The sequence below is a fragment of the Arvicola amphibius genome, chromosome 2, assembly GCF_903992535.2.
Source record: "Arvicola amphibius chromosome 2, mArvAmp1.2, whole genome shotgun sequence".
Lineage (NCBI taxonomy): Eukaryota > Metazoa > Chordata > Mammalia > Rodentia > Cricetidae > Arvicola > Arvicola amphibius.
The window spans coordinates 1,176,662-1,459,596 of NC_052048.2; the positions used below are offsets into that span (position 1 = coordinate 1,176,662).

General features: G+C 41.9%; 3 protein-coding genes, 1 long non-coding RNA gene, 1 other non-coding gene and 1 pseudogene across 12 annotated transcripts; 5 read left to right on the forward strand and 1 right to left on the reverse strand.

Moving 5' to 3' along the window:
• The first annotated feature begins 9,461 nt into the window (after positions 1 to 9,461).
• Dennd5b (DENN domain containing 5B) lies at positions 9,462 to 129,045 on the forward strand. Of its 7 annotated transcripts, none has more exons than XM_042054492.1 (23): positions 9,462 to 9,759; positions 29,575 to 29,640; positions 30,170 to 30,235; positions 34,427 to 34,536; positions 47,706 to 48,372; positions 71,580 to 71,767; positions 76,810 to 77,346; positions 79,877 to 80,114; positions 83,002 to 83,152; positions 85,781 to 85,874; positions 90,129 to 90,260; positions 95,329 to 95,481; positions 97,835 to 97,913; positions 104,497 to 104,578; positions 107,449 to 107,577; positions 109,890 to 110,011; positions 114,317 to 114,462; positions 116,941 to 117,059; positions 119,076 to 119,263; positions 123,298 to 123,380; positions 123,914 to 124,040; positions 124,999 to 125,173; positions 128,255 to 129,045. In XM_042054492.1, exons 4-23 carry the CDS (start codon positions 34,534 to 34,536, stop codon positions 128,436 to 128,438), a joined length of 3,597 nt encoding a protein of 1,198 aa, XP_041910426.1. In that variant the 5' UTR covers positions 9,462 to 9,759; positions 29,575 to 29,640; positions 30,170 to 30,235; positions 34,427 to 34,533; the 3' UTR covers positions 128,439 to 129,045. The 7 variants fall into 7 exon arrangements, with proteins under 7 accessions (XP_041910426.1, XP_041910425.1, XP_041910421.1 ...); XM_042054491.1 differs by lacking the exon at positions 30,170 to 30,235 and adding an exon at positions 31,855 to 32,005; XM_042054487.1 differs by lacking the exons at positions 9,462 to 9,759; positions 30,170 to 30,235 and adding exons at positions 10,223 to 10,334; positions 31,201 to 31,218.
• Positions 44,054 to 46,444, reverse strand: LOC119808017 (annotated as a pseudogene).
• On the forward strand, positions 114,472 to 115,792 carry LOC119807075. The gene is made up of 2 exons (XR_005284299.1): positions 114,472 to 115,006; positions 115,107 to 115,792. It is a non-coding gene; the product is annotated as an uncharacterized LOC119807075 (long non-coding RNA).
• A 12,963-nt stretch (positions 129,046 to 142,008) lies between the features above and the next one.
• On the forward strand, positions 142,009 to 142,090 carry LOC119808564. The gene has a single exon (XR_005284488.1). It is a non-coding gene; the product is annotated as a small nucleolar RNA SNORD45 (small nucleolar RNA).
• Positions 142,091 to 167,023: 24,933 nt separating this feature from the next.
• On the forward strand, positions 167,024 to 190,728 carry Sinhcaf (SIN3-HDAC complex associated factor). Its single transcript, XM_038318950.1, has 6 exons — positions 167,024 to 167,178; positions 180,068 to 180,214; positions 182,537 to 182,636; positions 184,324 to 184,450; positions 186,245 to 186,395; positions 188,734 to 190,728. The coding sequence occupies exons 2-6, from the start codon at positions 180,087 to 180,089 to the stop codon at positions 188,891 to 188,893; spliced, it is 666 nt and encodes a 221-aa protein (XP_038174878.1). The 5' UTR covers positions 167,024 to 167,178; positions 180,068 to 180,086; the 3' UTR covers positions 188,894 to 190,728.
• A 22,511-nt stretch (positions 190,729 to 213,239) lies between these two features.
• Positions 213,240 to 263,890, forward strand: Caprin2 (caprin family member 2). 2 transcript variants are annotated; one of them, XM_038318558.1, is made up of 19 exons: positions 213,240 to 213,338; positions 214,244 to 214,444; positions 218,538 to 218,600; positions 225,623 to 225,709; positions 231,283 to 231,521; positions 232,525 to 232,607; positions 235,650 to 235,805; positions 237,551 to 237,594; positions 238,385 to 239,047; positions 242,078 to 242,200; positions 243,401 to 243,470; positions 244,650 to 244,714; positions 247,565 to 247,669; positions 249,521 to 249,634; positions 255,848 to 256,016; positions 257,966 to 258,151; positions 260,040 to 260,140; positions 261,212 to 261,275; positions 263,020 to 263,890. In XM_038318558.1, the coding sequence occupies exons 2-19, from the start codon at positions 214,283 to 214,285 to the stop codon at positions 263,583 to 263,585; spliced, it is 3,060 nt and encodes a 1,019-aa protein (XP_038174486.1). In that variant the 5' UTR covers positions 213,240 to 213,338; positions 214,244 to 214,282; the 3' UTR covers positions 263,586 to 263,890. The 2 variants fall into 2 exon arrangements, with proteins under 2 accessions (XP_038174486.1, XP_038174487.1); XM_038318559.1 differs by lacking the exon at positions 249,521 to 249,634.
• Positions 263,891 to 282,935: the final 19,045 nt, after the last annotated feature.

A 282,935-nucleotide genomic window follows, 5' to 3' on the forward strand; every position in this document is an offset into this window, starting at 1 on the left:
GAATAATAATATTTTATTTTTAAAAAATTTAGTGGCCCCAGTTTCAAGGCTCAGCTTACCAATTTTAATTAAAATCATACTTTGGGGTCTGTAGCCAGTCTTTCTTGGGCTGCCAGGCAGCTCCCAAATCATGACATGGAGACTTATTACTGATTATGAAGGTTCAGCCTATAGTTTACGCTTATTTCTAACTACTTCTTCTTCTTCTTCTTCTTCTTCTTCTTCTTCTTCTTCTTCTTCTTCTTCTTCCTCTTCCTCTTCCTCTTCTTCTTTTGTTTTTCGATACAGGGTTTTTCTGTAGCTTTGGAACCTGTCCTGGAACTAGCTTTGTAGACCAGGCTGGCCTCCAACTCACAGAGATCTGCCTCCAAAGTGTTGGAATTAAAGGTGTGTGCCACCACCGCCCAGCCTAACTAGTTCTTATAACTTAACCCATTTCTATTAATCCATGTCTGCCACATGGCTATGGCTTGTTACCTCAGTTCTTGCTTCCTCTGCGTCTGTCTGGTGACTCCACTCTTCTTCCCAGCCTTCTCTCTGCTCCAAAAATCCTGCCTAGCTATTGACCATTCATCTTTTTATTAAACCAATCAGAGTGGCACATATTCACAGAAAAATTATTCCACAACAGGGTAATCTCTTAAGAGAATGCTCTCAGGTATGTTTTTCTTCTTATTTCTGAACACTTGCCTTTCTCTTAGTTCTAAAATTTATTTTAAAATATTTTTAATAAACTCCAAGTCTGCTTCATTCTCTTAAAAGGAGAAATTCCATATTTGTGTAAGGTACTTTGTTTAAAAAGCAATTTCTTTGATTTTTTTTTAAAAAAATGAATTTACAAAGGCAACAATAATTAGGGGTCAGTCTGGACTACATAGTAAGGCAGTCTCAAAAACAATAAAGCTGGATGTGATGGCACACATCTTTAATTCCAGCACTCAGGAGGTAGAGGCAGGCAGATCTCTGTGAGTTTGAGGCCAGCCTGGTCTACAGAGTGAGTTCCAGGACAGTTAGGTGAACCCATCACCCCAAACCCTGCTAATGTACACTGAGAAACCCTGTCCTGAGAGACCAAAAGACAAGTTTCCTTGCAGCTGAAAGACAGGGAAGCTAATTACAGGTCGTTGAAGCTTGAAGAAATGGAAGCGTGTATCTGAAATGCTTGGTTCACGCTCCTGACCTTACCGTTAGGTGCTGTTCCTTTCCACCCTTGGTTAATAGCATGGATCTTCAGAATTAAGTCTTTTATGTTGCCTTGGGTTCTGTTACTTTAAATAGCCACCTACCCGATTATAATTTTCATTTGTTTGAAGATTGTCAGAGCCTAATATTATTTTTTTTTCTTAACAAAATAACAGTGAACAAGCTAGAAGTAAGGAACAACTATTGAGGATAGCACAATTAGCTTGGCTTTTCTTCCAGCATGTTTCTGGCTGCTCTTTTTTCTCCTTAAGAAAGAAAGGGTTTATTTCCCAAAGAGACAGAGTTCATCTTCAGTGGAGAAGGCATACATAGCGACTGGAACAGGAAACTAGCTGAACACATTTCCATCCATGTATAGGAAGCAGAGAACTCTTTCTGGCTGTTTTTAATTATTGTGTAAAGTTGAAGTGAAAGGAAATAATTATGGAGATAATTTTTGTTTTAAAGGGGGAATTTCTTTTTTTTTCTTTTTAAAATGTGTTTATGCAAGCACCGTTGGAGGCCAAAGGAGGGCGTTAGATTAGTCTGTGTGTGTGTGCGTGTGCGTGTGTGTGCGTATGTGTGTGTGTGCGCGTGCGCTCTTCACTGAGGAAGCTCAGGAATGAATTTAGGGAAAGAGTAAACTGTGGATATGGGGAAAGAGAGAAGAAGAGTTCTCAGACCCTGGAAATGCTTGGCTGCACAAATTGAGAAGAAAAACTGTCTTTTGTTTTTGGGGCAGGGTCTTATGTATTCCATACTGGCCTGGACCTTTTTACTTTCCTTTTTAATTCTCAGTATTAATGCCTTTCCCTTCAGGAAACTTTGTGCAGGATTTGGAAAAGGATAAATATGTGAACAATACTAGCCTCTCTAAACAAAATAATTCTTTTGGAAAAATATCCTCACCACCGAGGAACCAGGAATTCCATTGTGCCCTCTTAATTACACCAAGAACAACAGGAAAGTTAGAGATTTACTAGATCTTGATCCCAAGGATTCATCCTTGATCCCAGAGATGAAATGCCTGTAATTCAGATCCAGAGCCTGAGGCCATTAAGGGCAAGAGTTCAGTGAATTAATAGAAATCAGAATGGTATGGTACAATGGGAAAAGACATCAGGACCTTCCCTTTTGGGAGAGTTATGAGAGGAACAGGCCCATATAGTAAGACTAAAAAAACTAGTATAATCTGCTACCCAGAAGAAGACCTTTTCCTAGGGTTAGGCATTTAGATAAGGGTCTCCATCTATTCCTGCTGGTTAAAGCAGTCCTTCTCCTTATCCGTTTCAAGGGGAACTAGTGGCCCTTTCCTTAACACGTGACTGGTGCCTATTATCAGGGGCAAGGCTAGCTTCCTCAAGCCGCGATTTCAAGATTTCAAGCCAGTTCGCAGTCCTCTTGTCTCCCCTTTAATACTATGTGCAACTATAGAGTATAAAAGGTGTAGTCTTTTTTTTTTTCAATTAAATGCTGCCAGCATTTATCATCATGGTGGGGAGCATGGGAGCATCTTGATTCACCCTCAGACCCTCAGATGGTCTCCTCTTTCTCCCCTGACTCCCCCCCCCCACCCAAGCAGGTCTTTGGCAGCTACATCTTATTTCAAGGAGATAAACAGATTAAAGAAAAGTCTGGTGTTTAATGGAAAAATGGGAGTAGTGACCTCAGAGCAAGACCTACACAACACAGCTTAAACTTCCAATTTGTGAAAAGGAATTAGATAAGCTTAAACTGGATGTGGTGATTCACACCTTTAATCCTAGCACTTCAAGAAGAAAAGGCAGGCAGATCTCTGCAATTGAGGCCAGCCTGGTCTATAGATTGAGTTCCAGGACAGCCGAGATTAAGCAGTGAAAGGAACTACCGAAAATAGAGAGCTGGTGAAAATGTATTGGAACGAGAGGGCCGTGTTTTCAGCTCTAACAAGCAGCAGACAGAACTTGGCAGCTTTGGTCACGTGGTTCAAGGATAAAAGAAAGGGGCTATAGAATCTCCTTCGTGGCTAAGGAAAGCTTCTGGGTCCAGGCATATGTCAGAGATGTCCCTGCATGGAGGCCCAAAGAGGCTATTGAATGAAGCTGTGAAGTTGAAGCCTGAATTGCCTTGAAGATCCTAAGATGTTGGAGATGCCAGAGTTGTGAGGATACCTGCCAGGGAGAGCTGCTGCTAGGGTGTGTAACCAGCCCATCTCTAACATCTTGGGTTCTCCAAAGCAATCCAGGCTTCAATTTCACAGCTTCATGCAATGGCCTCTCTATTCCTCCATTCAGGGACACCCCTGACTCATGCCTGGCCTCAGTGGCTTTACTTAGGCATGGAGGCAAATTCTTCTATCCTTAACTCTAAAGTCAGAAGAACCTCATGGCCAAAGGTGCCAAGTTCTGCTGCTTACTGAGACTGGAACATGTAACATGAGGGGGCCTGCTTGTTGGGGTTTTTTGTCCCACCCGATACCCCACAGCCGGCAAGCTCCAAAGAAAATCACACAGAGATCTCCATAAGTTATAAAACTGATTGGCCCAGGCCGGGCCGTGGTGGCGCACGCCTTTAATCCCAGCACTCTGGAGGCAGAGGCAGGCGGATCTCTGAGTTGGAGGCCAGCCTGGTCTACAAGAGCTAGTTCCAGGACAGGCTCTAGAAACTGCAGGGAAACCCTGTCTCGAAAAACCAAAAAAAAAAAAAAAAAAAAAAAAAAAAAAAACCTGATTGGCCCATTAGCTCAGGCTTCTTGTTAACTCTTGTAGCTTATATTAACCCATTGTTCTTATCTATGTTAGCCACATAGGTAGATTACATCTTGTTTCTTTCGTGGTCTGGGCAGGACTGGGAGGAATCAGCTTCCTCCTTCCCAGAATTCTCCTGTTCTCATTGCATCACCTCTACTTCCTGTCTAGTTTTTCCGCCTATACTTTCTGCCTGGCCAATCAGCGTTTATTTAAAACATGACTGACAGAATACAGACAATTCTCCCACACCAGGAACACGGCCCGCTCCTTCAATTCTATCTTCACCAGCTTTCTGTTTTCTATCTTCACTGCTTAAGTTGGCTGTCCTGAAACTGGATTTCTAGAGCAGGCTGGCCTCAAACTCAGAGATCTGCCAGCCTCTGCCTTTCAAGTGCTGAGATTAAAGGTGTGTACTGCCATACTTGGCTCTAAGCTTTTCTTTAATTCACAAAATTTAAATTTACCTGAGTGAAATCTTGTCTTGAGGTCACCACTCCCTTTGTTTTTTTTAATATTTATTTATTTATTATGTATACAATATTCTGTCTGTGTGTATGTCTGCAGGCCAGAAGAGGGCACCAGATGTCATTACAGATGGTTGTGAACCACCATGTGGTTTGTAGAAAGGAGCTGCGGGGCTGTGTCCTGCCACCCGGCTAGCTTTACATCAAAATAATTACACGGAAACTGTATTCTTTTAAAACACTGCCTGGCCCATAGTTTCAGCCTCTTATTGGCTAATTCTCACATCTTCCTTTAACCCATATTTAGTAATCTGTGTAGCACCACGAGGTGTGGCTTACCAGGAGAGATCTTAACCTGCATCCATCTCGGAGAGAAGCATGGAGACTGCCTGAAGCGTCTCCCCCCTCCTGCTACCCAGCATTCTGTTCTCTACGTCTTCTACTTCCGCCTACCTAATTTTCTGTTCTCTTAAAGGGCCAAGGCAGTTTTCTTTATTAATTAACCAATGAAAGTAACATAGACAGATAACTCTCCTCCATCAGTGGTTGCCAGGAATTAAACTCAGGACCTTTGGAAGAGCAGGCAATGCTCCTAACCACTGAGCCATCTCTCCAGCCCCTCCCCTTTATTTCTTAATCTGTTTCCTTAAACACAGGATTTAGTTCCGTTCCACTTTTTGGCGCTTCCTTTCTCCTTAAATTTTACATTTTGTAATCCTCCCTGCTCGTCTTGCTCCTTTTCATCATAAATCTTCATTAGAGTGACCACTAATAACCACACAACAGTCTATACTAGGCTGTTTTGAGATTTCCTCTGCCAACAGATAATTCCAAAACTCTTCACTGTAGCCTCAGACAGACTCTTTGGACAGCGGCAAAAGACAGCCACATTCTTCACCAAAATATCACAAGACCAGTCTGTTGTAGAACATTAAGGTTTCTTTTGTTTATACTGTAGAGCATTTGTTTCATGACCTAAAGATGTGATTCTTTGCCTGTTTAAAACATCTGATGGCCTAATAAAGACCTGAGCAGCCAATAAAAAGGCAGGAGAAAGGATAGGCAGGGATGGCAGGCAGAGAGAATAAATAGAAGAAGAAATTCAGTGATTTAATTAATACAGTTTCTGTGTAAATATTTTGGGCCTGGGTGGTCAGGAAAACAAGCAAGCAGCCTCTGCCAACAGGCAGATCTCTATGTTCAAGGCCAGCATGGTATGCATAGCAAGTTCCAGGGCAGCTAGGACTACATAGTGAGATCCCATCGCAAAAGAAAAATTGTATTGTAGATACAAAGATAGCACAGTGTTTGTGTGCACTTGTTGCTCTTTGCAGAGGACCTGGCTTGATTCTTAGCATCCACACCAGAAACCTCACAACTCCCTATAGTTCCAGTTCCAGGGAATCCTATGCCTTTTTCAAGGTACTGCACACACATGATATACATACAGACAAGCAGAAATACACTCATACAAATGAATAAAAGCACAAATTTAATTGTATTGGTTGGCAGGCAAAAATAGCTCAGTGAATAGTGGCACTTTCAAGCTTGAGGACCTGAGTTCAATCCCCAGAACCCACACGGTGAAAGTGCCCTGAGTCTTGAAAATTATCCATGGGCCTCCACTTACATACCTGGATTTAGCAATGTGAAGACCCTGTGCTCAATCTCCAGCATAGCAATGGTTTGTTTTTATATTTCTGAGTTGTATGAGTTCTTTAATAAAGTCAATTATATAGAGCAAACATTTTAACATCTCTTCAGCTGAGGATGCTTGTGAATAGAAAAATATAAGTAGAAAACAATTTAAACAAAATTTAAATCAGCTGTTATTCACATAAATTGACTCCTTTTCTAAAAGCATAATGTGATGTGTGATTAATAAAAGCTCAGGGTCAGAAATTGGGGTTCAACCTGAAGATCCAAAAAGCAAAACAACCTGCCACTGGCTCTTACTTCAACCTCAGTCTGAAATGGTGATCCTGCCTCCTGGAATCTCAGAAGGAGACTGTGTCTGAGAGCTGTCTTCCCCCATTTTATAATCCTCTCTAGGGCTGGGATTAAGGGCTTGCTCCACTGGGATTAAAGGCATGCATCACCCGATTTCCATGGCAACTAGGGTGGCTACTGGGATTAAAGGTGTGCATTACCATAACCTGGTCTATAAAGTTGACCAGTGGGGACTGTTTTACTCTCAGATCTTCAGGCAGTCTTTATTTATTAAAATACAATTCAAATGCCACTACAATAATGGGTCTGGTAAATGGCTCAACTGGTAAAGATACCTGCTGCCAAGTCCCTAGGACCTACAATGGCAGAAGGAGAGACGACTCTGACAAACTGTCCTCTGACATCTTCAAGCATGCCTGCACACACACACACATACATGCACACACACGCACACACACACACGCACACACACATACACACACCACAGAGCTCACAAAAGAAATAAAAATGTAATAGAAATATAAAAAACCAAAATAATGAGGAATATAGTTACTGGATTTCCAAATAGCCTTTGTTATGATAAGATTTTCCTAAAAGTCAAAATCTTGGCATAGGAAAATGTCACTCCAGACTTCCTTGTGGAAATTGGAACTGTGACAGATTGGCATGTTTCTGTGCTAATTAGAGGTTAAAGCTGAGATGTCTGACTCCACTGAAGGTTTTCCATTCAGGCAGCAATTGCACAGGGGCCCCAACAGAAAGGAAGGCAGTATTCTAACATGGCCCTGGCTGTCCCGGAACTCACCATGTGGACCAGGCTGGCATCAGACTCAGGGAGATTCACCTGCCTTTGCCTCCTGATTGCTAGGATTAAAGGTGTGCCCAACCACATCTGGCCTTTAAGGGAGAAATCTTCTTTAGCGGTGCAGTTACTGACAAAGTGCCCATTCCCCTTATGCAGCTGTAATGAAACTCACAGATCAGAAAGTGGATCAGCAGATGAGACACTTTTGCCACCAGCCTGGCACACTGAGTTTGAGCCCTAGGACACACATCATCAAAGGAGAAAACTGAATCCTGATGGAACTTCCTCTCTCTCTCTCTCTCTCTCCCTCTCTCTCTCTCTCTCTCTCTCTCTCTCTCCCTCTCCTCTCCTCTCTCTTCTCTCTCACACACACACACACACACACACACATACCACTACCATTTAAAAAAAAATCTTTAAACAAATGTGTAGCACGAATAATAAAAACCCAGAGGCAGATTTAGGGGTTACAGCTGAAGATCAGAGAAGCAGAGCAGTCAGCCACTAGAGACCTTTTCCCTCTACCAGTGCTCAGACGGTAGGGGTGATCCTCAGACTGCTCTCTGTCTCCCCAAACCTCAGACTTCACACGCCAGTGAGTTCCTGTCTCTTCTCCTTTATATTCCTCTCCACCCACCCAGCCATACTGCTCCTGTCTCCACCTCCCTAGTGCTGGGATTAAAGGTGTGAACCACTACCACCTGGATCTGTTTCTAGATCAATTTTGCATAGCCCAGGGTAGCCTTGAACTCACAGAGATCCACCTGCCTTTGTCTCTCCAAGTCCTGGGAATAAAGGTGTGTACCACCACTCCCTGGCCCCTAGTGGCTTAGCTTTGCACTCTGATCTTCAGGCAAGCTTTGTTTATTAAAATACAAATAAAATATCACTACAAAAAGGAACTCATTGGCTCGCCAAGAAAGTTAAAGACATGGAAAGCAGAAGATCAGAGGGAATGGGAGGGGGAGAAGGGGGTAATAGAAGGATATGCTCAAAATATGTTCATGAAGCCAGTCCGTGGCAGCATATGCCTTTAATGCCAGCACTCTCTGGAGGCAAAGGAGGACAGACCTCTGTGAGTTCGAGGCCCGCCTGGCCTACAAAGAGTTCCAGGACAGTCAGGGCTGTTAAACCGAGAAACCCTGTCTTGAAAAACAAAACAAAACAAAGTGCATGTATGGAAGTGTCATAATTAAATTTGGTGTTATATATAATATATGCTAATAAAAACAAAAAATTAAGTCATTAATGCTTACAATCTCATAACCAGTTACTGCTCAAATGAACAAAAAGTGGTTCGTTTCTTGCCTAGCACAAAAAATAATTTTCTGTTGTATTTGCTCGACTAGCTTAGACTCTAACAAACATTCTACAAAAAGCACGAACAAAATTAGGAGCACACAGTAAAATATTTTTGTGCATAACCTGTTTTAACAGAAGCAATAAGTGCAAACATTGCAGATATCAAACTTTGCTAATTTCCCAGTAGCACCAACCTCCTACTACTTAGATATTAACATCATTCTTTCATTCACAAATGGCAGGCAAAGTGAGAACATGATTCTGTAGATACTGGAAAGGTAATAAACCAAGCGGCTAGACTACCCCCCACCCCCACCCCAAGTACAAACCAGCTAAGAAGGTAAGAGAAGTCATTACAAGAACTTACTGAAGGGTAGCTAAGGGTCAATTACCCAGGTTGTTAATTTACTCTTCCTGAGCCCCCCTCCACCTGTGTGTGTGTGTGTGTGTGTGTGTGTGTGTGTGTGTGTGTGTGGGGTCCGTCTCCCACACCGGATCCCTCCTGCCTCGGCCTCAAGAGTGCTGAGATTACAATTCGTGAGTCACCACGCCCCGCCAGGGACTAAGATCTTAAAATTTTTTAGGCAATCTGCCTGCCGGTTTAAGAGAATGGTTCAGACGTTGTGGGAAATGACCTCAGCGTGCAGCCTCCCTTCTCCAAAGCCCTGTTATTGTTCAGGTTGGGTTGGGCGACGTCCCCTGGGGGAAGACAGGATTCCGCTCGGCCGCGACGGGGTGCTGCACCGCGGGCAGGCCGGCAGGCTCGCACCCGGACGGGGACGGACGCGCCCGCGAGCCCTCCGAACTCGCAGGTGCGCGCTCGCCCTCCGCCCGCCCGGGACCGCGCGGCTCCGAGCTCGGCGCGCGCGCCCCATCGCGCAGCTCGGCTCCGTCTGACCCGCGGGCGCCAGACGCCGTGCTCCGGCGGGCGCAGCCGCGGCGGCGCGGGCCTCCCGAGCTGACACTCCCCCTGCGCGCCCCTCCCCCGCCGCGGCGCAATCCCGCCCGCCTGCGCGCGAGCCCGAGGCCGCTTCCCCGGTACCGGCGGCTGCGCGGCCCTGGGCGCGCCGGGGTCGCCTTGGGGTCCGAGCGGCAGCGGTGGCCTCCTCGGCGGGCGAAGCCTGCGACGCGGCTGAGCCCGGCTCCCCATCGATTCACCTCCGCCGAGACGCGGCGACGACCGCACAGGCGGCGGCGGGATGAGCGGTAGCGGCGCGGCGCCGGGCCCGGGCTCGGGGTCCTCCCCGGCCGCCTGCCGCTTCGCGCACTACTTTGTGCTGTGCGGGATCGACGGCGGACAGCGGACTGGAGCCTGACGAGCTGGCGGGTAAGGCCGGGCTGGCTGCGGAGGCGCAAGGGAGGCGAGGTGCGGGCTCCATAGACAAAAAGTCGGCGGCTGCCGTCGCCGCACTCGGGCCGGACGGGCACTCGTGGGCGATGTAATGACATTGTTGTTAATTCCGCGCTCTGGCTGAGCCCGCGGGCGCTGCGATCCGCGTACCCCGCGCGGGCCGCCAGAGGGCCGGACCCCTCCGCTGCTCGCGGCGCGCGCGACCGGGCTGCGCCGCGGTTCGCCAAGTTTGGCCCTGGGACGCTGAATTGTGTCGGACCCCGGGGCTGCGGCGAGGGTCCGCCCGGGCGAGAGCCCCAGCCAGCGGCCACGGCCCCGACCGACCGCTCTCGGCCGGCGCCACCCCTCCCCCCGGGTTCTGCGATGACGGCCGAGTCATCACCCTTTGGAATCCGGTGGATTTGGCAGCGCCGGTGCCGCGCGCTGGCGAGGACCTTTGGACACTGGGAGCGGGATGCGGCCCGGGGCTTTGTTGATTTCCCCCTCCTCCCCACCCGCGCCCCGTTCCCGAGTTGACGTAGTGGGACGATCCTTCCCGAGAGGGGCGCACCGTGAGTCATCACCGAGGTGTCCCTGTAGGAGCATGGCCCCCCATTTGACTGGTTCGGTGACGCAGTGCGGGACTGAGCTGGGGAACCGGCACTGGGAACCCGGGCCGTTGAACGATGATGGAGGCGGGGGAATGCGCAGTGTGGGGAGCAGAACGGGAAAAATAACAGATTGCATTTTTCACTCTCCTTTCCTCCGTGGGATCGGAATCGTGATTTTTTTTTTTTAAAAGAGTGAGACACGTGACGGCCTACCACCTGAACTTTATCTGTGTCAGTGCTGAACACTTAGGCCATAGCTTTCAGAACAGCGGCTTTGGAACATAGCGGCCCTCATTGATTGCACCAGTATAGATTTTTCTCTCTCCATTGAGGAGAGGATTGGGAAGAATGTGTTAAATAATAAATGGTAGTAAACACAAAACTGTTCAGTCTTTAAAAATACAGTCCCACGTCTTAGCCGTCTTAGCTGAGAATCTTTTTATTAAGGTCACCTTCAGAGAAAATGTTTTGCAGCAAAAACTAGGGTAGTTTTATTTATTTACTGAAAAGAGGATAATAGAGTACCAGGTTTTCCCCGTGTGTGTAATTATGTAACATACTATTTCTTCAGCTAAGATTTCATGTACATGTTATGAATGGCATTGCTAAGGGATATGAAGTTGAGGGGAAGTGTCTGCAGAGTGATTTTGGAGAAAGATTTCTCTTGGGCTAGTAAAAGAATTCTCTTTCCAAAATTTCTTCTCTAAACATCTGGGATTTCTTGGAGGCCTTCTATGCCAGGTGACTGGTGAAAGAAAAAAGCCTGTGTTTGCCCTCTCTTTGTCTGCTAACGCCAAAACAACGACTTTTAAAAAAGTGTGCCCTGGGACTCTCCAGTGTGATGCAGATGGCGTAAAACATTTTATTTTAATGTATTTAAATTTTCTCTCTTCATCACTTTTTTTTTGGTCACAGCTGGAAATGGTACCGGCGTGCTTGTAGTCTCAGTACTTAGCAGGCTGAGGCTGAGGCTTATGCAGGCTGGGGGACTGGTGTGAGTTTGAGGGCCAGCTGGGCTACAGAGGGAGAGTCCCCTTTTCAGAACAACAAAGGGCAGGAAAGGTTGGAGAAACAGGACTGGAGAAAAAGCAGTATCTGAGGAAGAGACAGCTACAGACTCTGTAGAAATGACTATGCGAGGCATACACACACAAAGATTTTGTGCATTTTCATTTATGACTTTGTGTGTATGCCCTGTGTTTTGTGTGTGTGTTAGGGGGGGTCATGGCGCATGTATCACGTGTATGGCGCATGTATCACATGTGTAGGACAGAGGACAACTTTATGGAACCAAGTTCTTTGATTCCATGTTTATGTGTGTTCCAGCAATTGAAGTCAGGTCTCTAGGCTTATGTGGCAAATGTTCTTGCCTTCTGAGCCATCTTGTAAACCCTTTAATGTGTTAACCCTTTAATGCGTTTTTTTAAAAGATACATAGATATAACATATGTGTATGTACACACTTATCTGTACCTATGCAAAAGTACAAGTTCCAGCAGAGGCCAGAAGAGCACATTAGTTCACCTGGAGCCATAGTTACAGGGGGTAGTGAGGCACCTGATGTTTAGTTCTGGGAACTGAACTCAGGTCCTCTGAAGAGCAGCAAATGCTCTTAACCTCTAAGCCATTTCTCCCAGCCCCTTCTGATGTGCATTTTTTAAAAAATATATCTATTTATTTATCTTATGTGTGTATGGGTGCATGCTTGTTTTCTGTGGTGTGAGTTATCAGAGGACACCTTTGAGACTCGGTTTCTCTTCCTCCGTTGTCGGACCCAGGAATGAACTCAGGTCATCAGATTTGGCAGTAGGTGCCTTTCTTTGCCTGTCGAACACGTCATTGGCATCTTTTATATATTCTTTGGGATACAAATTGTGTTTTCTTTTCTTTAGTAACATGTAATTGACCTTTCTGTTCACAATATTTGGAGAGCTCAGATAATAATGTATTTTTAAAAGGTTGGTGTAGATTGTCAAGAACTCAGGGAACATCTGTAGAGAGAATAAAGTCCCTTCCATATTGGAGCTACATCCTAGTATAAACAAACAGTGAAGATATATCCTTTTTTTTCTTACCTTTTTTCTCCCTTCAATACTGGAGATTGAAACAGAGCGCCTCATTCAACCAGGCCACTGAACTACTTCCCTGCCTCTTTAAAACATTTTTTAGTCAGGGCCTCGTTACGTGCCCACACTGGCCTGAAACCTGCATTGTGTCCCAGAAAGGCCTTGAACTTGTGATCCTCTTGCCTCAGCCTCCCCAGTAGCTGTGATTGTAGGCTTTCCACAACAGGTCCAATTTCTATGTCCAAATTAATAAAGACATATGAGAAAAAAATGGAACAGGAAAATGGGATCCGAACTGTGGTTATTTTGTGGTGTTGTTGGGAGTTATGCCCTGGAAATGCGCGGGCATGGGCTCTGTCTCTGGGATAGCTCAGCTTTGGCTTTAATAAGACAGTCGGAGAAGACCTCCCGGAAAAAGTGGCAGGAGCCCAGCCGTGAAGGAGGCGGAAAAGCAAGCAGCGTGGACTCCAGGGCAGTGGTTCTCAACACGTGACTCGCAGCCCCCAGGTGTCAAAGGACCCTTTCACAGGGGTCACCTAAGACCATCTGCATATCAGATATTTACATCATGATTCATAATAGTAGCAAAATTAGTTATGGAGCAGCAGTGAAAATAATTTTGTGGTTGACGGTTACCACATCATGAGGAGCTGTATTAAGGGGTTGCACCGTTAGGGAGGCTGAGAACGCCTGGCCTAGGGAAAGAGCATTATAGGCAGAACAAACAGCAGGATACATTGACTGGTTTATGTGGGTAACTGTAGCAGGCTCTTTCCTTTGGGCCACCAGCCAGCTCCCAAATCGTGACATTGAGACTTACTAGTTATGAATGCTCGGTTTAGCTTAGGCTTGTTTCTGGCTTGCTCTTTTAACTTAAATTAACCTGTTTCTCTTTGTCTACCTTTTGCCTCAGAGCATTTTACCTTTCTTTTTGTACATCTTTCCTGCTTCCTTCAGTGTCCATCTGGCTGGCAGGTGCCTGGTTTTCCCTCTTTCTCTCTCCTCTCTCTGTTCTTACAGTCTCCTTTTACTTATTCTAATTCTCTCTGCCTGTCAGCCCGCTTTTCCCTCTCCTGCCTAGCTATTGCCCACCTGTTCAGCCTTTTTATTAGACCAGTCAAGTGCCCTAGGCAGACAAGGTGAAATAGCAACACATTTTTCATGGTTAAATAAATGCGTAAACAATGTAACACATCTTTACATAGTTAAAGTTATAGTCTACAGCATAAACAAATGTAACACCTTTACATAGGTAAAGTAATATTCTACAACAGGTAATAGCTAGGATGCCAATATTAATAAATAGGCAAGATCACAGAGACAGGTTAAAAGAAATATGGCAGGGCTTCAAAGACATTGCTTTTTGCTTTGAGTTGGGAAGATGCTGAAAGATTTTTAACAGAATGGTTGTATCATCTGACATACCTTCTGAAAGGATCACTGTCTGCCAGTGAGACAGCTCAGCTAGAAAAGTACTTGACACAAGGCCGACAATCGGAGTTCTGTCCCTGAGACTCACCTAGTAGGAGAGGACAGACTCCCCCAAGTCGTCCTCTGATTTCCACAGGTGTGTGCCGGCCCAAGAGCACATGCCTCACACACACAAATGCATACATGTAATAGACTTAAAATTGTTTAAATAAAGTTATCATTTTATATGCATCCCTGTTTTGCCTGCATGTGTGCCTGGTACCCAAGGAGACCCAAGATGGCCTTGGATCCCCTGGAACTGAGCTTATAGATGGTTATGAGCTGCCGTGTGGGTGCAGAGAGTTGAACCAGGGACCTTTGGAAGAGAGCCACGCTTTTAACCACTAAGCCATCTCTTCAGCCTCAGTAAACAAAATTTTCTAAAAATAAAAAGATCTCTGTGGCTGCCAGGTTACAGATGTGAGGGAAACAGTGGGAGCAAGAAACTCATTGTACTGCTTCATTATTTGATGTGAGAGTACTGTGGGGAACTGGTGGTAATGAGTCAGATAGTGTGCGTGTGGTGTGCACACATGAGTGCATGCATGTGTGTATATGTGCACGTGTACCATCAGGAGTTATTAACAAATTGAATGATTGTGTCTGACGTTTTTCTTTTGAGGCAGTTTTGCTATCTAGCCGTGGATGACCTTGAACTTGTGGCAATCCTCCTGCCTCTTGAGTTTAAAGCTATATGCCATTAACCACTTACTGTGATTGAGTTCTATTAATTTAGTAGTCATAGACAAGGAACATGATCAGTTGTAACTGAAAGAATTTTGGCCTGACCAATTTTGAATTTCTCTATGGAAAGAAGAAGATTAATGGAGACTCAGACTGAAGTTTAGTTCAGTTTCATTTTAGACATGTTAAGGTGGCAGTGCCTGTTAGACTTTAATGGAGTTACTAAATAAATAAGATATCTCTCGGGAAAAGTCCAGATATAAATTTAAAACCATGGAACCACTTACGTGTTGAGTCAGTGGAATAGAGGAGGAGACTTGGTTGAGTCCTGGGGAGAGGGCAGGGTGGGGTAGCCCAGCTGGGGAGAGGGCAGGGTGGGGTAGCCCAGCTGGGGAGAGGGCAGGGTGGGGGAGCCCAGCTGGGGAGAGGGCAGGTGGGGAGCCCAGCTGGGGAGAGGGCAGGTGGGGGAGCCCAGCTGGGGAGAGGGCAGGTGGGGTAGCCCAGCTGGGGAGAGGGCAGGTGGGGTAGCCCAGCTGGGGAGAGGGCAGGGTGGGGGAACCCAGCAGGCACAGATGGGAAGAGTGAGGGGAATGCCCAGAGATGAGCTAGTATTGACAGCAGGTGGAGGTGGGTGGGTTAAGGCAGTATAGTTGTTTCAGTTAGAGCTACATTTGGAGATCAGGAAGCAGAGTATTAATTGGTTTTCTGTTGCTGTAACGAAAATACCTTAGGCTGGGTATGTTGGTAAGGTAGGAAGTTTATTTAGCTTGCAGTTTTGGAAGCTGAGAGTCCAAGATCCAGGCGATCCTACGGTAAAGGCCATATTATATACTAGCATGGAAATGGTGGAAGAGCTTAAGGACAGATCACATGATTAGAGAAGGCAGACTTCCAGGGTCTCACAGGTTAACCAGACTGAGCTAGAACTCACTCGGTAACCCAGCTAGGCCTTGAATTTGTGATCCTCCTGCCCCAGCCTCCCAAGTAGATGAATTACCTGTCTGCACCACTAGACCAGATCCATGATGTTTCTGTAAGAGCAGACAACTTCATATGTGCAGTAAAGCTGTCTTAATTCATATATACACTAGTCTTGACTGTAAGTGAAGTTGTTTGAGACAATGTTCATTGGTGTTTGGCAGCGAGACATCTTGTGCATTGTGAAAATATAGTTCTTGTGTTCAGAACCAAGGCTACAATGAAATTGTACAATAGAGCCAATAACACTTGGATTCCTTACGCATTTAATTTTTGATTAATTTTTAGTTGTTCCCGTCCATAATCCTTTTAGTGTTTACCCAATTTCTGGGATCCTCCCCACATCCTGTATGTGACTTCTGGTAGTGTTATGACTTAAAATTTACGTGACAGAGCTCTATAACCCCAGCGTGACAAAAGATGTAATACAGGCTGGGTCAGAGACTACACAGGGTCTTTTGTATGATTGCTCAGCCTGTTTACTGAAAGTTTAACAAAATTACATTTGCTCGTGAAATTAAATCTCATTCAAACAGGAGTAAAAATATGACATTTTCTGAGTGTGGACATATAGCCATTAACTAGACATACCTTGTTGAATTATTAGGGAATGGAAGCTTTGAAATGACATGTCTGTTGATGTGTATATGCACATTAAATATATTTTTGTGCCTTATGGAACTCATTAGAAAAGATCACGATGCACAGACTTTTTCCCTGTTTGAGGAACACTAGTATACAGGTGAAAAAGTATTTTAGTTCCTATCCTCTTGATAATAAAGTCTTAATTTAGAGCGCCTTGAGACTTAAAATATAAATGAGATGTAGTTGGGCTTTTTGTAAATCCAAGCTGAATAGCCTTTAATGCCACTAAAATATGAGATAGTCTACTGTCACGTGTGGGAACCACTTTGCACTCCATTCCCCTGTTCCCTGACCTTTGGCTTTTAACCCTGCTGCTTTGGTGATGAGATTATAGGCCTTGAGCTTCTCTCCAGCACATGGAAAGCTTAGGCTTCCTTAAAAAGCTGTTTTTTTTTTTTGGTTTTCGAACAATGGGTTTCCCTGTGGCTTTGAAAAGCTGTTTTTAGAATTGGAAAAAAACAACTTAATTTCATGTGGGATGGGTTTTATTTTTTTTAAAAAAGTTTTTCTTCCTTAAGTCCAAATTTTGTATTTCTAATCGTAACATTTTGTTTGTGAATACTTAATATGCCCACATCCCTTCATTGAATAAAATATTCTTGGAAAGTTTCATAAATAAAATTACTTATTTAGGGAGAAGCTGAAGTTAGAGCTTTCAGGGACACAGCGCTCGAGAAACTCTAGCAGAGCTTATTCCCCTAGTTGTCCCTGTAGACAGGGGACTTTAGCATGGATTGAAAGGGGATTGTGCAGGCTAGCAACTGATCATGGTCAAAGAAGATCACTGCTTTCTATAACAATCAGTTGTCTGTTATCGGTTATTGAAATAAAGAGAAAAAGATATGAACTTGTTAGTTACTAGATATCAGTTGTTACTTGTTATTAATAAGTTGCTTTTGGGGGAAAGGGAAAATTAGTGACAAGTATGAGTTTGGGACTGATGCCTGATGACCTGACCCCCATCCCCTGGATCTGACACCCATCCCCTGGACCTGACCCCCATCCCTGGACACGACACCCATCCCCTGGATCTGACACCCATCCCCTGGACCTGACCCCCATCCCCTGGACCCGACACCCATCCTCTAGATCTGACACCCATCCCCTGGACCTGACCCCCATCCCTGGACCCGACACCCATCCCCTGGACCCGACACCCATCCCCTGGACCTGACCCCCATCCCTGGACCCGACACCCATCCCCTGGATCTGACACCCATCCCCTGGACCTGACCCCCATCCCCTGGACCCGACACCTGTCCCCTGGACCTGACACCCATCCCCTGGACCCGACACCCATCCCCTGGACCTGACACCCATCCTCTGGACCCACATAAAGAGGAAAGATGAGAACCAACTCTACAGAGTTGTCCTCTGACCTCCACAGGTACATGTCAGAAACACACAGCAATAATAATAGTAATAAAAGAGTTTCAACTCAACAGGTAAAGCCCTTGCTTCCAGGCCTAATGACCTGAGTTCAATCCCAAGACCCATATGATAGAAGGAGAGAACTGAACATTGTCCTCTGACTTCCATAGATGCCCCTTTCCCAACTCAATAAATATAATAAATATAAAAATTAAAACACAGTAAGAGTTTGAGGATTCTCTGTGTTTTGTTATTTTGCATCATGTCTCAGATTTATTTAAAAACTGAATGTTGTTTCAATTATTTGCTTGCTCTTTTGGTTGTTGTTGTGGGTCTCTTGTAGCCCATGCCGGCCTCTAAGCAGCTAAGGAGATGGCTTTGAACTCTGGATCTTTTTGCCTCTCAAGTGCTGGGATTACATATCCAGTATGTTTCAGCAGTTTTAATAGGGTTTTCTGAGGAAAGTCTGTTTTAAATACCATCTGAAGGTTTACAGAGTGAGGCTGCTAGACTTCGGCTCTTTATTATTATTATTTACCGTGAGTAAGGATAAATAATATTGATTTGAAATAACAATGGGCAGTAAGTGCTTTTTTATTTTTGAAGAATTGTGGATTTTCACTTGTGACAGTAATAATACACTCAATTTTAAACCTGGAGTGAGTATAAGAATGCTTTAAGGAAAATAGCTGCCACCTGTTATTGCTCAGAGACAGAATGTAAAATAAAAATAGAACTCCTCATTTCCGGTTTTTAGCTAGAAGCCAGAGTGACCACTTTATTGTTGTTAAATGAGCTGAGCGTCAATCAGGAAACCTTAGTAAGATTTTTTAAAAATTATTTTCATACCTGTATATATTGTCCAGCATAGTCCTGCCAGTATACCTCCACCCTCCTCCCCCTTTTGTGTCCTGTCCCTTTGTCCCTCAACTCTTTCTTTTGGGGGGGGGGTCGGTGTTTTGTTTTGTTTTTATTGTTGAGATACTGTCTCTCTATGTAGTCCTGGCTATCCTGGAACTTGCTACATAGACCAGACAGGCCTGTTCTCTCGAGTGTTGGAGTTAAAGACATGTACCACCACACCTGGCCCTTACTTCTATTTTCATGTGAGATAAATATTTTGATTTATGTATCTATATAAAAATCTAGGATTGATAAACGAGAGAAAACATGATTTTTGTCTTTTTGAAATTGGCATAGTTCATTTAATTATAATAATTTCTAGTTGCATCAGTAAAATATTCTGTCCAAATTATTACTGTTTAATTTGTCATGTGGCATTTGTAAAGATCTCAATGTATAGTTGTTGGTTCAAAGAATAAGAGGGAAGTAAAATGGGATTCTCTCAGCTGTTTACTCTGTCCAGATTTCCTCCATACCATCATATTAAATACAGTGGGGAAAGAAAGAATAACTGACTCTCAGGAGTTTAACACTAAAATAATCTACTCTTTAGTTTAATGGAGAGGAGAAAGGAAAACACTAACTATAAACGGGAAGACAGAGAGTTTAGTGAGCAGAACTCAGTGAGAAGATAAACTCTTGACGTGTGTCTGTGGGAAGTGTTGGATCCGTTTGTTGCCACAGCAGAACCCCGTGTGCGGATGTTATGAGAAGCTTCACACTTGGCTGTCTCTTCCTTACAGGTTGTTTGGAGGCTGGATCACCCAGCAGTAGCAGCAGACCCTCCTAACTCTCAAGACAGGGTTGTAGAAACATTTCGTGATCCGTGCTAGGCACTAGCTCTAGATTGGAGAGAATGTCTGCCTTCTCAGACCACGTTGTCTCTATAAGGACGCTCTGATTTTTGATCCCTTCTGTGAATGACTTTCCTACTAAAACAATATGAGTTTCAGATGAAAAGACAAACCTCACAGTTTTGTATGCCAGCCTAGCAATTTAATTTAAAGACACTCAAAAATAATCGAGAATTTAAAAAGGTTCATTTGTCATAGTAAACTTAGACAAAAGTAGATGTTTATCATTTTCAGTAAATCTGTCAGTTTACTGAAAATTAATAGACTTTAAAATTTATTTTATTTATTTAATGTGTATGGGTATTTTGCCTGCATGTATGTCTACATACCACTTGCATGCCTGATCCTGGAACTGGAGTTAGAGACGACAGTGACCTTTTCATATGTGTGCTGGGACTCCAGCCTGGATCCCCTGGAAGAGCAGCCAGTGCTCACAACCTCTGAGCCACCTCTCCAGCTTTGAAGAGTTTTTGGTTTTTTGTTATTTTGTTTTTGTTTTGAAGGCAGGGTCTCACTTTGGAGCCCTGGTTAGCCTGGAACTCATGTAGACCAGACTAATCTCAAACCCATAGAGATTTGCTTGCCTCTGCCTTCAAAATCCTAGGATTAAGTATGTGCACCATCACACCCGGTTCTGAATATGTTTGCATTAGTATAGTAGTGCCTTCTGGGGTTTCTTGGTTTACTTATTTATTTTGAGTAAATGAAGCAAAACTCCTAAAAGAAAAAAATACATTAAAAACGAGGGGGAGCTGGACCTGAATAGTCTCAGCCCTCGGAGGCTTTGAGGTGAGAAGCTGTAGAGATCAGGGCCAAGCTGTGCTACATAATGATTTTGAGGCCAGACTGCTAAACTGGAGAGGTGGAGGAGAGGCAGGAAGGGAAAGAGAAGATGAACAAACACAGAGTGGTTAGCTTCTATTTAGAGAGGTAATATTTGCATTTTTTTTCTGAGAGTAACTCCACATGACAGGTTTTGGGTTTAGGCCATATAGACACAGTGGTTTCTATGAGGAAGGAACACAGGGAGGTAGTTTCAGGTGGTGCGTGTTGAAGTCGGTTTTGGTTTTGTGATGGTGATGATAGTAGTAATAGACACCTTTAAGTTTTTCCCTCTTAATATTTTTTGTTCCTTTATAACAGTGAGAATTAGAATCATTTTCTCCACATTTGTCTTGATAGTATTGGTTAACTGTGTGTGTGTGTGTGTGTGTGTGTGTGTGTGTGTGTGTGTATGTGTGTATGCACATATCTGAAAGCAAGTGGTACACGTAGAATTTGATTTTATTATTATTATTATTATTATTATTATTATTATTATTATTAAAAAATTTCACCTCTTCCCATTTCCCTCCCACTCCCCCTCCCTCCCTCTTCTTCTCCAGTCCAAAGAGCAGTCAGGGTTCCCTGCCCTGTGAGAAGTCCAAGGTCCTCCCCCCTCCATCCAGGTCTAGGAAGGTGAGCATCCAAACAGATTAGGCTTAGAATTTGATTTTTTAAGATTTATTTATTTTATTTGTATATGTGGTTTTGCCTGCCTGCATGTATATTTTATTTTAATTAAAATTTTTTTGTTTGTCTGGTTTTTTTGAGACAGAGTCTCACTCTGTAGACCTGGCTGGACTGAAACTTGAAATAGACCAATCTGGTTTCGTTTATGTTTTTTGAGACAGAGTTTCTCTGTGTTACTTTGGAGCTTGTCCTGGAACCCACTCTGTAGACCAGGCTGGCCTCAGACTCACAGAGATCCACCTGCTTCTGCATCCCAAGCTTGAACTCACAGAAACCTGTTTCCCTGTTTCCCTGATGCTCAGATTAAAGACAAACACCAGTTCAAATGGTGTCAGATGCTTGCATTGACATTTCTAATGCCTAGGTCATCTGGAACTACCCTAGAATGTCTGCCAGTTATCTCTGGAAGAATTTGACTAAATACTTGCTTTTGGTTGGTAATACAGGGATAGTGCTTAGTATGGAGTTCATTGGGGTATAATTGCTCATAAACGCTTGCTGTATTTTCATTATCATAGCTGCTTGAAGTGTCCTCAGGTTCTTCGGTGGGCTTTAAAGTGTTCTTAGAACTCTTCTGTAGACATCCAAAAGTAAGTTCCTGAAGTTGTGACCACTTTACCTGCTGACAGGGTGTGCGTGCAGTTGTGCAGGGTGCTTGTGCTCAAGTGTTGAGGTCAAAAGATAACTTTCTGAAGTCAATTTTTTTCTTCCACCATATGTGGGCTACTCGGTAACTTCAAAGTCACCATGGCCTACATAGCAGGGACTTTGTCTCAATCAAACAAAGCAAAACAAATCTCATATCTGTCTCTAGTCATTTACTTATTTCCTTCAGAAGTAGTTACCACATTCTTGTTTATTGTTTATATTGCCATGGGTATTTTTGTGTACTGTGACATATTATTAATCTTAAATTTATCTTCCTAGATTTGAGCTTTTCTTTTTCAGAAAGACAGCTTTTATATCTAAAATCTGTCATTAACTTTTAGTGAGTGACAACAGTGTCCTCCACATCTCACCAGGTTGTCTGTGTAGCCAGCAGGGCCTGGCCGTCAGGAGACTAGGCTAGAGAGGTAGGTACCCTAGCGTAGCTCTGCCTTGCTGCTGGTGCTGGTAACAACTTGCTTCAGTTCATCGATAGTGGATCTCGTCCAGGTCAGATATCGATACTGGAGCCTGTGGCAGGATGGAGCCGGTAGCATTTGGGGCTGAAGCAAAGGCAACAGCATAGCCTGGCCTCCCTGTCTCCAAAAGCACAGAGGGATCCATCTGGACAGACCGTTTGAACTTTTTTTTAAGTGAGTCTCATATAGTGCAGGGTGGCCTTGAACTCTATGCAACCAAGGATCCTTAGTTGTACGCGAGTGGACCTGAGGCTTTGTGCAATGCTAGGCAGTTTCTCTGCCCCCTGCTGTAGACCCCAGCCCTGCTTTTAATGTTTCTAAAGTTAGGTTAACATGTAGATTTTAGGAAATCAACCAGTTACTGAAAGTGGACTATTCCATTTTTTTTTTAAATTTAAAAATCTTAAGGATGTTCTTTTAACATCCTAACTTGTCATCTGGATGTGGTGGTGTATGCCCGTAATTGAAGTACTCTGAGGATGATGGATTGCTCTGAGTTCAAGGCCAGCCTGGACTATATAGAGAGTAAGACATTCTCTCTGTCTGTCTCTGTCTCTCTCTCTCTTTCTGTCTCTCTGTGTCTCTGTCTCTCTCTCTCTCTCTCTTTCTCTCTCGTAAGACATTCTCTTAAGGAAAAAAAAAGCAAAAAAGCAAAAAAGCTTAAGCAAATCTGTCAGTGTGGTTGCTTTCCTTTATTAGTTTGCTATTACCTTGTCAGGTTACTCCAAAATTTAGCACTCTCAAGTATATGCTGTAGAACTTGTGCTTAGCATGAATGAAGTGTGGGGTTCAATCCTGAGCATCAAACCAGTTCACCTGCAGAATCCCTTCCAGTTCCCTTCCCGGAGGATCCCTGCATCCCCCTTGACCTAATTAGGCTTTCTCAGCTCTTCTTTTGTCTACTGTAGCCTTTGTGAAGACACCTGGATTCTCAGGTTTTCAAAAGCAGTTAGGCGTGGATTTTTGTTGTTGTCGTTGTTGCTTGTTTGTTTTTATAGTTTATGATGATCTTACTTGAGAGAAGAGTGATGGTAGTATTGGAATCTAAAAATAAAAAGGAGAAAGAAAGAATAGGAGAGTAGCGGGGAGGACGGAAAGTGCCTGATAAATTATGTAAGGAAAGCATTTGGCTTTGGTCAGAAATTTAGTTGCTAGTCAGCTGCGAGTGAACCCATCTGGCACACTTTTTCATTATTCTTCTGAAATATTCATGGGCTCCCACAGTCCCTGCCTTGTTTCCATTAGATTCTTACATGGTCTCATCTTCCAGAGACTGCTGTGGATTTACAGTAGGTTGACCTTGTTTTCTTTCCATGCTGCTTTGGATATAATCGATCAAACATAGACACTCGAGGAAAAATTTGGATATCTAATTTCTTTTTGGCAAACTAAGCCATGGAGCAAAGCAAATAGCATAGTTTTTGAGACTAGGAAGCAATGACCAAGGTAATCACCATAGTTTATTGTGCTTTAAGGCATGTGTAATACTTAAACATCCCTATATGAATCTCTTCTGATCATTAAATAATATTTCTTTTCACTGTGTCTGGCATATACAAGGTAATCCCTAGCAGTACAAGAAAAGAATATATAAATAATAATAAATCTGGCCTTCAATGAGTAAATCTGTGGCTTAAAATATACATACTTTTAATCTGTGGACAGATAATCATTTGTATTTGTCATTTAGTTCTGGGCAATAAAGAAGTAGGACTGTCCAGATATACCATTTATTTAAATATTTTTATTTATGTGTCTCTGTGTGGGTATATGTATGTGGGGGCAAGTGTGGGTATCAGATCCTCTAGAGCTGAAGTTGCAGGTAGTTCTGAGCCAAACTTAGATCCTCTGGAGAAGTAATACAGGATCTTAAGCACTGAGCCATCTCTTCAGCCCTCTATCTTTTTGCCTAATAAACTTGAAGCCATTTAAAATAAACAATTTAGTATAATAGTTGTAAATGTGGATCCTAGAGATGACAGTACATGAGATCAGATTCTAGTCTGCCATTTGCAAGTTTTGTGTTCTAAAATATTTAATTAATTAAATTTTAATGTGCGTATCTGTACATCATTTGTGTGCCTGATGCCTGCAGAGGCCAGAAGAGAGCACAGATCCTGGGAACTGGTGTTACAGATGGTTGTGAGCTGTCATGTGGTGCTGGGAATTGCACCTGGGTCCTCTGGGAACCTGCTGAGCTGCCTCTTAAGCACACTCATACACACACAGTTTTTAAAAAGAAAATCTGAGAATGGATTGGGTTGCCAGCTCAGGCTTAGCTGACAGCAGTCTGGACACCAAGTACAGGTAGATTACTAATACAGCCTGACGTTTACAGAGAAAATGTTGTAGGACATTGAGATCACTGTGGAAGACCAGTCTACCTCTGGACTGAGTATAACCTGGTTTCTCCTTCTCACCTGACAGTGGGAGAGGGGGGGAGCGCATCAGCGTGGACTCTGGGGTGGACTCTGACATTAGAAGCTCCATCTGGGGTGCTCTGCCGGCAGGCTGTGAAAGGCTGCCTGCCTGGCTGCTACATGAGTTTGAGGGTGTAAAGCCTCAGGTGATCCAGAGCAACTCTGTGGTTGGCTACAAGACACAAAAATTGTAGCCTCGCATTCGTATGAACTTCTGGATGAAGTTTGGTGTCTCCATTTTCCCACAGGTGAACAAGAGGTTGGATAGCATTGTCAGTTTTCCTTGGAGAGCAAGGAGCAGTAACACCTCAGAATAGCAGCTAAGTATCAGATCAGTGCTAATGCTTGCTTTGGGGCCATAGTGAACAACTCCAGCCTGATTGGTCTAGGATATACGTAGAACCTACAGCTAGGTATCAAACTGTCAACTACTGGATGGCAAAATTGTCAGTGCCGGTGGCCTCAAGCTTTGTATAAAACTGGAATGTCAAACATAAATGACTACTATACAGTCATTTATTTAAACTATTTGTCAGTATAGCTACCTTCAGGCTTTAAAAATTTTTATATTTATTATTATTACAGAGTGGGGAGGTCACGTTTGTACATGCCATGGTGCTAATATAATGGTCGGAGAACAGCTTTTGGGACTCAGTCCTCCCCTTCCACGTGTATGTAAGTTCTGGGGATGGAACCCCAGTCTCCAGGCTTGTGATGCAAGTGTCTTGACCCACTGGACCATCTCACTGGCCCTGCCTGTTATTTTAAGATAGAGGCCCGGGTAGCACAGACTGGCCTTGAATGTACTTTGTAGCCAAAGACAAAAACTGATCTTCCTGCTTCTCCCTCCTTTAATACGATTTAGTTAAAAGTATCTTCAGAGGACAGATTGAGAGGCCTCCTCAATTCACAAATGCCCAAGTGTAGCTTAGCTCCAGAGGTCTTCTTTTACCCTTACTATGAAGACTTGATAATGTTTTTTAACCATAGATGTCTTTCTCTTTTCTTATAAACAGAGAATAAAGTAAATTCACTGACTGGTAGAATAGGATGGTATATTTGTTACTTGTTTCGTTGCTCTGACAAAATTCCTAATAAAGCAACTTATTTTAGCCACATTTCTATTGTTGTGATACAACACCATGACCAGAGCAACTTATAAAGCATTTAATTGGGCTTGTGGTTTCAGAGGATTAGAGTCCATGATCATCATGGCAGGGAGCGTGACATCACATAGGAAGGCATGGCACTGGAGCAGTAGCTGATCCAGTATAGTGCAGAAATAGATTCCAGAATTTAACACATTTTAATATTGTATGTCTGGGATGTAATAATAGCTAACTATTATACCAGATGTTATGTACCTCTGTAATCTGAGCATTTGGGAGGTGGTGGATAAAGGATCCAGAAGTTCAAGATCATCCTCAGCTACAGAGGAATTTTAAGGCCAGCCTGTGCTATATGAGACCTTGTATCAAACAAACAAGCAAAAAGACATGTCTGAATATCATCTTAGACCTCTAGGTTAAAGGTGATTCAGCTTTGGAACTGGGCAGATAGTTCATCAATGAAGAGCACTTGTTGCTCTTCAAAAGACCTGAGTTAAACTGCCAGCACCCACCTGGTGGTTCACAACCATCTTGTCTCTAGTTCCAGGTGGATTAGATATCCTCTTCTGACTTCTGTGGGCACCATGTGATGCACATATATGTGGTGCACATTCATGTGGTATACATACATGTATGTGGGCTAAACACTCACATATAAAGTGAAAAAAATTGAAAAAGTTTCAGCTTTAAGGTGCTAATATTTCAGAGGAACAGAAGACACTCAATTAAAAAAAAAATACCAGGCCCAGATCCATTATGTTTCTATAAGAGCAAAAAACTTAATAACCACAGTAAAACCACCATAATTTGTAGTAATATTTTGCTTGTAATTTAACAAATAAAGCTTGCCTGACGATCGGAGTGCAGAGCTAAGCTATTAGTCATAGAGGTCAGGCAGTGGTGGCGCACACCTATAATCCCAGGACTCGGAGACAGAGGCAGACGGATTGTGTGTTCAAGGCCACCCTGGGCTACATGAGATTGAATCTGTCTAAAAGAGAAAAAGAGCTCACACACAGGTGATTCCAGCACTTGGGATTCCACGCCTTTAATCCCAGCACTAGGAAGGTGGAGACAGGAGTGATATGGCTGGACAGAGAGAGGAATATTAGGTGGGAGAATTCAGTCTGAGATGCAGTCTGAGGATCCATTCTGAGAGGCGGCCTAAGGTTTTGTAAAGACAGCAGCAGTCTGAGGATTCGTAGTGGCAGGATCGCCCTTTTGGTCTGAAGTAGAGGTAAGGGCTGGTGGCTGGCTGTTCTGCTTCTCTGATCTTCAGCATTAACCCCTGTATCTGACTCTGGGTTTTTATTATTAAGAGCAATTAGAATTTGTGCTACACACAATTGTCAGCAACTGCAGCTCCAGGAGATCCAATACCCTCACACATACATTCAGGCAAAACACCAATGCATATAAATAAAAATAGATTATTAAAACTTAAAAAGGAAATCCTAAAGAATCCCTGAATCATTTATTTTAAAAGGGTAAATATTAAGATATATCTTAGTAAAACTTTTTTAAAAAACAACCTCAATTTGTACATGCACATCTGTTGTTGTTACTAACTTTCCAGTCATTTAATGGGAAATTATATGAGCAAACATAAAAGTTAATAGAGTGTTCCTAGATCTGGTTATATTTTAGGGAATCTTAATGGCCCAGAAGTTGCTAATTGCATATGTTAAGGTAAGCATTGAAAGATTGAGTATTTTATTCTCATTGAAAATATAAAGTGAAAAAAAAAGAAAAAGAAAATATAAAGTGATTGTGATATACTGGAAATTATAGGCTGAACTCATATTTGATAGTTTGATTTTGAGGAATTTTGTCGTGTGTGTGTGTGTGTGTGTGTGTGTGTGTGTGTGTGTGTGTGTGTGTGATATCCCAGTCTGGCCTCAACCTCCTAGGTGTAATACCTTGCACGGGTTCTTTCACATATGTGTGGACAGAGCTGCCTATGTTTATCTGCTCAGATCTTATTTAGTATGTCCTCTGTTTCTGGTACTTCAGAGTCATCCTATAGAAAAGCTGTATTGTTTGAACTGAAAGGATCACCAGGAAAGGCCATGCAGTGTTTTTAACTTCAGATTGTAGCTCCATAGCTATGCATGTAGACTTATTAATATTTCTTTTACATTTGCTTCCTTCTGAAGTTAGTAACACATCCCGACTAGTGCTCATATTCAGAAAGAAGTACAGTACATTTGGTGTATCTATTTTACCCTACTATGTGTCTCCTTCCAAGTTATTTCCACAGAAGTGTCATGAACAAAGTTTTTCACATAGATTTTAGCCAGCTTTTTCTTAATCTATTTCCCTAACAACCCTGTTACTGAGCCTTGCTCTAAAGCTGCTTTCAGCAACCTTCCTGGCGTAGGTTTAATGCTGATTAGTCCCCTGACAATTCTAGAGCCAGGCTTTATGCCAGGATAAAGAATAATCATTAGTTTGCATGTGGTCCAGCTGCAGTTGTGATCTAGAGTGTGTCACATGAAGATCATATTTTGTTTACCAAGGTGAGGTGAGATTAGCATAGCGTGAGGGGGAGAGAACGGGGAAGAGAGGAGCAGGCCAAACTAGTCCATTATGACGCAGTAAAGTTATTAACAGTTATCTGATAATGAATCTAATGGGATTGAAAGGTTGGCTGAATACTTAATTCAGGTGATCTTTAAGTTGCTTTGGATTGGGAAGATAATATATAGTTCTAAAGGCTTAGTTAAAAGTCATGTAAAAGATGTGCTTGCTAATAATTCTAGTAAAAGTGATGTTTGAACGATACTTCAAACCTCAGAGATGCCGTTTTAGATACTCTACGTGTACGCGTCCTTACTCAGTTCCGGGTCTGACGTAAGGTGTAAGGTGGACTACGTGTACTTTCCAGGTCTGACGTAAGGTGTAAGATGGACTACGTGTACGCGTCCTTACTCAGTTCCGGGTCTGACGTGAGGTGTAAGATGGACTACGTGTACATGTCCCTTACTCAGTTCCGGGTCTGACGTGAGGTGTAAGGTGGACTACGTGTACGCGTCCTTACTCAGTTCCGGGTCTGACGTGAGGTGTAAGATGGACTACGTGTACGCGTCCTTACTCAGTTCCGGGTCTGACGTGAGGTGTAAGGTGGACTACGTGTACGCGTCCTTACTCAGTTCCGGGTCTGACGTGAGGTGTAAGGTGGACTACGTGTACATGTCCCTTACTCAGTTCCGGGTCTGACGTGAGGTGTAAGGTGGACTACGTGTACATGTCCCTTACTCAGTTCCGGGTCTGACGTGAGGTGTAAGGTGGACTTTAGTGGAGTCTGGAGATTTCATTCAAACCACACTTGAAGACCCAGCTTCTAACTTCTGCATACAAGACTGAGTTGAGGGATGAAAACCCTATTTGGATTTTCTCAGTTTTGGCCTAATGTTCTTTTTCTCTTAAGGATCATTGTTCTATCTTGCATTTAATTGTCACATTTCCCTAAGCTCCTCTTGGCTATGATAGTTTCTCAGGCTTCGTTGTCTCTGGTTTCTTTGATGTTTTGGTGAGTATTTACCAGATATGAACCCTCTTGAACGTGGTGTTTTACTCATGAGACTAGGTTTACAGAGTTGTATGTCAAAAGCATGTTTGATGTAATAAGCAAGTATTAGGCTGCCTTTCCCACTGGCCGTGGTTGAGAGTTCTTGTCCTTCAGCATCCTCATTAGCATTTGGGATACTGATTTTTGGACCCCGCCCATTCCAGTTCGTCAGGTGCAGTTCTCACAAGTCATTCAGTTTTATCACACGGTCAGCTGTATTTTAATATTTCTCTTGAAATTAGTCTTAAGGTGTGTGTGCCTATACAGATAAGTGTTACAGATGTCTAACTAGTATTTGTTATGTTAAAATTACATGGTTTTTGCTTGTAAGATACATATCACTAGTGTTAAGCTGTGTGCTTGACTTGAATGTCTCAAATTTAATTGCTTTTATTTAATTTTGTATTCTCATTTTCCATTCTTCAATATCATTTTTGTTTTTGTTTGTTTTTTGCTTTGTTCATAAAAATTTTTGTTTCTATTACATTATGTAGTTTTGTACCAATGGCTAGAAGCAGATCGTCATGGCAAGAGCCAAGATACTACAAATACGACTTCAGGTAAAAATAGTTTAAAAATGAATGGGGTATTAGAAATCATAATTTTAATTTACCCCATGTCCTATTATGAATGTTTCTTAAATTTCTTAGACAAAATTATAGGTGATATTTGTATTTTGTTCTCTCATCTGCATCTTAATTTTCATAAAGACCTCACTTTACTTCAAGCCTTGAAAAAATGTTTACTAGTCTAAGCTGCCTTGGCATGTAGTTTCTATTTCTTTAGGAAGAGAGACTTAATTAAAGCTTAAATTTATTAGATTACTTTGCAATATTATTTGAAATTAGGCCTGTATATAGTTATAGTAAAGATACTTACATTGTAACTATGTCTTGGCAATGATAAAAATGTAACACAGGGTCCTTACAAGTATATAAATACTTGAAGAAATTTACAGTCCTTATTTGTTTCAGGACTATAGTTAAAAGGTGAATTTTATTTTAAGGGTGTTTATATGTGATTTCTATTTTATGTGAATCTAAAAATCTCAAGCCTAATCATTTTTTCTGCTTATAAATTCTAAACTAGTGGCATGCAAAATATGCATTCAAAGTGAAAAGAGTAGTTTGTTCTCCCAGCTCCCAGGCCCCTAAGGTAATTCTATAACTCTTTTTTTTCTCTTCCACTGATGTTAATAAGATAGAATAACTGCATTTACTCATTTCTGAATCCTTACCAGTAATGCCAGCTTCTATCCTAATTTCTTTCAAAATATTATTTGCCAAGACAGCTGTGCATACAACAGTGATCTTCTTGTTGCTACTCTTTTTTTTCCCACACAATATTAAGAGAAACTGGTGCTGGTGCTACTAATAGTTGTGGTGGTGACAGAGTTCAGAGTGGTGGAGGTGTTACCGAGGTAGTAGTAGAGGTCTTAATAATGGTGCAGGTAACGGTGGTGGTGGTGGTGGTGGTGGTGGAGGAGGTGGAGGTGGTAGAGGTGGTGGTGGTGGAGGTGGAGGTGGTGGAGGTGGAGGTGTTACAGAGGTAGTAGTAGAGGTCTTAGTAATGGTGCAGGTAACGGTGGTGGTGGTGGTGGTGGTGGTGGTGGTGGTGGTGGTGGTGGTGGTGGTGAAGGTGGCGGCGGTGGTGGTGGTGGTGATGGAGGTGGTGATGGCGGTGGAGGTGGCAGTGGTGGAGGTGGCGTTGGAGGTGGCGGCGGTGGTGGTGGTGGTGGTGAAGGTGGTGTTTGTAAAGGATACATGTTACTGTTTGTGTTTTATGTCTTTGTGAAATTCTTTATGGGGATAAATTGGTTGTGCCTTGAGAAGGTTGGTGGTTCCACAGGCAACAGAACAATTATATTAAAAATAACACTATTGGCTGCTGAGTGGTGGCACACACCTTCAATCCCAGAGCTTGGGAGGCAGAGGCAGGCAGATCTTTGAGTTTCAGGCCATCCAGGTCTGAGATCTACGAGAGTCAGGGCTGTTACACAGAGAAACCCTGTCCCAGAAACAAAAAAGAAAGAAAAGCTGTTATGACTTCATTTATTTATCTTCTGCCCCATTTATAACTTGATGTCTGGATGAAGATGTTACTATTTTAACCTTGCACAGGCAGAAATTCATTAAAAGGTAAGTACTACAAGTAGTTATATCCTGGGTTATGTTCTGTTTCTGTTTCTGTGGTATTTTACATTTTGCTTATAGTTATGGGTAAAAACAGACGTTTGACTGATTGTTTTTTGATACAAAGTCTGCCTATTTTGTCCTGACTGTCCTGGAGCTGAATTAAAGTGTGTACTAGTGTGCTCAGCTGAGTAGCGTAGATTTTTAGAACCAGAGGACCTTTTTCTTATCTATTTGCTTATTTATTATTTATAGACCTACAGTGACATGAAATCTACTGTTTTTTTAAACCAAGAAAATATAAAATATCTTCCTGTGGTGTAGGAGGTCCTTTTGTATTTGTGTTGCTTTCATTGGTTATTAAAGAAACTGCCTTGGCCTAGTTGATAGGGCGGAACTCAGGTAGGTGGGGAAGACAGAGCAGAATTCTGGGAGGAAGAAAGCAGAGACAGCCAAACACCATAAATCTCTGGCCTGAGATGGATGTAGGTTAGAATCTTGCCTGTAAGCCACAGTCACATGGTGACACACAGGTTTAATAGAAGTGGGTTAAATCAAGATGTGAGAGTTAGCCAATAAGAGGCTAGAGCTAATGGGCCAGACAGTAATTTAATTAATACAATTTCTGTGTGGTTATTTCAGGGTTAAGCTATCTGGGATGCGGCCCGCTCCATCTACTACATTAGTGTTCACACAAACATCTGGTATCAGCTTAAGAACATCATTTATCCAGAAGTCAACAATTTTGACTCCTGAATCCTGTGTTCCTCATTCACATTGACTCATGGACAGGGTAACATATATCTCAACTTTTGGTCATGAGGTAACCTAGGAGTAAGGCATACAAATTGATAATTTTCTTTTTTTTTTTAAAGATTTATGTATTTATTATGTATACAACATTCCTTCCCTGTATCCTTGCAGGCCAGAAGAGGGCACCAGATCTCATTATAGATGGTTGTGAGCCACCATGTGGTTGCTGGGAATTGAACTCAGGACCTCTGGAAGAGCAGTCAGTGCTCTTAACCTCTGAGCCATCTCTCCAGCCCGATAATTTTCTTAAAGCATTTATTTATTTGTCTACCTGTTTACTTATTGAGAAAGAACTCAACTCTGTAGCCTAGGCTGGCCTGGAATTCACTATGTAACCAAGTTGGCCTACGATTCACAGTGATTTTCATGCCTCTGCCTCTCAACTAATTACTGGAATTATGGGCTTGAAAAACCACACCTAGTTTTGTCGTGCCTTTAGCAGTTTCTCTCCTGGAAGTAGAAGCTCTCAACTTTTAGAATATGGAACTACATACTAGAAAGATACAGGAGAATTCAAAGAAAATGACCTTCAATTAGGTCTTTAATTAGAAGCCATACTTCAGTTGTTTTCAGTAAATACATTTGAATTATGTGCTTTATTCATAAAAGTTCCTATACATTTTTAACATTGTTTCCAGCAAGGTATTAGTGTGTAACATTTCCCTTATGTTTTTTAAAACTTACACAACTCAAGGCTGTTTTCATATTTTCATCCCAAGTGGAAACTGAGTCAAGTCTAAAAAGATGTCAGTGCCACTTCTAAATCCGACTGCTTTGTGATTCTTTTAATTGCGCAAATACTGGTGAATTACATTTATATCTTTCTAAAATTGTAGTTTGTACTTAATTAGAAATAAAAAGTAGAAAGCATCCGGGTCTTTAATCCCAGCACTCAGGAGACAGAGACAGATAGATACCAGGACAGCTAGAGCAGATAATGGTCTCAAAAAGACCAAAGAAAGGAAAGGAAAGGAAAACACAGGAAATGGTGAAATTCCTTTGAGGTCTTCTAATCCCTTGATACTAACTTTTTGACATTGAGTATTTAAGATCCATCTGAATTGAGGTAATTTATGAAACTAAGATATTTGGGAGCAACAGTCTTATGGAGATAACAAACAAGTCTGATTGCTCTCACTGATTTTTTTCTGGGGGAGGTGGTTCAAGACAGGGTTTCTCTATGAAATCCTGGCAATCCTGGCACTTAGTCTGTAGACCAGGCTGGCCTTGAATTTAGAGAGTCACATGCCTCTGCTTCTCAAGTACTGGCATTAAAGGTGTGTACCACCCCTATCTAGCATGGAGTTTTATTTTCTACTGTTACCTTTCTAGAAATTTGGCAGATGACAACTTGGGTATAGAATTACTTATTTCTTTAAAAAGTTAATGTATTTGATGTATTTTACCCATTAGATAGCCCAGCAATGATGTCTCTGGTTTTGCTGATTTGGTCACTGAAAACCTGTATGTGAAACCCTGTCTGTCAGACCCTTTTGCAGCAACTTAAACAAAATTGCCTACTCTACACTCCAGCATTGGGTTTGTGTATAAAACTTCAATATCATAACCGTCAGTTTAAATCAAGTTTAATCAAGATTTCTTCAGTGAAGTGTTTCTGTATACATTTTTATCATCTTATGTTGAAATGAGTATAATAATTACATGCACCAATGCTATTAGCATATTTTGAGTTTTAGTGTGAAATATAGCTGAGATTTTAAAATTTAGATTCTAGTACAGGTGGTGATGGCACATGCCTTTAATCCCAGCACTTGGGAAGCAAAGGCAGGTGGATCTCAGTGAGTTCAAGACCAGCCTGGTCTACAAAGTGAGTTCCAGGACAGCCATAGCTACACAGAGAAACTGTCTCAAAAAAACAAAACAAGCAAACAAAAAATTCAAATTCTAAAGTTTTTAAGTACAGGTTTCTTTTTCTTTGTCTTTTATTTTTTAAATTTTTATTTACTATTTCTTTTTTAGGGTTTTAAGACAAAGTCTTACCATGTAACCTTGACTAGCCTGAGATTTTCACTGTATAGAATTTATAGAGATCCACCTGCCTCTGCCTCCTGAGTGCGGACTTTTTATTGATAGATCCTCAGTTGACAATAGTTTTCAAATAAGGTTGTTAAGTATAATCAGTAAATGTTTTTTAAAAATATACATGTATATTAGCCAGGCACGGTACCACATACCTTTAATCCCAGTACTGAACAGAGGCAGAGAAATTTCTGAGTTTGAGGCCATCCTGCTCCATAGAGCAAGTTTTGGGACAGTCGGGGCTATACAGAGAAACTCTGTCTCGAAAAAAAAAATAATTTTATACATATAGTAAATATTTTAAAAATTATTTTGTTTTTTAAGTTCCAGTTATTCATTGATTATTAATTATTTGTTGTAGGTGAAAATTTTGACCAGAGTCCTTTGAGAAGAACGTTCAAATCGAAAGTTCTGGCCCATTATCCTCAGAGCATAGAATGGAACCCTTTTGATCAAGATGCAGTGAACATGGTATAGTTTTTTTCTTTTTCTCTCCTATTTGTTTAGCATTTCTTTTATTAGAATATAAATGATAAATGTTTGTATTATATAATCCAATTAATCCTTTAAATTCTGTGAGGATAGTATTTTTAAGATTTTATTTTTTAATGTACATGTCTACTTTTTGTGTGTTACATGTGTATGAGTGTCCACAGATGAGGGCATCAGACCCCAGACCCCGCTGGACCTGGAGTTAGAGGGTTAGTTCAGGTCCTCTGGAAGAATATCAGATGCTCTTAAACACCAGGCCCTCTCTGTACAAACGCCTAGAAATATAATACTGTCTATCTTTTACAGATGGGAAAACTGAGTCTCAGAGAAGACACTTTCTCAGGTTTTCCACAGCAGTTATCACAGTATATTACTTGTTAGGAATGCAGAACCTCAAGTCCATTTTATTTCTACAGTTAAGCTGTTTTGGGTTTGTACTAATACATAGGTGCTTGGTAAACAGGGATGAACCCCTCTGCCTGAGGAAGGAGCACAGTGTGTTTCCATATATCAAGGAGTAATGTGTGGTGGGTTTGTATTGTCATTTTCCACATGCATCATGAAGAGGGAAAGGAACTGTTACACTGTGTGCATGTCCGTGGGCTCGGTTATGCCTGTGCAAACAGAAGACAACTAGGAAGAGTCAGTCTTCTCTTTCTGCCATGTATATCCTGGTGACCAAACTCAGTTGTCAGGTTCGGTCATCTTACCAACGCTTTATTTTCTTCAGTAGACAGGATTTCACTGTAGCCCAGACATCCTTGTGATTTTGGCAGCCTTTCTGCCTCATGAAGGTGCGTGGTTGATTGGCAGTTATGATTCACCAGACTAGCTTTTATATATATATATATAAAATTCAGTTTTAATAAAGGAAAGAAAAGGGAACTTACAAATCCAAGGTTCCAGCGAGGAGCACAGGAAAACAAAGAGCAAGCCCACAAGATTTTATAAGTCAATATTAGCCTAAGGGGGACACGCCTTTAGCCGAAGGGGGACACGCCCTACAAAACAAGGTGATTGGCTAGGCTTCCTCTTCAGCCTCGGCCTCTCAGGTGCTGTGACTGCCATACCTGGACTGGAAAGAAACTTAAATGCATCATTTAAACAGATTCAACGCAGTGCCCATCAAAATCCCAGCAAAATTCTTCAAAGACCTTGAAAGAACGGTACTCAATTTCATACGGAAAAGCAAAAAACCCAGGATAGCCAAAACAATTCTGTACAATAAAATCACAATCCCTGACTTCAAACTCTGCTACAGAGCTACAGTACTGAAAACAGCCTGGTATTGGCATAAGAAAAGACAGAAGGACCAATGGAACTGAATAGAAGACCCAGATATCCATCCACACATCTTCAAACACCTGATCTTTGATAAAGAAGCAAAAAATGTCAAATGGGGAAAAAAAGCATATTTAACAAGTGGTGCTGGCATAACTGAATACCAACATGTAGAAGAATGAAATTGGACCCATATCTATCACCATGCACAAAACTCAAGTCCAAAAGGATCAAAGACCTCAACATAAAGCCAGCCACACTAAACCTCATAGAAGAGAAAGTGGGAAGTACACTTGAACTCATTGGCACAGGAGACCACTTTCTAAATATAACCCCAGCAGCACAGACATTGAGAGAAACAATTAATAAATGGGACCTCCTGAAACTGAAAAGCTTCTGTAAAGCAAAAGACATGATCAACAACTAAACGACAGCCTACAGGATGAGAAAAGATCTTCACCAACCCCACATCAGACAGAGGTCTGATCTCCAAAATATACAAAGAACTCAAGAAATTGGACACCAAAAGAACACATAGTCCAATAAAAAAAATGGAGTAAAGACCTAAACAGAAAACTCTCAACAGAGGAATCTAAAATCGCTGAAAGACACTTAAGGAAATGGTCAATGTCCTTAGTCATCAGAGAAATGCAAATCAAAACAACTGAGATTCCATCTTACACCTGTAAGAATGGCCAAGATCAAAATCACTGATGTCAACTTCTGCTGGAGAGGTTGTGGGAAAAAGGGGAACACTTCTGCACTGCTGGTGGGAATGCAAACTGGTACAACCCCCTTGGATGTCAGTGTGGCGATTTCTCAGAAAATTAGGAAACAACCTTCCTCAAGACCCAGCAATACCACTTTTGGGTATATATCCAAAGGATGCTCAATTGTGCCACAAGGACATGTACTCAACTATGTTCATAGCAGCTTTGTTTGTCATAGCCAGAACCTGGAAACAACCTAAATGCATCGCGATCAAAGAATGGATAAGGAAAATGTGGTACATTTACACAACGGAGTACTACACAGCAGAAAGAAATAATGGCATCTTGAATTTCGCAGAAAAATGGATGGAAGTAGAAAACATTATTTTGAGTGAGGTAACCCAGACACAGAAAGACAATTATTACATGTACTCACTCATAGGTGATTTTTTTTAAACATAAAGCAAAGAAATCCAGCCTACAAACCACACAGAGAACTTTAGACAACAGTGAGGACACTAAGAGAAACTTACATAGAAATAATCTATATGGGAAGTAGAAAAAGACAAGATCTCTTGGGTAAATTGGGAGCATGGGGACCTTGGGGGAGGGTTGAAAGGGAGAGGGGAGAGGCAGGGAGGGGAGCAGAGATAAATGTAGAGCTTAAAAAAATATCAATAAAAAACGTGATGAGAAAAAAATGCATCATTTAAACATTCCTAGGAATTTGAGTATAAAGAATTTGAATCCAGACAGCGTGTTACCCGTAGTGGTAAAAGTTTCCTTGGGTGGTAAGATGGGTCGGTGGGTGAAAATGCTTGATGCAAACTGGTGACAGGAGTTCAGTCTCAGTCCCACAGTCGGAGGAGAGATCCCACTCCTGAGGCCGTCTTCTGACTTCAGTCTCAGTCCCACAGTCGGAGGAGAGATCCCACTCCTGAGGCCGTCTTCTGACTTCAGTCTCAGTCCCACAGTCGGAGGAGAGATCCGACTCCTGAGGCCGTCTTCTGACTTCAGTCTCAGTCCCACAGTCGGAGGAGAGATCCAACTCCTGAGGTCATCTTCTGACTTCAGTCTCAGTCCCACAGTCGGAGGAGAGATCCGACTCCTGAGGCCGTCTTCTGACTTCAGTCTCAAATCCCACAGTCGGAGGAGAGATCCAACTCCTGAGGTCGTCTTCTGACTTCAGTCTCAGTCCCACAGTCGGAGGAGAGATCCAACTCCTGAGGCCGTCTTCTGACTTCAGTCTCAGTCCCACAGTCGGAGGAGAGATCCGACTCCTGAGGCCATCTTCTGACTTCAGTCTCAGTCTCACAGTCGGAGGAGAGATCCGACTCCTGAGGTCGTCTTCTGACTTCAGTCTCAGTCCCACAGTCGGAGGAGAGATCCAACTCCTGAGGCCGTCTTCTGACTTCAGTCTCAGTCCCACAGTCGGAGGAGAGATCCGACTCCTGACTTCAAAACACATGTGCTTACTTAACCAACACCGCATGCACCATATGTATGTGCATACAAACAATAAGAACACACACATTCTTGAAAGAAATTCTCCTTTGAGTTTATTGAGAAGGGCCTGCTTTTTGTTCCAGCCACTCCCCTAGCTTACACCCGAAATAATCAAACAGAAACTGTATTCATTTGAATCACTGCCTGGCCCTTAGCTCTAGCCTGTTACTGGCTAACTCTCATATCTTGATTTAACCCATTTCTAATAATCTGTATTTCACCATGAGGTCGTCGTTTACCAGGAAAGATTCAGCATGTATGACCTGAAGGCTGGCTCCATGGTAGCGCTTCTCCTTTCTCTCTCCTTTCTCCCAGAATTCAGTTCTGTCCTTCCCGCCTATCTAAGTTCTGCCCTATCAAAAGGCCAAGGCAGTTTCTTTATTCAACCAATGAAAGCAACACATAGAAGGACCTCCTATACCACTGGGGGAAGGTAATAGTTTTTGTTGTTTGGGTTTTTTTTTTTTTTTGACATTCTAGGCAGCACCCTACTTAAGGTCCTTGGCCGTATTGTAGACCCTCATCACTCTATAGCAAACATAATTCAAAGACCCAAAGTGAACAAATAAGAAATTAGATAAGATGGAAACAGAAACTATTGAGAGCGGATTGAGATCTGTGATAGATGTAGTTCTTAAGACTTTCACAGATAGGACCTAGATAGATAGATAGATAGATAGATAGATAGATAGATAGATAGATAGATAGATAGATAGATAGATAGATAGATAGATAGATAGATAGATAGATAGATAGATAGATAACCATAAAAGATTACATTATGCCCTGATTGTAAGGAAAGGAAATTATTTAGTAGGTGTCTATCAGGTACTTCAGGTATGTTGTTTTCACATTGCATTATGAGGGTTAATCTTTGAGTGTCAGCTTATCTGGGTTTGGGATCACCTAGGAGACACACCTCTAGGTATATAAAAGTGAGAGAGAGAAAGCAAGCTGAATACCTGAATTTCTCTTTCTCTGCTTCCTGATCGTGTATACAAGTCACCTCATGCTCCCACTATCACATGCCTTCTTTCCATGGTGGTCTGTAGCCCCTCTTACACGGTAAGCCAGAGTAAACCCTCCCTCCTGTCTTAGTCAGTGTTCTTTTGCTATGAAGAGACACTGTGACCAAGGCAACTCTTGTAAGAGAAAATAAAGTTATACTTCCTAGTCATTTTCATCTTTCAAATAGTGCTACTTCTTGGTGACTAGGCTTCAAATATATGAGCCTATTCTTTTTCCTTTTTAAGATTTATTTATTTTATGTATATGAGTACTCTATCTGCATGTACAGCTTGAAGCCAGAAGAGGGTATTATGTCCCACTCGCGATGGTTGTGAGCCACCATGTGTGGTTGCTGGGAATTGAACTTAGGACCTCTGGAAGAGCAGCCAGTACTTTTAACCTCTGAGCCTTCTCTGCAACCCCTTATGGGTGCATACTTACTCAAACCACCATGCTTCCTTGGTGCTTATTGTCAGGTGTTTGGTCATAAAGATGGAAAAAGTAATTAATAAACATGTTTATGTATGCCCAGTGTGAATTTTTGTCCTGGTTTCATAGATGTTAGGTAACTTGTCCATAATCATGCAGTGAGTGTCTGAACCTAAGTCTAGATCATTTCTCCTTTTTTACAGTTCCAATTTTATTTAGAATGTGAGTTTACTTAACTTCACATTAACAAATACATTTTGTTATGAGTGCTCTTACATTCTTAACTTTTTAAGTGAAAGTAAGTTTTTCTCATATAATGCATCCAACTATAGTTTCCCCTCCCTCTACCCTTCCCAGCTTCCCGTTTCTTCTTCCCCAAATCCAATCCCCCTCCACTTCCCTTCAGAAAAGAGCAGACCTCCATGAGACAACATACAAATATGGTCAAACAAGGTAAAATAAGACAAGGCAAAAGCCCTCACCAAGACTGGACAAGCCATCCCAGTAAGAGGAAAGGCATCCCAAGAGCACGGGGAAGAGTTAGAGACACATCCACTCCCACTGTTACTCTCATTTTAGGTCTCCAGATGGCTCAGCAGTCAAGGGCTCTTGTTATTTTTACAGAGGACCCAGGTTCATTTCCAAACAGTCTCATGGCAGCTCACAGCCATCTTTAACTCCAGTTCCGGGGGTCTGAGCCCTCTTCTGAACTCCTCGGACACCAGGAACACACATGGCACAATATTTATGTGCAGACAAAACACTCAGACACCATAAATAAATAAATAGGTTCTCTAAATTTTATTTTAATACAAGTCAGTGTCTTACAACACAATAGTAGTAAATGAGATTCTAATTTAGCCATCAGTGGAGGAGACTGCCTATTTCCCTAACATTGTAGCTAAGATATTTCACTGACTTCTGCAACTCAATGTCTAAAACTGAATTCACATGGCTGTCTGTTAATCATGTTCAGTGAATGGTACAACCATCTGACCGCCTAAACCAGAACATTCTAGGTAAACCCTTAAAACTTTAGCTTTCTGACTGTCCTCTGTATACAGTCAATTGTCTGCTTCTCTTGGTTCCTGTATACCTGTCTTAGTCCAGGGCCATCAAGAATGCTTGCTTTGGTTTACCAATCACTGCCTAATTGGCTTCTACTCTTGTCTCTTCTGTTCTTCCACTAGCCTCTGCTTCTGCTGATACTAAGTTTGAGTCTCTTTCCCATTATGGATTTTTTTAAACTGATTTATTTTACAGTCAGTGAGGTAGCTCAACAGATAATAGGTAGCCCAAACCTATTAACCTTAGTTCAGTCCTCGTTACCTGCACTGTAGAAGGATGGAAGCATCTCCTAAAAGTTATTTCCTCTGACCACTACACATAGACCATAACATGGGTGCAACCACACATGTACGTACATACACACGTTTTAAAATTATTTATTAATGTGCATATTTGTGTGGGTATGTGAGTGCCAGTGCCTATATAGAACAGATATAGGATCCCCTGGAACTTGAGTTACAGGCAGTTGTGAACTTCGTAACAAGATTTCATTTTAAATAGAATGTTCTTAGAGAAGGGTCACTTTCCACCACCTTACATCCATCAGATCCCTCACTACCCTCTGTTTCATAGCACCTATTCCAGTTGCAGTTAAGTAATTGCATAGTAAAGTCTCAAACCATAGCTGTCGTTGTAATGTAGACTCACAAGGGACAAAAGTAGCTTCTCACAGATTCAGCACAATGCCCATCAAAATCCCAGCAAAATTCTTCAAAGACCTCGAAAGAATGATACTTAACTTCATATGGAAAAGTAAAAAAAAACACAGGATAGCCAAAACAATCCTGTACAATAAAAGAACTTCTGGAGGCATCACAATCCCTGACTTCAAACTCTACTACAGAGCTACAGTACTGAAAACAGCCTGGTATTGGCATAAAAACAGACAGAAGGACCAATGGAACCAAATAGAAGACCCAGATATCAATCCACACATCTTCAAACACTTGTCTTTGACAAGGAAGCAAATATCAAATGGAAAAAAAGAGCATATTTAACAAGTGGTGCTGGCATAACTGGATATGAACATGTAGAAGAATGAAAATAGACCCATATCTATCACCATGCCAAAAACTCAAGTCCAAATGGATCAAAGACCTCAACATAAAGCCAGCCACACTGAACCTTATAGAAGAGAAAATGGGAAGTACACTTGAATGCATTGGCACAGGAGACCACTTCCTAAATAAAACCCCAGCAGCACAGACACTGAGAGAAACAATTAATAAATGGGACCTCCTGAAACTGAAAAGCTTCTGTAAAGAAATCTTTCTAATAAAAAGGATAATGGAGTGTTAGAATTACAGAATTTGGAAAGGGGAATTGCTAAAACTCAAGCCAAAAAGTGTAATGCCAGCGCTTGAGAAGTAGAGGCAGTAGGATTCATGATCATCCTCATCTACTCATACATTAAAATCCAGCCAGGACTACATGGAACTCTTTGAAAATACCACCCAAGCAAATAAATAAATAAATGGGAAAAAATAAATTCAATAAAATTCTAGCCAAACTGCCCAGAAGGTGAGATAATTAAGGACCCTTGGTCGCTCCTACTAGAAGTGTATGGACAGCATCGTCCAATGTTTGGTTACAAGACACATCTTATTTTTAGTTATCTTATTGTTAGTTGAAGAGGATATTACTAGTAAATAACAATATTGTTGGTTAACAAGATACGTAAAAGCCATGGTAAGCAAATTGTGATTATCTCTCAGGTTTTCTGAGAGATCTGTCTTTGTTCCTGGTAATTTATGTAATTCATCATATTTTCCAATTCACGATTCCCAGAATTAGAAATACAAATTTTGCCTTTTTAGTTTGTAGAAAAGCATTTAAGAAAAATTGTTACATCTGTTATCTGTCATAGGAAGTCTTTCTTCACTTGAATATAACTTTTGGCAAGCTTCCCTTGTAAATGTTTGAATGTGTGCTCAAGAAAGCTACAAACCCTTAACTGAATATCTGGCCACTTTTCAAAAAAATTGTGAGCTTTGATTCTCTGATTTGGATCGTAGGAAAGCATGTCAATAAACTTAAGTCATGGCCTGCATAGTGACATGACCTTAGCACTTGGAAGATAGAGCCCGAAGGATCAGGAATTCAGTTCATTCTTGGCTGGCTACATAGAAGGTCCATGATCAGACTGGAATACATGAGACCCTATCAACAAAACAAAACAAAACCAATAATAAAAACAACAAAAAACAAAAAAATCAGATTTGATCTTTTTAAAAGTAGTGTCACTACATTTCCATACTGCCCACTTGATATGAAAGGAGAAGCTTTGGGGAGCTAAAGACATGTCTCCGCAATTAAGAGTGCTTGCTGCTCTTGCAGAAGACCCGGGTTTACTTTCCGCACCCAATGTAGCAGCTCACAACTGTCTGTAACTGCAGTTCCAGGGGACCTGGCACTCTCTTTAGGCTTTCTGAGGTACCAGGCAGGTATATGGTGTACATACATATATAAAAGCAAAACACTTGTGCACATAAATAAAAATAAATCCTTTTTAAAATTATACAGAGAGCCAGGCATGGTAGCAAGCCTTTACTTCTAGCACCTGGGGAGATAGAGCTAGGAGGATCAGTAAGTCAAGACCACTGTTGGCCACGTAACAAGCCTGACCACAGAAGATATGTTTTACAAACAGTAAATAAGTAAATAAGCAAGATAATTGGCATAGAAATCTATGATTTGGGTAGGATTGTCAGACTGCACTCCCATTGGAATGGTTCACAGACTAGAGGGCTAGCTATCAGGTGAAGACTGGTCCTCACAGGTAGCTAGGCCTTCCGTCACTGTACTGTGTCTTCCTCTGATCTGCCAGCAGCCTGACAGCTTCAAGTCAGGCAGGCTTTTGTTGTTGTTGTTGTTTTAATCTAGGAAAAATACTTATTCAGTTTCAAATAAAATTATAAAAACCTATCATTTTAGCTTATTTTAGAAAATGAAAGACATGCCTAAATTCTTTCAAAGAATAAAGTATTTTACCTTCTCCCAACTATTTATGAGGATATTAACAATCTTTTTAGTTTTAACCCAAATTTCAAGAACACTTATAAAAAATAGTTTTGGTAATGTTGTCTCAGCCGGACAGTGGTGGCACACGCCTTTAATCCCAGCACATGGGAGACAGATGCAGGTGGATCTCTGTGAGTTTGAGGCCAGCCTGGCCTACAAGAGCTAGTTCCAGGACAGGCTCCAAAGCCTGTCTCAGAAGAATCAAAAAAAAAAAAAATTATTTTGATAATGTTGTCTCAACAAAAAGTCTCTCCATTTATAGTGCTGACAAACTGACTAGTGCAAAAAATTATATTCAGTGTATTTTTAGCTGCTAGTGTGTCTTGGTAGAGTTCAGGTGGTGCTGGGGAAGGGAAAAGGCGTTTGCTTCCCATTCCTGTGTGCATGCAGTGAGCAGTGAATAAGGCGCTCCAGCCTGTGCTCAGGTGCTGATAACTCCCCTTGGCTGGGCTCCCGTACCCTTCAGGATACTTCTAATTGTCCATGTAATTAGCTTTCCACAACCTTACACAGCTGTCATCTCCTGAAGATGCTAGTATGTTCCTGTTATATTCTAGCTTACCTGCGAGACATGAGAATTATGATTACCAAACTGAGCCACAATCTGGATTTAAATTATGTTGGACCACCAGAAGTAAGTTCTTTCCTCACAAGTTTTAATGTGAAAATTCTTATATCTTTAGTTGCTATTGCCAGAATGTGGAAAGGTCTTTCCAAATTTGGAGCAACCCAATATCGTGAACAGGATCGGTGATGGTCACAAGAGTTTCAGCTTGTTATTCGTGGTGTTTTCGCTGTAATAAAAACTCTGATCCGGGCAGTGTTGGCGCACACCTGTAATCCTAGCAATCGGGAGGCAGAGGCAGGTGCATCTCTCTGAGTTTGAGGCAAGACTGGTCTACAAATTGAGTTCCAAGACAGCCAGATCTGTTACACAGAGAAACCTAGCCTTGTAAAACCAAAACCAAACTAAAATAAAACCCAAACAAACAAAAGAAAACCCCCGAACCTTGGCCATTGCGTGGACTGGACTAGTGCTACCGCTTCCCACAGCTGTCATGGAGGGTGATGTGAGTGCAGTAGCTGGAAGTGGTCCGGGAAATGCAGTTACAGCTCAGTTTACATGAGCTGCCACTCTGCAGAGAGCGCTGGCTGAGATCCGTAACATCTGGTGCCTCGTGTCTTCTTACTACACCATCTGCTGAACAGGTTGCTGAAGTCAGACCCATATGCATGGGAGCAGATTTCACATTAGTAATGGATGCTCTGCTGTCTGCTGGAGTTGTCCTCTTCACCCAGTGACTGTCCTCACAGTTTATCACTTGATTCTCCTGCAATTTCTTCCCACACAACAGCTGTTCAGTCAAAAGAACAGGAAGCCAAAACCTGTCCACATTCAGGGTGCACCATGTCACACACCATGCAGATCACTGCACGTCTCTCATTCAGCAGTGCAATGCCAGTCTCCGCTTTGACTTTTATCTCAGACCTTCCTGAGACAGGGAAGCCCTCTCCCTGCGGGCACTGACATTTGTCAAGTACCGTTAAGCCTCAACATTCTGGTCAGTTGCTGGAGCAGAGGCCATCTGGTACCTGTGGAAGCAGAAAGACACATTGTAAACGATGTCCTGTGGTCCACCCGTTTTCTTGTTCGGTACTTCAGAACTTACAGAATGTGTGGCCAGTGAGAGCCGGAGCTGCCGTTTTTAGCCTTGTCAGCTGTATCATATGTATCACTTGTCACTGCTGTTGAATTTTATTATAGTGATTGAACAAAATTCAACTGTTTATTCTTATTCAGTCATGTTAGAACAAAGCCACCCAAAGCCTCTGTGTGTTTCACACTGTATGGTGGAGTTGAGTCAGTGTGACAGATTTGGTTGTCCAGAGATTCAAATAGTTACCTGACTCTATAGGAGAAGTATAATCTGTCACAAAATGAACCTTATTTAGGGCCTTTAAAATCTCTGTTATGAATAATTTAAGATATGTTGTTTTATCCTTCCGTTCTAGTAAATAAAAAGGTTCCATTTTCAAAGTTTATTTTTCTAGGATAAAGCATCATATTTGTTCAAAATAGCAAAAGCGATGTCAGCACCTGCATGGCCCTCAACCAGAAACACATCTTTTCGGAGATTTCCACTCACAAAACCTAGAATCCTTGACTTAGTCCATAGAAAAGGTTTCATGATTGCCCTGTATGGAGCAGAGTTGGAATATATTAAGAGATTTTTTTACATAGAGATACTCAGGGAAAGGGTAAAATAGATCCACTTTTAAAGGGAGAATCACACTATCTTTAAAATAGCCACTGTGTCGGGGTGTGATGCTATGCCCCTTTAAACCTAGCATTTAGTAGGCAAAAGCAGAACCAAGCAGATCTCTGAGTTTGAGGCCAGCCTGGTCTACAGAGAGAACAGAATTCTAGGACAGTCAGAGCTACATAGTGAGACTCTGTGCCCCCCCCCAAAGTAAAAATAAAGACAAATGTACATTTTTGGTATCGTATGAAGTTGTAGCTCAAAGAGTTGCCAAAGAACTTAAAAATGAGGTCAGAGAGTGAGAGCTGTAATAAATTTGGGTAGGTTACAGCTTGAGAAAGAAAACCACTCTAGACCACAGGACTGCAGAGGAGATAATATTGTAAATGATTCTGTGTACATGGGTGTTCTGTGTACATGAGTGTTCTGCATACACGTGTGGCTGTGCAGTACGTGTACGCCTGGTACCAATGGAGGCCAGAAGAGGGCTTGGGATCGCCTGGAACCGGAGTGAGTAGATGGTTGTAATCTGTCGTGTGGGTAATGGAAATCAAATTCTGGTCTTCTAGAAGAGTAACCCACTGCTCTTAAGTGCTGAGCCATCACTCCAGCCCCATACGCTGGATTTCGTGTTTTTCACTTAACAGATTCTTCAGACTCTGGAGCATGGGGACTCCTTTCTTTTCTCATGTCTCCTTAATTTTCTGTCCTGCATAGGATAACTGTTGCTTTATTTTTATTAACTTCTTTTTCACTAATCAAAACAGCCTTCACCTTCCCCCATGAAACTCTGTCATAATTACTATAAGATAGTACTTAAAGTTGGGCATGATGGCACACATCTTTAATCCCAGTACTCAGGAGGCAGAGGTAGATGGATCTGAGTTCCAGGACTGCCTGGTCTACACTGGGAGTCCCACGCCAGCCAGGACTGTACAGACCCTGTCTCAGAGATTGTGAAGTATCACAGCGTGTTCTGTCTTCAAGTCTTGTTCAAGATCAGGGCGCTTTTTTTTTTTTTTAACTGAGTTACCGAATCCAAATCAAAGATCTCATTCTCTTTTTTAAAAAATATTTATTTACTTATTATGTATACAATATTCTGTCTGTGTGTGTGCCTGCAGGCCAGAAGAGGGCACCAGACCCCATTACAGATGGTTGTGAGCCACCATGTGGTTGCTGGGAATTGAACTCAGGACTTTTGGAAGAGCAGGCAATGCTCTTAACCTCTGAGCCAACTCTCCAGCCCCAGATCTCATTCTCTTTTAAAAGATATTTACACATATTTAGTGTGAGGTTTTGTGTGCATCGTGTGTCTGTCTGTCTGTGGAAGTCAGGGGACAGCTTTCTCCCTCCACCATGTGGGCTCTGGTGGTAGACTCAAGCTAGACAGCGACCACTTTTCCTGCCGAGCAGTCTCTCTGACTCTCATCTTCTCCTTCTTAATAAAGCCCTCTTTATTAAGGTGTAATACCCACACCGTGAATATTTTTCCACATATGTTACATCTATTTTTAAGATACATTTTTTGTTTGTGTTTGTGCACGCATGTAGAGGTCAGAGGGCAACTTGTAGACGTCAGTTCTCTCTTTCTACTGTGTGTGTCCCAGGAGTTGAACCAGGGCTGAGACTTGCAGTTGGAGATAGCACCTTCACTGCTGACCCAAGTCGGCCCCTCGTCTATTTCTTTTGAGAATATTTTATCTACGTGTAAGTGAAGAACTTAACAGTATGTTTCTAATTTGAAGCTGCTGCTAAGTTAAATCTGGGTTAGACTAACCCTTTATATCCTGTTAAAAAGAAAATAATTTCCTTTTCTGTTTGAAGTGATGCATGTACTGCACTCTGACTCCTGTCTCCACAGCTGTGCATGCCCAAAGGGCTGTCTTTCAGAACACAAGCAGACAATAAGGAGCCCCAGTTCCACTCGTTCATCATCACCCGTGAAGACGGTTCTCGCACCTACGGCTTTGTTCTCACTTTTTATGAAGAAGTCACAAGTAAGCAGATCTGCACAGCGATGCAGACGCTGTACCAGATGCACAATGCTGAGCAGCACGGCAGTGTGTGCGCCTCGTCCTCCTGCAGTATGGACTCGCTGGCAAGCAGTATTGATGAGGGAGACGCGACCTCTCTTTTGAAACTCCAGCGATACAACTCTTACGACATCAACAGAGACACCTTGTATGTCTCAAAAAGTATCTGCTTGATCACACCGCTGCCTTTCATGCAAGCCTGCAAGCAATTCCTCCTCCAACTTTACAAGGCCGTCACCTCTCAGCAGCCACCACCCTTGCCCCTCGAGAGCTACATCCATAATATTCTGTACGAGGTACCCCTTCCGCCTCCTGGGAGGTCACTGAAGTTTTATGGTGTTTATGAGCCTGTCATCTGCCAGAGGCCTGGGCCCAATGAACTCCCTCTTTCTGACTACCCTCTCCGAGAGGCCTTTGAGCTCCTGGGATTGGAGAACCTCGTTCAGGTGTTTACCTGTGTCCTTCTGGAGATGCAGATCCTTCTCTACTCACAAGGTAGGTGGCCTTGGCACTTTGTTTTCTAAAAGCAAGTACTTTTGCCCTGGGCTACTCTATTTCATTGTGGATTCAATTAATGACCTAAAGTCTCTTCTGTTTTTGCATAAAACGAATAGGCTTGGGTGAAATGAAAAACTATTTTATTTCTATTTGAAGTGACAGTGACTGCAGACATAAACAGGAAGGAATCGAAATTGTTGTGTTGACCGATTTGGGTGTATTTATTTGTTTGTATTTTTAAATGAAAACAACTCTTTGTCCACAACATATAATCATTAGGTACATTGAAACCTGTTACTCTCAGTGACTAGTGGACTTTGTTTTTGTTTTTTGAGACAGGGTTTCTCTGTATAACAGCCCTGACTGTCCTGGAACTAACACTTGTAGACCAGGCTGGCCTTGAACTCACAGAGATCCGCCTGTCTCTGCCTTCCTGCGCCACCACCACCACCCAGTTTGGGCTCTGTTTCTTTATTTACAAACTGACAAAGTTTTACATGGAAATTCAGGTGGCATTTGAAAGTGATAAGTATAATGTTTACTCTGCGACTTCCTGAGGCAGATGACTTTGGACATTTGCCTGTAGGAACGTTTTGTGAGTGAGAAGGAGGTATGCAGGTTGGAGACAGATATGCCGCCCCAGACCTAGCGACAGATCTGCTAGAGCTGTGTGCAATTGTGTTTTTAACCCCCAAGTCCCAGACGGCATGAACTTTACTGTATCGTATTCAGTGTCTCCCAACACAGATTTAGTTAAGATGCTAACGAGTTGAATTGTGTTTCACTAGTATCTGACTAGTGAATGACTGATACTGAGCCTAGACTAGGATACCTGTTTCCACCTGAACATGAATTTACAGAAGCAGAGATGTTATGTCATAAAGCTACTGAATTGTTGGAAACTGTAAACTAGCCATGTGCACTGTTGAGACTGGAAGACATGGCACGATATCTGGATTAGCTTTTGCTGTTTGTATTTAGGGTGCAGGATGTGGAACCGTCTCCCTGCTGCTGCTGTCATGTTTATTTCTTCACTTTCTTTTTTATTTCTCTATTTTAAGTTATAAGTGAAACTGAGCCAAGCAGGCTATATTTACGCTTCCCATCTTGTGTGTGTGTTGACAGCACTTCACGAGGTTTCTCAGTTTATCCTGCATAATAGTTTTGATAATGTGTGCAGTGTTGTGCTTTGTTATCAGGGAGTGCTCCAATGGCTCATCTAAGTTCTTTGTTCCTTTCGCCCCCTTCCCTAGTGCTCATCTTTACCTGTTAATTACCTGCTTGAAACTGTGTTACTCTTTTCCCGGGAGCGATGGTGGCGATGGAGAGTTGAGCAGTGTCAGCTCAGTGTCGGGTTTGGGATCAGAAATGTTTAAATGGTGGAGCAATGGCTCCGTGGTTAAGAGCTGGACTCTTGCTGGTCCTGCAGCTGGTCTGGGTTTGATTCCCAGCACTCACAGTGTGGCTCACAACTGCCTGTAACTCCAGTCAGGATCTAAAACCTTTTGATCTCCAAGGACATCAGGCACACGTGTGGAGCACAGACATACATTCAGGCAAAGCACTCATACACCTAAAAGAAAATAACCTTTTTTAAAACGTTTAACAAGTATTGGTTTTAGAAGTCATAAATGCCTTGGTTTCAAATCTCTGCTCTGTCCCTTATTAACTATAAGCCCTGTGGGTTACTGACTTAATTTTCAGAAGTCTTGGTCCCCCATATCTCCTGTATGTTTTTGCCACCCACACCTGATTAATTGTGGAAGTTAAATGAGAAGACCTATCTAGAATTTTTAGACTATATGTGATGTTCCTTTTATCCAGGGGAAATTGAGGCCCAGGGGAGATAAGTAGCATAAGTAAGTAATGGGATAATTCAAATGTAGGCTTCCATCTGCCTCTCTCCTGACAACTAAACCATGTTGGTAACTGTACTGGGCCTACACATAACCTTTCCTTATGTCTCAATACTTAAAGATAAGTTACTTACTCATTCTTCAACTATATGGTAAATGTATCATACTAAATAGTTGTAAAATATGAAATGAAAGCTTTGTGTAAATGCAATTTTGGTGGTTTTTAACACTGATAATGTCTCTCCCCTTAGAGAAAGACAGTAAAATGAACACATTTTAAAAAGAGTCTTTATGTTGATTTGCCCTCTGGTGCCCCTTTTCGCCCTCTGTGATTCTGTGTAAGGGGGTTTTAAGTATATTTGCTACTTCATTCCTTACATATTGATAAATATATACTGTACAGTTTAAAGGTGCTTAAGAACCAGACAGTTACCATGGAAATCCATAGTGACTCTAAGTAGATGGATTTCAATCATGAAAGTGTTCATTAAACTGATTTGAATTTTTAATCCACAGTTTATTTAGACGGATTCAGTCTGTTATCTAGAGAGTAATCTATCACAATCTTTTTTCAATGGCTATAAATTTTTAAGTAGAGAATGCACCCAGGAAGTCAAGACTGTTTCCGCGCACCTCATATCAGAAGCGTGTCTGAAGGTTACGTGACATGGTAAGCTGGGAGTATGGTCCTCTCTCTTCTCAAAAGAACAGTGGAAATATAAAAGACGGAGAATTTAAACACCAGTGTCTGACTTTTGGTACCAATAATTAAAGCCTCTGGAACACTTTTGGGTCTTGCTTACGTACTCCTTTGGTTCTTCACAGAGGAAATAAGCAGTTACTGCCACCTACACCAACTCTTGTTCCTGTTCCCGTGCCTCTGCGGGGCTCCTCTGCCATCCCATAGTACTCTTCTCTGTCACTAGTTGTTGGAAAGTAGAAGCTACTTGGAGATTCTTTAGAATGTTGGAAGTCTTTTCATTGTATACTGCAGTCATGCCAAAGTAGACCACGCCTGTTGGTTATACCTTATTAATCATAAAAACAAACCAAATATTTTGATAGAAGCTATGTTTCCATGACCTTGATGCAAAAAGCAATATAATTTAACCAACTAATATTTTAATATTACTAGATTTGGGACTTGGGGGTGGGGAGTTGCCTTGAACATGTTAGGCAAGTGTTCTACCAGTGAGCACATCTCCATGTGCTGTCTTACGTTTGTAACAGCCCTAACTGTCCTGGAACTAACTATGTAGACCAGGCTGGCCTCAAATTCTGCCTCCGCCTCCCAAGTGTTGGGATTAAAGGTGTGAGCCATCACTGAATGGCTTTTTTTTTCTTTGAGACAGGGTCTCTTGTGGCCCTGGCTGGCTTTGAGCTCACTGTATATCTCTGAGGATAACCTTGAACTCCTCTAATTCTTATTTCTCTACCTCCCAAATGGGGTTACAAGCGTATGTTACCATGTCTAGCTCTATTTCTGTTGTTTTTAAAGCAGTAAGGAAGATTTTATTCAAGCCAATAATATTTATTTATTATTGTTGGAACCCACAAGACTACACAGTGAATGCACAGCTGACAGACCAATAGGCGCACCCATGGGAAGTGTGTACGCACACGTCCACATGGAATAACCCGTTTTGCAGAGCTGCGGGAACACATGTCTTTTGGAAAAGTCACTGTCATATCTGTGGAAACCTTGTGAAGCCATGGTTCTTCCCTTCAACATGGGATTCATTCCCAGAACACCTCAGCAGTGTAACCTGTGCATGGGAAGTGGAGTGACCTTGCTGTACTCCTCCACACCAGGAGGCCTTTGAAGGAAGGAATTCACTCTTTGTTCTAGCAGCCAAATTTACATAGACTCAGTCCCATAAAATGACCTGCTAACAGACCACACAGAAATTTCTATAGAAGACAGGCACTGAGCAGGAAGGCAGCATGCCCCGCCTTTGCTAACAATTAACAAATCTTGGTGACCCCAAAGCTGGTTATCAGAAAAGAGATTATTAGATGAGGAGAATGGGTGAGCCCAGGATTCAGGGATGTTAGTAACTTTATTTAATAGTTTGGGACGTCAGGTACTTCCCCTTGGATGCTGGCTCTTCCCTGGGCCCGGTCACCTGCTCTGGAGTACTGTTTTGTTATTGTATCTTTGTCCTTGCCTATGGAATTTTCCAAATACGGCTATAAAAACTAGAAACCTCGACCAAGCTGAGAAGGCTCCCACAGAGCCTGTCCATGAAGAACAATCAGAGCCCAGAGCCATTGTCCTTTGCTTCTCAGTCAGCCCCCGCTGTTGGCCACATTCAGAGAGACGGGTTTGGTCGCATGATCCATCAGTCCCATTCCAACTGGAATTGGTGATCTCCCATTAGTTCTGTCCCACCGTCTCCATGAGTGAACGCACCCCTCTCGTTCCTGACTTTCTCCCTCATGTTCTCGCTCCTTCTGCTCCTCATCAGGACCTTGGGAGCTCAGTCCAGTGCTCCAATGTGGGGCTCAGTCACCTTCCCCATCTGTCGCCAGCTGGAGGTTCCCTCACGGTCCTGACTTTCTTTCTCATGTTCTCTCTCCTTCTGCTCCTCATCAGGACCTTGGGAGCTCAGTCCGGTGCTCCAATGTGGGGCTCTGTCATTTTCTTCATCTATCGTCAGGTGGAGGTTCTATGGTGATATGCAAGAAATTCATCAGTATGGCTATAGGAACTGGCCTTTTCAGGCTCCCTCTCCTCAGCTGCCCAAGGAACTAACTGGGGGCGTCTCCCTGGAAACCTGGGAACCCCTCTAGGGTCAAGTCTCTTGACAACCCTCAGGTAGCTCCTTAAATTAAGATATATGCTTCCCTGCTCCCATATCCACCCTTCCTATATCCCAAGCACCCCATTCCCCCGAGCTCCCCCCGTTCTCTCCTTCACACTTTTCTCTCCCCATCTTCCCTTGGCCCAGTCTCGCCCAACCCTCAAGTTCCCAATTTTGCCTGGCGATCGTGTCTACTTCCAATATCCAGGAGGATTACTATATCTTTTTTTTGGGAGTTCACCTTCTTATTATCTTCTCAAGGATCCCAAATTTATAGGCTCGATGTGTAGTGAGGAGCTACGGGCAGGCCTGCTTTTTGTAATGCCCGGCTCTCGGCCACTGGCTAGCTTTACCCGAAATAATTACACGGAAACTGTATTCTTTTAAATACTGCCTGGCCCATTATTTTCAGCCTCTTACTCATATCTTGTTTTAACCCATTTCTAATAATCTGTTAATCTGTGTAGCACCAAGAAGTGGTGTCTTACCGGAAAGATTCTAGCGCACGTCCATCTTGGGCTGGAGCTTCATCGCATCTGGTATCTCTCTGAGGAGAGGCACAGCAGTCTGCCTAACTTAGGAGAGGTGTGGCATCTTACTGATCCTTCTACCTCACTTCCTCTTCCTATTCTGTCTACTCCACCCACCTAAGGGGCGGTCTATCAAATGGGCCAGGCAGTTTCTTTATTAGCCAATGAAATCAACTCAAACAGAAGACTCTCCCACATCATTTCCCCTTTTTCTGTTTAAACAAAAAAGAAGGCTTTAACTTTAACATAGCAAAATTACATGTAACAAGTTATCAAGTAAGAATTACAGTTACAATATTTATATCTACTTTATCTTTTATCATAACAAAGGAAAACAACTATAACTATCTATCTATTCTTCAACTCCATCAGAGACTCCAGAAGGACACAATATTACCTAGGTGAACAAGAAGTAAGCTACTTCCAAAACTCTAGAAATCACAGAGACATCTCGCTGCCTGGACAGTCACCCAAAGTTCTTTTGTACTGTTGGGGCATCCATCTTCGGCCTACAGGCCCATAAATATCCATCAGACATTTCTATGCAGCAGGAAATTTCGAAGGCAGTTCATTCACTATCTGCTGTGTCCTTCAGAATGTATCGCAGACTCTTTCTTGAATCAGGAACCCCAAAAGATCATCTCATATTTAGTCCTCTCTCTGTGGGTTCTTCGTGTCCAGTTTATGCCAACAGTCCAGGCAAGAACAGTTTCTTGCCCAAGTGGCTATCAAACTCCATAAGGATCCTCTTTGATGCCCATCTTCCTCTTGAAGTAGATTGGTGCTGCCAGGAGCTGATATGTCTCATTGTCATGAAAAGCCTTAAGTTATTAAAACATCTAAAATGCGATATTCTGTAGTCTTTGAAAGATATGAAGAATGCCTATGTAACTTAAATAAATCTCTATATAGCTAGAAAATCTAACTAACATAACTACAAGTTTTACTAATATTGATAACTATCCATTAACAACCTATATACATTACATTTTTAAATGAACTACACAATCACAATACATTAATCAGTATCAGAAATACATATACATATAACAAAATTGACCTTAAATTTAAATCACTAAAGCTAAATCCATATCAATGCAAATTACTCATCTCCATATTATATCCCCCTTTAAATGTAAAAGAACATTTATAAACAATATTTGGGAAAATGGGCGCAGTTATTTCTCTCCAAACTGCTTCCTGCTGAATGGGGATGCTGTTAATTAGGTCTTTCATGGTGTAACCTGTGTGCCAGGTTCATCTCAGTCATCAGTTGGGTGAAGTAATTTTCTGAAGGTGTTCACAGCAACCTTTCAGGAGGGTGTGGTCTATCATACCATATTGGGATAGAAGCAATCCACACGGTCTCATTTTCTGTAAAAACAAAAGAAACTCCTTTCCAAAGCATCATATCCTTAGATCTAAATTCTGAAGTCAAGGTATTTTCAAAATATCTATCTTGGATTAGTTCAGCAGCATTTGTAAACAAATATCTTTTAGCAGCTATTGCTTCTTCCTCAGCATTCAAACAATTCAAAGAGAGTATAATAGTATACAGTATCAAGATTCTCCGTATATTTTCCATCTTTGTACGGCTTTATTTTAACCTCTATTTCGTTTATTTTTACTTTTATTTTTTTATTTTTTGACAAGTTCTTTGTATATCTTTGTCCTGGAATAACTCTGCAGACCAGGCTGTCCTTGAACTCACAGAGATCTACTTGCCTCTGCCTCCCCAGTGTTGGGATTAAAGGTGTGTTCTACAACACCCTAAACTCACAGAGATCTGTCTGTCTCTGCCTCCTAGGCACTGGGATTAAAGGTGTGTGCTACCACACCTCGAAGTCACAGAGGCCAATTTACCTTTGCCTCTCAAGTGTTGGGATTAAAGGTGTGTACTACCACACCTAACTACTTTCTTTCTTCCTTTTTTACCCTAAGAACTTTAACCTTTAGCATGCATATATTTTTAACACACTATAAATCATTTAGAGGTTTTCTTTGTTTTTGAATCTCTCTTTACTTTATCTTTCTCTCTCTCTTTCTGACCACACAAGACTTTAAATTACTGAGCAATATGGGTAGGATTCAAGCCATGGCTTTGCCAGCTAGATCCATCCCATTCCTTAGCTTTCCAGCCTCATGGCAGAGGTACTTGCTAGAGCCATTTTTATTACCACAACTCTGTGGCGTTTCAAGGTACTTGCCAGCAAGCAAGCTGCAACAGTGTTAAACAACAATCAAAAGCTCCACAGTCAGGACCGCCTGCTTGAAAGAGTCAGAGTTTGCCCTGGCAGGACGGCCCAGAAAGCCGGCATTTTAAAACAGCATAACTTTTTTCTTGCTACAGCTAAAAACCGAAAAACATGCATTCAGCTTTTCATCAACACCTTTTAAGTGTTTCGTGTCAGGACCTCTTAAAAGAGCTGCAGGTTTTTGCAGCTAAAGCTGAGTAAGGAAGCCTCTCTTAGATGAGAGCGCTTGCTCTAGCAAGCAAAGCCAAACCCGAGAAATTGCTGCTACCGAGAAAACATGCTTTACTCTATTCTTTCCCAAGCTTTCTCAGGTTTTCTGTGGATTCAGTTATCCACGTTGGGTGCCATTCTGTAGTGAGGAGCTACGGGCAGGCCTGCTTTTTGTAATGCCCGGCTCTCGGCCACTGGCTAGCTTTACCCGAAATAATTACACGGAAACTGTATTCTTTTAAATACTGCCTGGCCCATTATTTTCAGCCTCTTACTCATATCTTGTTTTAACCCATTTCTAATAATCTGTTAATCTGTGTAGCACCAAGAAGTGGTGTCTTACCGGAAAGATTCTAGCGCACGTCCATCTTGGGCTGGAGCTTCATCGCATCTGGTATCTCTCTGAGGAGAGGCACAGCAGTCTGCCTAACTTAGGAGAGGTGTGGCATCTTACTGATCCTTCTACCTCACTTCCTCTTCCTATTCTGTCTACTCCACCCACCTAAGGGGCGGTCTATCAAATGGGCCAGGCAGTTTCTTTATTAGCCAATGAAATCAACTCAAACAGAAGACTCTCCCACATCATCGATGTCCTTTAATTATGGCTAGAAACCGATTATGAGTGAGTACATCCCATGTTCATCTTAAGGAGGGGAGGGAAGGGGGAGGAGGAGGGAAGGAGATGGAAATTTTTAAATATAAAAAAAAATAAACCATGAGAAAAAAAAAACTAGAAACCTCATGGGATCCATTTTCCTCTTCCTCTTTTCCTTCTTTTCCTGCCTACTTCTACTTCCTCCCTTACTCTCCTTCTTCCCCACGCTCTTTCACTTCACTTTCTCCCCTCCCATGATGAAGAACACGCAGAGGTAACGTACCTGAGTTAATCTATTTTACCCTCAGATCACAGACATTAATTCTGAGCCCTGAGGGATACTGAGGCTGGTACTCAGGGCCCCCCATAGTCAGTTGTGATAGATGTATGGGACTACCCTATGCAAGCAAGGAAGCCTTTAATAGTCTGATTTTACACTGCCCATCTATCTGACCCTATGACAGAGTCATGAGTTAATAAACATCTTTACCGTTATGTCTGCTCTTTTATGACTGCTTGAGAAACAGCGTGTGATTTATTCAATCCACACAGCTGATTGGTTTTTAGTTCCTCGGTTGTCGTAGTGACTTTTTTTTAATATATTTTTTATTAAAAATTTCCACCTCCTCCCACTTCCCTCCCCTCCCCACACCCCCTTCCCCCTCTCTCTCTAGGCCAAAGAGCAGTCAGGGTTCCCTACCCTATGGGAAGTCCAAGGTCCTCCCGCTCCCCCCAGGTCCAGGAAGGTGAGCATCCAAACAGACAAGGCTCCCACAAAGCCAGTTTATGCAGAAGAATCAAAACCCAGTGCCATTGTCCTTGGCTTCTCAGTCAGCCTCCACCGTCAGCCACATTCAGAGAGTCCGGTTTGATCACATGCTCCATCAGTCCCAGTCCAACTGGCCTTGGTGATCTCCCATTATTAGATCAGTCCCACCGTCTCAGTGGGTGGTCGTAGAGACCTTCTAAAGCGATGTGTGTTCATTTGCTTTGGAGCTGCCATTCATAAACCAAGTAGCCTTTTTCTTTTTTTTTTTCTTTTCTTTTTTCTTTTTTTTTCTTTTTTCTTTTTTTGCCTGTTGAGAGGTGTTGTGTCCAAGTGACAGTGGAACCTGGCAGATCTTCTCTTCACACATTTCCAGCCAGCCCTAAAGGTAAAGAGATGCCCTGTGTTGTATGAATCTCTTTGCACTCCAGTGTTAACGAAATCCAGTATAAACTATTTCCATTTATTTCATTATGCAACTTTCTCTTCAGAGAGTCTTTCTGACCTTACAAGATACCGTGAATATTTCACGGTTTGAAGATCATTTGGTGTACTTCAGTCGTGGGTACTATTTGGCTTAATATCTAATTGCAAGCTCATAGTTGCTCTTCAAATGGAAAATCTGCAGTCCTTTGCCCCTACAATAGTTACTAGGAAATAAAGATATTTAACATGTTTCCATAGTTGCTTCATGAGGAATTTGCCTACACTCCAGCTTCTGGCTTACATTGTTTATTCATTCCCCTTTAGCATGTCTAATTGGTATGACTTGAAAAGTAAATTTACATAATTTCTGTCCCATATAATTTATATAATTTCTGTACATGCTACATAGAGAAAGTGGTTCCATAAAACATACATGTAAACCCTGTTTAAATATTCTGATTCACTTTAGACTTCAACCTTAATTGTAGTGATGAGGTGCGGGCAGGCCTGCTTTTCATCCTGCCCGGCTCCTGGCCGCCCGGCTAGCTTTACCCAAAATAACAACACACAAACTGTATTCATTTAAACACTGCCTGGCCCATTAGTTTCAGCCTCTTACTCACATCTTGACTAACCCATATCTAATAATCTGTGTAACACCACGAGTGTTGTCTTACCGGGAAAGATTCAGCATGTTTGACCTGGTGGCTGGCTTCATGGCATCTCTCTCCCTGAGGAGAGGCACGGTGGTCTGACTAACTTAGGAGAGGCGTGGCATCTGACAGAGCCATCTACCCCACTTCCTTCTTCCTGTTCTGTCTACTCCACCCACCTAAGGGCTGGCCAAGGCAGTTTCTTTATTAAAACAGAAGACTCTCCCACATCATTTCCCCTTTTTCTGTTTAAACAAAAAAAGAAGGCTTTAACTTTAACATAGCAAAATTACATATAACAAAACAGTTATCAAGCAAGAATTACAGTTACAATATTTATATCTAAATGGTTTACAATGTATTAAAATATATGCATGCTAAAGGTTAAAGTTCTTAGGGTAAAAAAGGAAGAAAGTAGTTGGGTGTGGTAGTACACACCTTTAATCCCAACACTTGGGAGGCAGAGGTAGATTGACCTCTGTGACTTCAAGGTGTGGCAGAACACGCCTTTAATCCCAATGCCTGGGAGGCAGAGACATACAGATCTCTGTGAGTTCAAGGTGTTGTAGCACACACCTTTAATCCCAGCACTTGAGAAGCAGATACAGCGGATCTCTGTGAGTTCAAGGACAGCCTGGTCTAAAGAGTTATTCCAGGACAAAGATATACAGAGAACCTGTCTCAAAAATTAAAAGTAAAAATAAATGAAATAAAGGTTAAAATAAAGTCATATAAGATGGAAAATACACAGAGAATCAAAAAAAAAAAAAGAAAATACACAGAGAATCTTGATACTGTATACTATTATGCTCTCTTTGAATTGTTTGAATGCTGAGGAAGAAGCAACAGCTGCTAAAAGATATTTGTTTATAAATACTGCTGAACTAATCCAAGATAGATATTTTGGAAATACCTTGACGTCAGAATTTGGATCTAAGGATATGATACTTTGGAAAAGAGATTCTTCTTTTGTTTTTACAGAAAATGAGACCCGTTGGATTGCTTATATCCCAATATGGTATGATAGACCACGACCACCTGAAAGGTTGCTGTGAACACCTTCAGAAAATTACTTCACCCAACTGATGACTGAGATGAACCTGGCACACAGGTTACACCATGAAAGATCCGATTAACCATGTCCCTGTTTAGCAGGAAGCAGTTTGGAGAGAAATAACTGTGCCCATGTTCCCAAATATTGTTTATAAGTGTTCTTTTACATTTAAAGGGGGAGATGATATAGATATAAATAAGTTGGATTGTTGTTAATCTTGGTTACTGATATTAATTTAAGGTCAATCTTGTTATATGTATTTCTGATCTTGATTAAGGTATTGTGGTTGTGTAGTTCTTTTAAGAATGTAATGTATAATTAGGAAATATAGGTTGTTAATGAATAATCATCAATAATAGTCAAGCTTGTAGTCATGTTAGTTAGATTTTCTAGATATATAGAGATATATTTCAGATAGGCATTCCTAATATCTTTCAAAGGCTACAGAGTATGGCATTTTAATGTTTTCATAACTTAGAACTTTTCATGAAAATGAGACACATCTGCTCCTGGCAGCACCAATCTCCTTCAAGAGGAAGATGGGCATCGAAGAGGCTCCTTATGGAGTTTGTTAGCCATTTGGGCAAGAAACTGCTCTTGCCTGGACTGTTGCATAAACTGGACACAAAGAACTCACAGAAAGAGGACTGCTGAACTTGCCTAAAGGTGAGATGATTCTTTGGGGTTCCTGACTCATGAAAGAGTCTGTGAGACATTCTGTAGGACACAGCAGATAGTGACTGAACTGCCTTCAAAATTTCCGGCTTCATGGAAATGTCTGCTGGATACTATGGGCCTGAAGGCCGAAGATGGATGCCCCAACAGTACAGAGGAACTTTGGGTGACTGTCCAGGCAGCGAGATGTCTCTGTGATTTCTAGAGTTTTGTAAGTTGCTTATTTCTTGTTTACTTAGGTAATATTATATCCTTTTGGAGTCTTTGATGGAGTTGAAGAATAGATAGATATAGTTTTCCTTAGTTATGATAAAAGATAAAGTAGATATAAATATTGTAACTGTAATTCTTGCTTGATAACTTTTGTTATATGTAATTTTGCTATGTTAAAGTTAAAGCCTTCTTTTTTTTTGTTTAAACAGAAAAAGGGGAAATGATGTGGGAGAGTCTTCTGTTTTAATAAAGAAACTGCCTTGGCCAGCCCTTAGGTGGGTGGAGTAGACAGAACAGGAAGAAGGAAGTGGGGTAGATGGCTCTGTCAGATGCCACGCCTCTCCTAAGTTAGTCAGACCACCGTGCCTCTCCTCAGGGAGAGAGATGCCATGAAGCCAGCCACCAGGTCAGACATGCTGAATCTTTCCCAGTAAGACACCACTCGTGGTGTTACACAGATTATTAGATATGGGTTAGTCAAGATGTGAGTAAGAGGCTGAAACTAATGGAACAGGCATCACTACACTTAATTCCATCAACCCTAACTTTTTGTTTGTTGGATTTTTTTTTTTTAAAGACAGGATTTCTCTGTGTAGCCCTGCTTGCCCCGGAATTCACTATGTAGATAGGCTGACATCGAACTCTGCCTCCTGAAGGCTGGGATTAAAGGCATGAACCACCACTACCCGGTGTAACCCTAACTTAATGCCCGTCATACTAATATAGCCTTTGTTAACAGATTTTGGTACCTTAGTATTTGAGACACCTCTGTAAAGTTGTTCCAGAAGGCTCTTTTTTCTGCCCCTGACCACTTATATGAATCTGTGCATTAGGTTTCAGGGTTTCAGGCCTCTTATAAGGGACGATGCCAAGGGACACTAGTCCTTTTGTCTGTCTTGAATATGGATTATGGCCCAAACAGGATGTAGTTTGTTTTTAATTTTTACTTTTTTTTTTTTTAGTTTATGCGTATGGGTGTTTTTGGTGTATCTCTATGCACTGCATGTGTGCAGTGCTCACAGAGACCAGAAGAGGGCGTCAGATCTTTTGGAACTGGAGTTACAGGCAGTGTGAGCCACCATGTAATGATAGGAATCAAGAAGAGTAGCCAGTCACAGAGCTGTCTCTCCAGCCCCTTAGTTCATGTTTCATGTTGAAAACTTTGGCTTCCAGCACTTTAAATTTCTCTAAACCAAGACAAAAGAAGAAAAAGAAAACTGAACGACTTTTGATTGGACTCCTTAATAGTGGAAAGTTATCAAGTGTTTAGATAAATTATAACTGAAATAAGTTAATCTGCTTTCTACGGTGCTGTTAAGACACATTTAAGAGCCAGGTGGTGGTAATGGTCTTTAATCCTAGAGGCAGATTTAATCAAGAGGCAGAATCAGGCAGATCTCTGTGACTTCGAGGTCAGCCTAGTCTACAAAAAAAAAAAAGGTCCAGGACAGCCAGAACTACACAGAGAAACCCTGTCTCGAGAAACAAACAAATAAAGTCCTTGTTTAAACATTTTCAACATCTTCTATTCGACATGGTTAATTTATTTTATGTTTTATTTATTCCTTTATAATTTCATACATCTATATAGTATGTCTTGATTTTTTTTAAAGATTTGTTTATTTTAGTTTATGTGTATGAGTGTTTTGCCTGCATATGTGTCTGTACCACCAGTGCTAATGAAGGCCAGAAGAGGCATTGATCCCTGGAACTGGAGTTACAGACAGTTGTGAGCTGCCATGTGAGTGCTAGAACTGAACTCAGGTCCTTTGGAAGAGCAGCCAGTGCTCTTAACCTCTGAGTCTTCTCTCCAGTTCCATTATCTTTATTATTACTTTATGTGTCCAAGTATTTTTACCTACATGTGTATCTGTGCACCCTGTGCATAACTGGTGTCCATGGAAGCCGGAAGAGAGCATCAGATTCCCTGGAACTGGAGTTAGAGACAGTTGTGAACCCCCATGTGGGTGCTGGGAATTGAACCCAGGTGCTCAAGAGTAGTGAGTGCTCTTAACCACTGGATCATCTCTCCAGTCCCCAGTCCAGTCTTGTCTATCTTTACCTTATCTTCTCCCCAATCTTTTCTCTCCCTACAAGACTCCTAAGCAGGTTCTCTTCCTGTATGTATAGGTTCTCTCTCCTTCCCCTCCCCTTGTCTCTCCTCTGTGTTCTCTTTCCTTTCTCTCTGTAACCCAGTGATTCAGTTAATGTTCGTGCTGGAATGTTGACTGATGCTGTTTAGGTAACGAAGCCGCAATGAGTTCATGAGAGTTGTGGCCGTGCCCTGTCTAGAAGACAGCATCTCACAGAATTCTTCACCATCCTCTGGCTTTTATGTTCTTTTTCTCGCTCTCTTCCATGATGCTGAGTGAGCCTTGTGAAGGGTTATATAGATGTCTCATTTATGGCCGAGCACCCAGTGGTCACTTATTCGTAGTACTTGAACCACTTAGGAGTTTCTGCACTAACTGCTGAAAAAAGCTTCTCTGGCCAAGATCGAGGACAGTGCTAACTTTGGCTCCTCTTTCACTTCTGTTCTTTCTAACTATTTATTTAGAGTGTGCATGTAATGTGTGTGTATTAGGGGCCAGTGGGATGGTCCTGATGAGCTGAGGTCAGTCCTTAGAACCCACAGTGGAAAAAGTGGACTAACTCCTGAAAGTTGATCCTTTGATCTGCTAGTAAATAAAACAAAAAGTAAATATTTTTTAAAATAGAGAGGAAAACCATTCAGAAGTCAGTTCTCTCCTCCACCTGTTGCAGAACGGTCTGGTTCCTGCTAGCCGTCCTGTGGGTTTCTAAGCGATTCTCTTGTCTCCCCTTGTGTCCCTGTAGAGCACTGAGATGCGCACATCTGGCTTTTTACATGGGCTCTAAGTCAAACTCAGATCTTGAGGCTTGTGTGGTGTTGGTGATGTAGTTTCATTTCTGTTGCTGTGGCGCATTAGGGGAATGGCTTGTTTGACTTACAATTCCAGATTATCGTCCATCTTCGGGAAGCTCCTGTGTCGCTACACATCGATAGTTGAGTGAGGAGAGGAGTGGACGTGGGTGATACCACCTGCTCGCTTACCAGTGTTCAGTTAGATTTCTTCATTCTTTTACAGTTCAAGATCCCCTGCCTAAGGAATGCTGCCCACAGTGGCTTGGGTCCTCCTATATCAGTTAACAATGAAGACAAGCCCCACAGACGTATCCACAGGTTAACTAATCGCTCTTGAAGGTGACTCTAGATCATGTCCAGTTGACAGTTAAAACTCAAGCAGAGCTTCCACCCTCTGCTGTCTCACTGGCCGTGATCTTTATATCCTTATAATGTTTTATTAGCTTTGTAACATAAGCAAACTCACTAAAGCCCAGATTGTCTTATAACAGTGAGCCTACATGAAGAGACCACATCAGATAAACCTTCATAAACAACAGCGTTTGGCTAAGTACTGGCTTCATCAAGGACAGTATCCTGGTTATCATAAGGCTAGTTAGTACTCACAGGGCCATTAAACAAGCATGTCAGCCCCTATGTGAGCTATCCCTCTCCTCAAACCAAACAGACTTTATTTTTATTCAGTCTACCAGGCTGGTTGTCCCCTTGAGTGTATCTCAATCAGTGCAGTATGACTCCTACATCAGTTCAAGCTTGTTCTATTCTGAGACATTTAAAGATAAAAAGGTCAATTTTGGTGACACATGCTTGTGTTCCCAACACTTCAGAGGCAAAGACGTGAGGGTCTCTGCAAGTTCATGACCTACTAGTCGACATACAGGCAAAAAACTCTCGTCTCAAAAAAGGTAAGAAACAAAGATACTGCCCCAAATTAGACACCATGATGAAGGTTCTTTAGGACACTGGTGTTCCCCGAATGAGGAACTTCACGGTATGTTCTCTGTAGCTCCTTGGTTGTGCTCTTCTCTTGGGTGAACTGTCTTTTTGCGGACCTAAGGCCCTAGAAGTGCCCTGTTGTTTCCATATAATTCACCCCTTGGAGGGGGCTTTGACCCTGGTGGTCAAGCTCAGACCAACTGGAATCTAAACTTGATCCAGCATCAAGCTCGAACATAACCTTCTCCTTTAATTTCATCCTAACTCTTAAATAACCCAGGGAGTTTATATTTTGTTATTTTATTACTGGTTTGCATTTTTTGTAAGCATCTGTAAACTGGGGAGTTTATATTTTGTTATTTTATTATTGGTTTGCACTTCTGTAAGCATCTGTAAACTACCTCCCAGGGATCGCTGGAAATTTTATCTTTGGTGATTGATTAGCCTGTTACCATGGGGACCATGTGACTATCCAGAACCAAAGGATCTCTGACTTTATTTTCTTTTTTGTTGGGTTCATTGTTTGAAATATGTAGCCCAGATTCTAATTGGTTTTAATAATAAACACCCAGAGTCAGATACAGTGGTTAATGCTGAAGATCAGAGAAGCAGATCCCAGCCACTGGAGAGTTCCTTTACTTCTACCAGTGCTCAGACTGAAGGGGCGACCCTGTCCTCAGACTGCATCTCCAGACTCCATGTCTCCACCAAACCTCAGACTGCACTGAGCTCCTGTCTCCTTCTGCCCTATATTCTGCTCTCTGCTCAGCAGTCATTCCTGTCTCCACCTCCTTTAGTGCTGGGATTAAAGACCTGTGGTCCCAAGTGCTGGGATCACCTTTGTGTGAGCTGTTTCTCTTTTAGACAGATTCAGTCTTGTGTAGTCCAAGCTTGGTGGTCTTGAACTCCCTGGTCTCTAGTGGCTTAGCTCTGCACTTTTCAGGCAAGCTTTATTTGTTAAAACATAAAATAACACTACACAATTATAATAGAATTACAATAGTTTAAACAAGATAATTAATGTTGTAAAAGAAATAGGAAATCCCAGCACTTAAGGACAGAGGCTGGTAGATGTGTGTGAGTTTGAGGCCAGCCTGGTCTGCAAAGTGAGTTCCCAGACCACCAGGGCTAACTAGAGAAACCCTGTCTCACCAAAATAAATACTTAAGTAAATAAATCTGCTTGTGGTTGTTTGAATAAGAGTAGCTCCCAGGGGTTCACGTGTTTAAATGCTGAGGAAGTGGCACTATTTGAAAGGATTAGGAGGTGTGGCCTTGTTGCAGGAAGTGTGTCACTGTTGGGGGTTGAAGTCTTTAGAACTGACTAAGACAATGCTGAGTGGGAAGACGGCTCAGTCAGTGAACTGCTTGCCAACTGCCTGAGTACCTGGGTTGAAATCCCTGGGTGAAGGTGGCTCACACCTGCAGCTTCAGCGCTGTGGGAAGGAGTAGTGAAAACAGGTCTCTGGAGGCCAGTGGCCAGGCAGTGCAGCCAAACTGGTGAATTCTGATGAGAGACCCTCTCCCATAAAATAAGGTGGAAAGCCATTAAGGAAGACAGATTACATCAGCCTCCAGCATGCAGGTATATAAACATACCCATGCAGACATGCAAAAAAAACACTTAAAGAAATTTTTTATTTTTTAATTTTCTTTTTGCTGTGCTGGTGTCTTATTTGTGCTAGACAGACGTCTTGTTTGTGCTAGACAGACGTCTTGTTTGTGCTAGACAACCATTCTGCCACTACTCCTACCAGCTCCTGATTTTTATTTCTTGATTCAGCTAAGAGGAATGATGTGTTTCTGCCAAGTAATCTCATTGCAAAAAAAGTGTATAACATATCAACAAATCTTGTAGATAATTCAAAACTAAAAAGATTAGACATAGAAATTTATAATTGAGAAAATGTTAGTGAAGGAAAAATGAACACTGTCTCAGGAGAAGAGAATAAAATGTGTCATTTATTTTTACTTCCCCTGGTGTTTTTTCTATAAATAAAACAAGAAAATAACCCACAGTACAAACTATCATTACTTGAAGAAAGTATATTTTCCAGAAGACTGAATATTTCTCCAATCACAAGTAAACCAGCCAATTTGCTAGGAATTTAGTTTGTTCAAATTCCTTTGCCTTTCAGTTTAGGTTCAACCAGGAGACAGAAACCATAGAGTAGTTTAGGCAGAGGAATAATATGAGTTATTTTAGAAAATAATCTGTAAGGGGATAAACTCTGAGAAGATACTCAGTGGAGTGGGACCCATACACCGAAGCTGTAGTGGAAAGCTCTTGAAAACATTGTACTCATAAGGTATGCAGAAAGCCAGTCAATTACGTGTCTGAATGTTGCCTGCACCAGAGCTGTTCCTTGGTCACTGACCTAACAAGACAAAGTCCAAGGCCCATGTTGTCTGGCTGATGAACAGACCCACGGGATTTTCTGGATGTCACTGTAGTATGAGGTCTGAATATACAGTGTATTGGAGGGCCATAAAAAGTGGAATCCCCCGACTGCTCATTCTTGGCATGTGGCGTGGCTGTGTGCTACCAGGTGTCTTCTCACACCCATACCGCTGGTCCTCCAGGCTGCAATAGCAAGACGTGCTGCATACTGGGACCAGGAAACAGCGTGTCTCCGTTGCCCTCTACTGGCAAAGCTTAGTATTGTACCCATTGTCAGAATGGTTAGAGGCCAACCAACTATAAGTGGATGAATTTGGAGCTGAGAGACATTAATGAATAATTGGCGCATAATTTGCTTAAAACTCCAAGTTAGCCTTTCTCATTACCTGTCATGTGATGGAGAAAGAAATAACAAAACCAGACACTGGTGTCTTAGAACCGACAACCCTTACTGTTTCTGCAGGCTGATCTGGTGCTCATATCTAGGCCATACTTTTCTTTAAGATTTATTTATTTATTATGTATACATTGTTCTGCCTGGATGCCAGAAGCAGGCACCATATCTCATTACAGATGGTTGTGAGCCACTACATGATTGCTGGGAATTGAACTCAGAGCCTCTGGAAGAGCAGCCAGTGCTCTTAGCAGCTGAGCCATCTCTCCAGCCCTAAGCCATACTTTTCTGTAGGACTTCAGCAACCACAAAAGAATAACAAGCAATGTTATTGTGTGATCCACAAAATACACACACACACACACACACACACACAGATGGAACCAGGGTCACCCTGATGCATACTAAGCACATGCTCTGCCACTAACCTACATTCTTAATCCCAGTTACAGCTTTATATGCACTACAGATCACGTTTATTACTAAAATAGTATTTCTTCACTAAGATGTTCAGCAGTTCCTGAAGAGTGTGCATATTTCTTCTCTGCAATTACTAATAAATTTGGTCTGGTCTGTAACTTTTATTCATCACTAATATGATGTGGTTTGTGGACAGATGCTCCTCTTCCCAGGCAGAATTTGTGGGGGAGGAGAGAGTGCCATGGGGTACCTGACATGATGAGGCGGTACTGCAGAAGTCAAGTTAGCTTGACAGTGCATGCTTTCTAAACCTAAAGGCCACTCAGCCAACCCGAGGAATTTTCAGGTCAGCTTTCTATTCCCGTTCCCACCCCAGGCGTCTTGCCTGATCACTAGCAGAGCAGTAGGTAACTGTTTGGCTGTTTTTGATCTCTTCCCCTCTAGTACCAACTTTCCTAGTCCTGCTTCTGTGAATATCAAATGGTTGTGTGTCCATCCATACCTACCAAATAATTAGGTCAACTCTTTGTACTTGTGACTGACCCCGACCCTTCAGACCACCTGGTGTTTGTCTTAGGACTATTCATGTTAAGTAAGTTCCACCTAAATTTTATTCTTAATAAGTAATAAAGCAATGAAGATTTCAAGTATAGTTGAGCTGTTAATAACTAGGCATCCATCTAAAAAACAGTATTGTAGACTACTAAAGGTATTCACTTAAAAATGATAAAGTTCAATAACAATGAGGGTTCCTCCATTACAGGTTCAGCTGTAGAGTGTTGTGCAGACGGGGCCCCAGAATGCGTCCAGTCCAGGCAGTACAGCATAATTCTCCAGTATATTTGTAAAATGCAGTATCTATTAAAAATGTTGTTTCAAGTACACACCGAAAACGTGGTCTGGTAAGATAATGTTAAACCTTATGCTTGCCGCTAAACCTGATGATCTAAAGTCCACCCCAGGACCACCATAGTGCTAGAAAGAACCAGTTCCCGGCAGGTTGTCCTGTGACTGCCTCCCCCTCCACAATTATATACATAATTGTAATTAAAATTCATTTTCTTTAATGTGAATAAGTTTTTGTCTACATGTGTGTGCAGCACGTGCGAGCCTGGTGCCCTTGGATGTAAGAGAGGGAGGTCATTGAATCTCTTGGAAGCGTGGATGGTTGTAAGCTGCCATGTGGATGCTAGGAATCGAGTCTAGGTCCTCTCCCAGATCCAGGGAGATTCAGCACTCCCTTCTGTACCCCAAGGGTAGCTTCCCTCATATTCATGTGCCTTCCCCCCATATACACATAATTTAAAAATAACAAATAAATCTTAAAAACATTTTAATGATAGAATGGCACAAAAAATTTAAATGGAAAGCATCCTTTTTGTACTTGGTCAAATGAACCAAGTAACAGCTGACCATTTTCTTAACCTCTAGCAGAAGATAGTACCAAAGCATTCACCAGGTTTTAATGTAATTGTGTACACTGAATTCTGTGAAATTCTTATGAGTCCACAGTCCCTTATAATCAATTCCCAAATTTAAAACAGTTCTGAAAATGATTATTTTTTAATATTTATTTATTATAAATATTGTAGACAATATTCTGTCTGTGTGTATGTCTGCAGGCCAGAAGAGGGCACCAGACCTCATTACAGATGGTTGTGAGCCACCATGTGGTTGCTGGGAATTGAACTCAGAACCTTTGGAAGAGCAGGCAATGCTCTTAACCACTGAGCCATCTCTCCAGCCCTGAAAATGATTATTTTTGTAACTGATTTATTATCAGCAAAACCAGATCAGAACCAAATTAAATTTATTTATGTTTTCTCTCTTCCCTATAAAACACTTACATGGCTTGCTCTGAAAATATTAATGTTGTTTATAAGCTTCATCCCTGTCAGAGATTATGATCTAAGCATGTTATCGCCTTTCAAAGTCTAAAAAAGAAATTAATTCTAAAACATATCTGTCTGCCTCCAGGGATTTAAGTAGGAATTTTGAACATGTGTAAGCACAAAACATCTAAGGCAGACTGTTTAAGAGGGCATGCATAATATCGTGGACAATTGCTGGTTTTGATAAGTAATTTCATGTAAAGACAACCAGAGGTGGGCATGGTGGTGCACCCCTCTAGTCCCAGCACTTGGCAGGCAGAGGCAGGTGGATCTCTGTGAGTTCAAGGCCTGCCTGGTCTACAGAGTGAGTTTCAGAACAGTTTCCAAAGCTACAGAGAAACCCTGTCTTGAAAAACCAAAAAAAAAAAAAAAAAAAAAAAAAAAAAAATCCTTTAATTATATGGTAGTTCTTTTTTTCCTTAGATTTGATATTCTGTAGTTAGGAGTTAAATATAGAAGCTGTGGCTGTGGTTCTTTGTTTTGTTTTTAATGACAGGGTTTCTCTGTGTAACAGGCCCAGAACTCACTCTGTGGACCAGGCTGGCCTTGAACTCACAGGGATTCATCTGTCTCTGCCTTCTGAGTGCTGGGATTAAAAGTTTGTGCCACCATCACGCAGCTCTGATTTTTTTCTTTTTAACTGTTAAAGTGCTTATGTTATTTTAACTCGCCTGAGTTAAGTGTGGGACACTGAAACAAACACAACAGGAGAGACAGCATGTCCAGGAGGCAGCCTTTAAAAACATGCTATGCCTGGATCAGCAGGAGCACCCATATGCAAATCCAGTAATCTCCAAAGGATTTGGCAAAGATTTATTTTCATTTCCAGTCTTTTAAAGTAGACAGATTTGCTTACGATACAGCTGATTTTAAAAGCACACAAAATTTTAAGTACAAACAGTGGGATTTAAAATCAGCAGAATGATGGAGGTGCCTGCAACAGAACTGACCGCCCAAGGCAGTGATGGCGGCCGGGAGGCCGGAATCATCCTGCAAAGCAAGAAAGGGGATACTCGGTGGGGGATATTTTCTGGCCGACTTGACCAATCCCATATCCAATCCGAGTTTTTCTTCAAGATGCTTTCAACCTCTCTTCTTCTCTCAATATAGTCTTCCTCAGACAGAGTGCTGTTTTTCTCTCCAAAGCTGAGTGTCTGTTTCAGATCTGTTGGTGTCTAGTGTCTGGGAGCGAGGTGGGCTGGCAGTGAGAGCTCTTGGAGCTCCTTCGTCCAGATCCATGCTGAGCATCCAGCCGTGTTTTTCCATATCCCATTATAAATAGAGACAGAGGCGGAAACACTGCTCCCGTTTTCATTGCTGAAGTGCAGTTCCACCCGGGAGACCTGCAGGTCCTCCCCACTTGGCAGAAGAACCCAAGAGCAACTGCGGCAGGCCTCAGCGGCCGTCACCGAGAGATATGAGAGCCGCCCGCCGCCTGCACAGCTCTCCTGATTTTTCTTTATACTTACAAAATAAGCACTAAAATAAGATTATCTTTAAAAAATCAGATTATCAAAATTGTAGCCATGATCATCTACACAGGAGAGAAAAATTAACCTCTGAATTGGAGATTGTGTGTGTGTGTGTGAAAGTGATTCATAGCAACAATGTTGTACTTTTTCAGAAGGCTAGATAGCAAAAACAATTTATTAGGTTTTGATTCCTCCACATTTTAAGAATTCAGGGCTGTGTGCATAATGGCACATGCCTTTGATCCCAGCTCTGGAAATGCTGATCTCTCTGAATTCTGGTCTGTAAAGGAAGAGCCTGGCGGGAGAGGCTGGTGGGGAGGAGAGGAAGGGGATGCCAATGACTCAGGTCCCAGAGCTTTCAGGAAGCGTGGTGATCCTGCCTCTGTACTTTGTGCAAGCAACTCAGGTGAAATAAGCTAACTCGCTGACTATGATGAGCTGGAACTGGCCGTCTTCCTCCACGATCCTGTGCTGTGTGTGACTATTTTGCTTGCATGTGTCTGTGTGCACCGTGTGCCTGGTAGCCTCAGAGGTCAGAAGAGGGGGTCAGAGCCTCTGGAACTGGAGTTGCCTATTTTCGATAGGCGTCGTATGGGTGCTGGGCATTGAACTCGGGTCCTCTAAGAGCAGTAAGTACTCTAAACCAGTGAACCATCTCTCCAGTACAAAAAGATGTATTTTAACACAATTTTTTCCTGATATTTTCTGTTAGCTGCGGCACGTGTTTTCACCTGGACTCTGTTCCCTCTCCTGTCTCTTGTGCGTACAGATTATCAGCGCCTGATGACTGTGGCCGAAGGCATCACCACACTCTTATTCCCGTTTCAGTGGCAGCATGTTTATGTGCCCATCCTCCCCGCCTCTCTGCTGCATTTTCTCGATGCCCCTGTCCCTTACCTGATGGGTCTTCAGTCAAAAGAAGGAACTGACCGGTCTAAATTAGAACTTCCACAAGAGGTAAAGCGTTTGTTGACTTCAGTCATGGCTTTTATTACATAACGTTGTCTTTGTGCAGTAGTCACACCTGAATCTTCCCGGTACTTTTGGTTAGGGCCTGAGCCTTAGCCTGCAAACTGTTTCTCTGATACTCGATGTAGCACAACTACTAGTTAGATACCCTTCAAAGGACAGTAACAAATTTCACAACTACACATTTCTGAAGGTGGCTCAATATTAGTGTGATATTGCCATTTTATTATTCTAAAAGCATTTAACTTTTTCTTCATCCTCATTCTATAAATTTTGTTTTGAAGCAGTGTATTAGGGCACTCTAAAGTAATATAATTTATAGAATGAATATATATTCATCATATATACATATTAATCATATGTGTATGTATGTATATTTGATGCCAGTGAAGGAATAGACTTGCTAGCGGAATGAGAGCAAGCAGTCAGAGAAAGAGGCTTCCTTCTTGCGTGTCCTTGGGTCGGCTTCCAGCAGAAGGCATGGCCCAGATTAGTAGTGGGTCTTCCCACCTCGAAAGATCTGGATTGTAAGTGGATCTTCCCACTTCAGATTAAGCAAAAATACCTCACAGGTGTGCCCTTCCGTTCTGGGTTTTAGTTAGTTCCAGATGTTGTCACATTGACAACCACGAATAGCCATCGTAAGCAGTATATAGTCCAGACTTAGTATTCCTTTAAAATTATTTTTAATTGAGTTAAATTTTATTTTTTACCTCCATTGAATGGAAAGTAATATGTCTCAGCAAGCGGGACGATGGAGACAGCAGATAGGTCACCGCCTGCCGTCTTCAGCTGTGGCCAGTTATTAGCCTGTTCTTAATGTTGGCATGATCTGTGTAACCCCTAGCTTATTGATACTATTCCTTCTCCGAGTTGTATTTTCAAATATTTAGGAATAAAATAATCAAGAGTAATTGAAAACATTTTAAATTTAAATTTTTGCTCTTGTTAATGCTACTCAATTGGAATGGAAAGCTTAGAAATGAAATATTGATGGGAATGATATGGCCTATTTAAAACATAATGATTAACTACATTATTAGCTATTTGATTATCACCTTTCTTAATAAAATTCCTCTTAACTGAGCTTCACTTTAACTTGTTCCACCTTTTGATCTGTGTTGACTTTATTTAATCCTTTTTACAATATTCAAGCAGAAAGCTCTTAGATTAAAGGTGTACGCTATAACTGAGCCACACCACAACTAGAAACAGTTTTTTCCAGCAAATAATGCAATCTTGGGGCTAATCATATGATCAAATATTCTGTAATAGAACTTGTCTCAAAAAAACAAAAATAAAGGAGGTGGTAGTGGTGCCCACTGTAGGCTTGTTTCCTTACCTCCTAGATCCGAATATAACACAGAAGCTGTATTACTTGCAATGCTGTTTAGGCAATACCTTGGGCATATTTCTAGCTAACTCTTACATCTTAAATTAACCCATTCCTATTAATCTATGAATCACCACGAGGCTGTTACGTACCCGTAAGGTTCTGGCTGGTGGCTGACATCTTTCTACTTCATAGCTGCATCACATCTCTCTGACTCTGCCTACTCTCTCTCTATATCTCTGTTCGGATTTTCCCCCGGCTTTGCTCTGCTAAGCCATTGGCCAAAACAGCGTCTTTAATAACCAATGGTAATAAAACATATTCATGTCATACAGAGCGGAATTCCACATCAACCCACCTTTAATCCCTGCACTTGGGAGGCAGAGGCAGACAGATCTCTGTGAGTTTGAGGCCAGCCTGGTCTGCAAAGTGAACTCCAGGACAGCTAGGATTGCACTGTCTCAAAAAACCAAAGCAAATAAAAAATAAAAGTAAAGCAGTCTTTTCAAAGAGACTTAAATGTGCTTAAATGTGTTCCCTTGAAAACTCTGAAATAAAATGACTAAATCTAGCAAGAAAGTTTCTAAAAATAGTTATAAGAATGTCACTTTCAGGAAAGTATTATTTTAGTTGTTATGTAGCTAATATAGCTGCCTAGACTTATAATTAACCACCTACTCCCTTACCTCATGATTTAAAATGATAGATGTTTGTAGCTGTTTGTTATGTTATCTTTTAGGGAGGGGGAGGGGAGGGGAGGGGAGGGGAGAGAAGAAAAGTGCAGCACTAAGCGTTGATCACAGTCTTGTCTTCACCTTCAACCATTCTTGTTCATCTTCACTGTGTTAGGAAAAAAATTTTTTTTAAATCAGAAGCTGGAGAGATGGCACAGCAGTTAAGAGCTCTTCCAGAGGAATCTAAGACTGAACTCCACAGAGATCCCTACATAATTCATATTTGTTGATTCACTATTCATGATAGCCAAGATAGGGAGTCTGTATAGCTGTATAACAGATATACTAAAAAGAACAATATGGCTTGCATACACAATGAAAATTTATTCAGCCACAAAAAGGGAAGATATGCCGTTTGTTAGAAAATGTATGAACTAAAGATCTTGTTAAAGAAATAAACCTGCTCAGAAAGATAAATATTGTGTGTTTTCTTTACGTGGAATCTAGATTTTTAATACATACATACAGGCACGTGTGTGTGTGTGTGTGTGTGTGTGTGTGTGTGTGTGTGTATACACATACACACATGTACCTGCAACAGTACATATATACATATACACATATAGGTACACATATACATACACACATAGATACAATCGTATATGCAGTGATATTTCATTCCTTTTTTTTTCAAGACAGGGTTTTTCTGTAGCTTTGGAGTCTGTTCTGAAACTAGCTCTTCTAGACCAGGCTGGCCTCGAACTCACAGAGATCCACCTGCCTCTGCCTCCCGAGAGTTGGGATTAAAAGCGTGCGCCACCACTGCCCAGCTCATTTATATTTTAGTAAATAAAGCTTGCCTGAAGATCTGAGAGTAAATCAGCCACACTGGTCATCCTTACAGACCAGACAGTGGTGACACATATTTTAATCCCAGTAGCCACACTAGTTTGTCATAGAATCCGTGTGGTAATGGTACAGGCCTTTCATCCCAGCCCTAGAGAGGAATATAAGACAGGAGGAGACAGCTCTCAGACACGGTCTCATACTGAGCATTCCTGGAAGCAGGATCACCATTTGGAACTGAGGTAGAGGTAAGAGCCAGTGGCTGTTTTGCTTTTGTAACCTTCAGGTTAAAAGCCAATATCTCTCTCTGGGTTTTTATTAATCATACTGCATGCATGCATACATACATACATACATACATACATACATACATACATACATACATACATGCGCACGCACGCATACATATACACACATATCCATACGTGTACACACATACATATTTACACATGCACACCTGTAGATACACACATATAGATATACATACACACAGATACGTATACATATACACACACACACACACACACACACACAAATGGTAGAAGGACCTAATGGGAAGGTTGAGAGGGTAACTGAGAGGAAGACAAAGTCTTATACAGAATGTAGGTTTAATAATATGTGTACATATATATTTAAGGCATGAAAGTAAATGACATACATTAAAATGACAGGCCAACAGGACCAAAGTATAAATGTAGAAAATGTCATAATGAGGGGTTGGAGATATGGCTCAAAGGTTAAGAGCGCTGGCTGTTCTTCCAGAAGTTGAGTTCAATTCTCAGCAACCACATGGTGATCTATAATGAGATCTGATGCCCTCTTCTGGTGTGTAGATATGCATGCAGACAGGACACTGTATACATAGTAAATGAATCTTTAAAAAGAAAATGTTATAATGAAACAACTTGTTTTATGTGCTAGAAAAAATTAACGACTAAAAGATTCTGACCTTATATGTTGGCCTATGTAACTTCGCGTGGGGCACAGACCTGGTGTGATGAAGGGCCTGGGCTCGATCCCTGACATCTCACTCACAGATAAAATTCTGAGCCTTGAAAAGATTATCATAAAATAACGTGTAAAGTACTGAAGAGAACTTTCTTAGGGTGCCCAAGGCTCCAGTCTCAATTTCCACACTACGCATACCCACCAAAAAATGCAGTGTAAAGAAATAATTTTTGAGCCAGGCCTGGTTGGTGTTTGCCTGAAAATTTAGGAAGCCGAAGGAACTGGGGATCAGTGTCATGTTCATCTTATCTATATAGCAAACTCAAGGCTAGCCTGGGGTCTGGTATTTCTAAAATTGTTTAAGTATGGTATACTTTGTTTCTGTTTATAATAGAATATTATAGAACATTAATTTTTTTCAAGTCGTCACCATAGAAGCACAGTTCTCAACTTAAAGGGAATAAGAGATGTTTATTCTGGAGATAAATATGAGTGATCTTTACCTGAGAGCCAGGATTTAAATGACACTAAATACCATGTTCTAATGTGATAACAGTTTCATGAATTTCTCAAATGTGTTGGTGGAAAATGTAGGTAAGCAGGGAAGGCTCTGCTACGGCCTCAAGTATGTGATGGCATTCTTTCTAACAAGTCTTCGTACCACCAGCTCCCCAGTAATGACATGCTCAGCCTTAGCTTAGGCTTGTTTCCAATCAGTTCTTAGAAGTTAACCTTCTTTTAAAATCTACATTCTGCCATGTGGCTTGGTTGCCTTTGTTCTGTACTGTATCTGCAACTTCTTCAGAGTCTCTGGAAATCCATGTGCCTAGATTTCTTTTCCCTCTCCCCTCAGAAATCTGCCTCTCTTCTCCTGGCCACTTGTTGGCCATTCAACTCTTTAATAAGTCAACAAGAAGGTGCGTTGGCAAAGACATTTCTTCACAGTGTAAAAGTATTCTGTGACAATTCTTAGCCATTAAACATTGTATGCAGATAAAATAGTTCCACAAGGTTGGTGGGAGCTAAAGGGTCTCACTGGTAAATTTCTAACTTGCAGAGATGTTAGGCCAATCACAGGTGTACAGTAATGCTATTTAGAAGGCTAAATATAGCCCAAGATAACTTGGCTTTGGGTCTTCAATATTGGAGCCCTCTGAAGTCATTTAAGTTTTAATAAGTCAGCCTTGTACATTTTCACAAAACATTTGTGATTTTTTTTTCTATTGCAGGCTAATTTGTGTTTCGTGGATATTGACAACCATTTTATTGAATTGCCTGAAGAATTTCCACAGTTCCCCAATAAGGTGGATTTTATCCAAGAGTTGTCTGAAGTTCTTCTCCAATTTGGGATTCCTCCTGAAGGCAGCCTCCACTGTAGTGAGAGTGCCACCAAACTGAAGAACATGGTTCTGAAAGATCTGGTTAACGACAGAAAGAACGGCAATGTCCCCACCAGCAGCATCAGCATGTACGAGTTGATGAAGGGCAATGAAACCATAGCCCGCCTCCAGGCTCTTGCTGACAGGACTGGTGTGACTGTGGAAAAAACGGACCTCTCAGCTTCTCTGACTGAAAAAGAAAAGGATTTGAAATTACAGTGTGATGAGGCAGAATTGAGGGACTACCAACTCAACGTACAACTACGAGAGGTCTTTGCCAGCCGCTTTATACAGATGTTTGCAGATTATGAAGCGTTTGTGATTCAGACCGCTCAGGACATGGAGGCCTGGCTGACCAACCGGGAACAGATGCAGAACTTTGACAAAGTAAAAAGAACCATAGTTTTCCTCTCTGTGATTGTAGTGACCTATATTACTAGTCTTTTTAACTTTGTAAGCACAGGTTTTTCCCTTCTTCCATCCCACTAAGTTTTTTAATGCTAGATAAAATAGTTTCACAAGAAAGCAGATCCTTGGGAGGTAGAAGCAGGAGGGTCAGGAATGCAAGACCACCCTCTGCTACGTAGTAAGTTTGAGACCAGTCTCAAGAGAGCAAACTGGCCGCTCATAAAACTGGCTTTTGAATTGTATATTAAATTATTATATCACATATATGTGATCTTGATCTTCATGAGTCTTCTGCTCCTGTAAGAGTTTTATTTACTCTTGTTTTATGACCAACTCTAGAAAATTTAAGCCCATTCCTTTTCTAACAAATTCTCACTGATAGCCTTCACCCAATGATGTAACACCCAACTTGTTCATCTAAAGGTTAACAGGTTTCATAAACCTAATTTCACGTCTTTCATATCTTAAAAGAGAACAAATGGGTAAATTTGGTTTCATTACTGCTAGTCTTAAGATTATGTTCCAAAGTTTTTAGAGAAGGAAAGTTTTTGCTGTCCTCTGAAGCTTCTCTCTAAGGTTTGCTGCATCCCCCCCAATGCTCTTGATGCACCCCAGATCTCTCTCAACAGACAAAAGCACGAGAGATGTCTGTGGAGCCCTTCAGGGCACTGGGACGCTGTTACTGCGCAAGTGTAGTTCTGCTGTTAGAGTGTCATAGAAGACTTCCCAAAGGAGCTGTTAAACTCCAAGATGATAAGTGTTTAATTTTAGGGCGTCTGACAAATAAGTATTTATTAAATGTGTAGTATCAAAGATTATTTTCTGGTGTTATATTTTTTCTTATGGAGGATAATATACTGTGCATCAGAACTTGCTGGTGTACTTTATGCTTGATTAAACTTCTTTAATATTAAGAAACCACTTTTTAAATATATTTCTGCTCTAGGACCTGTTCCCATTTTGCTTAGTTTTTATTACACTTTTCTCCACTTTAAGAACTAATCTTACACATTCATGATCTATCTTTGGGGCAGTTCAAATTCTTATTTAAGTTAATATCCTAATACCTTGTTCTTTTTATTCTCTGTGTAGTTTTATATTAGAAGTGGATTTTTTCTGTATAACCCCTAAGAAAATGGAATTTACATGTTGGATTCCAGAAAGCTAGAATCATCTTATTTTCCACCAAGGAAATATGTAAGGCAGAGTAGTCTTGAAAAATCAGCTTCTGGTTGATTTTAAATGTTATAGGACACAAGAATCTGAGCATCAAAAGCCAATGTTTGACCCATTTTCAGAGGGAGAGATGTCTGTCCTATAAAAAGTAAATTCAATGTTTATGAAATAACATTAAGGAGACGAACTGATTTCTAGAGACTGCTGTGAGTTTATCTGAATATGGATGGATATGTGTACTTATATAAGTACATTAACCTATGCAAGCTTTCAGTTGAAAAGTGGGCTCTGTAAAGAAGCTTTTATTAAAAATCCCCTAAAGTAATAAATGGGAAAATTAAATATTCTAGGAAGAAACATGATGAATACTAAAAATAACAACTTTTATTGGAACTACCTTTCTTTTCTCCTCTGACTCTGACACCACATCTAACTTTGAAGAGTCAAAGAATGAAAAACAAAACCAACCCAGCGGAGTTCACTTACAAGTTTAACCAAGCTTAGGATTCCTACATACGGTACACATGAACTGAAGAGAACAAAGGAATGTGAGTGCTTCAGATGGAAGCCAGTTATAATTTATTGCATCACGCAAGCTAGTAAGAGGGAAGAACAGCTTGTATCATTTTGAAGATCCCCTTATATATATATATATATATATATATATATATATATTTTTTTTTTTTTTTTTTAAGGCAATCTTTTCTCTCTTTAAATCACAGACAATTGTGTTAACATAGGTATGGAAGGAGTTTAATCTTGAGTTAGAAAAACATCTGCTTGAAGATCAAAAGAATTTTACCCATAGACACAAATCCCATATGGTTATTTTTAAGTTCTTGCATAAACACATGCAAATTACTGTGCATCTATGTATATATACATATCTGATATATAATTTTGATATGTATATAATCTGATATATAGTCACTCGCTCATCTTGCGGCCTTTTGGTTAGAGGTTCATTTCTAGGCTAGGCACAGGGAACAGAAGAGATTATTCCCTGGGCAGAAGATCCAGCTGTAATGGTAGGTGAAGTGGATGATTGACAGTCCACTGTATAGCACCTTAATCCACCATTGTTCACTGATGATGTCCTCTCTTCTGCATAACGGCCATCAGGATACTGATGTAAGTCAGGTTTAGAAGGTAAGATCAATGCTAAAGTCCTAAGTGGCCAGAAAACCTAGAAATGTAGAGGAGAGGCAAAATAAATGGATCTGTAAGACTTTAAATGTCAAATGAAGAATAATAACCTTAACACACTGTTCATGTTCATCTTATATAATATTAAGGTGACCTCATTAATAATTTGCTAATTATCTCATTACAGGCTTCTTTCCTCTCTGACCAGCCTGAGCCTTACCTGCCGTTTCTTTCACGCTTCATTGAAACACAGATGTTCGCCACCTTTATTGATAATAAAATCATGTCTCAGTGGGAAGAGAAAGACCCTCTGCTTCGGGTCTTTGACTCTCGGATTGAGAAGATAAGGTTGTATAACGTAAGGGCACCCACACCCACCCTGCGGACATCTATCTATCAGAAATGCAACAGTTTAAAAGAAGCAGGTATATTTGCCATGCCTTTTTTAAAAATTCATGATCATTTCTTTTTATAGACTGTTGAGTTATACAGCACAAAGTTAATTTTGTTTTTGTTTATCAAGACAGGGTTTCTCTGTGTGACCCTGCCTATCCTAGAACTTGATCTGTAGGTCAGGCTGGTCTCTAACTCAGAGATCCGCCTGTCTGTGCCTCCCAAGAGGCTAGGATTAAAGGAGTGTACCACCACCGCCCACCTGAAGTTGATTTTCATTTTGAACATCATTGACTAGTCCTAGTGTTATCAAGAAGCTTTTATACTTTTTTTCAGACTTCTGTGAATCCCTATTTTTATGGACATTCAAAAGATGCAGATTTTTGTTATTTCCTTATGTTAGAAAATAATAATCTCTATCTTGGTACTGATGCTGCCTCTTTACCCGTCACCTCTTGTCTCTAGCTATTAACTAAATAGTTAACCCAAAGCATGGTGGAACATGTCTGAATCCTAGCACTCAGGAAGCCAAAATAGAGGGACCAGTAGTTTAAGGCAAGATTTTGTCTAAAATAAAAACAAGGAAATCTGAGATGCTGTCTAGTTTACATAGTTAAAACAGTACAAGTTTGCTTTGTGGTACAGTTAGTTATATAGTTTCATGTCTTGAAATTAAATCTCTGGGTTTTTTATTCAAATTAAAGGTTTCCCCAACCCTAACACCAGTTTCTCTGAAAGAATTATGAATTTTTCTGGACTTGTCTGGTTGTGAAGTACATTCTGTTAAATAAGTAATAGCCAACATTTGAGTCTTTCCTGTGTGGCAGTGTGTTTTGGTACGCCTTCACATGCGGTCCTAGTGACAGGGCTTGTGCATGGCTGTTGTTGCTTTGCTGTCATTCTGTGAGCGGGGAAACTGAGCTGTGGTTCTCAGTGGAGCCACGAGTGCATGCAGATCTGACTGATTTCAAGTACCTAAAGCCTTATTCTTTTATTAGTGGTTTTATTCATTAACAAAAATGTAAAATGTACCAATCCAATTCATGTAGTTTTGCGCATTTATGCCTAGTTCCCAGCCCATACTTTGTGGAATAGAAATATATATATTTTTTACCATTCAATAAAATTACCAGTACTTTTGCTGGGCAGTAGTGGCGCACACTTGGGGGTAGAGGCAGGCAGCTCTCTCTGAGTTCGAGGCTAGCCTGTCCACAGACCTAGTTCCAGGACAGCTGGGGCTACACAAAGAAACCCTGTCTCAGAAGAAAACAGTGACACTTTTTATTTGAGACCAAAACTTTCTAGTGGATGAAAGCACACAACGGAAACGGAAATGTAGCTTCCTTGTTCTGCTTCTTTTCTGCTTCTGTTGCTCGCTTGTCCCTTCCTTTCCATCTTCATTTAAATAGCTCAGTTGTGGGAGTAATAAAGTTGTTTTAGCCTTTGGGGGGCTTGTTGTTTTTGTTTTCCTCTGTGTATCTCTGGCAGTTCTGGAACTTATTCTGTAGACCAGGCTGGCTTTGAACTCACAGAGATCCATCCGCCTCTGCCTCCTAAGTGCTGGGATTAACAGTATGAGCCACCACTGCCTGGCAGGTTTTAGCATTTTTAAGGAAAGAAGTATTAAATGGTAACTTTTATGCAGTCTTCGTCACTGTTATATTCCTACGTATACGGGCAATTATTGGAGACCCTTCAAGAAGTGGCAAGTACCTCTCTCTGTGTTTCTAGAAACTGAGGAGATAGATGAATGGAGTTGTTTGTTCACAGAATTATGGCTTTTAATAGTCATGTGAGTGCCTCGCTGGGAGAATTCCATCCCTCTTCCTGACAGAGTGTTTAAACAGAATGAAGTGCCAGCTTCTTAGCTTAACATGTATCTGGAAAATCTTACCAGTTAAAATGGATTTCTCTCTGCCCCTTGGAGCCTGATAATCCCACTCTCGTCGCAGAAATTGTGTGAAGCACTTTTGAAAATGTTCCATTATAGACTTAGCATGCCTGAAAATTAGATGAGGTTCCCAGGAAGTTAAAGACCTGAAACTGTCAAAGGAGACTGTAGTCCATGGCTCCCTCGTCTGGCACAGACAGTGCTTGGTGCAGTGCAGGCATGTGTGCGTTTGTCTTCAGTGCTGGGAACTGAAGTTAGGGCCTTGCCTTGGGCATAACAGAGAAGCGCACAGGTACTTTATACTCTCTGTTCTGAAACAGTCTCAATAAATTGCATAAGAAAGTTGTGAACCCACAATTCTCTTTCCTCAGCTTCCTGACTAGCTGAGCTTACAGGCCTGTACCACTAGCCCTGGCCCCATTATTTCTTTCATCAGTAAAATTGCTTTCTTCCCCCCAGCAAAAGGAAAAAGGAAAAGACATAGAGAAGGGTGTTATTTCTGGCACTGTGTTTTTGTGTTTATGTGCTTCTGCTGCTGTTTTCCTCTAACCAAGAAGAATTTTGATTTGCGGGTGAACCCGGAGGCCCAAACTATCTGCAGTTGATCTTGTATCTTCAGAGCCTTGTGATTTCTATGTAGAAAAACAAGAAATAGTAATATAATTTTCTTTTCCCGACCAATCGCCACAAATCACTATTGACATAAGCCCTTGAAAGTCTTAAGAGTAGACACAACCTCTGACCTCACAAAGTAGGCATGATAATTTCTGAATATTCAGTATTCCCTAGCAGTATAATTACTAAAAAGCTATATTGCTATATGTTCCCTATGGATATGTGTATGTATATATAATATTTTCATTATTTATTTAAAAGTAATCTTTCTAAAGTCATATTTCTGATTATCAATGGCCTTTGTAAAAATCTGTTTCTGAGTGACGGGATGATTTCAGTTTTCTGTAGGTGCATGAATATATGATACAGTGTTTTAGGAACAAAATGCCTCTAATTATAAATTTAATTTATAGCCCAGTCAATTGAGCAAAGACTGATGAAAATGGATCACACTGCAATTCACCCACATCTACTTGATATGAAAATCGGCCAAGGCAAATATGAGCAAGGGTTCTTTCCAAAGCTACAGTCGGATGTCTTGGCAGCAGGACCAGCCAATAACAAGTAAGTGTGTGTTTACCTGCGTGACTGGCTGAATGGAAGAAGGCCAACGTTCTCCAGTGTTAGCTAGGCAGTGTGTGAGCACTGAATAGCTTACCTGTTTGTAATTTCAAATTTAATTGATCCACTGTATGTACTTGACTTTTATTCTGTTACGTAGGGGAAAAGGACACATACACACACACACACACACACACACATGTCCTTCCCCAACTAATGTCCACACTTACTTGTTTATTTTTTAGACCACTGACTCTAATTAGTGCTGGCAGTATGTGAGAGGGTAGGACCAGCCTCTGGAGCATGGGCAACCTAGCAGGGACCATGTGCCCTGAGGAAAGCTGACTCTCCCTCCAGCAGCTGCTCTTTGGAAGAAGTGGGACTTGGTGAATGCTGGAGTCTGTCTTGCAGGCAGAGGCAGCTCACACCCTTTCTCCTCAGCCCCTGGCTTCTGCCGTCTTTTCATTCCCTCTGCAATGGCCCCTGCGCCTTTTAGGGACAGGGTGTGATGCAGACACCCCTGCCTGTGTCTAGAGTACTGGGACTGCAGGTGTGATCAGCCTTCTGTTTTAAGTAATGCTGGAGAGGAATCTGAAGGTGTTTCGCGTGGGGTGAGAATTCTGCCAACTGAGCTACAGCTCCAGGTCTCGAGTTTTCTTTTACTTCTAAATGTTCTAGAATTGTTTGAATTGCTTGGATATAAATGAGTACACTGTTGCCCTAGCAGTCTTTGTTTCCATTTGCAAACATTATAGTTCTCATCCATCTATTTGGTAAGTGTTGGTTGTACCGTTAGTATATATGAAGATTATCTTGGTTAAAGATTTAGCAGTGAATCCAGCTTGGTGGTACATACCTGTAATCTTGGCATTTGGGTAACTGAGGCAAATTCAAGGGCTACATAGAAAGACTGTTTCAGGAAGAAGAAATAATTTAACAATGAAATTAATATAACAATAAAAAACATTTTCAAGCATGAGGATAAAAAGCATTAAAAATAGAGATATAACTTACAGCAAGCAAGATGGCTGACAATTGCAGTCCTAGCACAAAGGAATCTGAGACGGGAGGAGCACAGCCTCAGGACCAGTCCATAACCACTTGTAACTCCAGCTCCAGAGGGTCTTATGCCATGCGTGGGCACCTACACATAGACGTGTACACTCATAGTTAAAATAAAAGTTAATCTTTTTAAGTAGAAACTCAGAAATTTATTTTATTCTTTTAGGACACTACAATTAAGGTGTTATAAATTATGAGCTTGAGAATATTCTTTTTGCTAAAAATATTTACCTATATTTACTTGGAACACATCAAGGAGACTTGCATTTATGTGATATAATCAGGGATCAACTTGAGTTAAGACCTGACTTGATGCTGGGTGTGGTGGTGCACACTTTTAATCCCAGCATGGAGAGACAGAGGCAGGGGGATCTTGTGTTCAAGACTAGTATAGTCTGCATAGTTCCAAGACAGCCAGAGCTACACATGTCTTTTAAAAAAAAAATTCAGGCGGTGGTGGCACATGCCTTTAATCCCAGCACTGGGGAGGAGGCAGGTGGATCTCTGTGAATTCGAGGCCAGCCTGGTCTACAAGAGCTAGTTCCAGGACAGGCTCTAAAAAAAGCTGCAGAAGCCGGGCGGTGGTGGCGCACGCCTTTAATCCCAGCACTCGGGAGGCAGAGGCAGGCGGATCTCTGTGAATTCGAGGCCAGCCTGGTCTACAAGAGCTAGCTCCAGGACAGGCACCAAAAGCTATAAAGAAACCCTGTCTCGAAAAACCAAAAAAAAAAAGTCTGACTTGTTATTATGTTTATTATGTATCTAGCACTTAGTACCTCCCTTTTAAAATCTCAAATTTTATTTTTTAAAAATGTTTGTGTGCATCTGTGTCTGTGTGAATGTGTCATGTGACACTGGATCCCTTGGGGGCTGAAAGAGGGCATCAGATCCTTGGAAACTGGTTACAGGTGCTGGAACCAAACTCAGGTTCTCTGGAAAAGCACCAAGGACTCCTTATTGCTGACCTCTCTCCAGTTCCTAATCTCAGTTTTTAAAAAGTGTTAATTGTGGTGATGGTTGTGAATATCCAAAACCCATTAGATTGAGTGCTCTGAATGGGTAAGTTAAATGGTATCTAAAATTATAACTTTAAGCATATTTTGAAAAGAATTGGTTGAAAGGACTGAGCATGGTGGTTGTACAGAAAACAGAAGGATCATGATTTCAAAGCCAGACAAAAGTGCACAGCAAGACTGTCCAAAGAAAAAACAAGGGAAGCAGAAAACAGAACAGCTGCTGTCAGCCTCCCGTGCAGAACGGCTCACTCTTTCTGGGTGGTTGTTTTGTTTTGTTGTTGTTTGGTTTGGTTTTGTGTAGTTGCTTTGAAGGAGGTTGGTGTTTTTGGTTTTTGTTTGGTTTTGGTTTTTTGAAACTAGATTTCTCTATGTAGCTGTGGCTGTCCAGGAACTCACTGTAGACCTGGCTGGTCTCCAACTCAGAGATCCTCCTGCCTCTGCCTCCCGTGCTGGAATTACAGGCTGTCACCACTGCCCAGCCCATTATTTCTTCATGTCTTTTTATTTGGATGGTTTCCTTAGTCTATATTGTCTTGGCGTATTTGTTTTCCAGTCGCTGGGTGAGCCGAAATGCCACAGCACAGCGCCGGAAAGAACGCCTTCGCCAGCATTCTGAGCACATTGGACTAGACAATGACTTACGGGAGGTATGTGGTCTGCCTGCCCGGGGTGCAGTCATCTTACTTTAAAATACTATTTTCATACTGAAGTGTAACAGAAAGCCTTTTTCCAGTTTTGTCCTTTTATTCATCTAAAATAGGGCTGTATTTCTTTGTATTAAATCTAATAGAAGCTGTGTTTAGGGTAAAGTTTTGGTTATTAGGTCTTCTGAAGGGAGCAACATTGAGGTACACATATATCTACATTTCAAATATAATTTAAAGTTAGTAAGTAAAGATATATTAATGCATTCTTTCTCTTTGGCTTGCTGACCATTTTTTAGAAGTGCCAGAACTGTTTTTAGATATAGATCTATATGCTTTATTTGTATTCATTGAAAATAAAATTCAAATTATGTTTAAATAATTGTTTCATCTCGTGATCAAAAAATGCAAACAAAAATCTTGTTCATTGTTTCATAAGCTCAAATGTGTAGAAATACAACAGAAAACATCCTTCCAAACTGAAGCCTTTCTTGTCCATTGCCTTTCCTTCACTGCCCTCTCCATGCTGTGACCTTACCATATGCATGCAGGTTTTGCTTCTTTTTTCTTTTTCTTGTTCCTTTTCCTTTTTCTGCTTTTCTGTCATTGAAACGTCGCCATCATCTTAGCCTTCGGGGGAACTTTTGGTCTGTCAGAACTCCATGGCATTCTGGGAGTGGGATCAGGGCCCAACTGCTCCTGCACGGCTTCCTAAAAAGTCCTTCTCTGAGTGCTGCCTGGTATGTCCTCGCCCCGAAAGTGCTTCCCAAGATGTTCCTGGGTCCTGTCCTTGGTGTTTCTGGAATGACACACACACATGAGTGCATGTAGCATGTTTTGCTCTATGCTTCATCTTGTGTTTTCTGCCTGTTTGTGCTAGAATGTGCTCGCACAATTAATTCTATGCTATTGACAGTAAAACAGCTTTCAAATCCCGAGTCATTGGGATGTGTTTGTATATATGTGTATGTATGTAATACATACACACACACATACACACACATACACGTGTGTGTACATATCCTCGATAACAAATTGCTTTTCTTCTAAGTGGGAGAGGAATGTAAATTCTTTATTTTAAGCCTTTTTTCCGCACAAGTGCAGAGGTAGCTGAGTTTCACTTTCTCTTTGCTAGATGTTTGTCTTCGCACCATTTTACTTTCCTGGTCTACATTTTGTGTTTCAGAAAACTCTCTCGCTCGTCACCATGGATTGTTAGTACCTTTGAGGTTCTCTTGTCTAACTTGACATTTTAGCTTTCCAGCAAGAAATTTGCCCACAGTTAAATGGACGTGCAGAGCAGAGCTGAGCACAAGACTCCTAATGTCCAGGCTCGGGTATCTTCCCACTATTCATGCATACGAGTTTGCTCTAACCCCTGCTTACCTGAGAATACGAATGGTCTGAGACTCTGGCTTACAACTTTTTCTTGTTATGTTATTAGTTTACATTTATAGTAGTCTTGTCTTCCAATAAGTTAGCTCCAATTAGAAGGTTAGAATCTCTATTAGAAAACTGTGGAGAAGGTACTTAGTTTCAAATTCAGTGTTTATTAAACAAGATTGTAATTTCATATATATTTACTAGTGGCTTATTGCTTTTATATTATGTATTTATTTATTTTTTGTTTGCTTTTCTTGGTTTGTTGTTGTCCTTGTTTTGTTGTTTTGAGACAGAATTTCAACCGTATAACTCTGACTGATCTGGAACTCAGAGATCTGCATGCCTCTGCCTCCCAAGACCTGGGATTAATGGTGTGCACCGCCCACATCCTGGTGGTTTTTTGTTGTTTTTGGTTTTTTTTGGTTTGGTTTGGTTTTTTTTTTTTTTTTTTTTTTTTTTTTTTTTTTTTTTTTTTTTTTGCTTTTTGTGTGTGTCTGTCTATCTGTCTGAGTATGTGTATGCCACATGAGTACAGTACCCTCAGAAGGCATTGGATCTCTTGTAGCTAGAGTTACAGTTGGTTGTGAACTGAACCAACTGTGAAGTGGGGTCAGGAACCAAACCCAGGTCCTCTGCAAGAGCAATTACCTGTGCTTTTGTTTTTGAGACAGGAACTCCTATATCCTAGCCTGCCTTCACCTGGCATGTGTTTAAGGATGATCTTGAACTTCTGATTCTCCTTTCTCACCTCCTAAGTACTGGGATTAAAACATGCACCACTATACCCATTTTGGTTTGTTTTTAATAATAATAATATTTATTATTGTTATTGTGGTGGTAGTAGTTTTATGAGTCGGGTTCTCACTATGTACACTTGGCTGTCTTGAAGCTCCCTGTGTAGACCAGGCTGACCTCCAGTTTACAGAAATCATACCTTGGCCTCCCTAGTGCTGGGATGAAAGATGTGGACCACCACACCTGACCTTTATTTTTATTTTTAAATTAAGTTCATGCTTGTGAGGCTATGTGCACTCGAGTGCAGGCCTATGGAGGCCAGAGACATCACATACTCCTGGAGCTGGAGTTACCTGAGCTACCTGGTGTAGGTGCTGGAAGCCGAACTTAAGTGCTCTGCAAAATCAGCACACACTCGGGACCATTTCTCTAACCCGGCACCCCAGGTTTTATACGGTGCTGGGGATAAACCAGGGTTCTGTCTGTGCTAGCCAAGCACTCTACAGTTGAGCTGTATCCCCAGTGGGAAAGCTCTTTAAACATTAAAAATGTATTTTTACTAATCTTTATATCTAGCTTTTAATTCTGTCCCCAAGTAACAATAGAAAATGAAAATATAATTCTCATGTAGATGCCACCTTGTAGCTCAGATTGATTTTTCTGAAACTGCTTTTTTTTTCTCCTACATTTAGTTACTTGAAAATTAACCTTAAATATGTTTCTATGCCCACTGCTATATTTAATGTCCTTACTGATAATAGTTTTCTCATTCTCAATTTTCCTTTTTTTCCTTTGAAAAATATTAAAGCAGAAAAGTGCATGTAAGTGCTGAAGAACCTGTCACACAGGGAATTCATTTGTTTCAATGGTTCTTTAAAATTGTTAGACTGAGAAGCCATGTTATGCTGTTAATGTTGCCTTTTGTCATGTATATTGAGAGAAACTAATCACTTGATTCTCAGTCTGTGGAACCTTCAGCAGCTTTAGCAGGTAGGGGAAACAAATTCTCTTACATTCAAAGACTGCAAAGGATTTTACACATTTTATAGTATTCCGTTCTCCCCTTAAGATAAGGATAGATTTACGTTTGTGCCTGTAAATGTGTCAGTTCACCAGCAACAAAACACTAGTTATACTACATGATTTAGAGCAGTTCTTAAAAATGTGGTCTTAACACACTTGTATCTTTAGAGACTCTGCCTTGTAATCTTGATGCAGCGTACAAGCAGAAACTATAGTTTTGCACTAACTAGGTATATGGGGATTGTTTGGTTTGCTTGCTTGTTTATTGTTGCTGTTTTGAGATATGGTCTTGAGTAACCCAGCCTGGCCTTCAGCTTGCTACTAGACGTCAGTGACCTTGAAATCTTTTTCCTCCTTCTGCCTTCACCTTTCAAGTACCCAGGCTATAGGTGTGCACCACCAAATGTGGTTTAAGTAGTACTCAGGACAGATTGCAAGTTCTGTGCACAATGAGCAAGCTCTGAGCTGCAGCCCCTTCCCTGTTTTTGACTTTTATGGAAATTGACTAAACAAAGTTCAAGAATATTGGAATGGATGTTTTTGTGTTTTTATGTGTGTAGCCACAAAGTCAGGGAAGGTTTTATGCAGACACGAGCCCCCATGTTTGCAGCACGTCATGCTTTTCAGCCTTTTCTGTGAACTATAGCGTGCATCATACCGTGAGATGCAGCAACATTAGATGCTCATCGATATGATTGAGGTCATAAAACTAGTTACAGTACAATACTGGTACTATTGAAATTTAGAGCTGAGGATTTGGCTGGAGAGTAGTACCCCAGATGATTAAGGGATGTGAAGTCTTTGTTTTTGAGTCTTTTCTTGATCCTAACTAATTATAATTGTGGTGGTCCCATTAAAAAGACTAAACTCAATGAAACTCCTGGCTTTGAATGAATTTCAACTTAATAATGTTTCTGTCACTTTCCTTTTCACAAGAGTTAACTGTTTCAAGAGGAGTACACATGTCTTCTGCCTTCCATCAAGAGCACTAAAACCCTAATTGCTTTTATACACATACACTTAAGGCCTTTTTTACATCTTGCTTGTTGTATTTGTTCATGTAAGTTTTAAGTAGAAAAGAATGTTTACACATTTCAAAATACTCCTGATTTTTAGAAATATATGCAAGAGGCGCGAAGCTTAGGAAAGAACATGAGGCAACCGAAGTTGTCAGATCTCTCACCTGCTGTGATTGCACAAACCAACTGGAAATTCGTAGAAGGCTTATTAAAAGAATGCAGAATGAAGGTACGTATGCTGCTGCCACACGGTATGCTTCAAATTACACCATGTGTGGGTCCGACCTGAGTCTGCACGGTGTGCATTCATATTACACCATGTGTGGGTCCGACCTGAGTCGGCCCCAGTTCTGCCTGGAGCTTCTCTGAAAAGAAAGTTTATCGTTTTATTTTTTATGAGTCTGTATGCTACATGTGGGAGTGCCCATGAAGGTCAAGAAAGGGCATCAGATCTTCAGTGACTGGCATTACAGATGGTTGTGAGCTACTATGTGGGTGTTGTAGTGTGAAGCGGCGGGGCTGTGTTCCGCCACCCGGCCCGGGCTGTGTCCCGCCACCCGGCTAGCTTTACCCAAAATAATTACACGGAAACTGTATTCTTTTAAAACACTGCCTGGCCCATTATCTGTAGCCTCTTATTGGCTAATTCTCACATCTTCCTTTAACCCATATTTAGTAATCTGTGTAGCACCATGAGGTGTGGCTTACCAGGAGAGATCTTAACCTGCGTCCATCTCGGAGAGGAGCAGCATGGAGTCTCACTATGGCGAATGCCTGAAGCGTCTCCCCCACTCTACTTCCTTGTTCCCACAATTCTGTTCTGTCTACTCCACCTACCTAATTTTCTCTTAAAGGGCCAAGGCAGTTTTCTTTATTAATAATGAAAGTAACACATAAACACTCCTCCATCATTTCCCCTTTTTCTGTTTAAACAAAAAAGAAAGGCTTTAACTTTAACATAGTAAAATTACATGTAACAAAACAGTTATCAAGCAAGTATTACAGTTACAATATTTAAATCTATTTTATCTTTTATCATAACTAAGGAAAGCTATAACTATCTATTTATTCTTCAACTCCATCAAAGACTCCAGAAGGATACAATGCTACCTAAGTAAACAAGAAATAAGTAACTTATAAAACTCTAGAAATGACAGAGACAACTCGCTGCCTGGACAGTCACCCAAAGTTCCTCTGTACCTTTGGGGCATCCATCTTCAGCCTTCAGGCCCACAGTATCCAGCAGACATTTCCATGAAGCAGAAAAATTCCAAAGACAGTTCAGTCACTTTCTGCTGTGTCCTGCAGAACGTCTCGCAGACTCTTTCACGAATCAGGAACCCTGAGAGACCATCTCACCTTTAGGCAAGTTTAGCAGTCCTCTTTCTGTGGGTTCCTTGTGTCCAGTTTATGCAACAGTCCAGGCAAGAGCAGTTTCTTGCCCAAATGGCTAACAAACTCCATAAGTAGCCTCTTCGATGCCCATCTTCCTCTTGAAGTAGATTGGTGCTGCCAGGAGCAGACGTGTCTCATTGTCATGAAAAACCCTAAGTTATTAAAACATTAAATGCCATATTCTGCAGTCTTTGAAAGATATGAAGAATGCCTATCTGAAATATATCTATGCACATCTAGAAAATGACTAACATGACTACAAGCTTGACTATTAATCGATGATTATCCATTAACAACCTATATTTCCTAATTATACATTACATTCTTTAAAATGAACTACAATCACAATAGCTTAATCAAGATCAGAAATACATATACATATAACAAAATTGACCTTAAAATCTATACCAATGCAAATTCATATCTATATCTCCCCCTTTAAATGTAAAAGAACATTTATAAGCAATATTTGGGAAAATGGGCGCAGTTTTTTCTCTCCAAACTGCTTCCTGCTGAATGGGGGCGTTGTTATTTAGGTCTTTCATGGTATAACCTGTGTGCTAGGTTCCTCTCAGTTGGCAGTTGAGTGAAGTAATTTTTTGAAGATGTTCACAGCAACCTTTCAGGAGGGCGTGGTCTATCATACCATATTGGGATAGAAGCAATCCACAGAGTCTCGTCCTCTGTGAAAACAAAAGAAGAAACTCTTTTCCAAAGCATCATGTTCTTAGATCCAAATCCTGAAGTCATACCGTTAAGATGTCCATTCTGGTATAGCCTGGCAGCCCATATAATGAAATGTCTCTCTGTACTTAGCTCCTTTACAGTCAAAAAAATCAAAGAAAACACAACAAAATACATAATCCAGACTCTCTGTGAATTTTCCATTTTTACGTGGCTTATTTTTACTCTATCACTTTACTTCTTTTAATCTATAACTATCTATATTCTGTCTCTTTAAAGACTTTAACCTTTTTTTTTAAGGCATTAACTTTATTCTCTATATTTTCTTTTTCTCTCTTTTAAACCTACGTGAGCCATTTAAAGGCCTTCTATGTCTGAATCTTTTCTATTGTGAATCTGTAATTTTTTACTATCCAGGAGCACTTCTTAAAAGGTTAACCACTTCTTAAAAACTTAAGTTGCGCCAGGTAGGGGTAATACAGTACCGCCTGTTTACAGCCAAGTCTAAACCTTAACTGCGCTGTTATCATGGTAATTACGATAGTTCCTGCCTGAGGTCAGCACAATTCAGCGTGGCGGAGCAGAGCCGGAGCCACTCCTGCCTCAGAGCATGGTCTCAGAGAACCTTCTTTCCGATCCCCAGCGGGCACACAAACATCCAGTCCATAAAAGCCACTGAAATGCTTTATATAGCCAGAGTTTGCACTGGCGGCACAGCGCAGGAAGCTGCATTTTAAAATGACTCAGCTTTTTTTTTTTTTTTTTTTTGTGCCGCTATTGCGGAAACAGGAGATCTCTCTACAGCATGTCCAGGCAAACAGCAAAAAGCCGTGTTAAACTCTCTCTCTCCTTTATTTAAAGCTTTTTCAGGTTTTTACGTGGATTTGGTCACCACGTTGGCGCGCCAAACTGTAATGTGAAGCGGCGGGGCTGTGTTCCGCCACCCGGCCCGGGCTGTGTCCCGCCACCCGGCTAGCTTTACCCAAAATAATTACACGGAAACTGTATTCTTTTAAAACACTGCCTGGCCCATTATCTGTAGCCTCTTATTGGCTAATTCTCACATCTTCCTTTAACCCATATTTAGTAATCTGTGTAGCACCATGAGGTGTGGCTTACCAGGAGAGATCTTAACCTGCGTCCATCTCGGAGAGGTCTCCCCCACTCTACTTCCTTGTTCCCACAATTCTGTTCTGTCTACTCCACCTACCTAATTTTCTCTTAAAGGGCCAAGGCAGTTTTCTTTATTAATAATGAAAGTAACACATAAACACTCCTCCATCAGGGTGTGGGAATCAAACCTAGGTCCTCTGCAAGAACAGCCAATGCTCTTAACCACTGAGACACCTCTCCAAGCTTCAGAAGAAACTTTTTTGTAACATAGACCTGGATATGACCTTCACTAAAATCGTGAACCTCCATGAAGTCTCCATTGCCCACAGCATCAATGACATGGGAGCCTTGCATAGTTTTTCTTATTTTTTTTTAAATTTTATTTATATGTATACCGTGTTCGGCCTGCATATACACCTGCAGGCCAGAAGAGAGCACAGATGATTGTGAGCCATCATGTGGTTGCTGGGAGTTGAACGCAGGACCTCTGTAATTGCAGACAGTGCTCTTAACCTCTGAGCCATCTCTCCAGCCCATCTTTTTAACTATTGTATTGAATATGGTGTGTGCGCATACACGCGTTTGTGTGTGTGTGTGTGTGTGTGTGTGTGTGTGTGTGTGTGTGTGTGTGTAGCGCCTAGGCACACATGTGGAAGTCAGAGAACAACAGAGTCAGTTCTTACCGTCCACCTCGTTTTGAGGCAGCATCTTTCTTGTTTGTTGCTATGACTATGGCTGTTTGAAAATAGCAGACCCATGATCTTCATCCCAATCTTCCATATCAGCATTGAGATTGGAGGTGTGTGTCACATTACCCAGTTTGACATGGGTTCCCAGGATCTGAACTCAGGTGGTCAGGCTTGTACAACAACAAACCATCTCCCCAGCCCTTAGGTCTTGTCCTCTTCTTCAGCATGATGTTAAACCACTCATAAGTTACATAAAGAATGTTACTCTCTTATATGAAAATGGCGTATATACCTGTATAAAGCCTTGCTGGTGCTCATATACATTACTACATGTGCTTAAGGTAAAAGATCCTAACTATGTTATAACCATGTTATCGCCAGCCTCTGTGAATATTAGACGTAATTCTCACAGAACTGCCTATAGATCTATAGATATGAAGTATCTATAGAAATGAAAAACCTCTAAACCTCAGTTTTTTTTTTTAAAGTAACGTGAGCATATTCAGTAAAAGCACTGTTTTCAACATCCGTTTTTTTTTTTTTTTTTTTTTTTCTTTTTTCTTTTTTTGGTTTTTCGAGACAGGGTTTCTCTGCAGCTTTTTTGGAGCCTGTCCTGGAACTAGCTCTTGTAGACCAGGCTGGCCTCGAACTCACAGAGATCCGCCTGCCTCTGCCTCCCGAGTGCTGGGATTAAAGGCGTGCGCCACCACCGCCCTGCTTCAACATCCGTGTTTATGGGTCATTAGAGAAGGCGCCACCTAGGGGAGCAGTATGCTCTCTCACTTTACATTTGCAATGCTAGCTAGGGTTGATGCGAATTAATTTGCCTGAAACTGGTTTTCATTTTCTGATACATCTTGTGAGCAAAGAAAAGAGAAAAAGGAGAGAAGAGGAAAATCCTAGTTCTCTTACAAACTAGGAAGTTCTCAAAAACAGAAAATGGGAGGAAAAGAAAAAATATAGAGCTGCTCATTTCTGTTGTGGTTTTGGCTCAAGTGCAGAAAGCTTTAGTTCGCCAAGGTGCTAGAGTCAGGAAAGGTCAAATGGTTGTGATAGGTCAAGGTGCTGGTGTCAGAAAGTGCACTTTCTAGATTCAAGGTGATTGTAGATGATCTAGAAGAATTATATTATTACAGAAGTTAACAATCTAAATTACATGTATTTTTCAACATCACAATGCCTTACAAGCATTTTATTTCTTCATTGGTGCCCTAACACTTCTCTGACATAATAGTAAAATATAGAAAGTATTGCTCCAACCAGCTGACCACCATATTAAGATATTTTCTCCATGGTGACTGAAAATATGTAACTAGAATTGTAATAAAGGAAGCCAGATTTCCTGAGCTAGTGATTGATTCCTTGGTTTTGAGTGTCGCTGATGTGATAATTTATGACCAGCCATGATGTTTTCAGACAAAACGCATGTTGGTAGAGAAGATGGGACATGAAGCAGTGGAGCTGGGCCATGGAGAAGCGAACATCACTGGCTTGGAAGAGAATACCTTGATCGCCAGCCTCTGCGACCTACTGGAGCGGATATGGAGCCATGGCTTACAGGTCAAGCAGGTAAATAACTCGAGGTGATAACGGCTTGGGCAGTCAAGGGCTTATTTATGTCAGGTACTGTTCAGTGTGGCGCACACCTGTAATCCCAGCACTGGGGAGGCAGAGGCAGGCAGGCAACTCTACAGTGCTGGCCCCGGGCCAGTCAGGGTTACACAGAGACCTTGTCCCAAAAGAAGAAAAAGGAAAGGAGGCAAGGATGAGCTGCCAAGTGGCAGGTGCTCAAAAGACCCTCCTGGAAGTTGTCCTCTCATTTCCATACATGAATGAGAAGTATGACAAGAAAAAGATCTCACAAGATAACTAGATACATATCACAGGCCATTCAGTTCCAGAAAAAACAAAAACAAAAAAAAAAAACAATCCAGACTAGATGTGGTGGCATACACCCTTAATCTCACCACGTGGAAGGCAGAGAAAGGTAGAGGTAAGCTGGCGTACAACGTGAGTTCCAGGCCAGCCAAGCCTCAACAGTGAGACGGGGGGGACGGGGGACACATAATCTATGATCAGGAGGTGGTTGGAGGATCTTTAGTGATAAACAGGAAGATACAAAATTGCGCATGTGTTGAGAGAGCAGGCCCCCACACTCAGGAGAGAGGGCCTATCCTTCACCACAGATGTAGGAGAGCCGCTATGGCATGGACCTAGGAAGGCTGGCTCTGCCCTTGCCTGAGGGGGCGGTTCCAGTGCCCCCAACTACCAGCTTAGCTACCATCCAGACCCACATTCTGTCCCATCTATAACTGCTGGAGTTTATAAAGGGACTGGTCTTGTGGAACAATAGTCACAGAATCTCAGTTACTTGGAACAACAGCAGGATATCTGAGAGGAGTTTCCATGAGGATCCAGTGACAACTGTGGCCAGAGGCCTTGAACCAGACCAGTGCTCATTGCAATGAGCTTTCTGTGGGTGGGGCTGAGTGGACAAAGGGGTACACTGCATGACACCCCACAGCACTTAATACCACTAGCATGAATGAAGAGGTGTTGGAAAGATGGAGGAGTGAGGTGGAGGTTTTTTGTGGGGTTTTTTTCTGCTTTGTTTTAGTTCATTTTTGTGTGGGTTCTTTGCAGGGATGCTACAGGGTGAGGGATGGATATTGAGGGACTGGGAGGTGAGTGGGATTGGTGCATGATGTTAAATTCCCAAAGACTCAATAAAGAATTATGTTTTAAAAATTGTAAATATGTTGCAGAAATTATACCCTTTGTACATTATGTTAAGTATCTACTTTTGAACAGATTTTTAAAAATGTGCTAACCAAGCCAGGTCTGGTGGTGCATTGTGATTAGTCCCATTATTGTGGGATATTCACCAGAGAAGACTGCTCAGACCTGGGCTTAAGCCAACAGGAATCTTTATTAGCCATCTGGCAACGATGCTGGCTATAGCACTGAGCCGCCTTCTGGGTGAGCCTTTAAGACAAAAACCATGTCCTGGGTTGACACACTTCAGTTAAGAAGAACAGTTAACCGGAAGCAGAACTACAAAAGCTAAAAAGCAAGGTTATTGTGTTCAGAGACTTTCCCAGGACTATGGACTTTGTCTACGTGCTGAGTTTTACAGCCTAAATGCCACTTTATCATGGAGTCAGTTGTGCTAAGGTCTAGGGGCTTATTAAGGTCTGGGGCCTTGTCTGGGGTGACAGAGGCAGATGGACCCTGTAAGAGATATCTTGTCCGTCCGTCCCTCCCACCGCAAAAAAAGAAAAGAAAATGCTAACCAAAATTAATAGTTCTTTATCATTTTAAGTTATCTAGTAATTCAAGGTGGAGAAATTTAAATGGTCTCTCTGCTTTTGTTTCAGGTTGCTTTTTCTAAAAGGCTCTTTGTCTTTCTCCTCTCTAATTTTCATCCTTCATTGCTGCTCCATAAATCTAAAGATATTTCATACCAAGATACACAAATACAACTAGTCTTTTATGTCCATGTTTTTTACTGTGGCCTAATCACATACAACTTTGATGAGCTAAGTCCAGAGTGCTTCAACACTGCCCCGGCCTTCTTAACTACTTCCCTCTGCCAGGCTCTTGCCAGGATTCCCAGCAAAGCAAAGGAAGACTTGTACAACACATGAAATGAGATGCTCAGAATCTTACACAAGATTGAGAATATGGCTTGGTATTACAATGTTTGCCTGTAAAACAGTTTCCTATTTTCAGTCTCCAACATTACCAAAAGTGGGGAGCGGAGGGGGGATAGCAGGTGGGGGAGTTTACATAGCTGAGAATTGATGATCCGGAGTCGCCAGACTTGTCAGTAGCCAATATAATATCACTGGTCCTGATGATAGATTATTTTTTGATTAATTGTTTCTTTAAAGTGAGCATTTGATGTGTCTTGTGTTTTCAGGGGAAGTCTGCCTTGTGGTCACATTTAATTCATTTCCAGGACAGAGAAGAGAAACAAGAGCACCTTACAGATTCACCAGGTAAGAAGGTGTTGGGATAAGATAGATTGCTTCAAGTCTCGTGTATACTAGGCTAACCTTGTACTCTTGATCTTCCTGTCTTCGCCTCCCAAGTGCTGGGATTATAGGCATGGGCCACCACACCTAGCTTGAGATAGATTGGTTTGATAGAACAGGCAGTATGAGACAATGAGAAGAATCATTTTAGATGAGTTTGTCTCTATCTGAAATTTACCCATGTTGTCAGTAAGGATAAAATAGAAGAAGCAATATTATGAGATATGAATCTACAGAAACTTACTTGATTTTTCTGTCTTCTTTCTTTTTCTCTTTTTTTTAAATTACAGTATTGTTTGGCCAATATCTTAGACGTATTTCTAACTAACTCTTACCTTAAATTAACCCATTTCTATTAATCTGTATCACCACAAGACTGTGGCCTACTAGAAAGGTTTTAGCTGACATCTTTCTCCTTCAGCAGCTTCATGACATCTCCCTGACTCCACCTACTTTCTCTCTATATTCTGTTTGGATTTCCCACCTGGCTTTATTCTACTAAGCCATTAGCTAAAACTGTTTCTTTAATAATCAATAGTAATAAAACACATTCATAGCATGCAGAAGGAAATCCCACATCATCTCCCCTTTTCTGTCTAAATAAAAGGGAAGGTTTTAACTTTTTTTTTTGGAAGGTTTTAACTTTAACATAGTAAATTACATACAACAAAACAGCTATCAAGCAAGAATTACAGTTACAATATTTATATGTTTTATCTTTTATTATAACTAAGGAAAAATATAATTATAACTATTCTTCAACTCCATCAAAGACCCCAGAAGGCTATAATATTACCTAAATTAACAGGAAGTGCATTGTAAACAACTTCCAAAACTCTAGAATTGACAGAGCTATCTCTCTGCTTGGGCAGTCACCTAAAGCTCTTCTGTACCTTTGGAGCATCCATTTTCAGCCTACAGGCCCGTAGTATCTGGCAGACTTTCCCATGAAGCAGGAAATTTGAAGATCTGTTTTGCATTGTAATGGCAAAGTCCATCAGATGCTTTCTTCTGTGTACTGCACAATGTCTGGCGGTTCTTTCATGAAGCAAGAACCCTGAAGGACTGTCTCACCTTTAGGCAAGTTCAGCAGTCATTTTTCTGTGGCTCCTGCATGTCCAATTTATACAGCATACCATCAAGCAGTCCAGGAAGGAGCAGTTTCTGGCCCAATGACTAACAACCTCTATAAGGAGCCTCTCTGATGCCCATCATCCTCTTGAAGAAATTGGTGCTGCCAAGAGCAGATGAGTCTCATTGTCATGGAAAGTCCTAAGTTCTTAAAACATTTAAATGTCATGTTCTGTTAGTCTTTGAAAGGTTTGGAAGATACCTATCCATGTGAAATACATATTTCTCTCTGTACATCTAGAAAAATCTAGCATGACTACAAGCTTGACTATTATAGATGACTGTCTATTAACCTGTATTTCTTAATTATACATTATACTTTTAAATGAGCTGCACAAACACAATACCCTAAACAAAAGCAGAAATACATATACACAGTGTAACAAAATCAACCTTAAATTTGTATCAACATACCAGACCCATACCAATGCAAAGTATTCATCTCTATATCATATCCCCCTTATTTTTTATAGAAATTGACTGTGATCATTAATCACTGACAGTCAACCCTCTTTAAATGAAAACAATCATTTTTAAACAATTTTTGGGAATTTGGGCATAGTTTTTTAGACTATTTCCTGCTGGTTGAGGGTGCTGTTACTCAGGTCTTTCATGGAGTATCCTGTGTGGTCCATCTCAGCCAGCAGTCCTGAAGCTGTTGTGGATGTTGGACCATCGAGGCCATCACTTCAGGGGTTCCTGTTTGATCAAACCACTTACCCTGGAAGGAATCCACGGGTTCTTATTTTCTGTGGAAACAAAAGCAGAACCACTTTTCCAAAGCAACATATCCTTAGACTAAAAGTTTGAAGTCAAGATACATTTAAAACATATATGTTGGTTTATCTTAGCAGCCCATACAGTGAAATATCTCTCTGTACTTAGCTCATTCACAGTCAAAAAATTCAAAGAAAACACAATAATATACATAATCCAGACACTCTGTGTATTTTTTATCTTTACATGGTTTATTTTTCTTTACTCCTTTAATCTATGACTGACTGTACTCTGTCTCTTTAAATAATTTTTTTTTGGTTTTTTGAGACAGGGTTTCTCTGTAGCTTTGGAGCCTATACTGGAGCTAGCTAGCTCTTGTAGAGACTGGTCTCGAACTCACAGAGATCCACTTGCCTCTGCCTCCCGAGTGCTGGGATTAAAGGCTGTGCCACCACCGCCCGGCAGGGATTTCTCTTTATAACTGTCTATGCTCTTTTTCTTCTCTTTCTCAAGCCTACACACATTTTTTTTGAACTCACTGTGACCCTTTTAGAGGTTTTTGTCTTAATCTGTCTTTATTGTGTATCAATAATCATTTTCTGACCAGGAGTGTTTTTTTCCCTAAATGCTAAGTGGACATGGCTAGAACCAACTCCATGGCCCAGTCTGTTACTCTGCCCAGCCAACATGGCAGAGGTACATTCACCACCAACTCTGCAAGCCATGCTCTCCACCCCAGCTCCAGGGACACAGTGGGTCTGTGTTGCCTTGAGCAGCTTGTAGCCCTGTGCACACAAGCCCCATATGAGTGCTCTGCTTCCTGACCCATTTGCCAGAGCTTTTCATGCTAGCAAACCAGGAAGCCAGCTCTTAAAGAATCCACACATCTGCTCATCACCAGCGAACAGAACCCACCCAAGAAAGTGCTGCAACCAAGAAGCCATGCTTAACTCTTTTCTTTTGTGTCTAGAATTCCTTCCCAAGCCCTCAGGTTTTATGTAGATGTAGTTGCCTCACGTTGGCTCACCATTTTGTTGACAGGGATCACTTGTTCGTTTCCCAGCCAGCCAGACCCGAATAATAACATAGAAACTTTATTAATTACAACATTGTTTGGCCAATAGCTTAGGTATATCTCTAGCTAACTCTTACATCATAAATTAACCCATTTCTATTCATTTGTGTATTGCCACAAGACTACAGCCTACCGGTAAGGTTTTGGCTTGCAGCTGGCATCTTTCTCCTTCGGCAGCTACATGGCATCTCTCTATCTTCTGCTTTCTTATAAGACAGAGAAAATGATAGCTACTCAAAGTAATCATGTTGATATAAAAGAAAACAATTAATTGTGAAGACCTATACAGGTTTATTTTCCCAGTACTAGAGTGTGATATGGCATATACTGTTGTTGTTACTGATAATATTATGAAAAAGGTTTTGTGATTATCGCTAATATTTTTTTTTTTTTTTGTGAGACAGGGTTTATCTTTGTAGCCTTGGCTGTCCTGGAGCTCACTCTGTAGACCAGGATAACCTTGAACTCAGAGATCCACCAACTTCTTCCTTTCAAGTGCTAGGACTAAAAGCATTTGCCACTATCACCTGGCAATAATCTTAATTATTTTGTATGTGGGCAGCCAGAGGACAGCTTGCCGGAGTCAGTTCTCTTCTTCCACTTTGTGGAACTGGGAATTTAACTCTGGTCGCTTGGTGTGGTGGCAGGTGCCTTCATCTACTGCTCTGCTCCACTGTCCCTTCTGTGTCTTATAATGTCAGGATCAAATCCTGGACCTTGTGTTCATAAATAAACTTTCAGGAAAATTACATATTTATCCCCAAGCTATTTAAGTCAGATTCTTTTGCTTAGTTTGTTTACTCTCTTTGAGGTGGGGGTCTCACAGATGCTCTGAGGTGAGGGTCTCACAGATGCTCTGAGGTGGGGGTCTCACAGATGCTCTGAGGTGAGGGTCTCACAGATGCTTTCTGGCTCCTCCGTTGTTTCCCTCTGGCCAACTTGCTGATTATAGTTTCAACTCTTTTCTTCTGCTTCATAATCTTCTCCCACTTCTCAGCATTTTGTTTTGAGATTGCTATTTTGTTCAGTTTTGTTTGAGACAGAACTTCTTGTTGCTAAAGATGTCCTTGAACTCCTGATCCTTCTGCCTTCACCTTCCAAATGCTGGTTTGTACCATTATACCCTTTCCACCCTGTTCCCTACTATTTGTATGGCTGTATTGTAACGTCAGAATGAAGAGTCATTCTCTGAGCTATTTGACTTTCCACCTCCAAAGAATAATGCACTTTAATAACACACTTAAGCTAGGATGGTCTTAATAGAAAGATAAACATATGTTCCCTGAAAGTGTCTAAGACAATTTCCTCAGTGTGCCTTACTTCCCTGAGTATCAAAGAGATTAGTCTTTAAAGTACAAGCCAGATGTTGTGGCACACCCATTTAATTCCCAGCCCCTGGAAGGAAGAGGCAGGTGGATCTCCGTGAGGTCAAGGACAGCCTGGTCTACAGACTGAGTTCTAAGCTAGCCAGGGCTGTGTAGAGAGACCCTGACCACCTCTGGAGCCTCCTTGTCAGCCCCACAGTGATTATTTATATCTATAGATATGAGCCTTTCCACCACGCACCAAAACCAGAGAGGTCTGATACGCTAAAAGTTTGATTGACTCTTCCTTGGTGGCCTGGGCAGGAGACAGGCATCTGTGCCAGCATTGTATCCTGACTTCTCAACATCAGTGGAGCTAAAATCAGGGGAAAAGTAACTGTAATATAAAGCAAAGTCCACATTTTAAGTTTCATCGGTGTGTTTGCTAAATGCGGTGCTTCAGTTTAGTTTCCGTTTCCACTTCATAGCCAGTGGCTGTGTGCTCGATGCTTGCTGTAAGCGTCATTTTCCTTCCTTTATAAATGTTGGCTGTGGAACTGGAGAGAGAGATCAATGCTTAAGAACATTGTTGCTTTTCTAGAGGACCTGGGTTTGATTTCCAGAACCCAAATGATGGTTCACAACCATCCTTATCTCTAGTTCCTGGGGATTTGATACCCTCTCCTGACCTCTGTGGACTAAACACATGCCAAACATGCAAATGGTGTGTGTGTGTGTGTGTACGTGTGTGTGTACGTGTGTGTGTACGTGTACACCAGTATACATGATGGCAAAACACTCTAACTTATATCAATCTAATTTTTAAAAGTTTTAATAAGGTGAAATAAATGTGCCATTTAATTTATAAGAGAATCACCAAGTATGATGGGCGCACACCTTTAATCTTAGCATTTGAGAGGCCAGTGGAGATAGATCTGTGTGAGGTGAGCCAGCCTGACTACATGGTGAGTTCCAAGACAGCCAAGTACAGCGTGAGACCATGTCTCAAAATTAAAAAGAAGGAAAGAAAAGAAAATTCATCTACCTTATACTTTCAGAAGTCAGTTTAAATACTCACTTTGCATGCTATGGTAGTTAGACTTCTAAACTTTGAAGGAGGAATTTACCAGCCTAAAGAGCCAAAACAGTAGTATTAAATAAATAAATAAATTTTTAAAAGCTGGGCATGGTGGCACACACTTTTGAACCTAACACTTGGGAGGCAGAGGCAGGCAAAGCAAGTTCCAAGATAGTCAGGACTGTTATACAGAGAAACACTTATCTAAAAAGAAAAAAGAAAAGAAAAAAAGGATCTTCCCGTGCTTAATATTAAATGTTTTCTGGACTGAGGATGTCCTAGGTTCAGTCCCCAGAGTCATATCACATACATGTAACCCTAACATTCAGGATCAGAGGACAGCCTTGGGTGCATGAGACAGTGTCTCATAAAAGCAAGAAGCCAGAAATATATTTCCAATTCATAAGTCCAGAGATGAAGGCTCACATAACTTAATAACTTCTCAACATTGTTTTTGAGTAATTATCCAGCACTCTGAGAATGAATAACTAAGTGGCTGACCTCACAGCCAGAACCTGCACCTATTACATTATTTACCAGATGTACTTCATAAAATATCTGTTTTAGATTTCCAGATATAGCTACAGCTTGTTTATGAAGAACACACCTGTTTGCTGTTTTAATAGAAGTATTGACACTAAATGGTCATCCCTAAAAAATACATACATGCATGCATGCATACAAGTAGCGTACAGACTGAGCAGGTTGTATCTATGTATTTAGAAGTATATATACATGCATGTATCCAATGACAATAGGCTGTGAACTTGAAAGAGGGGAGGCGTGGAGAACAGAGGGTGCATTGGGAGGTTAAAGGGAAGAGGGGAACGATACATTTAGATTATAATCTCAGAATTTGTTTGATTTTGGTTTTTTTGAGACAGGATTTCTCTGTCTGTAGCATTAGCTGTCCTGGAACTCACTCTGTAGACCAGGCTGGCCTCAAACTCTACAGAGACTCTCCTGTCTCTGTCTCCCACGTGCTGGGATTAAAGATGTGCACCACCACTGCCCAGCAATCTCATACATTTTTTAAAAATTATTTTTAAAATGTATCAATAGGTCAGGCATGGTGGTACATCCTTTCAGTCCCAACACTTGGGAGGCAAAGGCATGTGGATCTCTCTGAGTTCAAGACCAGCCAGGGTAACAGAGAAAGACTTGTCTTCAAAAAGATTAAAAGTTAAAGTATAAATGCTCACTGTTATTTTCCTAATACTTTGCTAATATTTTTCTACGTAGTTGCCCTTGGACCAGAAAGAAGAAAATCTGACTCAGGAGTTATGTTACCAACACTCAGGGTCTCTCTAATTCAAGACATGAGGTATTTGTTGCACATGGTAATGACGGCGATAACTGTGAAGCCTAGCTTTCACCTGAATTGTTCACGTGATTTTAACCATACCTTTTGTTTACATATTCTGAAGCAAGTATTTTCCTAATTATAGATGTGGTTTTTTATTTATTTTTATTCTATGAGTATTAGTGTTTGACCTGCATTTACATGTATGTAAACCATATGCATGCCTGGTGCCCATGGAGTTCAGAGGAGGGCACTAGATCTCCTAAAGCCAGCGTCAGGGATGTTGTGTGTGGGCACTGAGAACAAACCTGGCTGAAGAGCAACAAGCACCTTTAGCTACACTGCCATCTCTCCAGCCTCAGTTTTAATTGTTTTACTATTGTACTGTTTGTTGTTTTCTTCTGACATTGAATAAAAGGGGAGATGCAGTTGGGGAAGAGTGTTCTAAAACAGCTCTGAACTGTAACTTCTCTTTGAAGAATCTCTTTAAGTGCATGTTACCTATAGATATAGGCCAAAAAATAACAGTAGGTGGCTTGGCATAAAAATTGATCTCTGAAAGATACTTTTTCTTTTTATCTTTGTTTGTTTGTTTTTTGAGACAGTTTCTCTGTGTAACCCTAACTATCATAAAACTCACTCTGTACGTCAGACTGATCTCAAACTCAGGGACCCACATGTCTCTGCCTCCAAGTGTTGGGTCTAAAGTTGTGCATCACCATCACCCAACAAAATATAGCTTTAGAAATACAAATATTAAAATTAGCATTTCTTGCCAGGGAGTATTTGGCACATGCCTTTAATCCCAACACCTAGGAGTCAGAGGCTGGTGGGTCTCTCTGAGTTCAAGGGCAGTCTGGTCTACAAAGCAAATTCCAGGACAACCAGGGCTGTTACAACTGTCTCAAAAAAGCAAAATAAAACCAAAAAAAAAAGAACGAAAATGGTTAGGATTTTTTCTTATAAACATTTTCAGCACAATATTTAGTCAACATTTAAGATATGAGCTTTTAAAATGTGTGTACATAAAATATAAAATAACCGTGATACTTAAGGCTTTTTGTTCTGGTGCTAGGGAGATGGCTCAGTGGTTAAAAGCATTAGTTAGTCTTCTAGATTTGAACCTGGGTTCAATTCCCAGCACCCACATGACAGCTCACAACTGTCTATAACTCCAGTTCTAGGGGATATGGTACCCTCACACAGACATACATACAGTCAAAACAACAATACACATAAAAATAAATCTTGGGAGAATAAAGAAAATAAAGGAAAAAAAGACTGTTGTGGTAGCATGTGTCTTTGAACTCAACACTTGGAAGCAGAAGCAGGGCATCTCTGTTTGACAGTTGGGCTGGGTGGGCTAGCTAGGAAGCCCCTCCCAAGCACAAGGATTAGAAGCACCTCGTGTGTGTGTGTGTGTGTGTGTGTGTGTGTGTGTGTGTAAATGGACGTTTCTCTACCTCCCGCCAGTTCCAAGAATCCAACAGCTGTTTCCCAAATTACCAACAGAAGCTTATATTACTTATAAATGCTCAGCTGATAGCTCAGGCTTCTTACTAACGTTTACATTTACTTAACAATAAGCATAATCCAGAGTGTGTGTGTGTGTTGTGGTGAGTCACACGAGCAAAGACTTTTCACTCGAGTTGGTTTTTATATCTACTTTGTTTTCTTTTTCTGGTCTTCCTTTTCTCTGCTGGGAACTGAACCTGGGTCCTCTGTGGTATCAGTACTCTAGCCCTAACCTGTAGTGTTCTTGTGGCAGACCTGAGTTTGGTTCGCAGCACCTGGCCAAACCGCTTATAATACCTGTGACTCCACTCCAGGTCATCCAACACTGTCTGTGGTCTCTTTGGACACCTGCACTCATGTGTAAATATATACAGTCCACCTCCAAACGCACACTTTATTGTTTTGTTTTTATTTTCTTGAGTAGCCTGCTTGCCTCTGCCTCTTGAATGCTGGGATTGCAGGTATGCACCACCATGCCAGGTACAATGTCAGTTTGGTGGACAACTAGATGTGAGATTCTGGTGAAATCTCTGAGGCCTTGAGCACCTCAGAAGTGTGTTACAGTGCTGGTGCTTTGTGTCTTTAATTCCAGCACTTAGGACGCAGAGTGAGAGGCCAGCCTGGTCTACATGATGAGTTCCAGGCCAGATGGGGCTACATAGTGAGACTTTCTCAAAAATTAAACAGCAACAACAAAGATGTATATTACCTATTTCTTCATCTAAATATAAAAGAATTTTTCTGGGCCCAGTAGTGTTAATATTTTTTAGTTCTTTCCTATCTTAAAGTTATCCTTAAAAATCTCTTCTAGGCTTTTTATGTTGTTGTTGTTTTTCTAGGCTTTTATGACTAGGGCTGAAGAGCAAGTGAAGCACATCCTTGCTAATTTCAGTAGTTGCCAGTGGTTTATCTGTGAAAGCACGGATCTGAATGGCAGCGTTGCTCCTGGACTTCTGTAGGGACGGTGTGATCCTATAGATGACTTTCCTCAGGATAATCTAGAAATGGAAAAATACTAACAAATTGATCAGTTACTTTTGATCTGTCCCCTTCACCATGACTGGCTACTGCATGTCATCCAAGCAACACCAGGATTTAGAACAAAGGGGACTAAGCTGGGAGGCGATGGCGGCACACACCTTTAGTTCCAGCTCTCGGGAGGCAGAGGCAGATGGATCTCTGTGAGTTCACAGGCCAGCCTGGTCTACAGAGTGCGTTCCAGGACAGCCAGGGCTACACAGAACTTTTGTTTTGACTGTGATTTATTTGAATCAGATGCATTGTTTTAAGAATAAGGCATTTCATATATGTTGTCTAAAAACAAGATGTATTTAAATGCAAAAAAAAAAGTCTTATTTGTTGGTACTGATTTTTAGGCATATTCAAAGCATGAGTGAGATCAAGACAGACGTTGGCCGAGCCCGGGCATGGATGAGATTGTCTCTAGAGAAGAAACTTCTGTCACAACATCTCAAGCAGTTGCTCTCCAACCAGCTACTGACCAAGTAAGACATTGCCTTTCAAGACATTTGTTTCTGTGATATGTGCTTACAAAGGAAATTAAGTAAGCTAAGAAACTGGCTCCTTCATCATGAATCCTGATTCATGAACACATACATTCTTTTGAGGTTTTTTTGGTTTTTTTATTTTTTTAATATTTTATTTATTTATTATTTATTTATTATGTATACAATATTCTGTCTGTGTGTATGCCCGCAGGCCGGAAGAGGACACCAGACCCCATTACAGATGGTTGTGAGCCACCATGTGGTTGCTGGGAATTGAACTCAGGACCTTTGAAAGAGTAGGCAATGCTCTTAACCTCTGAGCCATCTCTCCAGCCCAAACACATTCTTGTGTAACAGGTGTGCTTCAGAAAATACCTTTGTGGGGCTGCCACATAGCTCAGAGGCTAAGAGCACTGGCTGAGTTCAATTCCCAGCACCACGTGGTGGCTCACAACCATCTCTAATGGGGTCTGATGCCTTCTTCTGATATGCAGGCATACGTGCAGGCAGAATACTGTATACTTAATAAATCTTAGAGAGGGAGGGAGGGAGGAGAGAAGAGAAGAAAGAAAATACTGGGTTGAAGAGATGGTTCAGTGGTTAAGGGCACTTCTAGAGGCCCTAAATTCAATACCCAGCAACCATCTGTAATGAGATATGGTGCCCTCTTCTGGCTCCTGAGTGCTGGGATTAAAGGTATGAGCCACCATGCCCGGCCAGAAATCCATTCAAATGATAAGAACATTAGGACTTACTTGAACGCTAAGAAGCTAGAGTTCTTGAGCAAAGATTTGCAGAAAACCTGATTCAAACCTTGCCGTGGCTTTTCTATTGGACCCATACACGGTAACCAGGACTGTTTGTACTCTTACATTCACATCTATCTCCCTGGAGCGTTGTAGAATGAGTTATTTTGTTTTGTTTGAGATAGGGTCTTACAACATAGCCTTGGCTGTCCTGGAACTTACTTCGATCAGGTAGACCTCAAACTCAGAAATCTGCCTATCTCAGCCTCATGAGTGCTACCAGTCCAAGCTTAGAATAAATCTTAATGTCCAAAGAGTAGGTTGATTAAAAAAACAAAACAAACAAACAAAAAACATAGTATAAGGGATTAAGCCTCACTTGGTAGAATGCTTGCCTAGCATACATGAAGTCTTATGTTTGGTCCCTAGCACTGATTAAATGGGATATGATGGTACATACCTCTAATCCCAGTTGTAGACAGGAGGACCAGAAGTTCAAGGTAATCCTTAGCAATATAGCAAGTTTGAGGCAACCTGGGTTGCATAATTAAATAAAACAAAAATGGAGCCTGAGGAAATGATTCAGTCAAAGGCCCTGCTAGGTAAGCATAAGGACCCATGTTCAGGTCCCTGGCACCCTCACAGATGTGGCAGCACAAGCTTGCAATCTCAGCTTGGTGTTGTGTCTCGGGAGTGGAAGGGGTGGTGCACAGACAGGTGGATCCCTGAAGCTCATCGATCGGCCATGCTAGGTGAATCAGTAAACTCCTGGTCCAAGGAGAAACGCTTCAGAGATAAATATATAAATAAATAAGGTAGAGGAGGCTGAAGGGATGGCGTGGCACGTAAGAGCACACCTGGGGGGGGGCTGGAGAGATGGCTCAGTGGTTAAGAGCATTGCCTGCTCTTCCAAAGGTCCTGAGTTCAATTCCCAGCAACCACATGGTGGCTCACAACCATCTGTAATGAGGTCTGGTGCCCTCTTCTGACCTGCAGGCATACACACAGAAAGAATATTGTATATATAATAAATAAATAAATATTTTAAAAAAAAAAAAAGAGCACACCTGGGTTCAATTCCCAGTGCCCACGTGGTAAAGTGAGCGTTTGGTTGTTTGTGTGTGTGTGTGTGTGTGTGTGTGCCCCACATTGTACAGTGCACAGGAGGTCATAAGAGAATGCCCAGTCCCCTGGGACTGGACTTACAGATATGAAATGCCATGTTTGTGCTAGGAATCAAATCTGTGTCTTCTGGGAGAGCAGACAGTGCTCTTAACCACTACACTATCTCTCCAGCCTGGGGCTTGAGGGGACTTTTTGTTTGATTGATCTTTAGTTTTTTATTTAGCGCAAGTGCATGTGTGGAAATGGGAGCACAACCTGTGGATGTTACTGGATGTTGTGTCTCTCCTTCCCCGTGTGAGTCTCAGGGATTTAATGAGGGTGTGGGAGTTGGCAGATGGTAGAGAACCCGCTCCCTGGCTCAGAAGGTGTTAACTTTACATTTTGATTTTAAGAATGAAAATTATAACCACTATTTTGTGCCTGTGTTTACCTTCTCAGGAAGCTTTATAAGCGGTACGCTTTTCTACGCTGTGAGGAGGAAAGAGAGCAGTTCCTCTACCACCTGCTTTCCCTCAATGCTGTGGACTATTTCTGCTTCACCAGTGTGTTCACCACGATCAGTGAGTATGGAGAAGTGACTTTTACGTGATCCGTTTCCGGGTGAGCAGGCATGTGATAAATACTTGTAGTCCCTACACTCAGAAGGTGAAACAAGAAAATTGCCAGTTCAAAACCAGTGATATATCAACCCTTTCTCAGAAAACAAAAAAACCCTGACTTAGGGGTAGGGAAATTCTCAAGTCACTCTTGAAATAAAAGTATTTGCCAGGCGGTGGTGGTGGTGGCGCACGCCTTTAATCCCAGCACTCTGGATGCAGAGGCAAGCTGATCTCTGTGAGTTCGAGGCCAGCCTGGTCTACAAGAGCTAGTTCCAGGGCTGGCTCCAAAGCTACAGAGAAACCCTATCTTGAAAACAAAACAGAAAGAAGGAAGGAAGGAAGGAAGGAAGGAGGGAGGAAGGAAGGAGGAAGGAAGGAAGGAAGGAAGGAAGGAAGGAAGGAAGGAAGGAGGAAGGAAGGAGGGGAAATTAAAGTATTCATATTTTCAAAGTGAGACCTGTTGTAGTACGTGGAGAACACTGATAACCCCTCACTTTCCATTTAGGAATGTAGGAGACTCCCTAGCCCTCGACTGCCAGCCTATGCAAATGCCTCACTTAAAAAGAAAAAAACAACCTACCCTAGCCAGGCAGTGGTGGCGCACAACTTTAATCCCAGCACTAAGGAGGCAGAGGCAGGCAGATCTCTGAATTTGAGGCCAGCCTGGTCTACAGAGCGAGTTCTAGGACAGCCAGGGCTACACAAAGGAACCCTGTCTGGGGGAGCCAGGGAGGGGCGGGGGGACAACTACACTGGGCTCTTAACTTCCTGCCAGGTCCAGCCTGCATCCTAATCAAAGGACCTGCTCACAGCTCACTGTACCGGTGGAAGGCTTTGTTGAGACTTCGTGAAGCAAAACTCAACATTTTCACTTCAGTCTCGATTTCCTCTTCACAGGCTGATCCTAGGAGCACGCTCCATGTGAGCTCATTTCTGGCTCAGCATCTGCTTTCCACAAAACCCAATCTGTGATAGAAAATGTTCCCTAGGACAAAGAGAAGTGCATAAAGCTGCGGTCTGTGGTGTTGACAGAGGTTCTGTCCCACCCAGTCCCTCAGCTGTTCAGTCCCAAATAAACACACAGAGTCTACATTAATTATAAACTGATTGGCCTAGTAGCTCAGGCTTCTTACTAATTCTTACATCTTAAATTAGCCCATAATTCTTGCCTGTGTTTTCCATGTGGCTTGGTACCTTTTATTGGTGAGGCATTCTCATCTTGCTTCCTTTCAGTCTGGGTGATGACTGTAGACTGACTCTTTCCTCTTCCCAGAATTCTCCTATTCTGGTCGCCCTGCCTATACTTCCTGACTGGCTCCTGGTCAAACAGCATTTTATTAAACAAGTACAAGAGACAAATCTTTACAGGGTACAAGACCATTGTCCCATAGAACTGTGGCTTAAGGGGAAAAAAAAGCATAATCTCTCCAAAATCTCAGTAAACTTCACTAGCTAGAATTATGAAGGCTCTGATTTCTGGTCTTTGGAAAAAGCATATAAATAAAAAGGGAGTGTCTAATAAGTAATAACCTAATAATTTCCAGTTCATTCAGTTAGTACACCTGTAAGAATCTAAGTTGTTAAAGGTAAGACTCTAGCTCAGCTGTAGTGTACTTGCCTACCCTGTCTAAAGACTGGGCATGTAGCTCCTGTAATCCCTGCTGAGGCAAGATCAAAAATTCAAGGCTGATCTAGCCTACACAGGAAAGTTTTATCTCACAAAAAGGGAGATCTAGCAAGATAGCTCAGTGGGTAAGGGTGCTTGCCCCAAAGCCTGACAACTGGAGTTTAGTTCCCATGGTAGAAGGTTGTCCTCTGAGCTCCACACGTGCACCAAGGTGACACGTACAGGCGTACACACATGTGCACACGCACACACTCCCTCTGTCTGTCTCTCACACACGCACGCACACATTCCCTCTGTCTGTCTCTCACACACACACACACGCACACACTCTCTCTGTGTGTCTCTCTCACACACACACACACGCACACACTCCCTCTGTCTGTCTCTCATATACACACACACACACTCTGTGTGTCTCTCTCACACACGCACACACTCCCTCTGTGTCTCTCTCTCACACACACACACGCACACACACACTCTCTCTGTGTCTCTCTCTCATACACAGGGGTTGGGGGTGTTGAGGGGGATTGTTTTGTTTTGTTAGTTTTTTTCACACAAGGTTTCTCTTTGTAAATTTGAAACCTGTCCTGGAACTCGCTCTGTAGATCAGTTTGGCCTCAAACTCACAGAGATCTGCCAGCTTCTGCTTCCCGAGTGCTGGAATTAAAGGCATGCACCACCACCACCCAGCACATAAATGTTTTTTTAAAGATTTCAAAAGAAAAATAGAGGTCACTTAAAACAACTAAAAACATGGTCATCCTCAGCTGTTTTCAAGGCCAGAATGGGATATATAAACCAAGTCCCAAAGCAAAAAAACAAAAAAAAAGGACTATCAAGATATCTTAGCAGAAAAAGGCACTTACCATACAATCTAGTGACCTGAATTCAATCCCTGGAGCCCATAGAAAGATGGAAAGTAACCAATTCTGAGAATTGTCCTGTAACCTATACATACACATGAGCTATAACACACATGTACCAGCATTCACAAAGGCACATCACGTACGCTATAAGATGTGATAACCTCTTAAGATATTCTTACGTGTGGGTTTCTCCTTTTCTGAGAAACTTCCGTCTGCGGCATTGGGACGTGTAAAGAGATAATCTTGTCCCAGCCCTCTCTGCTGCTGTGACAAATGCCATGACCAAAAGCAGACTAGGGGAAGAGAGCTTATTCCAGTTAGAGGTTACAGTCTGCCACCGAGGTAAGTCAGGGCCCGAAACCCAAGCAGGTAAATTCTTAAAGCGGAAACCTTGGAGGGCTGCTGAGCTGGGCTGGTTTGTCCACCAGGAGGTGAGCACCCTGTTTCACTTTAACGGGCAGCTTCATACGGGCCAAGAGGGATTACCCAGATCATATTAGCCTGAAGGGATTTTTTTTTCTTTCCCCCCTTGATTGTAAACTGATACAGGAGGGCCCTGCTTACACTGGGTGGGACTGTTCCCCCCACACAGGTCCTCGGCTGTGTGAGAAAGCTATGTATGAACCTGTGGGTGACCCCACAGTCAGCAGTCCTCTCCTATGGTTTCTGTTTTAAATTCCAAATTTTCCTGTGCTTTTACATTTAGCCAAGGTCCGTGACAGGATGGTGACATCTAGTGGGGAGGTCTTTAAAAAGATGCAGCTGGCTCTCCCAGACTCCTCCTGCATAGGACTCACCTCAGTAACCTAATCCTGCTGTTCTGTGGGGTTGGTGCTCTCCTTCCACCATGTGCATTCCAGGACTGAACTCAGGTTGTCAGGCTTGGCGGCAAATGCCTTTAATCACTGAGCCACCTCACTGCCTGTCCTGAGTGTATCATAAGGGCTGGAGAGATGGCGCAGAGGTTGAGAGCACTGATTGTTCTTCCAGAGGTCCTGAGTTCAATTCCCAGCAACCACACGGTGACTCACAACCATCTATAATGAGATCTCGTGCCCTCTTCTGGCCTTCAAGCAAACATGCAGGCAGAACACTGTATATGTGATAAATAAAATCTTTTTTCTTTCTTTTTTTATTAAATTATATAATTTTACAAATTTTCACCTCCTTCCCTCCTCCCATTTCCCTTCCCCTTCTCCAACCCCCCCTCCCCCTCCCTCTCCAGTCCAAGGAGCAGTCAGGGTTCCCTGCCCTGTGGGAAGTCCAAGGTCCTTCCCCCCCCCCCCTAGGTCTAGGAAGGTGAGCATCCAAACAGACTAGGTTCCCGCAAAGCCAGTACATACAGTAGAATCAAAACCCAGTGCCATTGTCCTTGGCTTCTCAGTCAGCCCTCCTTGTCAGCCACGTTCAGAGAGTCCAGTTTGATCACATGCTCCATCAGTCCCATCTTTAAAAAAATTTTTAAAAAAACCTGATCGTAATACACCAAATATCAGGGGCTAGGGAGCTGACCCAGTGGCTAAGAGCACTTGTTCTTGCTGAACACCCACATGGTATTCACAACTCTAGTACCATAATTCCAGTTCCAGGGGATCCGACTCTGTCCTTTACCTCTGAGGTCACTAGACACGGATGTGGTGGACATACATGCATGCAGGCAAAACATTCATATACATAAAAACAAAACAAAAAAGCAAAATATATCTTAAATGCAACTAGTTTTGGATAATTGTGACTTTTTCTAAATTCACTTCTGTGTTTTTCTTTCAGTGATTCCTTATAGAGCAGTGATAATTCCAATTAAAAAGCTGAGCAATGCGATCATTACATCAAACCCGTGGATCTGTGTTTCGGGAGAGCTAGGAGACACTGGAGTAATGCAGATTCCAAAAAACCTACTTGAGATGACTTTTGAGGTAAGTTAGCCAATACCTTTTTACTTCTACAGAAGAACTCTGGTTTGGATTTTCATTTTTCTGTGAAACAAATGAAATAAAGAGATGTGCGAGCATACAGGATCATTTTGTTATTATATCCCTATAATTGTCTGAAGCAGCTTGCACTAGTTTGCTTTTTTGTTTCATTGCTAATCCCTATTTTTCTACTTGTTGTAGGCTTTACCAAGTCCTGTTCCTTGATTCCCAGTGCCTAACACAGAACATGACAGACAGAAACTGTAATTAAATAAATGCTTTCTCTGGTTTCTCCTCAGAACCAGAGAACTGACGTCCATGCTTATGGCTTTTGAAACACATAGTGGCATTTATAGAAGAATATTGTTTTGTTTTGCTTTGCTTTTCAAGACAGAGTTTTTCTGGGTAACAGCCCTGGCTGTCCTGGAACTCACTCTGTGAACCAGGCTGGCCTTGAACTCCGAGATCTGCCTGTCTCTGCCTCGGTGTCCCTGGCACCCGGCTCCTGTAAATACGACTTTTCATGTTGCAGTTTTGAGTATCACTGGTAAGTCCTGACATGCGAGGACTAAGATAACCTGTTTGCACTTCAGCAAAGAAGTGGTACTGACTAATTTCTGTTCTCATTCACGTTCCTTGGGGTCTAGGAATAGCCATTTTCACTTGGAATCATAATCCATAGCCCAGCGGTCCATTTGGCTTTATGTATGTGGCAGATTCACATCTATTTGTATGTAAAAGTTTAAAACCTTGGGGGTTTTGTTTTGGCCTACCAGTTTTGAAACAAAAACTTAGCATGTCCCTCAGCTGGGTCACGTGACGCCTTCCGTTGATAAGCAAGGCAAATGCTTTCAGAACTTCCAGCCCTGACGTTTCTTTCAGTGCAGCATGTAGTCAGTCTGTGATCCTTTTGTTATCAGGTTTTTTCAGTCAGAATTTAATTCACATCCATTTTTTTTTAATTCTTATTACCATTGCTTTGTTTTTTACTTGTCCACAAAGAGCACGCACGGACATCTATCCGTAATTTCACTTTCTGCGGTTGTGGTACCTGGTGTTAATTGTGGTCCAGAAATATAAAATAAGCTGAGCAGGGTGGTGTATTCCTGTAACCTTGGCACTTGAGAAACAGACACAGGAGGGTCAGAAGTTCAAGGCCATTCTCTGCTACATAGCAGGTTTGAGGTTAGCCTGGGTAAGATGAGTTCATGTCTCAAAAAGCAAAATAATAAAAATAAAAAGCCAAGCTTGATGGCATATGCCTGGAGTCCCAGCACAGAGGAGATGGAAGCAGAAGAATTGCTGCAAGTTCAAGACCATCCTCAGCGACATAGTGAAACTGTCTCAAAAACAAAACAAAAGCCGGGTGGTGGTGTTTCGCAACTTTAATCTCAGCACTCAGGAGGCAGGTGACTCTCTGTGAGTTCAAGGCCAGCCTGGGCTACAGAGTGAGTTCCAGGACAGGCTCCAAAGCTATACATAGAAACTCTGTCTCAAAAATAAAATTAAATTTAAAAATAAAAAATTAAAGATTTTGAGTGTGGGAGTTGTTTACACATTCTTGGTTTTTGTTACAAAGGAACAAACCCAGGACCTTACACGTGGTCAGCAAGAATTCTACCACCGAGCTACACCCTCAGTCCGCAGTTTTCTGATTGTGCACTATTATGATTAGCACAATGACATGCTGTCCCATGTCGGCCTTAAATTCTGCCTTTGTCTAGTGACTACGCGCGGTTTAACCTTCCATTCATCACTTAGTTAGCATTTAGTTATCAGATTAAATACTTAGGTACGGCAGTGGCCTGTGTTTATGTAGCCTTTACTTCCCTTACTAGTGGCCCCACAGCCTAAGAGCGGTGTTGCAGAGAGGGATCCAGAGCACAAAGTGTGGAAAGACCTGGTATTTGGGGCACATCGCAGTGCATATAGGGAAATACAGTATATGTAGGTTTGCTATTAGGGCAGCTTCAGGCACATACTGGGAGAAAATATCCCTTGTAGGTAAGATGATCGTGCTAGACAAGCTCTCTACGCTGAACTATACCCCTAGTCCCTTGTTTAAAAAGGTTTCAGTTAGTGGTTTTTTTAAATGAGCTATTTGCTGTAAGCCAATCTAAATAAGACCCCTCCCTGCTTACTGAAATCCTTCGCCCTTCATGTAAGGCGTCAATCTTTATCAGTGATTCTGTTCCTGGATTTCCCAAGCAGAAGCCAAGGCTACTTCTCCAGTATTCTAACAGTTGTTTGCAGTTCTAGTCCAGCACCTCAAGCCCTCACCCCATAGTCAGTGTCCACCCCGTCTCATTGTATGAGGGCCCCCAGGAACAAAGAATACACGGAGATTGTCTGTGGTATTAAACCTCGCACATTGTACAGGGTAGGACTCTGAGTGTTAGATAGAGCCAAAGTCCACTGCCAGCGCTGAAAGGGAACAGAAAAGAATTGAGTGCAGAGTGATTTGTGGTCGTGTCTCTACAGTGCCAGAACCTGGGGAAGCTCACCACTGTTCAGATTGGCCACGATAACTCTGGACTGTTAGCTAAATGGCTGGTGGATTGCGTCATGGTCAGAAATGAAATCACAGGACACACATACAGGTGAGTAAAGGGACACAGGAGGAGCGGAATCTTTGTCTCGAAGCTCTTAGGTAGCTAAATGTTTTAAATTTTCCTAAAGCATTGCTACTACCTCCTAAACTTTTTTTTTTTTTGGAGAGGGGGAGGTTATTTTGTTCTATTTATAGAACCTAAAATTGGCCAGGTGTGGTAGAGTGAGTACATCTTAAATCCCAGCAACGAAGAGGCAGAGACAGGCAGAGTTCTGTAAGTTTGAGACCATCCTGGTCTCCAAAACGAGTTCCAGAACAGCCAAGGCTACATAGAGAGAAAATAATAATAATAATTCTTATGGTTTTGGTCCCTGTCCCGTTAAGAAACAAGCCACGTCCATTCCCTCCCCATCCGCTGAGGCAGGCTGATCTTCAGCTTCTGGCCTGAGCTCACTCTCTTTTCCATCTTCCTCTCGGAGAGGCAGCTTCGCTTCTGCCTCTCTCCCCACTTCTCCGCTTCCTCCGCTTCCCCCTCTCCTCTTCTCTCTCTCTCTCTCTCTCTCTCTCTCTCTCTCTCTCTCTCTCTCTCTCTCTCTCTCTCTCTCTCCTCTTTTCCTGCCCCCCTCCGGCCCCTTTACCCCACTGTGGAATACCCCCTTCCCTAATAAACAACCTTAAGCCCCGGGTTCCTCCCTCCGACTCCGAGGTAAACACAACAATAATAATAACAATAATTAGTACTTTGCCAAAAATTCTTTTTTAAACAAAGATTGGGTCTGAAGAGATGGCTCAGCAATTAAGAGCACTTGATACTTGGTAAACCAGGCTCAGATCTCAGCACCCACTTCAGGTGGCTCACAACTGCCTGTAAGTCCAGCCCCAGGATGTCAAGTGCCTTGGCTGGCCTCCATGGGTACTCACATGCATCTGCGCACATGTGTACACAAGTGCACACAAATACGTACACATGAGTAAGAAAAATATCTAATAAGAATGAATTGTGAAAGCTAGAGAAATAGCTTGGTGGTTAAGAGGACTTGGTGTTTTCAGTTCCAAAGATCCAGGACTTGCCAGAAGATCAGAGTGCAAAGCTAGCCACACTAGTCGGTCATACAGGCCAGACGGTGGTGGTACACACCTTTAATCCAGCACTAGAGAGATGGGAGGGGACAGGAGCTGGGGGCTCAGTCTGCAGTCTGAGGTTTGATGGCGAGCGCTGCACTCTGCAGTCAGGCTGAGGACAAGATCACCTCAGTTTGTCTGAGCCTTGGTAGAGGTGAGAACTCTCTGGTGGCTTGGCTGTTTTGAATTTTTTGTTGTTGGTGGTGGTGGTTTGTGTGTGGTTTTTTTTTGTTTGTTTGTTTGGTTGGTTTTTTTTTTTTTCAAGATAGAGTTTTTCTTGGAGCTAGCTCTTGTAGACCAGGCTGGCCTCAAACTCACAGAGATCTCCAGCCTCTGCCTCCTGAGTGCCAGGATTAAAGGTGTGCACACCACCGCCTTGCTGCTTTGCTTTTCTGATCTTCAGCTTGAACCCCAGTATCTGCCTCTGGGTTTTTAGTATTTGTGCTACTAGATAATTAAAACTAGTAGAATCCAGACATGTCAGAAACACCTGTAATCCCAGTATTCTATCCTTTTTTTAAAATATTTATTTATTATGTATACAATATTCTGTTTGCCTGTATGCCTGCAGGCCAGAAGAGGGCACCAGACCTCGTTACAGATGGTTGTGAGCCACCTTATGGTTGTGGGGAATTGAACTCAGGATCTCTGGAAGAGCAGGCAATGCTCTTAACCGCTGAGCCATCTCTCCAGCCCCAATCCCAGTATTCTAGAAACTAAAACAGAAGATTGCCTGGAGGTAGGAATCAGCCTGATAGCCTTCATATAGTAAATTTTAGGATAGCCTTGGCAACATAGTAAGACTCCTATCTCAAAATGAAAAGAAAACAAAAATCTAGTTTAAAAAATGGAGATTCATGGGATCTCTGGAGACTGGAGTAAATTCACAACAACAACAACAAAAGTAGATTCAAAAGTTGTTTTTTTTTCCCTACCCTGTCAGATTCCCATGCGGGCGGTGGCTGGGGAAAGGCATCGATGACGGGAGTTTGGAGAGAATTCTTATCGGAGAATTGATGACGTCGGCTTCAGATGAAGACCTGGGAAAGCAGTGTCGGACTCCACCCCAGCAGAAGTCTCCCACGACAACCAGGAGACTCAGTATCACCTCACTAACGGGGAAGCCTGCCAGTGAGTCGTCTCTAGTGTGCCTGCCTCTGGTGTTGTAGGCTTCTGTGGCCCATCTTCCAGAAGACAGTTGTGTTAATGAATTATTATAAGGGGATTTAAAAACAAGGGGCTGGGGAGTGACTCGAAAGGTGGAGTGCTTTCTTCCCAAGCATAAGAATCTGAGTTCGATTCCCAGTCCTGGGAGGTGTAGACCTCATTGACCAGCCGGCCTCGCCAGACTGATGAGCACCAGGTTCCGTGAGAGACCCTGTCTCAGAAATGTAAACAGGGGACCGGAGAGATGCTCAGCAGTGGAGAGCATGCCGCTCTTCTAGAAACACCAGGCAGCGCACAGCCACCTCTGGCCTCTGCAGGCAGAGTGCACTCATATGCACATACCTGACCCCAACCACATACATACACATAACTAAAGTAATAAAAATAAGTTTTAAAAAGGAGTTGTTTGGGGAGGGAAAAATGTAACTAAGTAGACAAGTAAGATAGATGGTCTTGGGAGGCTGGCTCCATGAGTCGAGGACCCACAGAAAAGTTCACTGTTGGGAAGCTCCCTCCAGCCCCACTCCTCCTATCCCGGGCCCCGCCCCTGGGAAAGCCCGCCATTGGCAGCTGCTCCCCTGGGACTACTCTAGAACGCCTACAGGCAGGCTGTTTAAGGCCCAGCCCATAGATCTGCCCTGTGGTCTCTTTCCTACCTTTCTGAGAGTAACCCAGGCTGCTCTGCTTTGCATTGACCTGTTTATTAAATCTGGGTTTATTAATTCTGTTTGATTTGGCTTATTGCATTGGCGGCAGAGGAACCCTGTAACCAGGGATCTAATACCTAACTCTTACAACCCAGCCTGAGAACTCTGAGATCAGTGAGAGACTCTTTCTCAAAAAATAAGGTGGAGATTGTTACAGGAAGACACCCAGTACCTTCACATGTGCAAGAGCATGCATGTGCATGCGTACACAGACACACATCCTCTCACCCCATCTCGCCCCTGGCACTCACGACATAGACTAGGCTGACCTTGAGTTTACAGAGCTGCTTCTGTCCCAAATGCTGGAATTAAAGGTGTGGCCTACCACGCCTCACCTAAGAAGCTATCACATCACTTGATCTCTATGAAAGAAAAGCTTTGTATGCTAAGCATGTGCTGTAGAACTAAACAGCTTCCTTCCCCCTTTTAATATTTATTTGTGGGGGTGGGGTGGGGTGGTGGTGCCCTTGAAGGCCAGAAGAGGGCAGTGAATCCCCTGGAGCTGGAGTTGCAGGTGGTTGCAAGCTGTATATATATATACACCATTTTTTTTTGTTTTTTGATTTTTTTTTTTTTTTTTTTTTTTTGGTTGGTTGGTTGTTTGTTTTGGCATGGTCTCACTCTGTATTCCTACGTGGTCTGGAACTCACTATGTAGACCAGGCTGTCCTTGAACTCACAAAGATTTGCCTAACTCTGCCTTCCAAATGCTAGCATTAAAGGTATACACTACTAAACCCAACCCACACACACCCCATTTTTCTCTTATTGCCTATTTCTTCTTCTGACTCTAGATAAAATTTGCTTACCTTTTTTTATTTTAAAACTATTCTTGGAATCAAGGATTGTCTTAGTTACTGCTTGCTCTATTGCTATGGCAAAACACCATGACCTAAGCAAGATTTAAGCCAGGCAGTGATGGCACATTCCTTTAATCCCAGCAGTCAGGAGCAGAGGCCAGTAGATCTCTGAGTTCAAGGCCAGCCTGGTCTACAGAGTAAGTTCCAGGATAGCCAAGGCTACGTAGAGAAACCTTGTCTGAAAAAGGACAGACAGAAGCAAAGGAAGGGACGGGAAGGGAAGGGAAAGGAAGAGAGAAAGAAAGAAAAAAGCATTTAATTGGGACTTTGCCTACAGTGTCAGAGGATTAGTCCACAGTTACTATGGTGACGGTCTGGCAGTGGTGCTGGGGCAGTACCTTAGAGCTCACATCTAGTTCACAAGATGAGGACAGAAAGAAAAACCCATGGGGCTGGAAAGATGGCTCAGTGGTTAAGAGTTCAATTCCCAGCACTCACATGGTGGCTCACAACCAATTATAACTGTAATCCTGTGGGAGCTGATGCCCTCTTCTGGTGTACAGATGTTGTACGTGCAGACAAAACATCCATATATACAAATAAATAAATCTTTGAAACCTCAAAGCCCATCCTCATTGACATACCTCTTACTCCTTCATAAACAGTCTACCATTGGGAACCAGACATTCAGCATTTAAATATATGAGGCTGTGGAGACCATTCTACTCCAAACCACGACATGGATGTCATACCTCTGTTGAGAGAGGGCTTATCTAGCAAGAAGGAAGTGCTCAGTTCAGGTCTCAGCATCACATAATCCAGGCATGGTAACTCAAGTTAATAATTCCACTGTACAAATTGTCAAAGTAAGAGATCAGAAGTACAAAGCCATCCACATTCTCAAATTCATAGTGAGTTTGATGGCAGCTAGAGCTACATAAGACCCTAAAAATAAATGAATTAGTTTTAGTATGTGGTAGGCAAGGTGGTTTTATCTTAGTTACTTTTCTGTTGCTGTGATTAAAACATCATGACCAAGGCAAATTCTAAAGGAAAGCATTTAATTTGGGTTGATAGTTTCAGAGGGTAGGTCCATGACAGTCTGGCGGGAAGCATGGTGGCAGGCAGGTAGGTGAGGCACTGAAGTAGTACATGAAAGCTTGTACTTTGAACTGCAGTCTTGAGGCAGAGGTGGGGCTTTTGAAACCTCGAAGCACACCACCAGTGACATCCATACTTCCTTTAAACAAGGCCACTCCTCCTAATCCTTCCTAAATAGTTTTACCAACTTGGGACCAAGCATTCAAATATATGAGCCAATGGGAGTCATTCTAACCACAACAGTGATTCAAGCAGCCTTCCAAACTATCTAGAAAGAGGCATAGATGAACAAGTGCTCACAGGGAGAATGGAGCAAGGAGAGTGACCATCAGGAAGAGAAGAAAGCCTAACCTCTAGCCAGGGCATCACCTGTCCTCTTCGCTTAAACCACAGCAGCAGAACTTCACGCGGGTCAATGAGAGCCTCAGCTGCCTTAGCACACAACCACAAGATTCTTGGCAGGGAATCTCTGAGTAATGATGAAGGGGTCTTCCCCACTCCACCCCTCACATCTAGAGAGTTGAAGTTTGTTAGGTTTTTGTTTGGTTTTGTTTTTAAATTATTTTCAATTGAGAAAAACCAGAGAAAATTAGACACTTGGTGTTGGTAGAGTTTTTGTCCTGCCTGGTTTCTGTCCTCCCACCAGGTTCCACAGCCGTTTAGCCCCAAAGAAATCACAGAGGTCTATATTAATGATAAACTGATTGGCCCATTAGCTCAGGCTTCTTATTAACTCTTATAACTTATATTAGCCCATTATTCTTATCTGTGTTAGCCACATGACTGAGTACCTTTTTCAGCGGGGTAGGTCACATCTTCCTATCTTCTGCCTTGTGTCTGGGCAGGACTGGCTTCCTCCTTCCCAGAATTCTCCTGTTCTTATTGACCGGCCTCTACTTCCTGTCTGGTTGTCCCGCCTATACTTCCTGCCTGGCTACTGGCCAATCAGCATTTATTTAATGCATAATTGACAGAATACAGACAATTGTCCCACACCAACTTGACTTGAGTTACAGTTTGTAGGTAGTGTGGCTGGGATTTGAGGATTTCTTAGATTCCTTTCAAGTGCATCGCAAACCCTTGAACTTGGCCATTTTGTCCATTGGCAAACTGCATTGAGTCTCTGGAAAAGCTAGCTTGCTTAGATGAAGTTTTTCCTACAGAGACTTACAGTTGACCATCCCATAGTATTTTGGTTTATTTATTTCTGGCAAGAATGTAAACATTAGGAGATATGTATGTATGTATGTATGTATGTATGTATGTATGTGTATGTATATGTATATATGGATGTATGTATACATATATATACATATACATGCATGCAGATCGCTATATACGTAATAAATAAATCTTTTTTAAAAATGTCAACAATGTTGATTATTTTGCAGAGCCCAATGCTGGACAGATCCAGGAAGGGATTGGAGAGGCTGTGAATAACATTGTGAAGCACTTCCACAAACCTGAAAAGGAGGTATTATGGGGATGGTAAAACTGTTCTGTTCCTATGGGTTGACCTTCTTGTTTGAGACAGTTTCTTTGTGTAGCCCTGGCTATCCTGTAGCTCTCTTTCTATAGACCAACTGGCCTCAGTCTGCCTGTCTCTGCCTCTTGAGTGCTGGATTAAAGTCATGCACCACCCCCGCCTGGCTACCTCACTCAGCTCGTTTCTCTAGTGTGGTCATTGTATGGGGTGGAGTGGGGGTTACTTTATTTCTTATGTATTAGTTTTTTGCTTGCATGTATGTCTGTGTACTACATACGTGCCTGGTTCCTGGAAAGATAGAAAAGAACATTGGTTCTTCTGGAACTATAGCTAAGGGTGGTTGTGAGCTATAATGTGGGTGCAGGGACCTGAACCCCAGTCCTGAAAGAGCAGCCAGTGCTCTTTACCACTGAGCCATCTGTGCAGCCCCTCTAGTGTTGTTGTTTCTGTTTTTGCTTTGTTTTGTTCAAGCATAGAAGCAGCGAATTCCCTTGTCACCATGTTAACATTTTGGTTTACAGAGAGGAAGCCTCACAGTGCTGCTGTGTGGGGAAAACGGCCTGGTTGCTGCACTAGAACAAGTTTTCCATCATGGGTTCAAATCTGCCCGCATCTTTCACAAGAATGTCTTCATCTGGGACTTCGTAGGTAAATTAAGTAGAAGTTCGCTATTATAAAGCCACTGAAATGTTTCTTTAAAAACCTCCAAAAGCTAACATTTTAAATAAATAGAAAGTAGTGTACACTCATATGTTTTTAGACTAATGAGGGCTCAACAAGTAGAAGCATTGAGTCTGATCCCAGGGCCCTACAGGGTGTAAAGAGAGAACAGACTCCTACAGATTCCCCCCACACACATAAAATAAGTATTTAATAAAATAAAGGAGGAGTCTGGAGAGATGACTCAGCAGTTAAGAGCACTCTTCCAGAGGACCTGGGTTCAGTTCCCAGCATCCACATGATGGCGTACAACTTTCCCTAACTATGGTTCCAAGGATCTAATGCCCTTTACTGGCACCTGAAGGTCCTGTATTCCCATGGTACACAGACAGGCAGACAGGCAGGCAAAACTCCCATACACGTAAAATAAAGATTCAAAAAAAAATCTTTTTAAAAGCATCCTAAGTTTTGTGATTTTTTTTCTTTAGGTATGAATAATTGTAGCTCCCAGTGTCTTTAAAGGTTCAGTGAACCGTATTGTGTTTGTAAAGCAGGCCCACGTGAACTCAGAACTTTTAAGCAAAGAAAGGAAGATTGACAAGGCACCTAAGAGTGATTTGTTTCCCCCCCTTTCCGGAACGCTTAGAATTTATTTTATTTCTCCTGCTCCGATGTCTGTGTACTGCATCTCTGTCCTCTGATTTAGTCAGTGCTCCACCGGGCTCCTTTAGGGCCCGGCACTGGAACCAATGTTCCGTCATGAACCACAGACTCTGTACTCGTTCTGAAGTCAGTGAAAGTCATGGTTTGGATTACAGGGCTGACAAGGATGCCAAGCCCCAGTAGAGTTTCCAGAATAAATCAGACAGTTTTTACTACATACAGAGTGTTGACGTTTGCATATGTGACTGTTGTAGTGTGATGTGATTCTGCTTGTCTTCGTCAGAGAAAGCTGTGGCTTATTTTGAAACTACTGACCAGATTTTAGACAGTGAAGATGATGTACTCATTCAGAAATCATCTTGCAAAACCTTCTGCCACTATGTGAATGCTATAAATACTGCACCCAGGAGCATTGGGAAGGACGGCAAATTCCAGATTCTAGTTTGCCTTGGAACAAGGTACAGAGTCAGAGTTATGCTTTTCTTATTTCTGTTGTGTGGGTAGCGTGGGTCTAGGAAAGTTATACCGGGTTATGCCCGTTTTTCTTGGGTTTCTTCTTTCCAACTTTTATTATGAGACTGCTGTTTTCTCGTTAACTTTGTGTTGCAATAGCAACTGATATACCCATTTCTTAAGAAGATTTCTGTATTTTTATTTTGTGTATAAATGGTTTCCTTGCGAGGTGTGATGGCTCACACCATTAATCCAGCACTCAGGAAACAAAGGCGGGAAGACCTTGGAGTTCAAGGCCAGCCTTGTCTGCAAATCAAATTCCAGGACAGCCAGAGAGAAATCTTGTCTCTAAAAGCCAAAAATAAATACATGTATGTTCTTTTGCCTGCATGTGTATATGGGCTAAGTGGTTGGTGCCTGTAGAAAACAGAAGAGAGCACTGGGGTCAGTTGTGAGTACCATGTGGGTCCTGGAAGCTGAACCTAGATCCTCTGCAAAAGCAGCAAGTACTATTAAACACTGAGCCATGTCTCCAGCCCCCAGCTACCTATTTTATAAGTGAGAAAATAGGAAATAGATGAGACCCAAATACATTAGCAAACTATCCCAAAGTCACAAACAAGTAGTCATTCCCCGTGGCACTGGTCTGTAATACCAGCTCTTCAGGAGGCAAAGACAGACAAACCACAAGTTTAGCATTGCGTTGGCCGCCGAGCAAGTTCAAGAGCACACTAGAGAGTGAGTGAGACACTGCCTCAAATACGGGAAAGGACTGGGGAGGAGCTCAGTGGTAGAACCCCAACCAGCGTGCAAAGGGACATAGGTTCTGTCCATAGCACTGGGTGGAAGGGGGAGGGAGGGGTGGGGAAAGAATAAATAAATAAATTCAGTAAAAATTAAAATACTTTTTTGTTTTGTTCTTTTGTTTTTGGATTTTTTTGTTTGTTTGTTTTTGGTTTTTTTTTGCTTTTTGTTTTTCAAGACAGGGTTTCTCTGTGTAGCAGCCCTAGCTGTCCTGGAACTTGCTTTGTAGACCAGGTTGGCCTCAAACTCACAGAGATTCACCTGCCTCTGCCTCCTGAATGCTAGGATTAAATGCATTTGCCACCATGCTTTGCTTAAAATAATTTCTTTTTTTAAAAAAAAAAAGCATTTTTAAAACAAGATATCTTTGTTTTGTTTTGTTGTTGTTGTTTGTCTTGTTGTTGTTGTTTTTTTTTTTTTTTTTCAAGACAGGGTTTCTCTGTAGCTTTGGAGCCTGTCCTGGAACTAGCTCTTATAGACCAGGCTGGCCTTGAACTCACAGAACCGCCTGCCTCTGCCTCCCCGGGTGCTGGGATTAAAGGTGTGCACCACCACCGCCCCGGCTCTTTTGTTTTGCTTTGTTTGTTTTTAAAACAAGATATCTTAATATAGACCTTAGACAAAAGGCTTAGGAGAAAGAGACACAACACACTAAGTAAAGAAGTGAAAGAAATGCCCGAGTGTGCAGTCTGGGCTCCTCAAGGGAGAACTGTAGCGAGTGAGATGTGCCCAGTATGAGTTCGGGCTCCGGGCTTCTCAAGGAAACTCTTGGTGGTTCTCAAGTTACATCTCAAAAAGTGTCTCAGAAACTACTCCTCTGCCCCCGTTTTTCTGTCTTTTGATAAAGTTAAGATTATAGGGTGGCTCTGGAGATGCCTTAGATGGAATTATATTTTATTTATTTGTTTATTTTATTTTTTGAGACAGGGTTTCTCTGTAGTTTTGGAGCCTATTCTGGAACTTGCTCTTGTAAACCAGGCTGGCCTTGAACTGGGCCAAGAGACCAGAATGGCTGAGTTATAAGAGGTCTGGCTGGAGGAAGGGAAGCAAAGCCCCTGAGATGGAGAGGTTTAGGGAAGGGAAGGGAAGGGGGAGAAGTGCTGGGAGGAGCCCTGGGTACAGAGTGAGACCTGACATTTACATAGTGAACAGATGAGAGGTGACAGAGAGGTCAGGCCCTTGCGTGTGCGGAGAGCATGGCAGGGTCTCTGAAGAGGGGAATCAGCCCAGATGATGGAAGTATGTTCTATTCCTACGTCTTTCTGAGAATGGCGAAGTTTTTTCATTACAAGCCTGCAGCTAGGCACTCTGATTCCTAGACAGGCAGGAGGGTGGGGAACAGGGTGTGTGACCAATACTCCCTTTTATGTAAACTCATTTCCTAAGTGTGCTAACATTAACACAGAATTTGGCCAGATTGGTCACCATCTAACTACTTCCCTGCCAATTGAAAATACTAGTGTGTGTACATTGTTTTTTGTTCTTGCCTGACCTGTGGGTCACAGCTTGTGCTACAAGCCAAGTTCAGCTACTTGGTTAAACCAAGTAAAAGCCAAATTAATAATGAAATCAGGATCTGGGAGATGACACAGCTCTGGAAGTCTAGAGCACCTAAGTTCAGTTCCCAGCACCCACATCCAGCAACAAATAACCACTAACTCTGACTCCAGAGGGCGTGGCCACCATTTCTGGCCTGCATAGGCATTGTATGCACATGGCATAAACCCACACAGACAAACATAAATAAAATTTAAAAAATAAGTAGTGAAAAGCAGAAAAAGGGGTATTTATTCAATATAGCAACATTAGGAAGAAAGACAGAGATATATATAGTCCATCTTAAGGCCCTGACTTAAGGAAAAGGATTGAAGTAGTCCCACCAAGGTGTGATTCCACCCTCCGTCATTGTCTAGAGCCAAGTCTCTCCTACAGGGTCACCTGACAATTTGTTTGTATTTGTTGTGGGTGAGTTCTTCCTCTGACTGCACCCAGGACTTCAGCCTTCTCCCAGGATAAGATTCCTTGGGGAACTTTTTTATTTTATTTTATTTTATTTTATTTTATTTTATTAAGTCAGGGTTTCACCGTGTAGCTGTGGCTAGCCTGTAACTCATTGTATAGACTAGGCTGGCCTCATACTCAGAGATCTGCCTGCATCTGCTTCCTCCACAGCTGCTCCTAGGGGGACTCTTAATTTATTGTGGTGTTATTGTTTCAGTTGGCGGATAATTAAAGGGAAAGACACAAGGGAACTCAGACGCTGTTTCTGTTTGGATCTGCAGGGATCACCTGCTCCCACAGTGGATTCCATTGCTAGCAGAGTGTCCTGCCATCACCCGAATGTACGAGGAGAGCGCACTTCTCCGTGACCACATGACTGTCAACTCCCTTATCCGAATTCTGCAGACTATTCAGGACTTCACCATAGTCTTGGAAGGATCTCTAATCAAAGGAGTAGACGTGTAACCAGCTGACAGAAACTCTTCATCCTGCGCTGGCTTCTGGACCCTCCCCAGCTCTGGGACCTCTGGACTGGTCTGACCATAGTGAGCACTGCCTGGGCGGTCAGTAGAAGCCCAGTTTGAACAATCTCCACTCTGCACACGAGGCAAAGTGCTGTATTGTAGTTCATTTGAACCTGAAATTTAGTATAAAACAGAGTATTTTCATGTGTTAGATGTGTGTAAATATGCTATCTTTAAGAAATTATATTACTCTAATAAGATACTTTTCTTAGATTGAATATTCCTGTGACTTAAAATAAGTAGCTTAAAAATGTGTGTGGGGGGGGGAGAGCGGTGCTAGTAAGGAAGAAGCCAGTAAATGTGTCCGTAGCGCAACCCTCCAGGTATCACAAAGGAACCCATGATGCATTGTTGTGAAGCAGCCGTCCGTCCTGGAGTTCTGTCCTGTGTGGTGAATGTACACAGCTTTACACACTGTATAAGAGTCCTCGTTTACCTTGAAGTTAAAACCACTTAATACGTTTGAATTACAAGTCACTTCTCCAGTTTGGGGAAATGTTTTCAATTGGTAAAACATATAATTAAAGTATTTTAAATACCAGACTCCAGCAGGGTTTGGTGGCTCACACCTTTAATCCCAGCACTGGGGAGGCAGAGGCAGGTGGATCTTTCTAAATTGCAGGCCAGACAGAACTACAAAGTGAGACTCTGTCTCCTAACACAGGCACACCTAACACAGGCACACACATACAGACAGCAAATGCCAGGTCCCAAGGGCTTGGCTCATCGGAAGGAAAACACGAAAGTCCTGAGAAGTGTGTATAAGTGTGGGATTGTAGCTTCTTTACTTTACTTTGGAAAGATTAGCCTGAAGTAGCTTCGTTCTTGGAATTTTTATTACTGTTATTTGAGAGAACCTTGGAGATAATGAATTTCAGTATTAGCCGTTTCGTCATAATAACTGCAAAAACCAGTGTGACTCGGTATTTTAACTTGGCCATCTAAAGTCTGTAACCAGAGTCAGACTACCAGCCCTGTCTTTGTTAGGTTCCAGCCACCCCCTCCGCCGGCCCCTCCCCCCTCAGGAAGTGGAAGGAATGTGGAAGAAGGGGAGGTCTCTGTGTGATTTGGAATGCTTTTGTGAAAGTATTTGTTGACCATGATAATGCAAATAACAGAAGCCGGAGAAAGAGTGAACCTTTCTGGGTGTTCAGGGAATGTAAAGCGATTGGCTCAGGGCAGCTTAAGGCCCTGCCGCTGAATAAATATGTTAGCAATTACATAGTCTTCATCTTCTGCTAAGTCGTAGACCTCTAATTAGGCGCTGATACCCTGTTAGTAGCAAAATTGCCTCAGCAGAGCTCCGGGTCTATTCCCCTTTGTAGCCGAAAAGCGGGGCGACAGCCTCTGAGGACCCTTGTGCAGCCTAAGGGTCCTGGGCCCCTGCCAACAGGAAGAAGCTAATAGATGAGGGACCTAACTCCCGGTGTCAGACACCGTTCAGCCAAGGAGCAGCTCCTGGGAATGTGAAGGGAAGGGAGGGCTTAGGGCTCCAGATGGCCTGGGTGAGCCAGAGATTTGTTTACCTAAAGTAAGGATTCTAGAGACACGAACTTACTATGGGAAACATCAGGAGCTGTAAATGGTCCATTTCAGGCTTTTATTGTTCCCTTTTCCCATAGGGCCGTCCTGAAACAGCACCAGGAAGATTTTAAGCTGGTATCCCACAGTTGAGTCGCCCAGTACGGCTTCTTGGTTTATAGGTGGGAACAGAATCAGAGATTACATTCTTGTCCTTTCTCCCTTGACAACACAGGGCACACCAGACTGCATGAGACCAACCTTACCTAGTCGTATTTCTTCTGTTGAATCTTCTTTCACCTGTACAGATATGAAGCAATATTCCTGTAATACTTAATAAGGACTGATACTTAAATGGTTTTTCTTGTTTTGTTTTTCGTTTGTAAAACACAATATCCCTGTGTAGCCCTGGCTGTCCTTGGAATTCCACTTTAGACCAGGCTGACCTGGAACTCACAGAGATCCAGCTGCCTCTGCCTCTGCCTCCTGAGTGACGGGATTCAAGTGAGTGCCCTGCCTAACAAACTGTCCTTAATCTCTTAGACATTGCATCTCTTGCATTTCCACTTGTGTTTAGAACTGTTACTTACAGTAATACAAAAAAAAAAAAAAAAAAAAACCTATGAAGTTCTGTTCCGTGTGGTATCATTTGGGTGGATTAGTGAAGTGTCCGATTAAAACCAACACACATCCTCCTGAAGGCTGGTCTTCTCCAGGTGTAGACTCTTGCTCACACAGCTAGGCCTCTTGGGAGCATCTTGACTGGCCCATATGCCAATTCCTTTGAATGTCCTTTGCCTTATGGAATAAATTCAATGTGTAGAAACACCATAAAGACCTTAGGATGTGACAGATAAGAATGCTCCCACTGAGTTTGGGGTTACCTCTTGCAAATGATAAGACTTACCGTGTGGTTTATAACAAACTAAGTCAATATGGAAAATATTTACATCATAACAGAAGCAGATTTCTCAAAATAGGATGCGCATAGCCCTGCAGGCCGACTTTTTGTAAGGACCATACCATAGGCACCCTTCTTGCTATGTGTTTGTTTAAACTAGTACTATACTTTAGAAACACCTCAAAGTAAATGAAAATCGAAACTGCTTGTTTTTGTTAATCTTTATTAAGTTTGCTCTGCCTGGAGATGTAGGTTCAGTGGTTGAGTATTCAGGTAGCATGTACAAAGCCTGGGCTCTATCCTCAGCAGGCAAAAATAAAATTGCCAAAATCTGAGTTCTTCAAAGGTTTACTGCCCAAGGATTTTTCTTCAGTACTAAAGCCTCTAATCTCAAGCACCTTCGTGTCACCTCTATGGTGACTGGGTTTGCATATTACACAAGAGAAGTTGTCTGTGCTTCAGGAGGCGGGGGACCCTCAGCACCTTACCAGGACTGACCAAGAGCAAAGTGGAGCCTCCCAGCATGACCTTGTTTCCCACTCGGGATGAACACTTGATAGAGGAAACCTAAAACTTGCAACACTCGTTTTAAATGTTTATACTTCCTGTACCTTTTCTAGCTCTGTGGGATTTATTTAACATGATTTTTTAAGAGATTATTTTAACTGCTATAACACTATGAATAATACCAAGTTGCTTCTACTTTTCTGACAGTAAGCACATATAAGTAAATGTAAAGAAAAATAGATTGAGATAATAATTCCTGTGTAGCATGTGTTAATATCTCTAAAATACTTCAAAATATGAGGCAGTAGACAAGAATATCAGATCCCCAGGAAAATATTTGACAGCGTTGGGAACAGATGTCTTTTCAATAGGTTTTTTTTTTTTAAGGGAATTGTATTTTCTCTGAGGTCTACAGAGGTTAGTCGACCCTTTTCATGGTATTGACAGAGCATTCTGAACTTACATATTTCAGTATTAGCACACCTTCATTGATTGACAGCAGAGCTCTCCTGCTTTGATAGAGTTCATCTGTTTCCAAGCCTCTCTGTCTTTTGCCTCTGGTTGGTTGGTTTGATTTATTTTATTATTATTTTTAATTAATTATTTTTTTTTGTTTGCTTTGGTTTGGTTTTTTGTTTGTTTTTCAAAACAGGGTTTCTCTTTGTGGCTTTGGAGCTCACTAGGTAGACCTGACTGGCCTTGAACTCACAGACGTCCACCTGCCTCTGCCTCTACCTCCCGAGCACTGGGATCAAAGGTGTGCACCACCACACTTGACAAGCATCTGTGTTTTTAGAAATCTTTGTTTCTAATGTAACAATTGCATTATCATTTAGCATAACTTGGAGACAGATGTCCCTTATTTCTAGTAAAATACATATGCAAATCTGCTGGATGAAACCGAATTTGAAGCTTTTTGAAGTCATGTGCTGTTAGAGTGTGAGGAAAGGATCCAAGGATGGGCTAGAGGGCAGCTCACCGAAACGCGTGCTTAGCGCTTAGCAGATCCAGGCCTGGGCTCAGCACCCCAGCAAAAGAGAACAGGAAGTTCAACAGTGATCATACTCCCCAAATCTGATGCCCTCAAGGACAGGGTCAAAACTGACTTCAGAAAGACAAACTGAGGGATTCATATTTATATCAGACTGAAAAGAAATCACCAATTAAAGTTCCCCCCTCTCTGAAAGGATTCTGTTATCATATCCTTGGTTATTTAGGAAGGAGCCATGCTTGTTCCAATTACTTGTGGGTTGGATCCACTGTATATTTTAAACAAATTTTGATGTGGAAAGGAATATTAAGGTCAAATGAGGATATAAAACATAGGAAAAAAATGGGCTGCACTTGAACCACATGTAAAGGTACCCTGTGTTTTTGTTTGTTTGTTTTTTAATACTTCTCCATTTAAATTATATTGTTTCCCTTTGTATTATTAACTATGTGTGTCACAACTGGAATTCTCTCCCCCTCCCCCATCTGAACATAATATAAAGTCTGAAGAGTATTGTGATATTAAGCACTTTAACATATCGAACAAACTGACGTGGATTTTTCAGGTTTTGGAGTACATTTAAATATGACTTTTCATGCTTTGTTCTTTACAAATAAAACTGTGGGGTTGATACTTTGTTGTTTTGTTTCATTGTTAAAGGATTTACTAAGTTTCACAAGATAAAACCCTTGAAAAAGCAAAGATAAAACTAAAATCATTATATAGAAAAGGAAGACAGGAAAAACCTGCTGAACATATGATTGTCCCGTGTGGTGGTTTGAATAGGTATGGCTCCCACAGGCTCGTGTTCCAATGTTTGGCCCAGAAGGAGTGGCACTGTTAGGAGGTGTGGTCTTACTGGAGGAAGCGTGTCACTGTGGGGGCAGGCTTTGGGGTCTCCTGTGTTCAAGCTGCACCCAGTGTAGGGCACACAGTTCACTTCTGTTGCCTGTGGATCAAGATGTAGAACTCTGAACTGGTGTGGGGGGTCCTTCTGTCTGTGTGCTGCTTTTATTGGTTAATGAATAAAGAACTGCTTTGAGCCTATGGCAGGAAAGAACAGAGCTAGGTGGGGAAAGCTAGGCTGTATGCTGGGAGGAAGAAGCCATGGATCCTCCACCAGAGACAGTTGTGCTGAAACTTTATCCGGTAAGCCACAGCCACATGGCAATACACAGATTACTAGAAATGGGTTAAACTAAGATGTGAGAGTTAGCAAATAAGAAACTAGAGCAAATGGACCATGCAGTGATTTAATTAATACAGCTTCTGTGTGATTATTTTGGGTCTAAGCTAGCCAGGCGGCCAGGAACCAACAAGCAGCCCTTCTTCCAGCACTGAGCTACCTACCTCTCCAGCACCATCTCTGTTTGTATACAACCATGACAGTAATGGACTAAACCTCTGAAACCGTAAGCCAGAGTCAACTAAGCTTTTTCCTTTACACACATTTCCATGGTCAGCAGGCATGGCGGCAGCGCACGCATGTCTTTAATCCCAGCACTTGGGAGGCAGAGACAAGGAGTTTCTGAGTTCAAGGCCAGCCTGGTTCCTGGACAGTCTGGCAGTTACACAGAGAAACTTTGTCTCGGAAAAAAACAACAAAAAAGAAAGTTATTGTTGTCATGATGTGTCTCTTCACAACAATAGAAACCCTAAGACATCCAGTAAGGGTGGGGAAAAAGTGAGGTCAGCTTTACCCCATGTAGAAAAGCCAGTTCTTTGTGGAATTGCTGTAATAAGGTCTTCAGCTTAATTAGATGAGTTCTACCCATGTTGTGGTAGGCACTCTGCTTTACTCAACATAAATCCAGTTTTTTGGGTGGGAGGGTGGGATGATGGGGTCAAACCCAAGGCCTTGCACATGCTAGATAACCATCCTATCATGGACCTATGCCTTTACACTTTAAATACTAATCTTGCTGGTGGTGATGGCACGCGCTTTAGTCCCAGAGGCAGGCAGATCTCTGAGTTTGAGGCCCTAGTCTACAGAGTGAGTTCCAGGACAGCCAGAGAGACCCAGTCTCAAATAAGTGAATGAATAAACAAAATGAATATTAAACTTATTTTTTTTTTTAATGACAAGGTATGGTGATACACACCTTTAATCCCAGCATTTAAGAGGCAGGTCTCTCTGAGTTTGAGACCAGCCTGGTCTACAGTGTGAGGGTATTTTTGTTTGTTTTTGTTTGTTTTGTTGTTGTTTTTTGATTTTCGAGACAAGGTTTCTCTGTGGCTTTGGAGCCTGTCCTGGAACTAGCTCTTATAGACCAGGCTGGCCTCTAACTCATGAAGATCCGCCTGCCTCTGCCTCCTGAGTGCTGGGATTAAAGGCATGCGCCACCACTGCCCAGCTACAGTGTGAGTTCTAGACCAGCAAGAACATACATACATACATACATACATACATACATAGCAAGAACATGTCATAAAAAATGTTTACCATAACAAAATAATGTTAAATGAACTATCTGGGCAACCTGGCCTATTTAAGCTGATGCATAAGATTAACTACTATAAACAAGAAAACATATAGTTGTGAATTTCAGAGGAATAAAAATATAAGTCAGGTACATCTATCTGTGCACTTACACAATCATGTAGTGGAGGGGCTGCAGGCGGCCTGCTTTTCGTCCCACCCGGCTCCCGCTTGGTTAGCTTTACACGCAAAATAATTACACGGAAACTGTATTCTTTTAAATACTGCCTGGCTCATTAGTTCCAGCCTCTTACTCACATCTTGACTAACCCATATCTAATAATCTTTGTAACACCATGAATGGTGTCTTACCGGGAAAGATTCAGCATGTCTGACCTGATGGCTGCCTTCATCGCATCTGGCATCTCTCTGAGGAGAGGCACGGCGGTCTGCCTAACTTAAGAGAGGCGTAGCATCTGACTGAGCCATCTACCTCACTTCCTTCTTCCTGTTCTGTCTACTCCACCCACCTAAGGGCTGGTCTATCAGATGGGCCAGGCAGTTTCTTTATTAATTATCCAATGAAATCATCAGATAGATAGAAGACACACCTACATCACAATCACTATTCTCTCCTGCCCCCTCTGGGATCTTGGAATTGAACTCAGGTTGCCAGGCCTGTGTGCAGTCATCCCTACGTCTGACCCACCTCAAGGTCTACTGTTTTAATATGGATCTTTCCATCAGCTTGGTTCCTCTAGCGACTCCTGCCTCTGGGTTCAAACTCTGCTCTTCAGCTCTTCATATTCATATGGCCACCACCATACCTACTGGGCCATTTCTCTAGCCCCCACAAATATGTTTTTGTTTGTTTTGTTCGTTTGTTTTTGTTTGGTTTTATCTTGTTTTCTTTTTAGATAAGGTCTTCCCTCTGTGTAGCCTAGAATTTACTATGTAGGCCAGGCTGACCTGGAATTCACAGAGATCTGCCTCTAAATGCTGTGGTTAGCATACACCTAGCATTAACCTTTTATTCTTTAAATTGTTTTTAACCAGAGTATTTTATCCCAGCAACAAGAAGACAAATTAAGACATAACTCAAAGACACTAAAAGCAAAACAGTTGCGTGTTGCCAGAGACTGGAAGATGGCCTTGAACTCCAGACCCTCAGGCTTCCCTCCCCCAGGTGTTGTGCTCCAATCCCAGTAAATTTTGTTGTCACAAATATTTAGTTCTTAATTACTTACTTTCCTTTAAAACTGTTTTACGTGTATGAATAGTTTTTCTGCCTGTGTATGTACAAGTATGTACCCAACATCTGAAGAAATTGGAGAGGGCATTGGATCCCCTAGAAATGGAGTTACAGATGGTTGTGAGCAGCTGTGTGGGTTCTGGGAACCTCAACTAGGTTCCTTTACAAGAGCAACAAGTACTTTTGACCGTGAGCCACCTCTCATCTTCTCTCCTTCCTCCAGTTACTTACTTCATTGTCCATTGCTTTCTCCTGTCATGGTTCCTGGACTATTGCTTTCTCCTGTCATGGTTCCTGTCTAGCTTCCGGGACTATTCTGACAGAGATTGAAACTCTGCTGCTCATACCAGCCAAGGCTCTAGAGTTCATCTTTTATCGCTCTCTGAAGTCTTATTATTTGACTTTCCATAGAATATTGGTGCCTAGAACTGTACCTGTCTGTTTGGTCCAAAGCGTCACCTCAGCTCCCTAACACCCCTTTATACAGGAAGTCCGGATTGTTTGGCTGGGGGGCTTCATCCCAGCTCCTGGCATAAGCCCCCTCCCCTGGGAGTAGCCTTAGTATAAAGCCTGACAAACAGTGACCCCTCCCCAGGGAGGGTCAAGAAAGCCCACCCAACAGTAACCCCTCCCCAGAGAAGGTCGGGACCACTCCCACAGGCTATTTATACTGCCTCCCTAGAGGGCCACCTGGGAGCACTCTTAAATCTGTTTAAACATGGGCATCTTTTATTTGATCAGATTTGGTCCAATTGGAATTATTTGCTTCGGCGGAGAGGCTCGTTTTAAGAAATACGTAACACCGTCTTCATTGTTTACTGTAGTATCTAGTTCTGGGAAGTGGGAACAGATACATAAACATATAATTCTATCAAGTGGGCAAGATGACCCCAGGTAACAACTATTCTAAAAGAACAACTCTGGTATACATAAGAAGTAATTGCGCTGTGTAAATCTCCCATCTGCCTAAGCGATCAGACTTGCAACTGGCTTCCTATCTCTATTTAAATGTTTGAAGTGTAACCTGGAAGCAGGCACCCGAAAAAGATTTACGGATGGCAGTGTTTGTGGAATGTACGAGCCTATGGCATAGATAAGTAAGTAAAACCTCTGTTCAGCACCAACTCTTGTTTGGGCCGCAGCCCTGGTGGGACAGGAGCGTTAGTAAAGAGTGACTTCTCCCTGAGGAGGCATATTCCTCTATAACACAAATCTCAAACGCCTTTACAAGGAAGTGCACGTGTTTGTGTGTGTGTGAGCACATACATGTGTACAATTCAGAGAATTCATGACAACTCTAAACTAGCTTAAAAATATTTTTTGTAGTTTTGAGACGGCTTCTTATTTGTTTATTAGATTTGTTTATTAAATTTGCAGTGCTAGAGATCAAGGGTCTCCATGAACATTGGTGACATATTCTGCACAGAGTTACAGCCCCAACCCCTATTAATTAATATTTGCAGGTTTTTTTTTTTTTTTTTTTTTTTTTTTGGTTTTTCGAGACAGGGTTTCTCTGTAGCTTTGAAGCCTGTCCTGGAACTAGCTCTTGTAGACCAGGCTGGTCTCGAACTCACAGAGATCCGCCTGCCTCTGCCTCCCGAGTGCTGGGATTAAAGGCGTGCGCCACCGCCGCCCGGCTTATTTGCAGTATTTTTAACATGTATTTATTTTGTGAGGTACTCCAGACCCAGAAAGACAAATGTCAAATGTTCTTTCTCATCTGAAGCTCCTAGCTCCAAATCTCCAGGTATCTGGGAGTAACTACAGAAACTAGGGAAGTGAAGAGGGACCAGTGCTGGGGTAGGGTGTTTGGGAAGCAATGAAAAGGGAAATAACAGAGCACCAGTGATCTGACCAGGGAAAGGGGGAGGCTCTTGCAAGAAGGAGAGGGGAGAAATACAGAAGAAAGAAGTAGAATGGAAAATAACAGGATATTTGAAAATGTCATAAAGAATCATACTATTAACTATCTAAGAAGCTTAATACATGTAATTATATGTATAGATATATATTTTAAAAGAACTTTGCTCATCTGGGCCAATGGTGCTCACCCCAAGAGCCAAAGACTACTTAATAAAAACCAGATAAGACTGGCCTTTTGAGCTGTTGATCAAGGTTGTCCAAGAGACTCCCAAAACATACAGCCTTTTGCTGCTGCCCTTGGTTGCTCCGTAGAAGTTGAAAGTAAGTCCCCATTGGCAAAGACGCCATGTATTTCAAACACAGGACCCTGAGCCTGAATTGATCTGAATGTCTCCTCCCTGAAGTCTAGCTTTCATGGAACCAGAGGGCATCATGCAAACATCCAAAGGAGAGAAGCAAACACAGTCCTACCCAGCTATGCCATCTATGAGCCACATCAATGACAAGCATGGCATGATACCCGAAGGGTGCAGTAGTGGCATATATACCCTGGCAGTAACCAACAGCTCTCTAATTGGACTTAAGACTCACTGCACAAGAAGAAAAACATTCCTGGTACTGGAAACTTGCATCTAGTGAAGTCATGAGGCTTGGGGAGAATCCACAAGCACTACTTCCAGCATAATCCCTAACTACAATCTAAACATCAGTCCTTATACCCACAGGTAAGGGTAGTCTTCACCCCTCATCAAGGGAATTTCTCTTTGCAACAGGGACTATCACAGAAAATCACAACCAATCAAAATGTAGAGTTGTACAGCCTGGTCCCCCGTTGAGAAAAACTATACAGCCCTGAAAGTGTGTGAGTGTGTGTGTGTGTTTGCTTCAGGTCTGGTTTGGTTTTCATTTTCAATCTTATTTTTTATGGTTTATTTTATTAAATAACTAACTTTATTTTATGTGCATTGGTGTGAAGGTGTCAGATCCCTGGAACTGTAGTTATAAGACAGTTGTAAACTGCCATGTGGGTGCTGGGAATTGAACCCGGGTCCTCTGGAAGAGCAGTCAGTACTCTTAACCACTGAGCCATCTCTCCAGCCCCTTCAATCTTATTTTTTAAATTTATTTGTTCTATGTATATGAGTGCTTTGCTTGTGTTTGGTACCAAAGAAACCTGGACAAATGTCTAACACAGGTGCTTATTAACATATCAAGAGGGGGCCCACACCTATAATCTCAGCACTTGGGAGGTAGAGGCAGGCGGATCTCAGTGAGTCAACAGAGTGAATTCCAGGATAGCCAGGACTGTTACACAGAGAAACCCTGTCTCATCTCGAAAAACCAGAAAAAAGAAAAAAGCATATCAAAGTGAATGATGGCTGCCAGGCTCTCCCAGCACAGCAAGTACGTGTTACAGAGTCCTGGGTTCTCTAAGCAGTTGTCATCCCTGCCCCTTCCTTTCCTCTTCTCTCCAGGGTGAATTCGGTTCTGTTCGTGTTCCGCTGGCCGGGACAAAACCTCTCCAGTCCCTAAGCTTCACTTGTTTACTTGTCTACCCCCAGCTTCTGTCTCCTACATAACCCAGCCATTTTGACCATGTGCTCTCTCTCTGTAATGGTCTGCTCTCTCCCTAAGAGACAAGTCCCGCCCGCTCCCTCCCCCATCTGCTGAGGCAAGCAGATTTTCCTTCTGCTTCCAGTCTGAGTTTTTTCCTTTCCTTCTCTCTCCCAAAGAGTTAGCTGCTGCCATGGCTCCTCTCCTCTCCCCCACCATTTCTCTCTCTCTCTGCTCTTCTCCCTTCTCCCCTTCCCTCTTTTCCTTTCCCCTCCATTACCCACTTTCTCTGCATGGCGTGTCTCTGTCTCACCTGCTGCGCAGCTCCCAGCCTGGGACCCACTGACCCTCGTGGTCCGTGGGCCACTCAGGAACCAGAGTTTTACCACTGCAGCTCCTTGTGGCCCGCTGCCTGCTGCAGCCACTCGGGCACTGTTTTACCGTGACACTTTCTCGGGTCTTCTCTCCCTCCTGGTCCCCTCTCTTCTCTTCCTCTCTTACTCTCCCCCCACACTCTCCTCTCATGGTCTGGGTCTGTTCTGCTGGCCCTGTTCAACCTAGGCTTTTCAAGATGCCTCTGGCTGCTCACTCCCTCACGTCGAAGAATCTTGGAGTGGCCATGTCCTCATTTCCATTCATCCTGCAAGTGTGTATGTGCACCACGCGCAGGTCTGGTGCCTGAAGAGCTGAGAAGAAGGCACCGGACGCCCTGGACAGGAAGTTGTGGTCAATTGTGAGCTACCTTGTGGGGGAAGTGAACAGAGACCTTCTGCAAGGGAACAAAATGCTCTTGGCTGCTGAGCCTTTTCTCCAGCTCTGACTTAGTTCTGGGTTTTCTTGAGAGAGGGTCTAGGTACTGCTGACTGGCCTGAACTTGTTTCCTGCTGTTGCCTCCTGGATGATGGGGTTAAAGGCGTGTGCCGCCACACCTGATTCCTGGCTTATTGTTTTAATGTAAATGATGCTTTTACATTCTGAAGTATTTAGTAATGCTTTACGATTCTAAGCTGTTCCTTCTCTCCTCTCTCTACATTCTCCATGGGCTTTGATTCTCCTGTGTTTTAGGTTTCGTGAGAGCATAGTGCTGTCACACACACCCATCCTGTTCCCTTCTGCCATCACCATGGTTCCTGAGCTCCCTCTGACAGATTTAGGGCTTTATTCTGTTTTTAAAGATGATTTCTTTTTTTTAGAAAGAAATTTATTCATTATTTAATGTGTGTGTGTGTGTGTGTGTGTGTGTGTGTTGTGCTTTGCTTTGCATTGATTTTAAAGACAGAATCCCTCTATGTAGCCCTGGCTACCCTGGAACTCACTCTGTATATACCAGGCTGGTCTTGAACTCAGGAATCTGCTTGCTTCCATCGCCTCTTAAACACTGGGATTAAAGGTGTGTGCCACCATACTCCCTTGTATATTTTATCACCCGCAATTGGCATCTTGATACTTCTGATGCTCTGGTCTCCTTCTCTCCCCATTCCTCTAAGGAGCTCTCCAGATCTCTCCTATTCACCTGCCTCTCAACATGGACTCCTTTTGACCACACTCATCTTCTGGGTTTCATCTCAGAGAATGACTTTGCCTAGTTACCCAAACCAGAAAGCCTTTTGTTCTTTCATCTGGGCATGGTGCTGTACCCATAACCCCAGCACTTAAGACTCAGAAGAGGAGGATTCCTTGAGTGTGGGAGTGACCAGCTTGGCTAACAAAGCAAACCCCAGTCTCAGAACAGGGCTGGGAGTTGGTAGGAGTGCTTGCTGAGCTTGCATGCAGCCCTGAGTTTGATCCCTAGTCCATTCTGCCTCTCTCGTCACTAGCTTGGTTTGCCATTACAGTTGGCACTTGTAGGGCCCAGCCACAACATGCTCAACAGAGGCTTGAGTGTCAGTTAACCCTAAGGCAAAACCTGGTTCCAAGAAAGACCACCCAGGCACCATCCAAGAGAAAATACCTAACATTTCAAAACCCAGCACACACCCATTGCCTTTTCACCAGGACACCCCTAGACAAATGTCAGTCAATCAGGGGTCCTGAGTTCAAACTTGAATAAAGGTTCGTTGCTTTTACATAAGGAACTCAGTCTCCTTGCTGGTTTCTGCAGAGGCTGCCATCTGGACGTAACAGTGCTCTCTCTCTTTCTCCGTCTTTTTTTGTTTTGTTTTGTCTTTGTTTGTTTGTCTTTGTAGGAGTGGGGGGGGGGTGTTGTTTTTGTGCTGGGATTAAAGGCAAGTGCCAGCACAGCCAGCTGGCTTTCTCTTTTATTTTACTCCCTTCAAACTATTCTCTCCAAAGCAGCATAATCTTTTTTTGTTTTGTTTTTGTTTTTGAGACAGAGTTTCTCTATGCAACAGCCCTGGCTGTCCTGGAACTCGCTTTGTAGACCAGAATGGTGTCAAACTCACAGAGATCCACCTGCCTCTGTCTCAGTCTATCTCGTACTGCCAGGATTCCAGGCTTGCGTCACCATGACCACCCCAGGTTAATATTTTAAAAGCCCACTCTTGGTCAACGATGTGTTGGCAAGTATTATCTGAATTTCGCTGATGTGTAATAACACTTTAGCTCTAGAATTACGCTGAGACCCTGAAGAGGTTAAAAAAGAAAAAAGCCAATTCTTCCATGTGCTTCTGTAAAAAAAGACCTAGCGCTGCACGGCTCAGCTCTACATACCTGCCCCCTCCATCTCTACCTGTGGGTACCTCTCCACTCAACCGCACTGAATTATGCCTGTTATGCCTGCGTTCACTGACCTAGCCTAGTCCCCGCCCTGTCTTCAGAGTTGGTTAATAGGGTCACGCCCCAGACAACCTTCAGCCTCCCAACTGACTCCTGTGGGCCCTGTGATTCCTCTGGGCGGTCCGCTCCTTCCTAATCTCCTTCCTTCCATGGCACTGTTTGTGGGGGGCAAGTCTGAGTAACAGAATACCAACGCAGTAACGGGATGTGAACTCTAAGGCTGGGTTTTCGGGGAAACTGTACCTTTTTTCTGGTAGCTATATCCCTTGCAGCCTTTACCTGTGAGCGGTGGAGCCTGCAGCACTCAGGAAAAGGAATCGTGGCAGCTGTGAGTGGACCCGGACTGGGTGCTTTCTCTTCTAAGAAGCATCCCAGCAGCCAGCAAGGCTGCTGCTTCAGGGAAGATCAGCCAGGCAGTGCCCAACCAAGCAAGCCTGGTGTCTTAAACCCGGTGTGTTTGGTAAGCTAATTACACAGTAACGGATAATCCAGTGCTGCCATGGAAGTCCTGCCTGCCTCCACACCAGATCCACCGTCCTGAGGAGTTCTAGCGCCAAATGTCTGCATCTTCCGTGTCTAGCAGTGGACTTTCCTATAAGTGACCAGTGTCCAGTCCATACCCAAGTCTCCAGACTGCGACACTGTAGTGAAAGGGAGAATCGTGCCTGGAGCACACGGATGCATTTAATAATGAACAGGAGCTCGCATAGCCCCTCGGTCGCTCCCACTTTCTGAATGGAGGTAGGGAGGGCGCCTTCCAGGGTGATGCAGGAGCGCTCAGCTCCGTGACCGTGTGGTTCCTGCAAAAGCGAAACTGGAACGTGGAACCTGGGTGTTTTCTTGCCGCTTTCACTTTCTGGAGCTTGCATAGCAGGGTCCCCACCCCCACCCCTGCCACACACACACACTAAGGGTCCTAGGGCATCGGAGTCCTGACCTGGCCTGTCTGTCGCTGGGTTCTGCTGGGCTGGAAAGCAGTGGTTCCCGAGCTGTAGAGAAGCGTACAAGGACAAAAAGGAAGTCCTTCTGTGCTTCTGCACCCGGGTGTCCTGGTTCGTCCTGGCATTCCTGGGATACTGAGGTTGTGCGTGTAAACTGTGCTAAACATTCGTGGCTGAATTTTTACAAAAGGGAATGGGTTAGAAGGAGAGAATTCTCGCGAATTCCAGTTTTGTCACGTATGGTGACCTGACCTGACTAACATATACCCTCCGTTCTCTGGCTTAGCTGGGAAGCTAATTTCCCAAGATTGTTCAGAAACAAAATTAAACCACAGGTACGACATTGCGAGCTATGAAAATTCTTGGATATTTTAAAAGGAACGTAACAATCTTATTATTTTTTGTATTGACTGCTGAGTGTAACCACCAGCCTTTAAGAGACTCTGCTATCTAGTTGACAAGGTGACACATTTTGGTTTTGGGGTTGTGTACTGGGAAAAGGCTGGATGTCACTAAGGAACTGCTGTATTTGTATTGCAGGTTGTGTTGTGTTTTGTTTTCGGAGACAGGGTCTTGCTATGTAGCCTAAGCTAGCCTCACATTTATTATGTAGCCTGGTGGGTCTCACACTTGTGTCTTCGCCTGTGAATACTGGCCTACAAGGCATGTGCCATCACACTTTATGACTTTTGTTTTATTGTTTTTTTTTTTTAATTATTTTTCTGAGACTTTTTGTTTGGGTACAGATGATCAAACCCTGAGCCTTGCTCCTATTAGGTGAGTGCTCTCCCTGATTTGTTGGTTTTTCAGCCTCACTGAAACCAGCTGCTCTTCTAAGGCGAAGAACAGATGTGTCTGAACCTGCCCCTGACTCTCAGCAGGTGAGGTATTTCCCCGATCTGTAGTGAGATCTCCTTGGCACCTTTGCTGTCTGGTCCTGCCACCGATGGAAGTGGCCATGGCAGATCCAGAACCACACCAAGTACAATGGTGATGAAATCAGCCTCTGCTGTCGTGGTCAGCACAGAGACAGACTCCTGGATCACACTCAGCTGGCCTACGGGCGGTATTCCATTTTCAAGTCAACAAACCTGTTTTCTATGCTAAACACATTTGAGTGTCTGCTTATTATTCAGATTAGACCTGGTGAGGAAGACCATTGACTCCGTTTTTTGAGTTTTCGTTTTTTTTTCAAATCAGCCATGTTTATTACCTGACAGTGTTTTAGCTGCCCAGCATGATCAGAAAAGGATCCAAACACATTACCTTGAGGGACCAGGAATGTGGCTCAGTTGGGAGAATGCTTGTCTTGCATATATATGTGAGACTCCAGACTCCATCTATAGCATGATGCAGAAGCTCACAACTGTCTGTAACTTCAGCCCCAGGGGATCTGACACCCTCACAAAGATATACATGCAGGAAAAAGACTAATGCACATAAAATAAATAAAATCATTAAAAAAAAAACAAAAAAACAAATGGGCAGTGGTGGCACATGCCTTTAATCCCAGCACTCAGGAGGCAGAGGTAGGTGGATCTCTGTGAGTTCGAAGCCAGCCTGGTCTACAGAGCGAGTTCCAGGACAGCCAGGATTGCACAGAGAAACCCTATCTCGAAAAATCAAAATAAATAAATAAGAAATGTATTTCTAGATCAACTGCCAATTTACAGTAAGGAGTAAGAAATCTAGCGCCAAAAAAGAGCAGATGGTCAGCCCAGATTCCCAGCATCAATACTGCGGACAGTACAGAAACCAAAGTTACCCTGGGATGATGGAAGCTGAAAAGCATGAGACTGAGTAGGCCTTCCTTGTAAAATGTGGGAATTCAGATTATGAAACAGTATTATAGTGCAAAGTTACAAGAACCATACAGAACACCAAATAGATTGAACCAGAAAAGAAAGTCCCCTCACCACATAATATCAAAACAATAAACATACAGAACAGCAACAACAAAATTATTATTAAAAGCCGCAAGGGAAAAAGAGTGAGTAACTTATAAAGGCAGACTATTAGAATTACACCTGACTTCTTACTAGAGACTCTAAGAGCCAGAAGGGTTTGGATGTATGTCCTGCAGACTCTAAGATGCCAGCCCAGAAAACTTTCAGTCACCATAGAGTGAGAAAACAAGATATTCCATGATAAATTCAAATTTAAACAATTTTCTAGCCACAAATCCAGCCCTACAGAAAGTGCTAGGAGAAAAGAATCCAACCCTAGGAGATTAACTACACAGGCAATTAGTAATATCACACCAGAAAAACCAAAAGAAGTGAGACACAGACCCACCACCACCACCACCACCACCATCAACAACAAAAGAATTAACAACCATTGGTCGTTGATATCTCTCAATATCCATGGACTCCATTCCTTGATTAAAAGACACAGGCTAACAGAATAGATGGGAAAACAAGATCCATCCTTCTGCTGCATACAAAGACACTTCAATATCAAAGATTAAACACTACCTCAGAGAAAGGATTGGGAAAAGATCTTCCAAGCAAGCAGACCTAAGAAACAACCTGGCATAGACATTCTAATGTCTAACAAAGTAGCTTTCAAACCAAAATTAATCAAAAGAAATGGGGAAGGACACTTCATACTCATCTAAGAACACATCAAAAGGATCATCCACCATGACCAAGTAGTCACCATTCCAGAAATGCAGAGAATATGAAAATTAATATAATCCACCAAATAAACAAACTGAAAGAAAGAAACTGCATGATCATCCTTTGACAAAATCCAACACCCCTTCATGATAAAAATTTTGGAGACAAGCCGGGCGGTGGTGGAGCATGCCTTTAATCCCAGCACTCGGGAGGCAGAGGCAGGCGGATCTCTGAGTTCGAGGCCAGCCTGGTCTACAAGAGCTAGTTCCAGGACAGGCTCTAGAAACTACAGGGAAACCCTGTCTCGAAAAACCAAAAAAAAAATCTTGGAGACAATAGGGATACCAGGAACGTGCCTCATTTACAGCAAGCCTATAACCACATGAAATTCCACTAAAATAAGGCTATTTCCCCTCTCCATGTCTATTCTATATAGTACTTGAAGTTCAAGTCAGAGCTCTAACTGAAGGCAATCAAGGGTAAATAAATTGGAGAGGAAGAAGTCAGTTTCATTTTTTGAAGATGATATGATAGTATTGATGGAGTTTGAAAGTTGCATATGACTTGTTTACTTAGGTAATATTATATCCTTCTGGAGTCTTTGATGGAGTTAAAAAATAAATAGATAGTTATAGCTTTCCTTAGTTATGATAAAAGATAAAATAGATCTAAATATTGTAACTGTAATTCTTGCTTGATAACTGTTTTGTTACATGTAATTTTACTATGTTAAAGTTAAAGCCTTTCTTTTTTGTTTAAACAGAAAAAGGGGAAATGATGGAGGAGTGTCTATGTGTTACTTTCATTATTAATAAAGAAACTGCCTTGGCCCTTTAAGAGACAGAAAATTAGGTAGGCGGAGTAGACAGAACAGAATTGTGGGAGAAAGGAAGCAGAGTTGGGGAGACTCTTTGTTGGGCTGATGCTTCAGGCAGTCGCCATAGTGAGTTGCCATGCCTCTCCTCTCCGAGATGGACACAGGTTAAGATCTCTCCTGGTAAGCGACCAACTCATGGTGCTACACAGATTACTAAATATGGGTTAAAGCAAGATATGAGAATTAACCAATAAGAAGCTACAGATAAGGGGCCAGGCAGTGTTTAAAAGAATATAGTTTCCGTGTAATTATTTTGGGTAAAGATAGCTGGGTGGCGGGATACAGCCCGCCACTCCATCTACATAGAATTGATGGAAGATTTTCATTGGTTAATTAATAAAGAAACTGCTTGGCCCAATAGGACAGAAAATTAGGTAGGCGAAGTAAACAGAACAGAATGCTGGGTGAAGGCAGTGGGGAGATGCTTCAGGCAGTCGCCATGCTTCTCCTCTCTGAGATGGAAGCAGGTTAAGATCTCTCCTGGTAAGCCACCCCTCATGGTGCTACACAGATTACTAAATATGGGTTAAAGGAAGATGTGAGAATTAGCCAATAAGAGGCTGAAACTATGGGCCAGGCAGTGTTTTATTTATTTTTTTTTAAATATTTATTTATTTATTTATTTATTTATTTATTTATTTATTTATTTATTATGGATACAATACCAGACCCCATTACAGATGGTTGTGAGCCACCATATGGTTGCTGGGAATTGAACTCAGGACCTTTGGAAGAGCAGGCAATGCTCTTAACCTCTGAGCCATCTCTCCAGCCCTAGGCAGTGTTTTAAAAGAATACAGTTTCCGTGTAATTATTTTGGGTAAAGCTAGCCGGGTGGCGGGATACAGCCCGCCACTCCTTCTACATAGTATACATAAGTAACACCCAAAATTCTACCAGGGAACTCCTAGAGGTGATAAATACCTTTTGGTGAAGTGGCTGGATACAAGATCAACTTAAAAAACAAAAAAAAATGGGCTGGAGAGATGGCTCAGAGGTTAAGAGCACTGACTACTCTTCCAGAGGTCCTGAGTTCAAATCCCAGCAACCACATGGTGGCTCACAACCATCTGTAATGAGATCTGGTGCCCTCTTCTGGCCTGCAGGCATACATGGAGGCTGAACACTGTGTATATAATAAATAAATAAATCTTTAAAAAAAGTAGTTGACCTCCTATATACAAATGACAGACAGAGAGGAATCAGGGGAGTAACACCCTTCACAAAACCACAAAGGATAGAAATATATTGGGGTAACTTTAACCAAGCAAAGTTAAAGACTTGTAAAATAAAAAACTTCTAGTGTTTGAAGTGTTAAGTTTCAAACTCAGGAGAAATGGCTGATGTGCCTATTTAACATCAAAGCGGGGACCTGGCCTCCAGTCATGTCCTTTGCTTTCCTTTTTACATCTTTTTTTATTCACGAAAGAAGTTGAAGAAGATAGCAGAAGATGGAAAGAGCTCCCATGCGCATGGATTGGTAGGATTAACATAGTAAAAACAGCCATTCTACCAAAAGTAATCTACTGATTCAATGCAATCCCCCATAAAAATCCCAACATGATTGTTCTTTTTCCCCCTGGGTTTTTCGAGACAAGGTTTCTCTGTGTAACAGTCCTAGCTGTCCTGAAACCTCAAACTCACAGAGATCTGCCTGCCTCTGCCTCCTAAGTGCTGGGATTAAAGGCTTATGCCACAACTGCCCAGCCAAACACAATTCTTTACAGATTTTGAAAGGGCAATACTTAACTTCATATGGAAAAACGAAAAGTCCAGGATAGCTAAAACAACCCTGAACAATAAAAGAACTTCCAGAGCTCTCACCATCCCTGATTTCAAGCTTTATTACAGAGCTATAACCTTTATTACAGAGCTATAGTAATAAACCCCATATGGTATTGGCATAAAAACAGACACACTTGCTGGGACAGGCTCTAAAGCTACAGAGAAACCCTGGAGAGAGAGAGAGAGAGAGAGAGAGAGAGAGAGAGAGAGAGAGAGAGAGAGAGAGAGAGAGAGAGAGAGAGAGAAGAAAACAAACAAAAATCAGACACACTGATCAATGGAATCAAATAAAAGATCCAGATATAAATCACACACCTGTGGAATAGACACCTGATTTTTGATAAAGAAGCCAGAAAGACATGATGGAAAAAAAGACAGCATCTTCAACAAATGGTGCTGGTCTAACTGGATGTCTGCATATAGAAGAATGCAAGATCCATGTTTATCACCCTGCACAAAACTCAAGTCCAACTGGATCAAAGACCTCAACATAAAACCAGAAACTCTGAACCTGATAGACGAGAAAGTGGGGAATAGCCTGGAATGCATTGGCACAAGAAACAACCCTCTGAACAGAACACAGCACAGGCACTAAGATCGACAATTAATAAATTGGGCCTCATGAATCCAATAACCTTCTGTAAGGCAAAGGACTCCAAAGCTGCCGTCTACAGAATGCGAAAGATTTTTACCAACTCATGCTCAACTATGTTCTTAGCAGCATTATTTCTCATAGCCAGAACTTGGAAACAACGTAAATACTCCTCAAGTGAAGAATGGATGAAGAAGATATGGTACATTTACACAATGGAGTACTACACAGCAAAAAAAAAAAAAAAAGATGACATCTTTAAATTTGTGGATAAATGGATGGATCTAGGAAATATCATATTGAGTGAGGTAACCCAGACCCAGAAAGACAAATATAATATGCACTCACTCAAAAATGAGTTTTAGACATAAAGCAAAGAAAAACCAGCCTACAATTCACAATCCCAAAGAACCTAGACAACAAAGAGAACCCTAAGAGAGACATACATGGATCTAATCTATATGGGAAGTAGAAAAAGACAAGATCTCCTGAGTAAATTAGGAGTGTAGAGATCATGGAAGAAGGTAGAAGAGGGAGAGGGGAGGGAGCGAGGGGAGCAGAGAAAAAATATAGCTCAATCAAAACAGTTTAAAAATGAAATAATATTGAGAGGTTAAAGCCGTGAAATTGGGGTGAAATGGAATAATTTGTATTCAGTTCTGATCTATATTTTCTTTAAAAATCAGTTTTCTTCTCTAAAAATATATTTTCTGTCATCTGCTGGATATTGTTGCAGCAGACTCAAACTGAAGTTAATTTAACTTAAACATGTATTGAACTCATATTTTATAGATGATGCAGGTGACTTGCATTTTGCTCTCCAAATGTCTTTGTTAAACATTTAGAAATAAAGAATAAATCTTTTGAGCCAAAAAAGAAAGATTTTCACCAATTCCACATCTGATAAAGAACTAATATCCAAAATATAGAAAGAACTCAAGAAAATAGATATCAACAAACCAAGTAACCCAGTTTAAAAATGGGGTACACCAGGCACTGTGGCACATGCCTTTAATCCGTGTCTCAAACAAACAAACAAACAAAGAAACAAACAAAAAGTGTAACAGAGAATTCTCAATAGAGGAATCTCAAATGACTGAGAAACACTTAGAGAAATATTCAACATCTTTAGCTATCAGGGTGATGCAAATCAAAATTACTTTGAGATTCCATCTTACCTGTCAGAATTGATAAGATCAATAACACAAGTGTATCCCAACTACCTTAGAAAAGATGAGTAGTATAACATGATAACAAAAGATATGTGATTTCTAACCATTGAAGGCTTCGATTATGGAGAAATACATATATCTATTTGGTCTTTCAAGTCAGGGTTTCTCTGTATAACAGCCCTAGCTGTCCTGAAACTAGGTTGGCCTGAAACTCACAGAAATCCACCTGCCTCTGCCTCCCGAGTGCTGGGATTAAAGGCGTGATCCATCACTGCCCGACTGTAGTAAATATTCTGAAGGAAATTAATGAGAAAACATAGGAGGAGCTCGTTTTCTTTTCTTTTTACTTTCAAGTCTTTCTATGTAGCCCAGACTGGCCTCAAACTGACAGCAATACTCCTGCCTTAGCCTCCTGACTATGGAGACCATAGGCATGTTCTACCATAACCAACTTTAGTTTAGTTCTTTAAGAAGCATTTCCAGTGTTTTAGTTATACTATACTGGTGAGAACGTTCTTGCCTCAACACAACTGTATTCTGCAAACAGTTGTTCAGGTGTGATTTCAACAACCTAATAAAATTTATCTTCCCTCAAGTATCATTTAATAAGAGCTAAAAATAATTAACCTTAAGTATGGGAGTTATATTTAATAAGCATCTTAATGCCACAGATATTGCCTCATTAATCTTCACAGTAATTCTGTGAAGAAGTATGTTTTGTTATCCCTTTCTTTAAATATATGTGTGTATATACATACATAAATAAATCTTTTTATTAAAAATAGATTCTCCTTTCATATAATACTAGTCTCTTTATAGATATGAAGAAGCTGAGCTGGAGGATGCTCAGGGTTTGTAAGATCACATATCCAGTGTAATAGCAGATTCTGGGTAACAAAACCCAAATGTCAAGAAAAGTTCCTGGTGGATCTTTCCACGCGGAGTGTCATGGCACGTGAAGCTGATGTTTCTAAGGTAATCCCAGATACTTTGACTACCCACCAGCCAAGAACCTCTAAAAAGAGAAGCTAGAAGAAGAAATGTAAAAATTTGCTGGGCTCCGTGGAGCAGACTTGTAATCCCAGCTACTTCAGAGGCTGAGTCAGAAGAGAAAGCTCAAAGTCAGCCTAGGTGTCTTCTTAAACCTATGTGTCAAAATAAAAGTCAAATGAGGACTGGGAGTACATCTCAGTGGTAAGAAAGAGGGGGTTGGAAAGGGAAGAAGAAAGGAAGAAAAGAAGTGCTTATTTTAGATGGGATCGTACTATGTTGTCCTTATTGGCCCAGAACCCACCCATGTGTGTAAATCAGGCTAGCCTCAAGTTTGTGACAACCTGAATCTGCTTGCTGAGTGTTGGGATTATAGTCCTGTGCAGTTTGGAAAGGTGGGTGAGTGTCCTGAATTCATCATTTAGTGTTCTTTCCCAGGTCAACCTTGCTTCTTGTAATTCAGCCTTTGTTTTGGAAGTCCCAGCAACACAAAGCATTCTAGTTCCCTCCTCGGTCACACTGGATTCTTGTGTTTACCAGCAGCAGTGACTAGGAACATGCTGGTATCCTTGATCTCCTTTTCCCACCACACAGTGCAGCCTGTCAGCAGAGCTTTTCCTACCTCTGTGTTCAGAGCAGGGTGTCTGGTGATTGGATGACGTATAAAAGAGTCGTGTTGCCATGTGACCCTTTCTTTCTCACCACAGACAGGAGAATGAGAGTTGAGGTGTGAGCTCGGTGGCTGTGGTGCTCGCCTGTAATTCCAGTACTAGGGAAGTTGAGGTAGAAGGATTTCTGTGAATTCAAGGCCAGCCTGGCCTATGTATAGGGAATCAGAGGCCAGACTGAGTGTGTGAGACTGTCTAGACCAATCACCACCCTCCGTTCCATTCTCCCCCACACCACCTCCACCACATCACACACACGAAAAAGAACAAAAAGAAAAGAAATCTCTTTTGTGTCCTTTGAATGCCAATAGAACAGTTCAGAAGTCCAAGGTGAGCCTGTCTATGCCAAGCGAAACCGTGTGCTTGGGGAGGTGTCCACCACAGTGAAGTTATACTGCCAGTCTCAATGTACTTACTTCGTAATAAGCCGCAGGCTGAAAAGAGGCCGCCCTTTCCCGGGAAGGTGTCCATAAACACTAAGTAGGCAAAATGTTGGCTTGAAAGCAGCCGAATTAAGCCTAGGATATTTTAAAATCAAAAGCTACTAGCACTGGGCAGAAGAGATTGCTCAGTAGGTAAAGACACTTGCTGTCAACCCTGTTGATAGGATTCCATCACTGGGGCCCACAGAGTGGATGGAGAGTCAGCTCCTGCGGCTTGTCCTGTGATCTCTGTGTGTATGAACACACAGACACACATTATATACTTAAAGACCCGTGCGAAAAGACTGATTCCGCGCTCATCAGTCATGAGAGCTGTGCTGTCTCCCAAGCTCATTTTGTACAGTGATAAATGAAATGAGCATCAAGATTAGATGCTTAGCACCCAGGGAAGGTGTGCCCTAAAGAGATCAAGTTGATTAACCGGTCCTGTGTTTTGTTTTTCAGGGTTCCTCGTCAGCATTAATTCCTCTTTCCTAGGTCTGCTTTAGCCGTGGGTCTCACATACCTCCAAGAAAGAACTGGGAATCCACGAGTGTTTTTTCCTTTTCCCACTCCCTGTCTTCTTTCCTTCTTTTTGTTTTTGGAGACAGGATTTCATGTAGCCAAGCCCGGTCTTGAGCTCCTGTCTTGAGGTTCTAAGAACTGGGATAAAAGCATACACCACCCTAGCCGGCTCTTGTGAACTTTTGAGGATGATTCAGGGGTAAGGAGTGGAAGAAGTGTGGTTTGGAGAACTGAGGAGCTGCAAATACATTGGAGAGGCACACTATCCTTAGGACTGCAGGAAAAGATATGCGTGTTTAGGAAAATCTGGAACTGGCAGCCAATCATTCCTGACACATGAGATGAAGTTGCAGTGCCTCTAAGTTTTGAGTCTTTTATTCATCTTGGGAAGCGGGCAACACTTACAGTTGGATCCTTGCTGGTCCTGTTCTTCCTGAGCTCATGTGCTCAGAACCTGTTTATCAAGACCAAGACCAACGCTGTTGGCTGGTCTGCAGAAAACAAAGCCATTAATGCTAGTTAACGTATTAATTGCAGAAAGCGTTTCTTTAGGTTTCTGTTGGCAACAAGTTACCGACGGCTTACTGAGTAAGTGAAGTAGATCCAGACTCAATTTACAACCTCATCATGTAGTGGTTTAATCTTCCTGCTGCAGGCTTTCATGATTAGAGTTGCCAAAGTGCCAAGTTTACCATATACAAGCCATACCCAGATCTCATTTAGGGAAAAAAAAAACTCAAGCCTAAAAGTAGGAATGAAACTCAGGAAAACACAGATAAATAAATCTATGTCCAAAGAAGAAAGCCTATAAACCTGTGCTCAGGGTTACACTAATTACTTAAATCCCAACTGGTTAAAGCAGCTGCACTCCCTGGTCAGTCTGCCGCCATCTAAAGGAAGCTGCCAAGCCTCACGGTTTGGAAAATGTCCTCCTCTTATTCCCTACTTGTCTCCTCCTGTGTGCTTATTGGTCTTCAGGTAACACACTTCCTAGAGCAGCCAGGAGAGTATCCCTTGGGATGGACTACACCCCCCACGGCACCCATGGGACTGGGGCTCCCTGCTCATCCACATGTGGAGCTTTGTCACTTGGCCACCTACTGCATCTGCAACCAGCCAGCTGTTAGGCATATATACAGTGTTCAAGGCCAAGACTGAGCAGAAATGAATAGCTGGGAACCGTTGCTACCGAGACTGAAAACCTTGAACTTTCTTTTCTCGTTTTTCCTTGTTTTTAGCCAATTGATAAATTATATTATTTCTTTAGGGGTTTTGTTGTCTTTTTAAAAAGTTTTTCTAAAAAAAAAAAGAACAGAAAAAAGTTTTTCTTAGATTTTTTTATTTTATTTTATGTGTGTGAGTGTTTTGCCTGCATGCGTGTGTGTGTGTGTGTGTGTGTGTGTGTGTGTGTGTGTGTGTGTATGTACCATTTGTGTGTGCCTGGTGTCTGTGGAGGTCAGAAGAAGGCACTGGGACCCTAGGAACTGGAATTACAAGTGGTTGTGAGCCACTGTGTGAATTCTGGGAACTGAACACTGGTCCTCTGCAATAGTAAGAAGTACTCTTAACCACTGAGACATCTCTCTAGTCCCATTTTTCAAAACATATATGTATGCATGAACATGCATGCCTCAGTGTGTGGAGGGTGTTTTAGGAAGGGATCATCAATCCCCTCCTCAAACAGTAGTTTCGCATATCAGTTTAGCTAGGTTTTAGCACCATCCTTAATAGAACTAGGTCCCCTTGAGAAGGTATTTTGTGTGGGTAAACCTTACCCAAATCATTTGAAAGTATCTTTGAGAGAAACATTTCCTCACTGTTTGATTGATTAGCTGAGATCTGTGAATCAAATTAACACATACACAAACTAAGTTGTTGGGGCTGGTGAAGTGCCAGTGTATCCAATAGGCATGCAAGAGGAAGCACCTAGTGGTGAGTTACTAGAAAGGACAGACAGTCAGGATTCCTTGTTTCTGTTGTCTGAACTCTTACAAGGCAGGCACTTGGAGCAAAGCCAGTGACTTGGGGAAAGATTGGGAGTGTTTTCAGAAGGAGAGGTAAGAACTTCTGGGATAGTTTGCACAGGTCTGTCTCACAGGTTTGTCTCCTGTGGTCTGCCGCTCCCTGAAGGAGAAACTCAGGCAAGTTTCCTTCCTGAAGAGGATGTTTTCAGTCAGACAGGTAAGGGCCAAGCCGGCTTTTTTTCCTATAACCGTTGATTCTCAGATCTCGGCACTTTACAATAATATTGACACCATCTTTAGCTTTCAAATGTATGGCCTTGAAAGGCCTACTTATAGATGGAGAAGAAAAAATAAAACAGCTCAAACCCAGACTCAGTTTCTCCCGTCACTCATAGGTCACTTCTGTTACCAGATGTGTGGGGTTTGCTAAGACACAAAGCAAGCAGGTCTGTAATTGACTCTGGCTGGGTGAGCCCTAATTTGCTTTATTATATATTTATTTATTTATTTATTTATTTTTGTGGTCCTAGGAACTGAACCCAGGGCATTTCAGGTAACCCACCCAGAAGTAGGCAAGTGTCCTACGACAGAGCTACAGCCTAATGTGTCTCCTAAGTTTTGTTCTGTTTGAGGCAGGGGGTCGGTCACTATGTAGGCCTGGGAGCTCTCTAATCAGGATGTAAGCCGAGAATGACCTGAACTTCTGCTCTTCATAGTTAGTGTGTAGCCCAGGCTGTCCTGGAACTTGTGACAATCCTCCTGCATCAGCCACCTGAATGCTGGGATCACAGACATTAACCATCACACCTACCTCCTTTCCCTTAGTTTACATAACACTGCAACTGTCTGGTGGAGAGAGGGTCCAATCCTAGGCGAATGTTTATCACCAGCCCTAGATTGTTTGAACAGCTTCCCTCCGATCACTGCCAGTCAGTGTTTTCAAAATGTCTCAGTTTTAACTAATTTTCTTGAATGCTCTCAGACTTCAGAGAAACATGTTTGTCATGAAAACTGAGAAAGATACAGAGGATGAGAAGCACTGGGTAGTGTGGGGCAATGGTCAGAGCTTCCCCCTACCCTTGCCTAACAAGCCTATGTCCCAGCTGCCCTGTGCTTAGCCAAAATGAAGCTTTCTGAACCATGTCCATTTGGTCTTTACGGAAACTTCCCTGGGTAGGCATGAGCAAACAAGGCACAACAACATCGCAATGGGACTGAACCAAAAGATGACCATAGCCAAGTCCTGACAGACCACTGTCAGGTAGGAAACCCAGCCAGGCCTGTTGGTTGGGATTCTTCAGCCATTCTCTGGGTTTGGGACAGGGCCCCAGTGAAGCAGGTCTTATCATCCCCATCAGCCAAAGGGCCAAAGGAACTCTTAGCCAGTTTCAGGGCAGGAGGAGATAAGCATTTCTAAGACCTGCCTTGGGGGGAAGGAGCAGGTGAAAGGGAGGCAGAAGGTCAGGGATTTTTTCTTGCTGAGGCCAGCAATATCAGCTTTAGACTCCTGTTTTTGCCACTTAGCCAGTAACAAGGGCTATGGTCTCTGGTGGTCTTTGTTATTTTTTGAGACGGCCTCACATACCACAAGTTAGTTTCTTATTTAATATATACCCAAGGCTGATCTTGAACTCTTAATCCTCCTGCCACCAGGTCTTTAGTGCTGAATGGCAGACATTTGACACCACGCCCAGTATTTGCAGAGCTGAGAACTGAACCGGCCAGGTTTGCTGCTTGTTAGGCAAGCACTGTACCAACAGAGCTATGTCCACAGCCCGCAGTATTTAATATACAAGCTTGTTTGAGAAAAAGCAAACTCTTCTTTCCTCCCTCCTGTCCCTCTCTCCCTCCTTCCCTCTTTCCCTCCCACACACCACACACACACACACACACACACACACACACACACACACAGTTTTTGTTGTTATAAAGTTACTAGTGGAAAAACAGCGATCTCATCTAAAAATGGTTTGTTTTGTATGATCCATTCTGTTCAACCACATTCCTGTCCTGGTCTCCTTAATCCCCTTCCCCAGCCTAGATCAACTATTCCTTTTCAAAGTACAGTCAGCATGACCTAGTATTTTTGCTATCCTACAAGTTTGGAAGAGTTTAGGGAGTTGAGCAAGTTGTTTATTCTTCCACGGTCACAAACATTTTCAAACAGATAAAAGCTGAGCAAAACAAATATTCTTCAAAGGAAAAAGACTATTATGACAAGAAGGCTTCTAGACTAAGCATGGCCCGGGAGCCTGTTTTCATTTTTGTGGTGGTTTCTACGCTGACACTTCAGGTGTATTTGTGCATACCTTCATGTCACCCTTTTAGCCCACGGTCCAACTCAATCTCTGCAAACCCTCCATCCTCACCTATTTGGGCTTATCTTCTCGGAAAGGCCGCTTGGATTCCACATTTGGGTTTATGAACTTTTTTCAATGAATTTAGATGATCTTACAAAATGATGGGCTTTATTGTGCCATTTTCACACATATGTCATTATACTTTGCTCTCCTTTGGTTCTTCCATGACCCCCTTCCTGGACCCATGCCCTGATCAGCTGGTCCCTTTTCTTGCCCCCAGATAATCTACCTTTCTGTCCTCTTATTGGGTTATCCTGTTACCTTCTCTTTCCTTGTAGAACGTTTCTTCCTTTGCTCTCAAGATCCCCTTTCTAGTTTCATCTCTCACACACCCACCAACCCACCCACCCGCACACCACACCACACCAATTAAAAAGGTTTTTAATTTTGCATGCATTTGTTAACAGGTAAAGGCACTTGTCACCAACCTTGATGACTGGACCCTACATGAGAGGAGAAACTTAACTCCCAAGTTACCCTCTTACTTCCACGGGTATGCCATGCACACTTAAGCTCACCCATATATAAATAAGACACACATATTAAAAATAAACAAACATTCAAAGCTTCCATTGTGTCTGTACCACAGTTTCTTTATGCGCTCACCTGGCTGCTAGGCTGGCTCCTATTTCCTGGCTATTGTGAATCTATCGCAGTGAACGTGGGGTTTAGGGACCTCTTAGGGTCCTTTGGGTACACACCCAGGAGTTGGAGAGTTGGGTCACATAATAGTTTTATCAACTTAAAATTTTTTCTTAAATTACATTTGTTTGTGTGTGTGGTATGTGGTGGGGACATATCTGGGTGTGTCCGTAGCTGTCAGAGGACATTTCCTTCAGGAGTGGAGTCTGGACTAAGGTAACTCCCAGGGGAGAGGGCTTGGAATGGAACTTCCACCCAAACATTCCGGATTCTCTAGATATATGGATGCCAGTTGCTGGAGTGAAGCCTGAACCCAAGCATTCTAGACTCTTTGGGTATATGGATGCCAAGGGCTGGGGTAAGACACACCCCCAGCCCCTGTCTTTGTTAGGGTTACTATTGCTGTGATGAAACCACCGTGACCAAAAGCAACTTGAGGAGGTATCTTACCATTCGATATCACTCCTCATCATTGAAGGAAGCCAGGCAAGACCTCAATCAGAGCAAGAACCTGGAGGCAGGAGCTGATGCAGAGGCCCTGGAGGAAGGCTTCTTTATAGTTGGACCTCTTCCTGGGTTCCACTGGCTCCCCAGAAATGACACGGAGACTTATCATTAATTATAAAAGCTCGGCCACAGCTTAGGTTGGTTACTAACTAGCTCTTACAACTTACATTAACCCATCTCTAGTAATCTATGTATTGCCATGTGGCTTGTTGCTTTATCTGTCCCCAGCATGTCCGTGTCTCTTGGTGACAACCTGTGACTTCAACCCTTTTCTGTCTCAGTGTCCTCTCTGCCCTGAAAATCCTGACTAGTTATTAGTCATTCAGCTTTTTATTAAACCAATCACAGTGACATATTTTTCTACAATGTAATCAAATATCTTGCAACATTTCCCCTTTTTTGTCTAAATAAAAAGGGAAGGGTTTTAACTTTGACACAGTGAAACTATATACAATAAGAACAATTTTCAGGTAAGAATTACATTTGCAGGCTGGAGAGATGGCTCAGAAGTTAAGAGCACTGACTGCTCTTCCAGAGGTCCTGAGTTCAATTCCCAGCAACCACATGGTGACTCACACCACCTATAATGAGATCTGGTACCCTCTTCTGCCAAGCAGGCAAAATCCTGTGTACATAATAAACAAACAAACAAACAAACAAACAAAAAGAGTTAAATTTACGATGCTCCATCCATTTATATTTGGCAATCTCAAAGAAAATACTCTATTATTTATCCTATCTTGGTGAGCCCAATGTTTTGTACCTAATTTACCTTCTATCATGACTAAGGAAAAATAAAGCTTTAACTATCTAGTCTTCTACTTCTATCTCTCAGAAGGATAAAATATTACCTGAATAAACAAAGTACATTGCAAACAACTCCCAAAAACGTAGAAACGGCAGAGACATCTGGCTGCCTGAACAGTCACTCAAGGTTCCTTCGTAACATTAGGGCGTCCATCTTCAGCCTATGGGTCTAGAGTATCTGACAGACTTTTCTGTGAAGCAGGGATTTTTGAAGGACTTCCCTACCCTGTGATGGCAAAGTTCAGCAGTCACTTTCTTTACTGTCAGCAGGCAATGCAAGGGCAGTTTCTAGCCCAAATGGCTAGCTTGAAAAGAAAGCAAATTTCATATGGAGGTTCTTCAACGCCCATCATCCTTTTATGAAATAGATTGGTGATGCTGGGAGCAGAAGTGTCACATTGTCATGAAAAGCCCTATCTTCCAGCACTCGGGAGGCAGAGGCAGGCGGATCTCTGTGAGTTCGAGACCAGCCTGGTCTACAAGAGCTAGTTCCAGGACAGGCTCCAAAGCCACAGAGAAACCCTGTCTCGAAAAACAAACAAAACAAAAGCCCTATCTTAACAAAATATTTTATTTTTTAAATATTTATTTATTTATTTATTATGTATACAATATATGCCTGCAGGCCAGAAGAGGGCACCAGACCCCATTACAGATGGTTGTGAGCCACCATGTGGTTGCTGGGAATTGAACTCAGGACCTTTGGAAGAGCAGGCAATGCTCTTAACCTCTGAGCCATCTCTCCAGCCCCTTAACAAAATATTTTAAATGCCATGTTCTGTAGGTCTTGGAAGTATTTGAAGACCACCTATCTATCTAAAATATGTCTGTTTGACCTTGAAAACTTACCTAACATGACTACAAATTTAACTGTTATAGATGACTACTAACATTATATATACATATATATATATATATATTTAATTTTTATGTATTTTTGTATACTGTGTTCTGCCTGCATGTATGCATGCAGGCCAGAAGAGGATACCATCCTTATGGAGGATGGTTGTGAGCCACCATGTGGATGCTGGGAATTGAACTCAAGACCTCTGGAAGAGCATCCAGTACTTTTAACTACTGAGCCAGCTTTGCTGAGGCATACTCGGGTCCTTCACCTCCAGGGCACACTAGGAGCCCCTCAAGTCTTCGGTTTAAAGTCACAGGTGAGCCTCTTGCTCTCCAAAAACCAAAGCTATGAGAGTCAGCTCTCACTCTTATACAGATTCTGGGCTCTAACATATGACTGAAATATAAAGTAGAAACTAATTTGTACCTTAAGAGGTATTGACAGAGTATTAACAAAGAATACAGAAGAGCCCAGCAGTGGTGGCACACACCTTTAATCCCAGCACTCAGGAGGCAGAGGCACGTGTATCTCTGTGAGTTCGAGGCCAGCCTGGTCTACAAGAGCTAGTTCCAGGACAGGCTCCAAAGCTACAGAGAAACCCTGTCTCGAAAAAAAAAAAAATACAGAAGAGAAAACTATTATTTCCTGCCCTAGAAAGCCAGGCAAAGTAGAATGAATTCACAAGGACTGAGAGGAAAGTAGCTTCCTCACTCACCCTAACACTTAACACTGAAGGTAGAGACACTGAAGCAGTTTAACTGCTGAGAGATTAGCCTGACTCTATTTTAAGACTAAAATCTGGGGTGTGGTTGCTTGTACCTTTAATCACTGCACTCGGAAGGCAGAGGCAAGAGAATCCAGGCAAGAGTTTGAGGTCAGCCTGGTCTACAAATTTCAGGACAGCCAGGGCTACACAGAGAAACTCTTGTCTTGAAAAACCAAAAACTTATTACAACTTATTACAATGTCAAAATCCATTCATTCCTGTTTTCTGTAGAACTTAGGTTTGATCATGTCTACACCTGTTTCTTGGAATTTGACATGTTCCACAACCTATACCTTAACCTCTCTACCCTGAGAGGATAAGATATTCTGACAGATAATTTTGAGATGTTCTGCCAAGTTCTACGTAACCAAAACCCTTGAAAAACCCCCTAGCCTAGCAGTTGGGGACTATATAATCCCCATCTTCTGTTTCAAAGCTATTTTCTCAAACTCTGCTTTAGGGAGACAGCTCTGACTGACAGAAAATAAAGCTTACATAATTTGATCAAAGACTTTGGGTAATGGTCTTTACTCTTGTTAGGTGGGATTAACACTAACTACCAAGGCCTAATTCATATGTAAATGAGAAAGACTTGCCTTCTTTATTAGAGGGTCCCTGAGGGGATTTTAGGCAAAGAAGTGAGATAAAGCCTTTGGACACACAAGGGGCAAGCCTGCTCCAGAAGCCCAGCACAGAGGTAGGTACTGATCGTCAAACACTAACCCCTTATTTGATGGGTGGGTGTGTGGCTTTGTAGTTATGTGCATATACTACTCTTAGGAAGGAACAGTGTTTCCCAGCTCCAATGTTGGGTGCCTCACAACCATATGTAACATAGCTGATCTAATTCTCTCTTCTGGCCTCTGTGGGTAGCTGCATTCAAATGTATATGCTCACACAGAGACCTACAAAACACATAATTAGAAATACCTGGAAAAATAATCTTTAAAATTATAAAAACAGTTTATGTTTATAAAAAAATCAAAGAGTAGGGGGCTGGAGAGATGGCTCAGTGGTTGAGAGCACTGACTGCTCTTCCAAGAGGACCTGGGTTCAATTCCCATCAACCACACGGCAGCTAACAACTGTCTGTAACTCCAAGATCTGACACCCTCACACAGGCATACAGGCAAAATACCAATGCAAATAAAATAAAAATAAATTTTTAAAAAATTAAAAGAGTAGCTGGGCAGTGGTGGCACATGCTTTTAATCCTAGCATTCAAGAGGCAGCGGCAGGTGGATCTCTTTGAGTTCTAGGCTAGCCTGGTCTAGAGAGTGAGTTCCAGGACAGCGAAGGCGACACAGAGAAACCCTGTCTCAAAAAACTAAAACAAACAAACAAGCAGCAGCAACAACAACAACAAAATTTAAAGTGTGCAAAATAAATGCCACTTACACTCACTAACACTGGTATACTTCCCTGCTGGCTGTCCTAGAACTCGCTTTATAGACCAGGCTGGCCTTGAACTCACAGAGACCCATCTGCCTCAGCCTCTGGAGTGCTGGAGCTACAAGTGTGTACCATTACGACAACAAGTAGCATCTTTGTTTGGCAGCAGTTGATGGTTTGAGGAGAACCCAGGCATTTCGCATGATGTAACCAATGCTGTACCTCAGAGTGTAAAATTATTTGACTTGTTCAAATCCCTTGATATTTGGACATCCAAGATACTTAAATAAGTAACAAAACACTATCCTTGCTTTGCGTGAGGTAAAAAATAACCTCTTTCTTTAGTCTTAAAGTTATTCACTAATGAACAGTCTTAGTTGGTTCTGCTTTTTCTTTTTCTTTCCTTTTTTCTTTCAGTATAGGAAATTAAATTTATGCATGCTGGGCAAGCACTCTTCTATTGAGGGTCACCCTCACTCACCTTTTTTTTTTTTTTTTTTTTTTTTTGGAGACAGGGTTTCTCTGTAGCTTTGCAGCCTGTCCTGGAACTCACTCTGTAGACCAGGCTGGTCTCGAACTCACAGAGATCTGCCTGCCTCTGCCTCCTGAGTGCTGGGATTAAAGGCGTGTGTAACCACTGCCTAGCTAAATGTCTTATTTAGTGCTGTATTGCCAGTGACTCTACCAAGTGTTTACTTTTATGTAGCAGGTGCTTAAAAAACGTTTGCTGGATAAATGAATGAAATTCAAATGAAAGCTATTAGAAAGCAATCATTGATTTTTGTCACAATTATATGCCATAGGTATGGCATATAAATTTATTTTTGTGGGCTGGGGAGATGGCTCAGAGGTTAAGAGCATTGCCTGCTCTTCCAAAGGTCCTGAGTTCAATTCCCAGCAACCACATGGTGGCTTACAACCATCTGTAATGGGGTCTCTTCTGGCCTGCAATCATACACACAGACAGAATATTGTATACATAATAAATAAATATTTTAAAAAAATTTATTTTTGCCATTATAGATATTACATAATTCTCATTATAGATACTTCTAGGTTGCAAATAATCTCCTTCACAATCAGGAGAAATTTGATGTTTTCAACGTTTTATATAACATGAATTTCAAGACTATTAAAATTCCAAGTAATTGGCAAATAAAAATAAAAAAATAAATTAAATTCCATAAAAGAAAAACCAACAGAACTATATAGAAACAGATTAGAAGAGTTGAGGAAGCCTGAGCCATCCGGTTGTGAAATGATTTCACTATCTGGCATATAATTATGCTCATTAAATGTTGGCTAACCGAACACAAATATTCACATAATTAAGGCTATTGGGTAGCAAGAAGAGTACATTATTATCAAAGTAACCGGGTTAACCATACTATCTCTCTAGTTAACTAAAAATCATTTTGAGAACTCATAAGTTCAGCATGGCACTATAGCCATTAAAAATACACAGGCATTTCCCTAGCATTGTGCAATACAATCCCTTACCCAAATTTTTATATAATCATGAATCATTTCTTCCTTTCTTCATGATTGAAAACCCACTTAGGGTGTTTAGGTAATAGTAATTTAAAGGTAGCTCATAAATGAACTGTTAGCCCTGGGTAGGGCCAGTTATAACATGTTCAAGCAAAAAATGAAGAGAGTACCTTTGGAATGTCCCTAGATATTCAAAGAAATAGCTGGTGGTTATTAAACGATATCTAAGGACTATTTTATAGCTGGGTGGTGGTGGCACACAACTTTAATCCCAGCACTCCTGAGGCAGGTGGATCTTCAAGTTCCAGAATGGTCACGATGTAACAGAGAAGAAAAACAAACCAAACAAGCAAACAAACAAAATAGAACTGTTAGCCTATTAGCCTGTCAGTGGTGGCACAGACCTTTAACCCCAGCACTCAGGAGGCAGAGGCAGGTGGATCTCTGAGTAGGAGGTCAGCCTGGTCTACAGAGTGAGTTCCAGGAAAACCAAAGCTATTACACGGAGAAACCCTGTCTCAAAAACAACAAAAGATACCTAAGGAATTCTCTTAAGGATTTTGTTGCTGTTCTTCCTATGAAAACTACCCCGTGGGCTGGAGAGATGGCTCAGTTAAGAGCATTAACTGCTTTCCCAGAGGCCCTGGGGTCAGTTCCCAGCATTCCCATGGCAGCTCACAACTGTCTATCACTCTGGTTCCAGGGCACCCAAAACCCTTGGCAAAACACTAAAGAAAAGAAAAAAGAAAACTACCCCAATTATCTCTTGACCTCTACTTTGAGTACTTTGAGAGTAGAGGACACTTTGCAGTTTCTAGGTTCTTCTTTCACAGATGAGAATTCTGGCCTGAATTCCATAGAGATCCCCTGAGTCCTGGGATTAAAAGCCTGCACCACCACACCAGGCAGATGTATTTCTTTTAAGTAACAGAAGTTTTAAAAATAAGATACTTGCAATTTTTTTAAGATTTATTTTTATTTTATGTATCTGGGTATTTTGCCTGCATGTATGTCTGTGCATGATGTTTGTGCCTGGTGCCCAGATAGGCCAGAAAAGCATGTCAGATCCTCTGGAAGTGGAGTTAAAGACATTTGTGAGTGCCATTTGGGTGCTGGGATTGAACTTGGGTCTTCCAGAAGAGCAGCAAGTATTCCTAACTACTGAGCCATCTCTCCAGCCTCTGATAATTGCAATTTTCATACTTTTAAAGGCATTTGATACTTTTATACTAGCTTTGGAGACTCGGTCACAAATCAAGTAAGTATTTGACACAATTCATAAATTCTAACATTTCTCCAAGAGAGTTGACTCAGTTCATAAAGGTGCTTATGGCCAAGTGTAACAGTCTGAATTCAACCCCTAGGACCACATGACATGCATGGTCAAAGGAGAGTACTGAACTGTCCTTTGACCTCCATATTCAAACACACACACACACACACACACACACACACACACACACACACACACACACAGAGTGAAAGAAACCTAAAGAAGAAGAAAGTAGAAATTTATGCTTAGTGCCATTCACCACCAGTGGAAGACTGGAAACAGTTCTTAAAGCTGTAAGATTTTCTTACCTAAGGACAAAGATGGCAATTAAGATTTCACTATAACCTCCAAACTCATTTTAGGTAAAATACAAAAACTATAAGGTATTTTAACTTGAAACAAGCCTATAATAAATATTCATTTTGTTTTTGGAGACAGGGTTTCTCTGTGTAGCTTTGGAGCCTGTCCTGGGACTTTCTCTTTAGACTCGGCTGGCCTTGAACTCAGAGATCTACCACCACTGCCCAGCTAAATTCAAGTATATTTTACAGGCAGTTATAAAGAATCCATTATGTAGCCAGGCTCTGATGGCACAGACATTTAATCCTAGCATATGAGAGGCAGAGGTAGGAAGATCAGTCTGGTCTAGAGAACAAGTTCCAGAACAGTCAAGGATACACAGAGAAACCCTGTCACAAAAACAAAGGAAGAAAAACAAAACAACAACAACAACAAAAACCCAAAACAAAAAAAGAAAAGAATCCATTGTGTGATTATGTGACAGGCATTCTTTTAGGCACTGGAATACAAACATAACAAAACACCTTTGCTTTAAGGAACTGTATTTTAGTGAGAGGTGGCATTTCTCCCTTCCTTGTAGGAAGAGGGTTACAGCACTTTTTCACAAGTAGGTTTGAACTGTGTTCTAGGAATTGGCTATTGAATTGGAGCAACACTTCCTAAATATTTATTTGAATCTGTATTGTTGACTCCACAGCGAAAGCTTTTCCCCATCCTCTCCCCAGCAGGCTCCCAGAATCACTCGACCCGGTGCTGGGGTCATTGGGACAAAGGGCAGTATCACAGTCTTTCTCTCATTTCCTACTTTTCCACCCGAAAAGTCACTTCGGGTTCGTTCCCCCTTTTTCCTTCCATTCATTCTCTGGGACCTCCATTTTGTTTTCTCTAGAATAAGTCCTTCTAGAATCGTCTCCCTTTTTATTTTCTTTAGAATCATTTAGATGTTAGATTACCGTATGTTCCACAAGGACCGGTGTGTATTTTGCTTCCACTTTCTCTATTCACAAGTGGTTTTTCTGGGGATAGGAGCTCTTCATGGCTGGAGGACTTGTGTCTTTTCAGAAAGTGGCACTATTCCCAAGGCAATTACTACCACGCAGTTCGCGGAGGCTTGGAGTCAAGCGAGCAAAGCAAAACAACTCACTCATGGGTTGGATTGGGTTTGAGAAGGATAATGGACAGTATCAAAATGGGACTTTATTAAATGACTCATTAAAACTACAAGAACGAAATCTCTGCTGGAGAACTGACATCTTGTTTTGTGTGTGTGCATGGGGTGTGGGGAAGTGAATTTGTAGAAGTCAGTTGTCTTTCAGTGGTCTTGGAAATAAATAACTCAGCCAAGGCCCTTAAAGATTTAAAGACGAAATGGAAAGCTCACCTGCAAAAAGAATTTAGGAAAGGTGAGGATAGGAGAATCTAAGTGGGTGTTTCCAAGACAACCCTCTCTGCCACCTCAAACTAGAAACAGCATTGGTGCCGGATGCTGCAAAAGTCCCTTCCAGAACTTTCTGAGTTCTGCGGCGTCCTAAACGGGTGCGGTTGCTGAGGAAGAACCGCTCACCTTTACGCCTTTCGCGCTCCGCCACACCCCCACACGTCTCCTCCCTCCCCGGGGCGATTGTTTACGTGACTTTGCGTAACAGTCAGGCCCCGCCCCCCCGTCCCTGCGGGGCCGCCGCGTTTCCCGCGCCGCGCTGCTTCTCCCCATAAAAGGACAATAGAGGCCGCGGGAGCGCGCGCGGACGCTCTGCCCTCTCCCCGCCCAGCCCGCGTCGCGCACGCGCCCGTATGCAAATCAGCTCGATTCAAGAGAATTTGGTCCCTGGGAGCCGCGCCTGCGCAGAGCGAAAGCGGAATCTACACCTCCGTCCGCGGTAGCAACTGAAGAACTGCAGGAGACAATCTTTCTGGACTCGGAGCAGGCGGAGGGAGTGCTTGCAGGGGGTTGGCCTGGTGCAATCCGCACCGTGGGGACGCTGCTGCGCGTGGAAGGTGAGTGGTTCTAGCCGGGACAGTGGTGCAAAACTGTGTGCGAGACTCCGCTTTTTCTGCGATTTTTCTTTCCTCCCTTTACCTCCCCCGCCTCCCTCCGTCCTTCCCATACACAAACACACAGGAAGTTTTGTCTTGGAGATGGCATTGCGTGGAGCGCTGTCCTCGTGCTCCGCGGACTCCGGATTCCTTTGTATAGAGGTGTTGGATGTGCGCGTCTTAATTGGGGAGGGTATTGGAGGTAAACCGAAAGTCAGGGTGTGGGGAAAGTGAGTGCAGCGTGGAAACGAAGGGGCAGCGGCGGAGTTGCATCCACGCTGAAGGTGACAATGACTTTTCTCAGTAGTAGTGTCCCCCCCCACCGACCCAGAGAGCCGAGTCGGGGTCGCGGAGCCCGTGTGGGCGCCGGCCGTGGTCTCGTGCGCCGCGGAGCCACCCGCGTGTTGCACTCCCGCGGCGCTCGCGACGGCTTTGCACGCGGGTGCACAACAAAGCCGGGGCTCGGAAACTTCAACTTGCCACGCGGGGCTAAGGACAGCCGGCGAGGGCCAGCGCCGGGGCTGCGCGACGCACGCGGCGTGGCGTTGTTGGCCAAGTCCGCAGGGACGCGTCTGCGACAATGAGCGCGCAGCACGCGGTCCCTCGCACTCGGGCCGGCGCCGGCGGTCTCTGCAGCCCCGAAGTTCGCCGCCGGTCTGGTCACCTGTAGCGTGGGTGCGGGCGTCACGCGAGGGGGGAACCGTGGCCCGCGCGCGGAGCCGAGTCGTTCGGATGGAGGCGGCGACACAGTCCGCTGCAGGAGGCACCCAACTCTTTTATTTTTTTCCCTTTCTTTTTGTGTGCGTGTGTGCGCGCGTGTGTGTGGGCTCCACCTGACAAGCCACGTGCTCGGGGCCGTGTCCGGCTCGCCGAGAGCCTCGGACTGCGGTCGCCGTCGGGGCTGTCGGGAGCAGGACAATGTGATTTCCTGGTGATGGCGTCTTGCCAGTTTCCAAAGCACAGCGAAAGTCGCCAACTCGCGGCGTGCGCGCGGCGGGGCAGCCCCGGGCGTTCCTGATGGAGGACTCGGCAAAAGTTTGGCCCCGGGGGCCGGCGGCCGAGGGCAGCCGGGCTCTCCTGGGGGCCTCGCGCGCGGGGTCCCTGTCGCCCCGACGCCGCCGGACAACAAAGGGCCGCGTGTGCCCGAGCGGCGCGGGCCGGGCGGGGCGCGGGGCGGCTTTTGTCCCTCGGGTCCTCTCGGAAACTTCAGCGGCGGCGCAACGGGCGAGCCTGTGTCCGTGGGGGCGCCCCGGCCCCGCGGGTCACCGATGCGGCTGGACGGAGCGCGGCTCGGCGGGGCGCACGCGTGGCCCGAGCTCCTCGGAGGCACGGAGGCCGCGTCTGGGAGGTCCGTGCCTCCGCCTTTGAAGTGGAACTGTTGCCATGTTTGAATTACGTCAGGCCGAGCGTGCGGAGCGGCCCGGGAGCGGAGGCGCGGCCTTCGGGCGGCGCCGGCGGGGCGCGCGGGCCGTTGTTCCGCGCAGGTGAGGGCGGCGGGGGGCGCGTGGGGCCCGGGAGCCCCGCGCTCCGCACTCCGCACTCCTTCGTGGAGTGGAGCTCCGCGCCCTGCCCCCGGACCTCCGACTACACGCGCGGAAGTTTCTGGGCTCCGGGAAGTGGCTGCCGAGGAACTAGGGGTGCGTGCCGCGCCGCCTTTGTGTGTTTACACGTGGGGCGAGCGGCGAAGCGCAGGGCAGGTTTGGCAGGGCGGCTTTCTGGCGCGGTGCACTGGGTTCTGGTGACCAGCACCGCAGCCCGCCTCTTGTTTTTATTTTATTCTCACCTCGCATTACTGCAGGTGATGGATGACTGCAGAGACAGACGCTCACCGACCATCCCCACACCTCCCGCACCCATGTTACGAGTTCCTTCCTTGTAGGCTCTTCTCCTATGTCGCCCCATGTTTTGTAAAGATTCAAGCAACTTTTGCCTTCTTTTTAGTAAGAGATAGACGTGCAGCTTGTTATTACCACTGTACCGAAAGCACCTGCTTTTGAACTGAAGTTTGCCAGACTTGAAAATAATTTTTAGTGATCTGTACTGCAAAACTGAACACATTTAAATTGCCCACTCTAAGAGACGGTCTGGGATTCGCTTTGGAGTCGGCAAAGCCTAGAAGCGTATCAAGTATTCAAGGGATCATTCGGAGGATGTTTTGTGTTTTGGCATTGAGAAATGCAGGACACACAATTCTCAGAGATGACCTTGAGGGCTTCTGAATTGGGGGGTCGGTCAATGCTGGGAGGAGGCGCTGGAGCTGGAGTAGCTAGGAAGCCCTTGCTAGCTTCGCAGTCTCTGGGAACTGGGTTGACCTTCGAGTTACCCCTCTTAGACATTTTTTTTTTTCAACCTAACTTTTTTGGTATGTGGCTCCAGGCATAGCTCAAAAATTATGCTGGTTTGACACATGGATGCTTCTTTGGTATTTGGGGTTTGCCTGCAGTCTAGACATCGGCAACGCGGTATCTGCTGCTGCTTTCCTGAGTTCTCCTGCCTTTCAATGACTTTGTTAGCATCTAGGTGTGGCATTGACTGGGAAATAACGCTGAATGCTTTGCCCCAGGTGCGCTATACAAATTGAAGTCAGTTTTTATCCTGTTTATTGTTTTGTTATTAGAGAAACACATTGCCACCACACAAATTGAAAGCAGTTCTTTCCTGTTTATTGTTTTGTTATTAGGGAAACACATTCCTTTCAAGTTTGGGTTGATCAGGTTGACAATACTCAAAGGTATTTTTCATCTTGGGGTGCATTCCTCCCCCCCAAAGTGACTAGAGAAAGCACATCAAGAAAATGAATGTTATGGCCTTAACTTTCTTTTGGGTGACTCCTGAGACACTTTGCAAACGTTTGATCTGTTTTTTGTTTTGTTTTGGTATTTCATAGACCACTTACTGTAAGTGGAAAGACTAGGAAAGTCAACACACCATGTAGAACTAAATGTTTCTGTTCTTATTATGATGTCTGTAAAAGGGACTTTAATGAGTTAAGAGAAAAATAAAGGCAAGGTCTTGACTCCCTTCTTGTGTTGTTTTTGTGGGTGGTTGGAGATTTTAAGGAGCATTTGTGCATTTATTTGTATCTGCATGCTTGAGGCTGGAGAGCTACTTGGAGGAGTTGGGTATCTCCACCGCAATAGTTTAGGGATCACGTTCAGGTAGGTGGTCAGGCTTTATTGGCTGAGTCAACTTGCTATCCCTGTTTTGGTCTTTTTGAGACAGGGTTTTGCTGTAGCTTTGGAGCCTGTGTTGTATAGACCAGGCTGGCCTCAAACTTACAGAAATTCCCCTGCCTCTGTCTCCTGAGTGCTGAGTTTAAAGGCATGCGCCGGCACTATCCATGTTTTAAACACCCCCCAAAACTTGCTATGCTTGTGTTTTGAACCCCATATATAACACATGTTATATAAGTGTTGTACCACTGTGCTGGCCTCCAACTCAGGTCTGCCTGCCTCTGACTCCTGAGTGCTAGGATTAAAGGCCTTTGCCACCACCATCCGGCTGAAATATTTAAAAGCAAAAAATAAGTTTTTTTTCTTCTTTACAAATACTTTTTATTTTTATGTGCTTTGTCATTTTGCCTGTGTATATGTCTGTGAGGGTCCTGCCCCCCTGGAGCTGGACTTGCAGATGCATACCATTGTGAGCTGCCTTGTGGGTGCTGTGACTTGAACCAGGGTCTCTTGGAAGAACAGCCTCTTAGCAGATGCTGAGCCATCTCTCCAACCTCAATGGAAAAATCTTAAACTAGCTTCCTAAGGCTGCTTGCTTTGAGAACAGTTAACTTCCATGGCAAGCCCCATAGGGGTTGCTCTAGAACTATGTCCTCTTGGCCGTATAGTTGGCTTGCTTGCTGCTCTAACTGAAGGCCTGAATTGGGATCCCAGCACCCATGCGAGGTGGTCTGCATCCACCTGTAAGTCAAGCTTCAAGAGATCCAGCGCTCTCTCCTGGCAGCCTCTTTGGGCACCCTCACACTTGTGCAAACACCACATGGACATAATACACATAGTTTATAGCAAATCTTTTAAACATTTGAGCCATCTTTCAACTCCCAAAAAACAATTTTAAAACCAGAGATGGTGAGACTGGGAAGAAAGGGGACACATTGAGAAGTTTCTGGGATGGGGGCCGAATGCACCTTTTAAATATTTAACCCCAGCACTTAGGCAGAGGCTTACAGGAAGGATACCTGTGAGTTGCTCCAGGGCTACCCAGAGAGACCCTGTAAGAAAAGAATGCCTACGGTGGGAAGCAGCAATCCTTTGGTCCACTTTGTCCAGTTTTTTTCGTGTGTGGTAATGGCAGTGACACCTGTGTTGACAATGACCGCTATGTGGGTAGTAAGCATCTTACAGACGGTAACGCTGAAGTTTAGGTCAGTTGCTTTCCCCAGAGAAGCAGTAAGTGCTGAGTGGGAAAAGTGGGTGCTTGGTCCCTTCCCCCACCACCAGAAACCAGTTCTGGGAAGACACTGCCCTCAACTTCTGTTTGTCCTTCCAGATCTGATTCAACCATTTTTACATCAGAAAGCCCGGTGAATACCTAGTAAATGTCACCACTTTGTTCCTGATTTCTCTGCAGCCCTTCCCTGGGTGTCCCTGCACTTTTGATTCTTTGCAGATTTAAATTGGAAATAACTAAGTAAGAATTGGATTCTTAGAAATATGAAGAATTTTGGTAGTGTAGGAATAAATCCAAACATCTATTCCAAAAAGAAAGGCATTTGTTTTCCAGGTGAGGAGGCTGTCTTTGTCCACCAGGAATACAAAGGGCACAGGTCACAGATACTTGCTGTTACAGATGTTTTGTTCCAGCACAAGAGTTGAAACCTGAGCTAAAATAATTCATTTCTAGTTGTGTATTTTGTTTCGGTCTATTATAAGTTTGATATTGATTGATTGGAGTAGTTGTGAGACTCATTTCAATTTCTAATTGCTCTCCTCTTGAAATAAGCATGAAACATCTTCCTGCTATTTGTTACGAAGATTGTTTACCATTAAGGATCTTAGCAATTCATTTGGTTTACATTTTTCCAAGTCTTTAAAAATCTAAATATTAAAGGAAAAATTACATTTGAAAACTGAAAGATGTTCATTTGTCTTGTGTGTCTACATGTTTTACATGTGTGTATGTATGTGCACCAGGTGTGTGCCTGGTTGAGTTAATAGATGGTTGTGAGCTGGCGTGTGGGTGCTAAAAATTGAACCTAGGGTGATCAAAAGTGCTGAACAATGTCCACAGTCTTTCTCTCTCTTTTTTAAAAAAGTTTTCCTTATGGTGGTTGTTTTTCAGTCTCTGCCCTTAAGTTCATCTTTGCTATTCTCCTTTGTTGCTAGCAAGCAGATGCCTGTGTGTAAAGTTAGTGTCAGGGTTTACTACTGAACAGAGAAGACACTGCAGTACATAGGTAAGTGTGTTTGATAGGTAAGAGCTGGACATGTGGCTCAGGCCTATAATACCCTGTGGCTGAGAGATAGAAGCAGGAGTATCAAGAGTTTGAGGTCATCTTCCGTTATAATTGAGTTCAGGGTCATCCTAGGCATGCGACTCTGCTGCAAAACGATACATTGATCAGAGCATTGGTGGCGCACACCTTTAATCCCAACAACCAGGAGGCAGAGACAGGTGGATCTGAGTTCAAGAACTGCCAGGGCTACATAGAGAAACCTTGTCTCAAAAACCAAAACAGCATTGAAATGAGGGGCTAGAGAGATGACGCGGTGTCCGCAACTCCAGCTTCTCCATGGGGATCCAGTAATACTCCCTTCAAAGGCGGCCACGGGTTCCCACACAGAATGTGTTCACACCTGTAGATACGCATGAATACAATTTAAATACATTTTAAAAGAAGAAAGACATGGAAGTTTTGTGAGTAAACTTCCCTGAGTGAGGTATGGAAAGGAAGCCATCTCAGACAGAAACACCAGCCCTACCGAACGCTGGAGTGGCTAGTTATCAAAGCTGATTTGGCCCTCCTAGAATACCAGTATTAAAATTGTGAGCAGCTGGTAGGCAGGGCTAGATCCCGAAAAGCTTTGAATTTCTTGCCAAGGAGTTCAGAGCTTAGCCTGCAGCCAGAGTTGGTACCCTGGATGGATGATTAATATTTGAGCTGTAGGAAGGTAACCCTGTTGGAGAAGTCGTTCCTTACCAGGACAGGTACAGGGAGGGAAGCAGCATAAGGCCCTCTGTGAGATCATATGGGAGGGCCGCAGAGAGAGCGAGAGAGATCAGAATTTTTGTCTTGCTGTGGATCGTAACCAAGGAAGCACTCACTGAACAACAGATTTGAAGGGGCAGTAATAATGTCATCTGTGTGGGGCGTTTAAAGGTTAGAATGGTTTGGTAGTCACTTGGCCGGATTGTTCTCCAGAGCAAAAGGGAGAAATTGCTTCAGGTCGGGGATGTTGGAGAATTTCCTGAGAGTGGACTCGTCCAAAACTACTGGGAGAATGAAATGTTGAGGGTGAGTGGAAGAGAAGAGCTGGAGCTGGCCCTAAAGCACAACTGTCATCCAGAGGGGTAGCGTACTGGGTGCAGTTCCATCCTGTCCAGTGTGTTGGTGTGAAATAGTCGAGAGTTGGGATTTAGCCTTATTTTAAGATGACATCGGAGTTTAGGAATGTTTCTGAAGTTTGAGTCTGTGTGTGTGTTGCCTGTCTGTTATCCCTACTTAACATTTTTGTTAAGAGTGGATTACTTATGATCTTCCTTATGACACTCCCCACCCCAGAAGTTTCACTTTTCCACTGAGTAGAAAACAGTTGAATTCCTAGGGTATATTATCTGGGACTGTGTAAAAGTTTGTTTCAGTGATGTGCGGCTCTTAACCACATTCAAGAAAAAAAAAATGTACCCTGGTATTTTCATATACTTGGCAAGAAGTGAGATTTCACTTTAATGTTATCAAAGAGCCCTTAGAATTAGGAGCAGTTTTTTGTTTTGTTTTGTTTTTTTTGGGGGGGTGGGTGTCATGGTTTGTATGTAGCCCTGGCTGTCCTTGGACTCACAATGTAGATCAGGTTGGCCTTGAACTCAGAGATCTGCCTACTGCTGTCTACTGAATTCTGACATTAAAGGTGTGTGCCACCATGTCTTTCTCTTTTTTTCAAAAAGATTTATTTTTATTTATGTCTAAGCGTGTTTATGCATTTGGGTATGTGCACATGAGTACAAGTATTTCTCTAACCCCCTTACACCCAGCAATTTCTTAATTGTGAAGAACTGGTAGATAACCACCTTTTTACCATTTACTGTATGGTTAAATAAATTCTGTGACAAAATTACCTCTTAGAGCTTACAAAGATCCTGGCCCTTCCTACATCTCTCTTAATCTAGAATTAGATGGTACAGTTATTTTTATCTTTATGTTGCGCAAATGGGCAGAACTAGCTTTTTGTTTGTTCGTTTTTGAATACCATCTAAATTCCAGAGGCCTGGGTTTGTGATTTAATTTTTAACCTGTGCTGTCTTAGTGGAAGACTTTTTTTTTTTTTTTTTAAATGAGTTTGGACCCCTTTCTTAGAAAGTGAGTTTTAGGCTCTGCCAAGTTCAACCACAGTTAGAAATGCTGAGGCATATGGCTTTTTAGAGATGGAGTACGTGTTTGTAGCTCTCCGCATACAAGTGGGGTCTACAATCTCTCAGCTTCCAGGCAAATTAAAATCCATCACTTTAAAAATGTTGAAGTAAACTCGAAAGCTTTAATGCAGATACCTAGAAGAGGAGGGAGGAAACAGTATTAGTCTTTCCCTAGGCACTGATGCAACGTGTTCCATTGTTGGTGAATTCTGTAGCCAAGTGGCCGGCCTAGCAGTGTGAGAAACAAAACGCTTCTTCTGTAGCCCCTTTGTGAAGGGTGTTGCTCCAGTTACACTTGGTTTCTGTGGGCACAGCTGGTTAAAGAGCACAGAGTTGACTAAAGAGCCCGTGTTACCAGTTGCAGCAACTTGGGGATCCCCATACCATGTGTTTTTATGTTGTCTTTCCCATTTTCCTTTTCTGTTTTAAAAGTTGTCTTTGGATTATTTTCTTTTTCCTTGGGTCCGTTTGTTTTGTCCATTGCTGTTTTGTTACTTGACCCGGGTTATTCTGTTGTCCTGTGGTATCTTGCAGTGGAGTGGGTTGTCTAACAGGTAGGTATCTTTCCATCTGTTTTGTTTGCTTTGTTTGTTTTTTTTTTTATTTTATTTTATTTTTCGAGACAGGGTTTCTCTGTAGTTCTGGCTGCCCTGGAACTCTTGTAGACCAGGCAGGCTTAGAACTCACAAATCCTCCCTCCTGCCTCTGTATCTGCCTCCCAAGCACTGATATTAAAGGCATGTGCCACCACGGCCCAGCTCCGTCTGTTAGGCTTTTAAGAAATTTACTCAAGCTCTCTGCTTTTCTGGTTCTTGAGGTGAATGAAGGGGTGATAATGACATCTGGGATGTGCTGCTCGTGGTTAAGAGACGAGAAGAAAGCAAAAGTCAGTTTCATGTTTGCATTCTCTAGAGGGACACCATTATTTTCCATATAATTTATACTTATTTTATGACCTAAAATGAAAGTGTTTTGCAGTGCACAACAGGCTCTGGCATATTACTTTATTGTAGCTATAGACAGAATCCGTGTATTTAAAAGTGGAATTGGTTCACCGTGTTTGGTGAAAGTAACAGCTTACTTTTGACTATTTTTCATAATTTTACCTATGGCTAAAGGGGGGCTGGGTCCTTGATTTTTGCTTTTCTGTCTCTGTTTCTGCTTGAAAGCCTTGACCTGTTTCAGGGACTGCTTTTTACCATCTTTGTGACTGGATGTGATGATGCTTTTGACCCTTTCCCCAGACTCTGAGACTTCCTCTGTTTTATTATTTGAGACCCCAGTGAAGGCGAACATAAAAGATGCTTTTTCTTGTTTTTATTATGTTTTGTGTATGTGTGTTGTCTATGCCCCACATGTGTGCCCGGTGCCTAAAGGGACCAAGGGAGGTGTTTGCTCTCCTGGAACTGGAGTTAAAGATGGTTGTGTGCCACCATGTAAGTGCTAGGAATTGACCTGCTGAGCCATCTCTCCAGCCCCTCTTTTTATTTTGCGGACTCTCTGGGACTCTCTATGTATGGTGATATTCATCTTGAGCTTCAGCAGTCACTCTGCTTCTGTGCTCTAATCACAAAGTGTGTGTGTAGGGAGGTGCTGTGCAGGTGAGTGTAGTGGAGGCCCCTTGCTTGGAGCAGAAATTATAGGAGGGTATGAGCCCACCCTCTTGAGAACCTCTGAGAACAAGACGTCCTGAGCCATCACTCCAATTCAGCTCTTACCTTTTATATGGGAGATTGGCTTGCTTTTTTTTTTTGTTATTGTTGTTTGATTTTTATTTATTGAGCATAGTATTTATAGCGACTCATCCTATAATTCTAGATATTTATACAAGGAAGTTGTAAGAAGGCGTGTGTGTGTTGAATGGATGCATTATTACTATTAACTATTTATTGGGGGATAAATTGAAATCATAGCTTGTGGTTTCTGTCCTCCATGCATTTATGACTTTCAGATGCGATTTGTGTGCCCTACGATTTACTATTATGCTTGTAGTTCTGAGGTTTTAGGTGCTTAGTTTGTCTATCACCACTACTGTCTATCACTTTAGGAAATAAATTACAGTGTTGAGTCCTTTCTAACTTCAATTTTCTCCTGTCCCTCAGACACACTCTTACAGATGAGATTGTGTGGTGTCTCTGTTCTGCTGAGCTGCAGTGGACTTAACCCTCAGTCAGGAGGCAGGTGATTGCCTCTGCACAGTGGCGTGGTGAGGATGCTGGCAGTCCAGACAGATAAGACGCATAGCTGACCAAGCTGTTTGAGCAAGTGGGCAGTTCCAGTTTTACAAAGGCGGGACTTGGAAAGAAGAAAACAGCCACCAGGTTGCTTGAAATACCAGAAATGTCAAAATCACAACCAAACTGCCAGATTTACCCACCACATTTCTCAGATATAACCTGATTTGAGGCGGGGCTGTGCTGTATCTGTCTGGCTTCACTACAGAGACTGATTAGATGTTTTGGTTTGAACATAAGTGACTCCATAGATTTTATGAAAATAAGTTCAGTTAGTTCTCAGGGTTCCCCAAATCTTAAAATGGTTAAATACAAGCCACCACTTAGCCGGGCGGTGATGGTGCACACCTTTAATCCCAGCACTCTGGAGGCAGAGGCAGGTGGATCTCCGTGAGTTCGAGGCCAGCCTGGTCTACAAGAGCTAGTTCCAGGACAGGCTCCAAAGCCACACAGAGAAACCCTGTCTCGGAAAAACAAAAAAAAAAAAAAACAGGCCACCACTTCAGCAAGGCGAGGAATGAGCACCCCTGTGGTTTACTGCAGATTCCCCAGTTCCTCTTAAGGGCATGGGAGAGCTAGGAAGGGGATTTAAAGGCTAAGTGGTGGTCATCCAGTAAGAGACAACTTGGACGCTTGCTTCGATTTTCACAGCACTCTCTAGAAGAGGACAGACCCTGCTCTCACCCCTCCCTTGTTCAAGCCAAAGCTAGCCCACAGGAATGTGGTGGACTGTTTGTTAAAAGTCTTGGCGGGCTGATGGGTTGCTTTTGTGTCTGTCCTCACGGTTCAGTGCTGGCCATAACGTCTCTTCACAGTTTGTCAGTGTGGCGAATGGACCAGACTGGCTTCTTGGCAAATCCAGTCTTGAAGGCAGCTAGCCTCCCAGCTTAGAGACCGTCTGGGTGCCCTGTAGTTTGGCGTGGGCGAGGGGACAACTGTGCGGGTAGAGTTTGTACACTGCCAGCTTGGAGTTTTGTTGTGTACTTCCTTTGTCCTTGCTCGAAGAGGCTGAGGTTTCCTAGCGCTATTGATGATTGTAAGAGGAACTGTGGACTTCTGACCTTGATGGGAAGGGTGTTTGGAGAGCAAACAGGAATATACACGGCTGCTTTCTTGAGTCATTTGACAATGTTTTGGCTAAAGTGGTATGACCGTTTGCTTGGGAGGACATTTTCTTTAAATTTTCCTGTGAGTTCAGGTTCAAAGAAAAAGCCTCATCTTAAGCCTCATTCTTCAGGGTTTTTGTATTATGTGGAGTACTTTTCTCGCTTCTAATGGCCCAGCTACTTTGTTTTTCTGTCTTAACAGTTTTTACAGGTAACTGTTAGTTCAGACTTAGTAATTGAAAAGTGTGTTAGTGGCCTTATTTATTCACCCATCTTTGTCTGCTTCCTGTACAAAGAAAACGCCGAGAAACACTGGATTAACAGTTGCCTGTTTAGCTGGATGTGGTGTGACACAGGCAGAGGGAGGTGGTTCTCTGAGTTCAGAGCCAGCCTGGACTACAGAGTGAGTTCCAGGACAACCAGGGCTAGGCAGAGAAACCCGTCTCTAAAACAAACACAAACCCAAGATACCTGTGAACCTCTGTACTCTGCTGTGGTCCACTGAACAGCACTGGGCTCAGGCCAGACATGAACGAGTGGCAGGGCAGGTAGAAAACCTCAGTGCTCATATTTACTTCATATATAAGCATGGTCTGTGATTATACATTCCAGCATTGTATGTGCAAAGAGAATTGTACTCTTTTCCTTTCTTGGCATGATGTTTTGTGGTAATTGGTAGTTGGGTGTACACCGCCTGTGATTGGTCCATTGGGGTTTAAGTTTCCATGCTTATTTTCCCTCCACTTGGCAGATCAAGCTGACCTTGAACCCGTGGCAGTCCTTCCTCAGTCTCCCTAATGCTGCTGAGATTGCAGGCATGTGCCATCAACCCATCATTCATTGCCTTTTCTGTCCCCTGATCTGGTGAAGTTGACTTAGATGTGAAGTCTCACCGGCCTCCAACCTAAAGATAATTTTTACCTTCCTTAGTATTGGGATTTTGACCAGAGGAGTTAATTCCACTCATTAGTGCATGGACATCCTTTCTAAAGTCTAAGGTTGGGTTTCTGTGATTTTTTTTTTTTTTAATATCTTTCTTTCAGCTCAAGGTAATAAATTTCCCATTTAACCCCCATTTCCGTAGAGCACAGTTGATATATGTATGAACATGAGTTTCTCGTGTCCTGGGAACAGAGGGTCTTGGTGAACACAAACAACTTTCCTCGGGGATGGGGGGAGGGGAGTTGCATTAATAATCCAAAAGCACATGACACCAAAATTGTTAAAAAGTTTTAGTCACATTCTTAATGGCGTGTGTATGCGAGGAGGCACAGTAAAAGAGCCAACATGATCATAGACTGCTCCACTCTATGATTAAGGTTTTTATATAGATATGAGAAAACAGCCAGAGGCACATGGAAGAGTCCAGAGCAAAGGGAGAAGGTAGATTGAACATGGCCAGCAAACTGGGCATGGCCAGGGTTCTGTAAGAGAAGGGAGATTAACCAGACATAGAGAGAGTAGAGAGAGCATAGCTCAGTTATAAGGATGAGTAGTTGGGGGAGGGAAAACCTTGAGCTGGAGGGAGTTTAGGGTAAAAGAGGTGAGAAGGGCTAGTGTGAAACCTATAGCAGGTACTTGTGGTACTGGGGGACCCTAGAACCCAGAATGGGCTTTAATATGCCAATAGGTGCCATGTTCCTTGAGGATGTGGTATAGTTAGTTGATAGGGTGTGTAATTTAAGAAAGATTCTGTCCTCTTTCTAGAATATTAGCCAGGAGAAACAAAGGAGGTAGTGGGTGCCTCCCAGCTAGCCAGGCATTTCTGTGTGTTCTAGGTACTGCCCTGGTATATGGGGGCGGTAGATCTGGGGAGCCCTTCCAGTTTGTTTGACTTGGGTATGGTGGATGGAGTTGAGGAAAGTTCTTGCATGGTTTCTTGTCGCTGCCCTCAAAAAAGCTGTGTCAATCTCCTTGTCTTTACAGCTATTGCCCAGGAGAGAAGATGTTTGGTTTTCACAAGCCAAAGATGTACCGAAGTATAGAGGGCTGCTGTATCTGCAGAGCCAAATCCTCCAGTTCCCGGTTCACGGACAGTAAACGCTACGAAAAGGACTTCCAGAGCTGTTTTGGGTAAGATTAGTTATGTTCCGTTCTTAGAGGGAAAGTAGTCATAGTGTGTGGAAGTATTTCCACGCAAAGCAATGGGAACAATGTGCTAATCTTTAAAGTCACCCATCTTCTAATACCTGGGTTAGTGAGGATTCCGTGTTCTTAAAATGAGTCAATACTGACAGCTTGCCCTGCCTAATTAGTTGTGAAGTCTTTTATGGTTCCAGTTAGACAAACCCTTTTGCTCTTAACTGTTGGATGTATAAGTAAATTTTCACAATGTATCCTTATTCTCTTACCAGTAGTGGTCCTCCAATGCTATTTCTACGTTGCGTTTATACATAACAGAGTTATGTTTTAACTTGTTGAGAAGAATGATAGCATTATACTTAATATTCTGTCCTGAAATTTACCAGGGTATGTTAACTTTCCAACAGATAACCTGGATGAAATAAAATATTTAATGTTGACCCACTTCCTATGATAGAAGATAGTATGCTTGAGAGAGAGAGAGAGAGAGAGAGAGAGAGAGGAGAGAGAGAGAACGCATTTGCATGAGACTGATTTTGCTTGATTGCATGTGCACTTGGTTTTCTATACAGGGCTTCTCTGTACACCAGGCTGGCCTCTGCCCGCTTCCTGAGTGCTGGGATTAAAGGCGTGCATCACCACTGTTTGTGAACATTTGAGTGCTTGTATGTGCTGTGATTCATGCTGGGCCGGGCAACCTTGGTGTTGATCCTTGCCTTGCCTTGCCTTAGAGATAGTCGTTCTATTTATTCCTTGCTTGTTGGGCCAGGCTAGCTGGCCTGTGAACATCCAGAGATTCTCCTCTTTCCACCTTTCTATTTAGAACTGGGATTACAGACGCCCGTGACCATGCTTGGTGTTTTTTGTTTTGTTTTGTTTTGCATTGCACACCTCCACACCTGGTTTTATGTAAGTTCTGCATATTTGAACCCAGATCCTCCTGGAGTTTGTTCAGCGGGTGCTTTTTACCCCTGAGCCATCGCCCCAGACCACACACTACTTTTTCTTTAAGCGCTTACTGATCGCTCATTGCTAGTTCTAGACTTAGACTTTGTCCTGCTGTTTTTTGTTTTTTGAGACCGGATGAACTTGCCGTGTAGGTAAGTTCTTGACTACTGGGATTGAAGGTGTGTGTTATACCTGGCCTCCTGTGTGTTTTTAAAGAACACGTATCATGCTAGCCCATGTTTCTCATAGTAGCCCTCCTTCCCCTGCCTCCTAAATGCTGAGATTGTAGGTTCGCATCATCACAGGTCACACTTGGTACTCTCCAGTTTTAAATCTTGGGGCTGAAGGAATGGTTCAGCAGTTAAGAATACTTGCTGCTCTTGCAGGGACCCTGGTGGAAATCCTAATCCTAATCTCCGGCACCAGGCATACACATGCTACACACGGATACACGTAAACATTAAATAAATCTGATTTGAGTCTTTTCTTTCTCTCTCTCTTTCTCTCTCTCTCTCTCTCTCTCTCTCTCTCTCTCTCTCTCTCTCTTTCTTTTTTTTTTTTTTCTCCCTCCCCCCCCCCCTCCCTCACTCCCTCCCTCTCCCTCCTATTATAGCTTTGGTTGTCCTGGAACTTACAATGTCTAGACCAGGCTGGCTTTGAACTCACAGAGATCCACTGCCCTTGCCTCCCAAGTGCTGGAATTAAAGACATGCACCACTATACTTGGCTTAAAAGAGACTTTTAAGTGGAACACATTGATATTGACTGGTTCTCTAGAAACTAATGATTTCTTAGAATTGAAAATTTCGTGTGTGTGTGTGTGTGTGTGTGTGAGATCATTCCTTCCTTCCCACCATTCCCTGTCATCATATTTCTCTTCCAACTTCAACTACATAGGCGCTCTCGCGCTCTCTCTCTCTCTCTCTCTCTCTCTCTCTCTCTCTCTGTCTCCCCTCTCCCTTCCCTCCTTTAAAAGAACCTTGATGCGTGTCTTTAATCCCAGCACTCTAGGGACAGAGACAGGCAGATCTCTATGAGTATAAGTCCAGACCAATCTACAAATTGAGTTCTACGACAGCCAGGGGTGACTAATAAATAAAACACATAGGTTAAAAAAAAGAATTTCTTTTAAAATACCACTGACTCCGTTTAGTACTGCTTGTATGTATGTACATGGGTGTAGGACTTACTGGGGCTTTAGTTTCGTATCTGAAATGGCAGTAGAGGAACAGTGGAATAGATCGTGTTAGGGTAGTCAGAAATCACATCTACGAGCCATGAATAGATGTATTTTTCTCCAAGAGAAGTACCCACATCTGAAGCCTCACGAGTGAAAAGCGAGATGACTCTCTGTTTTCCTGTCAGGTTGCACGAGACTCGCTCAGGAGACATCTGCAATGCCTGTGTGCTGCTTGTGAAAAGATGGAAGAAGTTGCCAGCGGGATCAAAAAAAAACTGGAATCACGTTAGTTGGTCTTTTTTTTCTACCTCTACTAAAATAACATTAACGTCAGCAAGCACTTCCCATTTAGGAAGTTCTGCATCACTAAGATAGAAAAGACTACAAGAATAAAGAAAAACCCTAGCCTGGTGTAGCATTCCCTTTTCACCCCTTAAGAGTGACTTGTTGCTTTGAACTCGTGAGCACATAAGTTTAGTTTTGTTTTGTGTTTACTACTTAACTGCTTGTAGCCTTCTGGCTACAGAGCTGTCAGCTATCCATAGAGCTTCTCTGGGACCTGAATGAGGTAGCGCCTATAAAACAACATACAAGGTGGATACTGTTGTGTAGGCTGCGGTTAGGTCAACGGTGTCGGTGTGAGTTCTGTTACCCTTTTCACTTTATTGCCCCGTCACTAGACTCACGTAATAGCTATTTAGATTTTTTTTTTTAATTATTAGTCTGTGAGTATACCAGAGGTGGGGGCTGTTGGATCCTTTGGAGCTGAAGTTTCAGGCAGCTGTGGGCTGTGTCTGATGTGGATGCTAGGCATGGTACTAAGAGTCCACTGGACGAGCAGCCCCCCCCCATTTAATTGAGATGATATGAGCAGCACTTTTTAAAAAAAAGTATTTATTTATTTATTATGTATACAATATTTTGTCTGTATGTCTGCAGGCCAGAAGAGGGCACCAGACCTCATTACAGATGGTTGTGAGCCACCATGTGGTTGCTGGGAATTGAACTCAGGACCTTTGGAAGAGCAGGCAATGCTCTTAACCTCTGAGCCATCTCTCCAGCCCATGAGCAGCACTTTTTAATGTTATTTTTGAAAGATGTATTTATTTTATTTTTATAAATTTGTGTGCTTTGTCCACGTTTATGTACGTGTGCTGCATGCCCCTGTGTGCCCACAGAGGCCAAAAGATAACATTCGATCTCCCGGTACTGGTTACTGAGTGCTGAGCTGCCAGGTGGATGCTGTGATCCGAACCCACTTTCTGCAACAGCATCAAGGGCTTCTAACCACTGTACCATTCCTCCAGCCCCAGCGCTTTTTAATTTTTGGTGCTGGGGATGGAACTAGGGTGTGGAGCTTGCTACATTAAACCTGTGCTAATCAACATTGCCTCGTCTACTGTTTTGTTAAGTTCTTTAATAATGCTAGCCAGCTTTTCAGATAATTGTTTTGGCTTTTGCTTTATTAAGACAAAGTCTCGTGTAGCCCCAGCTCAATATGGCAGAAGACAACTTCGACCTTCTGTTTTGACTACCCTGCCTCTCAGGCACCAGGGTTACAGGTGTGAGCCACCATCTCTGGCCAAGGTTTATGAAATTTACATTACATAGAATATTTTGCTTAAATAAGCATTTTTCTTTACCCAGCACAGTACTGTCCATTGATAATGTTAAATTGCTGCAATAGGTTTCTTACGTAAATAAGTTTTTCTTTAATAGCTTACCTGAGGAAATCACAGTTGTGATGTTTGAAGGTGGTGACGATCTTTTATGTTGAAGGCCTTTTATGTTGAAGGCCATGCTAGACAGCAAGAGGAAGTGCTGTGGGTGGTAAACTTAGGGCTTAGCATGCAGAGTGGTCATTGGTAGTGCTTGTTCTTTGTCATGTGACAGTCAGAGGTACACTGGTATAAACTGGTTCTCGAGTAAGCCTGGGCCTAAATGGTATTAAATATTCAGTGTTTCCTTCCAGGTGGTAGATGCAAGGGCAGGACCAAGTCTGAAGACAACGTTGAAACCAAAGAAAGTGAAAACTCTGTCTGGAAACAGGATGAAAAGCAACCAGATCAGTAAGCTGCAGAAGGAGTTTAAACGCCACAGTGAGTTCATTGTTTTATTTTTGACCGGTTTACGGTATGTGTGAATCCATTTCCTGCTTACTGTCTAATAAGTACCAGGGTGGTCCACTTCCTGTTTTTGAGTCTTGGCCTTTGAAAGGTACTTTTGACTTGGTGAATATGTTCTTATTTCTGTGAAATATGACTGATTTTGATATCTTAGAGTAACTACAGGGGTTTGGGATCCTGGAGTGGATAAAGAGCTTGCTGCAGAGACATGAGGGCTTGTCGGATCCTAGCACCCACATAAAAGCGGGGTGGAGGCCTGCAGGGGAGCTCATCTGGAAAAGCATTGCTGCCCAGCCCTGATCTCCAGGACCAGCGTGTTAGGAGAGAACCAACTCCGCTAGCTGTCCTCTGACTTCTGCATGTGCACGTGACGTGTGTGCCTGTATACTTACCCAGATAAATGCAGCAACAACCAAAAGCTGGGCAGACATGCCTGTCTGTGATCACAGCACTGACGATTCAGAGATGGGGGATCCCTGGGAGGTGGCAGGTTCAGTGAGAGATGCTGCCTCAGGAAAGATGCCAGCCTGGCTTTCACATATCTTGGGTGAAACACGTACACAGGCAAAACCAACATATTCATTCTCTCTCTCTCTCTCTCTCTCTCTCTCTCTCTCTCTCTCTCTCTCTCTCTCACACACACACACACACCCCAGAGTACTGTATAATATCTGTTTAGCCCTTGTGACCTGAAGCAAAACTGCCGGGTTAAAATATGAGTAAAATATGAGTATTTCATAATCAGAATGTGGTTATTCACAGCAGATAGAATGGCCAGGTTATTGTCTTTTTACTTATTTAGTAAACGAGTCACTACTACAATAAAGATAAATGAAGATTCCTAAGTGTTTTGGGGGTTCTGGTTCAAAGAAGCTTAGGGCTTTGCTTGTTGCCCACCTGTCTTGTTGATGCCTAAGTGATCCTTACCTATGAAGACTTAACAATTTCAGTTCTTCACTCTGTGTAGTTGTTATGTATCTTGGTGTCCTAAAGTTGTAGATTAAATCTGAGGATATTGTAGCTTTTAAATATAAAAATAGTACACACTGAAATCAAATGGTTCAAAACCACTGAGCATTTAGGATAGTGACCTCCCTCCCATAGAAGCTGTTGCTGATGTTACTGGGAGCTTTAAATATCCTGCTAGGTTACTCCTGAAGATTTTTTTTCTTTAGGAAATTAAATACTATTTATTAAAGTGAATTAGCATACTAATAACACATGACACTTAATTGAGATGTTTAATTTTACATTATGTAAGCATTTTTAAGAGGAACTTGTAAGATCCTTATATTCGTAAGCCTTTATTTTCCTTGTAAGCACTTGAGGAAAACGTTTCAGTGAGGCTGGAGAGATGGCTCAGAATGCAGCAGCTTTTGCGGAAGACCTTGGTACCCATCAAGCACCCTTATCTGGTAGCTCATAGCTACCTCTGACTCCAGCTCCAGGGTGTCAGATAACCTCTGGTCTCCAAGGTTGTATGTACATGTGTGCATGCACACACAAAATCTGAACTAAAGCTTTGCTGTTTGATAAATATCAATCAATTGTTTCTCCGGATTAGAGCACTATTTTATCCGTGTCTGTAGATGACAACTTTAAATGCTGGTTGTGATATTCAGTGCTACAGCATAGTGACCATCAACCGAAAGGTGTATTTGCTGGCGAATCACCTTTATCCATGAGGTTATTTTTCCACTTAGAGGAGTAGAGCGGCACCTGGGCTTGCACACAATGAGACTCGAATGTCTTCCATCTCCGTTGCAGATTCGGATGCTCACAGCACCACCTCAAGTGCCTCCCCTGCCCAGTCTCCCTGCTACAGTAACCAGTCGGACGACGGCTCAGATACGGAGATGGCGTCCAGCTCTAACAGGACCCCAGTGTTTTCCTTTTTAGATCTTACCTACTGGAAAAGGTAAAGGCAACCGACCCGTCTCCGCCACTGGCTGCGGCCTACCGTGTGTAGAGCAGTTGAGCGTATGTGACAGATAACTGGAGGTACAGGTAGGAAGTCGGGTGAGCAGGAAGTGAGCATTGGGTCGACCTTGGGTGTAAGACTCAGACTTATAGATTAAGACTAGCTGTCCTGAGAGTTACCACTAAGAAAAAGGATAAGTGGTTGAAGTCTCTTAAGTTCCGTCAATAGGTGTCTTGGTTTCATTTCTGCTTGCTGTGATAAAATACACGAGGGGGAAGGGTTTATTTTAGCTCTCAAGTCAGTTCAGGTTACAGCGGCTGTCACCATGGGGAAGTCACAGTAATAAAAACTTGAGAACTGGCCACGGCAGAGCAGAGCAAAGGACATGAATCTATATGTGCTCTTGCTCAGCCAGATTCTCTAGGGTTGGTGCCACCCACAGTGGGCACGGTTTCCCACCTCAGGTTGGCAGTCAGAACCTGTGATAGGGACACTCAGAGCAGTTCAAATGTGGACATGCGGCCAGAGAGCAAGAAGAGACAATAACTAGGAAGGAGAGAGTGTTTTCAAAGGAAAAGTAGTATCCCTGGGACCAGCAAACAGTTAAGACATTTCCTGTAGACATGCCTAAAACTATACAATGTGAAGGACAGCGTAGGACCGTGCAGAGAAAATATACTGCCTTCGCAGGAACAACCAAGGCATAAAGATGAATTCTTTGAAACAAACATAAAGCAAGCTAGAAACCAGTATATATTAAGGTCTTCAGTTGGCTAGGAGATACTACCTCTGAGCCAGGTGTAGCCTTTAATCCCAGCACTTGTGATGCAGAGGCAGGTGGATCTCTTGAGTTCAAGGCCAGCCTGGTTCACTAAGCAAGTTCCAGGACAGCCAGGGCTACACAGAAAAACCCTGTCTTAAAAAACCGAGGGTGGGGGGGGGAGGAGAGGAGGGAGAGAGACCCAATATAAACCTGTATTTACTGAAAAATACCTTATGAACAAGTGCATAAGACAGTTGACTGGAGCTAAGTGTGGGTTTGAGGCAACTCTGGGTTACGTAATTAGACCCCTCTCCCCCCAAAAAGAGTAATTTTGGAAATTTAAAATGAAGAGGAGCTAGAGTTTGGTGGTTGAACGCTTTTCAGTTAAGAGCAGTTGGTGCCCGTGGAGAGGACCCCGGTTGAGCTCCCAGCATCCTGGTGTGTGGAACTCACAACTGCCTCTAGTTCCAGCTCTAGGAGATTTGACATTTTTATGGCCTCAGTGAGCACCTCTACACACAGAAACACATACACACACGCATAAATAATAATAATAAAATAGAGGGAGAGGGTTAATTACTTGTTAACGTTTAAGCCTGTGGTAGGAAAGATGGTGATGGATTTGAAATGTCCTTGCCTTGCTGATACTAAATCTACTGAGGTCGCTAGACTCCTATGACGTGACTAAAGCAGGCAGACATGTCCAATTAGCATGTTAACCCGTATAGAAAATGGTAAATACAGGTAGAACAGAAAAAGTGATGTAATGTAGAATAGGGCTGGGCATAGGCTCCCTAATTAATATGTGTAAGGACCTAGGTTCAGTCCATACCTAGCCCTGCCCTAAACGGAAGGAAATACTAGAACCCAAATTAGTGATTATGGTGATAGTAACACCGAAAAGGTGGATAAACAAAGACTCTAGCAAGATAAAGTATATTCTGTACAAGGCAAGAGGCAGGAAAGTTCCATCCAGCGAAACAAAATAGTATGGAATTGAAAGTATAATATCAATTGGAACATGCTAAGGAACGTAACTGTGAGCTTGAGGCTGAACCTTGATCATAGCACTGGGAGGCAGAGATAGGATCCCAGGGCTGTTCTGTCCAGCTAGTCTCTCCAGATTGGTGTGAACTCCAGGTGAGGTCCTGTTGGGGAAGACACCCGTGTTGAGCTCTGTCTTCCACGTCAGGGTATATGGGTGAATGGTCACTGCTTTTAGAGCAGTGTATAGAGGTAGATTGAGCAGGATTGTTTTTTTGTAAATAATCTGAGTATCTAAGATCAATAATGCACGTAAATCCTAAAGGTCAGCATAGAAATAAAGGGAATCGAAAGGAGAAATAGGCAGAGAATCAGAGTACAGTGGGATTTGCTAAAAAGAGCGACCAAAGAGTGTTTCAACTCTAAAAAAACTACAGAGAAACCCTGTCTCGAAAATCCAAAAAAAGAAAAAAGAAAGAAAAAAAAAGAGTGTTTCAAGAAAAGCCGGAAGGATGGCTCGGTGGGTAAACTTGACAACTTGAGCTGTAAAAACGCCTGCTCGTAATGTCTTGTCTTCCTTTTTTTTAGACAGAAGATTTGCTGTGGGATCATCTACAAGGGCCGCTTTGGGGAGGTCCTCATCGACACGCATCTCTTCAAGCCTTGCTGCAGCAGTAAGAAGGCAGCTGCTGAGAAGCCCGAGGAGCAGGGGCCGGCGCCTCTGCCCATCTCTACTCAGGAGTGGTGACTGAGGTTCATGTAGAAGGGAACAAAGAGCGAATTTAAACTTTGAAAAGACCACAAAGCAACAAACTGACCCTCCTATTTTTAACTTGGATACCTGCTATTCTGCCAAAAGACATTTTTCTAGAATAGTTTCATGGGTTACCCATCCCCCCCCCATCCAACAAACTTTGAAGCCAGTTTCTAGCTTACTACAAGAAAGAAGTGTACATAATATTTAAGATGCTGGGTATTTCATAGGAAAGCTGAATGCTGCTGAAGTGCTCTTTAAAGTCTTTTTTTTTTTTTTTAATCCCCTCTAATGAATGGAAGTAGGGGAATTTCAGGGGACAGAGATGGGATTTGTGTGTGATAAACCATACGTAGTTTTTAGTCTTTCTGTGGAGAGGCAGTGGTTGGGGCATTTTTAAATGGCTGGCTACACTTGTTTTCCCTCATGATGATTTGTCATAACTCAGTAGCACGACCTGCCCCCTAGAGGTAGTTAAGAGTTTTTAAATGCTAAGGTGTTGCCAAGGCTCTGATGATTCAGACCTGTACTACTGATGATTAAGCAGGACAGACTGAGCTTTCTGCAAATAGCGTGAAGGAGGAAGCAATCTCTGAACATACACAGGCAGCACTGAGTCGCCTCCCCTCATCATATTTGATAAAAGACTTTATGTGAATCTTATAAAGCAGAACCAGAGCTCCTTCTGGGGAAGGCCAGCCTGTAGGATGAGCAAGGTCCTATGGGGATAGTACCAAAGCATCACCATGCGGTAGAGAACACGTGGTTATAAACTACTTAAACAGAATGTGCAAGTCCTGGGGATGCGTGGGGCACAGTTGATGCTGCTCGGGGCACATTTCTTAGAGGGCTTGCAGTGTGTAAATAATAGACATTGGTGTTACACAACTGTCTGGGATTCACTGAAATCCACACGATTCAGTTCTAGCTCTGGATTACCTCAGTTGACCTTTTGTGGAGGTTTTTTTTTTTTTAATCTCTAGAGTAGCTCTTTGCCTTGTCATAACGTTATTAGGGTTTTGGGTTTTGTCTTACTGTTTTTCTCCCTCTATTTAAAGTTTGATTAGAAGAAAAGAGTTGTGTGTTGAGGCTAAGTTGGTTGGTTGGATTGGGTCGGCTTCTTGGAGTTGGGCTTCTGAACATCAAGATAGCTGAACGGAGCTCCTCATGTGGAGATGTTAACGAGGGCGCTCAGCTGAGCCAGACTGAAGTTGTCCGACTGCCTCTTTTCAAAGTTCAGGAAAAATAGTGCCATTTCAGACCTCTCCTGGAGGGAGGGGTGTGTGGCTGCCTTAGTATTCTGTCGCTCATGATTATTCTAAAAACTGGATTTTTAAGAGTCTGTTGGTGTTTCACAGCGGGAGGGCCACAGTTTGTGGCATCCTATAGTTTTATAGTTTTACATTTTGTGTGTCTCTTCCTTTTTGGAAAAACCTACCTAGTACAAAGCCACCGCATGCACAGACTGCCCAGTGAGTGGGTTGGTTCTCCACAGCCCTTGGTGTCGTACAGAGTCCAGCCGTTACCATTCTCCCGCGCTGCTCTGACGCGGGATGTTTCTTTTGTACATTTTGGCTGCAGTATTGGTGGTAGAATATACTTTGATGGATCATCTCTACTTCTGTATTTATTTATTTATTACTAGACCTCAACCACAGTCTTCTCCCCTCCACTCTCTGCCGTAGGATGTACTGTATGTAGTCATGCACTTTGTATTAATATATTAGAAATCTACAGATCTGTTTTGTACTTTTTATACTGTTGGATACTTATAATCAAAACTTTTACTCTAGGGTATTGAATAAATTTAGTCTTACTAGAAAATAAAAGGAGCTGTTCTGTGGTTTTATTTATTTATTTTTTTAATTTAGGTATGTGTTGTGCACATGGGATTGAGATAGTCGTCACAAGAACTGTGTTCAACCCCATTGTGCTGAACTTAAATAGGCCTAAAACTGTGGTTTTATTTTAAAGGTCTCCGGAAAGAGTGTTTTTCAGGGCCTAGAGAGATCGCTCAGTTGTTAAGAGCACTGACTGGTCTTGCAGAAGACCCACGTTGGGTTCCCAGGACCACGCATAGGACACCCCAACATCTGTACTCTGATGCAGTCTGGCCTCTTGGGGACCAGGCAGGCACACCGCTCACAGTTAGTGGCAGACAAAAACATCCCATGTACACAAAATATAAAATTTTCTTTATGGAAACATGATGTAAGTTTATTTTGATGAACTGGGGTGGGGAATCAAGAATAAATGGCTATTACAGCTGACATGCAGAGAACTTCATGTCTTGGTTTTAACTTGAATGGAATGTCCACAGTACTAGAATGTCCATGCTAAGATGTAATTATCTGTGGGAAGAGTCAGACCGGGATGTTGTGTAAAAACAACTTTACAGAATTATGAGGAACTCAAAGTCCAGACAGAAGCTTTAAACAATGTTTTTGAGAGTCATATGATGGAGGACTTTCATTGGTTAATTAATAAAGAAACTGCTTGGCCCAATAGGTCAGAACATAGGTGGGTGGAGTAGACAGAACAGGATGCTGGGAGATAGAAGGCAGACGCTTAGGCAGTCGCCATAGTCGGTTGCCATGCTTCTCTTCTCCAAGACAGACGCAGGTTAAGATCTCTCCTGGTAAGCGACCACCTCGTGATGCTATACAGATTACTAAATATGGGTTAAAGGAAGATGTGAGAATTAGCCAATAAGAGGCTACAGATAACGGGCCAGGCAGTGTTTAAATGAATACAGTTTGCGTGTAATTATTTTGGGTAAAGCTAGCCTGGTGGCGGGACACAGCCTGCTGCTCCATCTACAGTTTATATCCAAGCTGGTAGGTGAGATAGGTAGTAAGGGTATGTGCTGCCAAGCCTGACAGTCTCTGGAGTTTCTATGTCAAACTAGACCATTTCCCTCTGCCTTTGTGTGCCAAGGGTCAGAGTGCTTTTATATACAGAACGTGCTTCTTAGACAATAACTACTACAAAATACCACATTCCCATTTTTTACTTTTTGTTTTTTTCAGACAGGGTTTCTCTTTGCAGCTCTGGCTGTCCTGGAACTTGCTGACCTCTGAGATCTGCCTGCCTCTGCCTCCTAAGTGCTAGGATTAAAGGTGTGCGCCACCACTGCCCAGCTTAGACTCTTTCTTACTTATGTCCTTAGTGTGCCAAGGGTCTGAATGTTAGCATAGAAACCTGAAAGCAGGAACTGAAGCAGGGGCCATAGAGGAAAACTGCTTACTGTTTGCTTTTCATGCCTTGCTCTGCAGCTCAGGATGACAGCCTGCTCAGTAGTGGCTCTGTCCTCAGTGCCTGGGCCCTCTAGCCTCAATCCCACAGACTTGTCTACCAGGCGCTCCCATTAAGGCTATCTTCATTATTGTTCTATTGCTGTGAAGAGACACTGAGCAAGGCAACTGGGAGCTCGCTGATAGTTTCAGAGGGTTAGTCCGTTATGGTGGTGATGCTTCCCAAGTAACTGGGAGCTTTACGTATTTATCGGCAACCAATGGGCAGAGAGAGACACAAGCCTGGGTGGTTGAAACCCCAAGGCACACAACAGTTGACCAAACTGGGAACCAAGCACTCAAATACATGAACCTATAGGGCCATTTTTATTCAAATCACCACAGAGGCATAAAGAGTCCGAGATTGAAATTGACAAACCGACTAGGACAAATAGATCTACCATACTTGAATCCTATTTTTTTTTAATATTTATTTATTTATTATGTATACAATATTCTGTCTGTGTGTGTGCCTGCAGGCCAGAAGAGGGCACCAGACCCCATTACAGATGGTTGCGAGCCACCATGTGGTTGCTGGGAATTGAACTCAGGACCTCTGGAAGAGCAGGCAATGCTCTTAACCGCTGAGCCATCTCTCCAGCCCCCGAATCCTATTATTTTAAAGATGAAGCTCTAAGTTTAGATTGGGCCTCTTGATTTATAATTGCTGCTCCTTTGTTTGGCAAACAGGAAAATAGATCTGTTACGAAACACCTAGTGTGAGCCAAGTGATTTTAGACAGTGATTAAACATTCTGAGAAGTTGTCTTAGTTACTTTAATGTGAAGAGACACGTGATCAGGGCAACTTAAAACAATTGGGGGCTTGCTTACAGTTTCAGAAGGTAAGTTTCGTGGACAGCATGGCAGCAAGGCATGCGTGATGCTGGACTGGTAGCTGAGAACTGACATGTAGAGACAGCCATGAAGTGAAGAGACTTAACCAAGAGGAGGAGAAAGGACTGGTGGATTTTTAAAGCCTAAAGCCCAGTCCCACTGACACAGCTACGAGACCACACCCGATACTTCCCACACTTTTACCAACTGCAGCCTAAGTATTCAAAATTAGGAGCCTGTGGGGGCCGTTCTCATTCAAATCACAACCGAAGTTAATTTAAACTTTGGGAGATGGCTTAGTGGTAAAGCAATGGCTGCTCTTCCAGAGGACCCAAATCAATTCCAAGCATCCACATGGCAGCTCATGATTATAACTCCAGTTGCAAGGGATCTGGCACCCTCACACAGGCAAAAATACCAATGCACACAAAATTAAATCTTTTTTTAAAAACCCCAAGGCCTCTTTGGCAGCTGAGTGGAAGTGTAAAGAAGAGTGTGATGTGAATAAAACCCCACCTCTCTGATCCATGTTTGCTTTTTAATTCATTTTTTTAATGGTTTCTCTGTAGCCCTGGTAGTCCTGGAACTCACTCTGTAGACCAGGCAGGCTGCCTTCAAACTCAGAGACCTACCTGGCTCTGCCTCCCCAGTAGCTAGGATTAAACCCTGCCCAGCAGTGTTTGCTTTCTTTTTAAATGATTTATGTATAACTAGAAACCTCAGGGTTCCCTCCTGCTTTGGTCTCCCAACACCTGAATTGCAGCTGTGCCCTCCCCACCCCCCAGCATGGCTTTCTTTGTATGTGAATGTTGGGGTTCTAAATCCTGGTCCTCATCTTGTGTGACAATCACTCTACCAGTGAGCCAGAATCCCCAGTTTTTTAATGCTGATCTTGAAAATGTATTGTAAAGCGTCCGTAGTAGTATACACCTGTGATCCCAACATTTGGGAGGTGGAGGCAAATTGAGCCCACCTGAGGTACATGTGGTCTGGGGATAACAGTTGGACAGCCTCAAAATGTAGCCAGAATTTACTGCCTGCTGTGCAGGGTAGACCTGAAGCTCTCCAGGGACTCAGTACAGTGTCCTGGGGAAGGCTTTTTAATTATTGCAGACCCAGCATCCTGGTGCCTGGCAGTAAGAAAGGGAGGAGACAGCCAAGCTGGATCAAAGTTAGGTAATTTCACAGGCTCATTTATGAAAGGGACCAGAGGATCCTGTCGAGCCATTTCTCTAGCTGTGGAGTTTGGTTACTCACAGTTGGTATCATGTTCCCTTACACCCTTGAGTAAAGGCTATTTATTATTGTATATAGAATCGGGGTGTGTGTCTTAGACAAGCCTATTCATTCTGTGTAGAAAGTGGCTAAAATTAGACCTGTCCTTTTGTCTCCAGGTCTGAAAAGGGAACTTACTCTGTTTTAGAAGGTCTATACATCGCTTACCTGCATTTCAGTTCAACTGTGGGATTTTACAGCTACAAGGGAAGATGGAGTTTATGCTTGTGCTTCTGCTTCAGTCTCAAACAGCGGCTCAGCAGTCTCAGGTTGTTTAGTAGGTCCCCAGTAGTGTGAGGAAAGGAGCCGAGCGCCTGTGCTGTTGTTTAACAAGTATATTCTTGGTCCTGAGCTACTTTGACAAACTCCCTGTTGACTGTTCCCACTACTCAAGGTCCCTGATGGCTTTCCTGTGGGAAATGGCAAATCCCTTATAATCAGTCTCTCTGCAGGTGACCTCCCAGGGCCTCTGAGCTCTAACACCAAGTTACAAACTCAGCTTTAATTAGAGCAGAGTTATTACCTGGCCTCAGACTCAATCAAAAACCTGGCTAGGGGCACAGGGTGTAATCCCCAAGTTCAACTGCAAAATCTTTTCATAGATTGTAAGTGGGCAGAATTACCGGGAAGGCTTTTGGGGAACTGTCTGCAGGAAGAGCCGCCTGCTGCCGCCCGCCACTTGGCACTAGTCGGGGGGGGGGGGGGAACGATGAGAACGTTGTAGGCATCCTTTTTAAAGACAGGATCTCCGTCCCCAGCTTGCGGAGCTATGGGAAGATGAGGGAACGTTTAGGAGGCAGAACCAAGCAGAGGAAGGTAGGTCATTGGAGGAGCTCCCTAGAAGAGATAATGGGATCCTGAAAATCTCTGTCTCCCTCCTCTCCCACCCTCTGTTGCTCTTCTTCCCCTTTTTCCTTTTCCCTAGCTCCTGTGTTGAACAACCTCCTGCCACTGCAGTTCTGTCACAAAGCTCTGCCTCTTTGCTGGGATTGGAACCTTTAGTCATTAGCCAAAATAAACTTTTTATAAGCTGACTTTCCCAGGTGTTTTGCCAGAGGATCCTTTGCACCTTAAAGAGAGAAATAAGGCCTACCTTCAAAACTTTTCGATAAGGACAAACGATATTCCAGGCCAATATAACATTTTGATAATAAATCATTTTTATGTTAATCAGCATATAATTACGTCATTTACCCCCTTCCCTTCAAACACACACACACACACACACACACTCATACAGGTTCTCAACCAGGTTGGGGGTGGCACATGCCTTTAATCCCAGCACTCAGGAAAGCAGAGGCAGATAGATCTCTGTGAGTTCTAGTCTAGGACAGCCAGGCCTGTTAGGCAGACAAACCATCTCTCAAAGTGGTGGCGGGGGAGGGAGAAAAAAAGAGGAGAGAGAAATTAAGAAAACAGTTAATACCCTCAATTTAGATACACTCACCGAATGGTCACCCTAATATTTTAGAACAAAAACAAGTTAACCTGTTGATTGATTCATAGTTTAGTAAAGAGTTATTTCAACCCAAATGCAAACTTTAAAAGTAATTCCTTTTATTTTTGTCTTGTTTTTTATATATATGGGCATTTTACCTACATGCATATGTCTGGGATTCCCTGGAGCTGGCGTTAAAGTTCTCAGCAGCCATGTGGGTATTGGGAATAGAACCTGGGTTTCTTGGAAGAATAGACCATGCTCTTAAACTGCTGGATGAACTCTCCAGCCCCAACAGGCTCTCACTCTGTATCCCAGGATGGCCTCAAGCTTAAGGCAAACTCAGGGAATCCTGACTGCCCTTGCTGCTTGACTGTTGGGATTACAACATAAACCACCGTGCTCAGTTTACAATCTGTTACCATTTGTTTGACCAGGATAATTTAGGTTCTTAGTAAGAACTCAGACAGTGACAGTCACGCTAATGCTGTAATCCCTGAACTTGAGACGCAGAGGCAGGATGATCATAGGCAGCTCAGCCTGTCGTGACCTCTTATTTTACAAAACAAACATTTTTTAAAAATCGTATTTGAATGTTATGATTGTTTTTGCCTGTACGTTTATATGTGTACTGTTTGCATTCCTGGTGCCCTCAGAAACTGGAAGAGGTTGCTGAAGCCCCCGGAACTGGAATTACAGAGGATTGTTGGCTGCCATATGGATACTGGGAACTGAACTCAGGTCCTCTGCAAGAACAGCCAGTGCTTTTCTTAAAAAAAAAAAAAAAAAAAAGTTACACTTATTTACTTATAAGGGAGGCGTGTTTGCCTGCTGCAATCTGCAATCACAGTGGGTGGTGTACTTCAAATTATTATTTTTTTGTTTTTTTTTATTTTTAAGATTTTTATTTATGTTTCTGTCTGGGGACTGTACATATTGAGTGAGGGTGCCCACAGGTACCAGAAGAGGATGTCAAATCCCATGGGAGTCAGTCTTTTGTTTGTTTGTTTTGCTTTTTTTTTTTACTTGTCTTTTTGTTGTTGTTTTGTTGTTGTTGTTGTTTTAGATGGTTTCTCTATGTAGCCCTGGCTCAGGATCCATACGTTGCCCCTGTCTTGGTCATCAAACCCAGAGGTGTGGTGCCTGCTCTGGAGGGAGAGAAAAGACTGTACCCTGAAGTATTTGTAGGCCTTGGCTAATTTGTATCCTCAGGAACTGGGGTGTATGTGTAGGACTGGATCCCGGGGAAAGGGAGCTAAATTTAAAAGGGAAAAAGGAGAGTTTACAGTCTTTCACGATACAGAATCGATGCCCTGGCTAGGCATCCAGGAGATGGCGCTAATACACTGTAAGGTTGTGTCTTATAAGTATTGATCACATGACCTGAGGAACCCTTGGAAGCTCTGCTGTAGCCACAGTGAAGGAAGAGGAATGCCCAGAGAACAGCCATGCCAGAATGTGTATATATGTATGGGCTGTGCTTGGTCCACAGTTACTGGGGAGGTTAAAGTAGGGACTATGTGTTGAAGAGTAGTGAGTTTAATACCAGGCTAGTAACTTAGTAAGACTCTGCTTCAAAATAAAAAGCATTTAAAGAATAAGAAAGAAAAGAAAAGGAATGGAAATGGGGGTAGGAAGGTAGAGTGGTGGAGAGCTTAACCAGCATGCGAGAGGCCCCTGGGTTTGATCTCAAGTACCGCATATCATAAAGGCCATAAAACCTATCATCACATATGTCAAATGGGAGACCCAGAGGATATTCCATCACACACACACACACACACACACACACACACACACACACACACACACACAGAGGGGGGGGGAGGAGAGAGAGAGTCTGGTGAGAAGGGGGCAAGAGTTGGGTGAGTGTAGTTAGTGGTAGGATATAGCATCACGATACTGATACCAGAGGCCTGTCAACAGCATCGATCATGGTGGGAGCAGCATTAGATGAACATCCAGAAACAATTGGTCATGGACATAGAAGTCAGGATGGGTCAGGAGGTAGAGATCCAGGATCAGCCCATGGCAGCTCAGCGAGGCCGAGTCTTCCCACCTGAGGTAGATGTGTTGTTTTCAGACAGGGTCTCATTTTGCAGCCCAGGCTGCCCTAGAACTCATAGACTCATAGAGCTCCTCTTGTCTCAGCGTCTCTAGTGCTAGGATTATAGGCATATGCCACCACACTTAGATTTACGTCTACTCTTAGATATATGTCCCTTCCCATCTTTTCCTACAGGTCAAACTAACCCATGTCAGACAAACTCTGGGCCTCGTTTTTCATACCATTATTCAGCCAGTGTTATCAACCATATTTCAAAAACTGGGCTGCTCTTGTTTAATCCATCCCTGTGTGCAGACATTTCTTTATCGCCAGTGCAATTAACTCAAAGTGTGATCATTGCTTATGTAGAATGCTAAGCATTTCCCTTGCTTGTCTCTGCTTCACCCTTGACTTAAAATTTTTATTCCACGCTGCAGTCAAAGGGTCTTATACCAATACTAAGACTCAGATTAAGACATGAGATCATCCAATAATACTGTTTAATGGCCTATCTTCATTTCCCATCACACTTTGAATAAAATTCCAAACCTCTTCCATCACCCTCAAGACCCTTAGTGACCTCGGCTTCCCTCTCTGTTCTATTTTTATTATTATTATTATTCTCCCTCTTGCTTGAAGCTCGATAAACAGGTTCTCTCTCTCTCTCTCATAAAAAGTAACTCAAGCTTAACTCAAACTACTCCTCTAAGTGTTCTTACTGAGACACTCATGAACCCTGTTCCATTTAGAAGAAGAAGGGTCGAGAAAGAGAAATATTTTTTTTCCTTTTGGTTTGATCAACTTGGATGGTGGTTCTGTTCACTGCAGTGTTAATATTGGGGGGAAAAGGAACTTGAGAATTCTGTCACTAGCTGATATTTGTAGGTTGTTTGGTGCTGTTAGCCTGTTGCTGCATAAGAAATTATCACTAGGTTTAGTATTTAATGACTTAATACAACCCTTTTTAAAAATTTTTTTTGACCAGGGTTTTACTATGTAGCTCAGTCTGGCCTGTAACTCACAAAGATCCACCTGCCTCTGCCTCCCGAGTTCTAGGATCAAAAGCATACACCACCAGGGCTGGCTTAACACAGCTTTTATTAGTTCAATTTCTGTGGATCAGGGATTGGAGCTTGGCTAGGTTTTTAGGGGTAGTTAAGACTCAGCTATGAAGGCTCAGTTGCCCACTCACTTGGACTGTTATGTGGGCAAGGTTCTACTGAGGCTTCATTTTCTTGTAGCCTGGTAGTTAAAGGCTTGGTCCAGTTTCTTACCACACAAGACTCTCTTAAGAGCAGTTCACGAACTGGAGGGTGATGAGATTATTAGCAACAGAGAAAAGAGAAAAGAAAAAAGGAAAGGAGAGGATTAGGAAGTGGTATCATTTTGCAAGCTGATGACCTAGGTTTCCTTCTAGCTAAAGAAAGGTCTAAGGACCAGGGAGCCCATTGGCCCAGTGGGCAAAATTGATGAAAGTGACTACCCTACCTCCAGCAGAGTAGATTTATTCTTTGTCCCGACTGTCTTAGTGCCTTGGGCGATGCCCACTACATTCGTGAGTATACTTTCCTTCACTTGAGTCCATACTTCAAATGATAATCTTTTCTGGGAACATCTTCACGGGCCTAGACAGATCTAATATTTTTACCAGCTATCTGGACTATCTGCTAGCCCAGCTTTTATTGATATAAAAAAATTCACCATCCACCATCTCTTTTGTTATAGCCCATGTTTCAAAAGGAAATCATTGTGCTCACACTAAGGAAAGATATCACACAGATCTGAATCAATAATCAGAGATCATGGGATACTATGTCGGAGGCTGCCTACCATTGGAAGGTGGTCTATGCAAAACACTCTACATGTCTTAATTCATTTCATTTTTTTCTTTTTGTGTAAAGATTTATTTCTACTTTGTGTATGCATGCATGTATCTGTGTATGTTGTAGCGGCTGTGGAGGTCAAAGGTATCAAATCCTCCAGAACTGGAGTTACAGGTGGTTGTGATACACCCACTATGGGTGCTGGGAACCAAACTCGGGTCTTCTGGAAGAACAATGAGTGCTCTTCACTGCCAAGCAGCCAGTCCCAAATCACAAGAATCTGACTGTGGCTTGGTCATCTTACTTTAAACGGTGCTGATATTGTTCCATTCATAATATCAACAGATAAAGTACTTTGTCTGAGGTCGGGCAGCTTTCAGCCCAACCTGACCTGCTTCAGTATTTTTGTCCTCCTTCTTTTTGGTGCTGGGAATTGAAAGCAAAACCTCGAACATACTAAGAATATACTGAGCTGCATCCCAGTAACGTTATTTCTTTTAGATAGGGCCTTTCTTGCTCTGTAGCCCAGGATAGCCTTGAGTGTGCCATCCTTCTGCTTCAGCCTCCTGAGTGCTGGGGTTACTGGGGTGACTACCACATCTGGTTCAGCATCTGCATTCTCAGTGCGTTGAATGGAATGTGAACTAGAAGCCAAATTGCTTGGGTGAGCAGGTTAACCTTAGGCAGTTCCCCCTCTCAAGCTTGCAAATCTCTGGTGCCAAGGATTGTCTCTTGCTCTTTCTGTAAATATTAAGGCAGATATGATGGTGCACACCAGCACGTGGGAGAGCAAGGCATGAGGATCGCAGGTCTGAGGTTGACCTGAGCTGCGTAGTCATACTCTGTCTCAAAATACCCTCCCCGCCCCATAAAGACTCAGATATTTTACTCACTGTCAAGCAGTTCCTGAAAGAGTTCTATTTTGGGGATTGTATTTGTAGCTCTCTGACTATAAAGATGAAACATAAATTGAAAAATTTGAATAACTTGCTCCAATCATTCCCTTAACTGTCATTTATTCAAACTTGAATTCTGTCACCATTAAATGTACCACTATGGAGTGCTACGACATTAGAACATAAGCAATTTGTAAATTATGTGCACAGATTTTAATCAGGCTTACTACTTTGGCTTTCTCTATTATCTACTTAGCAATCAAAGCCAATCAAAGTCTCCTCCACTTAGCATACAAAGCTGTAAAGACTTTCACAATGTTTACAGTTAAGATCTTTGACCTATTATTGTTGCTATTCCTTAATCAAGCGAAGAATGACGTTCTATTTTCTATTTTATCAGTAAATCTTCTGTGTTCTTCCATTCGGTTCACTAGAAACTCTATGATTTAATTTCAGAGATATTAAATACTATTCTACAAATTATACAATAATCAACTTCTTCAAATGAATCATTAGGTTAAAACCAAAGCTAAACTACTTTTTCTTCATTTGTCTACAACAAGCCGAAGCTTGATAATTCATTTTAGTAAGTAGAGTGAGCAGAATTCAGGAGTTTATTGGCAAGAAGTCTGGTCTACAACACAGAGAGAATATTATAGGAAAAAAGACAAGATGAAGTTACCTATGTTACTAATTCATAATTTATAGTTGGAGAATATTGAACGGCAACCTGAGAAGAACAGCGTTGTTTTGCATTCAGTATTTATTAAGTAATTGTGAAGAGAAATAGGTTGTAAAAACCTACATATAAGGTGGGTGTGGTGTCCAATATCTGTGATCCTAACACCCAGGAGTCAGAGGCAGGAGGATCACCACATGTGCAAAGCTAGCATGAACACATATTGACTTCCAGGCTGGCCAGGGTACATAGTGAGACCCTGCCTTAAAAAAATCAAACCAAGCCGGGTGGTGGTGGTGCATGCCTTTAATCCCAGCACTCGGGAGGCAGAGGCAGGCGGATCTCTGAGTTCGAGGCCAGCCTGGTCTACAAGAGCTAGCTCCAGGACAGGCTCTAGAAACTACAGGGAAACCCTGTCTCAAAAAACCAAAAAAAAAAAAAAAATCAAACCAAACTGGGCATGGTGGTGTGTACCTTTAATCCCAGCAGAGGTAGGCAGATCTCTGAGATCAAGGCCAGCCAGGTCTACAGAGTGAGTTCTAGGACAACCAGGACTACACAGAAAATCCTGTCTCAAAAAACAAAAAACAATCAAGATTAGGGAGATGACTCAGTGGTTCAGAGTACAAGCTGCTCCTCTAGAGGACCCAGATTTGATTCCAAGTGTACCCTTGGTAGTAACTCACAGCGGTCTGTAACTCCAGTTCCAGGGAATCAGACACCATTTTATGAATTCTGAGGACACTGGTGCATGGACATACATGCTGGCAAAACATCCATACACAGAAAATAATAGTTAAAAAATTAAAGTATCTTAAAAACAAACCAAAAAAGCAGCAATAGTATATGGAGAATGTTGGGGACACAATTTCACCTGGGAAAAATCTATTAATTTTTGTTGTTTGAAAAAGCATATTGCTTCATAGCCTAGGTTATCTAGAACTTGCCATGTAGCATCTACTGGCCTTGAACTTGTAGCAATATTTCTGCCTCAGTTGCCTGAAGGGTGGGCTCACAGGTTTGTGTCACTACGCCTTGCTTAAAGGTTTAGTTTTCATAAACATATGAACTACCCATCTGGTTATACTGTTATACTGTTAGGTTTAGTTAAAGAACAATGAATTTCTTTTCGTTTTCTTTTTTTTAACGTGGGGCAAGGGAAGGGAGAGGGAGAGAGAGAAACAGAGCTTAGAGCAGCCTTGTGGGAAGATAAAGAGAGAGAAGGGGGGGGGAGTGTGAGAGAGGGAAAAGGAGGAGGAAGAAGAGAGCAGGACAATCAATTTCTTTTTCTTTCTTTTTTTCTTTTCTTTTTTGAGATAGGTTCGCTCTGTGTAACAGCCGTGGCTCTCCTGGAACTCACTTTGTAGACCAGGCTGGCCTCGAACTCAGAGATCCACCTGCCTCTGCCTCCCGAGTGCTGGGATTAAAGGCGTGCGCCACCACTGCCTGGCAACAATCAACTTTCAAGGGATAAATTGACACAGGGATGACTGCTCCATTTGTTAGGCCAGTTTTAAAGTATTCATGCTGTAGCTATGGTAACACTCTGATGACTTACATGGCTATGTCAGAGTCTTCTTATTCGTCTATTAGAATTGTTAAGACCTTTCTTTACCAAAGTGTTCATTTTTATGTATCTAAGATACCAAAACAGTTGTCCTCCAAAGAATATTATATCAGGAATTAAATTTAAAGAATTAAATATACAAGAGAGTTCACATTTGAGTCCTGGAAATGCGCTGTTGATCTAAATGAGTCCATCTGGCGAGCTTCAGTAGCCTTGAAACTCTCACTGACTCAGGCTCAACTTCCTGAGGACTGGATCATAGGTCAAGGCTGCTTTCTTCTCTCCTGCCCTTTCCTGATCATGCCTCCCACCCCCACCTTCCAGACAGAGTTTCTCTGTATAGCTCTGGCTAGATTTGCCTCAGAATTGTGGCCCTCCTTCTGCCTCAGCCTCCAAGCACTGGGATTATGGGCATGTACTAGTTAGTGTATTTCTGCATACTTGAGCCTGTGAAACATTATATCTGTTGAACACCAAGATGCAACTCAAGAGGTTTCTCAAGTACACCAGTGGACAGATCCCGTGGGCCACACTCTGGAGAGTCTAACTGGGCTCTGGCACAGACCTTTGTGGGTTTTGTTTGTTTGCTTGCTTTTTGATTTTTTGAGACAGGGTTTCTCTATGTAGCCTTGACTGTCTTGGAACTCATTTTGTAGACCAGGCTGGCCTTAAACTCACAGAGATCCACTTGGCTTTGCTTCCCAAAGGATTAAGATTTTGACTAAATCTCAATTTTACCAATAAAGACTCAGGAGTCAGATGCTGGGCTTGAAAGCCTGCTAGCTCAGAGAGGCAGAGAAAGCACCCAGATGACCTTCCTCCTCCTCTCTCCTACCATCTCAAATAAGACTCCTCCAACTGAATGTCCCTCCTTTCTACTTACTGTGTGCCTCTCTATCCATCCTCCTGACTACTTCTGACTCTATGTTTTTGTCTTAATAATCCTATATTGACTTCCTGTCGATTGGTTGCTTGCTCTGCCTCTTGACCTATGACTGACTTTATTTAATTCTGTTTACAATATTCAAGCAGAAAGCTCTTGGATTAAAGGTATGTGCTAGGGCTGGAGCCACGCCACACCTAGGAATAGGTTTTTCCAGTAATAATGCAGTTTCTCTCTCTCTCTCTCTCTCTCTCTCTCTCTCTCTCTGTCCCTCCCTCCCTCCCTCTCTTTCTTTCTTTCTTGACAGGGTTTCTCAGTGGCTATGGAGCCAGTCCTGGAACTCCCTCTGTAAACCAGGCTGGCCTTAAACTCACGGATTTCTGTTGTCTCTGCCTCCTGAGCACTGGTATTAAAGACATGTGCCACCACCACCTGGCTACTAGCTAACTCATACAACTTAAATTAACCCATTTATATTAACTTATATTCTGCCACCTCCTGTTCCTTTTCGCATCTTGCTGATGTGTCCTCTTACTCTTTCCTTCTTCCCAGTCTCCTTAATCTGGTTCCCCCACTTAACCTTATCCTGTCCAGCTATTGGCCTGTCAGCTTCTTTATCAACCAAATCACAGCAATATATATTCACATAGTGTAAAAGAATATTCCACAACCCCCTCCTTTTTTTTTTAACCCATTGAGCTGTCCCACTGGCCCTCGTATCTCTAAATTTTATTTAAACATCAAACAAATTCCACACAGGCTACTGTGAAGAAGTGGTGTGTAATAACTTAAAAAGATACTTTGGAATTGAGAACCATTATAGTTTGAGTATAAAATGTCTCCAAAGTCCATTGTGTTGGAGATTTGGCTCTTAGCCGGCAGCACTACTGAGAAGTGATTTGGTTATGAGGATGCTAATTGATGAGTTAATCAATGGATGATTTTACAGCTAGATGGACTATTAGGAGTTAGTGCCCAGTTGGAAGAAGTAGGTTCTTAAGGTATAGCTTTGGTGTTCTCTCTCTCTCCTCTCTCTCTCTCTCTCAAGACAATGTCTCTCTATACAGAACACCTGATGGTCTGGAAATAAATAAGAGTAGCCTCCCCAGTTAAGACCTTAAGCAGTAGTGGAGAGGGTGCCTCAACGGGCCTTCCCCTGTAAATTGTCATCACAGAACCTTCAACCAGTAACTGAGGGAAGCAGATGCAGAGATCCAGAGCCAAGCACTGGGCTGAGCTTTCATGGTCCAGTTGAAGAGAGGGGAAGACCAATAATATGAGCAAAGGGGTCAAGACTATGATGAGGAAACCCACAGAAACAGCTGGCCTGAGCTAGTGGGAGCTCACTGACTCTAAACTGACCACTGGGGAGCCTGCATGGGACTGAATTATGCCCTCTGAATGTGGGTGACAGTTGTGTGACTGGGGCAGTCGGTGGGGCTACTGGCAGTGGGATCAGGATTTATCCCTAATGCATGAACTGGCTTTTTGGAGCTCATTCCCTATGGAAGGATACCTTGCTCAGCCTAGATACTAGGGGGAGGGCCTTGGTCGTGCCTCATTTTGATGTGAAAGACCTGTTGACTCCCCATTGGAGGCCTCTGAGGAGGAGGGGAGGGAGGGGGAACTTGGATTGATATATAAAATTAGAAACATTAAGAGTAGCCTCAAACTTCTGGTTTCAGGGGTCTCCTTTACCATCATAGCCATCAGAATAATAATCCAAGGGATGCAAAAAGGTAGTTTGGCTCAACAGGACTAAGTAGCTGGTGTTGGTTCAAACTTCTGGAGTCTGACCCTGAGTAGTTTATTTTACTCACATTTAAGCACAGCACAAGTTGGTATAAACTTTGCTGATGATAATTAACTGGATCCCATGTGTACAATAAAATACAGACTGAACATAACTACATTGAGAGTCTTTGTAAAGTACATGTGGAACCTTTCATAAAGATGGGTTCTCTAGATTGGCTAAGAAAAACAAGCTCATAGTAAGGGTCTGGGAGAGGATCTGGCAAGGTCTTGGCCAAACAGGGCAAAGGTTCTAAAGCTACTTTCTGGGTAGATAACAGGTTATGTATCACTTCCTTTGTAGGAACAATTCTGCGTATTTAACAATCCAGATTCCGCAAGTGCTTATCTGTGAGCCCAAGGACCTCCTTGCCTCTGACATCTGGGATGCTTTTGCTGCTTCTCTCTCTGGAGTACTGAGATGATAGGAGCGTGTCAGCTCCCTGGTTTTCATGGTTGGAGCTTGTCCCCCCCCCCCCTCTCTCTCTCATGTCGGACTTCCTGGCTGCCATGAGGAAAGAAGCCCTGCCCTGCAATCCCCTTAGGCCCAGCAGACACAGCAACAGAGTCAATGGTCTGTGGAAGGGAATCTCTGAAACTGTGAGCCGACACAAACCTTAAATCCTTCTAGATTGATGTCAGGCACTTTGTCATAGTGACTGGAAGTGACTAATACGGTGACAGTTAGTAGGCAGGGATACCAAAAGCAGTTGTCCGGAGAAGGTGGTATGCTAACATTAGCCGGAGTCCTGCAGTACCATCTCTTCTGTTTCCTTGGGTTTTGTACAGAAGCCTGGGCATCTCCAGCATGGGAAACATGTGCACGGGGATCTGTGCTCTCTTAAGGCGAGGGCTGTCTCAATTACTTTTCTCTTGCTATGAAGAGACACCATGACCAAGGCAATTTACCATCATGGCGGGAAGCTAGGCACAGTACTGCATCAGTAATTGAGAACTTAAACCTTTTCTTTCTTTCTTTCTTTCTTTCTTTCTTTCTTTTTCTTTCTTTCTTCCTCCCTCCCTCCCTCCCTCCTTCCCTCCCTCTTTCTCTCTCTCTCCCTTCCTTCCTTCTTTCCTCCCTCCCTCCCTCCCTCCCTCCCCCCCCCTCTCTCTTTCTTTCTTTCTTTCTTTCTTTCTTTCTTTCTTTCTTTCTTTCTTTCTGAGACAGGGAGCTGTGACTGTACCAGGACTCATTATGTAGACCAGGCTGTACTTGAAGTCACAGTGGGATTCCCCTCTGTATGCTGTGAATACCATTGGTTAATAAAGAGTTTGCTGTGGGCCTATTGCAGCATAGAATAGGGAAAGGCAGGAATTCCAAGCAGATAGAGGAGGAGAGAGTAGGTGGAGTCAGGGAGAGGCCATGTAGCCTCCCTAGGAGACACCTGGACACCTGATGGAACTTTACCAGTAGGTTACAACCATGTGGCAATACACAGATTAATAGAAATGGATTAATTTAAGATGTAAGAGCTAGCTAGAAATATGCTTAAACTATTGGCCAAACAGTATTGTAATTAATATAGTTTCTGTGTGAGCAGCTGGGAAACGAATGAGCAGTCTCCATCTACACAGAGATTTGCATGTCTCTGCCTTCTAAGGATTGGGATTAAAGACATGCACCACCACACTTGGCAAAAGCTTACATTTTGTCTATAGGAAGCAAGCAGAGAAAGAGAGACTAGGTAGGCCTGACATGGGCTTTTGAAACCTCAAAGCCTACCCCCAGTGATGTGCCTCCTCCAACAAAGACCTAATGACTAATCCTTCTTAAACAGTCCATCACCTGGAAATCAAATATTCAAATAAATGAGCCCATGGGGGGGGGGGGTCATTCTCATTCAAACCACCACAGGGTATGTCTTATTTTATGAACTTCTATATAGGGACCCATGTCCTTTCCTTTGGCTGCCTTCAAGAACTTTTCATGGGTTGTGTATTTTTCTATTTGTTATGAAAATTAACATGTTAGTTTCCTTTTATATTCTGTGCCCTGTAGGTTGCTAGCTTGTAGAAAGAATATCATCCTCTCAGGATTCCTGATGAGATGACACAGAATGTTATTTTTCAAATAATTCACTGAATTTATTCTGATACAGGCATTCACTTTAAAGCTTTAGTGAGTGTGGCATGATTTAAAAGAGGCTAATTTCCAAAATCTTTAAAAATAAAATTATGATGGATGAGTCAAATGGAGAGTCATTTATTTCAAAGAATCAAAAACTCAGTTGCCACAGGGCATAGAACGTGCTTGCACACACCTTCATCTAGTTAATTCTTTCATTGTGATGTGTAGTGTGTGCATGTGTGTGTGTGTGTGTGTGTGTGTGTGTGTGAGCCAGAGATCAATGCTGGGTGACTCCCTCATGTTAAGGAATCTTTTTGTACATTGTGAAGATGTGTACTTGTATTGGTTTAATAAAAAGCTGACTGGCCAATAGCTAGGCAGGATCTTTGGGTCACAGAGGACGTTGGGAAGAAGAAGGGCGGAGTCACCAGCTAGACACAAAGGAAGCAGGATGTGCAGGAGGAGAGGATGTGCAGCTATGAGCCACATGGCAGAACATAAATTAACAGGAACGGGCTAATTTAAGTTATAAGAACTAGTTAGAAACAAGCCTATGCTATAGGCCAAGCTTTTATAATTAATAATACGTCTCCATGTAGTGATTTGGGAGTGGGCTGGTAGGACAGAGAAAGACTTGCTGCACCCTCAGTTACCCCCTATCTTATTTTCTGAGACAGAGTCTCTTGCTGAAAGTGAACTCCTTACCACTTCAGCTAGACTGACTGGCCTGCAAGCTCCAGGGCTTCTGACTCTGCCTTTCTAGTGCTTAGTTTACAGACACATATTATCATATTGTGTCTTTTAATATTAGCTCTGGGGATCCAAGCCCTCAGGTCTTCATGCCTGTATGGCAAGCATTTTACTGACTGAGCCATTTTCCTAGCTTGTTTTTACGAGACAGCTTCTCACTTTGTAGACCAGGTTGGCCTCCAACTTGCAAAGATTGTCCTACCCAACCTCCTGAATGCTGGGATTAGAGGCCTGTGCTACAACTGGTTGCCTGATATAGTATTCACAAAAAGAATCAAAGATGAACTTCAGAGTATGCTGGGCCTCCTTAGCCTTGTTCCCAAGGGAAAGGTGAGTGTGCTATCCGCCAGTTCTGCAGCCCCAGATGCAGGACAATCAGATCCACAGCCCCACAACACAGGACAATTGGACGCGATAGGGAGTCGAGTCAAAGCAGGAACTCAGTTTATTACTGTGAGCATCAGCTTATATAGATTAACTGACATCGTGTGATGTGGGGGTACCTCCAGCCAATGAGAGACAGCCAAGCCCTCCCTCTGGCTGGAGGGGCGTCTACATAGATTTTGCTGTCCCATCCTCACCTGGTTCCCTCAAACTCGAGCCAGGCTTCTCTCTGTCCTACAGGCCTTGGTACAGGCCCTGAGATAATTTTGGCCCAACAAAAGTGGGCAGGTTGGAGGTGATACCAGAAGGGGAGGAAGGGAAGTGTCAAAACAGAACATGTCAGGTAGCTAGCAGCTACTCAGGGCTCTCCCAAGGGACATCAAGGGGGTGAATGACAAAGCATTATGTATTCACTCCAGTCTCACAAACAGCATAAATAAACTACTGAAACATGTTATAATTTGAAGGAAAATATAAGCCCCTCAGACATCAATCTTAGCGGGGTGTCGTGGCATACGCCTTTGTCCCAGAATTTGAGTTCCAGGCCAGCCTGGTCTACACAGCAAGTTATGTGCCAGACAAGGCTGTGTATTTTTTTTTTTCGAGACAGGGTTTCTCTGCAGCTTTAGAGCCTGTCCTGGAGCTAGCTCTTGTAGACCAGGCTGGTCTCGAACTCACAGAGATCCGCCTGCCTCTGCCTCCCTAGTGCTGGGATTAAAGGCGTGCGCCACCACCGCCCGGCAAAGCTGTGTATTAATTGATTAGATGAATTAGTGCCTTAGCTAGGGTTTCTATTGCTGTGAAGAGTCACCCTCATCACAGCAACTCACTTATAAAACAGAGGTTTAGTCCTTTATCATAATGATAGGAAGCAAGGCAGCTGCACAGACATGGTGTTAGAGAAGGGACTGAGGTTCTTACATCTTGACTCACAGGTAACAAGAAGTAGTCTGAGACACTGGGTGTGGTCTAAGTATATATGAGACCTCAAAGTCCACCTCCCCAGTGACACACTTCCTCCAACAAGGCCACACCTACTCCAACAAAGTCACACCTCCCAATAGTGCCACTCCCTTTGAGGGTCATTTTCTTTTAAACCACCACGATTATTTCAAAAATAATCTGAATGGGGAGAGGACGGGAACCAACCAGAGGAAAAAGTGTGCAGGAAAGACCAATAAGGGTATTGAATAAGAACAACATTTAGCAGGGCATGTTGGCACATGCCTCTAATCCCACCATTCAGGAGACAGAGGCAGGAGGATTTCTGTGAATTTGAGGGCAGCCTGGTCTACATATAGAGTCCCAGTGCAGCCAGAATTACTGAACTGGAGTAGGAGGTTCTTCTGTTTGTGTGTTGCTTTCATTGGTTGAATAAGAGACTGCCTTGGTCTTTTGATAGGGCAGCCCTTAAGTGGGAGGAGTAAACAGAACAGAATGCTGGGAAGAAGGGAAGTGTGGCAGATGCCATGATTCTCCTGCCTGAGACAGACACTGGTTAGAATCTTTCCTGGTAAGCCACGACCTCGTGGTGATATAAAGATTATATAACTAATTAAACTAATATGGGAGAGTTAGCCAATAAGAAGCTAGAAATAATGGGCCAGGCAGTAATTTAATTAATACAATATCTATGTGATTATTTCGGGTGTAAGCTAGCTGGGCGGGATGGAACAAGGGGCCACACTCCCTTCAACACCGACCAAAAAACCAACCCCAAAATGAGCAAAAAAAAAGGAAAACAAATTTAATGATATGTATGTATGAAAAAGCCATAATGAAACCCATTACTTTTTATAACTAAAGCAGCTATTAAATGTATATTTGTGGTTATAGCAGAAATTCCTTCCTATCTGTCTTAGTAACTGTTCTATTGCTGTGAAGAGACACCTTGACCAAGGCAATTATAAAAAAAAATCATTTAATTGGGGGCTTATCATTTCAGAGGATAGATAAGTCAATGATCATCATGGTAGGGAACATGGCAGCAGCCAGACAGCGAGGCATGGCACTGGAGCAGTAACTAAGAGCTTACATTTTAACATGCAAGTTGGAGGCAGAGTGTAGCCCAGGCTACCCTCAAACTTGGGATCTTCCGACCTCAGCCTCTTGAGTGCTGGGGGGGGTGTGTGCCTATAAGGGTGTTTGTCACCACCCCTGGTTGGAATATTATTTTTAGGTTCATCATCATTGCATAGGCTAACAAAGGCATAAATGCTAATGTAAATATGCCAGTTAGATTTTCCCAAGATGTGCTCATCACAGGCTCCATGTCCATTCTCCGTGGCTAAAGGTTTTCCTTCTCTCAGTTTGTCCTGGGTATAAACAAGGAGGGAACAGATAGATTAATGTTTGTCTAATGTTCAAGACACATGTTGGGTTCAGAGAGTCAAGGCTAAAACACAAAATTAAGGTACCTAACAGGAGAGGGAGGAGAGATGGCTCCGTGGTTAAGAGCACTGGCTGCTCCTCCAGAGAAGCCCTGGGTTCAATTCACTGTACTTACATGATAGCTCACAAATATTTCTCTGTTAACACCAGTTTCAGGGGAACCAACACCCCTTTCTGGCACCAGGAAAAAAATATATATGTATATATGTATATATGCAGACAAAACATCCGTACACATAATAAAATAGAATAAAACAAAATAAACATAGGTATATAATACCACCAGGATGAAATCAAATGGTAAGTTGCAAAATACAGAAGCAAGAAATGCCAAAGGCAAGGTGATCTTTTGTGGTCTTGGTCAGACTTTAAATTGGTTGTGCCTTTGCTTACTACTGATTTTTATCATTCTTTTGACTGTCCTGTTCTAAATAATTATTGCCCCCATGAATGGGATTTAAAATCTATTCTAGTATTTGGGTGTGGTGGTACACACCTTTAATTCCAACACTTGGGAGACAGAGGCAGACAGACCTCTGTGAGTTTAAGGTAGGGTGGCACACAACTTTAATACAAGAACTTGGGAGGCAGAGGCAGGCAGATCTCAGTCAGTTCAAGGACAGCCTGGTCTACAGAGGGAGTTCTAGGACAGCCAAAGATACACAGAGAAACCCTATCTCAAAAAGCCAGAAATTAAAATTAAAAATAAAAATAAAAGAATTGGAGGTTAAAATAAAGCCACATAAAGATGAAAAATACACAGAGAGTCTGGATACTGTATGTTATTATGTTCTTTTTGAATTGTTTGAATGCTGAGGAAGGAGCAATAGCTGCTAAAAGATATTTGTTTATAAATGCTGCTGAATTAATCCAAGATAGGTATTTTGAAAATACCTTGACTTCAAAATTGAAGTAAAAAAGTATGTTTCTTTGGAGAAGAGGTTTTGTTTTTGTTTCTACAGGAAATGAGAGGCTGTGGATTCATTCTGGGGTAAGAAAAATCAAGTTTGATCAAGGAAGACTACCTGAGAAATCTCCTGTACGAACAGATGGCCCGGATGTCTGAGTTCTACATCCAGAACAGATTCAAGATGCTGCCTGAGATGATCAAGCCCCACATGATACTCCAGTCAAGACTTGATCATAATTCAAAATTTTCTATAGGTGCCCAAAAGATTATCAGCGCCCCCAACAAGCAGGAAGTAGCTTGGAAAAACTATGCCCACTTTCCCAAAAAATGGATTATGGATGTTTGCCTTTGTTTAGAATATTGGTTACAAGTTGTTATGGATATTGGTCAGTAGAAAAGCTAAACAAAGGGATTAAAATCTATTCTACTTGGTAAAATACTTGGATACAAGTTGGGGGCAAGTCATTTTTTTTTTTTTTTTTTTTTTTTAGTTTTATTACTTCGTTTATTTAGTTTTTGCCTATCCCAGCCTTCCTAGGATTAGGGAGTAAGCCACCCCCACTAAAACTTTTTTTGATACAGGAAACATCACCAGTCCCTCAGAACTTTATTTAAACGTCTTTTCTACCAACTTTATGCAAGTCGATAATTTTACCAGCTCTTTCAGGGCCAATGAAATGAATTGTTTCATGGCTACACACAGCCTTGTCTCACACCTGTCTATTACAACCGCTGCAGTCATGGGCTCTGCTTTTGTGGTAGGGCTGTTCTAGAGCTTTCTAATCTTACAGGCTGAGTCCCGAGAGGAAACGGTCTTCATTTCACAGTGAAAAAATAATCATCGGGTGGCGGGGGCAAAGATGCTCTTGTATTTTAAAAGCGCCCACCTAACCATCAGTGCCTGGAGAGTGGTTTATCTGGTCATTCTGCATACGCCTTACTGCCTCTTCGTCAGGGATTGCAATCATCTGCAAAATGTCACGTGGCCCGCTAGTGCTTGCGGACACGAGTGAGTCCACCTAGGCCACCATGTGCAGAAAAGCGCCGGGACCGCAGGCGCTGAGCGGAGTGCAGAGCAGAGCAGCTCCGGGAAGGACCGGTCCCGCGCTGGTCCCGGGCACCGAAGGGGGTGGGCTGAGGAGGCCGGGAGCACGAGAGGGGGCGGGGCGAGGAGTGGGCGGGGACACCTCTCGGGCTCGGGGGCGGGGCAGAGAACAGGAAATGGGCGGTATGTGGGCGTGGCCTCCCGGCGCGCGTCCTACATAAGCTGAGCGCGCGCCGTGCGGGGCGAACTTGGGCGCGAGCGGCGGAGTGGGTTGCGCGCTCCGTCGGCTGCCGGAGTGCGGGGTGGCGTCGGCCGGCGTCGCAGCGCGTCCGGCTCCCGCGCGCTTTCGGAAGCAGCCCGGGAGGTGATGCTGAGTACCCCGGGGTGGGCGGGTCTGCGCGGTCGGCGGCGGGGGCGGGTTGCGGTGCCTCAGGCTGTTTCAGCGGCCTTGCAGAGCGCTTTGCGTCCCGGGGGCTGCGTGGGCCCTTGGACCTGCGACCCCGGCTGAGGCGCCTGTGCTTGGCCGCTGAGGGCACTCGAAGGAGCAGGGGCTTGCAAGAGCTGTCCGGCTTTGGCTTTGCTCCCTGGGTGGAGGTGAAGTGCCCGACACCTTGGTGTCTTGGGTTCTTTGGTGCGAGCTGTGGAAGTCTTGCCGGTACGGGAGTGGGTGATTGGGAGTTAGTGTAAATACAACCGGAAGCCACCTCGGTATGCAGTTTGTGAGAGGACTTGGTTCGCTACGGTGTCTGGGGGTGATGCACTCGGCTAGGCCCTGGGCCAGGCAAAGAGACGGTAACATTCTTGTTCCAGAAACTTGGTTCACGTAGACTTTGAGGTAGATTGAAGTTGGGGCTAAAGTAAAGGCTCAGGTAAAGAGGTGCTCCTGTGGAAAGTGGTTGTCCTCCCGCCCCGGGTGATGACCATAGAAATTATTCAGAATGAGGAGTCAGAAGCCTTTTGCTTGCTTGGCATTCTTCTCCGTGTGGGAAATAGAACTTTTGGAAACGTTCCTATAGTGTAGATTTTGCCTGCGTATGGGCTGTCTTTATTGGCCGTTGCTTGCGGTCAATTACCTTAGGGGAGTGGAAGTATGCCGTCTCAAGCACCATTGTGTTTTGAGTTCATTTCTGTGAAAGAGACTTTCCAGAGAAGTTGAAGCTCGCTGTGCTCCTTTAGTTTACGTTGGTACTTAGCCGTCTCCCCTCCCCCAACCCTTCAGCGTCCTCTGTTTCAGTGGTGCAACTCTTCATCTCTTTATGGTTTAACCAGTCACCTTCAGGCCATTCAGAGGAGGGAAGAGTGGGAAATATGAAGTCAACCAAATCTCATGAGAACCACAATCAGCACGGGGAAAACGACCAGCCATCTACTCTCAGTTCTGCTGCATCTCCTTCCCAGGCCTATGAAACCTATATCGAGAATGGACTCATATGCCTTAAACACAAAATTAGAAACATCGAGAAAAAGAAGGTAACTTTTTACCCCCTCCAAGTCCTGAATGTGCATGACCTTAAGCCAGGGTTAAGGAGCTGATATATTCTTTATCATCAGAGAACACAGATCTTCCAAGAAATTTAACTGACCTTGAGATCTAGTTGCTTGGGAATAATTAAGCATCTAGGCTAAATGCTTGCTTCATTTGTCAACGTAGCTGAATAATAATATTCACAGTAAAATTGTTACACATACTGCTTTTGAAATATTTGGAAAGTTTACTGTTTTAGGTCTGATTAATTTATTGAGTTATATTATTGTTTCTTTAGATAAAGAATAGCTTGATATTTTAGTTCATTCTCCTTGTGATTGCATCAAGTACAGCTGCTGAGGTCATTGGAAGCATTTTATCATGAGCCAGAAATGTTTTAACATTATTTTTTCCACTGGTTTAAGATTGGTTCATGAAATTATTGTAGAGAGCTTTGTAAAGAGATTTGGATTCTTACCAACCTGACATTACAGTAAATGGTATGGTAAAGATCCAGATAATTTCTCATTTCCTGAGTCATTTAGCCTGTGAAACTGTCCCTCGGGATGTCATGATTCTCATTTGCTTCAGACAGGTAAGGCTGAATAAGTATCTGGACCTACGTTCTCAAAAATGTGTGCTGAAGACCTAGCGAAACATTAGGAAAGTTTTTTTTTTTTTTTTTTTTTTTTTTTTTTTTTGTGGAGTGATATGAAGAGATTTTTGAGTTTTATTGACTATATCTTCCCTTGCAGAAGGTCTGGCGGCTGGTAGTTTCTGATTACCTTTTCCATGCATTTTTTGGATGAATGCATTTGATTACTAGTGTGACAAGAATATTGTGCCTGGGTCAGCACAGGTTCCTTAACACTGAGAACTAGCCAGTGCAGTGCCTGTTAGTGGAGAGTCATTAATGACTTTCCTAGCGTAGAAGCTGAATATGTGTATTCCTGTATTATCAAACTAAACCGTAACACTTTAATTCTGAATGTCTGTCTGCTACTATCAGTGCCTTTGTTTCCAGCTTCCAGGAAAACATTTTAAGACCTAAAACCAGTGTAGGAGGAGCTTGCAAAATGCTTGTGGTTTATATCATGATTATGGGACTAATAAATGCAATTTTTAATGTATTTTGCAAATTTAATATGAAAGACAGTGTAATATCTTGGTCCTTCTGTTAGAAAGTTAATTATTATGAAAATGTCACACAGCTCAACAGGTAACAATTAGTAGTATAAGCAAGCATGAACTGGTGCAGAACTAGTCAGCCGTGATGCTACTGCTGTTTGTGCTAGATCAGTGGCTCTCAACCTTCCTAATGCTGTGGCCCTTGAATACAGTTCCTCATGTTCCATACAATTATTTCGTTGCTACTTCATAACTGTAATTTTGCTGCTGTTATGGATTGTAATGTAAATATCTGAAATGTGACCCCAGAAGAGGTTGCAACCCACAGATTGAGAACCACTGTGCTAGATAATTCCTTGTTGTGAGAGACTGTCCTGAGCATCTGCTTAAAAGATACCAGAAGCATTCTCTGCCTCTAAACTCTGCAACTTGTGGATAGCTTCAAATATCTCTTGGAATGAATTGCCCTGGCTGAGCACCTCCAGTTTGGGGGTCTATGGTTGACTTTAGACCCTATTTAAGTAGACTTGTTATAAATAGAAGCCATTAAGAGGAAAAAAAATTCAGGCTGTTGAGATGTCTTAGCTGGTAAAGCTGCTTGCTGCATAAACCCGATGACCTGAGTTCAGCCCCAGGATTCTGCAGTGGAAGATCATCAACTCCCCAGAGTCCTCTGCCCTCCATCAGCCCCAGGATTCTGCAGTGGAAGACCATCAACTCCCCAGAGTCCTCTGCCCTCCACACATATACTTATAATTTAAAAAGATTCGGGGCTGGAGAGATGCCTCAAAGGTTAAGAGTATGTACAGAAAACGGCATGGTAGCGAATGCCTTTAATCCCTGCACTTAGGAGGCAGAAGCAGGCAGATCTCTGAGTTCAAAGCCAGTTTGGTCTACATGATGAGTTCCAGGACAGCCAGGGCTATGTCTCAACACCAACAACAGCATAGAGTATTTAGAGCTCTTGTAGAGGACCTGGATTTGATCCCCAGCTCCCACATCAGGTGTCTTACACACCACCTGTAACTCCATTTGCTGGTGGTGGAGCAATGTTCAGTGATGACTCTGGCCTCTTGGGGCACCTGCACTTAGTTGCATACACCCTCACACAGATACACATAGTTAAAGTAAGTCGGGCATGGTGGATCGTTCCTTTAATGCCAGGCACTCAAGAGGCAGAGGCAGGCAGATCTCTGAGTTCAAGGCCTGGTCTATAAAGTGAATTCTAGAACAGGCAGGGTTATACAGAGGTACCCACCCTGTCTTGAAAAACCAAAGAAAACAAAAACAGAAAAAAAGAAAAATTCAATCATTAGACTTATAAGACTTGCATACTAGTTCATAGTAGTGAACTTAACATACTGACAGCTCTGTGTATCTTGTTACTTGACATATTTTTTTCCTCTAAACTTTTTCTTTATCAGTGCTGATATTTTCATATTCTAATTAGGTAATTCCAATGTAATCCTTTAAATAACCCCTTTCACACCTTATTATACTACACCCGTTAAAAACCCCAACACACTGACCTGCTCTTGTGCCTCATCTTGGGAAACTTCAGGTTCAATAATGCTTTTAAATACAGTGAGTTTACTTTTTTTTCTTTTTTCTTTTGGTTTATCAAGATAAGGTTTCTCTGTGTAGCCTGGCTGTCTTGGAACTTGCTTTGTAGACAAGGCTGGCCCTGAACTCAGAGATCTGCAGGGATTAAGGGCGCACACCAGCACAGCTCATCTAGGAGTTGACATTCTTTTCTTTCTTCTGGTTTCTCAAGACAGGGTTTCTCTGTGTAACAGCCCTGGCTGTCCTGGAACTTGCTCTGTAGGCCAGGCTGGGCTCAAATTCACAGAGATTTGCCTCCCTCTGCTTCTCGAGTGCTGGATTAATGCATGCACCACCACCACCCAGTAGAGCTTATATTCTTAATAGTACTACTATGGGTCTTTCCCCAAAATGAGGCTTAACTGTTGGATAATTTTATTGTGATACCAGATTTCTAGGAATTCTATTATTCACATAGAAAGTTATTCCTGTGAGATTCTTTGAGTTAATACATGGCAAAAACTCAATCCTCTAGTCGTTTTTTTTTTTTTCTAAATAGTATATATCTAAGTGAAAGACTATTGCTTATCTCAGAATTGTGACTAAATGAGTGGGGAGTGGAGCACCTGCCACAGTGCCCTGTCCCTTTACTAAATGAGTGGGGAATGGAGCATCTGCCACATGCCCTGTCCCTTTACTAAATGAGTGGGGAGTGGAGCACCTGCCACAGTGCCCTGTCCCTTTACTAAATGAGTGGGGAGTGGAGCACCTGCCACATGCCCTGTCCCTTTACTAAATGAGTGGGGAGTGGAGCATCTGCCACATGCCCTGTCCCTTTACTAAATGAGTGGGGAGTGGAGCACCTGCCACATGCCCTGTCCCTTTACTAAATGAGTGGGGAGTGGAGCATCTGCCACATGCCCTGTCCCTTTACTAAATGAGTGGGGAATGGAGCATCTGCACAGTGCCCTGTCCCTTTACTTTAACTGCTGGGCAGGTTTGCCTTCTGAGAGGCATTTCCTGTTCCCAGAATAGGAGATCTTTGAGGTAGCTGAAATACCAGCACCAGTGCATTCCAACTACAGTGGTGTATAACTATACCTACAATGTTCAGCTTATTCTTAAATTCTGGTTGGGTGGAAGTTCTTTTTTTTTTTTTCTTTGCATTGGTCGAGGACCTGAAATAGCTACCAAGTTGTGGTAAGTTTACCTGGAATCTGCTGGACTGATTACATGGGGCAAAGAGCAGACCGGTACTGCTCTGTTTTTTGTTTTTTGTTTTTTTTTTTTACCTGACTTAGGAACTCATACAGTTGCTGTCTGCCTAAATGAAATTATAGTCTGGCATGCTATCTTATTTCAAGAATCTTGTTTGCTTCAGTTTTTTCTATCAGACTATACCATAAAACACATATTTCTGTTTTGTAGCTCAAACTGGAAGATTATAAAGACCGCCTGAAAAATGGAGAGCAGCTTAACACAGACCAGCTGGTAAGTAGCTTGAAATCCTTTGTTAGATGTACTGTCTGCTTTCTTTTCTTTTTTTGTTTGCTGTTTTTTTAATTTTTTTTTTTTTTTTTTGAGACAAGGTTTTGCTGCGTAGCTCTGGCTGCCCTGGAACTCACTGTGTAGACCAGGCTGGCCTTGAATCTACAGAGGTCTGCTTGTGTATACTATTAGATGATACTGTTTGGATATGGGTAAAATAGAACAAATTAGATGAGTTACCATATACATTGGAATTTAATTTATGCTAGGAAGACTGAGTATACTCAAGTTTTTAGCTCTTCCTGATTTAATATAAACTTGGCATCTTTCTATTCTTTTTTTTTTATTTATTATGTATACAATATTCTGTCTGTGTGTATGCCTGTAGGCCAGAAGAGGGCACCAGACCCCATTATAGATGGTTGTGAGCCACCATGTGGTTGCTGGGAATTGAACTCAGGACCTTTGGAAGAGCAGGCAATGCTCTTAACCTCTGAGCCATCTCTCCAGCCCCACATCTTTCTATTCTTGTCTGTTTCTTGTAGCTTTGTCTCATGATTCTGAGTTGCTCTCTTTCAGTTTCTTTCATACTTGAGCTATGTCTCTAGCCTTTTAAAAATTAACTTCACTATAAATATTGACAATACATTTTTTTTTCTTATGAACTCATAGTGGTACTCCTGCATCACCCTATGAAATCCTGTAATTGCAGGTATGCAAGGTGCCATGCTTAGCTACAGTGTTTTCTTTTACATATTTGGCCTGTTCATGGTATACCTGATAATTCCAGATTTTATCTAATTTGTGAGAGAGAGTGTTTGCAATATGGACTAAAAAAAATTCTTAATTGCTATTTGCTGTTTTTGCCTGATCACATTTCCTGCCTTTTAAGATGGACAAAATGTGCCTGAAGTTATTTAAGATTCATTCATTCATTCATTTATATTTTCTGAGACAGGATTTTTCTGTGTAACAGCCCTCGCTGTCCTCAAACTCATTCTGTAGACCAGGCTGGCCTTGAACTCACAGAGTTCTGCCTGCCTCTGCTTCCCAAGTGTCGGGATTAAAGTTGTGTGCTACCACTACCTAGCTTAAGATTTATTTTTTAAAATGTATGTGTATGCTTGTGTGTCTGTGTGTGGGTATGTGCTTGTTAGTGCAGATGCATATGGAGTCTAGAAGAGGGCGTTGGATCCCCTGAAGCGTAGTTACAGGCAGTTCTGAGCTGCCTGGTGTGGGTGATAGGAACCAAATTCACATACCCTAGAAAGAGCAGCAAGTGCTTTTTAACTACTGGACTGTCCCCTCTAGCGTGGTTATTTGATCTGGCTCATGGACTTGTTAACCTTTTATTTAAACCTTGCTGTGTTGTCATCTCTGACTCAGAAGTTCTGTGGTATAGAAATTAGATTCTATTGAGGCATGGCTTTGCCTTGTGTCACCTTTGAACATGGTGTACCCTCCAGCTGGTGAAGGCGCCTGGCTTTAGTGAGCATTATATCCTTGTTTTTGTTTTCATGCTCTGTTTACTAACTTCTAAAGCTACAGAGAAACCCTGTCTCGAAAAGAAAACAAACAAAATTAAAATCCTAAAAAGCACCAGTAGGATAGTCTTGGTGGTGCACACCTTTAATCCCAGCTCTTCGGAGGCAGAGGCAGTAAGAGAGTTCCAGAAAACCAGGCTACACAGGGAGACCCTGTCTTGAAGCAAGACAAAATAATAGTAAAAAAAATGAGTATGGACAGTGCTTGAAGAATTGTATCTGAGGTTTCTCTTTGGCTTCCATATGTACTTACATGAGAACACACATGTATGCAGTCACATTAAAGAGGAATCACAGAGTAAGGTTTCCTATGCAGGTAGAATTGAATTTGGTCTAGGAACCAGGTAGGACCCTTCATTACTGGGTGAAGGAAGAATGGTACACATTAGTAAATTTAGATACTACCCGACTAATTATTGCTGCCTCTTGAGAGAGAATGTGGAATGGGATCCCTTCTAGTTTTCTACCCCTCTGAGGATTATGTGCTGTCATTACATTTTCTGCCTATATAGCTGGAGAGCTTCTTTGTCTTTTCTATTATGAAATATATGGTTCTGACAAAATGTTACTCTTAAGTTCTAGTGGATATAAAACAAGCATAGGTGCTCATCTTGACTCAAGTAATACATACAAACATCACTGATGGGTCTTTGCTGGCACTTTTTAAAAACTACAATTTTACAAAGTTTGGTGGCAGCAGCCGGAGGTGAAAGTTCCACCAGGCCATTGCATGAAAAGCAGGCCAGTAAGTTCATAGCTGCAGTTACTGGCTGAAACAGCAGTAGATTTGGGTGCAGCCACTGTGCCAACAGAAAAACAGAAGAGGATACTGAATCCTTTGGAACTGGAGTTCTAGATGGTTGTGAACTGCCATATAGGTGCTGGGAATCGGAGCTGGAGTCCTCTGCAAGAGCAACAAGTGCTCCTAACTACCTAGCGAGCTCTCCAGCCCAGCCCCTGCTTTTGTTTTCAACAGACCTGTTTATTCCTATTAAATTTATTAGAACTGTTTTTTGTACCTTATGATCAATTGCTATATATTTTACAGTTTGTCTTTATTTAGAACTATTCACTCAATTTTTATTAATGTAAGTAGCTTTATCTTATTTTTGTTTACTGTGTATGGATAGATGGACACTTCAGTTGCTTTTGTTTTTGACAGTAAGCAGTTCAGCTTTCATCACTTTTACATATTTTGATAGGTGAAAGACTTTTTTTCAGGGAACACATCAATCGTTGGTCTATAGCAATGGCTCTCAACCTTCCTAACGCTGTGTGACTCTTTAATACAGTTTCTTGTGTTGTGGTGACCGTCAACCATAAACTTACTTTGCTACTACTTCATGACAGTAATTTTGCTATTGTTGTGAATCATAATGTAAATATCTGAGGTACTACCCTAATGGGGTCTTGACCCACAGGTTGAGAACCAGTGGTCTATAGAGTTCATCTGTAGTTAATTTTGTAGATAAAAATGTCTGGTTTTAGAATCATCATATTCATTTATAGTAGTGGGTATTTAGCAGTTCCTCCTCTTTCTACATATTTATAGAGACTTAACTATTACCAGAATTTTGTTGTTATTATCATGGGAATTGAGTGTAGGGCCTTGCTCTTGCTAAGTTAGTACTCTGCTTACCCAGTTTGTCAAACTTTTCTCCTAGCAGCTGTACTGAACTATAATGTATATGTCACTAAGGAAATTTAATTATACAATAATAATAAATTAATATAATAATGTAATTATAATAATATAATTGCTATAATAATAAATTAATATAAATTAATTTATAGCATATTTGTGCAGCCAGGCAATTCTTACCACAGTCCAATTTTGGAAAATTCTATGAACTTCTGATGTCCCCTTTTATCCTCTGCTTGTTTTTATCTTTATAAATTTTTCTTTTCTGGTCATTTCATGTAAAGACTTAAAAACATTATTTTATAGCCAGGCACTTGGGAGGCCAAGGCAAGTTGATCTGTGTGAGTTCAAGGAGGCCAGCCTGGTCTACATAGTGAGTTTCAGGACAGCCAGGGCTACATAATAGAGAGATCTTGTCTCAAAACAACAACAACAACAACAACAACAACAACAAAATCTTTAAAAACTTTAATGTATGTGAGCATTTTGCCTGCATGTATGTCTGTGTAACACTGTGTTCCTGGTGTCCTTGGAGGCCAGAAGAGGGCGTTAGATCTCCTGGGACTGGGTTAAGAGCTACCATGTGGGAGTCAGAATTGAACTGGGGTTTTCTAGAAGAACAGCCAGTGCTCTATATTTCTGAATCCCCAAAGCAAAGACTTTGAATCTAGACTCTGTTGTTAAGTATAGCTATGGAAAATTATTTATTTATTTAATTTTTTTTAGTTGGGACTGTGCTAGGGATTGATCCCAAGGATCCAGGCGATGTATTTTACCAACTGGACCATATTCCCAGAACTCTGTTGGGTTTCTTTTAATGAGCATAGTATTTTTGAGGTTTGTCTGTGTTTCAGTGTGTGGCAATGTTTATCACTCTCCGAAGTTGGGTTTTTATTTGGGACTATTATGTATAATCCTTCTAAATGGTCTGTTTATTTTTATTATATATGCATTGGTGTTTTTCCTATATGTATGTCTGTTTGAGGACATCATATACATACTAGGAATTGGAGATCCAGACAGTTGTGAGCTTTCATTTGAGTGCTGGAAATTGAACCTGGCTCCTCTGGAAGAGCATCCAATACTTTTAACTGCTGAGCCATTTTTCCAGCCCCAGGAATAATCCTTCACTGTGTATTGACATGCACATTTATCTATATATGTTTTCTTTTGAGTAATACCTAGGAGAAGAATAATGTACTATCTGTAAATATACGTTGTGTTCAACATATATTTATTTTGTGGATGTGTGGATGTCCCTTTGCTATAGAATGTATGTGAAGGTCAGAGAACAACCTACAGTGGTCCTTTCTTTTCTCCTACAGTGTGGGTTCTAGGAATTGAACTCAGGTTAGTTGTGGCAGCAAACACATTCATCCACCGAGCAATCTGTTGATCCTACTACACTACCTTAATTACTGAGACTCCAATATTGCTCTAATTGCTTGAATAAGTTTACTAACTTGTTCTGTTCCAAATGGACTTTGTTTTTTTCCATTTTAAATTAAAAAGGGGCATGGTGGCATACACTATTAATCCTAGAATAAGAGGCAGAGGCATGTATAGATCTCTGTGAGTTTGAGGCTAGCCTGGTATAAATAGTGAGTTTGCAGACTACCAGAGCTACATAGTAAGATCTATCTTAAAAAAAAAATAAATAAATAAAAAACAAACCAAATACCCTCTCAGACCACAAAGAGCTCCAAACAAGGCTATACCAACAAAAACCAAACAAAACAAAAGCAAAATTACGTTTATTTATTTGTTTTATTTGTATGGTGTGGAGGTCAGAAGAGAACTTGTAGGAGTTAGTTCTTTTCTTTCACCTTGTAATTCCTGGGGATCAAAGTCGGTAGTCAGGCTTAGCAGCCAGTGCTGCTACCCACTCATCAGCCATCTCATCAGCTGGTCTCAAAATGACTTTTGTCTTTCTCCACAAAGAGTTAAATTACCAAGACAAACTCCTCTTTGATTACCAGTTTTGTTTGAGTATGAAATCTTTTATATATTATTTATTATAGTTTCTGTATGATTATTTCAGGACTTAGCAGCTGGGAACCAACAAGCAGCCTCCTTCAACAGAAACACACACACACACACACAGATTTCATACTAGAGGGGCTGGAAAAATGACTTAGGGTATATGAGCACTTATGCTCTTGCTGCTCTTGCAGGGGACCTGGGTTTGTTTCAAGCACCTATGTCATGGCTTGCACCATCTTGTTCCAGGAGATCCAACACTCTCTTCTGACCTCCACAGGCACCAGGCACATGCAGGATGGACATACACATATGCAGGCAGAATGCCCATATACATAAAGCAATTAAAAAATAAATAAATAAAAGATTTTTTGTTTTGTTTTGTGTGTGTGTGTGTGTGTGTGTGTGTGTTTTGACAGGGTTTCTGTTGAAGGAGGCCACTTGTTCATTCCCGGCTGCTAAGTCCCGAAATAATCACACAGAAACTATATTGTTTAAATCACTGCTTGGCCCATTAGCTTCTTATTGGCTAACTCTTACATATTAATTTAACCCATTTCTATTAATCTGTGTGGCTGCAGCTTACCGGGTAAAGTTCCATCTGGCTCTGGCAGGGCTACATGACTTCTCTTTGACTCCTTCTTTCTCCCAACATTGAGTTTAGTTTTCCCTGCCTACATGATTTTTGCCGTGCTATAGGTCCAAAGCAGTTTCTTTATTCATTAATGGTATTCACAGCATACAGAGGGGAATCCCACATCAGGTTTCTTTGTGTAGCCTTTGTTTTTCCTGGAGCTAGTTCTGTAGACCAGACTGACCTCAGACTCATAGAGATCCACCTGCCTCTGCCTCCTGAGTGCTGGGATTAAAGGTGTGTGCATCAGTCACCTCCTGCCATGGTATAAAATCTTTAAAAAAATACATCTTTAATTTCAATAGGATAGTGCTTGTTATAATACTTACAACGTCTATTACAGGTTTTTATTTACACATTTTCCCACCATGTTTTAGATGTTTCACAGTTGCTGTTCTCCTGTGTGATAGGTATTATTCCTATAGTACATTGAGTGATGAATGGTGTTGACTGAGGAATCTTAATGGCTTACTGTTCTTAAAACCCATAGCTATCTCTAACTTGGACATTATAGATAGGGTAGAGTTAGGGATCTGATTTCTATTTTATTTTGCTACATGTATGTATGTATAGTGTGGGTGAGTCAGATGGCAACTTGCTGAAGTTGGTTCTGTCCTCCTACCCTGTGTACCATGTGGATCCTAAGGACCAATTCAAGTCTTCAGGTTTGGCAGCAAGAACCTTTACCCACTGAACCATCTCGATGGCCCATGACTCTGATTTCTAATATAAAATTTGAGGTCAGGCATGGTAGTATATCTAAAGATATGCTTGAGGGATTGAGGCAGGGGAATCACAAGGTTGAGTCTAGCCTAGAGTACATATGAGTTTTAGGTCAACCTGAGATACAGTGAGAACTTGTCTCAAATAAAAGTTCTAGCATTAAAATAGATTTTTAAACATTATATAACTTGTAGATACTTTTTTTTATTAAGTACTTTTCTAGATTATAAAGTCTTGTTTCTTTTATCAATTAAAAATGATTATGTTTATTTGTATGTGTCTGTCTGTGTACGCAAATGTGTATGCAGGTGTAGTGGAGGCCAGAGGAGGATGTCAGGTCCTCTAGTACAGGCGTGCCTGATGTGGTGCCTGGGAACTCAGAGCCCCTGAGAGCAGCATATGCTCTTAACCGCCAGCCCATCTCTCCAGCCCTTTAACAATCTAAGGAGCACTACTGATGCTGAGATCACCGCTGATTTGCTGTTTTAATTCTGTCTGGTAGGAAGCAGTGGAGAAGTATGAAGAAGTTCTGCATAATTTGGAATTTGCCAAGGAGCTTCAGAAAACCTTTTCTGCGCTGAGCCAAGATGTGAGTGTGTTTTCATTGCTTTTCTTAGAACCACTTTAACCACTGACCGTGAAGAATATGCCACTACCTAAAAATGGTATTTGCTTGTCATTCATCTGATACCCTGTTGACAGTACACTGAGGAAGTTTCACTAAGTTGCCTGGAATGTCCTTGAACTCACTGAATATAACCCAGACGAGCCTGGTTATATGCTCGGCTCTTGGCTACTTTTAATTTTTTTTTGCTAAATTTAATTAGATTTGATCTACTTGACTCTGAAGAGATTTTTTTATGCCTTTTTGTTTAGATAGATAGAAGCATATTCGTATATATATTTGTATATATTTGTTTTCCATCTTCTTAAAGCTGCTTTGTCATATTTTAGTTTCAACTCAGGTTTTTTTCCCCTCATCTATGGTCATTTTTCTTTTTTTAAGATTTAGTTATTTCATATGTATGACTGTTGCCTCAATATATATTATATACACCATGTGCATACCTGGTGTCCACAGAGGTCAGGAGACTGTGTTAGGTCTCCTGGAATTGAGTTACAGATGGTTGTGAGCTGCCGTGTGGTGCTGGGAATTGAGCCCAGGTCTACTGCAAGAGAAGTATGTCTTCTTAATCTCTGAGCCACCTCTTCTGCTCAGGTTTTAAAACTATTAAAAAACAGCTGCTAGTTGTCTGTGTAGTTCCACTAGATTGTTTCCAGCAGAGTAGTTAGAGATATATAGCCCTGTTTTATAGGTTTGGGATCTGAGGACCCATGACAAATGGAATTTACTAAAAATAGTGGCCAGTAAGTCACAGAACCTTGGGTTCTTTGATCCCTTGAAAGATGGGTTCTTTTTCTTAGGGCACTCGTGTATGTTTTCCACCACGGTGGTCTAGAGATAGCATCTACCTTGGCAAGTTATGATGTGTAGTCAGACTTTCCTTTTGGGTCACCAGCCCCCAAATAATGATACTGAGATTTATTAATTATGAAAGCTTGGCCTTTAGCTTAGGCTTGTTCCCAACTAGTTCTTATAACTTAAATGAGTCAGTTTCTATTAATCTACGTAGTTTATACCTCTTTTCCATTCTGTATTCTCAGTGTCTTGCTGGCATCTCCCATGTACCTAGATTTTCACCCTCTAAGTTCATTTCTTTGCCTGAAAGTCCTGCTAACCTTACCTGCCTAGCTGTTGGCCAGTCAGCTTTTTATTAAACCAATCACAGCGACGCATCTTCACACAGTGTAAACAATGTTCCACAACGATGCTTGTTCCATGAAAGCATTTTCTCCTTTATGTCCCCCTGCCCCCTGGGCGCTCCCCCCTCCCCAGACAGGGTTTCTTCTGTGAAACAGTTCTGCTGTCCTGAACTCACTTGGTAGACCAGGCTGGCCTTAAACTCACTGAGATCCGCCTGCCTCTGCCTCTCAGGTGCTGGGATTAAAGGCGCCCACCACTACCACCCAGCTGCATTTTTTTGATTTTTTGCATTTTCTTTTTTTAAAAAAATTAATTAATTGTTATAAGTTGCCATGTTGATGCTGGGACTTAAACCAGGGTTCCCTGGAAGAACAGCCAATTGCTGTTAATCTTTGAGCCATCTCTCCAGAACCCATGAAGGCATTTTTACTTGCTGCCAATGCTTTAGATCTCTCCCCTACCCCTTACCTCCCTGCTCCCACATATGACTAGTTGATGTGACAAATACTTTGCTGGAGATTTTTCAGGATCTCATAAACCCTTAAAACACCTTGTAGTTTGAAGGCCTTTCTCCGTCTCGCCCAGTACCACTGGACCTGGTTTTCTCCACCCATTGGGTCCCGCTCACTAGATCCAGAGCTTATGAAATAACCATTTTGAAGCTTATTATCTGAAGGGGCATGGTCGATCGGCAATTGGAATTAACCAAACTAGCTTTATTATAAAATACTCAGCTTTAATAAAAGGAGAAAAAGGGAGAAACTTACAAAGCCAGAGTTCTAGCGAAGTGCAGGAAACAAAGAGCAAAACCAAATGCACACGGATGTTTTATAGACTGTGTGTGGCCCCCGGGGGCGGGGGTAGGACACACCCCACAGACAAGGTGATTGGCTGGGGCTTCCCCTTCACCACTCACTAGATCCAGAGCTTATGAAATAACCACTTTGAAGCTTTTTATCAGTTAAAATTGTTTGTCCAATGTCTTAGGCTTCTTACTGGCTAACTCTAACTATTAAATTCACCCATTTCTATTAATCTATGCATTGCCATGAGGCTGTAGCTTACCCATGTGGTATGTTACTCCTTTAACCACTACATGGTGTCTCCTCGACTCCGCCTACTCTTTCTGTATCTTTGTTTGAACTTCTGCGTGACTTTACTCTGCTAAGCCATTGGCTGAAACAACTTTATTCATTAACCAATAAAAGCAATACATACAGAAGAGTATCTCACATCAACATCTAATCTAATTTTGGGAAATAGGCTAAAGAGAAATATGAAGTGGTGATGTATGTATTTATTTATTTGTGTGTTGTGTGTATGTGTTCATGTGTATATGTGCATGTGTCCATACTTGTGCATGTGTGTGGAGACCCAATGTTGACTTTGAGTTTCTTGATTATTCTCTATTTTATTGAGGTAGGGTCTCAAATGAATCCAGAGGTTACCTATCAGCTAGTCAAGTAGCTAGATTCATCAGGGATCCTGTCTCTGCCTTGTGAGGGCTTGTGTTACAGACAGATACCATGCCTACCCGGCTTTTAAGTGGATCCTGGGGGAATCTGAATTCTAATCCTCACACTTGTGCTTGGGCAAGCACTTTATCCACTGAGCCATCTCCCCAGCTCTGTGGTGTGGTATATGCCATTGTGAAGATCTTTCAGGCAATTATTTGCCTTTCTTGTATATACTAAGATGAAATGTCTTGGAAGAGTTAGAAGTAGCACCTCTATTTTTCTGTCCTCAGGCAGAAACACAGAGCCTGTAGCTTTGGGAAGTGACTGGTGAAACCCATATCCAGGTCTCAGAAAAAGCCTTACTGGACCTTTGCCATCTTTAGAGCACAGCCCTCTTCACGTAATCCCTTCCCGTTGTCTCTTTTCTCCACTAGCAAATTTTATTAAGTTGCTTCTATACTCTTAGGAATGAACTGAGTATTTTTGTGTTTCTTTTGAATTCTTTAATCTCAGCTAGGATTCATGAACATCGATCTTAGGGTTTTGTTGCTATGAAGAGACGCATGGCCACAGCAACTCTTTTTTTTCGAGACAGAGTTTGTCTATGTAACAGTCTTGGCTGTCTTGGAACTTGCCTTGTAGATCAGGCTGTTCTCAAACTCACTGAAAATAGCAACTCTTTAAAGAAACATTTAATTGGAGTGGCTCGCTTACAGTTTTAGAGGTTCAGTCCAGTATGACAGGGAGCATGGCAGTGTGCAGGAGATGTGGTACTGGAGCTGACAGTCCTTGTATCTTGACTCAGAGGCAACAGGAAGTCGACTGACAGGCAGACTGAGGGAAGCTTGAGCAAAAGAGACCTCAAAGCCCATCCCTCAGTGACACCCTTCCTCCAGCAAGGCCACACCTCCCAATAGTTCTGCTCCCTTTGGGGCCCATTCTTGTTCAGACCACCACATCATCTTTGCTTGCTCCCTCCTTCCCTCCTTCCTTCCCTCCCTCCCTCCCTCCCTCCCTCCCTCCCTCCCTCCCCCCCTCCCTCCCTCCTTCCCTCCCTCCCTCCCTCCCTCCCTCCCTCCTTCCCTCCCTTTCTTTTCTTCCTTTCCCCCCCCCCCCCTTTCCTTTGTCTTGCTGGGTAGACAAGGGTTGGTTAGAACTCATCTTGTGGCTGGCTATGCTCAAACTTGTGTCCCTGCCTTATTCTTCTTAGTGCTGAAACCTTAGGCACACCTCACTATGCCTGGCTGGATTGATCGTTTATAGACTTCAAGATACTGATACTTGTATTATTTATTGGAAAAAAAATCTTGAGTGTTTTCTTTCTTTGCTGTTTTGTTTAAAAAAAATAACTAATATTGTGGAAACATAATCATAAAAACTATTTGGGAAAGCTGTATACTTTTAGTGGAAACAGATCCACTATTTTTTTTAAAAAAATTTAACCTTATTTTTTATTTTATATATTTGAGTGTTTTACTTGCATGTGTACCATGTATGTGCTTGGTGCTCAAGGAGTTCACATTTCAAATATCAGATTTCAAACTGGAGTAACATGAAGTTGTGATCCACCATGTAGTGTTGGGTCTGAACCTGAGTCCTCTGCAAGAACAAGTGCTCATAATTACTGAGCCGTCCGTCTCTCCAGCCCCCAATTATTACTATTTTTGAGGTAGGGTCTTACTATGTAGCCCAGGTTGTCCTGAGTTTCCTATGGATACCAGGCTGGCCTTGAACTCACAAAAATATACCTTCCTTTGCCTCCTGAGTGCTGGGATTCAAGACATGTCTCACCATGCCTAGCAATAAACTTTTTATTTAAATGGTATGTCACCTTGCTTATAACATGTTAAACTTCAAGATACAGTTATGACCTGGGTGGATCCCAGCACTCAGGAGTCAGAGGCAAGTGGATCTCTGAGTTTGAGGACAGCCTGGTCTACAGAGTGACTTCCAGGACAGCCAAGACTATACAGAGAAACTCTGTCTCAGAAAAAAAAAAAAGGTTAATAAAAGTTGAGAAAGTTGATATGATATGTTGGGGGTGAATGCGTGGATGGGGTGAGCTAGACGGGAAGGATTAGGGGATGGATATGACGAAGGTTCCTATTGTATTAGATATGAATGGAGTTTCCAAAAAATAAAAATTGAAAAAACCCTAAATCAATTAAAAACTTGAATAGTGGAAGTGGTTGACAAAACACATTTACTGTGGGAATTTTTAAAAAGGTTTTGTTTTTGTCTCAAATGCCTGTGGTTAGAAATGTTTTTTGGAATAATTAATTACACATATAAAATGAACTATTTTGGGGATGAGACTTAATTCTAAATATGAAATATATTTATATTTAATATAACCTGAGGGTAATTTTACATACTACTTTTAGTGTGTTTCATATTTAATTTTACATTTATTTATTTTGCATGTGTGTTTTGGGTGGTGGTGTGTACATGCCACAGCACACATGTGGAGACCAGAGGGCCACTTGTGTTTCTAGTATATGGAATCCAAGATTGAATTCATGTAGTCAGGCATGAAGGCAAGTGCCTTTAGTCCCCGAGCCATCTCCCTAACCCAGGATACCTACAGTTTTTACTTTGACCCATTACATGGGGTTAGATGTGGAATTTCACACTAGTACTCAATTTCAGATACTTTGTTGTTGTTGAGACAGGGTCTCTCTGTGTAGCCCTGGCTGTACTGAAACTCAACTTTGTACACCATGCTGGTCTCAAACTCACAGAGATCTCCCTACCTGCCTATGCCTCTCAAGTGCTGTGATAAAAAGGTGGTCACCACCACAGCCAGCCTCTGTTCAGTTTCTTTAGTTGCAAAATGTATCATCTAATTCTAGCTATTTTGGGTTAGATTTTGTTATATATAAATTGCTACTAACATGCGTAGTTGAGATATGTGAACCTGTGTTTGTTTTAACATAACAGCTACTGAAAGCACAGAAAAAGGCCCAGAAAAAGGAGCACATGCTAAAACTTGAGGCTGAGAAGAAAAAACTTCGAACTATACTTCAAGTTCAGTATGTATTACAGAGCTTGACACAAGAACATGTACAAAAAGAACTCAAAGGGGGCTTGAATGGTGCAATGTATTTGCCTTCAAAAGAACTCGACTACCTCATTAAATTCTCAAAACTGACCTGCCCTGAAAGAAATGGAAGTCTGAGGTAAGTCAGTCAGAGAAATGATCTTCATGAAATAGAGCTTGTAGCACCGTTAGCTTTTCTATTGTAGGTAGTTAGGAATTAACTAAAAAAAAAAACTAAATTGATTCAGTATGGGAAACTTAGTTATGTTTGACAGATCATTCAGGAATTCAGTAAGTTGGAATGTCCTCATTGACATTGTCTTTCGTGTAACACTGGTTTTAAAAATAATGTGTGACCAGGTATGGTAAGACCTTCTCTCAAAACAAAACAGCTTGATCATTGTCTCAACTCTATGCAGATATTAACTGTGATACTAATTACAAATGAACTGATAATTTAAAACTGCAAAATTGAAGCTACCCAAGATTTTCTCCCCCAGTTAGCTACTATTTTTGTGTTGACTATATCAGCTAACAGACAGATCTTTATGCTTTTGCTTTGTTCGGTATGGGTTGGTCCAGCTCTTTGTTAGCTGTGAAGGCAGAGCCAAGAAGAGCCCATCTGTTACGAAAACATCAGCCTGGGGTAGGGAAGAAGCCAGGTGAAGCTCAGTTCACTCCAGAGAGCTGCATGCCTTACTCCGTGCTGGTGCTCTGTCCCATTGTCACCTATTTATTGTTGGTTGCCGCCTTCTCTCTGGCTGGTTCAGGGGATGAAGCTTCCTTCCTGTTGAAAAATAGCTGCCCTCTATAAAGTGAAGTTAAATGAAGCTTTGAGCGTTTCCATTTCATTTTTATTTCTGAGACACATTGGATAACTCATGATACTTCACTGGCAGCTTGGTCTATTTCTTGATAGCTGTATTTGGTAAAATCTTTTATTTATTTTTGATAAATATATATATATATATATATATATATATATAAAATTCAATATTTGCTTCCAAATAGTAAAAGGATAGAATTAGCATATTTACATATCGACTATGGATGAGTTATATTTCATATGTACATTGTTCTGCTCTTCATGTATATGTGTATGTCTAAAGCCATTCTGTTCTGCTGCTGCTTTTCCTTGTCAGTGTTGAAGACCAGATGGAGCAGTCGTCCTTGTACTTTTGGGACCTTTTGGAAGGTAGTGAGAAAGCAGTGGTAGGAACGACATGTGAGTTTCCTGTACTCTGGACTTAGGCAGTATATAGTAAACCTTTTGTCTGTAAGTTTAGTATGATATCGAGGGTCTAAACTGTGTCATTCCATCAGAATTTACATGTCTGACATTGCTGTATTTATTGGAAGAATGATACATTTATTTATTTATTTATTTGTTTGTTTGTTTGTTAGGTTTTGGTTTTTCAAGACAGGGTTTCTCTATAGCTTTCGAGCCTGTCCTGGAACTAGCCCTTGTAGACCAGGTTGGACTCAAACTTAACAGAGATCCGCCTGCCTCTGCCTCCCGAGTGCTGGGAGTGTACGCTACCACCGCCCAGCTGACCACTTTATTTATATTAAAAGAAGCTATTGTATATTCCTATTTGCTGAAAAGGAACTAACAAAATTTTCATGTGACAACCAATATGATTTGGGAACAAAAGCTTATTTTTAGTACTGGTTTCAATACTAGCTTAATCATTTTTGAGTTCAGTTTCCTATTCTGAATAGTGGTACCTGTTCTATTTGAGATCTTTAAATCCCTACATTGTTAATATAAGATTTATTTAGTAGGCCATTGTAAGAAAATGGTCTGTCTGTTGGACTGTCAAATGACCACATTCAAATTGCCAGACATGAAATATGAAGGACACAACTTGGGATCATGAGAATTCCCTATGAGCTAATAAGTATTTCCATCATTAGTTAACTTCTTCCTCTTTAGAAAATATACAAGTCTAAGGCCTGGAATATGATTAGTAAAGTGTTTGTTGTGTAAGCACAAAACTTGAGTTTGATCTCCTAGTATCTATTAAAAAAAAACCCAACTGGGCATGCAGTGGCTGAAATCCCATCACTGGGAATCCCTGGAGCTTGCTGCCCAGCCAATGTAGCTAAATCAGCAAACTTCAGATTTAATGAGAGAGTGATTGAAGAAGACTCCTCATACTGACCAATGACCTCCATAGACATGTGCACATGCAACCACAGACAAGTACATATATCTACAGAAAAATAGGCCGTGTTTGTATAACTATCAAGATTTATAACTGTTTAAAACTGTTTAAGGCATGGTAGAATGTACTCTAGTCCTGGTCAATCAGGAGACTGAGGTAAGGTAGCTTGAACCCAAGAATTCAAGGCTAGCCTGAACAGCATGGCAAATCTTGTCTTGGAAAAAAACAAAGCAAAAAATAACAACAAAAAAAAGTGGTTTGGAAAAGAGTTTGTCACTTCCTCATAAAATTAATTGTATACTTATTGTATAGCCAATTAGTTACATGTCTAGAACCCAGCAGAAATGAAAACAAGTGCTCACATGAGTACCTGTCTACAGTGTTATACTGTTTATTCATAGGAGTTCTCAATTAGCGTTAGTGTAGATGCATAGCAGTAAATTGATAAACAAAATATGATATTTTCATCCAGTAGAATTTTAGCAATTAAGAAATGTCAGTATCTGCTTCCCATGTCTGTAATATCTTGGGAGGCTGAGGTAGGAGGATCATTACCAGTTTGAGACCAGCCTGATCTACACAGTGAGTTCTAAGCCAGTTCTAAATTCTAACTACACAGTGAGAGTTTATTTCAGAATAATCAAACCAAACCCTCCCCACAAAAAACAGCAACAACAACAAAAAACCATTAAACATGCAAGAACGTGGAGGAATCTCAGAGTAATTATGCTTAGTGAAAGAAGCCAGACGACACATGAAAATGTATGTTGTATGACTTTATTTATATGGAATTCTAGAAAAGGTCAACACTATATTGCCAGGTGAGGGATTTGTTGGGTGTTAAAAATGCTTTAAAATTGTGGTTCTATTGGTGATTGCATGATTTTGCATCTGTTAAAGCTATGAGAATGAAATGTGTGAAAAGTTGTTTGTAAGTAATACTTCAAAGATGACTAAAATATAGCCATGGTGGTACAAACTTGTAATCCCAGAATTTAGGAAGCTGAGGCAGGAGAATTGCTGTGAGATTGAGGTCAGCTTGGGCTACAAAGTGAGACCCTGTTTAAAAGAAAAAGAAAAAATGGCTGATTAAAAAGAATCAGGCTGGGTGGTGGTGGCACACGTGTTTAATCCCAATACCCAGGAGACAAAGGCAGGCAGATCTCTTGAGTTTGAGGACAACCTGGTCTACAGTGTGAGTTCCAGGACAGTAAGGACTATATGGAGAAACCCTCTCTAGAAAAAAGTCAAAAACAAAAACCCACAACAAAGAAAAAAAAGTGAACGAATCAATGTTATAATATGCCAATGAATAATAGGCACAGGCTATGGTTGTTTTTGCCTGGTTTGGAATTGGTAGACTTGTAAAAAATTGCAACTTTGACATTACTTTTACAATTTTCAAAAAACTTTTTAGTGCTAGTTTGTTAGGAGTGGCAAACAGCATAACTTGAGTAAAATCTAATGAAGGAATTTTGTCATTTTTAAAAGTGCTTAAGCCAGTTCTGACGGCTCAAATCCCAGCCCCTGGAGGGTGGGAGGTGGCTAGGGTAGGAGAATAACCCATTTGAGACTGCCTGGGCTATTCAGTGAAAGTTGGTTTCCATATAACCAACCAAATAGAACAACAATAAAAACGGGAGTGTTAAAGATAAGGTTTCCTATTGGTTATAGTGGAGGAACTAGCTTTTGTTTACACAAGTCCTTAATTAATGGTCAACACAGAGTAGTAACTAGTTACAGTATCTTGGAGGTAGATAGGAAAAATGTTTCAATTCAGGGAATATGTGCTTTTGACACGCTTCTTGTTTAGCTTCTTTGATTTTTTTTTGTCATTTTTCAAATGATAAAAATGGAACCCAGAGAGACTTCAGTTATTTGTTAAATATCTAGTCTCATCGTTACTGTTTGTATTGGTTCAGCATGAAGTGCAAAGATGAATTCCTTTTATTTTGCTGGCACAGACAATTCCAATGTCTCTCCCCGCCATCCACTCTTGTGATGGTTGACTGTAAGCAGGATAACATTAAGATTCTTGTTCGCCGTAATTTTCAATGAACTCTTAGGTTATATGCTAAGTCTTAATCACTCTTTCTTAGACAAACATGTGAAAGATCTTCTGTCTAAACTGCTGAACTCAGGGTATTTTGAAAATGTCCCAGTTCTCAAAAATTCTAAGGAAAAAGAGGAAGAGATGGTAATGCAATCAGAAAAGAAGAAACAATTACTGAAGACTGAATCTATCAAAGAGTCAGGTTTGTTGTAATCTTTGAAGTTCTTTAGCTAGCTATATATTTTTATTTTTCTGGGACAGTCTAGTCTTGAACTTGGATGACTGTCCTTCTTCTGAGTGCTGAAATAAATAGGATCGTACCAGGACTCCTGTTTTATTTTTAAATTTTTGCTTAGCATACAAAGAAATGGGTTACACTATGACAGTTTCATTTTCATACATACATCATAATACTTTGTTCCTAATAGTGCTTGTACTCCCTCTTGATGGTGCCTTTCTGCTTTCATGACATATTCCATTATAAAGGTTGCATTTCTTACTGCCACCACCTCCTGGCTGAAATGTATTTCTTGATTAGCCATTTATTTCCTTCGTTCCCTTTTTTAAAATTAAAAAAATGTTACCTGGGCAGTAGCGGTGCATACCTTTAAGCCCAGCACTTGGGAGGCAGGGGTAGGTTGATCTCTATGAGTTCGAGGCCAACCTGGTCTACAAAGTGAGTTCCAGGACAGGCTCCACAGCTACACAGAAAAATCTTGTCTTGAAAAATCAAAAAAGAAGAAATTTAAAAAAAAATGTTTTTATTTGACAGGGTCTCATGTATCCCAGGCTGGTGTTACTTAAATTTACTGTGTAATTTAGGATGACCTTGAACTTCTCAATTCTACTACCTCTGTCTCCCCAGTGCTGGGATTAAAAGTTTGTACTCCTATGACTGGTTTATGCTGTATTAAGAATCATGCCTGGGAACCCAAGCTTTGTGCATGCTAGACAGAAACAGCCAGCTGAGATGCCTGCCTAGTCCTGCTTCACCTCACTGCCAAGTTCAGTGCTTCTGTGTCTCCCTCTCACGCTGCTCTTGACTGTAGTATGGTTTGGTAGAGGCTCTATTTCAAGCTGAGATTACTAATTTGCCCTTGCAGTTTTAGTAAGGCTATTTGTGGGTGGAAGGAGATTTATTTTAATTAGGAATAAAATTTTAAAACCAAGTTGTGTTGACATATGAATTTAAATCCACCTCAAAATTAAATCTGCTCAAGAGGCAGAGACAAGTGGATCTCTGAGTTTGAGGCCAGCCTGGTCTGCAGAGCGAGTTCCAGGACAGCCAGGGGTACACAGAGAAACATGGTCTTGAAAAAACAAACAACAACAAAATTTTTTTTTAAAACGGGATATGATGGTCCACACTTGAATCCCAGCGTTCAGGAGACTGAGGCAGGAGTATTGAGAGTTTGAGGCCAGGCTGGGCTACACAGTGAAACTCCATCCTTAGAGAAATGAATTTTTACCGGGTTTAGTGGTGCACACCTTTGATCATCCCAGCGGCAGAGACAGGTGGATCTCTGAGAGTTTGAGGACAGCTTGGACTACACAGTGAGTTCCTGGACAGCTAGGGCTACACAGAGAAACCTTGTTATTAAAAAAAAAATAATTAAAAAAAACATAAAAACTTGGGACTTCAGTAAATATCTCATAAAATATTAGCTTCAATTACAATTATTCTTAGAACCCATTCTTTTTTTTCCTTTCTTTTGTACTGTGGATCAAACCTCAGGCCTTGTGCATGCTGTGCAAGTGCTCTCCCACTGAGCTACATCTTCTGACCAATAAACAATAGCTGGAATAGTCCTGCTATGAATATATTTAATTGTATTAATTCTTTATTCTTCTGAGTTCTTTGAAATTCATTGCTGGAATGAATTACAGCTATAATCAAGCTAAAAACTTAGAATTTGTATTTATTTACATTTTTTTTTATCTTCTCAGAATCTCTTGTGGAACTTGTGCAGCCAAAGATACAACCACAGGAGGTAAGAAATGAGCAGGTCGTTTGCTGAAGTTGTTTACAATTTTCATCTGTTACTGTGGTTTTAGAGTTTGAGGCTTGGGCAGACAGACTGAACTTGAATCCTGCCTTGTAGCTTATTAACTTAGTGTCTGGCTGGATAGTTCTCCTCTGTGTCGTGAAGACTCGGATCATATTTGGTATCACTGTGAAGGTTAAAGGGGCTAGTCTGATGTACAGTATCTTCTTTAGCATTAGCTATTGCTGTTTTCAACCCTTATGTTAGACTTTAAGGAGCTATAGAGTTTTGTTACCAGATCTATACTGGTGGCAGAAGACAGTGTTTACTCTTTTTGTGACATTAAAATTTGTGGAAGCTGAAAAGAATTGAAGAAACAGATGTATAATAGATATGTGAGGGAAATAGAGAAAAACCTGGGAACTGAGGAGACATACAGCCAAACAGTATAACTTTCTGTGATTGAATTGTCCTGGCTGTGACTTTTAAAGGATGGTTATAGTTGTGTGAAAAGACCCTCGGGCTGGCAAAGACAGAATTGCTTAGGTAAAGGGACTATAATGTGTAGTTCCTTCTAGTCTAAAAAGGGTCACAGATTTCTACTTTTGATGTGTCAAAGTTTTCATTTCAGTTACAAAATAGTCTAGTTTCTTCATTAGGGTAAGGATAAGAGTCATGTCATGTCACATAGTTTTGTGTGAGACTGATAGATATAGGAATATTAATAGAATTGAACATTACATTAAAAGTCTATATATTTTAAGCCTGAAGCACATTGTTTATTTCTCTGGGTTAGTTTCTGAACAGACGCTATATGAATGAAGTAAATTATTCAAGAAAACAAGAAAATAAGGAACGATCTTGGGAAGCAGATTATGCTAGAAAACCAAATCTCCTCAAAGGCTGGAATACGCTTCCTGAATCAGATGGTCAAGAGAAGCAGCAGGAGTCCTTCGAGTCTTGGGAGTCTTCTGTTAAGTCCCAGGAGGTATCAAAGCCTGTGGTTTCCTTTGATCAGGGGAACCTCCGGTCAACATTACAGGAAAAGCAGAAGCAACAGATTTTTGTGACACCTGTGAGTCATTGGAAGTCAGAATACCCTAAGTCCAAAGTGGACACCCCTCAAGAAGAGCAGAACATACAGGATACACCAAAGCCGTGGGTGGTTCAGCCTCAGAAAGAACAAGATCCAAAGAAGGTACCTCCTGGATCCTGGACAGTCTCTGTGCAAAGTGAACAGAGCAGCAGCAGCAGCAGGTCCTGGACCACTCCTGTGTGCAGAGAAGGGGATTCAACAAAGCCTCCAACTTCAGTGTCCTGGGAAAACAATGCTGAGAACCAGAAACACTCCTCAGCACCACAGTCACAGACGCCTCTAAAGTCCTGGGGAGAAGCTTCAGCTGACCTGTTACCAAATGACAAGCTCCTGCCCAGGAAGTTAAATGTAAAACCCAAAGATGTGAGTAGATTTCTATGTCTGCCTCATCCTGTTGATGATAAATCTCTCTCTAGGATGTGAGGTTTAAAAGAAATGATCCTTGGATAACCTCGGCTCCTATTGCTTGTTCTTTAATTCTGCATTACTTAATATTGCTTATAAAGCAAACCTGCCATCACTTTGTTTACTGAAGACTTCGCTTCAACTTCCACCCCAACTTAGTAGTTTTCCTTTAACCACTTGCTTTTTTAGTTAGGAATGTTCTGATCAAGTCTTTGGTCATCTAATACTGCGAAGAATCATTTTGTTTGGAGAGGTCAAAACATTGCTTTGTAAATAAACAAACTGCCTTATAGAAAGAATTTTAGAATTATTTGTCTTTTTTTTTTCTCTTTTTTGGGACAGTGTTTCTCTATGTAATAGCCTTGGCTGTCCTGGAACTTGCTTTGTAGATCAGGCTGGCCTTGAACTCACAGAGGTCCACCTGTCTGCAGAGTACTGAAATTAAAGGTGTGTACCACCACACCCGGATTTTGTTTTTGTTTTTGAGATAAGATCTTATTATGCAGCTCTGGCTGGCTTGGAGCTCATTATATAGACTTGTCTGGCTTTAAAACTGATAGAGATCAACCTGCTTCTGCCTCCTAAATGCTGGCACTGGAGACACGTGTCACCACGCCTGACTTTTTTCTTTTTCTTCTCTCTTCAAATGCTAATATTTTTTTCTCTCCTTTTCTTTTCTTCAAGTGCTGATATCTTTATTTTATTTCTGCCCTTGTAGAAGATTGACAGCCACACATCATTAATTTATAAATAACATCTAGTAGTGATTGTATGATTGCTGTTTTTGAGGTGCATATTAAAAACTTCATTTTAATATCCCAATAAAACAGTAAGACAACAGAACTCTAATTTGAGAGTTTAAGGCCAGCCTGGTCTACACATAGCAAGTTCCATGCCAGTTAGTGCTACATAGTGAGAGACTGTCTTTTTTTTTTTTTTTTCTTTTTTCTTTTTTTGGTTTTTCGAGACAGGGTTTCTCTGTAGCTTTTTTAGAGCCTGTCCTGGAACTAGCTCTTGTAGACCAGGCTGGCCTCGAACTCACAGAGATCCGCCTGCCTCTGCCTCCCGAGTGCTGGGAGACTATCTTAAAAAACAAACAGAAAACCAAAAAAGCCCATAAGTCCCTCCTAATTTGCAAATCTGCTAGGTATATTTGAACCTATACTGTACTAGTATATTGATCTCATGCTATTTATTGAATGGTATTGAAAACTAGGGCAATTTAGTTATAAAGGTCCAAATATCTTGAATTTGTTTTTTTCTATCTAAATTAGATAGCTTTTCATTTAATTGTTTCATTTTCAAACTGTTTAGCATATTATACAGAGACCTAAATCCTTCTGTTATAAAGGTTCCCCATTTTTCTATCTCTTCCTTCCTTCCTTCCTTCCTTCCTTCCTTCCTTCCTTCCTTCCTTCCTTCCTTCCTTATTTATTAGATTTTAAAAAAAATACCAATCCAAGTTCCCACTCCCTCCCCACCTCCCATTCCTTCCACACCCCCTCCTACCTCACCCCCATCTAATCCTCAGAAAGGGTAAGCCATTGCCTTGTTGAAGGTCCAAGGTCCTCCCTACTATATCTAGGCTGAGCAAGGTATACATCCAAAGAGAATAGGATCCTAAAAAGTCAATACATGCAGTAGAAATAAATGCTGGCGCCACTGCCATTGGCCCCTCAGTCTACCCCAGCCATGCAACTGTCAACCACATTCAGAGGAACTAGTTTGGTCCTATGCTTGTTTCTTCCCAGTCCGGCTGGAGTTGGTGAGCTCCCATTAGCTCAGGCAAACTGTTTCAGTGGGTTCCATCATGGTCTTGACCTCCTTGCTCATATTCTCATTCCTTCCACTCTTCAACTGAACTTTGGGAGCTCAGTCCAGTGCTCCAGTGTGGGTCTCTGCCTCCATCAGTTGCTGGATGAAGGCTCTCTTAAGTCCTCTCAGTATTGGAACAAGCTCTTGAATTTGTTTTTATGGTACAGGCAACATTATGTTGAAGTTCAGGCTCTTTCAGTAACTAAGAGGACATTCACTTCTCTATGAATAGCTGATCTCGGCTATAAAAAATATGGCTAAAGGCTGGAAAGATGGTTCAGTGGTTAAGAGCACTCACTGGCTATTCTTTCTGAGGAGACAGTGGTTTGGTTCCCAGAACCCTTATGGCAGCTATAACACCTGAATTTTCAGGTCTGGCTATCCCATGCCTTTTAGCCTCTGTAGGTACCAAGCACACACATATATGGTACTCTCTCTCTCTCTCTCTCTCTCTCTCTCTCTCTCTCTCTCTCTCTCTCTCTCTCTCTCTCTCTCTCTCTCTCTCACACACACACACACACACACACACACACACACACACACACACAGAGAGAGAGAGAGAGAGAGAGAGAGAGAGAGAGAGAGAGAGAGAGACTAAACACCCATACACATAAAGATTAAAAAAAAGAACTGTAAATGTTAATTAGGGTAAATTCAAGATGTTTATTAAGTTATCATGAGAGCTTCTAATAGCCACCTCCAAGAGTATACTTTTAAATTAAATATAATAAAGTATTTCCTCAATCCTATTGTATGTATCTTGCATATGGATATATGTATATTGATATATATGTAGTTATAAATATTTTAGTAACTGAAATCATATGTATCTTAAAAATTGGATGCATATTTAATGCAATAATAATAATTTTTGCCTTGATGAGAAGTATTGGTATGTGTCATAGTCAGTGGCTTATCACAGAGAACAAATGGTAATACTTTTAAAGGAAGGGCCTTTATTCTGGGTCCTTTTAGAAAGAGAATGCTTCATTTTTTAGAAAGATTTTCATTAAATTGTTTTGAAAGGGGAAAAATTAATTGGGGAAAATTTATTTATGTAAAAATTTTTACTGTGATAAGTCTAATAAATAGTATTTCCATCTGATTTCTGAAGATGTAATAGTAATGTGAGCTTTCTGATTGAGACTCATACATGGTGGGTTTTTCTTATAGGTGCCTAAGACCATACCCCAGCCTGTAGACTCTTCTTCTCCCTTTCCAAAGGATCCACTGTTGAGGAAAGAAAAGCTGCAAGACCTCATGACCCAGATTCAAGGGACTTGTCACTTTATGCAAGTATGAGCTGTTTTGTTTTATTTTGATTTTAGGATTTTTTTTATTCTTTGACAATTTCTTACATGTATAGTGTGTCCTGATCATATCCAATTCATATTCCCCTTTCCCATTGTCTCTTGCAGCCCCCAGTACTTCCCAGTCTGCCTTCATATTCTCATCCTCTTTTTAAAAATAAACCACAGCAGCTAGGCGGTGGCGGCTCACACCTTTAATCCCAGCACTTGGGAGGCAGAGGCAGGTGGATCTCTGTGAGTTCGAGGCCAACCTGGTCTACAGAGCAAGTTCCAGGAGAAGCTCCAAAACTACAGAGAAACCCTGTCTCAAAAAGCCACAACAACCTAAAAAGCAAACCCAAAAATCCACATCATTTAGTTAGTGCTGCCTGCATACATGTGAGTGTAGAACCATTTACCCATTTACCAGAGAAAAAGCAATCTGGCAGCCACAAGAAAAGCCATGTGCTCCCTCCACCCCAGCACCTCCAGCAGCTGTCAATTGCTGATAGCTCTTCAGCTAAGGGTAAAGCCTCATAAATGCCTAATGTCATCCATGCTAGGATATTGACTGGCTTGGATTTCTGTAGGTCATCATAGCTTCTGTGAGTTCATGAGTGCAAGAGCTTTGTCATATCCCAAAGAGAGCGTTTCATGCTCTGGGTCTTCCATTCCTTGAGCTTTGGAGGAGTTGATATGTGTGTTCCATTTAGAGCTGAGCATTCAACGTTCACTCTAACCCCTTGACCAGTTATGAGTCTCTTCATTGACTGCTGCCCACTGCAAAAGACTTCTGACCAGGGTTCAGAGTATTACTAATTTGTGGGTATAAAGTAAGTATTTAGAAGGCAATTTGAGCCAGATGGTAGTGGTGCACGCCTTTAATCCCAGCACTCAGGAGGCAGAGGCAGGTGGATCTCTGTGAGATTGAGTCCATTCTGGCCTACAGAGAGAATTTCAGGACAGCCAGGGCTACTGAGAAGCCTTGTCTCAAAAAACTCTAAACAAACAAACAAAAACCAAAAAACCACAAGGTAGGAATTAGCGAGATGCCTGCACCTTTAGTAAAAGTTGTAGTCAGTACAGTGAACTGTTGAATCGTTTTAAATAAATCGCCTGTTTTCCTCACTGCTTACAATACAGTGAACTGTTTAATTGTTTTAAATAAATCTCCTGTTTTCCTCACTGTTTTGAATCCTATCTTCAGGAGTCTGTCCTAGATCTTGACAAACCCTCAAGTGCAGTTCCGTCACCACAGCCACCTTCAGCTTCTCCAGGTAACCCAGTAAAATAATAATAGTGTTTTCTGAGAAGACTTAAACAGCTTTATAGCTAACAGTTATTTCTTTTATGATCATTCATTCCAGATAGCTTTGAGTGTTTGTTAATTTATTCTAGTTGTATGCATCAGTCAGTAGAGTTGCATAGGGATAAATTGTCATTAGGCCATAAGTATACTTCAGTAACATGTTTACACTTGTTAGAGAAAAGTTCTCAGATGGGCAAATAGAGATCCTTAATAGCTGCTTTCACAGTTTTCTGTGGTCGTTCTGGCGTGATTTCTGACTATAACCTACTTGACCTTTGAACTGTGAATCTAATGTGGAGGCTTTTGGGTACTGATATTTAGAACAATGAATACCATGGTAACTAATGATGGAGCCTAAATAAAAAAACTGGTGTGATGCCTCAAAGCTTAGGCCTCTGGCTTTGTGCTAATTTCTCTCAGGTAAGGAATGACATGATCAACCATTGTCCAACTGTGGTAAGCATTGGACACCTGCTAAAGACTGATGCTCTAATGCTGGGTGAAACAGAATAGTTAGCAGAAGTGACTGATATTAATAAGAGAAACCAAACTGAAAACTACGTAATTGTAAAAAGTGTGTTAATACGTATAACTACAGGGAAAACATTTAAACAAACAGATGATCAACTAAGACTTACCCTGAAGATTATATGTGTCAGTGGCTTAGTCTTTGTCTTCCAGATTATTTTCCCCAGTGATTTTTTTGAAAGTTATAGTTCTTTCCTTTTGGAATCTTTGAAATGCTGCTTTTACCCTTATAACCTTAAAACATCAAGGGGACTGGAAAGATGGCCCAGTGGTTAAGAGCATGTATTATTCTTGCAGGAAACCCGAGTTAATTCCCAGCACCTACATCAGGCAGTGTATAACTGCTTGTAACTCTAGCTCCCGGGGTATATGCCCATATACAGACATACACACATGTGCACATAAACAGATAATAATAAAAATATTAAAAACAAGAACAAAAAAAGAAAAACCACATCACCATATACTGTAGATGGAATTAGTTTTCCTAACTATACAGTCTACTTTCTTCAAAGTTGTAGTAGGAACCTGTTCTTCCCACTGATACTTTGTGAAGAGTAAACTTTGTTCTGTCCAGTTGATGCATTGACATTTCTCTACCCTTGTTTGTTTATTTTAGTCTCTACAGTATCTGCAGAGCAAAACTTGTCCAATCAAAGTGATTTTATTCAAGAGCCATTACAGGTAACTTCTGGATTAAGTTGTCTTACACTCTTTTTTGCTTCAAGGGAAGACTTTTTACTTTGGCAAAGAATAATTGAAAAAAATTTTTTCTAGGTTTTACCTTAGACCTACTAGAAGAGAATTTCGTGTGTGTGTGTGTGTGTGTGTGTGTGTGTGTGTGAGAATGTCTCTCAATGAAGCCCAGGCTGGCCTTGAACTCACTTCATAGCCTAGATTGGTTTAGAACTTGTGATCCTCCTGCCTCAGGAGTGCTGGGATGTTGCCCTGTGTTAGCATGCTAGTAGCATGTGCTTTTAATAACCTCTCTAGGTGCGTTTGCATACCTACATTTAGAACCACTGGTCTCAAACACCATGTTTACTAGAATGAAAAACTACTTCTGGCTAGTCTACTTAATGTGATAATTTAGAAGCAAGAGTGATTGCAGCTTATAAATGAATATTAATATTAAAGATTTTGTTGTTGTTAAGTAAAACTTTTTTGTTTGCCCAGTGTGGTGCTGGACATTGAGTAAACCTAGCTTCTGTGGTTGTCCACTTGGCAAGTGCCACTGAGTTACATTTGCAACCCCAGTAAGTGAAACTTCTAAGTAAAATTTGTTGTTTGTATTTTGAGTCAGGATTTTGCTTTGTACTCCAGGGTGGTCCTGAACTTGTGATCTTCCCGTCTCTTTATTCTTCTAGTCCTAGGATAATAGGTAGGTTCCACGACACTGACTTTCAAAGTCTTTTTAGCTTAACTAATAAGTGGGCAGAGACTGAACTTCTCTGAATGATGGGCTGCAGCTGTAATATGAACGAACCCTTTCCTCCCCAAGTTGTTTTTGGTCAGAGTCCGAGACAGTGTGGAGTGGGGACTTCACTCTAAGACTTGTCCTTTCCAGTCCTTTAAGTTCCTGTGTGATATATTAATTACACGGTAATGATTATGATAAAGTGCATTAGGATTCTGATTAGGTCAAAATGCTTTTCTCTAGATAACATGTTAAAAATTATACCTTGCCTTTGGCCTTAAAACTACAAGACCAACTGTAACATAGTTCCTGGGAATGATATCATCATACAGATGTCAGAATTAGTTAGCTCTAGATGGGTATTGAAGCACATCTGTGAGGAAGATACATACTGCATTTTGATAGAGTAACATTTCATATTTCTGGAATTATTTGTAATCATGAAATCTTCAAACTCCTAATAAAAATGGGCATTTATCTTCATATGAATGAAGAGAAAATAAAAAAAATGAGTGGACAAAGGAAGATTGACTTAGTGTCTGTGGTTTTCCTTGTACACAAGTACAGCTCAGCAGCCAGACCTGTTATCATGGGTTGGCTTATTATTTTAATTCAAAGTACTGAAAAAAGCATAGTTCCAAGACCAGCCTGGTCTACAAGAGCTAGTTCCAGGACAGGCTCCAAAACCACAGAGAAACCCTGTCTCGAAAAACCAAAAAAAAAAAAAAAGAAAAAAAGAAAAAAGCATAGTTCTAAAAGTTTCATAAATCTAATATTTTGGTTAGATCTAAATCAATGTGTTTAGTATATAAAATGTAGAGTATTAAAAAAGTTCCCTCAAACTCTTTCTTTTGGGGGTGGTGGTGAAATGGACAGGGTCTGGCTATGTAGCCATGGTTGGCCTGGTAGACCAGGCTGGCCTATCAAATTCTTTCTGGTGTGAAAATGTGTGTGTGTGTGTGTGTGTGTGTGTGTGTGTGTGTGTGTGTGTGTGCGCGCAGACGAGTGTGCCTATTCCTGTTTTTTTGTTTTATTGAGACAAAGTCTTATGCAACTGTAGCTCAGGCTGGCCCGGAGTTCACTAAGTGTAGTTGAGGAGGATGACCTTGAACTCTCCTTGATCCTCCTGACTCTACCACCATAGTGCTGGGAGCAGGTAATAGAAATATCACCACTCTGATGTTTGATAACCACTCATTGATTTCTGGTTCACCTGTATTACTGGAGTTTCTGAGAACCATGAAAAAGTATTGGGATGCAGGGTTGGACGCACATTTTGCTATCATTACTGCTGTGTTTTTTCCCTTAGGCTTCTCTTACATTCTAATACCTTTTGTACCATAGGTTTTCTACCAAACTGCTCTTGGTGATTTTTGCTTTTGTGCTTGTTTCTAGTTTTTATTTTATACCTGCTTCTAACTCTTAATTTTCTCTTAGAAATTTGCTCCTATTTTGATTTTTGTAACACTTGTCCATCCTTTTTATACTTCTTCCTACCTCTGTAAGGCATGAAAAGTCTTCAGACCAGAAACTTGACTAGCTCTGTGCCTAGCTTGCCAGTATGCATTGTGAAGTGTCAGTCACATTATAGATCTGGCTCCAGATTTTTAGGGCCAAGAATCTTAGTCAACAAGGCTGGGGTTATATCCTGGAAAGGCAGTGTATGAATCTAATTGTTCTGCTATTGAACTTTATTCTAATCTTGGACAGATTACTTCACCTTTCTTTGCTCCTGCTTCTTTTTTTCCCTTTGGCTATTTTCAAGACAGGGTTTCTCTGTATAGCCCTGGCTGTCATGGAACTTGCTCTATAGACCAGGCTGGCCTCTAACTCAGAGATCCAGGGATCAGTCTGTTGTATCCTGAGTGCTGGGATTGAGGTGTGTACCACCACTGCCCAACTATTCTTTGCTTTTTCTTGATGTCACTAAAATAAGGATAATTGTGCTTACCACACAGGTTTGTTAGGAATAAGTGTATTAATATATGTAATACACTTAGCATACTGCCTGCACCACTGAGTGCTAGTAAAAGCAACAAATCAAGGAGTCCAGCACCCAGGAGATAAGAAGTGGCCACAGCATGTGTTGACAGTGTTTTCTGTCTTTCTGTGTCTAGGTGGCTTCTTCTCCAGTTACTTGTAGCTCAAATGCTTGCTTGGCTACTACTGATCAGGCTTCTTCGGGAACTGAAACAGAATTTATGACCTCAGAGACCCCTGAGGTAATGAGACCCATGGTCTTAATTTCTTTGTGTCTTAAAAGAATGGTAGAATGAGTTTATGAATTACTGGCATGATAGTGGAATTAAAATGTTTGTATTTATTAATGCATTACTTTCTGTAGATGTTGCGGTCCGAGGACATATACAGGTCACTATTTTGACTTTGCCATGTATGTAGGTTTAATAGTACTTACCTTACCCGATGTAATAAATATATTTTTTAGAATTATTATTTTTAAGTTTTAAAAATTTCTTTATTTTGTACATGTATATATTTGTACTACGTGGTGCTTGGTGCCCAAGGAGGTCAGAAAAGGACATTAAATCCCTGTAATTGAAGTTAAGGATGGTTGTGAACTACCATGTGCTAGGGATTGAACCCAGGTCCTTTGCAAAAGCACCAATGTCTCTTAATTGATAAGCCATCACTCCAGTCTCCGTATTACTATTTTGAGATGATCTCCGGTAGCTCAGGTTGACCCTGAATTCTTGATCCTTTTGCTTCCACTTTTCAAGTGTTGAGATTACAGTAGAGTATGGCCCGGCTTAGCCAATTTAGTAATTTATTTTAATAAGTAGTATACAGGACTGGAGAGATGGTTGGTTCAGTGATTAAGAACATGCATTGATTTTGGTGAGGACCTGAGTCTTGAGTCTGTCCTCAGAGCAGTAGCTCACCACTCCCTGTGACTCCAGCCTCAGGGAGTCTGAGGCATTTGACTTTCACTTGTACTACATGCACAAATACAGATATTCGCATAAACACATACTTAAAAATAAAGTAAATCTTTATAGTAACAAAGTATTAGGTTTCCTTGTGGCATTTTTAATATAAAAAAGAGAAAATCTTTAGGTAGGATTAGGATAAAATATTCATGTAACTGAAGATGTTTTTTTCTAGTGTTATTAGCCCTGAGTTAGAATGAGTTACAGTCTCTCTGGCTCATCTTATCAAAGTGTTTTGGCAAGCCAGAGGTGGTGACCCATGCCTTTAATCCTAGCACTTGGAAGACAGGTGGGTTCATGAGTTTGAGGCCAGACTGGTGTATGAAGTTAGTTCCAGGACATCCAGGGTTATAGGGAGAAACTCTAAGAACAAACAAACAAAAAAGGAGCATTTTGATAGTATGAGGTTTGTGTGTGTAGTTCTAAATTTCAGCTTTTGCTGTTTGAACAAATCCTTGAACTACACAGACATGGACGGGATGAATTTTGGGGCAATTCAGTAACTGTTAGGTTAGATTTTTGAGTGAACAAATAAATGAGAATTCATGACAGACTGTAAGACAGTATAGATGATGATTAGTTATTATAGTGCTCATTTGGTCTAAACTAAGATAATGGGCTTCTTTATGTCAAGGAAAAAGTGATTTTTACCACATGACCGTAGTGATCTGCTTTATAATCTTCTTGGGATTGGGTTTGTGTCATACTAATTTGGCTTTATAGGTAAGGATTGCTTGAATTATATCAAAGTTGTTTTATTTTTTTAGGCAGAGAATTGAGAAATCCACTATTTTTTTTAAATAGAAAATTAACACTAAGGAACTAACCCAAAGCTTTTCTTAAATTCAGTCTTTGCATATATTTGGAGTAATGTTAGATTATAAGTTGGAAAATAGCAGTTCAGGGCTTGCAGAGAGCTTGGTGCTGGTAGGCAGTTGAGATATCACTTTGTCAGCACCCTATCAAAAGCAAGTGCTAGTGTGCATCCTCAGCAGTCAGTGCTGCTCTCTGCATTCCTGTGTTCCCGTGTCGTCCTAAAGGACTTGCTGACCTGTGCCAGCTTGGGGCTTAGTGTGAATTCACTGTCATGTGGGAAGTATGGCTGACACAGTGTTTCCCCCACAGACGACAGTTCCCCTCAGCAAGCCAGCACCTCCCTTGTCGAAAGGCTTCCAGTTCCCTCCTGCAAGGGGAAGCTCAGCAGCCGTTAGCACAGTGCCCTTTCAAGCCATGCAGACAGTGAGTATGAAGGGAAAAGATGCTGTTGAAGAGCCGTAGTCTTTGGTACTGGATGGAAAGTTTGCCTTCATGTTGCTCCTATTTGTGCTGTGCCAATATTTGTCCACTGTAAATAATGTTTGTGACAGGGTATTAAATCTATAACCTCTAGAATTTTCAAGAAGTATTGTAGTGAAGAGGCGAGCAGGCCTGCTTTTCGTCCCGCCCAGCTCCTGCATGGCTAGCTTTACACCCAAAATAACAACACACATATTGCATTCTTTTAAACATCGCTTGGCCCATTAGCTCTAGCCTCTTACTGGCTAACTCTCACTTCTTGATTAACCCATTTCTATTAATGTGTGTAGCACCACGAGGTGGTGGCTTACCGAGAAGATTCTAACCTGCATCCATCTTGGAGAGGAGGGCTATTGCGTCTGCCTCACTGCCTTCTTCCTCCCAGCATTCTGTTCTGTCTTCCCTGCCTACCTAATTTTCTGTCCTATCAAAGGGCCAAGGCAGTTTCTTTATTAACCAATGAAAGTAACACATAGACAGATGACCCTCCTCCATCATTTCCTCTTTTTCTGTTTAAACGAAAAAGAAGGCTTTAACTTTAACATAGCAAAATTACATATAACAAAACAGTTATCAAGCAAGAATTACAGTTACAATATTTATATCTATTTTTTATCATAACTAAGGAAAACTATAACTACCTTATTCTTCAACTCCATCAAAGACTCCAGAAGGATATAATATTACCTAAGTAAACAAGTCATATGCAACTTTCAAACTCTAGAAATGAGAGACAACTCGCTGCCTGGACAGTCACCCAAAGTCCCTCTGTACCGTTGGGGCGTCCATCTTCAGCCTACAGGCCCATAGTATCCAGAAGATATTTCCATGAAGCAGGAAATTCCAAAGACAGTTCAGTCACTTTCTGCTTTGTCCTGCAGAACGTCTCGCAGACTCTTTCATGAAGCAGAAACCCTGAAAGACCATCTCACTTTTAGGCAAGTTCAGCAGTCCTCTCTCTCTGGGTTCTTTGTGTCCAGTTTATGCAACAGTCCAGGCAAGAGCAGTTTCTTGCCCAAATGGCTATCAAACTCCATAAGGAGCCTCTTCGATGCCCATCTTCCTCGTGAAGTAGCTTGGTGCTGCCAGGAGCAGACGTGTTTCATTGTCATGAAAAGCTCTAAGTTATTACAACATTAAATGCCATATTCTGTAGTCTTTGAAAGATACGAAGAATGTCTATCTAACTGAAATATATCTCTATATATCTAGAAAATCTAACTAACATGACTACAAGCTTGACTATTATTGACGAATCCATTAACAACTTATATTTCCTAATTAAACATTACATTTTTAAATAACTACACAATCACAATACCTTAATCAAGTGCAGAAATACATATACATATAACAAAATTGACCTTAAATCTCTATCAATAAAGCAAAATCTATACCAATGCAAATTATTCATATCTATATCAAAGTATTTTTTATTGAAAATATATTTTTTTCATATAGTATATTCTGATTATGGTTTCCCTTCCCCCTCCTCTTCCTAGTTCCTCCACACCCTTTCTGTTTCTCTTTAGAAAACAAACAGGCATCTAAGAAATAATAATAAAGTAAAATAAAATACAATAAAAAACCAAATCAGAATATGACAAAACACTAAACAAGAAAAAGAGCAAAAGAAAAAACACAAGAAATACATGTAGACACAGAGACACACAGGTTCACACACACAGGAGTCCCATAGAATTCCCCCCAAACTGGAAACCGTAATATATATGCAAAGGACCTGTAAGGTAGAAAAAAAGTTCTGACTTAACATGAGACAGAAAACCTTCAAAGAGGTTGAGTTTGCTTTCTGTTGGCCATCTTCTGCTGGGCATGGGGCCTAATAATCACCCTTAGAGTGATTTGTTCAAGGAATATTTTTTTATCAGAGCATTGTTTCCTTTCTGAAAATCAATAGACAAAGCTTAGGACCCATATAAAAATGTGTGTTTGATCCCCAGTACTCCCTCCCCACAAAAGGAATATGTGGGTGATAAACACATTGTTTTGCTAACAGCTCATTATTAATCATTGTTGATTCTGCATTACTGAGGGTTCTAGCTTCAGTTACTTGGAGTAAGAGGATGCACATATGATTTAGTTCTGTCATTGTTGAAGCATTCGTTTAATTTTATTTTAGTCTCATTCTAGTTCATTAGGGTTTAGGTTTGTTCAGAATTGTGTGTGTGTGTTCTCAATGTGTATTCCTCTACAAATTATAGTCTAAAACTTAAAAAAAGATAATATTACAGGGCCTGCAAAGGTAGATTAATGCTTAAGAGTATTTTTCAGGGGGAGAAAACCATTCAGTGAAGCAGTAAGTGCCTTTCCTGTTGGTGCTTCGTGATTCATACCAGGACCTTGGGGAGAGTGGTAGTGGGCCAGCAGTGTGGAGCAGGGCTGCTGAGCTCAGTAGCACGAATTCATAGATGTTCCTATTCTGGCTGCACAGTTTGAGGGTCCTTTTCTCCTTTTTTTCCTTTCCCTGGCAGCCTCATAATATTACCGCTCAAATTAATTTTTTCTTATGCCTAATTAAAAGCAGACAGTGGTTCATCACATGATGAAATAAAGTCCCTCACCTGAACTATTGAAGTCCTGTCTAACTGGTCAGACTAGTCCACTGGACTTGCTTGTCTTCTGTTCTGTCAAAGTGTTTCTTTGTTGATAGCTTTCTGTCTGCCCTTCCTCTTTGCAGCTTGCCTAGTTCAAGCAGGTTCTCACTCATTCATTTTATTTAGCAGGAGATTAAGCACTATTTACTTTTAAAGATTTATGTTTTATTATTTTTAATTACGTGTATGTGTCTGTGTGTGGATATGTACATATGAACACAGGTGCCTTCAGATGCCAGAGGCATTAAATCACCCTGTAACTGTAGTCCTCTGCAAAAGCAGTATCAACTCTTAAAAGCTGAGTCTTTTCTCAAACTCTTTTAAAATCTTGTACCAGGTTTTTGATTTTTTGGCTTGTTTGCTTTGTTTTGGAGACAAGGTCTCACAATGTAACCCCAGCTATACTGGAACTCACTAGGATGACCTTGACCTCACATAGGTTCAGCTAGGCACTGTTTTTTTGTTTGTTTTGAGACAGGGTTTTGTTTTTATTTTGGAGACAAGGCCTGACTAGGTAACTGGCTAGTCTGGACCACTCTCTGTAGACCAGACTGTCCAAGAATTCAAGGAGATCTGAACGTGTCCTGACTGGTGGGATTAAAGGTGTGCTCCCCCATGCTGGACTCAGGAATTATTTTTCTTCACCAGAGGTATAGACATGAAAAACAAAACAAACCACCAAAGTCTTTCTGGCCACTGGTCTTTTACTATGGAATGGAGAGGGTTTGAGAGGTAAGAGACAGTTATTCCTGTCGGTTTTGTGTGCTATACACAGAAACTCCAGAGTAGGGAAGGCAGAGGGAAACAGAAGTGTTAGCTCATGACTTGTGGCTAGGTGTCTGGAAAACTGCTTGGTAAAAATTCGATAACTGATTTCTATTTTCTTTATGGAGATTGAACCTAGGATCTTGCATATATACTAGGCAGGAGTTCAGCCTTTGAAGTTTTTAAGATTTTTTTAAAATTTAAACATTTATGCAATCTGTTTTGATTATATCTATTCACCATTACTTCATATCCATTTACTGCTACCCCCTCCCCCAGTCTTTAACTCCTTTCTAATGCCATGTCCTTTTTTGCTAATATCAGTAATAATCCTGAGTCCACTTACTGTTACCTATATGTGCATGGGTGTGGGACCATTCACTGGGATGTGAGTAATGTACTAGTGGTCACATTCCTAATGGAGGGTGACTGTTCCTTCCTCCACAGCCATCAACTGTCAGTAGTTCCTCTGTCGAGGGTGGAGTCTGGGGTCCTCTCCATCCATGAATTTTGACTGGCTTGATTTTGTGTAAGATTTTGTGGAGGAGACCACACCTCCTGTGAGTTGATGTGTGCAACAACCATGTCATGTTCAAAAGTCATCATTCCACAGCTCCTGTTCTCTCACCCACCAGCTCTTACGTTCTGTCTGCACCATCTCCCACCGTGTTCTCTGTGCCTTGATGAGGAGAGGTTGATAAAGGTGATTTATCCACATCTGAGTGCTCACAGTTACTTAAACTCAGCTAGTGTCTGCATTAAGAAAGAAATGCCGGGTGGTGGTGGCGCACGCCTTTAATCTCAGCACTTGGGAGGCAGAGGCAGGTGGATCTCTGTGAGTTTGAGGCCAGTGAGTTCTAGGACAGCCAGTCTAAAAACCAACCAAACACACAAACAAAAAAAGAAAGAAAGAAAAGAAATGAAGAAGCTTCTCTGACCAAAGTTCAGAGCAACATAAATCTCTGGGTATAAACAGAAATATTTAGGAAGTTTCTTGACAGTAAAAAAAAAAAAAACAACAGTAGCTTTTGGCCAGGTTTACAGTACCAGGCGTGGAATCCCTCCTGTGGTACAGGCCTCATAGCCAGTCAGAAAGCAGCTGGTTGGTTACCCTGGCAACTATTATGTGGTACAGGCCTCATAGCCAGTCAGAAAGCAGCATGTTACCCTAATAACTATTCTGCCAATCTAGCACCAGTTGGCTCATTTTTCCAGATTAGTATTTTCACATGCAGGGTCATCACAGGGTGAGACTTGATGTCTTTTCTCCTCTCGTAGCTCCAGTAGCACCTTCTTGCACTATGTAAACCAGCCAGAAGAGAGAGAGTTGCCTAGTCAGGTTGATTTCTCTCTGTCCTACATCCAAAATGAGTGCTGTGTTCAGCAGTAGGGTCCTACATCTAATCAGCACCCACTAGCAATGGCAATACCCTGTTTGTTTGGAGCCTACTGACCAGAAACAGCAAGGTATCCCTTGGTTGGGCACTGCAATATTTACTTACTGTTTATTTAATTAAGACAAGGTTTCATTTTGTATCCCTGGCTGACCTGCAACTTAGGCCAAGGCTGACTTTGAATTCAGAGATGCACATGCTTCTGCCTCCCAAGTTCTGAGGTCAAAGGCATGCAACTACCATGCCCAGCCTGGCTAGTTTTATTGCACTCTTGTCTTCTCTGTGGGGCATTGTCTTGATTGCTAATTGATGAAGGTGGGCCTCCCCCCCGCTGTGTGTCTGTGTGTGTGTGTGTCTGTGTGTGTGTTCCTTAGGCAGGTGGTCTTAAGCTGAATAAGAAAGCTAAGTTTCTAGAATGAGCCATCAAACAGCATTCCTCTATGGTTTCTGCCATACTTTCTTGTCTGTGATTGAGTTCCTCGGTGACAGGTAATGCTTCATGGAATAGCAAGCAGGCTTGCTTTCAAGTAACTTGGAAGTGTAAGCCATATAAATCCTTTATAAATAAAACACTGATCAGAGTGTTTTATCACAGCAACAGAAAGCAAACTAGAACACTCACTAGATCGTAATTCCCAATATTTCCCCCTTCCTGAACATTGATTCTACTTCTGCCTCTAGTTACTTATTCTAGGTAGAAGTGAAAGCATCTAATTCTTTTCAAAACCAATCTGATTTATCAGCACGTGCAGAGCAGGTGCACACTACAGCATGTGTGTGGAGCTCAGAGGGTAGCTGTGTGGAGCTGGTTCTCTCCCTGCTTGTTTCCCTTAACATAATGTTTTTGTTATGTGTTACACATCTTATTTTCCTTCTGTTTTGTGGCTGAGTAATATTTAAAGTATGTGTCTCATTTCACCCAGGTTCTTTTACATTTTACTCTTAGGAATAATGTTGGTAAGGTCATAGTCTATCTGTTCAAGTCTTAACTTTCACTTCTTTTGGGTGGACACCTACACATGAAACTGGGGGTTTATGTTTACCTTTACGAGGAGCCATTACCCTTTTTCCACAGTGCCTGTACCATTTTACCTTTCCATCAGCAGCGAGGTTCCAGTGTCTTCTCCTTGCCTAGTCTTGTTTTTCATCTTGTGACAATGGTGGCCCAGTGGCTATGAAGTGGTATCTCTTGGTTTACATTTTCCTGATGACTAATGATGATTTGACTTCATGTGCTTATTAATTGTTTTATTGCTTTGGGGGAAATGTCTGTTCAAATCTGTTGCTCATCTAGTGCCTTAGAATCTGGTGGAGTTGTACAGATGTTTTTGAGGCATTTCCTCTGAACCATACCCAGTGTATTTGTGTGCTCTTTCTTTAAGGTGTTTAATGTTAATGCACCTCTCCCTCCACGGGAAGAACAAGAAGTAAAAGAATGCCCTTATTCACCTGGCTACAATCAAAACTTTACTTCAGCAAGTACGCAGACAATATCCCAATGCCAGCTTCCAGCCATACACATAGAACAGACAGCCCAACCTCCAGATACTGGTAAGACCTCTGCATATATTCTGTATAAGTATCACATGCTAACTCATCCCTTTATGAAGTACCCTCTGTGGCCCTGGAATTTTCAAAAAACAAAAAACACTTTTTGTGAGTGTTTTGCTTGCATGTCCTGATACCTTCAGAAGTCAGAAAAAGGCATCAGATTCCCTGGAACTGGAGTTGTGGATAATTGTGAGCCATCACATAGTGCTGGGATCGGGACCGGGTCCTCTTCGAGAGAAACTAGTGCTCTTAACTGTTCAGCTATCTCTCCAGTATCTTGAACTATTATTCTAAAGACCTACTTTTATTTATGTGTGTATGTATACCACATGGGTATCTCCGTGAACTGACATTCCGGGCAGCTGTGAGCTGCCTGGTGTGTGTCCCGGGGCTGCTCTGACAGAGCAGCCAGTGCTCCTAACTGCTGAACCTTCTCACCTGCCCCGATCTGAACTTCAATGTCTGCTTTAGATTTGTTGGCTCTTATTTTGAAGTATGGCTGTTTTGGTTACCTGGTGATTGAGATAGATGGGGGCACTCTAGCTGTTCTGGTGAAGATTTTGAAGCATTGTGTTACATTGTGTTACCCTGTAAGCACAGATGATGGCTTGTACAAAAAAATAAAATCTGATTATATAGAATGTTATTGTACTGTTAGCTCAGAGAATGGGGGACAGTTTTGATCTTTTAAAGCTGTTTCGAATGATGAAATGATAAACTTTTTAAAAATTTTTTTAAATTTCATTTTTTTTAACCTTCCTTCTTAATACTGGTAGGTTTGTGGTGTTGGTATTACAACCCTTACTATGCTGAACAAATACTGAGACTCTGGGTGCTTCCTTCCTCAGTGGCAAAGCGAATTAAGCAGAGGTCCTAGATCTTGATGTGGAGGCACTTGATGCTGTGATTGCCGAAATATAGGGCAGTTTACATAACAGATGCTTGGGCTATAGGCCGTCTCCATTTTGAATTCTAGTAAGATTAGGATCCGTGGCTTGGGGATGTAGCTCAGCTATAAAGTGCTTGTCTACCGTGCAAGGGGTTCACACTGGCTAAACAAGGCATAATGGAAGATGTCCATGATCTTAGCACTTGGGAACTGGAGAATCTAGATCGCAAGTTCATGGTTATCCCTGGTTATATAAGAAGCTTAAGACCAGCCTGGGCTACGCAAGACCCTGTCCTCCCCCCCCCAAAAAAAAGATTAGGATTAATTTTCTTTTACTATTTGTAGTAAAGTGTATATAAAGTAAAAAAAAAAATAATTTGAACCTTTTGTTTTGTTTTTGAGATCTCACACTATGTAGCTCTAGTGGATTAGGAACTTGTAGTATAGACCAGTATAGTCTCAAACCCAGAGAGTGAGTCACTTGCCTCTGTTTCCAAGTGCTGATTTAAAGGCATATGTCACCACACACACACACACACACACACACACACACACACACACACACACACACACACACACACACCATACCTGCACCCCATACCCGGTGTCATTCTTACACACAGAATTCTTTGATCTCACATCTGGTTGTCGAGTAGTCACCGCCCCGTCACTGGCTGTAACTGTACCTGTTTATCACTAACTCCTTTTCATTTCCCACTGGCCCCTGGAGTCAACCGTTTGACTACTCTGGCTTCCTCATCTGAGCTGCCATCAAATACTTGTTCATGTAACCTAGTTCATGTAACATATCCCCTTCAAGGCTCATTCGTACTGTGACATATGCCAGATCTCCTTTCTCTATAAACAGAGTAATGTTCTGATTATCATATATATATATATATATATTTATGTATCATAAATATGTTTTTAAAGGAAGAAAATACAGGTTGGAGGTTTATATATATATTACATATATGTTAATATATATTTTGTTATATATTGATAAAATGGGAACTTTATTACCACTTAACTCTTGGACTTTAAGTTGTTTTCTCTTAAGCTGCAGGTTACCATCCTGATGGAACTGTTCAAGTAAGCAATGGCAGCCTCGCCTTTTACCCAGTACCCACGAGTGTGTTTCCCAGTCCTGCTCAGCCGTTCATCAGCACTCGGGGGTCTGGGAGAGGATGCACACGTGGAGGGAGGTTACTAATGAACCCCTGCTGGTCTTCTTGTGGCTACAAAGGTGTGTTTTGAATCTAGTGTTATTTGAATCTGTATATTTTCCTGACTCAATTTTGACTTTTCTCTGTTCTCTTTGTCATTTCCATTTATGATTAGTAGGTAATAGAGTACTTAAAAATTTTTTACTTATTTTTTATTTATGAGTATTTTTCCTCAATGTAAGTGCAGTGCCTGCAGATGCTAGAAGAGGGTGTCAGATCTCCTGGAACTGGAGTCACAGACAGTTGTGAGCTGCCCAGTTGGTGCTGGGGTCTGAACCCTGGTTCTCGCAGGAGCAGCCCGTGCTCTTAAAGCATTGAGTTATCTCTCCATCCCTCCAGTATTTTTAATATTCCTGTTCTCTGCAACAGACCTAACTTGCTGTCTGCAAAGCAGATTAATCCTGTGGCTTACTGAAGGGAGGTTGATAAGTTTGGTTTTCAGGGGGGATTTTGATTTTCATATTTGAATGGTATCTCTTAATAATTGATTTAACTCTTAAAATGTTGCATAATTAACTCCTAAAATGTTTCTTAAAAGGCACATTTTCAAGTTATTTCCAAAGTATATTGCAGATAAAAACAAGAGAATTTGAATCTACATAGTGGAGTCTTGAGATTTAGATTTAGTTATGGTTTCAAATATTGTGATGACAGCTTGATCTTGTGAAAGGACTTGGTGCTGAAGTTCCAGCACCAATTACAGGAGCCCCGTCCTCCCCAACCCAGCTCACGTTAGGTCAGCAGTGTGAGAGGTCAGCGATTACAGGAGCCCCGTCCTCCCCAATTACAGGAGCCCCTTCCTCACCAGTTACAGGAGCCCCTTCCTCACCCAGCCCAGCTCATGTTTCAGAGTGTGAGAGGTCAGCAGAAGATGCTGAGCCCCTTCCTCACCCAGCCCAGCTCATGTTTCAGCAGTGTCAGAGGTCAGCAGAAGTGCATGCTCTTAACCCCAGCACTTGGAAGGCAAGGCAGGGGATTTCTGAGTTTGGGGCAGCCTTGCCTCTAGAGGAAGTTCTATGACAGCCAGGGCTATACAGAGGAACTGTGTCTCAAAAAACAAAATAAATAAATTGCTAGCAGAATTATGGTATTTTAATGTAGAAACATTTTACTTAAATAAGGTGCACATCTCTTTCACTCTGGCCCATGGTGCCAACAAGGTGGGCAAATATTGTGGTCTCCTTACACCAGTCTCTGACAGGACCTGAAGTGGTATGATGAACAATACAAGAAAGCCCACTTGGAGGCTGATCCTTTTGGAGGTGCTTCTCATGCAAAGGGAATTGTACTGGAAAAAGTAGAGGTCAAAACCAAATAGCAAAATTCTGCTATCAGGAAGTGTGTCAGGGTATGGCTCATCGAAAATGGTGAGATTGTCTCAGCATTGGTGCTCAGTGATGGTCGCTTGAACTCCACTGAGGAAAATGATGTTCTGGTTGCTGGGTTTGGTCAAAAGGGTCATGCGAGCTGGGTAATGGAGGCACATACTTAGTGTCACTCGGGAGGCAGAGGCAGGCAGATCTCTATGAGCTTGAGGCTGACCTGGTCTACAAAAAAATTCCAGGACAGCCAGGGCTACACAGAGAAACTCTGTCTTGGAAAACAAAACAAAAAGGTCATGCTTTAGGTGTTATTCTTGGAGTCTGCTTTAAGGTTATTAAAGTAGCCAGTGTTTCTTCATTGACCCTGTACAAAGGCAAGAAGGAAATACCAACCAAGTCCATAAATTTTGACAGTGGGAACACAGTAATAAAGTTTCATATTCTTTAAAAACAGAGAAGACATATATCTAATGATGACATTGTAAGATCTGTCCAACTGTCCCCGTCCAGCTTAACTCTTAGAGTCAAAGAGTTTAGTGAGCTCCATTTCCCATCATTTTATGCATGTTGTTTGTTTACTCATTAGGTTTTGATAGTTGCAGAGGACCCCCTTCAGCTTCTAATGGGAATTATAGCCACCTGCAGCTGCACGCTACAGAATATCCGGACACACCTTACACTCAAGGGGTAAGTTATCGCTACTGAATTGTGGGACAGTTGTGGATGTTAGACTGGCCAACATTTTTCCTATAATAAGGGAGGATGAAGTTTATTAGAAGGTATAAAGGACCGTACATGTTCACATAAGCTCATTTACTCTTCCATTTTATAGAAGGGCCCAGAGATTGAATTCTTTGTTGGTTGGTCATACAGCAAGTAAATAGGAAAAATTACATTACAAAAATTTTTTTTTTAACTTCAGAACTTGTGTTTCTTAGTGTCACTAAACTACCTTCAACTTAATCTACTTGTAATGTATAGCAGAGTTCATCTTTACAAATTAAACTGTTTTGTTTATTCTGATTTGATCACTCAGCTAGTTTTTGTCCTTATATCTGAAAAAAACTGATTGGGGTTTAGACATTACATTTTAGGAAACCTTATAAACTTTCTGTCATGGTTATATATGGGTTACACCATTATTTTTCTTTTAAAACTTTATTTTATTTATTTGTTTGCATGTGTGTAGGGGTGTATATGTGAATGCATGTGTGCACGTGTGTGTATTTTGGCTGGAGGATATTTTATATGAATTGATTACCTCTTTCTATCAGGTGGGTTCTAGATATTTAACTCTGGTCAGTCAGGCTTGGTAATGTGTTCCTATCTACTAAGACTTCTTGCTGACCCTAACTTTTTTTTAGTTTATGACTCTTATTTTTTTTTTTTATTATGTATATAACATTCTACTTCCATGTATACCCACACACCAGAAGAGGGCACCAGATCTCATTACAGATGGTTGTAAGCCATCATGTGGTTGCTGGGAATTGAACTCATGACCTCTGGAAGAGCAGTCAGTGCTCTTAACCACTGAGCCATCTCTCCAGCCCCCCTGACCCTAACTTTTACGTTGATTTACAACCTGGATCGTATTAACTAAGTTATGTGACTATGCCCTTTTATATCAAGGCGAATGACAGAGGCCATCTCTGCTTCTGAATTCCCATCATTACTCTGCGCTGTATATGGTGTTCCCTAAATCCTAATTAATCTGGACTTTTGGTGCCAAGTTAAGTATTTATGTATTCATTTTAGGATAATTTCCAGCAGTGCTATATCAGATCAGGGACATCTAATGGTCTTCAGGCAAATTCAAGAGGTAAGGGTAATTACCTGCATAGATTATGGAAGCATGCTTGTACTTCACTGTATCCTGTCAGCTTCCATAAAGCACATTGCTTTCAGCATTTATCTGTTGAAGTTTCAGTTTGTTTAACTGTAATTCTAAAGTATTGAATGAGGAAGTAGACTACCAAGAAGGATATGGAAACTGTCAATTTAATTGTGTATGTTTATTTAACCCTTGACACAATTCCCCATGTTAACTTTAGGTTGAGTCTGATGGTTCTAAATGATGACATTTTTTTTTAGATTTATTCATTTTATTTTGTGTATGTTTTACCTTCATGTTTACCTCTAAACCATATGTGTGCTTGGTGGTATCAGGAAGGAATCTGATCCCATGGAACTGGAGTTACAGAGGTTCTAAAACAACCATGTAGGTGCTGAGAGCCAAACCTAGGTCCGCTGTGAGAGCAACAAGTGTTCCTAACCCCTGAGCCACTCTCCAGCTCCCAGAATGATGGCTTTTAAAGTAATTGGTATGATTTATACCGTTCATACATGGTATAAATGATAGAGGACAGTGATAGATTTTAATAAGCAGCAATTAAAACACAGGGTATTGTGCTTAATCACTCTTGTTAAAATGAGATAAGACCATTAAATGATTCAGTGTAATTGAAAAAGAGTTATTACAGAGACATTTTTCACAGGGTTTCTTTTTTTAAAATTTATTTGTTATGCATACAGTGTTCTGCCGGCATGTATGCCTGCAGGCCAGAAGAAGCTATTATAGCTCATTACAGCTGGTTGTAAGCTACCATGTGGTTGCTGGGAATTGAACTCAGGACCTCTGGGAGAACAGTCAATGCTCTTAACTGCTGAGCCATCTCTCCAGCCCCCAAGACATTTTTCAAAGCAAAGAAGTCTTCCTATTTTGAGAAAATGGCCAGAGTCTGTAATACTCTTCCTCATATTGAGAAGTGTTTTTCACACAGTACCGAAAACATTATTATTTCAGGTCTGGGTAGGTGGACGTGTGAGATGAAGTGCTTACCATGGAAGCATGAAGACCTGAGTCAAGATTCCCAGCATTCATGTAAAAAGCTGGGTTCTGTGACATTTGCTGGTATCCCTAGTGGTAGTGGGCAGATCTTAGAGGCTTGCCAGGCCATTCTGTCTAGCTCTTGGTGAGCTCTAGGGTCAGTGAAAGACTCTGCCTCAAAAAAAAAAAAAAAAAAAAGGGGGGGGGGAGAGAGAGGCTGAGGAAACTGTGAGATATCAACCTTTGGACTTCTTATGCACATACATGGGCACTTACACCTACATGTTCACACACACAAATTTTAAAACATTGTAACATTAACTTGGAAATGAGAATGAAGCCTTTACCTTGGGGCTTAGTCCTCCTGTCAGAACATCGCTGAATTGCTTTGCAGTTGGTAGACCTAAAAGCTGATGTCTTTTAACTAATCTTGAATTTTCTTGAGCCCTTTTGTATTATTAGTACTTTGTGTGGAAGACTGGTAACTGGAAAATTAGCTGAGTGACAATTACTGATATTAATGAGTTTTGGTAAATTACTCAATATGGGGAGAAAGACACATTTTTTTTGACCTTTTAAAAGATAAAAGGCAATCGACACAAGATATCGTAGGACCTTCTGGCTACATTTTATTGCTTTTGTTTTGAAATTTTGTGTTTTCATGAGCTGATTAATGTTAAATGTCCTGTCAAAGCTAATGCCTCACTGAACACTCACTGTTATTAATGAACAACAGGGTGGAGCGACTCCTCTCAGGTGAGCAGCCCAGAAAGAGACCGTGAGACTTTTAACAGTGGAGACTCTGGGCAAGGAGACTCCCGGAGCATGACCCCTGTGGATGTGCCAGTGACCAGCCCGGCAGCTGCCATCCTTCCTATACACGTCTATCCCCTGCCTCCGCAAATGCGAGTTGCCTTCTCAGCTGCCAGAACATCCAATTTGGCTCCTGGAACTTTAGACCAGCCTATTGTGTTTGACCTTCTCCTGAACAACTTGGGAGAGACATTTGATCTTCAGCTTGGTAGATTTAATTGCCCAGTGAATGGCACATATGTGTTCATTTTCCATATGCTAAAACTGGCTGTGAATGTACCACTGTATGTCAACCTCATGAAGAATGAGGAGGTCTTGGTGTCAGCCTATGCCAATGATGGTGCTCCAGACCATGAGACAGCTAGCAACCATGCCATTCTCCAGCTCCTGCAGGGAGACCAGATATGGTTGCGCTTACACAGGGGAGCAATTTATGGGAGTAGCTGGAAATACTCTACATTTTCAGGCTACCTTCTTTATCAAGATTGAAATTCAGTGCAGAGTAAAAGAATGAAGTCCTCACTGGTGGACATAAGGAAATGTAGTCCTTGTCCTGGTGATTAGCTGGTTGGGGAAAATATTTTGTTCCTAGAGGAAGAAGGAGGTCCTTACTTTTTTGTTTTTCTCATTATGTGAAAACTTTGAAGCAGAATTATAATTAGCACTAACCTGGCACTTTACAAATTGTGATGTAGCCTTGCTAGTCACACAGTGAATGTGTATCGTTTGCACTTAGCCCTCAGCTGTGTCTGCGTACTGACTGACTGCCTCGACTTCAGACCAGTTACAATGCCTTGTTGTGCCTCAATAAAAAACTTAGACTGCACCTCCAGCTGTTTCTGTTTGCATAAACGTTTGATTTGAGAGGTAAGAATTAATCACTGACAACTCTGGAATGATGGTTGACCGAAGGGTTCGTGGGTTATTTTAAAAGAAGACCTTTCGTGTACTAGGTGTACATGTGTACTCTGCTTTTAGTAAGATGCTGGGTTTAATTTGCATAGACAAAGTGCTGAGTAATCAAAAAGTTTAAGCTTTGTGTTTATATCCTACTTCTCCTACTCCTAATTAACCTTGGGTTAGCTATTTTACCTCTAGGATTGAGCTCTCTTTTCTTCCCTTCTTCTCCATAAAAAACAGGATCAGTGTAATGGGGGAGTTGTGAAATTCTACTAAGGACATATCTAAACATGTAACCAACATAGAGCCTGGTGTGTGTGTGTGTGTGTTGTGTGTGTGTATATACATACACACACATATGTGAATATATACATAACACACACACATATATTGCTATAGTTTTCTCCCCCCATTCTGAAAACTAGGGTTTTGTGGATATGTGTTCACAGTCTGAAACAGTTCAGCAGTTACTGTACCTTTGACAGTCATTTGAGACAGCATTGTCTCATATTTCATAGCTGAAACTGAAATCTCTTAGTTGTTACTAAATATTTTATTTCTCAGTTACTATAAGGAGTTGTTTCCGGAACTACTTTGTTATAATACTCAGGAATATATGAAGATTAAAGAATGTCATGGATGCAACTCACCTTCCAAGGCAGAAAGTTATTTTGATTCTTATTGTTTTGTTTTGTTTTTCGAGACAGGGTTTCTCTGTGTAACAGCTCAGGCTGCCCTGGAACTAGCTCTTGTAGACCAGGCTGGCCTTGAACTACAGAGATCCGCCTGCCTTTGCCCCCGAGTGCTGGGATTATGGGTGTGTGCCACCACTGCCTGCCTATTTTGATTCTTGATTTTCATGTCCAGAACACAAAGTACATAGAGAAACACTGATATCAGTAAACACAAGAAGGCAGAACAGAGCTCAGGAGCAGCTAATTATCAGGTCGGGGCTTTCTCAAGCCTTTGTATCTCTAGCTTTGCCTTCATTTTCACCATACAATAAATGCATTTACAGTATTGTTGGCAACTCTATCTTCTGAGGTTAAGTCCTGTAACAATAGATTTGCTCACTAGGTTGTCCCATAGCTGTCTGGAATTTCCTATATAGATCAGGCTGGCCTGGAACTTACAGAGATCTGCCTGTCATTGCCTACCAAGCACTTGAATTACAGGAGTGCACCACCATGCCTGACAACTCTCTGCCTTAAAAAAAAAATACTTTGTGTCTGTGCCGGAGCTCCAGCAGGTCAGAAGAGAGCATTGGCTCCCCTGAAATTGGATTACAAGTGTTTGTGAGCCAGCATGTTAGTGCTGGGAACTATAGAACAGTAAGTGCTTTTAACTAGCAAGAATCTCTCTAGCCCACCATTTTCCACCTTTTTTGAGACAGTTTCTCACTAAACCTGGACCTCACTGATTAGGTTAGGCTGTGCTTCCCCCTTGGCACTGGTGATTTGAACTGAGGTTCTCATGATTGAGCAGCAGGCCCTTTACCCATTGAGCCATCTCTCCAGCCCAGATGCCTTCTTTAGCCAGAAAGTCTGACACATTCTTTTGGCAAAGGCTGCTCAGGGCTTCTGGTAACTCATGCTATTGTAAGTGATATTATTACTGTAATTTATTAATATAGTACTAAATTTCTTAAATTTACAAACTGTACGTAAATTCTCTCACTAGGCACCATGATCCAGAGCCCTGCCGAGACAGACTCTCTTAGAATCGAGGTGCACAAGCATAGCTAAATACCATTCACTGACAGATTACTTAACATGGTCTTAAGTGTGCTCTATTAAACTGATGAGATTTACTTGTTGGTTTTTAATCAGACAAGATCAAGTGCATCCTGGATGTTGTGGCAATAGACTATTGTTTTTTGAGACAGGGTCTCATGTATGCTAGGCTGGCCTCAAAGTAGCTTTGTACCTGAGGCTGGCCTTGAACTCAAGATCCTCCTGTTTCTATCACTTTAGTGCTGGGATTATAGACTTGCACCACCATGCCTGGCTCTAGGTAATCTTTAGGTCTGGGCTATTAGCTTTCATTTTCTCTCTACCGTATGAACTACTAACTGATTAGTAGATGAGCTGCTGTCTACAGATTGGGTGTACAATAGTTATTCTGTGTGATACTCTGTTTGAACAGCTAAGGCATTAAAATCTTTAAAAGGCCATAGTGGCAGTGTCTAGGTAAAAATTACTTTGATATTTCAAGCAGTAACTATGCCAGATAATTCTCACTCTGAGCCATATCCCCTGGTAGGGTTGTCCATGTGACTTCCCCTGGGTATAGAGCTATCTTATTTTATGACTTTAGCCCTTCATTCATTTCTCTTCCCCTGTCAACTCTTGTAGGAATGTGGGTTTTCCAGTTGCTCAATGAAAGTCTCTAGTTGAAACTGTAGTACTCAGCTGGTATGAAAAGCAGCCTCAGCCGAAGAATGGATAAGGAAAATGTGGTACATTTACACAATGGAGTACTACACAGCAGAAAAAAAAAGAACTACAGCTTGAAATTTGCTGGAAAATGGATGGAGCTAGGAAACATTATTTTGAGTGAGGTAACCCAGACACAGAAAGACAATTATCACATGTACTCACTCATAGGTGGTTTTTAAACATAAAGTAAAGAAAACCAGCCTACAAACTACAATCCCAGAGAACTTAGACAACAATGAGGACACTAAGAGAGACTTACATAGATCTAATCTACATGGGAAGTAGAAAGTAGAAAAAGACAAGAACTCCTGAGTAAATTGGGATCATGGGGACCTTGGGGGAGGGTTGAAGGGGGAAGGGGAGAGTCAGGGAGGGGTGCAGAAAAAAATGTAGAGCTCAATAAAAATCAATTAAAAAAAAAAAAGAAAAGCAGCCTCCGTAACCCAGTCCATAGCTAATTTTTATGCCTACTTAATCACACGATCCTGTTGATTCTACCCTTGAGATGCTGCATCGTGGCTGTCCTGTTTCTGACCTCCATCACTCTTGCATTCATTTTCTTCACCCAGGATTTACTAGTTGCTTATGCAACATAGAATGTGAGCCTATTGCCAAAGACAGAATAAGGTGGCTTTTCGGTTAAACAGACATTTGTAACAGTCAATACTTATTGAGCATGCCTGTGTTTATCTCATTAAGTCCTTAAACAGCTCTTGGAAGAGGATGGAGAAAACAGGCTCAGAGGTGAAATCATAATAAAAGACAAGATATCCAGGCCAACATAAGCGAGGGCATCTGTAAACAGATAACCTCTTCTGCAAAGTAATATAAAAAATTGGGATGCATAATGAGCCATAATGAACCATAAAATATAACCGTAAGTTATAGCTGAGGGCAAGCCATTTAAAATGTAAAGACATTTGAGAGCAAAGTTTAGCTTCCTGTTTTATACTGACTTTCTGTTGTTTTGGCTACCTTTAATAACATTATCTTTAATGAGTACTCTAAGTAGCTTTCTATTGCTGTAACAAAAATTCTGACCAAAAACAATTTGGGGAGGAAAGGGTTTATTTTCTCTTACAACTTTAGGTTGAAGTTTATCATGAAGTAAGAGTGCAGGAAGTCAAGGCCTGGAATTGGGAACTAAGTAGAGACTCACTCAGCTTCCTTTTTTTTTTTTCTTTTTTCTTGGTAGAACTCAGGAACACCTGCCAAAGGATGGCACTATTCACTGTGGGCTGGGCCCTTTGGGCTTATCACATCAATCTTTAATCAAGAAAATACCTCACAGACTTGCCTACAGGTCAATCTGACAGATTCGTTTGAAGTTCCCTCTTTTCAGGTTACCTGAGGTTGTATAAACTTGATGAAAAACAATCACATGGAGTCTGTCCAAAAAATAGGGAAAATTGGCTTTTAAATGATACATTCTAAACTTTAGAGACAAATGTAGGGTCACATGTAGTTGTTAGAAATAAGATGAATTCCATGAAATCTTACCCAGTTTCCTTCAACAACAACGTCTTGTAAAACGATAGTCCGGCATCACAGCCAGGATGCCAGCACTGACAGGATAGCATTTTCACCACAGAATCCTTGCGTTACCTCTCGAGCTTCACCCACTTCATCCTTATATCCTCTCTCATGTTAGTTCTTAGAAACTTCAGATATTTTAATATCTCTGTGATAAAATACTCGGACAAAAACTACATGGTGGAGAAAGGAGAAACTGTGAGCTTGCAGTTCCAGGCTACAGTCCATACGGCAAGGAGAGGCAAGGAAGTTGGCAATAGGAACTTGAAATATCTAGCCACGTCACATCCATTATCAAGAAGCAGAGAGGAAAAATCCATAATCTTGGGCATAGCCTGCTTTCTTTGCTCAAACAGTTCAGGATCCCTATATTGTCATTCACAATGGGCAGAAATGATAGAAAACTCTTTCTTCAAATCTTTACTTTGACATAGTGTTTCTTATGAAATTATGAGACTTCTAGTGCATTTTCTATTAATAGCTGATTAAATTTGTCATTACCTGTGCTAGAGGGCCTAAGAGACCCATATAGGATCTGATAGGTGTTATATACAATGGATGATTTCTATTTCTGATTACTTGTTGTAGTTGAACAAATAGCGAAGTTAATTTTGAATCATCTGGAATAATTTCAGTGGTTTCAATGTGTAGAAAGAGTCTTCATATTGAATTTAGTGACTATATTAAGAGGTTCAGGAAAATCTAATAACACTGTAAGAATGGCATACAGCTCTGGTTTTTAGAACTGAACCATAAAGGCTTTGAGCCACAGGACTTAATTTTCTTGAGTTGCCTTTCCAGTTTTATTTAAATCAGTATAGAATTTAAGGGCTCCAGAAATTGGTGTCCCTTTTACTATATGAGGAAGAATCCAATTAGTTCTTTTTATAAACTGAAATCTTTTGCTTCTGGGGTATTTGTTGTTAGTCTCTGAGATAAAGTTCCTGAAGAGGTCAATCTTGATGCCAAGACTTTGTTGAAATTATTGTTACATTTGCATCTTTGTTACATCTGTGTCTATGTCTAAATCTTCAAATTCAGTGCCATTTACTTGTATTTTTAGCTTTGGTCTCATCTCAGGTCATTTATAGCAGTTTGCCAAAATACTTGTTTTCTGGTCTTTCCTGGACTTTTTTGTTTTATATACTGAAGCTGTTCTGCCTTTATTACATCCAGAACAGTGTTTCTAGCAGGACCACCAAGTCCCAAATAATGACGCAGAGATTTCTTATTAATTATGAAAGCTTAGTCTTAGCTTAGGGTTGTTCCTAACTATTTCTTAAAACTTACATTAGCCTGTTTATATTAATCTACATTCTGCCACATGGCTTGTTATTTCTCCTCATTACAGTAGGTCTGACTTCCTTCACACCTTGCTAGTGAATCCTCTGCTTCTGAGATTCCTTCCCAGAGTTTCTATCTCTTTCTGGAAGTCCTGCCTATCTTTTGCATAAGCTATTGCTGTTCTGTTCTTTATTAAACCAGCCAGAAGGTGCCTTAGGAAGATGAGGTAAAACATCTTCACAATGTACAAAAAGATTATCCCACAGCAGTGTTGTTTTTTCCAACAGATATTAAATATTTTAATTGCTCTGTGGATGAGTTTCTGACAGGGAATGATTGAATCAAATTTGATATCAAGGCATTCTCTCTACCTTGAAAATCCTGCCTAGCTACTGGCTGTTAAGATTTTTATTAAATCAGTCTGAATGACAAATCATCATAGTGTACAAAAAGATTATTTCACAATTTTCTCTTTTTGTCTAAATAAAAAGGAAAGTTTTTAAAATTGATTTTATTATTTTTCTATGCTCCCTCCCTGCCTTTCCCCTCCCAGTCAACTCTCTCCCATGATCCCCACACTCTCAATTTACTCAGGAGATCTTGTCTTTTTCCTACTTTCCATGGGGATTAGATCCATGTATGTCTCTCTTAGGGTACTCATTGTTCTCTAGGTTCTCTGGGATTGTGATTTGCACACTTGTTTTCTTTGTTTTATGATTAAAAGCCACTTATGAGTAGAACATATGATAATTGTCTTTCTGGGTCTGGGTTACTTCATTGAAATGATGTTTTCTAGCTCCATTTGCCTGCAAATTTCAAGATGTCATTATTTTTTAGAAATTCATCTAAATAGAATATAGGAAATACAGATACATGGAGCTGACTTCTTTTGCTTTGTGTGTTTTCAAGATTCCCTCTCCTTATAGCATACCTCAAAACCTCATCCCTCTTCATAGTTAAATAATATTCTGTTGTACGGATATACCGTGTTTTATTCATCAGTTCATAGATATTTGGGTTCTGTGCATTTCGGGGCATCATAAGGAAATGAAGACCCATGAGAAAGAAATCTATGCTTTTATATACAGCTCTGTAGGAATATGGTAGACAAAAAGATTTAATGTAATCAGACCTCCACATATAAGTAGGATATCCAGCACAGGAAGATCTTCAGGGTGTATCAGAGAGTTCCATTCCTGGTTTCATGACCTGATTCAAGAAGAGAGGTGCAGAGGCAAAAACGGCTTCCCACTGCCCTCTCAGCCTCCTCTGTTTCTAGTGAACAAGTCACAGGAAAGACTGTGAGTGCCACAGAAGCTCGCTCCCCCTACTCACAACTGGGTCAGTTGCTCTGGTTAGGTGGTCTGTTTAGTTGTCTGCTTTGGTTTAGTTGGAGGTGTTGTGATAGGATCTTGCTATGTAACCCAGGCTACTCTTTCTCACTGACAGGCTTAAAGGGATGTTGTTCTGCCACTCCACACTTTAAAAGACATCTTTAAAGCTTTGATAAACTATGTTGATTTGGATCACAAAGGTGCAGGAGATGCAGAATCTAGTGGTGAGCTGTCAGAAACCATCATGTTAGTAACTGGGGTCATCACAGTCAGAGGCTCCTTGGAAATGTGACTCAGCCATGTGCCCCTCTATTGAACCGAAGTGGAGCCCAGCCTGCAGCTTGCCAGGTTTTCAGGCTGTCCACATCACAGTGTCAAGTGGCTCCTCTGTAAAGTCTGCTTGGCAGCAGGTTCATCCATGGACCAGGATGGAGGAAACTGGCCTCTGGCTTGATCTCCATGGAGACCAGAGAAATACCTGGTCCTGTCAGTCTGTTCAAGAGACGATTGTGCTGTGCAGGTCACCATGGTGAGTGCACATCTCAGCTACCCAGGTGCCTCTTTTCTAATGGCCAAGCATCTTAGATCCTCAGATGTTCTCATCCGGTTTTTCAATGATAGGATCCTTGCTGTGTTCAAGCTTCAGCACAGCCACTTTATGTGGGTTCCAACTTCCTCAAGTGATGGCAGTGGAGACAGTCACAGATGACAGGGTCCCCTTCTTCTCTAAGACTTCCCTAAGGTGTCTTGATATGGATCTATTAAATTTATTAGAGATTCCTCACATGAGGCACCAAAATACGTTGGTTAAAATGTTAAAAACAGAGGCACCAAAATGTATTGTGGGCACTAAGGAAAGAAAGCACATCACATCCCCTGGGACTAATTTGACCAAGGGCCAGCACAAGTTTGAATTCTCAGCTTTGCTCCCTGTGTTTTCCATCAGTCTGTAGCTTGTGTTTTCTCAGCTTGTCTGTAGTATGTCGTATGTCTGCTGTGTGTCTTATCTATGCCTGGCTGGTATCTGACTGTCTCTCTTCTGTGTGTTGAATGCTAACCCTAACAAATGGTTTTGCTCTGAATTTATTGGACAGCAGAAAAACAATATATGGAGCATATATAAGTGATGGGGAAGTTCAGCCAATCACATTCTGTTTAGGGTGTGTCCCCCTGGGGCCAAGAAAAATAGATAAAAGATCCAGGTGCGCTCGCCTAGGTCTGCGCTCCTAGTTTTCGTTGGATCCTTGGTTGTGTAAGTTTCCTTTCTCCCCAATTATTAAATCTCTTGAATTGAGCTGGTCTGGTTAAATCTAACTACCAATCGACCACGCCCCTTCATATAAGCAATAGTTTACAGAAATCTTTAATGTTGTCTGAGTTTTTGTCCTGCTCCGTTCCTACAGTCAATAAGTCCCAAAGAAATCACATAGATGTCTACATTAGTTGTAAACTGATTGGCCCATTAGCTCAGGCTTCTTATTAACTCTTATAACTTATATTAGCCCATTATTCTTGTCTATGTTAGCCACGTGGCTCAGTACCTTTTCAGTGAAGCAGTCACATCTTGCTTCCTCTGTGGCTGGGTAAAGGACTGCTGAAGTGGACTTCCTTCTTCCCAGAATTCTCCTGTTCTCATTGACCCACCTCTACTTCCTGTCTGGTTGTCCCTATACTTCCTGCCTGGCTACTAGCCAATCAGCATTTATTTAAAATATAATCGAGAGAATACAGACTATTGTCCCACACCATTTTAACAGAGTTTTCCAAAAAATTAAGCTATTTACTCCAATTGACCCTAACTTGTCGGCCGAGGGTGCTTTTCATTCCTGGCTGCCCAGATCTGAATAGTAACACAGAAACTATATCAATCACAATACTATTTTTTATATGGCTTAGGTATATTTTTAGCTAACTCTTACATTTTAAATTTACCCATTTTTATCATTTTATATTTTACCATGAGTCTCATGGTTTACCAGTAAGGTTCTGGGGGCTGTCTTCTCCAGCAGGTATATGGCGTCTCCCTGACTCCGCCTACTTCCTCCCAGTATTCAATTTAGTTTTCCCACCTTGCTCTATTCTGCCCTGCCACAGGCCAAAGCAGTTTTTTATAAACCAGTGGTAATAAAACATTCACAGCATATAGAGGGAATCCCACATCACTAACTGACCCTGAAGCATTCAGTATTGCAAACATACCATTTATCAAGCAATATCTGTATGCAGGATTCAGTATTTACAGTGGGTATTTGTTGTATAAAGTTACTTGCACTAGGTTACAGCCATCAGTAATCCCCCTTTCTGTCCCCATGGTTTGGTCTATTCTGAACATTCATATACTGAAATATACAGTATGTGTTTGGTTTCTTCTGCTCAGCACATTTTCTGGGTTCATCTACGTTGCAGCACATATCAGTACTTCATTCCTGACTGACCAAATAATACTCCATTGTGTGGATACCACATCTTTATCCATCTGTTTGTGGATACCCGACTGTTCCCACTGTTGGGCTACTATGGATACTGCCTCATGTCAGAGTTTTGGTACAAATGCCCTTCTACTTCTCTGGTGTAAGTATCTAGAGATGGAATTACTGGGTGTACTATTCTGATGAGCTACAAATCTGTCTTCACAGTGGCTCCCTCTGTAGATGTTCCCCGGTGTTCTGAAGATGCTCTGATTCTTTACATCCTCTCGGGCACTGCTCCTTGTCCAGCATTTCATTGTGGCTGGCCTAACCAGCCAGTGTATCACTATGCTTCTCGTGGAATTTGTCTAGTGAGCATCTTCTCATGAGCATTCGGCCATCTATACTTCTTGTCTCATGAAGTGCTCACTTACATCTTTTGCTCCTTGTTTAACTGACTTATCGTTCTCTATTGCACTGGAAAAATCCTTCACGGATTTTAGAGGCTATTATCAGATACCTGATATGTGATCATTCTCGTGGAACAAATATCTTATAAACTGTCTTTTCACTTTCTTTATAGGTGACCTTTAAAGCCCAAAAATTTAAATTTCTGTGAAATCCAGTTTTCTATAACTTTGTTTTTTTTTCTTGAGCTTTTGATGTCACATGTAAGAATTCTTCACCAAATCCCAGATAGGGAAGATTTTTGTGTGTTTTCTTTTAAACCTTTTGAAGTGTCATACTTTATCTCTATGATCCATTTTTAGTTCACTTTTGCCTGAGGGATGAGTTGTATATTGAAATTTTTAGTTTTGTGACTACAGTTGTTATTATTACAATACCACATACTAGAAAGATTATCCTGGTCAGGCACCATGGCTCTGGTAAAGGCACTTACCATTAAGCCTGACAACCTGAGTTTTATCCCCATCAACAATCACGGAATATTGGTCTTTTGCTTGGAAACCTAGCTAAGTTGACTGTTTGTAGTTGGGTTGTAGTTGTTGAATTGCTTATACAGTACTTGGGATTCCTTGTATATTTTGAAATCATCTGTAGATAAGGACAACTTCATTTCTGCTTGTCAGTGCATATAGCTTTATTTTACACAATGGAGTACTACACAGCAGAGAAAAATAATGCCATCTTGAAATTTGCAGGCAAATGAATGGAGCTAGAAAACATCATTTTCAATGAGGTAACCCAAACCCAGAAAGACAATTATCATATGTACTTACTCATAAGTGGTTTTTAAACATAAAGCAAAGAAAACCAGCCTATAAATCACAATCCCAGAGAACCTAGACAACAATGCGGACACTAAGAGAGACTTACATAGATCTTATCTACATGGGAGGTAGAAAAAGACAAGAGCTCATGAGAAAAATGAGAGCATGGTGATCTTGGGAGCGGGTTCGGAGGGGGGAGGGGCAGGGAGAGGAACAGAGAAAAATGTAGAGCACAATAAAATCAATAAATATATCTATAAAAATATGCTTTTTCCATTTGATATTTTTTGCTTTTTTGTCCAAAATCAGGTTTTCGAAGGTGTGTTGATTAATATCCAGGTCTTTGATTCGGTTCCATTGGTCCTCTTGTCTGTTTTTATGCCAATACCAGGCTGTTTTCAGTACTGTAGCTCTGTAGTAGAGTTTGAAGTCAGGGATTGTGATGTCTCCAGAAGTTCTTTTATTGTACAGGGTTATTTTGGCTATCTTGATTTTTTTTGCTTTTCCATTTGATGTTGAGTACCATTCTTTTGAGGTCTGTGAAGAATTTTGCTGGGATTTTGATGGTCATTGCATTGAATCTATAGATTGATTTTGGTAAGATTAACATTTTTACTATGTTAATTCTACCTACCCAAGAGCATGGTAGATCTTTCCACTTTATGGTGTCTTCTTCAATTTCTTTCTTCAGATATTCAAAGTTCTTGTCATATAAGTCTTCCACTTGTTTGTTTAGGGTTACTCCGAGATATTTCATGCTATTGGTGACTATTGTGAAAGGTGATGTTTCTCTGATTTATTCCTTAGTCCATTTATCACCTGTGTAAAGGAGGGCTACTCATTTTTTTGAGTTAATCCTGTTCTGTGCTATATTACTGAAGGTGTTTATGAGTTGTAGAAGTTCCTTGGTAGAATTTCTGGGGTCGCTTATGTAAACTATGATATCATCAGGAAATAATGAGAGTTTGACTTCTTCTTTTTCCCATTTGTATCCCCTTGGTTTCAAAAGGAAAGGTTTTAACTCTAACATAATAAAGCTATAAATAATAAATACAATTATTAGGTAAAAATACATTTACAAAGTCCAGTTCATTTGCATTTGTATTGTATTTCTCTGTACCACCAGCTACCAAATACCCACACAGAGACTTATATTAATTATGAAAGCTTGGCCTTTAGCTAAGGCTTGTTTTACCTAGTTCTCTTAACCCATTTATATTAATTAATCCGTGTTCTGCCTTGTGTCGTTACCTCTCTTCCATCCTGCATCTTCCTTTTTCCTCTGTGTCTGGTGACTCCACCTTTGTTCTCCACAGTGAGCTCTCTCCCTGTCTGCAAGTCCCACGTAACCTCTTCCTGCCTAGCTATTGGCCATTTCACTTTTTATTAAACCAATAGAAGCAACACATCTTCACAGCATACACAAAGATTGTTCTACAGCACAAGAGCCAAAGAATCCATTTATATTTGTCTGACTTCTGGATCTGATACTATTCTATTTACAGCTGAAGCCAGACTTTGCAAAAAACATCAGTCAAGGCTTCTTTTGGGCCTTGTGTAATTTATTAAATTACTCAGATCTTTTTCCCGATTCTTCAGACTTATCCTAAGCATTTAAAGCCACTAAAATCATATAGTGCCAAGGTCTGATCACCAAATTGAAGCTGCCTTTGTAATTCGGCATATTGACCTTCACCTAGATATTGGGAAATATTAATGCCTCTAGCCCTATTTTGTTGTTCTATGGCTCCCGCTTCCTCTTTCCACCATGTTCACCATTGTAACTGAGGAACATCTTCCAATATTGCTATTGCCAAATCTTTCCAGTTTTAGGACATAGTTTTGTTCTTATTTGCCTATGAAATTAATATGTGCTTCATATGTGGTGACTACATACATACATACTGTATGAAATAACCACATCCTTAAATCTCAGATCTAATATTTCTTTTTAAAAATTTTTTATTAAGAAATTTTTAGTACATTCTTTTCTCATTTTATATAGCTATCCCTGTTTCCACTCACTTCCTCCCTTCCTCCTTTCCCACCTTTTCCCCCAACCCCCATCCACTCTTCAGAAAGGGTAAGGATTCCCTTTAAAACAGAAGTAGAAAATAAAAAGATAAATGACTTAACTGTAGCATTATACAGGGTCCTATATTATGATATTTCCAATCCTTAACATTGGAAAGGTTTTTTTTTTTATCTGCAGCTGTCACAATTTCTATGTCTTTGTGATCATGCCACATGTAGTGCCAAGTGTTGATTTATAATAATCTCAATTGTCCAATTTCATCAATGAAGTCTTGGGATCCAGATGCTGGGGTGAAAGCCTGCTAGCTCAGTGAGACCGAGAAAGCACCCAGCTGCCCTTCTTCCTCAGTCATTGTCCCTGAAATTCCTCTGCTGTTGTGAAATAATCTTTTTGTGTACTGTAAAGATGTTTCACTCCGATTGGTTTAATAACAACTAAATAGCCGATAGCTAGGCAGGATTTTCAGGGCAGAGAGAATGCTGGGAAGAAGGCAGAGACGCCAGGAGACAGAGTAAGCAGGATGGACACCATGCAAGAGATGAGTTAATAAAGACAGAAGCAGAAAGTAAATTAATAGAAATAGGTTAAGTTATAAGAGCTAGTTAGAAACAAGTCTAAACATCAGCCAAGCTTCCATAATTAATAATGTCTTCATGTCATTATTGGGGAGCTGATGATCTCTGATGAAAACTCTGCCTGTACTCTGTCATCTCAAAAAAACCAAACCAAACCAAACCAAACCAAAACTCAAATGTAAAGCAAAGAAAATGAGCTCACAAATCACAATCCCGGAGAACCTAGATAACAATGAGGATCCTAAGAGAGACTTACATAGATCTAATCTATGTGGGAAGTAGAAAAAGACAAGATCTCCTGAGTAAATTGGGAGCTGGGGACCTTGGGAAAGGGTTGAAGGGGAGGAGGGGAGCAGAGATAAAAGAGCTCAACAAAAATCAATTAAAAAATGTTTAAAAACTCAAACTAAAATATCCCTCCCTCCTACTTCCTATGCATCTCTCTCTCCATCCTCCTGAGTCCATCTTTCTCTGGTTTTTCTTATTCACTTCCTGTCTGTTGTGTGATGTTTTATTTACTCTTTTGGCTTTTTAGGGGGTCCATCACCCAGGTCTCAAATAAATCACACATGGAGGCTTATTCTTAGTTATGAATGCCCTTCTTTAGCTGGGCTTATTTCTTTCCAGCTTTTCTTCAATTATCCCGACTACCTTTTGTCTCTGTATTTTTCCCTTTTCTTCTTTATATCTTACTTTCACTTTTTGTTTCTGACTGGGTGGCAGAGTGGCTGGTCCCTGACGTCCTCCTCTTCCTCGGTTCTCCTATTTATCCTCTTTGCCTTCCAGCCCCGCCTGTCCTTGCTCCTGCCTCACTATTGACTGTTCAGGTCTTTATTTTACCATCAGGTATTTCAGTCAAGGAATCACAGCGTCACAGAGTTAAACAAATGCAGCATAAACAAAAGCAACACATTTTTACATTATTAAACAATGTTCCACTGTAGAAGGAGCTGCGGGCAGGTCTGCTTTCTATCCCGCCTGGCTTCCGCACAGCTAGCTTAGCACTGGAAATAACAACACACAGATTGTATTCATTTAAACACTGCCTGGCCCATCAGCTCTAGCCTCTTACTGGCTAACTCTCACATCTTGCTTTAACCCATATCTAGTAATCTGTGTAGCACCACGAGGTGGTGGCTTACCGGGAAAGATTCTAACCTGCGTCCATCTCTGAGAGGAGAGCTATGGCATCTGCCTCACTTCCCTTCTTCCCAGCATTCTGTTCTGTCTACTCAACTCACCTATGTTCTGACCTATCAGGCCAAGCAGTTTCTTTATTAATTAACCAATGAAAGCAACACATAGAAAGAAGACCCACCTACATCATTTCCCCCTTTTCTGTTTAAACAAAAAAGAAAGGCCTTCAGTTTAACAGTAAAATTACACATAACAAGTTGTCAAGCAAGAATTACAGTTACAATATTTATATCTATTTTATCTTTTATAATAACAAAGGAAAACTATAACTATAACTATTCTTCAACTCCATCAAAGACTCCAGAAGGATATAATATTACCTAAGCAAACAAGAAATAAGCAACTTCCAAACTCTAGAAATGACAGAGACATCTAGCTGCCTGGACAGTCACCCAAAGTTCCTTGGTACCATTGGGGCATCTATCTTCGGCCTACAGGCCCATAGTATCCAGCAGGCATTTCCATGAAGCAGGAAATTCCAAAAACAGTTCAGTCACTTTCTTTTGTGTCCTGCAGAATGTCTTGCAGACTCTTTCATGAAGCAAGAACCCCGAAATATCATCTCACCTTTAGGTAAGTTCAGCAGTCCTCTTTCTGTGGGTTCTTTGTGTTCAGTTTATGCATCAGTCCAGGCAAGAGAAGTTTCTTGCCCAAATAGCTATCAGATTCCATAAGGAGCCTCTTCAATGCCCATCTTCCTCATGAAGTAGCTGGTGCTGCCAGGAACAGACGTGTCTTGTCATGAAAAGCCCTAAGTTATTAAAACATTAAATGCCATGTTCTGTAGTCTTTGAAAGATATGAAGAATGCCTATCTAACTGAAATATATCTCTATATATCCAGAAAATTCAACTAACATGACTACAAGCTTGACTATTATTGATGATTGTCCATTAACAACCTATATTTCCTAATTATACATTACATTTTAAATGAATTACACAATCACAATACCTTAATCAGAAATCCATATACATATAACAAAATAGACCTTAAATTTCTATCAATAAGGAAAAATTTATACCAATGCAAATTATTCATATCTATATCATATCCCCTTTTAAATATAAAAGAACATTTATAAATAATATTTGGGAATATGGGCACAGTTTTTTCTGTCCAAACTGCTTCGTGCTGAATGGGGGCACTGTTAATCAGGTCTTTTATGGTGTAACCTTTGTGCCAGGTTCATCTCAGTCGGCAGTTGAGCAAAGTAATGTTTTGAGGGTGTTCACAGCAACCTTTCAGGAGGGCGTGGTCTATCATACCATATTGGGATAGAAGCAATCCACAGGGTCTCATCCTCTGTGAAAACAAAAGAACTTTTCCAAAGTATCATATACTTAGATCCAAATTTTGAAGTCAAGGTATTTGACTAAATATCTATCTTGGATTAGTTAAGCAGCATTTATAAACAAATATCTTTTAGCAGCTGTTGCTTCTTCCTCAGCATTCAAACAATTCAAAGAGAGCATTATAGCATACAGTATCAAGATTCTCTGTGTATTTTCCATCTATATGACTTTATTTTAACCTCTATTTCGTTTATTTTACTTTTATTTTTTGAGACAGGTTCTCTGTATATCTTTGTCCTGGAATAACTCCTTAGACCAGGCTGTCCTTGAACTCACAGAGATCCATAGTCTCTGCTTCTCAAGTGCTGGGATTAAAGGTGTGTGCTACAACACCTTGAACTCACAAAGATCTGTCTGTCTCTGCCTCCCAGGCATTGGGATTAAAGGCGTGTGCCACCACACTTTGAAGTCACAGAGGTCAATCTACCTTTGCCTCTCAAGTGTTGGGATTAAAGGTGTGTACCACCACACCCAACTACTCTTTTTTTACCTTTAAGAACTTTAACCTTTAGTCTGCATATATTTTTAACACACAGTAAACCATTTAGAAATTTTTTTGAATCTCTCTTTACTGTATATCTCTCTGACTACATGAGTCTTTTTTGGAGAGGATTAAAGCCGTGACTTTGACAGCTGGATCCAGCTCATTCCTTAGTTTTCTAGCCTCCTGGTGGAGGTACCAGCTGTAGCCATTTTTATTGGCACAACTCTGTGGCGTTTCAAGGTCCCTGCCAGCAAGCAAGCTGCAGCATTCTGCTCACAGACCACACTCAGTCGGACTGCCTGCTTGAAAGAGTCAGAGTTTGCCCTGACAGGACAGCCCAGAAAGCTGGCATTTTAAAATGGCACAGCTTTTTTCCTGCTACGGCTGAAAACCGAAAAGCATGCGTTCAGCTTTTCATCAACACTATGTAAGTGTTTCGTGGCAGGACCTCTTAATGAGCTGCAGGGTTTTGCAGCTAAAGCTGAGTCAGGAAGCTTCCCTTAGATGAGAGCGCTTGCTTGCCTCTAGCAAGCAGAGCAGACCCGAGAAATTGCTGCTACCAAGAAAACATGCTTTCTATTCTTTCCCAAGCTTTCTCAGGCTTTCAGTGGATTCAGTTATCCACTTTGGGCAGCCATTTGTCACCTCATCACTACATTCCACAGCATAAACAAAAGCAACACACCTGAAAATATTCCCAGCACTGTTCACTGGTTGCTTGCTCTGCCTTTTGATTTAAGGTTAACTTTATTTAATCTTTACAGTGAGCAGAAAGCTCTTGGATTAAAGGTGTGTGCTGAGTCATACCCACAACTAGAAAACAGGTTTGTTGTGGATAAACTTTTTGTGCACTGTGAAGATGTGTCACTTTGATTGGTTTCATAAAAAGCTGATTGGCCAATAGCGAGGCAGGGTTTCCAGGCACAGCGGATGCCAGGAAGAAGAAGGGTGGAGACGCCAGGAGATGCAGGGAAAGCAGTGTGGGCAGTATAGAGTAAAGGTCATCGGGACATGTAACAGAAGTAGATTAAAAGATATTGGTTAATTTAAGTTATAAGAGCTAGTCAGAAACAAGCCTAAGCTATGGGCCAAGCTTTCATAATTAATAATAAGTCTCCGTGTCATTATTGGGGAGTCAACAGTCCTGATGAAAAAATCTGACTACAAATGGTTTCTAAAGTGGGACTAGAACCCACGATCCTGAAACTAGGAGTACCATGCTCCACTGACTGAGCTAGCTAGACTTAAATTATAAAAGGAAGTGGGACAAGCCTAAACTATAGACCAAGCTTACATAATTAATAATAAGTTTCTGTGTCATTTTTTGTGAGCTGAAAGCCCAAATAAAAATTTGTCTACACAGGTTTTTCCAGTAAATAATGCAATCTTGAGGTTTATAGTATGATCAAATACCTGCCACAAAGGAGAACTACTATTTTCTTCTGCTTTCTTTGTGCATTATGTGCACAAACATACATCCAATCAAACACGCCTGTGAAATAACACGAGATAATCAACAGAGTAAGACACAACTACACCCGTGGAAGACAATTTCGTACGAGGGATTAAAGCACCTACTGCATTTGGTCCCTAAAGGGACCAGTCCTGATGGTGTTAGTTTCAAGCAAAACAAGGCCAGAAAGTTGGGGATAACTGCTTGACTCATGAATGTAAAGAAAGAGGAGAAGGGGGCTGGAGAGATGGCTCAGTGGTTAAGAGCATTGCCTGCTCTTCCAGAGGTCCTGAGTTCAATTCCCAGCAACCACATGGTGGCTCACAACCATCTGTAATGAGGTCTGGCTCCCTCTCTGGCCTTCAGGCATACACACAGACAAAATATTGTATACATAATAAATAAATAAATATTTAAAAAAAAGAAAGAGGAGAAATAGAAAATGAAGAGCATTCTTTGCAACAAATTTGAATAAGAATTAAGAATAATATCACTTAACGTTTTTATGTTTTTCCCTATTGGTCTCTCTCTCTCCCTCTCTCTCTCTCTCTCTCTCTCTCTCCCTCCCTCCCTCCCTCCCTCCCTCCCTCCCTCCCTCTTTCTTTCTCCCTCCCTCTCTCTCCCTCTCTCTCTCCCCCCCCCTCTCCCTCTCTCTCTCCCTCTCTCTCTCTCCCTCTCTCTCTCTCTCCCCCCTCTCTCTCCCTCCCTCCCTCCCTCTCCCTCTCCTTCTCCTCTCTCTCTCTTCTCTCCTCTCTCTCTCTCCTCTCTCTCTCCTCTCTCTCCCTCGAGGCTCTCCTCTCTCTCTCGTTCCCCCCTCTTCTCCTCTCTCGCTCTCTCCCCCCCCTCCTGCCTCCCGATCTCCATCCCAGCCTCCCTCCCTCGGTCTCTCCCTCCGCTCCTCCGGTCTCTCTCCCTCCTCTCTCTCCTGCTCCCTCCTCCCATCCCCTCTCTCTCTCTCTCTCTCTCTCTCTCTCTCTCCCCCCCCTCTCCTTTCTTTCTATTTTTGAGATGGGATATAGCTGTTGTCCAGGCTGGTGATTCTTTCATCCCAGCCTTCTACCCAGCGTTTAGACTGAACTTTAGTTAGTGAAGAAAGAGGCTGGATATCTCGGGGGAAAAAGTCTTACAGTTTGTCAGTAAAGAACATTTAATAAGTACCACAGACTTATTTTATTTTTATGTTAAAATTTTTTAGATTCATTTTACATATCTTAGTGATTTGCTTGCTAGTATAACTGCATCCTGTGCATGCCTGGTTCCTGAAGAGGTCAGAAGAGGGCTTTGGATTCTCTGGAACCTGTGCCATGGGTGGTTGTGTGCCAACTTGTGGGGGCTGAGAATTAATCGTGGGTCCTCTCCATAAGCAAGTGCTCCTAACTACTTATCTCTCCAGCTCCCCCCGCCATTTATTTTAATGAAAAAATGAGCAAAATAGAGCCAGGCTCTGGAGAATATGGTACAGATTCTGTTCAGGATGTAGGGATTGAGGTACAGATGTACACAGAGGTGAATTTGGGGGTGAGTGAATACTGCTGCCAGGGGCTTTGCTTATCTTTGTAGTGCTCTTTAAGACAGAGTGGGGTACCTGTGAACATCCCTGTGGTACAGAAC

Excerpts from the sequence above, each read along its gene's own strand:
- Dennd5b (XM_042054487.1), top strand. The coding sequence starts at position 10,238 with ATGCGGCCCGGGGCTTTGTTGATTTCCCCCTCCTCCCCACCCGCGCCC. Across the intron at positions 48,373-71,579 it reads GATCCTTCTCTACTCACAAG|ATTATCAGCGCCTGATGACT; the intron begins GTAGGTGGCCTT and ends TTGTGCGTACAG. Across the intron at positions 117,060-119,075 it reads ATCACAGGACACACATACAG|ATTCCCATGCGGGCGGTGGC; the intron begins GTGAGTAAAGGG and ends CTACCCTGTCAG.
- Sinhcaf (XM_038318950.1), top strand. The coding sequence starts at position 180,087 with ATGTTTGGTTTTCACAAGCCAAAGATGTACCGAAGTATAGAGGGCTGC. Across the intron at positions 180,215-182,536 it reads GACTTCCAGAGCTGTTTTGG|GTTGCACGAGACTCGCTCAG; the intron begins GTAAGATTAGTT and ends TTTTCCTGTCAG. Across the intron at positions 182,637-184,323 it reads CAAAAAAAAACTGGAATCAC|GTGGTAGATGCAAGGGCAGG; the intron begins GTTAGTTGGTCT and ends GTTTCCTTCCAG.
- Caprin2 (XM_038318558.1), top strand. The coding sequence starts at position 214,283 with ATGAAGTCAACCAAATCTCATGAGAACCACAATCAGCACGGGGAAAAC. Across the intron at positions 235,806-237,550 it reads TGAATCTATCAAAGAGTCAG|AATCTCTTGTGGAACTTGTG; the intron begins GTTTGTTGTAAT and ends TTATCTTCTCAG. Across the intron at positions 249,635-255,847 it reads CCTTTCAAGCCATGCAGACA|GTGTTTAATGTTAATGCACC; the intron begins GTGAGTATGAAG and ends TCTTTCTTTAAG.